The sequence below is a fragment of the Lynx canadensis genome, chromosome A2, assembly GCF_007474595.2.
Source record: "Lynx canadensis isolate LIC74 chromosome A2, mLynCan4.pri.v2, whole genome shotgun sequence".
Taxonomy (NCBI): domain Eukaryota; kingdom Metazoa; phylum Chordata; class Mammalia; order Carnivora; family Felidae; genus Lynx; species Lynx canadensis.
Window position 1 is genome coordinate 6,347,538 of NC_044304.2, and position 288,358 is coordinate 6,635,895.

Sequence of the window (288,358 nt, forward strand, 5' to 3'; positions counted from 1 at the left end):
AGGTGCACAGCTCCTATCTCTTTTCTCTTCTCGATGGGGTACCTCTATCCATAACAGTTTTGGGGAGAGGTTACTTCACACTTGTCATTTCAGTAGATGCCCTTGCACTGGAGGGAAGGGACAGCCAGGATGCTGATCTTTGGGGTTAGAATTTCAGTCTTACTTTCTCTCACCCGCGTGAGGACCTCCCTTCTAGCTATCCCATTTCATGTTTCCTTCTCACTTTTTCCCCTCTCTATCTTTAACCACAATATGAAATGGGGTATTTTATGCAAATGATCTCATGAAGTAGAGATGAATGTAATTTATGGCAATGTAGCAAGCTCCATGACACTTGGCATGATGGCAGAATCCTATTTAACCTTGGAGAAGGTGTGGGTGATGGTAGCAGAGTGGGATATGTCTTGTGTGAGACACATATTGTATTCTTTCCGTGGAACTCTCACATTTCACACCAGAAGAGGGATATCCCTCCTTTTACGTACTTTCTCAAGACATTTAATCCTTCCCAGTACGTAGAAGAGTTTTACTTCAGTAAATTTTGACTTGAAAAAAAAATTTAAGAGAGAGAGCATGAGCGGGGGAGAGGGAGGGAGGATCTTAAGCAGGCTCCATGCTCAGCATGGACACGGGGCTTGATCCCACAACCCTGGGATTGTGACCTGAGCCAAAATCAAGAGTCAGATGCTTAACCAACTGAGCCAGCAAGGTGCCTCTCGCTTGAAATTTTTTATTGTTCACTTGCTAGATCACTGTGTGGAAAAGTTGGAGACTGCCCACCAAATTCTTTGTTAGAGCTTATGCCAGATATTGACATAATTACCATGTCTGACTCCAGTTATTTCATCTATGATGCCATGTATGCCATGGCCCAAGCCCTCTGTGAAATACTTTTGGTGGAAACAGAAGCGGGTTCTTTTTTCTAATTTAAATCTAAGTTAGTGAACATATAATGTAATAATTTCAGGAATAGACTTTAGTGATTCATCACTAATTCACAATTCCAGATATCAAGTTATAATACAAAGCAGTAGTAATCAAAACAGTAAGATACTGGATTAATGGAATAGAATAGAAAACCCGGAAATAAACTCATTATTATATCATCAATTAATATTTGACAAAGGAGGAATGAATATAAAATGAGAAAGAGTCTCTTCAGCAGATGGTGTTGGGAAAACTGGACACCTACATGCAAAATAATGAAACTGGACCACTTTCTTTCACCATATACAAAAATAAACTCAAAATGGATTAAAGATCTAAATGTGAAACCTGGAACTATAAAAACCCTTGAAGAATGCACAGGCAATAATTTCTTTGACATCAGCCATAGTGACATATTTTTTTTTTTTAGATAGGTCTCCCCTGAGTCAAGGGAAATAAAAATAAACTACTGGGACTACATCAAAATAAAACTTTTCTGCACAGCAAAGGAAACAATCAACAAAACTAAAAGGCACTACTGAATGGGAGGAGATATTTGCAAATGACATATCCGATAAAGGGTTAGTATCCAAAATATATTACGAACACAACTCAATACCCCAAAACCAGATAATTCAATAAAAAATGGGCAGAAGACAAACAGCTGTCCAACAGACACGCAAAAAGATGCTCAACATCACTCACAATTATACATGTCTACATGCCAAATACGGGAGCCCCCAAATACATAAAACAATCACAAACATAAGGAACCTTATTGATAAGAATGTGGTAATTGCAGGGGACTTTAATACCCCACTTACAACAATGGATAGATCAGCTAGACACAGGATCAATAAAGAAACAAGGGCTCTGACTGAAACATTGGATCAGATGGACTTGACAGATATATTTAGAACTCTGCATCCCAAAGCAACAGAATATACTTTCTTCTCAAGTGTGCATGGAACATTCTCCAAGAAAGATCACATACTGGGTCACAAAACAGCCCTTCATAAGTATAAAATAATTGAGATCATACCATGCACACTTGCAGATCACAATGCTATGAAACTTGAAATCAACCACAGGAAAAAGTCTGGAAACCCTCCAAAAGCATGGAGGTTAAAGAACATCCTACTAAAGAATGAATGGGTCAACCAGGCAATTAGAGAAGAAATTTAAAAATATATGGAAACAAATGAAAATGAAAATACAACAATCCAAACGCTTTGGGATGCAGCAAAGGCAGTCCTGAGAGGGAAATACATTGCAATCCAGGCCTATCTCAAGAAACAAGAAAAATCCCAAATACAAAATCTAACAGCACACCTAAAGGAACCAGAAGCAGACCAGCAAAGACACCCCAAACCCAGCAGAAGAAGAGAAATAATAAAGAGCAGAGCAGAAATAAACAATATAGAATCCAAAAAAGCAGTAGAGCAGATCAATGAAACCAAGAGTTGGTTTTTTAAAAAAATAAACAAAATTGATAAACCTCTAGCCAGGCTTCTCAAAAAGAAAAGAGAGTGGACTCAAATAGATAAAATCACAAATGAAAATGGAATTATTACAACCAATCCCTCAGAAATACAAGCAATTATCAGGGAATACTATGAAAAATTATATGCCAACAAACCAGACAACCTGGAAGAAATGGACAAATTCCTAAGCACCCACACACTCCCAAAACTCAAACAGGAAGAAATAGAAAACTTGAATAGACCCATAACCAGCGAAGAAATTGAATCAGTTATCAAAAATCTCCCAACAAATGAGAGTCCAGGACCAGATGGCTTCCCTGGGGAGTTCTACCAGACATTTAAAGCAGAGAGAATACCAATCCTTCTCAAGCTGTTCCAAAAAATAGAAAGGGAAGGAAAACTTCCAGACTCATTCTATGAAGCCAGCATTACTTTGATTCCCAAACCAGACAGAGACCCAGCAAAAAAAGAGAACTACAGGCCAATATCCCTGATAAATGTGGATGCAAAACTTCTCAACAAGACACTAGCAAATCGAATTCAACAGCATATAAAAAGAATTATTCACCACAATCAAGTGGGATTCATTCCTGGGCTGCAGGGCTAGTTCAACATTAGCAAATCAATCAATGTGATACATCACGTTAATAAAAGAAAAGATAAGAACCATGTGATCCTGTCAATCGATGCAGAAAAAGCATTTGACAAAATTCAGCATCGTTTCTTAATAAAAACCCTTGAGAAAGTTGGGATAGAAGGAACATACTTAAAGATCATAAAAGCCATTTATGAAAAGCCCACAGCTAATATCATCCTCAATGGGGAAAAACTTTTTCCCTGAGATCAGGAACATGACAGGGATGTCCACTCTCACCAACATACTGTTGGAAGTTCTAGCATCAGCAATCAGACAACAAAATGAAATCAAAGGCATCAAAATTGGCAAAGATGAAGTCAAGCTTTCACTTTTTGCAGGTGACATGATATTATACATGGAAAACCCGATAGACTCCACCATAAGTCTGCTAGAACTGATACATGAATTCAGCAAAGTCACAAGATAGGAAATTAATGTACAGAAATCAGTTGCATTCTTATATACTAATAATGAAGCAACAGCAAGACAAATAAAGAAACTGATCCCATTCACAATTGCACCAAGGACCATAAAATACCTAGGAATAAACCTAACCGAAGATGTAAAAGATCTGTATGCTGCAAACTATTAGAAAGCTTATGGAGAAAATTGAAGAAGATACAAAGAAATGGAAAAAAATTCCGTGCTCATGGATTAGAAGAATATTGTTAAAATTTCAATACTACCCAAAGCAATCTACACATTCAATGCAATTCCAATCAAAATTGCACCAGCATTCTTCTTGAAGCTAGTACAAGCAATCCTAAAATGTGTATAGAACCACAAAAGACCCCAAATAGCCAAAGTAATATTGAAGAAGAAAACCAAAGCGGGAGGCATCACAATCCCAGACTTTAGCTTCTACTACAAAGCTGTAATCATCAAGACAGCATGGTATTGGCACAAAAACAGACACATAGACCAATGGAATAGAATAGAGACTCCAGAATTGGACCCACAATTGTATGGCCAACTAATCTTTGACAAAGCAGGAAAGAATACCCAATGGAAAAAAGACAGTCTCTTTATCAAATGGTGCTGGGAGAACTGGACAGCAATATGCAGAAGAATGAAACTAGACCACTTTCTCATACCATTCACAAAAATAAATGCAAAATGGATGCAGGACCTGAATGTGAGGCAGGAAACCATCAAAACCCTAGAGGGGAAAGCAGGAAAAACCTCTCTGACCTCAGCTGCAGCAATTTCTTACTTGACACATCTCCAAAGGCAGAATTAAAAGCAAACATGAACTATTGGGACCTCATGAAGATGAAAAGCTTCTGCACAGCAAAGGAAACAATCAACAAAACTAAAAGGCAATCAATGGAATGGGAAAAGGTATTTGCAAATGACAGACATATCAGACAAGGGCTAGTAACCAAAATCTATAAAGAACTCACCAAACTCCACACCCAAAAACAAAAACAAAAACAAATAATCCAGTGAAGAAATGGGCAGAAGACATGAATAGGCACTTTTCTTTTTTTTTTTTTTTTTTTTTTTTTAATTTTTTTTTCAACGTTTTTTTTTTATTTTTGGGACAGAGAGAGACAGAGCATGAACGGGGGAGGGGCAGAGAGAGAGGGAGACACAGAATCGGAAACAGGCTCCAGGCTCCGAGCCATCAGCCCAGAGCCTGACACGGGGCTCGAACTCACGGACCGCGAGATCGTGACCTGGCTGAAGTCGGACGCTTAACCGACTGCGCCACCCAGGCGCCCCTGAATAGGCACTTTTCTAAAGAAGACATCCAGATGGCCAACAGGCACATGAAAAGATGCTCAACATCATTCCTCATCAGGGAAATACAAATCAAAACCACACCCAGATATCACCTCACACCCATCAGAGTGGCTAAAATGAATAAATCAGGAGACTATAGATGCTGGAGAGGATGTGGAGAAACTGGAACACTCTTGCACTGCTGGTGGGAATGCAAACTGGTGCAGCCACTCTAGAAAACAGTGTGAAGTTTCCTCAAAAAATTAAAAATACAACTACCCTATGACCCAGCAGTAGCACTGCTAGGAATTTACCCAAGGGATACAGGAGTGCTGATGCATAGGGGCACATGTACCACATGTTTATAGCAGCACTTTCAACAATAGTCAAATTATGGAAAGAGCCTAAATGTCCATCAACTGATGAATGGATAAAGAAGATGTGGTTTCAGCAAAGGAAACAACCAACAAAACTAAAAGGTAACCAATGGAATGGGAAAAGATATGTGCAAATGATATATCAGACAAAGGGCTAGTATCCAAAATCTATAAAGAGCTCACCAAACTCCACACCCGAAAAACAAATAACCCAGTGAAGAAATGGGCAGAAAACATGAATAGACACTTCTCTAAAGAAGACATCCGGATGGCCAACAGGCACATGAAAAGATGCTCAACGTCGCTCCTCATCAGGGAAATACAAATCAAAACCACACCCAGATATCATCTCACGCCAGTCAGAGTGGCCAAAATGAACAAATCAGGAGACTATAGATGCTGGAGAGGATGTGGAGAAACGGGAACCCTCTTGCACTGTTGGTGGGAATGCAAATTGGTGCAGCCACTCTGCAAAACAGTGTGGAGATTCCTCAAAAAATTAAAAATAGACATACCCTGTGACCCAGCAATAGCACTGCTAGGAATTTACCCAAGGGATACAGGAGTACTGATGCATAGGGGCACTTGTACCCCAATGTGTATAGCAGCACTCTCAACAATAGCCAAATTATGGAAAGAGCCTAAATGTCCATCAACTGATGAAAGGATAAAGAAATTGTGGTTTATACACACAATGGAGTACTACGTGGCAATGAGAAAGAATGAAATATGGCCCTTTGTAGCAACGTGGATGGAACTGGAGAGTGTGATGCTAAGTGAAATAAGCCATACAGAGAAAGACAGATACCATATGGTTTCACTCTTATGTGGATCCTGAGAAACTTAACAGAAACCCATGGGGGAGGGGAAGAAAAAAAAAAAGAGGTTAGAGTGGGAGAGAGCCAAAACATAAGAGACTCTTAAAAACTGAGAACAAACTGAGGGTTGATGGGGGGTGGGAGGGAGGGGAGGGTGGGTGATGGGTATTGAGGAGGGCACCTTTTGGGATGAGCACTGGGTGTTGTATGGAAACCAGTTTGACAATAAACTTCATATATTGAAAAAAAAAAGATGTGGTTTACATATGCAATGGAATACTACTTGGCAACGAGAAAGAATGAAATCTGGCCATTTGCAGCAATGTGGATAGAACTGGAGTGTATTATGTTAAGTGAAATAAGTCAGGCAGATAAAGACAGATACTGTATGGTTTCACTCTTATGTGGATCCTGAGAAACTTAACAGAAGACCATGGGGGAGGGGACGGAAAAAAAAAGAGAGGGAGGGAGGCAAACCATAAGAGACTCTTAAAGACTGAGAATAAACTGAGGGTTGATGGGGGGGTGGGAGGGATGGGAAAGTGGGTGATGGGCAATGAGGAGGGCACCTGTTGGGATGAGCACTGGGTGTTGTATGGAAACCAATTTGACAATAAATTATATATATATATATATAAAGGAACCTCTCCTAAGGAAAAACTCAGCATATCAAAGAAATATTCATGCAGGAGGATTTTCATTGCGATATTATACAAAATATGCAAATAATCAGAAACAATATCTCAATAATATAGAAATGCTTAACAAATGACTATGCATGCATAAAATTAAATGTTCTAGAAACATTAGAAAAAATAAATGATATAAAAAGGTTTACAAGATTGTATAAAGAAAATGTAAAATATAAAACTATACAAGGAACATCTATCTACCATCTATGTATATCTAGCGTCTATCCATCCATCCATCCATCCATCCATCCATCACCTGTCTTCTGTCACCTTAGAAAAGAGAATAAAAATATGTTATTAGTGCTTAAAAAAATAGGCACTTGTGTACATTTAAATTAGGAATGATAAAAGTTTTAGATGCTACACACCAAAATATATATTCAAGTTTGGAAGGGAATAAATGGAGGAGGACTGAAAGATGCATTCAACATTTGATCACAGGTACTTGTATCCTGGAATAGTTCATGGACTATGTATGCCCTTACACGCATGAAATCCTGTCCCCAAATGCAGCCAGAAAGGGTGTGCATACACTACAAAATGTGTATTTCAAGCGATTCACTTCTTCACACAGCTTACAGCATTTTTATTATTTTTTTAAAAATAGTTTCCCCAATTGTCTTGTTTGTTCCCTGGTTTTTACATTTTATTTGATTAAGGATCTTTGTAAAATCCACAGTGTGCAACTGATTGATCTGTATGTGAAGTCTCTTCAATCTCCATAGCTTGTTGGGGTGGGGGTGGAGAGGGATGATGATGAGGAGGAGGAGGAGGAAGAGTATGTTAATTATTTCTAGAAGGAATGGGATTGTATGTCTTGCAGAGTTTTATACAGTTTGCATTTTGTTTATTGCAATTCCACGGTTTCACTTAACATTTCAGTCTGGCATCTGTTGTTCCAAGGGGAATAATAGTTGGAAATGAAGTCTTGATCGGGTTCATGTTCTGTTTTACAGAAAGATGCATTCTAAGGTGGTTTTGTGAGCATCCATCAGCAGGCAACTGTTATCTTGGAAGAGTCTATTTTTGAAGTTAATAAGCACTCTTATCTTCCATGCATCCAGTATCATTAGTAGTTGCAAATAGTGATATTCAAGTTATATTATCCTGTCATTTATTACACGGAGCTCTTTTTTTTTTTTTTAATTTTTTTTTCAACGTTTATTTATTTTTGGGACAGAGAGAGACAGAGCATGAACGGGGGAGGGGCAGAGAGAGAGGGAGACACAGAATCGGAAACAGGCTCCAGGCTCTGAGCCATCAGCCCAGAGCCCGACGCGGGGCTCGAACTCACGGACCGCGAGATCGTGACCTGGCTGAAGTCGGACGCTTAACCGACTGGGCCACCCAGGCGCCCCTATTACACGGAGCTCTTATACTGTTCTTTATGCCTTCAACCTTCCATAGTAGAAACATAAATTTTAGCATAAATTTGAGTTAACATTTCAACTGTTTGAACGTATTTGTAAAAAAGCAGGTAGGATAGGAAGTTACCTACAATTCGGAGCCACAAGCTGGCGAATTAACCGGCATCTGGATGCCTCTCCAAAGATAAAGCCAGGAACGCCTGTAGGAGGAAATTATCGTGAGAAGTAATGAAAAAGACCAGAGAACCAGCTGCAGGATGAGAGGCTACGGAGATAGTTTTTGTGAGGCGGGAATTTGCTGCAGCCTGCCGGTGGGCCGGAGCTGGAATTATGGCTGAGGAAGCAGAAAGGAGGCTGTTTAGGGACCTACCTACTCTCCCCTTGCCCACTGCGCGCTTTCTGGGGAAATTAAATTCTTGCTTCTAGCTGTGGACTTTGGTGGAGGCTGTTGTGAAAAACAGCAGTTGATGAAAGTGTTGTCTCTTGAAATTTGAAAAGAGGATAAGGCCTGGATCTCTACTTAACTCCCGTCTCCCAGGGCAAAGCTGTGGCATCTGATGAGGGTGTGCACATGGGGGCACCACTGGGCCAAGATCCAGGAGCAAGAGCTGTGCTAGAAGAGAGAGGGGTGAACAATGAAGGACTGCAGTTGCTCAAGATAGGACTTTATTAAAAAAAAAAAAAGATGTTTATTTGAGAGAGCGAGCGAGCATGAACAGGGAAGGGGCAGATACAGAATCCGAAGCAGGCTCCTGGCTCTGAGCTGTCAGCACAGAGCCCGATGTGGGGCTCGAACTCAGGAGCTGTGAGATCATGACCCGAGCAGGTCTGCCGCCCAACCGACTGAGCGACTGAGCCCCCCAGGCGCCCCTCAAGATAGGACTTTAAAATGATTCTAAGCAGGGGCACCTGGATGGCCTTGAACTTTGGCTCAGGTCATGATCTCAGAGTTCGTAGGTTTGAGCCCCACCTTGGGCTCTGTGCTGACAGCTCAGAATCTGGAGCCTGCTTTAAGATTCTGTCTCTCCCTCTCTTGCTGTCCCTCCCCTGCTCGTGCTCTGTCTCCCCAAAATAAATAAATGCTAAAAAACAAATAAAACTATTCTAAGCGTAAAACCTTGGTATGTAGCTCAGAAAATAGCTAGTCTAGGTCATTGGTGGCCACGAGAGAACAAATTTGTACCCCAGTGGACATTTGTCAATGACCGAAGACATTTGTCCTTGTCAAAGAGTTGAAGGAAGAGGACCCAATTTGTCTTTGTCTCCAAGTTAGGCGTAAGAGGATTGGTCCTGGCCTCTAGCCGGTGGAGGCCAGTATTCTCCAACATCCTACAAAGCATTCACCCAGCCCCAAATGTCCGTAGTGCCGGGACTGAGAATACCAAGCCAAGGCCAAGGGTTAAAACACCAGCTCTGCTCAATGCAAACGCTGACAAAGCCCGCAGCAAGGGCCCTAAGAGACAGAAGCTGGGACAGGTAACGGCCACCTCGCCGAAGACGGCGTTGGTGTTGGAAGTGGACAGACGGTCAGGAGTGGGACCACAATCTGTCTCGGACCCGGGGTCTCCTCCCAGACCCCCCGGCCGGCTGGCGTGGGGCCTCTGGCACCCCGGCCGGCTTTCCCCAGGGGCTGGGTCGCGGGCGCAGGGCGGGCCAGAGGCTGCACCCCGGGGCGGCAGTCTCCGTCGTCCGCGGACATCAGCGTCAGACCCCACGGGGTGATCGAGCCCGGAGGGGTCAGGCCGGGCGGGGTCCGCGCGTCCTCGTCGCGGGCGGAGAACACGCTGCGGCCTCGGATCGAAGGGCAGCAGCAGAGAGAAGGGCAGCGGGAGGACGGCATCCGGGACCCCTGCGCGCGGCGCCCCAGGAAGGCCCGGGGACCGGCCTCCAGGGCTGGGACTGGCCTCCAAGGCTCCTCCCGCCCGGCACAGCCGCCCCGTTCTCCGCCACCCTCGCCTGGGCCTCGCGCTCCAGTGCCGCCAGCCCCTCCCCTTTCTGCCCCCCCCCCTCCCGCGACCTGTCTGTTCTTCCCCGTGAGGCCCCGGCTCGGCGCCCTCTGCCACTTCTGCTCTGCCCGGTACCCACCTCCCCCTTCAGCGGACCTCGGCTCCTTCCGCCCGCCTTCGACTCCTTTCGTATAACGCCGCCTCACCGCCTCTCCCGCTCCTCCGTTCCGCTCCTTCCATCGGGCTCTCGCCGCCTCGCCTCTGCATTCCGGTTTCGCGGCCACGGTTCGGCTCTTTCCGCCTCTCCCCGCCACCCTGGGCTCTGGCGGACTGTCACTGTCGGGTGGGGTTCTTGTGTCTGTAGGGAGACGTTGTTCAGATTCAAGGCCCAGTCATAGAGGTGTGGGAGCGCCACTTCCCACATCCTGGCTGGTAACATAATGAACTTGAAAAATGAAAAGAGGAATCTCCGTATTTTACTTCGTAGTTTTCTTTTGAAGGGTTGTTGGGAATCATCTCGTCTGTTGAGACTGTTCTGTATTTTCTGTGAGCTCTGTTCCAGCATTTACCTATTTCTCCAATGGATTCTTGGTCTTTTTCTTTGGTTGGCAAGATCTCTAATATTAATAAATTAGCTCTTGGTGATGAGTTGCCAACATTTTCCTTTTTTTTTTTTTTTTTGGCCTCAAGTTGTTGCCATGCAGATTTTTAAAATCAAGTGTATTAATTTTTGTTTCTTCTTGCTTTATGTATAGTTTAAAAAGACCATCTCTCCTTTGAGATTATATATAAAATATTTATGCCTTGGTTTCTTCTAGGACTTTAATCGCTTCCCATTTTCACATCAAATCAAATAAAATGCTCATTTCACAGACCAACTAGTGGTTCTGACATGATTTTTATTTTATTTTTTTTCAATATATGAATTTATTGTCAAATTGGTTTCCATACAACATCCAGTGCTCATCCCAAAAGGTGCCCTCCTCAATACCCATCATCCACCCTCCCCTCCCTCCCACCTCCCATCAACCCTCAGTTTGTTCTCAGTTTTTAAGAGTCTCTTATGCTTTGGCTCTCTTCCACTCTAACCTCTTTTTTTTTTTTTTTTCCTTCCCCTCCCCCATGGGTTTCTGTTAAGTTTCTCAGGATCCACATAAGAGTGAAACCATATGGTATCTGTCTTTCTCTGTATGGCTTATTTCACTTAGCATCACACTCTCCAGTTCCATCCACGTTGCTACAAAGGGCCATATTTCATTCTTTCTCATTGCCACGTAGTACTCCATTGTGTGTATAAACCACAATTTCTTTATCCTTTCATCAGTTGATGGACATTTAGGCTCTTTCCATAATTTGGCTATTGTTGAGAGTGCTGCTATACACATTGGGGTACAAGTGCCCCTATGCATCAGCACTCCTGTACCCCTTGGGTAAATTCCTAGCAGTGCTATTGCTGGGTCACAGGGTATGTCTATTTTTAATTTTTTGAGGAACCTCCACACTGTTTTGCAGAGTGGCTGCACCAATTTGCATTCCCACCAACAGTGCAAGAGGGTTCCCGTTTCTCCACATCCTCTCCAGCATCTATAGTCTCCTGATTTGTTCATTTGGCCACTCTGACTGGCGTGAGGTGATATCTGAGTGTGGTTTTGATTTGTATTTCCCTGATGAGGAGCGACGTTGAGCATCTTTTCATGTGCCTGTTGGCCATCCGGATGTCTTCTTTAGAGAAGTGTCTATTCATGTTTTCTGCCCATTTCTTCACTGGGTTATTTGTTTTTCGGGTGTGGAGTTTGGTGAGCTCTTTATAGATTTTGGTTACTAGCCCTTTGTCTGATATGTCATTTGCAAATATCTTTTCCCATTCCGTTGATTGCCTTTTAGTTTTGTTGGTTGTTTCCTTTGCTGTGCAGAAGCTTTTTATCTTCATAAGGTCCCACTAGTTCATTGTTGCCTTTAATTCCCTTGCCTTTGGGGATGTGTCAAGTAAGAAATTGCTATGGCTGAGGTCAGAGAGGTCTTTTCCTGCTTTCTCCTCTAGGGTTTTGATGGTTTCCTGTCTCACATTCAGGTCCTGCATCCATTTTGCATTTATTTTTGTGAATGGTGTGAGAAAGTGGTCTAGTTTCAATCTTCTGCATGTTGCTGTCCAGTTCTCCCAGCAACATTTGTTAAAGTGACTGTCTTTCTTCTGTTGGATGTTCTTTCCTGCTTTGTCAAAGATTAGTTGGCCATACGTTTGTGGGTCTAGTTCTGGGGTTTCTATTCTGTTCCATTGGTCTATGTGTCTGTTTTTGTGCCAATACCATGCTGTCTTGATGATTACAGCTTTGTAGTAGAGGCTAAAGTCTGAGACTGTGATGCCTCCTGCTTTGGTCTTCTTCAAAATTACTTTGGCTATTTGGGGTCTTTTGTGGTTCCATATGAATTTTAGGACTGCTTGTTCTAGTTTCGAGAAGAATGCTGGTGCAATTTTGATTGGTATTGCATTGAATGTGTAGATTGCTTTGGGTAGTATTGACATTTTGACAGTATTTATTCTTCCAATCCATGAGCACGGGATGTTTTTCCATTTCTTTAAATCTTCTTCAATTCCCTTCATAAGCTTTCTATAGTTTTCAGCATACAGATCTTTTACATCTTTAGTTAGGTTTATTCCTAGGTATTTTATGCTTCTTGGTGCAATTGTGAATGGGATCAGTTTCTTTATTTGTCTTTCTGTTGCTTCATTATTAGTGTATAAGAATGCAACTGATTTCTGTACATTGCTTTTGTATTCTGCAACTTTGCTGAATTCATGTATCAGTTCTAGCAGACTTTTGGTGGAGTCTATTGGATTTTCCATGTATAATATGTCATCTGCAAAAAGTGAAAGCTTGACTTCATCTTTGCCAATTTTGATGACTTTGATTTCATTTTGTTGTCTGATTGCTGATGCTAGAACTTCCAACACTATGTTAAACAACAGCGGTGAAAGTGGACATCCCTGTCGTGTTCCTGATCTCAGGGAAATCTCTCAGTTTTTCCCCATTGAGGATGATATTAGCTGTGGGCTTTTCATAAATGGCTTTTATGATCCTTAAGTATGTTCCTTCTATCCCGACTTTCTCAAGGGTTTTTATTAAGAAACGATGCTGAATTTTGTCACGCCTTTTCTGCATTGATTGACAGGATCATATGGTTCTTATCTTTTCTTTTATTAATGTGATGTATCACATTGATTGATTTGCGAATGTTGAACTAGCCCTGCAGTCCAGGAATGAATCCCACTTGATTGTGGTGAATAATTCTTTTTATATGCTGTTGAATTCGATTTGCTAGTATCTTGTTGAGAAGTTTTGCATCCATATTCATCAGGGATATTGGCCTGTAGTTCTCTTTTTTTGCTGGGTCTCTGTCTGGTTTGGGAATCAAAGTAATGCTGGCTTCATAGAATGAGTCTGGAAGTTTTCCTTCCCTTTCTATTTTTTGGAACAGCTTGAGAAAGATTGGTATTATTTCTGCTTTAAACTTCTGGTAGAACTCCCCAGGGAAGCCATCTGGTCCTGGACTCTCATTTGTTGGGAGATTTTTGATAACTGATTCAATTTCTTCGCTGGTTATGGGTCTGTTCAAGCTTTCTGTTTCCTCCTGATTGAGTTTTGGAAGTGTGTGGGTGTTTAGGAATTTGTCCATTTCTTCCAGGTTGTCTGGTTTGTTGGCATATAATTTTTCATAGTATTCCCTGATAATTGCTTGTATTTCTGAGGGATTGGTTGTAATAATTCCATTTTCATTTGTGATTTTATCTATTTGGGTCCTCTCTCTTTTCTTTTTGAGAAGCCTGGCTAGAAGTTTATCAATTTTGTTTATTTTTTCAAAAAACTAACTCTTGGTTTCGTTGATCTGCTCTATAGTTTTTTTAGATTCTATATTGTTTATTTCTGCTCTGATCTTTATTATTTCTCTTCTTCTGCTGGGTTTAGGCTGTCTTTGCTGTTCTGCTTCTATTTCCTTTAGGTGTGCTGTTAGATTTTATATTTGGGATTTTTCTTGTTTCTGGAGATAGGCCTGAGGATTGCAATGTATTTTCCTCTCAGGACTGCCTTTGCTGCATCCCAAAGCGTTTGGATTATTGTGTTTTCATTTTCATTTGTTTCCATATATTTTTAAATTTCTTCTCTAATTGCCTGGTTGACCCATTCATTCTTTAGTAGGGTGTTCTTTAACCCCCATGCTTTTGGAGGGTTTCCAGACTTTTCCTGTGGTTGATTTCAAGTTTCATAGCATTGAGGTCTGAAAGTATGCATGGTATGATTTCAATTCTTGTACACTTATGAAGGGCTGTTTTGTGACCCAGTGTGTGATCTCTCTTGGAGAATGTTCCATGTGCACTCGAGAAGGAAGTATATTCTGTTGCTTTGGGATGCAGAGTTCTAAATATATCTGTCAAGTCCATCTGATCCAATGTCTCATTCAGGGCCCTTGTTTCTTTATTGACTGTGTGCCTAGATGATCTATCCATTTCTGTAAGTGGAGTGTTAAAGTCCCCTGCAATCACCACATTCTTGTCAATGAGGTTGCTTATGTTTGTGAGTAATTGTTTTATATATTTGGGGGCTCCTGTATTCAGCGCATAGACATTTATAATTGTTAGCTCTTCCTGATGGATAGACCCTGTAATTATTATATAATGCCCTTCTTCATCTCCTGTTACAGCCTTTAATTTAAAGTCTAGTTTGTCTGATATAACTATGGCTACTCCAGCTTTCTTTTGACTTCCAGTAGCATGATAAATAGTTCTCCATCCCCTCACTCTCAATCTGAAGGTGTCCTCAGGTCTAAAATGAGTCTCTTGTAGATAGCAAATAGATGGGTCTTGTTTTTTTTTTTTTTTTTTTTAATTTTTTTTTTTCAACGTTTATTTATTTTTGGGACAGAGAGAGACAGAGCATGAACGGGGGAGGGGCAGAGAGAGAGGGAGACACAGAATCAGAAACAGGCTCCAGGCTCTGAGCCATCAGCCCAGAGCCTGACGCGGGGCTCGAACCCACGGAGTGCGAGATCGTGACCTGGCTGAAGTCGGACGCTTAACCGACTGCGCCACCCAGGCGCCCCAATGGGTCTTGTTTTTTAATCCATTGTGATACCCTATGACTTTTGGTTGGTGCATTTAGTCCATTTACATTCAGTGTTATTATAGAAAGATATGGGTTTAGAGTCATTGTGATGTCCGTATGTTTTATGTTTGTAGCAATGTCTGTGGTACTTTGTCTCACAGGATCCCCCTTAGGATCTCTTGTAGGGCTGGTTTAGTGGTGACGAATTCCTTCAGTTTTTGTTTGTTTGGGAAGACCTTTATCTCTCCTTCTATTCTAAATGACAGACTTGCTGGATAAAGGATTCTCGGCTGCATATTTTTTCTGTTCATCACATTGAAGATCTCCTGCCATTCCTTTCTGGCCTGCCAAGTTTCAGTAGAGAGATCGGTCACGAGTCTTATAGGTCTCCCTTTATATGTTAGAGCACGTTTATCCCTTGTTGCTTTCAGAATTTTCTCTTTATCCTTGTATTTTGCCAGTTTCACTATGATATGTCATGCAGAAGATTGATTCAAGTTATGTCTGAAGGGAGTTCTCTGTGCCTCTTGGATTTCAATGCCATTTTCCTTCCCCAGATCAGGGAAGTTCTCAGCTATTATTTCTTCAAGTACACCTTCAGCACCTTTCCCTCTCTCTTCCTCCTCTGGAATACCAATTATGCGTAGATTATTTCTCTTTAGTACATCACTTAGTTCTCTAAATTTCCCCTCATACTCCTGGATTCTTTTTATCTCTCTTTTTCTCAGCTTCCTCTTTTTCCATAATTTTATCTTCTCATTCACCTATTCTCTCCTCTGCCTCTTCAATCTGAGACGTGGTTTGTTTCCATTTTATCTTGCAGCTCATTTATAGCATTTTTTAGCTCCTCCTGACTATTCCTTAGTCCCTTGATCTCTGTAGCAATAGATTCTCTGCTGTCCTCTATACTGTTTTCAAGCCCAGAGATTAATGTTATGACTATTATTCTAAATTCACTTTCTGTTATATTGTTTAAATCCTTTTTGATCAGTTCGTTAGCTGTTGTTATTTCCTGGAGATTCTTTTGAGGGGAATTCTTCGGTTTGGTCATTTTGGATAGTCCCTGGAGTGGTGCGGAACTGCAGGGCACTTCCCCTGTGCTGTCTTGAATAACTCGCGTTGGTGGGCAGGGCCACAGTCAGTCCTGATGTCTGCCCCCAGCCCACCGCTGGGGCCACAGTCAGACTGGTGTGACTTCTCTTCCCCTCTCCTAGGGGCGGGATTCACTGTGGGGTGGCATGGCCCGTCTGGGCTACTTGCACACTGCCAGGCTTGTGGTGCTAGGGATCTGGTGTATTAGCTGGGGTGGATTGGCAAGTTGCACGGGGGCGGGAGGGGCAGGCTCAGCTCGCTTCTCCTTCAGTGATCCGCTTCAGGAGGGGCCCCTCTTCCGTGGGCCTCTCATCTGCGCTTGGCTCTGGAGACTCTGTTCTGCTAGTCTTCTGGCAGTTTTCTGGGTTATTTAGGCAGGTGTAGGTGGAATCTAAGTGATCAGCAGGAAGCACAGTGAGCCCAGCGTCCTCCTACGCCGCCATCTTCCCCAGGTTCCCCTGACATGATTTTTTAAAACAATCCATTTTTCCTTTAGTGACTTAGCACATCACCTGCGCCTAATTTATTATGAAAAAATTTCAAGTATGGGGATAATTTGAAAGAGTTTTACAGTGAACACTCGTGTTGTGGGCTGAATTCTGTTCCCTCATGTTCACATGTTGAAGCCCAAATCACTGGCACCTCCTCACATGACCATATTCTGAGGTTGAGCCTTTCAAGAATTAAGGTTAAATGAGGCCATTAGGGTGTCCTTATGAGGAGAGGAGATTAAAACATATGGACCAAGAGATGGCAGGAGCACACACACTCAGAGGGATGACCACCACACAGAGAGGCAGCAGGAGGGTGGTCATCTGCAAGCCAAGGAGAGAAGCCTCAGAAGAAGCCAACTTTGCTGGCATCTTGAGCTTGGACTTCCAGAACTGTGGGAAAGTAAATTTCTGTTGCTTAAGTCCCCCAGTCTGCGGTGTTTTGTTTAGGCGGTCCTAATGAACTAATATCCACCCCTAGATTCTACAGCATTTTTCTATACTTGCTTTGCTACTTTCATTCCTCTATCATCCATCAATCCACCATTAAAAAAAAAAAAAGGCGGGGGTGGGCGCCTGGGTAGCTCAGTTGGTTAAACATCTGACTTCGGCTCAGGTCATGATCTCACGGTTCGAGCCCCGCGTCAGGCTGTGTGCTGACAGCTCGGAGCCTGGAGCCTGCTTCGGATTCTGTGTCTCCTTCTCTCTCTGCCCCTCCCCAGATCACACTCTGTCTCTCTCTCAAAAATAAATAAACATTAACAAAAATTAAAAAAAAAAAAAACATGTTGAAGTAGGTTGCAGACAGCAGTAGACTTCATCCCCAAACATTTTAGCACACAGAGTTCAAAAATCAGGGCTGGGAGATCTTTCAACGCAGCTTGGTGAATGGCTAGCTCTTTGCCGCTGAGTTGGTTCTTCTCACGTGGACATCTCCCTGGGGTTGCTTGGGTACCTTCATGGGATGGCCGATGGCTTCCCCCATAGAGGAAGCAACCTAGGAGACTAAGGAGGGAGCTCCACTGTGTTTTAGGACATAGCCCCAGATATGACCTACTGTCACTTCTGCAACGTTGTGTTGCTCACTTGGGTCATGTCTGATTCAGTGTGGGAGGAGACCGCACAGGGCATGTGTACAAAGTGCAAGGACCCTTGGTGGCCATCTTGGAGGCTAGCAGATGCACCCACCTCTCCTCTAGGCCACTTCTCTTCATCAGCCCAGAATTTCTTTGTTCTGCTCATTTTTCTCCTGAGAGCCTGGTTTCTGGTCATTGTAGCTGTTTGGAGCCTCATGAATTCATTCGTGGCATTGGACCAACTTAGAAGGTCTCCTTTCTTCCTTTACTTCTTTTACTCCTCTCCCCTCTCTATCCCTCTCAGCCTTGACCCCAGCTCCAGCCTTTCTCATGCACTAGTGCCTCTTTGCGGAGATGATCTGAGGGTCAGCTGGGAATGGGTCCGCTAGGGCAGGAAATGTTGGAGGAAGTTTTGCTTCCTGAGCTCCTGTCTCTTGGATAATGAGAGCTTGGGGTTTCTGCTGGCTTATCAGGACTACGATTGCCTTCCTTCTTCTTTTTAATGTTTATTGATTATGAGAGAGAGAGAGAGAGAAGGGTAGAGAGGGAGTGGGAGGGAAAGAGGGAGGAAGAAAAGGGGAGAGGGGCAGAGGGAGAGGGAGGGAAAGAAGGAGGGAGGGAGAGAGAGAGAGAAAGGAGGGGATAGGGGAGGAGGGAGGGAGGCAGAGAGAGAGAGAGAGAGAGAGACCTAGAAGGCTCCACACTGAGTGTGAAGCTTTATGCAGGGTTCAATCGCATGACTGTGATGTCATGACCTGAGCTGAAATCAAGAGTTGGACACTTAACCAACTGAGCCACCCAGGTGCCCTGATTGTCTTTCTTGTTCTGAGACGGGTCCTCAACATTCCCTAAGACAAGGGACATTTGGTTTGGTGGGGCTCTACCTATCCACTATAACTTGGGGACAGAGATCTCTGTATTGCACGAAGAGGCTGAGAAGTTACCTGCTGGGGCTCAGATGATTCTGTGCTTGGGATAAAGGAGGGTCCCCACAGGGGCAGTCATCTCATGTTGGGGGGACTTGAGGGATTTACATTGTGGGCTTCCCTCCTCATTCGGTTGAGGGTGCTGCTTGCTGTCCCTTCCATCAACTTTATTTTGTGACCATGAATAGATGCAGTTTTCTGGGACTGCTTGACACCTATGTTGGAGAAACTGAAGTCTTGCCTGTTGAAACTGGTATTGCTTCCCTTGGGGGAGACGGGTTGCTCTTTGCTTGGGATATTCATCTACCTGGTCTGGGGGAGTCAAGGGAGGCAAGCTGTGACTCATGCTGAGTGAGAATGGTGGGGCATTTGCTGGAGCTTCTGTCTCCTTTAGTGTGTGGGGATTACAAGTTGCTTTTTGGGATTTCCATCATCATGAATCTTGGAGGGATATGGGGGAATCACTTGTTGAGACTTGTATCATCAGATGAAACCCTCATGATGCTGGAGGTAACTGGGAAGTATGAGGCTGGGGCTCCTATTGTCTCTGGTGCTAGGGGACTGTGAGGTCACTGCCTGCCTGGGGATCCCATTTTTCAAGTGTTGGTGTGACAGGGAGGGGCCATGAAGAGGTTCCATGGTCTCTAATGTGAGGAGAGGATCAGGGGGATATTTGCATGGGATTCCATGTATCTCTAGTGATGGGGACTAGGGGAGTCTTTTTATATAGGTCATTCTTATCCAGTTTGGGGGTAGAAGAAGAAGAGTCACTTTATGGGTCTCCCCTTGCCTGTACTGTTGGTAGAGACGAAGGGGGGGGGGTCAGTGGACTGAGACTCCCCACTGCCTAGTGTTGAGCAGCTGAAGGAGTCACTGCTGGGGCTGCCGTCGCTTCTAGAATTAAAGCTACTGAAGGGGGTACTTGGAGTTCCTCTCGTTCCTACTTTTGGGGGGACTGGGGGGCTTGCTTGCTCAGACCCCGTCATTTGTGTTTAGGTAATGACCGTTGATATCTGAGGTCCCGTTGTCTCTAGTCCTGGGATGGAACTGGTGGTCCTCGGCTAGGGCGTCTGTCGTCTTGCCTGGGATGTCGACCGTGAGCAGCACTTGCTGGGGTTCCTGTAATGTCTGGTCTTGTGGGGGCGGACTGGGAGCTCTCTTGCAGCGGCTTACATCATCTCTAGCTTTGGGCAATCAGTTCAATGTGTTTTAAAAGTATTTTATTTTTAAAAAGTTTAGGCTTACATAAAAGTTGTGCAACTATACAGGGTTGTTTTACACAGTCAACATACATTTATATTTACTTACATTTTGTCTCCTGCTGATCTTGATTCTTGGAGTTATTTGTCTTCACGTGAACTGATTTCCCTTCACCTGAAAACTCTCTTTAGTTTTTCTTAAGGTGCAGTTCTGCCGTTATTTCAGCTTTTGCTTTTTTAACCCTCCCCGTTGGAACACGTCTTCCATTTTCTGCATTTTCAAAGAATATTTCTCTTAGGTCATTGAGTTTTACATTCGTGGTTAATACCCTACCCCCCCCCCCGCCCCATTCAACCCTTTGGATGTTGGATGTTATTTTTTTGCTTCCATAGTTTCTTTTGAAAAATCGTCAGTCTTACTGTTTCTCCTTTGAAGGCAACATGTCCTTTCTTTAGTTGGTTTGAAGATTTGCAGCTTGTCTTTCTCTACAATTTTTCCACATTTTCTCCATTAAAAAAAAAACATAGTATTCATAGTTGTTTTGAAGTCCTTGTCTGCTAACTCCAATATCTGGTCTCTGGGCCTGCTCCTATGGATTTCTATATTCTTCTTCTTCTTTTTTTAATGTTTATTTTTGAGAGAGAGAGAGAGAGAGAGAGAGAGAGCGAGCGAGAGTGGGGGAGGGGCAGAAAGAGAGAGGGAGACACAGAGTCCAGGCTCGGAGCTGTCAGCACAGAGCCTGATGCGGGGCTCAAACTCACAAACTGGGAGATCATGACCTGAGCCGAAGTCAGTTTAACTGACTGAGCCACCCAGGTACCCCTAGATTTCTATCTATATTCTTAATTGACAACATCTTCCTGCAGACTTTGCGTGTCTATTGCTCTTGTTTGCTGGATCTTGTGAACAATATACTTGGTAGAGGTTCTTAATTATGGTACCTTCCTCTAAAGATTAGGTTTCGTTATGGCAGGCAGTTATGGTACTAATGGGCCACCTTGAGCCTCTGAAGTCTAGATTTTAGCCTCTAAAAGCACAGATCTATTTTAGTTTTGCACTGACTTCTAAGATGCAGTCCTTACTTGTAGTGCATGGTACTTACTGTCAGGGTGTGACATTTGTAGGGGCATAATTAAAAACCTTTCTTTTTTTCCCTCTTTTTCTTTCTCTTTTTTCTTTCCTTCCCTCCCTCCCTGTTTCTTTTCCTTTCTTCCTCCCTCTTTTCTCTTTTTTCTTTTCCTTTTCCTTCCCTTCCTCTCCCCCCAATGAGAGAGGGGAAGTCTCTTCCCTTTCCTTCTCCTGTCTCTTTCTCTCTTTTCTTCTCTCATCATTCCACTCCAGATGGGTCCAAAAACCAACCTCCAACTACTGGCATGTATGATCTCTGAATTTTCTGCACAATCTTCAGCTTTCTCTAGCTACTCTCTTCTAAGCCTCCTACAGTCTTTCTCTGTACATGCACAGCTTAGGTGTTATTTAAGGACCTGAGGGGAATTTTTAGGCAGATTTTTGGGGCTTCTTCTTTGTCAACCTTTATGTTACATGAAAAGAAATTCAGACATTTTAGGATCAGGTTCTATATTCCCTGTGACAGCCCCCTATTTCTCCAAAGAGCGCTGTTTTTTTTTTTTTTTAAGAATATTACTTTAGAAACCAAGATCTCAGTGGGTGATAGATATTCTCATTGCTACTAAGCCTCCTGAGCTGATAGGCCTTGAAAATACATGTAAGTGTACTATCCTATGCACATGCATGTGCGTGCACACAAACACCTATCCATCCACCTATCAAAAAGCATGAATTCATACTGATGCCTCCAATTCCAATCCACTCCAACGCCACAGTGTTTATTCTAGCCTTCTCTTTCCTTGTTTGCAACATATCTCTTTGAGAGTAAGAAACTGGCTTTCATAATCTACCACATATTTACTTGTTCAACTCTAGTAAACACATAGTTTCACAATCGCTAATCCACACCATTGTAAGAAACCCATTTTCAACCAGAGGATTTCCAGACAGTTCTTTTCGTAGTCAGCCTTACATCTCTTGTCAAAATATACAGTTTTCCAGAGTAAATTTGGTTTTCTTCCTTGTGATTACGTTATTCATTTGTATAGTTAGGCTCCTGTATTATAGTTTATTCTATTTTGCATTCCCTCTGCTACCTGGTGGATTTTTTTTAACCGACAGTAATAGTCACTCTTTATGCTGTCTAGTTCTATGGGTTTTGGCAAGCGTCTAGAGTTGTGTCCATCAACACAGCCACGAGAGAACAATTCCATCACTCCCAAATTCCTTTCAGTTGCCCCTTTGTAGTCATTCCCCCCTCTCTCTTACTCCTTGTCCCTGAAAACCACTGATTTGTTGTCCTTCCCTACAGTTTTGCCTTTTACTAAATGTCCTACAATGTAATCATACAAGAAATGGCTTTTCATGTCTGGCTTCTTTCACTTAGCAAAATAAATCAAGTTGAGGCAGGAGTTGCATACAGTTCAATGTACATATCTTGAGTGTATCATTCAATACATTTTGACAATTGCATATACTTATGTAACCTACACTCCCATTGAGATATAGAACATTCTCCTCATTCCATGAAGTTCCTTCCTGTCACATCTCAGTGTGTTTAGATACAACCACCATTCTGATTTTTTTTTTCCTATCACAGATTTTTTTTTTTTTTTTTTTTTTTTTTTTTTGCTATTCTTGGAATTTAGAGTCTCATATAATATTTACTCTTTTTTTGTGTGCGGCTTATTTTGCTCAGTACATTCCTATGATGTTTCAATTAGGTTATAAAGAAGATAAAATAATGTTTCCTATATATATACACCAGAAGCCCCATAAATGCTTTACATATGTTAACTAATTGAATACTTAATACAAGTCTACAAAGTAGGCCTTCTATCATTTCTGTTTGACAGATGAAGAAATAAAACTTTGGGACAAGAAGTTTGTCACTTGCTTGAGGTAACCATCTCTAAAGGAGAGAACCAAGATTGGGCAGAACAAGAGACTGAACTCTGATAAGGTCAAAACGGAGATGCCAGTTGCCCTCACGGGGAGTTCCAGAGCTGAGGTGGCCTTTCAGGGTATCACAAATCGAGGCAAAGGAATCTGGGCATTTGCACTCCCCGTAGGAACCAGTCATTGGAAGTGGGCTACCCTGGGGCAGGGGCGGACTTAGCCTTAGGTGTGGTACTTTCCTTTGGCCCAAGAGAATTCCTGAGAGCATGGAGGCACAAGCCATTAGAACACTTCCAGCAGCTGGGGCATGAGTGCCTTAAAGAGTCCTGAAAGAAGGATCTGAGAAATATACCACCGTCTCCATTATGGCGCAACACTTAGGCCACTCAGATGCACTTGCTTCTTGGAAGTGAACGCACACGGGATTCTGGTTAGTCCTCTTGCTTGGAGAAACTTACAAGAGGAAGATCGGTGAACAAATTACAGATCGCTCTCGACAGCAGCTTTTCGCGGTGCTGCAACTGATACTTAACCGCCACACTTCTACCATCCCATCCTCCATTCCCTTCACCCGTAACTACGACCTCTGCTGGACTTGGAGGGCTGGTCTGGATCCTCACCCCTGAGGAGTCTGAACATCTGGCCAATAGGCCCTTCTCAGGATACAGCTGCTACATTTATTTATCAAAAACAAACAAAAACCTGGGGTAAGAGACATGCCAAAGGATTGCCTGAGTGCCAAATGTCCTCTGCCCTTACTGTGTAACAGAAGCCCCACATCAGCTGGCATAGGGTTACCTATGCAATCATAAAGCTCCATGGGACCCTTACTTTGCTGGTAAAAAGCCCTCTGGTAACTCGGGCTTTTAGGTTATTTTTGTGATTTCCTCCCAAGAGTCCCCTGACCTACCTTATATGAAGAACACGTGTGAAGGCAACTGTTCTAGACTACGGGTGGGAGCATCAGTGCTTTGACAATACCCAGATGGTACGGCGGCTGCTACAATTCAGGGATGTGAACTTTCTACGCAGGTGACTGACAAAAGTAGATTCTGAGAAGCAAACGGGGTGAAAGGTTCTGAATAGCTTCCATTTGCCCCAGTGGACCCACTTCTCTACCTTTGAGTCTAGTAACATTAGTCAATATGAACTACATCAGTGGGATTCCTTGCCTTGTGGCCTTTGGTTGGGTTTGGTCAGTGGGGACCCTAGGCATGAAATCAGAAGGATGAAAGAAGGGGACGTCTAGCTCTGGCTATTTCTTGCAGAACGTGGAGCTGGATGCTACCCCCTCCCCCCTCCCCCCAGCTCCTGGAATGCAGTTCTTTCCTCTGTCTGTGGATTTCAGTAATTGTTCCCTTCTCTTATCCTTTCAGGGGTAGTGATGTTAATAGAGCCCTGGCCTTACCCGCTACTGGGTACCAACGACTTCTTGTGGTTTTCCTCCATCCTGTCCACAACTCTGTGAGTAGCCTCTTTATGAAAACTCTACTTGAAGTGTCCTAGTCTGTGTCAGTTGCTTCCTGCTGGGACTCTGACTGGCATGCCAGCTCATTCAAAGTAGAAGAAAAAGTCCTAATGGGACAATAAAATCCAACAAGATCAAGATCCACCATGTCTCTGACCACATCATCCCCTATCACACCCTCATTACACCCCCAGCTCGTTCTACGCTCATCTCGTTGGCTGCTCTGCAGTGGGACGTTGCATGCCAAGCCTGCTCTTGCCACACACATTGACTCACTGTCCCAACTCATTAAGGTCTCTGCTCAAGTGTCCCTTGGCTAAGAGGCCTTCCCTTCCTATTTTATATACAACGGTAAGATCCCAATCCCCCCTTATTTTATCATGCTTTGCTTTTCTGATCAACACTTAAAATAGCAAGTCTTATTGATTTTTCTGTAATCTGTCTTCCCCCATTAGAATGTAAGTGCTTCAATAGCAAAACGTACATTTCATGCATTGCTATAAACACCAGTGTCTCAAACAGGGCCTGGCATATAGAATATACTCAGTAGATAGACTAGTGGTTAAGAGGACAGATGGGGTTCAAACCTGGGCTCTACTATTTACTAGCCAGTGAGTTCAGGCAAGTTACCAGTATATCATGTTAGTTTTCTCATCTGTAAAATGGGAATAATAATAGTACATACTTCTTAAGCTTATACTGAGTACTCAATAAGTTCGTATTTTCATAAGGCATTCAGAAAAGTGCCTCAGCTATAGGAAGGGCTACATAAATGTTTAGTCATTTATTAGTGTACTGAAATACTTCATTATAAAAAAAATGACCCCTACATAAAAAGGAACAATTCACAAGGAAAAAAAAACTGATCCTGAATGTATTTAGTTATACATCCAAATATATAAAGAAAAAAATGACAGAAATGACAAAAACAAAACAAAACCGTTAATCCATATCCTTAGAAGAAGACTTTAATAGACATCTACCACTAAATAAGTTTGAGGACAAAAACCTGAATGTACATACTATATCTGAAAACACAATTAACTTGAGTTAATGGGCACATAGTCTACATCGAAAACTTAGAGAATATACATTATTTTAAAAGAAACATGGAACACTTATCAAATGGGACCAACTAATAGGTTTCCTAGTTAGATATTGCATTCGGCTGGACATGAACAGAACACCACCTCAAAAACAAACCCCCCAAGAAAAAGACTTTGGCTTCAACCAGTTAGAGGTTACTTTTAATCATGTAAGGAGTAGTCTGGGCATAAGCAGTCCAGAGCTGAGACCGCCAATCAGAGGTCCGGGGGGAGCCCATGTCACTGTCATTTTGTGCTGCACTATGGTGTCTGGCATCACGATCAAAATAGAGCGCTTCCGACTCTTGGCCTTGAGTCGACTTTCAAGAGAAAGCACGGGTAAGACGAACAGGATACAGGTGGGCAACGAGCCAGATGGTGTTCTCCCCAGTGACTTCTACCTACTCCTCATGGTCAGCAGAGCCAGGCAATGCTCTCTGGGCCTCAGAGAAGCCTTATAAGTTGCACATTTTTAATCCTGCTCATTGACAACTTGAATGACAAAGAAAACATTTTTTTATGTAAATGAGTGGGGGACGATGGGCATTGGGAAAGAAGCTAAACAAAATGCCATACTGGAGGAGAAAGATAAAAAACAATCAGCATCGTAAAGTCCGCTTACCTGACAAAAATGCCATTAAACTAGAAAAAGTATATAGTAAATATGGTCTAATTTCCACTAATGATAAACTAATTCACTCAGGAGATATTCAGAAATGTCTTTTTGGATATGCTATGTACTGATGTTTTTAAAGAGTAAATTAGAGTTAACATGTTACACACAAAACTATGGAACATAATTTAAGGTTTATTTTAGGTATGGCTATAGACGTGCTTATACTAAAACAAAAAGACTGAAAATTAATGAACTAGTGGCCCGATCTTAGGATGAGATAAAGGTAAACCCACACTCAAAATTGATAATTTCCATTCCCAGTTTAACTTATTTTGTGGCCCCTCAGTAAAGAGCTGAGGCATCACTTTTCTAGGGTTTCCCTACAATGTGAGTTCTCACAAACCAACAAAGAATCACTGAAAGATTTTTTCCAAATTGATACACTCACAACTTTTGCCTCCAAAGAAAACTTCCTATTTTTCCTAATGTAAGAGGTATCATCAAAGGCATTCCCTCAGTCTTTATATTCACAAGTGTCTTTGCAGTGAATTCTCAGTTTCCTAAGGAATGTGGAAAAATGACTTTCCAGTACTGATGACATTCGAAGGGAATTTCTCTCCAGAATAAACCCTCGTGTCTCTTAAAAACTGAGAGAACATTCGAGGCTTTCCCACAGTAATTGTATTCGGAATCTCTCCCCATCTTTCGCTCAGTAATGCAAACGCTTGTGCTGAAGGGTTTCCCACATTCCTTTTAGGATTCCTCTGTAGTGATTTCTCACATGTGCTCTATGGGGTGAGTGTCGCTGAAGGCTTTTGCATTCTGAGGATAGTCATAAGGTTTTTCCCTTAGTGTGAACTGTTATGTGACTCCCTAGAGATATCACTGAAGGCTTTCCTATAGCTACTGCGCTCCTCAGGTTTCTCTCCACACATAATCTTTTGTGCACATTAGGGTGAGTTTGAGCTGAAAGCTTACCACAAAGATTGCACTCATGAGGTTTCTCTCCAGAGGGAATTGACTTAAGTTACCGAGGGCTACTTCATATACAATAGATTGACAGAATGAGAGTCTGCTAAAGGCTTTTCTTCACTGATTTCATGGAAACTCCTCAGATGGTTCCTTATGATCTGTCTCCTAATATATATACCCTGTGTTGTTTCTTCCCACTCTGTAAGCAATACAGTACGGAAGAAATGATAGTATGTCCTCCTGAGGATGGGTCAAAAAAGACAATGGGGCTTCTGCATTAGCTCTCCTGTAGATCAAATGCTTTGGGAGGAACCTGATGCTACATCATGAAGATACTTGGCCCTCTGGAGAGTGAAGTAATGAAGATTCTCTGCCAACAACTGGCATTAACTTGCTAGACATGTGAGTGAGCCACTCTGGAAGCAGATTCTGTATCAGTAAAGACACCGATGATTGTGGCTCCAGCAGACATCTTGATTTCACCTCATGACAGATTCTGTGCCAGGACTACACAGCTAAGACGCTTCCAGATTCCCGACCTACAGAAATTATAATAAATGTATGAGGTTTGAAGCCACTGTGTTTTGGAGGGAAATTTGTTAGGCAGCAGCAGATAACTCACCCATCTAGTGAGTTACCGTCAGTTGTCTGAGGGTTAAGAGATCAATGAACGCTTTCCTAATTACTGTACTCATATCCACCTATTATGAATTCTCTTGTGCACAGAAAGGTAAGAGTTAGTGGTGAAAGATTTTCCACAATGATTACATTCGTAGGGTTTCTCTCCAGTGTGAGTCCTCACGTGTTTCTTAACAGCGGAGAGATTATTGAATGCTTTCCCACAGTTACTGCATTCATAGGGTTTCTCCCCAGTGTGAATTCTCTTGTGCACAGTAAGAGAAAAGCTACTGCTGAAGGATTTTCCACACTGATCACACTCATAGGGTTTTTCTCCAGTATGAGTTCTCATGTGCTGGGTCAGATAGGAGCTCTTCCTAAAGGCTTTCCCACAGTCGTGGCACTCATAAGGTTTCTCCCCCGTATGAATACTATTATGCCCGGTGAGGGAGGACCTCGTGCTGAAGGCCTTGCCACATTGATTACATTCATGGTGATTCTCTCTCGTATGAATTCTCTTGTGGCTTTTGAGGTTACAACTGGTGCGGAAGACGTGGAAACACTGATTACATTCGTAGGGTTTTTCTCCAGTGTGAATTCTCACATGTAGCCTAAGGGATGAGGGATCATTGAAGGCTTTGCCACAGTCCGTGCATTCATAGGGCTTCTCCCCATTGTGTATCCTCTTGTGAATGGTCAGGTAGGATCTACTGCTGAAGGACTTGCCACACTGATTACAGTCATAGGGTTTTTCTCCAGTATGAATTCTCTTGTGCTGAGTGAGGTTAGATTTTGTGCTGAAGACTTTAAAGCACTGATTACATTCATTGACTTTCACTCCGAGATGATTTCTTTCCTGTTAAGAGACGAATGATAACTATCATTTATAGTATTTTTAATATTTAATGAATTTTATGTCATAGGAATTCTCTTTTTCAGGAATTCTGTTACATTATTACAATTGACATTTTGGCTATTTTCAGTGCTTGTATGTGGCTTCTGCCAAGTTTGAGCTGTTAGAAGTTAAAAAAGAAGGATGCTTTGCCACAAATCCTTATCATATTCACAGAGCATCTTCTGATAAACTTAAGACCACTTTATATTTCAACGATCAATATCATAGTCACACTTAAGCAAATATTTACAAGTGGAAACTCCCAGTGAAGAAACAAGTTTGGAGCTAACTTACGGTTTTCTCCAAATTCACAACTTTTCACAGTATCTCTCCACAGACAAAATTTCCTCATGTGTAAATGATACTATGACTATTTACTTTGTGACTTTTCTAACTTACTTTCCTACTGTAAAAACCCAGAAATCAGCCAGGTTAGTCTTACCGCTTTAATACCATTGGAATGTTCTTTTCTAAAAACGTGCTTCTTAGGAGTTAACCATTTGGCTTTAAGTACAGTCTCCAAACCTGAAACAAATTGAAAAGAAATTGATGGAGGAAAGGAATAGTAAAGTACATACATGAGTAAAGGCAGACTCTGAGGGATCAGGGTTTTTGAGGAAGTTTGCCATGAAAGGGATGTGAGTATGAAAACTATAGGTATTAAAGGATTCTAGAAGGATTAAGACTGATCAGAGATTTACAAAATAAGGGATTATCAGGAATGCAAAGTAGGAAGGAATTGGATAAAGTGCTCCTATGAGATTTAAACTTAAAAAGGAAAAGAAATGTATTAGCATTGTCCGATGACAGACAGCAGCTACACTCGTGGTGAGCACAGTATAACTTATAAACTTATCAAATCACTACGTTGTGCACCTGAAACTGATGTAACACTATATGTTAAGTACACTTCAAAGGAAAAGAGATATGTCTTTTCCCCCCCTCTGAGTCCAAGGTAACGTATGAGATGTTGAACAGAAAGGTAAAAAGAAGGAACATACACGAAGAAGCTCATACCAAATGTTCTTGACCATCTCTGCCAGAAAAAAGGACATGTTACAAACTTTCCTGATTGACGTTTCCTGAATGTACTATTCCCATGCCCCAAATCACTGGCCAGACCTATTCCTCAAGAAGACTCCTATCCGCCTGTCCACCTGGTGCTCACCTGGACAGGTGCCTGGAAGAATTCCTCGCTCCTGTGTCATCACTTTGTCTTCTTGCTCCAGCTGGGAGGTCAGACTGGGTTTATCAACGTGACACCCTATTTGTGGAGAAAAGACACATGATGTAGGGGGACTGTGCAGGTGACAAGCAACTCCATGAAACTGGAGCCAACAATTCTGAAGATGAGCCAGTATGACTTCTGCAACAGTGGAGTAACCACGCATAAATTCTAATGGGTATAGTAACTCTCCAGAAACAAAAATTCAAGCATCCTCAATGTCCAGGTGACAGGATATAAACAGTCCCAAAGTCCATGCCCAAGTTTACATAACATACTTCAAAAGCTCTAAAGCTTTTAACCACAGAGAATATAAAGTCAGGGTAAGGAACAGCTATTCAGTTCACAGGGAAGGCATCAGACAGAAAGCTCCAGGAGGGTGGGGACCATGTCTGTCTCATTCATCACTACATTCCTAAACCCAGCACAGACCCAGGAACATCGAAGTGCCTCAGAATGACTTGTGAGAAGTGACAACAGTGAAAATTAAGGGCTGTTAAACCAAAAGTCCATAACTCCACAAAAACAGTGACTAAACTGGGGAACACCATCAGAACCAACTTTATCAGAACTTTGGAAGCTTATCAAAAGTTTACAGCAACTGGAAAATGTTTAATCAAAGACAACAACCAGCTGACATTTTAACTGACCCCTGTCTAATCTATTCACTGCTTTGGCTGTGACCTTGCAGATGACAGCCCACATTCCTAGTACTGCACGGAGCAGGGGGGACCTATTTATTGTCAAAGATCCGTGGTTGTCTGATTTGACTTTTCTGGCTTGCCTTTATCTTTTTTTTTTAATTTTTAATTTTTTTTTTTTTTTTTTACTTTATAAACTTTTTCTTACACTTTTTTTTCAATATATGAAATTTATTGTCAAATTGGTTTCCATATTGCCTTTATTTATCTAATCCCAGTCTCCAGGGGCTGAGCTGTCTACCCACGAGGCATGTGCTGAACACATTTAAAGGCAAATATCTCAGCCATCACCACCAGAGGCAAGTGAAATAGTAGAGGAAAACAAAAAACTAACCAAGAAGCCTGGGAGGAAAACTATGGAATAAGATGTTTGGGGGGATTTTTTAACAATTTCCCTCATATTTCTTTGACTCTAGAAAGCCAGGGTCGGGCACATGGTCAGAAAAGACCTGAAACTGCATTAAGTCCTCAATTCTGGCTGACCTTCAGGTTCTGCACAGGCAGAAAGTAAAGATTATGGAGAGTTGCCAACTGCCTGCTGATTTTGAAGGTAGGCCCTGGACACCCACACAGAACACATGTGCAGAGACTACAGGTGTTTTACTTTTTGTTCCAGGCCCCCAAGAAAATCTCTGACAAACCACTAGCTAACCACGAAACTAACATAACAGTCTTCAGGGACCACACGTGACAAATACAGATTACAAAATTAGTATAGAGGTATCATTCAACAGCAACGATAAAAAAGTCTGGTGGTGGAGAGAAATCGGATTCCAGAATTGCTGTATAATAATGTTTCAAATGTCCAGTTTTAACACTAAAAGTATGAGGCAGGCAAAGAAACAAATGTATGGCCCATTGCAGGAAAAAAAAAATGAGTAGAAACTGCTCCGAAGGAAGCCCAAACATCAGACTCACTAGTCAAAGCATTTAAATGTTTTTTATTTAGTTTTTGAGAGCGAGAGTGTGAGCAGAAAGAGCCGAACTGGGCTCTGCACTGACAGGCTGACTACAATGAGCCCGATGTGGGGCTCAAACTCATGAACCAAGAGATCATGACCTGAACTGAAGTCAGACGCTCAACCAACTGGGCCACCCAGGCGCCCCTCAAGGATTTAAGTCAACTCTTTTAAGTACGCTCAAAGACTTAAAGAAAACCGTGACAATTCTGATGAACTAGAACCCATGTTAAAGAGACAGAAATTACAAAGAGAAACTACACAGAAATTTTGGAGTTGAAAAGTACAATAACTGAAATGAAAAGTTCACAAGAAGAGTTCAACAGCAGATGTGAGCAGGCAGAAGAAAGAATCAATAACCATGAAGACAGGATGATTTACATTACCTCCCTGGAAGAACAGAAAGAAAAAAGAAGGAAAAAAAATAAGAACAGAGCCCAAGAGACCTGTGGGATCCCATCAAACATACCAATATACACATCATGGGAATTCTATCAAGTGGAGAAGAGAATGAGGTAGAAAGAATATTTGAAGAAATAAGGGCAAAAATTTCCCAAAATTTGACAAAGACACAAATGTACACAGCAAAGAAGCTTAAGAAACCCCAAGTATAAGGTTACACTGAGAGGCACAGAGATCAGGAGCACATCTGCCCTACAAGAAATGCTAATGGGAGACTTTCAGGCTGAAATGAAAGGATAATGGATATTAATGCAAATCCACATGAAGAAATAACCTGATAATTGAAAATACACAGGCCAATAGTAATTGGCTATTTTTGGTTTATAATGCTTATCTTTTTGGTTTGAAACTCTTTCTCTTATATGATTTAAAAGATAAATGCCTACACCAGTAATTGTAAATCTATGTTAATGGGCACACAAGGTATAAAGATGTAATTTGTGGCAAAACAAAAGAGAGCAGGTGTGTGTGTGTGCGCAGGTACATAAGAGCAAACATTTTATATACTAGCAAAACAAAGTTGGTATTAAATCAAAATAGGCTGCTATGAATTAAAATGTTAATTGCCGGACTTTAAGCTGTATTACAAGCTGTCATCATCAAGAAAGTATGGCACTGGCATAAGAACAGACACTCAGATCAATGGAACAGAATAGAGAACCCAGAAATGGACCCACAAACGTACGGCCAACTAATCCTTGACAAAGCAGGAAAGAATATCCAATGGAATAAAGACAGTCTCTTCAGCAAGTGGTGCTGGGAAAACTAGACAGCGACAGGCAGAAAAATGAAACTGGACCACTTTCTTACACCATACACAAAAATAAACTCAAAATGGATGAAAGACCGAAATGGAAGACAGGAAGGCATCAAAATCTGAGGAGAAAGCAGGCAAAAACCTCTTTGATCTTGGCCACAGCAACTTCTTACTCAACACGTCTCCAGAGGCAAGGGAAACAAAAGCAAAAATGAACTACTGGGACCTAATCAAAATGAAAATCTCCTGCACAGCGAAGGAAACAATCGGCAAAACTAAAAGGCAACCGACAGAATGGGAGAAGAGAGCTGAAAATGACATATCCGATAAAGAGTTAGTATCCAAAGTCTATAAACAACTTCTCAAACTCAACACCCAAAAAACAAATAATCCAGTGAAGAAATGGGCAAAAGACATGAAGAGACACTTTTCCAAAGAAGACATCCAGATGGCCAACCGACACCTGAAAAAATGCTCAACATGACTCATCATCAGGGAAATAGATATCAAAACCACAATGAGATACCATCTCACACCTGTCAGAATGGCTAACATTAACAACTCAGGCAACAATAGATGTTGGCAAGGATGTGGAGAAAGAGGATCTCTTCTGCACTGCTGGTGGGAATGCAAATTGGTGCAGCCACTCTGGAAAACAGTCTGGAGGTTCCCCCCAAAATTAAAAACAGAACTACCCTATGACCCAGCAATTGCACTACTAGGTATCTATCCAAGGGATACAGGTGTGCTATTTCGAAGGGACACATGCACCCCCATGTTTATAGCAGCACTATCAACAATAGCCAAAGCATGGAAAGAGCCCAAATGTCCATCGATGGATGAATGGATAAAGATGTGGTGTATATTTATATGTATATATCACATTATATATACCACACACACACACACACACACACACACACACACACACTGGAGTATTACTTGGCAATCAAAAAGAATGAAATCTTGCCATTTGCAACTACATGGATGGAATTAGAGGGTAGTATGCTAAGCAAAATTAGAGAAAGACAAATATCATATGACTTCACACATATGAGGACTTTAAGACACAGACCAGATGAACATAAGGGAAGGGAAGCAAAAATAATATAAAAACAGGAAGAGGGACAAACCATAAGAGACTCTTAGATATCGAGAACAAACTGAGGGTTACTGGAGGGGTTGTGGGAGGGGAATGGGCTAAATGGGTAAGGGGCATTAAGGAATCTACTCCTGAAATCATTGTTGCACTATATGCTAACTTGGATCTAAATTAAAAAATTAAATAAAAATTAAAAAAAATAAAATGTTAACTGTAATCCCCAGGACAACCATTAAAACAAATAAATAAAAAGAAATGACAGGGAATCAAAATGGTCCATGAGGAAACATTTAACACACACACACACACACACACACACACACAATGAAAGAATTGAGGAACAAAAATAATAGAAAACATGTATAAAATAACAAAATGGCATAAGTAGGTCTTTATCAATAATAACCTTAAATGTTAATGGATTAATCTGTCCAACTAAAAGGCAGATTTGGGCAGAACAGATAAAGAATATCCAATTATATGCTCTCCGTAAGAGACTCAACTTACATCTAAACACACTAAGAGGGAGGTGGGGGGGGGGGTCAACATGGCAGAGAAGTAGGGGGATCCTTACTTCCCGCCTCTCTCAAAGAAGTGCTGAAGCCAAAGGACTCTGAACCCCAAGAGTCTGGGAGGAAAAGAGACTGAATCTACCAGGAAGAAAATGAGACAACTTGAGAAAGGATAGGTGGGTGATTGTGAACTGGGGGAGATAGAACAGGGTGGGTAGGCACGGAGGGGAGGGATCCCCTTCTGCGGAGAGACAAAGGGAAGAGAACGGCTAGGGAAGCGTAGGACTGTATCTGCACAGGAAAATGACCTCGTACGGGGACTCAGAGGGATCCCATCTCTAACGGCAGGACTTTCTTCGGACTGGGGCCGGCTCCCTGTTCACGCACCTGGGGAGGAGGGGAGCCAGCCCTGGGTTCGGTGGTAGGTCAGGGGCGCAGTCCGCAGTGGGAGAGAGCGGCCACTTCCCCAGAGTGCGGTGGGACAGAACAAAGCCTGCCTGTGTCCGCCACCCCCGGGGCTCAGTGGCGAGGTCAGCGACGCAGTCTGCAGTAGGAGACAGGAGGTCCTCCTTGAAGTGCGGTGGCACAGACAAAGCCAGCCGGGACCACCTATTGGGCTGCACTGAGAGGCACTTTCCCAGTGCCAGAGCGCATGGGAACGGGACTGCGAATCTTAGCCAAGCGCAGGGTCAGGGGAGTTGGTGGAGCGAGAAGGACCGCCCCGTCTGCACCCGTGACACAGTGAGGAAGACTCAAACTGAGTCCACCGGTCGGGGTCTGTGGAGAAGAGACTGGGGGATCACCATTGCCGCCCCCCAGCACCAAGGCGGGGCTTCAGGGATCACTCCCGGGGCCCAAAGTGGAGGTGGGTCCAGATTATGCCAAGCCACGCCCCTTTGCACTGGGTAACTGCGTATCCACTGAGGGGCACAGACCCTGTGGACAGCGACTCCCCACAAGTGATGCAGCATTGCCTGGATTAACTCTAGGTCAATTCTGGAGAGAGAGATATATTCTCCCTCCCACTTCTGCTCCTTATCTCTTTCCTCCCCTAGGCTGGTTACTCTGGTTATTGGTCTGTCTAAACAGACATATTTAATCCATTATCTTGATACATGTTCTACACCTCCTTCTTCTCCTTCTTTACACTCCTTTCTCTCTCTCTGGAATAATCGAGCAGTTATAGTTTCTCTGGGTAACTTTATCTTGGTTTCATTTTCCCCGCCTCCTTCTTTATTTTCCTTTCTCTATGGATTAAGCCTTTTAGTCTCTCTGCCTGGTCAATGTTTATTTTTTCTTTCTCCTCCGCTCCTGTCATTTCTCTTCGTATCTGCTCTTCCGTCAGCACCGCCTCCAACCTGTTCTTTACTTGTAGTCGGTGTTTTGGGTTTTTTCTTTTGGTTTGTTTTATTTGTGTGTTTGCATGTTTTTGTCTCCTGTTTTCCTTTCCAGGGCTACTCCAAGGAACAAATCAAAGCACACCTGGTGGAAGGTCCAAAACATCACTACGGGTAGGGAAATAAAATAACCAAAGTCACAACAGAGAGCAAGTAACACTCTTCAAAAAACACCTCCTGAAGGGCCAGGCCTGGACAGTGTATGACCCCCACCACCCTCCCTTTAATATAGCGGTGCTTGCAGGTACAGAGCACACAGCAAGCTTTTAAAACTCATAAGGGATAGAAAACTAGCCAAAATGATGAAACGGAAGAATTCTCCACAAAAGAAATTCCAGGAAGGAGTGACAGCTAACAAATTGATCAAAACCAACTTAAGCAATATAACTGAGCAAGAGTTGAGAATAGTCATAAAACTAATTGCTAGGCTTGAAAAAAGCATAGAGGACAGCAGAGAATCTATTGCTAGAGAGATCAAGGGACTAAGAAATAGTCATGAGGAACAAAAAATGTTGTGAGGTGCAAAATAAAATGAAGGCAGCCAAAGCACAGATTCAAGAGGCAGAGGGGAGAACAGGTGAATTAGAAGATAAAATTATGGAAAAAGAGGAAGTTGGGAAAAAGATAAAAAAAATCCATGAGTATGAGGGGAGAATTAGGGAATTAAGTGATGCAATCAAACGGAACAATATCCGTATCATAGGAATTCCAGAAGAAGAAGAGAGAGAAAGGGGCTGAAGGAGTACTTGAACAAATCATAGCTGAGAACTTCCCTGACCTGGGGAAGGAAAAAGGCATTAAAATCCAAGAGACACAAGGAACTCCCTTCAGACGTAACTTGAATCGATCATCTGCACGACATACCATAGTGAGACTGGCAAAATACAAGGATAAAGAGAGAATTCTGAAAGCAGCAAGGGATAAACGGGTCCTAACATACAAAGGTAGACAGACACATAAGGGTAGTGGCAGACCTCTCTACTGAAACTTGGCAGGCCAGAAAGGAATGGCAGGACATCTTCAATGTGATGAACAGAAAAAATAAGCAGCCAAGAATCCTTTACCCAGCAAGCCTGTCATTCAGAATAGGAGAGATACAGGTTTTCCCAAACAAACAAAAACTGAAAGACTTCATCACCACTAAACCAGCCCTACAAGAGATCCTCATGGGGACTCCGTGAGTGAAATGTTGCAAGGACCACAAAGTACCAGAGACACCACTACAAGCATGAAACCTACAGACATCACAATGACTCTAAACCCATATCTTTCTATAATAACACTGAATGTAAATGGACTAAATGCTCCAACCAAAAGTCATAGGGTATCACAATGGATAAAAAACAAGACCCATCAATTTGTGGTCTACAAGAGACTCATTTTAGACCTGAGGACACCTTCAGATTGAAAGTGAGGGGATGGAGAACTATCTACCATGCTACTGGAAGTCAAAAGAAAGCTGGAGTAGCCATACTTAGACAAACTAGACTTTAAATTAAAGGCGGTAACAAGAGATGAAGAAGGGCATTATATAATAATTACAGGGTCTATCCATCAGAAAGAGCTAACAATTACATGTGTTTATACGCCAAATATGGGAGCCCCCAAATATATAAAACAATCACAAACATAAGGAACCTTATTGATAAGAATGTGGTAATTGCAGGGGACTTTAATACTCCACTTACAACAATGGATAGATCAGCTAGACACAGGATCAATAAAGAAACAAGAGCCCTGAGTGAAACATTGGATCATATGGACTTGACAGATATATTTAGAACTCTGCATCCCAAAGCAACAGAATACACTCTCCTCTTGAGTGCACATGGAACATTCTCCAAGACAGATCACATACTTAGGTCACAGAACAGTCCTTGATAAGTATATAAAATTGAGATCATACCATGCACACTTGCAGATCACAATGCTATGAAACTTGAAATCAACCACAGGAAAAAGTCTGAAAAACCTCCAAAGGCATAGAGGTTAAAGAACATCCTACTAAATAATGAATGGGTCAACCAGGCAATTAGAGAAGAAATTCAAAAATATATGGAAACAAATGAAAATGAAAATACAACAATCCAAACGCTTTGGGATGCAGCAAAGGCAGTCCTGAGAGGAAAATACATTGCAATCCAGGCCTATCTCCAGAAACAAGAAAAATCCCAAATACAAAATCTAACAGCACACCTAAAGGAACCAGAAGCAGACCAGCAAAGACACCCCAAACCCAGCAGAAGAAGAGAAATAATAAAGAGCAGAGCAGAAATAAACAATATAGAATCCAAAAAAGCAGTAGAGCAGATCAATGAAACCAAGAGTTGGTTTTTTAAAAAAATAAACAAAATTGATAAACCTCAAGCCAGGCTGCTCAAAAAGAAAAGAGAGAGGACCCAAATAGATAAAATCACAAATGAAAATGGAATGATTACAACCAATCCCTCAGAAATACAAGCAATTATCAGGGAATACTATGAAAAATTATATGCCAACAAACCGGACAACCTGGAAGAAATGGACAAATTCCTAAGCACCCACACACTCCCAAAACTCAAACAGGAAGAAATAGAAAACTTGAATAGACCCATACCCAGCGAAGGAATTGAATCAGTTATCAAAAATCTCCCACCAAATGAGAGTCCAGGACCAGATGGCTTCCCTGGGGAGTTCTACCAGATATTTAAAGCAGAGATAATACCTATCCTTCTCAAGCTGTTCCAAAAAATAGGAAAGAAAAACTTCCAGACTCATTCTATGAAGCCAGCATTACTTTGATTTCAAACCAGAGACCCAGCAAAAAAAAAAAAAAAAAAAAAAAAAAAAAAAAAAAAAAAAAAAGAACTAGAGGCCAATATCCCTGATGAATATGGATGCAAAACTTCTCGACAAGATACTAGCAAATCGAATTCAACAGCATATAAAAAGAATTATTCACCACAATCAACTGGGATTCATTCCTGGGCTGCAGGGCTAGTTCAACATTCGCAAATCAATCAATGTGATACATCAGATTAATAAAAGAAAAGAACCATGTGATCCTCTCAATCGATGCAGAAAAAGCATCCTTTCTTAATAAAAACCCTTGAGAAAGTCGGGATAGAAGGAACATACTTAAATATCACAAAAGCCACTTATGAAAAGCCCACAGCTAATATCATCTTCAATGGGGAAAAACTGAGAGATTTCCCCCTGAGATCAGGAACACGACAGGGATGTCCACTCTCACCACTGTTGTTTAAACATAGTGTTGGAAGTTCTAGCATCAGCAATCAGACAACAAATGGAAATCAAGGCATCAAAACTGGCAAAGATGAAGTCAAGTTTTCACTTTTTGCAGGTGACGTATTATACATGGAAAACCTGACTCCACCAAAAGTCTGCTAGAACTGATACATGAATTCAGCAAAGTCACATGGTACAAAATTAATGTACAGAAATTGGTTGCATTTTTATACAGCAATGATGAAGCAACAGAAAGACAAATAAAGAAACTGATCCCATTCACAATTGTACCAAGGACCATAAAATACCTAGGAATAAACCTAACCAAAGATGTAAAAGATCTGTATGCTGAAAACTATAGAAAGCTTATGAAGAAAATTGAAGATGATACCAAGAAATGGAAAAACATTCCGTGCTCATGGATTGGAAGAATAAGTATTGTTAAAATGTCAATACTACCCAAAGCAATCTACACGTTCAATGCAATCCCAATCAAAATTGCACCAGCATTCTTCTCGAAGCTAGAACAAGCAATCCTAAAACCTGTATGGAACTACAAAAGCCCCTGAGTAGCCAAAGTAATATTGAAGAAGAAAACCAAAGCAGGAGGCATCACAATCTCAGACTTTAGCCTCTACTACAAAGCTGTAATCATCAGGACAGTGTGGTATTGGCACAAAAACAGACACATAGACCAATGGAATAGAATAGAAACCCCAGAACTGGACCCACAAAAGTATGGCCAACTAATCTTTGACAAAGCAGGAAAGAATATCCAATGGAAAAAAGACAGCCTCTTTATCAAATGGTGCTGGGAGAACTGGACAGCAATATGCAGAAGAATGAAACTAGACCACTTTCTCACACCATTCACAAAAATATATGCAAAATGGATGCAGGACCTGAATGGGAGACAGGAAACCATCAAAACCCTAGAGGAGAAAGCAGGAAAAAACCTCGTTGACCTCAGCCATAGCAATTTCTTACTTGACGCATGTCCAAAGGCAAGGGAATTAAAAGCAAACATGAACTATTGGGACCTCATGAAGATGAAAAGCTCCTGCACCGCAAAGGAAACAATCAACAAAACTAAAAGGCAACCAACAGAATGGGAAAAGATATTTGCAAATGACATATCGAACAAAGGGCTAGTATCCAAAATCTATAAAGAACTCACCAAACTCCACACCCAAAACCCAATAATCCAGTGAAGAAATGGGCAGAAGACATGAATAGACATTTCTAAAGAAGACTATCCAGATGGCCAATAGGCACATGAAAAAATGCTCAACGTCATTCCTCATCAGGGAAATACAAATCAAAACCACACTGAGATATCACCTCATGCCGGTCAGAGTGGCTAAAATGAATAAATCAAGGGACTATAGATGCTGGAGAGGATGTGGAGAAACGGGAACCCTCTTGCACTGCTGGCGGGAATGCAAACTGGTGCAGCCGCTCTAGAAAACAGTGTGAAGTTTCCTCAAAAAATTAAAAATACAACTACCCTATGACCCAGCAATAGCACTGCTAGGAATTGACCCAAGAGGCACAGGAGTGCTGATGCATAGGGGCACACGTACTACATGTTTATAGCAGCACTTTCAACAACAGCCAAATTATGGAAAGAGCCTAAATGTCCATCAACTGACGAATGGATAAAGAAGATGTGGTTTATACATAAATGGAATACTACTTGGCAACGAGAAAGAATGAAATCTGGCCATTTGCAGCAACATGGATGTAACTGGAGGGTATTAATGCTAAGTGAAATAAGTCAGGCAGATAAAGACAGATTCTGTATGTTTTCACTCATATGTGGATCCTCAGAAAGTTAACAGAAAACCACGGGGGAGGGGAAGGGGAAAAAAGAGAGGGAGGGAGGAAAACCATAAGAGACTCTTAAATACTGAGAACAAACTGAGGGTTGATGGGGGGGGTGAGGGAGAGGGGAAAGTGGGTGATGGGCATTGAGAAGGGCACCTGTTGGCATGAGCACTGGATGTTGTATGGAAACCAATTTGACAATAAATTATACTTAATATACAAAAAAAAAAAGAGGTAAGCAAAAACAAACAAACAAACAAAAAAAACACACTAAGGGGTTGAAAGTCAATAGATGGAAAAATAGATTCCATGCAAACAGCCGCCAAAAGAGAATGTAGCTATGTTAATTTCAGGCAAAATAGACTTTAAGACAAAAACTGCTACAAGACACAAAGAATGATCTTATGTAGTGATTAAAAGGTCAAATTATCTAGAAGATGTAACAATTACAGATCAATTACAACAGAATTATAAATTTTTTTAAATATAATTTAATGTCAAGTTGGCTAACATACAGTATGTAAGGTGTGCTCTTGGTTTTGGGGGTAGATTCCCGTGGTTCATCGCTTCCATACAACCAAAGCGGTCGACAGATTCAGTGCAATTGTTACCACAATTCCAACAGCTTTTATTTGCAGAAATGGACAAACTGATCCTTAAACTCACATGGATTTGCAAGGGATCCTGAATAGACAGAACAGTCTTGAGAAAGAACGAATTAGGAATTCTCACACCTCCTGACATCAAAGCTTACTTCAAAGCAATAGTAAAGAACGCACTACAGTACTTGCACAAGGAGAGATGCAGAGATCAATGGACGAGAACTGAGTGAGTGTAATCTCGTAAAGTCTGTGGTCACACAACTTTGGACAAGGCAGCAAAACAACTCACTAGGGGAAAGAACAGTCTTCTACAGCAATGATGGGCAACTGGGTAATAAAGAGAGAAAAAAGAACGAAACCACATAAAAAATTATCTCCAAAAGGACCAAAGACCTAATTGAAGAGAACTAGAAAATTCCTAGAAGAAAACACAGGGGTAAATGTTCATAGCCTTGGTGGATTTGGCAAGAATTTTTGAGGTATGATAGCAAAGGACAAGCAAAAAAAGAAAAAAAAAGATAAATTGGACTTCATAAAAATTAAAACTCTCTCTGACTTACTTCACTTAGCATAATACTCTCTAGCTCCATCCACTTCATTACAAGTGGCAAGATTTCATTCTTTATGGCTGAGTAATATTCCATTGTGTGTCTACACACACACACACACACACCACGTCTTTTTCATCCATTCATCTGTCCCTGGACATTTGGGCTGTTTCCATAAGGCGGCAATTGTAGATAGTGCTGCTATAAACGTTGGGGTGTGTGCTCCTTCGAAATCAGTATTTTTGTATCCTCTGGGTAAATGCTTAGTAGAGCAATTGCTGGATTATGGGGTAGTTCTATTTTTAAGGAACCTCCGAACTGTTTTCCAGGGGGGCTGCGCCACTTTGCCTTCCCACCATCAGCGCACGAGAGTCCCCTTTCTCCACATCCTCTCCAACACCTGTCGTTTCTTGTGTCATTGGTTTCAGCCATTCTGACAGGTGTGAGGTGGTGTTTCATCATGGTTCTGACTTGTATTTCCCTGATGGTGAGTGACGTTGAGCATCTTTTCGTGGGTCTGTTGGCCATCTGGATGTCTTCTTTGGAAAAACATGATTTTACTCACACGTGGAATTTAAGAAACAAAACAAATGAGCAAAAGGGAAAAAAGAGAGAAGGAGAGAAAGAGGGGAAAACCAAGAAACAGACTCTTAACCACAGAGAACAAACTCATGGTTACCAGAAGGGAGGTGAGCACGTGTGTTGTGGGGGGGAGGGCGGTTTGGATGGCGATTAAGAGGCACACTTGTCATGATGAGTACCGGGTGTGGTATGGAAGTGTTGAATCAATACATTGTACACCTGAAACTAATATTACACTGTATGTTAACTAACTGGAATTCAAACACAAACTTAAAAAAAATTAAAACTGTTGTGTGTCAAAGGACACTATCAAGAAAATGAAAATACGCCACCAACTGGGAGAAATTATTTCCGAATCATATTCTGGACAAGGGACCAGTATTCACGACATATAATGAATGTGTATAATCCAAGAACAAAGACAAGCAACCGAATTCCAAACCGGGCCAAGGACTTGAACAGACGTTCTCCACAGAAGATCCAGAACAGCCGACACATGAAAAAGTGCTCAATGTCATCAGTCATGAGGGAAACACAAATCAGGGCGACAATGAAAAGAAATACTGCCTCATAACCGTGAAGACGGCTACCATCAGAGGCACAAACGTTGGGGCAGATGGGAAATTGGAACCCTCCCACCTTGGCGCAGCTCCTGGGGAAGACAGTTCAGCAGTTCCTCAAAAAGCTAAACCTACTGATATATGACCCAGCATTCCGCTCCGACACATACCCAAGAAAGCCGAAAGCACATGTTTGCACAAACCGTGCACCAATATTCTCAGCAGCAAGGTTTGTAACAGCCAGTAAATGGAAACCACCCAAATGTGTATCAACCCATGAGTGAATTTTAAAGACGTGGCCAATCCACAAAATGGTGCAACACTGCTAGACCTTCGAACATTAATTACGCTGCCTGAAAGGAGCCAGACCAAAGAGATCACAATGCCGGTGGCAGGAAATGTTCTGAGCAGGCAAACCCAGAGAAATGGAAGGCAAATGGGTGGTTGGCAGCAGGGGGCTGTGGGGAAGGTAACGGGTCCTGGCCAGTTCCCGGAGAGGGGGTGAGGGGTGATGACAATGTTCTGACATTAGAGAGCATTGATGGTTGCACAACAATACTACTATGTCAAAAGTTACTGAATCGTGCTCTTAAAAACAGCTAAAACAGGGGCTCCTGGGTGGCTCAGTCGGTTAAGCATCCGACTTCGGCTCAGGTCATGATCTCACAGTTTGTGAGTTCGAGCCCCGCGTCGGGCTCTGTGCTGAACAGCTCGGAGCCTGGAGCCTGCTTCGGATTCTGTGTCTCCCTTTCTCTCTGCCCCTCCCCTGCTTGTGTTCTGTCTCTCAATCTCTGTAAAATAAACACTTAAAAAAAAATAGCTAAAACAGGGGCGCCTGGGTAGCTCAGTAGGTTGAGTGTCCTTGGCTCAGGTCACAATCTCACAGTTCTGTGAGTTCCAGCCCCGCATTGGGCTCTGTGCTGACAGCTCAGAACCTGGGGCCTGACACAGAGCCTGATTCTGTGTGTGTGTCTCTCTCTCTGCCCCTCCCCCACTCACACTCTGTCTCTCCCTCTCTCTCTCAAAAATAAACAAACATTAAAGGAAATTTTTAATAATTAAAACAGTGACTTTTATGTTATGTGAATGTCACCTCAATTTAAAAAAAAAAAAAAAGGACAATAATGTGGGGAATATTGTGGGGAATAAGCTTAGGAATTCCCTGGGCTTGCACCGATGGGTTAATAAGGCAGAAAGAATTAGAAAGCCATAGGATGTTCACACCCAAGTTTGGGTAAACAAGATTAGGTAAATAGGTATAGAGAGGGCGGGGCAAAGGCTCCAGGATAGACCAAAGGTGTATGAGGTAAACAAGATTATATGTTCAGGGCGGAAGCGCCCCCCAAGTTAGTACTGTAGCAGAAAGCTGCTTTCACTGGAAGGAAGGGTAAAAACAGGAAAACAGGACTTTAGACCAGTGCTGGGCCAAGTCGCCCAGAGCGGAGCTAATTAGCAAAAGAAAGGTGCCTTGGCGACCCTGAGGTAGCATGCTCTGTCTTTCTTGTCCCCCTCAGCAAGTTTAGGTAAACAGAGGTGGGGCCTCACATCTGCTGTAAACAACCTTCGGCCAGGTGCCAGGACTTTGTTTTGTATCAACCCAAACCCCTAACCCCGCATATCTTCAAGACCCCGTTTCCCTCACGCCCATGAGTTAATGTTCACAGATTCATGGTCTCCTTGTGCACGTCCATTGCCATGTTTGTAAGCCTTCTGATCCTAATAAAAATGGAGCAAGGACCCTTAATCGGGGCTCTTGGCTTCTCCTGGACATGAGCCATCTCTCTCGCATTTTTTAATCCTGTGTCCCGCTCTCTTGCTGGACGAGAAAGAACTCTAGACCCAGAGTCTACGACAAACAAAGTCTCGTTATGGGACTAAGTATACACAGGGATGAGGTCAGGCTTACCGAGCGAGGCCAGGTTCCTGCAGTTCTCCTGCATCACGTCTCTGTACAGTGTTCTCTGAGAAGGGTCCAGCAGGGCCCACTCCTCCTGGGTGAACTCCACGGCCACATCCTCGAAGGTCACCGAGTGCTGAACCGTCACAAACATCACGGCTTAGGCAAGGACCATCCCCGCCAAGTGGGCAGGAAAAGGGCAGAGGACGATGGGACCAGGGGCCGGGAACCCAAAGCGCAAGATGTGCGGGCAGGGTTCTGAGCTCTGCTCTCAACCGCTTCTGGGCTCAGCCTGCGGTGCTCCTCCCTGTCTACTTATGCCCGCTCCCACGGTGAACGTGCCCCTAACACAGAGGTGATTCTCTTATTCCAGTGAGACTGTGAAATCCTGCAAGCTGATCTCCCTCCATCTGCAGGGCTGAGTAGAGGCCGGGGACATGGCAGAGATCAGAGAAACACCTGGTAAATGAATGAGCGACTCCCCCACAGCTGTCACCAAGTACTTGAGTTTAGGATACAGTCAGGTCTTCCTTAGTTTCCCCTAAAAACCTCTCTGCAGAACGTGATGGAGACGGTGACCCTGGAGGAACCTTGGCAACGTAGAAAACGTTGCCAAACACGACATTGCCTGGGGGGCCCCTGACCCTCCATCAGATGCCCGGAGACCCGGGGCCCTCTGAACACCTGGTTTGGCCATGAGGCTCCGGGTCACTGGAAGAGAACAAATTCAGCTTCTGGTCAAAGGAATAATGACTTGGGAAAAAGAGTAGTGACTCACCGGTAACCAGCCGGTCAGGAAGCCCTTAGCCAACCCTTCCTCCTCCGTGCGTCCGTTCCGAGGAGAGGCTGAGTACAGGGAAGGCTGAGCTGGAGAAGAAGAAAGGAGTCAGGAGAGCCCAGGACGGCTCTGTATGCCAGCACTCACCAGTCTGGGGGCTTCCCCACCTACCTGCACATGACCACACCCCGACACGCACACGCACGGCCACACCCATGACCACCCCACACAGTGTGGGTGGACACACACACACACACACAGCTTTCAGAGGACACTCTGAAAGAGTGGCCCGGTCTCACCCAGGACCCAGGGCCAGGAAATAGGGCCAAGGGTCTCACTGACCTGGAGGAAGAGATTATTAGTCCCATTTCACAGATGAAGAAACTGAAGTTCAAGGGACACCACTGTTATTTTTCCAAGTTTATAGAAAGAATCAGAGACGGTTCAGAGGCTCTCCCATACTCACCACACAGGTGACATCTCCACAGACACTCAAACCACCAAAATCCCAAATCCCAAGAACCACATCGGGGACCGGTGACCCCCGGGCATCTGGCTCCACTCCGGCCTCACCGCTCGGCCCCTCCTTTCCCGCTCCGTGGTGCAGGGGCCTTTACCGCCTGGACTCTGAGGGCCCCCCGACTTACCACAAGTGGGGGGCAGAACCACGGCCGCCATCCTGTGACTCAGACAGGAATTTCCCCGGACAACGGGCAGCGGCAGAACCCGGACGCTCCTCCTCTGGTCGGCACAGCGCGCTCAGGCCGGGCCCTGGTGGAAACGGGACAACAGGAAGCCTTCACAGCCTCCCTCCCACCGCGGGCTTCCGCGGACCAACCCATCTTAGCCTGCCCGTTGTGTCCTCCTTCAACATGCAGGTGGGGTCCCCAGTATTGGGTCTTTACTTAGCAGGTGACGAACCAGGGCCGGCGAAGCCAGAGCTCGTCCTCTTGGGTCCTAACGGTTCGACCGGGACACGCCTCCGCCGCCCCACCTAAATCCCCAGCTTCCCTGAGTCTCAGGGCACATTCTTCTCATGCAGGTGGCTGTCACAAACACATTCCCAGGTCCGACCCTTTGGTTACTGGAGATGATGACGGCTAATACTAGTCTTTGCCTCTCCCAGCCCCACCGCCCTCAGATGACGGGTGACGTCAGAGTGCGTGAGGACGACCCTCGGTGTTACCAGTTTGTCCCCTTCCACCTGGGGCGCCACCCTAGACCCTGTCATCACCTGACACTATTCTGCCACCTAAAACAATAGCTGAGAAAGGTCTCTCTGAATCCAGCCTCCCAAACGTTGTCCTTGTTCGTGTTTTCTCTCCCTACATGTGTTCTTCTTCTTCTTCTTCTTCTTCTTTTTTTTTAGAGAGAGAGAAAGAGGGCAAGTGTGAGTTGGGGGCGGGGGTGCAGAGGGAGACAGAGAATCCCAAGCAGGATCCACACCCAGCGCAGAGCCCAATGCGGGGCTCGATCCCACCAACTGTGAGGTTGTGACCTGAGCCGAAATGGAGAGTTAGACGCTCAACTGACTGAGCCACCCAGGCGCCCCTTACACGTGTTCTTTCACCACACAGAGGACTCTCCCCCGCCCCCCGCTACTTCATCAGGCATCAGGCACGTCCTGTTCTCATCTCACGCTTCCCCCCTGGATTTCATCACCCCTCACTCACACATTCCCCATCCACACACCCTGCCTGCGCCCCTGCCCAGCAGAGCTGCGCCCGGCCCGGTTCCAATGACCTGCCGGCTCCATGGCAGCGTCCGGGGGACCTGCCCGCGGTGGCGCTGTCATGCCGCCACCTCTGGGGAAGCACGGTCACCAACATGCAAACAGCCTTGACCCTGCAGGACATCCTGTAAGTCCGTGCGGCTCCCCACCATCAGGCCTCTAATCTCTTTACCCCTCGCACACCCTCCCCTCCGCCCTCCATGGCAACCAGCTTCCTGACTGGCCCCCATGACCCAAGCCTCCTGGTGTCCACACCCGCCCGCGTCGGGCTGACCCGGGTCACAAGAGCGCCTTGGGGGCGACTTCCCAGGCTGGGTGCTCCAAGGCACTGCAGCGTTGCTTGGTCTCTCGCCCCGCTTGCTCCGGGGGAAGCCCCGTTACAAGGAACTCAGGCGGCCCCATGGAGGGACCGACTTGGAGAGGAACCGAGGCCTCCCTCCAGCAGCACCACTGACGTGCCCGCCTGGGAGCGAACCGCCTTGGCCTTGAACCCTTGGCACCAGTCCAGGCTCCAGATGGCTGCAGCCCGGCTGATAGCCCGCTAGGAACTCAGGAAAGTCCCTGAGCCAGAACCTTCTAGCGAAGCGGTCCTGAACTCCTGAACCACAAAGACCATGAGATCTGATACATGATCATCATCGTTTTAAGTCACCGAGGTTTGGGACAACCTGTTAGGTGGCAACAGATACACGCACCCTCACTTTGCGCAGACTGCCCTGCCTCCTACTTCTCACAGTAACCCCTGTGAGAAGGAATCTCCCTTCCTCGGAAGCCTCCAGAATGGCCACGTGACCCCGGCCTCCGCCCTCCCTCCTGTTACAAGCCGGGAGCTGTCTCCCCTCCCGGGTGAGGCCGGGCTCTGCGGCTCAGATCTGTGCTCCTCCACCTGCCTTCTTAGGGGCTGCACACTGTGGGCGGTCTCTTGTCTGCCCTCCCCTCCCGCTCTCCCCCTCCACCGGACCCCCTCCCACACCATTCAAACCCCATGCAGTGTTTTTAGTAGTGAAATAAATCTATCGTAAGGGCAGTCTTCATTCTGGTACCAGTCTCTCTCCGTGAGCCCAGGGAAAGTGTTTCACTCTGTCTCATTTTCTCACGTCCCACTGGCTCCTCAACCCAGGACACTCTGGCTTCCACCACGACCATTTCAAGGACGCCACCCTTGACAGAATCACCATTGATCTTCTTCATAACCACAGAGATGGGAGACTGTAGCTACGATGACACCATTTTTAATCTGTCAGATCGACAAAGACCTGGTGGAGCACATCTTTTATTGGCAAGGATGTCTGGAAAGGCACTTTCATACGCGACTGGGGCACAATTCCTACGGAAGGAAAATTGTCAATTTGATGCAAAATGCAAAATCATTTACCCTTTCCCTGCCAATCACACTCCTAGGAACCGATCTCAAGGATACACAAATACTAAAAGGCAGGCTGTGATTATTCACAATGGCCTTACGTGTAATATCAAAGGACTGGAAACAATGCAACTGAGCATCAATAGGGAATTAGTGCAATAAACTACGGAATATCCACAGAATGAAGAAACATGCAGCCAAAAAAGAAAGAGATGATCTCTAGGTATTGATAGAGATTCTTATCTCCAATATTTAAAACAAAATTTTTAAGTTTATTTATTTATTGGCGGGGGGGGGGTGGGCGGCAGGGAGTTGGTGCGGAGAGAGGGAGATAGAGAACCCCAAGCAGGCTCTGTGCTGACAACATGGAGCTCGGGGCTCGATCCCATGAACCGTGACATAATACCTGAGCCAAAATCAAGAGTCGGCACTCAACTGACTGTGTTACCCAGGTGCCCCCCAACAAATATAAGTGGAAAAAAAAATCAATGTTCAAAGCAGTGTATATGGAATGTTTCCTTTTTATAAAAAGGGAATGAATACCTCTTTTCTCTGGAGTTAGGGAATCAAATGTCACTCCATAAAACCAGCTTCCTGAGGTCTGTGTGCCTTCCCTGTACCCAAAAGATACAAGCGATAAAGGGTCTGTATGAGCAGGGAGGGGAACCTTGACCACTAAGAGTCTGGTTGGGCCAGGTGGAAAGAAAGAGCTGCGGGGCATTTTTGCCTCCCAGGCCTGTGTGCAGACAGATTAATGCCCGTGCCCCAAAGGTGTCCATGTTCTACCCCTCAGAATCTGTGAATATGTGAGTTTCCATAGCAAAAGGGATTGTGCAGATGTGATTAAAGTAAGGATCCTGCGATGGGGAGATTATCCAGGTGAGCCCAATGTCATCACAAGAGTCCTTACCAGAGGGAGGTAAGGAGGTCAGGTCAGAGAAGAAGGTGTTGGTGATGCAAGCAGGAGTCAGAGAGAGAGAAAGAGAAAGAGAGAAAGAGAGAGAGAGAGAGAGAGAGGGAGAGAGATCTGAGGATGCTACCCACTGGCTTTAAGTGAAGGAAGGAGCCACAAGCCACGGAGTGCAGGAGGCCTCTACAAGATGGAAAACACATGGACACCGATTCTCCCCTAGAACCTCCAGAAGGAATGCAGCCCTGCTGACCCATTTCGGACTTCTGACTTCCAGAATGGCAGGTGAAATCTGTGCTGCTTTAAGCCACTAAGTGCCGGTAAGTGGTGAGAGCAGCCGCAGTAAACGAATACAGCCTCTCACACCAAACCTTCCCTAAGGCTGGGTGTGAGTCCAACAGACCCGGGCAACTGCCGTGGACCCTCCTTACCTTCTGCAGGTGGAGGACGTCTCCTTTCTCCCCACCGGAGACCCAATCTGCAGTTAGGATGAGTTCCAGTCACTGAGCTGAGGAGTCAGAGGGCTGGGATCCAGCCACCCCCAGAGCCCCAAGGGGAAAAGCGGACTGAGAAGGTGCCTGGGGCACTTTTAGGCTCCGAGTCCCCCCATCAAGGTCTCCTGACAGGTGAAACCTCACAAGAAGGCAGGAGGGGTCTCTGCTCAGTCTACAGATTCAGTGACTCCTGCTCCTGGATGTATGTCAGTGCTGGATGATGGGTCACTTCTCAGTGCTGCCCAACGGGACTTTCAGTGATGACATAAATGTCCTCTAATTCTGCTCCGTCCAGCTGGCAGCCACAAGCCATATGTGGCTACTGAACACTTGAAACGAGGCCAGTAGGACCGAGAAAAGGAACTCTTCCCGTTGTTTTAATTAAAATAGCTCCAGGTGACTCGCGGCTACCGCCATGGACGGGGCAGCTGTGGACACACTCAGGCCCGACTGCTTTCAGGATGCGGAGGAGGGGGCCTGTGGGTGGCAAAGTGGGGGGAAAGCATGGACTCGGGTGAGGGGATGCCTGCAGGTTTGCATGGACGGGAACTGGGGGCATAGTACGTGCCCTGTCCCATCACACAAAATACAAGCATGAATGAAAGCATCGTACATTTTCTCAGTTCTACGCTCCTGGGTCTCTTCTTCCCATTTCTTTCTTTCTCCACAACCATCATCCAGGCCTAGGGAACAATCATTTTATTCCTAAACTTCTTCTTACCGCTCCCTGTCTTGCCTCTTAAGTCTTCCTTCTTTGAAAAAAAATTTTTTTAATGTTTATTTATTTTTGAGAGAGAGAGTACTAGCAGGGGAGGCGCAGAGAGAGAGGAGAGGGAGACACAGAATCTGAAGCAGGCTCCAGGCTCTGAGCTGTCAGCACAGAGCCTGATGCAGGGCTCGAACCCACAAACCGCAAGATCGTGACCTGAGCCGAAGTCAAATGCTTAACCTGAAGCCTGAGCCACCCAGGTGCCCCATTAAGTCTTCCTTCTTAATCCGAAGTCCATTTTAACCCACATGCACAGACCAGCTGTGACTCACATCCTCCCAGTGCTCACATCTCTAGTGTCTCTCCCCTGGTCCTAGAACAGAGTCTAATCTAATACCTGATCTGGTCCAGCCTACCCTGCTCTGGGCTGGCTCACCCCCTGCCCCCCAACCTTGTTGTCTCGGCCCAGCCATTCCTGTCCTCCCAGCTCGTGGAGCACACAAGGCTCTCTCCTGCCTCAGGGGTTATCTTCATGCGGTTCCCTTGGCCTGAACCGCTCTCTTGAAAACACTCCCACATGCTCGCTCCAGCTAACCCTACAGCTAGTTCAACCTGACCCCAACCTCAGCTCTCCAGGTAAATATCCGTCCTTCTCAAGAAGGCTTCCCTGTTTCCGCCACTGAGCCCTCTGGGCCAAGCTCCCACATCACTCCGGTCATTAATTATTTAAAATCACGATTCCCTATTAGAATGTAAATTCCATGGACACGGAGAAAGGTCTTCTTGGTTCTCCCAGGTCTCTATGCATCTGGCTCAGGGCCTGGCTCCCGGGGATGCTGAGCCATCCTGGTTTGCCCAGAACTGTCCCGGTTTGAACACTAAATGTCCTCTGTCCTGGCAATCCTCTTACTCTCCAATACACAAGGATGGTTGGTCGCCATAAACTGTGCACTCAAAGGATACTTACTGCGTGACAAATGAACATCCCCCCCTCCAGAACATTACAGGAAAGTGAGAACAAAAAAGGGACACACACACATACTCGTAATTAGTAACACCTAACAATTGAATAGATTACTTAACAGAATCCTCTACGATGTGAATCGCCAGACTGTTATTTCAGAGAAGTCTGAAGAAATAAAGTTAATTCCTTGTCCACCAAAAGGCAAGGTAGAGAGGGCAATCTTTGTGGAAACTAGTGCCCTAACCTGCGACCTACAAGTTGCTATATATTCCCCCAAATAATTGCAAATCTCATTAAGTAAATAAAGAAGTGAAAATCACTTCTTCAAAATACATCTTGTTGCTGGTCAATTCAGTTTTAAATTAATTACTAACAGAAAGAAGTCCTAAGCACTCCCCCCCCACCATGTGCCTATATTTTGAACCTCTGTGGAGGATTTGTAGGGCTTTAGAGGTCAAACGGAATGGGTCTAAGGACTGTGGCTGAGTAGTCCTGCTTATCTTCAGTGGGATGTCTTGTAATCTTACATGTACATGTAAAAAATGTATATATTTTTCTATATAAAATCCTGAAATTTCTAGTATTATGGAATGCAAGAAAGTCTGCATTTCTCTACGGTTACACTCATTTACATATTTGTTAAATTGTACTTATTTGCATATAAGTGCATTTACTGCCTTATTTCCACACACATAACCACACACACCTCAGTATCCTTCCTTTGAACGTAATCTATCAAACAGACAAATAATTTTTCTTAGGATACCCTCCCTCTTAGTGGCTCTTTGCGTTTACAACCTGAGCAGCATGAAAACCCACTAAGAGCTCTCCTCTGCATAGCGGAGGTTGCTGGCACCTGTTGTGACAAGGTCCTTGCGGTGCTCACCTGGTCACACAGAAACCCACGGATCAGGGAGGATGGCACACTTCAAGGCTGGTGGGATCTCGAAGCTGGTTTTAACACAGACTGGAGGGGGGGGGGGAGGCACGAAGACCGCTTTCGAAGCCTTTTGATAGGAAGTAATCGTTCTTGGATAGAAAGACCGCCCATTCATCTTTGTTTCGTTTTCATTTACTTAAAGTGTCAACGTTGGCCGTGACTGGATTTACCTGATTTCCACGTAGCCATCTGCACCCCAAGTGGGAGAAAGCAGTGTCATGCTGGGAGTGCATGTGACTTGCTCAACTCATCTGGCTGGATCAAGATTTTACGGTGACTCCAGACACTTTAAACACGGGCTTGTTACTTAAGGGCGCTGATAAGCGACTCAGCTGACTTTGATCAGGACTTCAGAGCTTTTAAGGCCCTAGAGCAGATCTCCCGACCCGGCACTATTGATAACGCTTCGTTGTGGGGGGCTGTTCCGTGCACTGTGGGATGCTCAGCAGCATCCCTGGCCTCCCCACACCCCCATTTGTACAACCCAAACAATGCCTCCAGACATTGCTGAAAGTCCTCTGGGGGAGAGGGGGGAGGTGGAAATCACCCCTCAAAGGAGGAGGCAGCGGCGCCCGGAGTCGGGAGGAACCGCAGCCTGGGACTGACCGGAGGCAACAGCCCAGGGAGGAAACGGGGCTCCGGTTACAGACGGGGGGACGCGGGGACGCCAGAGCCCGTGACCGGGAATGCCCGCGGCCCTCGCCCCTCCCTGGGCGCCTACCGGACCCCCCGGACTGTCCGCCGCGCACCGAGTCCGGCCGGTTGCGCTGAGGCCAAACATACCACGTGAAGCCGGTCCCGCGCGAAGAAGACGGCGCACCCCACGCAGCCAGCCCCGCAGGCTCCTTCCACGGCAGCGCCCCACGCTTCCGCTTCCGGTCTCGGGCTGGCCGCCTCTCGCCCCAGTTCCGGTCTGTGTCGAGCCGCGGCGGAGAGGGGCGTTTAGGGGCTCCGGGTTGGGGCGGGCGGGGGCCACCGCCGCGCACCCCAGCCTGGGGCGAGGGTTTCTAGCTCTCTGAGGGAGGGCCCCACGGCCCTGGGCTGCGTCAGCACCAGGGACGGAGACCAGTCCTAGGGGCGGGCTGTGGGCGGTGCCAGGCAGACGGGCCGAGTTCAGGTCCGTGGGTGGGGCTGTGGGCGGGAACGGGGTGACGGCGGGCGGGGAGGTGGGCGGAGACTAGTTCCGGGGCGTGGCTGCGGGCGGGGTTGTAGCCGAGGGAAACCAATTCCCGGGGCAGGGGTGTGGCTGGAATAGGCTCGGCGGGTGGGCGGGACAGTGGAAGGAAATCAGTTCCAGGGGCGGGTCTGGAGGCGGGGCTTCCCGTGGGTCCCTAGACAGTACTAGCAGCAGGCTGCCCAAGAAACAACTTTTCTGCAGTCCTTTCTGCAGGTTCACACAGCCTCACATAACGCTGTAGAACGACGTGCCCATATTTAGGGCTTTTAATTTTTTGTACATGTTTGCTGTCTTTGTTTAAAAATGAGACCATACGTATATTCGTTTCTCTACAACTTGCCTTAGCGCCATTTTAAGAATTTTGAGGGGACAGGGAGGGTACTAGGTCATACATTCACAAGGCAGTAAAATACCCTCACTCCCAGCACGGTCTCTCAGTCCTTTGCCCAGAGATAGACGTCCTCTTCTCTTCCATTTTTATAGATATAGTGTGTATATGCATATATGCTGGGAATGGCCAGCAAACCCTGCGCCGATGGATGCAAGATTACTCCACAGTTTGCTAAGAAAGAGAAGGCATGGAGGTCAACGTTCGCAGACGAAGACCAAGATCCTGTTCGCCTCACTTGTATTCTCATTTATTGCAGAGTCAGGCCAATCACAAATCTCGGCTGGCTTGTTGTGTACAGAGGGCGTGTAACATTTCAGGCGTGCTAAAAAGATGCACGACTTGAAGGTGAACAATCCCAAGAGACAAATCAAATCAGAGATAAGCAGCAAGGGTTATGTGTCCTACTGTTTTGTTAAACTTTGTATACAATGTATAGATAACGGGATTCCGGAATTCCGCAAGGACTGCAAAAACACCTGGGAAGGCTGGCCCTGGCGGGTTACGCAGGCCCGGGACATTCCAAGAGACCCACGCCCCTCCCAAGCCTACGTGCAGTAGACCAGAAATCCCCGTGTTACATTTTAGCTAGCAAGCATTGTGTATAATGGTCATCCTCAGTAATAACCCCAACACGTAGGTAATATGCTCAAGCCTGATAGGGATGTCCCCAAGCAACAACAGAAATGGATAAACCGTCTCATGCATCTGGATCTACTGAAAAGAGACTTAAATTTCTGGTGGAGAGGGATAAACCAGTGATGAATTGATAGGAAAAAAAGAAAAGGAAATCAGAATCTTACCATTTAAAACGTCAAAAGATTGGGATGTTTTGGTGGCTCAGGCCGTTAAGGGTCTGTCTTCAGCTCAGGTCATGATCTCACAATCTCACGGATGGTGGGTTCTAGAGTCCTGCGTTGGGCTCTGTGCTGACAGCGTAGAGCCTGGAGCCTGCTTCAGATTCTGTGTCTCCCTCTCTCTCTGCCCCTTCCCCGCTTGCACTCTGTCTCTCAAAAATGGAAGAACTTGGGGCGCCTGGGTGGCGCAGTCGGTTAAGCGTCCGACTTCAGCCAGGTCACGATCTCGCGGTCCGTGAGTTCGAGCCCCGCGTCAGGCTCTGGGCTGATGGCTCGGAGCCTGGAGCCTGTTTCCGATTCTGTGTCTCCCTCTCTCTCTGCCCCTCCCCCGTTCATGCTCTGTCTCTCTCTGTCCCAAAAATAAATAAAAACGTTGGAAAAAAAATTAAAAAAAAAATGGATGAACTTAAAAAAAAATTTAAGGTCAAAAGAAAAAACAAGAAATGTCTTCATATTATCCTACATGGCGTATCAATGGATAGGATTCACATGTCATAAAGTGCTAAACATTTATGTGATAAAACAACAGACGTTGAATTTTGGTTTGTATTAATTCATTAAATAATTGTATCGGACAAGGGGAATTGTGTCCTAAGCTATGTAAGAGAACTACATGCTATTTTTTTCAGATAAGTAATTAGAAAAAGTCAAAAGCTGAAAAATGAAACCACTGTATAAGGAGCTCATTTAGAAATACAGAGGTACAACCAGAAAACTAAAGAAGTTGTTTCTGGGAGTCAGAAAAGAATGAGGAGGGTAGCTTTTCATTACAAGGCTTTAAGTATTATTTAAGACATAGGCGTATAGCCAGACACACACACATGCACACAAGGCCAGAAGCCTAAATTTGTATTTCAAAGTGGTCATCAAACTGTAAGAAGAATTTATAAAAATGATTCACTTTGCAAAAATAGAATGTATTTTGAAAACTTCAATCTTCAAGCATTAAATAAAAGCTATAATCACCCTTGTGGAAAAATGAAGAGAGCATTACTTTCCAATGTACCTGATAAGCATTTTAGGTACATCGCTCCTGAGTATTTTCACAGCAAATCTGTAAGGAAGATGCTATTATCTCTCTCACCATTTAACAAATGAGGAAATTGATGGTAGCAAATTGCTAAAATTTTCATATTTCTTAGAAGTTCTCAATAGATATCATCTTATTTTAAAATTATTTATTAAATTCTCTTTTCACTAATAAAATAATATCTGCCATTCTAACAAATAAACAATGAGCATGTAAAAAATGATTTAATAAGGGGTGCCTGGGTGACTCAGTCGGTTGAGCGTCCAACTTCAGCTCAGGTCATGATCTCGCGGCTCGTGAGTTAGAGCCCCGCGTCGGGCTCTGTGCTGATGGCTCAGAGCCTGGAGCCTGCTTCGGATTCTGTGTCTCCCTCTCTCTCTGCCCCTAACCCATTTGCATCCTGACTCTGTCTCTCTCAAAGATAAACATTAAAAAAGATTTTTAATGATTAAATAAAACTAGTTTTCTTTGAATATAGTTAAGTAGAGCAATCACATTATTTTTCTGCTCTCTGCCTCAGACCTAGGAAGATACTTCCTATCCTAAAAGTTTACTAGAAAACGCTACTACATATTCAAGAATTAGGGAATCCCCATATCATATGCAAACTTCCTGAACACACACACAGAAAGCTGTTATGGAAAAATATGTGATGAGAAAACTCTTAAATTATTAATGAACTAATATCAACACAAATCACAATTAGGCAAGATTTATCTATAAAGTGGCAAATATTTAAACTCTAGAAATTTAGGAAAGTAATTCATTACATTAGCTGATGTATATAAGAAAAAGATTTTTTCAATCTCACTAAGTTCCAGGAAAACATTTGAGAAAACACACTGCAGCAGTTTTTGCAATAGCCAAAGTTGGAAACAACCTAATTGTACATTGTTGGATGAAAGAATAAAGAAAATGTGGTATGGGGCATCTGGGAGGCTCAGTCTGTTGAGCATCTGACTTCAGCTCAGGTCATGGTCCCATGGTTCCTGGGTTTGAGCCCTACATCAGACTCTCTGCTGTCAGGGCAGAGCCCATTTCGGATCTTCTGTCCTCCTCTCTCTCTGCCCCTCTCCTGTTCGTGCTCTCTCTCTTTCTCAAAAATGAATAAACATTAGGGGAAAAAAAGGAAAGAGGAAATGTCTGAAATCAATAATCTAGGCTCCCACCTCAAGAAATTTCATTTTTAAATTTTTTTGTTTTAATTTTTTAAAATGTTTTCATTTATTTTTGAGACAGAGACAGAGTGTGAGTGGGGGAGGGGCAGAGAGAGAGGGAGGTGCAGAATCCGAAGCAGGCTCCAGGCTCTGAGCTGTCAGCACAGAGCCCGACGTGGGGCTTGAACTCACGGACTGTGAGATCATGACCTGAGCCGAAGTTGGACGCGCAACTGACTTAGCCACCCAGGCGCCCCTCAAGAAATTTTAAACAGGAAAATAAAGTCTTGATGGCCGAGGGTAATTCTCCTCTTAAAAGGAGAGGAGAAAATCTCTTGATAGAAGTAAAACAGTTTGTTTTCTAAGATCTGAATGAGTAAACATATAATGTATCTGAGTGGTTTATTGTTCAAAAGCCTAAAAATGTGATAGAGATTTAGGAGATAAAACCTGAATGCCTGTTTGCACTGGGACCTATTTTAATCCTGAAAGCTTTTACTGGAAGGAGGTTTCAGTGTCCTGTGTGAACACCACCGCAGGAGGAAATGGGGCCCACCAGTTCTGCTCCCAAGACCCAGCACAGAGGAGCATCTGCATAGACCTTCCAGCCAGGGAGGGAACAAGATGGCACCTTGAGAGTTGGGATGAACATGTGGGTAGAGGTGCTCGGTACGGAGAACTCACCTTTCCATCCTGCCAGCCATGACCTGGGGTATGAACCTGATGGATTGCCAGGTTTCCTATACCTAACAGCCTGCTCCTTCTCAGGAAGGCACCCCCTCCCCTCATTTCCTGCCTTACCCAGAGCCTGGGGCCTGCTTCCCATTCTGTGTCTCCCTCTCTCTCTGCCCCTCCCCTGCTCACGCTCTGTCTCTCTCTCAAAAATAAATAAACTTAAAAAAAAAACAACAACGATGGGGTTCATGCTGGTAACTACTTCCTGTTGACATTACCAGGGATATATAAGATAATATTTGCAACGCCTGTGGGCGTGTGGCCTGTGTGTCTGATATATAACCTCAGAGATGAGAATTACAAGATGGGGACATGGCACAGAATACCTCTCAGTACAGGCCTGGGTTCCAGCTCTACCGTTTAATACATCTTCAACCTTGGGCAAGTGGCTTACCTTATCTGTGTCTCAGTTTCTCCATCTGTCACTGGCATAATAACACGTGTACCTGCTTTGTAAGGTCATAGAGACCATTAAAGGAGTTAATGTTTGAAAAATGCTTGGAACACCTACCATATCTCAAGTGCTATATCTGTATATTATACATAACATTTATAAATGCTTCTGGCACTGACTGTAAGCTCGAGAGGGCAGGAACAAGTGCCTTGATGTATGTAGAAAGTACTCAATAACAAACGACGTGTAAATGAACGAGCAACATTTATGAATGCATTACCTATGTCACACACAGCATCCTACTGATATTCCCAAGCAAAATCACACCCTAAGATACCTGTTCTGTGTCCTCTTCTCTGATTCTACCCAGGAATTACTGGGGCTTCTTGGACCCTGCTAACTGTGCACACTATAAGTTTTCTTCTCTGTGTCAACAAACGCAATCAGCATCAGCCTAATGAGCCCAAGTCAATCCAATCTCGTCTGTTCCCTGACTCACAAACCCAGTAGTGATTTGATATTAATGATATTCTCATTCTAGCCTCTTATTTTCAAGTATTGGCTAGAGTAATTATTATTTACATTTACTGTGTGTTTTTAAAAATGACCCTCCCTGAAAAATATTTCCAAACCTATTGAATTTACAAGAGAAGCCAAGGATGGACAAGTCACAAAAAGTCTTGACGCTAAGTCTCTGGTTTGGCTTTTCCTAACTGGTAAATTATGTAAACTTCCAACGTCTCTCTTGAGATCAAGTCCAGTTTGGACTGTGTGGGAGGGAAACCTCATGGCATTTGAGAAATAGTGGTGGTATTCTGGGGCCGATGTCTGCTTCGGAGTGTGTGTGTGTGTGTGTTCTGCATCTTGCTGTGGGGTCAAGGTAGACCCCTCTCCTTGGGAAAAATTTTCCCAAACATTTTGCTCTGGGCTTTATTTTTACACATGACTTAATAAGTGCTGTCAGTAGGACCACTAAGCACTCTTTACTATGGACTTGAAATTTTTATTTAGCAGCCACCTTTAAAAAGCTAAAAATAAACACGTGAAACTAATCTTAATAGCATATTTTAAAACATTATCGCCAAGATATTTTCATCTGTGCATGCAATCAGTGTAGAAATTAATAGAGATAGTTGACGTATTTTTGTGTGCTATCAGAAATCCAGTTTGCACTTTCCACTCACAACACAACCTCGGTTTGTAAATTGAGTTTTATCGGATGTACCTGCTCTATATTTACATTGTAAATGACTCACAGCTGTGAACTAGGAGTCCCGTATGTAAGTTGCTGCAAACATACTTAAAAGTTTTCCACTTAAAGATCATGTCATATGAACATTGAAAAGTTCCTACTGGGCCTAGTAACAAAGGAGTCATTGTGACCTTACCAAGGCAAAACCCACAGAATGGTGAGGGCACACACAAGGGTGGGGGTAGTCTGAGCAGGTTCTTGAAGATGAGGCTCCAGAGGCACATGATGTAGAGGGCCTTTTCTCAGCAGCTCACAACAAAGGGGAAGGAATAGAAAGAGCCTTATCGAAATATCAGGCAAGTTAGGGGATCTTGAATAGGTACGAAGCAGAAAGAAAAGTAGGGAATGTTTGAAACAAGCCTTGTGAAAAAACAGGGAATAAAAATGCCAACACATGAAAATAAAGTAAAATTTCCAGACATTATGGATGCTTCGCAGGGGAGGCAGGTGATTTTGGATTTATAGTGGTACCAAAATATGTGTGCTCTTCTCCGTAGTTATCATAAGACCAGCAGTATCTAGCGTAGCAGATGAACAGGGTCTTTCAGATTTGAAGTTTTATAAGGCAGATACGACAAGTGTTAAAGAATTCTGGATTATTCCAAGGGAATTATTGAGATCATAGACCATGGAATCCAGGAGTGATAGGGATAGGGGAGAAAGTAAGGTGAAGATACGGTGATCTGGCATCACTTCCGATCTTGAGGGACAGGTAACTATTGTATGAGTGTTTGAGTGAAAACTGAAAATGAGGAATTTATGGTGGGTGAATATGTTTTCTGAATTATTTATTTTTGGTCATGACCATTTCAGTTGACGTAAATGTCTGGGATATAGGAGCGAGTTGCTAAGAATGGGGCAGATGATAATTTCATTATTGGTTTAAGCTCTGAAGGAGCTATGAAAACAAAGAGGTCCATGGGCGACCAAATGAATAGTCACATAACACAGAAGGATGGTGGGGCTGGAGACTTAGAGAAAGACTAAGCAACCGTGTGTCCAGAGAGGGAGGACCAGGAATTGTGTGGTTGAGAGTGACAAGCACAAGTGAGAATAAATTGTAACAGAGAGCATCTTACAAAACCGTGGAGGAGAAACGATCTGGAGTAGATCCTGAGTTTTAACCTTGAACTTTCTGGTTCTGACACAAATCTATTTGATGATGTCCCAGGACACAGGTCAGACCTATCCCCAAAGGTAGAGAAGGAAGGTGGACGTACAAGATACCAAATAGAATGCTCCTAAGAAGGCAGGCCTCCTTTATAATTTTAATCCAATATCATGACTTATTTTTATAGAGCAAAAGGAAAAGAAGTATGATGGTCAAGACTTCACAGAGGAAGCAACATGATTGTGGAAACCAATCCAAACTGAAATCTCGCTTAAGTGTCTCAATCCCTTTGAGGATGTCCAGCTATGTATTTAAGGCGCCAGTTACCAGAATCACAGCCCATCCTGGCAACGAGGTCAGATGCCATCACTGGGAGGGAACCTTGGACAAGCCCCAACAGGTGTGCTGGCAAAAGAGACTGCAAGGTCTCCAGGCCTGCAGCAGCACAGGGGAACCATTAAGCACTTTGGACCTTGCCAAAGCCTTGCAAAAACTCGCACCTCAGTGCACAGGTGGCTATCTGCCAGGTGTTCTTGCAGGTGGCCCGAACTCGAGCCCCATGCCCATCCCTGCCAGCTCTTCGGATTTGGCCAAGATGATTCCAGAAGCCGGTCTGGGTATCCCGCAGCTCACGTGCAAACAATTTCTGGTGACTGAGGAGGATATCAAGAAACAAGAAAAGAAAGTGAAGACGGCAAGAGAAAGGCTGGCTACAGCACTGGCTATAGACAGACTCGCTAGAGAGGCAGAAAAAGTGAGGGGCCAAGAAGGACATCTTGAAAAACACCACGAATAAAAGGAGAGCCCTGTGCAGATGGAATGCAGCACAGCACTTTATTAATGTCTCTTTGCAGTGTCCATTGTGTCTTCGTGCTCTGAGCCCCTGAAACTTAAGTATGTACCAATACTTTCCTTGTATTAAATTGTATTGTGTGACACAATGGAGACAGTGATTTTTTTTTAAGCTGCGAGATTGGGTTTCCGGTGAGGGGAGAAAGGAGATCTTTCCTTTCTGTATTGTACTCTTGTCTTCCTTTACTTTCTTTACTGTGTCATTTATTTGTATTTTCAAGTCAACCGAGTTATCAAAGTCACGGGATTATTTAGTGTTCTGGCCTCACAGAGTAAAACCTGCCTAGTTAATTTTGTGTAATATTCCAACAGATTCCAACATAATATTTCATTAAAGCTGTTATATCTATGCTCTCAAAGAAGATATGTTTGTAGGTCTCTATTTTTCTGTTCTTTGTTGCATGTGAACTCAGAGGTCAACAGAAAGAAGAAATAAGAGACTTCCCATTTTTTAAATACCTGTACGTGTTGAAAATTTGATCCATGAAAATTGATGTGCCATTTTGGAGATCATGATGTCAAGAGGGACTGTTCTCAGCATCTTTATCAGTGAGCCACTGCTTGTGGGGATTTAATTGTCTGTTTGCCCAACTAACCTGTGGCAATATTCAAATCCCTTCCATCATTACTTCTTTTGTCTCATGGATTCATCAATTTCTGAGAATGAATTGATAGAAAATAACAGAATATTTGTAGTATTTCTATCTTCCCTAAAAAGGAGTTATTTTAAGATTGAATCTTGAGGGACCTGGGGGGGGCTCAGTCAGTTGAGCATCTGACTTCGGCCCAGGTCATGATCTTGCTGCTTGTGAGTTCGAGACCTGTGTCGGGCTCTGTGCCGACAGCTTAGAGCCTGGAGCCTGCTTCAGATTCCGTGTCTCCCTCACTGTCTGCCCCTCCCCCACTCATGCTATGTCTCTCTCTCTCTCTCTCTCTCTCTCTCAAAAATAAACATTAAAAAATTAAAAACTAACTGACTTAGATACACTGATTTTCTCTCCTTTCCTCATGACTCTTGTTACATTTTTCTGGGTTCACATTTCTGCTTCCTGATGAACATTCTCTACTGGTTCTATCACTGAAGGCCTGTGGCAGGTCAATGTTGAGTCTTTCTGTATTTCAGAAAGTGCTTTTATCTTTTTCTTTGAAAGATAGTGTGCTGAAGTGTTTAATTTAGGTTCTTAGTAATTTTTTCCTTCCTCGCTGCTTAGTCTTTCCAAGCGTCCATATCATTAGCTATAAAATGGGAGTGCATGGGGCGCCTGGGTGGCGCAGTCGGTTAAGCGTCCGACTTCAGCCAGGTCACGATCTCGCGGTCCGTGAGTTCGAGCCCCGCGTTGTCGGGCTCTGGGCTGATGGCTCAGAGCCTGGAGCCTGTTTCCGATTCTGTGTCTCCCTCTCTCTCTGCCCCTTGCCCGATCATGCTCTGTCTCTCTCTGTCCCAAAAAAATAAATAAACGTTGAGAAAAAAAAAATTTTAAATGGGAGTGCAGCTGTCAAGGATGGTGAGTTTAAGTGAGATCGTGCACGCAGAGCTTGCCAGTCATGTTGCTTAGTAGATATTAAGTAGTCAGTAACGATACTCTTGTTATTATTATTATAATCTCCAGAGAAGACATTCTCAGAGACTGCTTGGGACTGAGGATGTGAACCTCACACCAAGTAAGTACGAATGGTGGTATCACTGTTACTTCTCAGCCCTTGTGTCTTCAGCCGTGATCGTCTGCAAACTGCGTAGAGATTGGGCCATCTGTTCCCATGAACCCAAGGCAGGACAGTATAGCTCCCTGACCCTGGGTCACTCTAGGCTGCTTCCTGGGGAACCCCTGCTCTCTCTTGTTGGATGAAGAAAGACTGTCTGGCTTTGTCTTTAGATTTTTTTCCCCAATGAGCTTTATTTGCCTTTAGATCCAAAGCAGACCCTGTATCTCTCTCCAGTCTTGGTATTACTCTGGGGACTGAGGCTTTCTGGATACCTAGTGATCCCAGCTCCAAGTCCCAAAGTTGATCATGGAGTCATTTATGACTCGCTTGTCTCCTTCTTGGACCATTTCCCATCGTGGGGGACCCATGATGGGAGAGGAGCCCCTGAGGTAGACTGGTATGGAAGTCCTGGTGCACCTGAGCTTCAGGGAATGAGGCGGTGTAAGGGGAACTTTGGGGGTGGGGCAAGATGGAGGAACAGAGATGGCAGTGATGGCTGGCACAGAGGCAAGGGGAGGTGTGCTCCCAGGTTTCTAGGAAGAGAAACCTCACACTGAGGTGGGATATTGATTTTATACAATGACAATGTCTGTGGCTCTTTTTTTTTTTTTTTTTTTTTTTTTTGCCAGTTCTAGTGCCCTTGAGGGACGAAATGGCATAAAACCAAAAGACAGGGTTGCAGTTGCCCTTTGAGGACTTAGTGAAAGGGGAAACTTTTCATCTTGGTCCCCTGGGAACTAGTTAGGGGCCAAGTCAAGAAGGGCTCAGAGGCTGTGTCCGACCAATGTGGTTTATTCTATTCCAGCCAAGCTCCCTTGGAGCCGCAGGCAGAGCTCACTGCAACTTCAGGTCTAGGTGTGGCAGGTAATAGCCCAGGCTGTGTTGCTGAACCTCGTAGTCTCCCTCCTTCTTCCGCAGGCGGATGGTGACCTGCAAGGGCAAGGAGAGGGCATGAGAATGGTCTGATCCACTACATGGGACTCCGGGGACAGAGATGGCCAAAGCCACAGAGGCTTGCCTCCTATATCTCTCTCAACATAATTTTCTCTTACTCCTTCTTTTCCTTTCCCTTGTCCCTCTTTTTTTAAAAAAATTTTAAGTTCATTTATTTATTTTTGAGAGAGAGACAGAGAGAATGAGTGGGAGGAGCAGAGAGAGAGGGAGAGAGAGAATCCCAAGTAGGTTCTCACTGTCAGTACAGAGCCCGATGTGCGGCTGGAACCCATGAAGCACGAGATCAAGACCAGAGCCGAAATCAAGAGTTGGACACTTAACCAACTGAGCCACCCAGGTGCCACTGCTTTGTCTCTCTTTTTTTAAATGTTTTTTTTTTTAACGTTTATTTATTTTTGAGACAGAGAGAGACAGAGCATGAACGGGGGAGGGGCAGAGAGAGAGGGAGACACAGAATCAGAAGCAGGCTCCGGGCTCTGAGCGGTCAGCACAGAGCCCGACACGGGGCTCGAACTCATGGACCGCAAGATCATGACCTGAGCTGAAGTCAGACGCTTAACCGACTGAGCCACCGAGGTGCCCCGTTTTGTCTCTCTTTTATCTCTTTCTCATCTTCTCTCTTCCCTTTAACTTTGTTTTTCTACCATTTTCTCTGATATCCCATTCATACCCTCTCCCTCCCTCTCTCCATCTCACTCATTCACCCCCTCTCCCTTCCTCTCCTTCCACACACACCCCCTCTAGCTTAATTGAGGTATAACTGATGTACAATGAACCGCATACATGTAGAGCAAATGATTTGATAAGTTTTGATTATAATTTGAACCATCACCACAATCAAGACAAGGAGTGCTCCTCATCCCCAAAAGTGTCTTCAAGCCCCTCTGTAATCACTCCTTCCTTGCCATTTGCAAGCACATTCTCATTCCCAGGCAACCCCTGATCTGATTGATATCCCTATAGATTAGCTTACATTCAACAATTTGCTTATAAACAGGATCATAAACTATGTATTCATTGTTATCTGGCTTCTTTCCCTCCACATTATTATTTTAAGATTTATGCATGTCAGTGCATGTATTTATAATTCATTCCTTTTTATTGCTGAGTAATATTCCATCAGGTGATAGATCATGGTTTGTTTGTCTATTCACCTGTTGATGGACTTCTGGGTTGTTTTCAGTTTTTGGCTAGTAAAATAAAAGTTACTATGAACATTTGTGCACATGACTTGGAATAGATTTTATTTTATTTTATTTTATTTTATTTTATTTTATTTTATTTTATTATTTTCTGCACAGTAAAGGAAATAATCAACAAAACTAAAAGGCAACCAATGGAATAGAAGAAGATATTTGCAAATGACATATTGGATAAAGGATTAGTAACCAAAATCTATAAAGAACTTACCAACACAACACCCCAAAAAACAAATAACCCAGTGAAGAAATGGGCAAAAGACATGAACAGACACTTTTTGAAAGAAGAAGTCCAGATGGCTAACAGACACATGAAAAGATGTTGAACATTACTCATCATCAGGGAAATACAAATCAAAACCACAATGAGATACCATCTCACACCTGTCAGAGTGGCCAAAATTAACAATTCAGAAAACAACAGATGTTGGGAAGGATGTGGAGAAAGGGGAACACTTTTGCATGACCGGTGGGAATGCAAACTGGTGCAGCCACTCTGGAAAACAGTATGGAGGTTACTTAAAAAAAAAAAATAGAACTACCCTATAACCCAGCAATTGTACTACTAGGTATTTATCCAAAGGATATTTTATTATTTCTCTTGCATGAATTCCTAGGAGTGGAAAGGCTGGGTAGGTGTATGTGACCTTTAAAGATGCATCCAAGCTATTTCTCACTATTTGAAAGTTCTGGTTGTTCCTCATCTTCACCAACAATTATTATAGTCAGTCTTTTTAATTTTATCCACCCTTGTGTGTCACAATACCTCATTATGACTTTCATTTACATTTCCCTAATGACTAATGTTGTTTTAAAGAAGGAAAAAGTTGGGGCGCCTGGGTGGCTCATTTGGTTAAGTGTCCAACTTTGGTTCAGGTCAGGTCCTGTGGTTCATGACTTTGAGCCCCACATCAGGCCCTGTGCTGGCAGCTCAGACTCTGGAGCCTGCTTCAGATTCTGTGTCTCCCTCTCTCTGCTCCTCCTCCACTTGTGCTCTAACTCTCTCAAGAATAAATAAAAAAAAAACATTAAAAAAAAAAAAAGGAAAAAGCAAGCCACACACAGACTGGGAGAAAAAAATCACAAAACATATTCCCAGCAAATGACATGTATTTATAAAATATAAAGAATTCTTACAACCCAATGATAAAAAGACAAGCAACCCTTCCTTCCTTACCAGGAAACAGCAGATCAGGCATGTGATGAGTACCAGGAGTCCCGCCAAGCAAATGAGGATGATGGCCCAGAAGGGGAGGTCTGGGGAGACAAGGGCTGGTGTTAGCCTCCTCCTGTCATTTTCCAGGGCTCCTGCTGTCCCTGCATTGTGCCTAACAGTCCCTGACCTGCCTTGGCCACCTTTCATCATCTATGACTCTGGGTACATGGGTCTCTTTGACCAGGTACAGCATCAAGACATTCCCGCCCCAATCTGGGTTGGAGCTTCTCTGAGGCTTACCTGAATTCTCAGTCAAGACATCATTTCTGTTGGGAGAATACCCTGGAAGTGAATGAAATGGAGAATGCACGTGAGTTTGTTTTATGCTTTTTAAATAAAACTTTTCAAATGCACAGAAACATAGAATATCATAAACATACATCACCTAGGTTTAACAATGTATATTTCACCCGATTAAAACATTATTTCATCCAATGTATAGATTATCAGCACTCACCACCTTTGCTTCATATTTTCACTGAAATGTTGCAGTAGGAATTATGATGTTGACCCATTTTTCTCTAAAAAGGCTACCTAATCCAAGGCTATAATCACACTACAGGGGTGTAATTAATTAAATCAAATTCATACCAGTGGACAAGGAGGACCGAAATTGGGCTGAGCCATCTTATAATAGTTTGGGGGAGAATGGGTCATCCTAGTTGGTAAGCCCAAGAGATCTCTCTAAATTTGTAAATTCCCAAATGTCTCTTCTCTGCCTACAAACACATTCACCCCCTTCTCCTTTACCAAGTTGCTTTATACCCACTTTCCAGGATTCACCTGCAGTGTAATTTCCTCCAGGAAGGCTTCTCTGATTACCACTCCCAAGTATGAATTATTTCACATTAAATAATTTATAATTTTCAATTGCCTATTCTTGTTATTGCCAACTGCAACATAAACCCCATGAGGGTAGGGACACATACTACCCACTGGGCATGGGGGCAGGTTTCAGGCCCCCTAGTATACGCCCTCTCCCTAGCCAATTTCTTATAGATGTGCTGTCCAATATGGAGCAGCTACAAGTGGCTTCTTAAAAATAATTTTAATTTTTCTTTTTTCCAACAAACCACAAGAGACTTTTAATGAGAGAGAACAAACTGAGGGTTGAAGGAGGGAGGTGGCTGGGAGATAAGCTAGATGGGTAATGGCTATTAAGAAGGGCACTTGTAATGAGGACCGGATATTGTATGTAAGTGATGAATCACTGAATTATACCTCTGAAACCAATACCGCACTGTATGTTAACTAAAATAAAAAAATAATTTTAATTAAATAAAATAAAAAATATGGTATCTTGGTAACATTAAAACTCGGTAACTGTAAAAGCCAGTCACATTAGCCAGACTTCAAGTACTCAATGGTCACATATGTCTGCTGTACTAGACAGCACACATATAGAACAATCCATCATTGCAGAAAGTTCTGCATGATGCTGATCTAGAGCAAAACTTGGCAAATGACACCCCGTGGGCCATGTCAGGTCCATTGCCTGTTTTTATACAGCCTGTCAGGAAGAAAAGAGGTCCATCCCCTATGTCCGTCGAGGCTGGCTCACACACAGCTTGGAGCCAGAGGCCCTTACTGACTGTCTCACCAAGTGACTTCAGTACAGAGATGAGAGACAGAATTCCAGAGAAGGAAAGTGACCAGTCTGAAGTCACAGAGCTATCTCCGAGAGAGCAAGTATCTCCAATATCCCACTGGGTGTCCTTTCCTCTCCTTCGATGGTGGATAAAGCCTGGGAGACTATGCCATTTCCTGCCAGCCTAAAAAAAGTTCAATGCTGATTTAACCCCAGGTCTCCAGACTCCCAGGAAGAGCCCCATGTGTGGAAGTTGGAACCCTCCACTCCTGCCCCAATGACCAGGATGCCTTACCATCCACAAGGACACTGTTTCTGTCCAGGGTAAAATTCTGCAGCTGGGTACCATTTTGGGTCAGCCTCAAGAACTCCTCATAGATGGCAATTCTGTCCAGTCTCCGAGCCAATGGTGAAAAGTTACAGATGGAGTCCACCCCAGTGTGGTTGCTGTCGGGGACAGACCTGGAAGGGCAAAAGGGATGAACAAGGGTATCTTGAATTCTACCCTGCTTCTAGAAGGAAGTCATGTCCAAAAGGACTTTCTGCAAAAAAAAAAAAAAAAAAAAAAACAAAAGGACTTTCTGCAATGATACAAATATTTGTGCCTAAATATCAAAATACAGTCATTATTAGACTCAGGTTGTTGTTGAACACTTAAAGTATGGTACTATGGGTGAGTAACTGAATATCTCATTTAATTTAATTTAATGAATTAATAAATAAATAGCCATGGGGAGAACACATTTGAAACATTTGGACTAAGGACTTCCAAAAATGCATAAAATCATTGAGAACACTGGCAAGAATGGCCAAAATCAACCTTTTCATTAACCAAAGGTTTGCAATAACCTGAGGATCATTTAGTTGAGGGAAAAGATGGCTGAATCTTGGTAAAAGGAGCAAGGTGTATGGCATTAGAACTTGCATTATTTCCAGGCTGCTCTCACAATATCCCTAGACACTTTGAAAACCAGCAGTATGAGAACCATGGTAGCTGTGAAAACCAGCAGACTAGTAGCCATAATGTGTTTGGAATTCCCCAAAACAACCCATTCCCACTGACTTTTCAATATCTGACCTGTCTGGAGATTCCTTTTAGAAAGCCCCATTTTCAAGATTTGACTTTATTTGATTCCGAACTTTTTCGGTCAGGGAAGCCTATTCCCAGGGCACTTGCCCAAAACAATCAGTGATTATTGTTTAACATGGCAGCTGCCTGAGGAAGCAGTAACAGTTGAGGCAGGCAAGAGGTGAGCCAAAAACTTTTTAAAAAGTAGGGAATGAGATGTCCCTGAGGGGTTTTGAAAAGCTCCAATGTGTTTGTGGGGATCTAGAAAGTCACAAGTGTGTAGGGTTGTGTGAATACCTAGGAAATATTTGAGTAGGCCTTAATCTCTCACCTCTAGCTAAAAGGCTAGGTTAATATCTTAAAAAATTGTCAGTGGAATAGAGCATATTAATAAAGGACAAATGCCACCCAATCTCAACACATCCAAAAGGAGAATATGAGAAAATACAACATCCTTTATGATTAAAAAAAAAAAAAAAAACAACAAACTAGGAATAGAAAGTAAAGTTGCTCAACCTGAAAAATAGCATCTGTGAAAAACTCACAGATAAAATCATACTCAATGGTGAAAGACTGAAAGTTTTCCCCTAAGACTGGGGACAAGACAGTGTTGTCTTCCTTCATTTCATGTCCTATTTACATTTTAATAGATGTAATTCTAATAAAATAATCAGGCAAGAAAAAGAAATGATAAAAATTCAGATGGGAAGGAAAGATGTAGAATTATCTCTATTTGCAGATGACATGTTGTTAAATATAGAAAATCCTAATACACACACACAGACACAGACACACATAGCTGAAAACTATTAGTTCAGCATGAATGTAGGATATAAGACCAATGTACAAAAATCATTGTATTTATATACACTAGCAATTAACATTCTTTAAAAAAAATTTTTTTAATGTTTATTTCTTTTTGAGAGAGAGAGAGACAGAGTGAGTGGGGGAGGGCACAGAGAGAGGGAGACATAGAATCCAAAGCAGGCCCCAGGCTCCAAGCCATCAGCACAACCCATGAGCTGTGAGATCATGACCCAAGCCGAAGTCAGATGCTCAATCAACTGAGCCACTCAGGCGCCCCTAGCAATTAACATTCTTAAAAATGAAATAAAACAATTCCATTTATAACAGCATCAAAGAACAAAATACAAAACATGTAGCAATAAATTTAACAAAAACATTGTGAGATTTGTACATTGAAAACTATAAAACATGTTGAAAGAAATTTTAAAATACCTAAATACATGGAAACGCATCCCATGTTCATAGACTGGGGATTTATTATTGTTGAAATGTCAATACTCCCCAAACTGATCTACAGATAAAATGCAATCCCTATCAGAATCCCAGCTGACTCTTTTACAGAAATTAATAAGCTGATTCTAAAACCCATATGGGGTTGCAAGGGACCTCAAATAGGTAAATCAATATGGAGAAAGTACAAAGTTGGAGAACTCGATTTCCCAATTTCAAAACTTATACCAAGCTACAGTAATAAAAACAGTTGCCACTAGTATAAGGATAGACATATAGATCAGTGGGATAGAATTTAGAATCCATAAAAAACTCATGCAATCATGGACACTGATTTTCAACAAGGTTGCCAAGATAATAGGGAAAGAATATTCTATTTAACAAATGGTACTGATGGGGCACCTGGGTGGCTCAGTTGGTTGAGTGCCTAACTTCGGCTCAGGTCATAATCTCAAGGTTTGTGGGTTCGAGCCCCACCTCGGGCTCTGTGCTGACAGCTCAGAGCCTGGAGCCTGCTTCAGATTCTGTGTCTCTCTCTCCTCTCTCTTTCAAAAATAAAAAAACATTTAAAAAAGAAGAAGAAGAAGAAGAAGAAGTGAATTGACAGGGGCGCCTGGGTGGCTCAGTTGGTTAAGCATCTGATATCGGCTCAGGTCATGATCTAATGGTTCGTGAGTTCGAGCCCCACCTCGGGCTCTGTGCTGACAGCTCAGAGCCTGGAGCCTGCTTTGGATTCTGTGTCTCCCTCTCTCTGCCCCTCCCCCACTCGCACTCTGTCTCTCTCTGTTCTCAAAAATGAATAAATGTTAAAAAAAATTTTAACAAATGGTACTAAGACAACTAGATATCCACATACAAAAGAATGAAATTGGACCCGTACCTCACAACATATACAAAAATTAATTCAAAATAAATCAAATGCCTAAATGTAAGAGATAATGATACAATCCTTAGAAGAAAACCTAGGTGTAAATAAATCTTTGTGAATTTGGATTAGGCAATGGTTTTTTAGATATGGGACTAAAATCACAAACAACCAAAGAAAACATTGATAAATTGAGAGTCATCAAAATTAAGAATGATTGTGTTTCAAGGGTAGTACTTAGAAGGTGAAAAGGCAACCTACTCAAATGGAAGAACATATTTGCAAATCATATGTCTGATAGGGTGTAGTATCCAGAACACACAAAGAACAATTATAACTCAACAATTAGAAAGAAAATCAATGCAAAACTGGGTAAAGGACCTGAATAGACATTTCTGCAAAGAAGGTACAGAAATGATCCATAGTACATGAAAAATTGCTCCACATCACTAATCACTAGGAAAATGCAAATCAAAGCCACAGTGAGGTACCACTTCACATCCACTAGGATGATTAGAGTAAAAAAAGGATAATAACAATTGTTGGTGAAGACCTGGATAATTTGGAACCCTCATACGTTGCTTGTGGGGATGGCAAATGGTAGAGCCTCTTAGGCAAACAGTTCAGTAGTTCCTCAAAAGTTAACATGAAATTAACACATGACCCTACAAGACCAGTCCTATGTATATGCCCAAAAGAACTTCAAACTCAAACTGATGCAAAGACTTACACAAGTTTTTCATTATTCGTAATAGGGTCCAGGGTCATTATTCATAATAGGCAAAGGGGGAGACAACCCAATGTCCATCAGTGAATGGATGGATAAACGAAAAGTGGCATAGCCATACAACAGAACATTGTTCAGTCACAGAGGAAGGAATAGAGTACCTATCCATGCTACAACATGGATCAACCCTGAAAACAGGATGCTCAGTGAAGGAAGTCAGTCACAAAAGACCACATAGTGTATTGATCCATTTAAATGGAATGTTCAGAATAGGCAAATCCAGAGAGACAGAAAGTAGATTATTGTTTGCGAGGGGATGGGGCTGAGGGAAGAATAGGTAGCAGCTGCTAATGGGGACAGGACTTTTTTTTTTTTAAACATCCTACCGTTAGAGAGTGGGATGGTTGTACCGCTCTATAAATATACCACTAAATTGTATACTTCAAAAGGGTGCATTTTATAGGTGAATCATATCTCAAGAGATGTATAAACAATTTCGATTGCCTCATGTGATTAGTGGCTATACTACTGAGTAACACGGTTAGACTGCTGGATTCTAAGTCATCTGGTTCTACCCACCCCCATCTTCTATGGATCCTGACTCCAATGGCTGATTTCTTAAAAAAAATTCTTTTTAATGTTTTAATTATTTTTGAAGGAGAGACAGAGCCTGAGCAGGGGAAGAGCAGAGAGAGAGGGAGACACAGAATTCGAAGCAGGCTCCAGGCTCTGAGCTGTCAGTACAGAGCCTGATATGGGGCTTGAGCTCACAAACTGTGAGATCATGACCTGAGCTGAAGTCGGATGCTTAACTGAGCCACCCAGGTGCCCCTCCAACAGCTGATTTCTTAAGGCATTCATTGATGCTACACTCCATATTCCATGGCTCCCAGCACCAGGCACCTCCATGTCTACTGAGGTCTACACTGGCTCTCTTGAGTTTCTAAGTCAGTTGGTGTCATTGGTTTAGGAACAAGCTGGTTTTTAGGTAACAGTTTTATACTCGTAGGGCTATCTTCCATAAGAACTAGAAACTGAGACCATGACATGGGGATACTTTTACTTAAAGGACCGCGGGAGTCTCCAGAGTGATTAGCTACTGAGTTGGAACTCACCTGAATGCTAAAACTTGACAGTCAGAGAAATAACTCTTCATGCTGCTGTTTCGGAAGAGCTGGTTGAGCTGAAAAACAGGGTGATGTTCCCTTGATCAGAATTCCAGGCCTAGTGGCATCAGAGAATTTTTAGCCACCGAGCATACTTCCCCATCTACTTTTTATTATCTCAACAAATACTAGCCCAGGTATGTGCACCAAAGGACATCCCATTCCAGGGTGTGACTTAGCTATATGATCCTAGATTAGCTACTGAACCTCTCTGTGCCTGTTTCTTTATTCGTAAATGGGCAAAAGAACGTGTATGGATGAATTGTCACAAAAAATCACCCTCTGACTACCCAGCGTCCATCGGTCTGTCTCTACATGGGACACAAACCCATTCTCACCGCATTCTCGATACTTCTCTTGTTCCGCTGGTGTTTGGTGGTGTTGGGCTGGGATAAGTCTTGGGAATAGAGTAGGTTGGTGACAGTGAAATTCAGCTGGAAGTGCTGAGAGGTGGGACTGCTTGTTGGTCTGTCTGTTGGTAGATGAGCTGTTGACTCCACTTCTATAATAAAAAGAAGGTATAGAAGTCCCCAACAGGTGAAGATTTAAGCAAAGAAGTCATTCCAGCTAGTCTAATTATTCTTGGCAATGTGACCTGAGTTGGATTCTGAAAGGTGGGATACATAAGATCTCCATCTACCTGGCCACTTTGAATCCATTGATCTGTCTATCCATCCAACTCTTCCTCAAGCATTATGAGAGCTCACTAGCATGTGGGGAAGATGAGACTGGGCTTCTCTGGTGCACAGATGGCAAGTGTAGGTGCCGATCACCTCAGGGGACATCTGTCATACCCCTTTGTTGACCTAGGTTCCTAATGTGTCTTGCTGCCTCTGGTCTTCTCCCCCTCCCAATCCACTCTCTACACAGAACTCAGAAGATGAGCTTTCTAAAGCAGAACTCTGTGTTGTGTTCTTCTGCAAACCATCCCAATACCCAAGAAAGTCCCTGCCTGCATCTATAGCCTTACCTATCACTTCTCTCAGGCCAAAGTGTTTGCTCTAGTGACACCAAACTCCTTACAGTATCCCCAAATATTTTATCTTCTAGGTTATAAACACAGCTAGCTCAACTCCCCACCTCTTCCCATTGGCTAGGCTATGTTCGCCATCATATCTCAGTTTTTTAATAACTTCCTCCAGAAAACTTTTCAAGATGGGCCATGTGTCTCTCCTTGTGAGTTCCCAAAGACTCTTTAAATTACCTGATTACAGCAGTTATCACAGTGAGTCATCGGCACCTATTTACTTTCATGACATATTTGTTGAATGAATGCATGAATGAGTCCTTCAATCAACCAGTACATGACTCATAACTGGAGGGCCTAAGAAGGACACGCAGGATACTCCACACTTTGGGTTAGAAATATCTACATGTAAAAATGACTGTCCCCTTGGTGCAGTTGCTGCATGTTTTCTTTCCTCCTCCTGTTGGGATGACCCGTTGCCATGGTCCATCAACATGGGCCTCCAGAAAGACCCCCTTTCCCCTCCAGAGCCTCCATCCATTCCACTACTACAGAGAAGCCCCATTCCTCCTCAAAGCCCCATTTCTTCAAGCCATGAAACCAACCCCACAATCTCACACCTGTCACATGCAAATCTGCCAGCTGATAGGTGGCACCAAGCCAGTGGGATGAGACATTCAGGGTCTTGTCTAGAAAGACTTGCTTCACCATACTGGGGTCCACATTGGAAGAGAACAGAGCCTTGATGGTGACCAACATGGAGTCCAACCTAGGGACAGAGACCATGGAACTTAGCCAGCACCCAACACCAGCAGTGTCTCCTGAGTTCCCGTTTTATAGAGCCAAAGACCTACAGGCAAGAAGTAAGAAATTACCTGGCTTCCTCTTCCCTCAGGCTAGAGAAGAGACCCTGACCAAAAATACAAGGTTTCTAGGAGTTGGGAATAGAACAAATAACTATAAAATTAACGAACATCTATTGAGCACCTCTAGGAAGTCAATACACATTCCCTCACCATCACCCTGGTGGAAGGTATTATTATAACTATCCCCATCTTAAAGCCAAAGGAACTGAAGTTTGGAAACACTCGATGTTGGCACTGTGTCCCATGATTGTCCTGCTCCCCAGTGTAGATGTCTCAGTTCCTCTACCCATCCCTTGGAGACTTGGGTTAAAATCCAAGTTGGGCAATTCTTGGGCTGTTCACTTTGCTTCTCTGAGCCTCAGCTTCCCTTCTGAACAATGGAGATGGTCACAGATGGTGTGTGACCATAGGAAATGTTATTATTGGGCTGATATTTATTGAAAGCATCCAGAAAGGAGAAGGTGGTGGTTAATGGAGTTGGTGGCCTCGGGAAGTTAATCCTTTTCCTGCCTCCCACCCCCCCAACCGAAGACCTATGAAAGGAGATGGTAGGATTAACTGACAGGGACGTGGGAGAGCATGGGCACCATGCCAGTGACTTCCAGCTCAAGGAGTATGCCAGGATGGTAGCTCAGAGCCACAAGCTGCCAACTCAGCCAGTGCTGCCAACCTCCTCAACTTACGTCAAGCTGGTGACCAGGCAGGAGCGGAAAATGTCTTGTAGCTGGCTGCCTCTGTAGAGTTTGGTGACCTAGAATAAAGGGTAAGATGGAGATCGCCTGGGGCTGGCAGGAGCTCCTGGAGTCATGGAAGGAACACAGGCTTTGGGACAAAGGAGACGTGAGTTCAAATCCTGGCTCTGCCCCTTAACTCACTGTGTGATCTTGGGCACACCACTCCCCTTTCTGAGCCTTAGTGTGCCCATCTGGGAAGTGGGGAAGGCAATCAGAGCACCACCTTTGGAAACTGAGAGAACCCAGAACACATTAGGTAAAGTGAGGAGTTGAAACACTTAATAGATGTGAGTCAGACAGAGGAATGGTGGGGGGGGGGAGCAGGGCAAGGAGGGACAGAAAGATGAGAGAGATGTCACCTTGTCCTGGATGTCTCTCAGCAGGGTTGTGTACTCCAAGGATGCAGGGTCTGAGTTGCTGAGGTTCCAGTTGAGGATGCGGAAATTCAGCTGATACTCATTCTGAATAGATAAATTCTGGGGTGCGTAGCCTGGAGCCAATGATAGGAAGAGAAGAGAGGTGGAGACTCTTACCCTTTCACACAGAGAGAGGCCTGATGACTGCTGTCAGAATCAGCCAAATTCAGGCCCACATGCTGGGGGGTTCCTAGTGGAAAGTCACCCCAAAGAGGGGGAAAACTGGAATTTCCCAGTGATTCTCCTGAGCTGAGCTTTTCTGCTTGTGCTTAGGCAGTTCCGGCTTCCTGGAATATTTTCAATCCTCTTTTTCTGGAAATCTCCTACTCATGTTTCAGGACCTTGATGAGACGAGACTACAGGAGAGCAGGAACCCATCTGTCTTGTTCTTGCCATGTCCCCATACCTACTACAGTGCTGGGTACATAATATCCTCTTCCAAGAAGCCCTCCTTGACTTGCTCCTCCTGTGTGCTTCCACAGCACCGTGTTAATAACAGTGTCCCTGCCTTGTTTGTGTGTCCCTAGATAACATTCATTCTCTTGATTATTAGTTTTCAGGGAGAGAACCTGCGAGTTCCATCTCTGTATCCAGCACATGGCTTGGGACAGAATAGTATTGTATATGCATCTGTTGAATGCGTGAATGTGAACTACAGCGGATCCCCCAATATGGGGGCTGAGATACTCATCTCCCATTTGTTCACTCATTTACTCACTCATTGGGGATGACAATGTACCGACACATAAAGAACTGAGGGTGTATCGCCAGACTACGAGACCTTAATTTCGTAGAGTTGGATAATTAAATAATTGTGATAACGTGTGATAAGTTGGTGCCCATCTAGGGACCAGAGGCCCATGTAGAGCAGGGTTTCTCATTCTCAGAACTACTGATATTCGGAGCTATGTAACTCTTACATTTAAATAACTCTTACACAATTAAATAATTGTGATAATATGTGATAAGTTGGTGCCCATCTAGGGACCAGAGGCCCATGTAGAGCAGGGTTTCTCATTCTCAGAACTACTGATATTCGGAGCTATGTAACTCTTGGCAGTGAGGATCCCTGATCATTGGAGGACATTCGTAACACCCCTAGCCTTGAGCCACTAGGTGCCAGTACCACTCTCCCCCAGTTATGGCGATCAAAATGTCTCCGGACATTGCCAAGTGTCTCCTGAGGGGCAGAATTGCCCCCAGGTGAGGACAACTGGCATGGAGGAACCTTGTATGGAAGAAATCCTATCCCAAGAGATCTACGAGTCAGACATTTGGAGTGCAAATTAAAATTATTTATATTAATTTGGTCAAAGAATTTCACTCTTTTTACCTGAAATAACAGGAGAGACTCTCTCCATGGAGAGTTTGGGGAGGGTGTCCTTCAATCAGAGCTTGGGCTGACTTGTTAAGGAAGAAATAAAATAGAACAGAGACAAATAATGATTGCTATAAATCACTCACCATTGACGAAGAGGCTGTCCCTGACCAGGGTATAGATGCCCATCTGGGTGACACCATGGGTCAGCTGGCTTAGCTCCCAGTAAAGCTGTTCTCGGTCCAGCCTGTAGCCCATGGGGTCATGGTGATAGGTGCAGATGGCATTAACATGAGTGGCTACCCCATCCTTCTCAGGCCTGGGGAGAGAGGGATGTGGGGACTCTTAAAGAGAGGTTCTGAAACCTCAGTATGGGGGCCAAAAGGAGGGAAGGGCAAATGGGAGGTCAGTGGGAAGACTGAAAGCGTTGGTCACCAAAATGGTCACTACTGGCAAATGCTCAGGAGGAAGTCCTACCTGAGGGAGATTAATCTGCAACCTGAATAGAAGGGGCCCAGGCTGCTCTTCTGGAACAAGGATCCAAGCTGGGGAGGAAGGAGGAGGTGGATGAGCAGGAGGGGCTGGGTGGGATTTATCCCACTAGGAGCTGCTAGGACCAGGGTCTCACCAGGTGCTGCAGGGTCCTCTTGGTGGAGTTGAATGTAGCTGAGCTGTGGCTCATGTCTGTTGAATACTGGAGGTTGGAGATGGTCAAGTTCAGTGTGAAGGTCTTCAGGTTGTGTCCCATAGCTACGAGAAGGAGGGGGAGAGATGGTGACTACTGACAGCTGGCCTGAGACCAAATCAAAATTCTGCATTCATCCTACTCTGTCATCTTCTCTTCCATTGTCACCACTACCCACCATGTGGTCACCCAAGCCAAAACCAGCACGTTGTTTAGCTCCCTCTCTCTCCCTTCCAAGTAACACCATTTCTACTTACAGAATGGTCCTCACACACCCTTTCTCTATCCTGTCCCAGATCAAGTCTCATCCTCTCTCACCTGGACCAACATCCCAGCAGACTTGCTGGATGCCCCATCTAAAGAATGTTCTCTGCACTGAAGTCTAGCGGAAAAATTTTTTAATTTTTTAATTTTTAATTTATTTTTTTAATGTTTATTTTTTAGAGAGACAGACAGAGAGACAGATCATGAGCAGGGGAGGAGCAGAGAAAGAGAGGGAGACACAGAATCTGAAGCGGGCTCCAGGCTCTGAGCTGTCAGCACAGACCCTGACACGGGGCCTGAACTCATGAACCACAAGATCATGACCTGAGCCAAAGTTGGATGTTTAATGGACTGAGCCATGCAGATGTCCCAGAAATTTTTTTAAACTGCTTGTTTATTTTGAGAGAGGGAGAGAGAGAGAGAGAGAGAGAGAGAGAGAGAGAGAAAGCATGGGGGAGGGGCAGAGAGAGAGGGAGAGAGAATCCTAAGCAGACTCTGTGCTATCAGCACAGAGCCTGATGAAGGGCTTGATCTAATGAACCGTGAGATAATATCCTGAGCTCAAATCAAGAGTTGGACACTTAACTGACTAGACCCTAGAAGAATTTTCTTAAGTGAAAATCTCAGTATAGTCACCACTTCCCATGGCTTCCTTTGGTCTTCAGTGTTAAGTTCAAGCTTCTTGACCTGGCACTCAATGTCCCTCCCAAACTGGTTTTTGCCGGTGTTTCAGCTTCACTTCTCCATCTATTCCAGGTTAAGGTTCATGGTTCATGCAAACTAAATCCCTCTCAATTCTCTCCATATACTATGCTGTTTCCGGCCACTGAGCCTTTGCTCATCAGATTCCCTACACCAGGAAAACTCTTCATCCCCTATTTGCCTGGATGACTCCTACTCATTCTTAAAGAATCAGTTTTGGGGCGCCTGGGTGGCTCAGTCGGTTGAGCATCTGACTTCGGCTCAGGTCATGATCTTGTGGTTCATGAGTTCAAGCCCCGCATCGGGCTCGGTGCTGACAGCTCAGAGCCTGGAGCCTGTTTCAGATTCTGTGTCTCCCTCTCTCTCTCTGACCCTCTCCCATTCATGTTCTGTCTCTCTCTGTCTCAAAAAATAAATAAACATTAAAAAAAAAGAATCAGTTTGGGTGCAAATTTCTCCAGAAATTCCTTACCTTCCAAATTATGTTAGATCCCTCTCCCCAAAACATTTCACACTGTGTTATAATGGTCTGTTGATCTCACAATACTTGGGGCTCCATGAAGGTATGCATTAGATTGAATTGTCAGTAGAATCTTTGGATTGGCATGACTGTCCTAAACCAGAATTTTACACTCTGGCTTCTCAGCCCCTGTGTTACAACTGGCTGGTAGAGGTGGAGGGCTGTAAAGTTCCTCTTGGGAAGAAAAAGGATTCCCTAAATACCTGTGGTGGCTTCTGGTTGCACAGGTGATGATGAACTAGGCAGGAATGTGGTGGCTGCCTCAGGAGCTGTGGAAAGGGCAGTTATCAGGAGGGGATAGAGCTCCCCACAGAGTGGGAGAAACTCCCCACATTTGTCTGGACTCCAGCAGTGGTGGTCCCAAGACAAGAGTTCACAGGTGTGCCATAAATGAGAGCAAGGGAAGGAAGAACTGTGTGAGCAGAGGGGTGAGCGAGCCCATGAATGAAATGAACCCAAGACAGTAAGGGTAGGTGAACAAGAGAGCAAAGAAGGCAGAGAGATGAATGGGAAGAAAGGTGGACAGATGGGATACCTGGATGGACAGAGGAAGAATGAACAAATGAGGGGTAAAAGGGAAAGCAAGAATAAACACAAGGAAGGAAAGTAAGAGAGATGGATGGAAGGACAGAAGGCAGAAAGGACAAAAAATGAACAGGCAGAGGATAGATGGATGGATGGATGGAAGGAAAGAAGAAAGGAAGGAAGGAAGGAAAGAATGGAGGAAGGGTAGAAGAATACATGAAGGATAGAATGAATGAGGAATGGGAGAAGCAGGGAAAAGGAAGAAAGGATGAATGGATGGATGAATGGATGAAAGGAAGGAAAGAATGAAAGATGTATAGATGGAAGAATGAATGAAGGACAGAACGAATAAAGGATGGATGAAGGGGGGGAAGGAGAGATGGAGGATGGATGGATGAGAGAATAGAAGGAAGAAGGAAAGGAAGAATGATGGATTAATGGATTGATGGACAAAGGGAAAGAAGGAAGGAAAGAAAGATTGAAGGAAGGAAGAAAAGAAGGAGGGAAGGAAGGAGGGAAGGAAAAGTCTAAGAGAAGGATAACTGGGAGAATGGAAGAATGGATGGGTTAAAAGATAGATGAAGGGACCATTGGCTAAGTGAATGGGAAAATTTGGCCAAGCCACTAAGTGGCCACCATAATTTGCAGCTTGATATTGAGGCCCCTTTTGTGGCCCTTGTAGATTTTGTTTCCAGGAGGCACGAACTACAAGGTCATTATCTGACCTCAACCCCCATCCCTATAGGAAATGCTTGCTCAAATTTCTTTCTCCAACCCAGATGGGTGTGGAAAGTTTAGAAAGCCAATACTGGGCAAGCTCCCTTTGTTAGTGAGGAGAAAAGCTTGGCTCAAGATGGGTATGGGGTGCAAAGATACATACTTGTGGGAGGCTCATCTGGACCACGCTCGTTATAACCTGGAAACAGAAATGTCACACATAAGGGGAGGGGACAGAACAATCCCAGACATTCCATGCCTTTGTCCATGTGGTGCTCCAGCTGGATGCCTCTCTTTCTATGTACCAGGTGACCGTCTATGCATCTTCTAAGACCAGACTCCAATGTCATCTCTACCATTAACGATTTCCTGATCTTCCGGTTAGAAACAACCCTTCCCTGTCCACCTCTCCAGCATGCCCCCACGAGACTCTCACCACATTCATTCCCCCACATACCCATTCATCCCACCCTCTGCCCTTCCATCCTCCCTCCAATCTATCCCTCCATCCAACAAATATCTATTGAGAACCTACTATGTACCAAGTTCCATTACATTTGGGGAATACAGCACCGAACAAAATGTCTCTGCACCTCTGGAGCTTACATTAGGACAGGTTGCACATGCCGCCTGTCTGTGTCCCTGGTGCCAGGCACAGTGCCTAGCTTCTAGCAGATGCTGGCGAATACTGATCAAGTGAGCAAGAAGAAGCACATAACTTGTGCTGTTTACAGGAGGAAACATCCTACCCTGGCCTCTGCAACGGCCAAGGCGAAGGGAAGAGATATGAACTCAGAACACCAAGACCCAGACTGGCCACAAACCTACTGCGGGCATGGGCAGGTCCCTTCCTTTCTCTGTACCAGCTCCCTCTTTGCTAAAATGGGCGTCATAAAGGACCAGGATGTCCCTCCGTTCACCTGAGGTGGCAATGGTGACAAGAAAGTGTGAGTTGCCAAACTCCATTCCCAAGTTGGAAACAGAGAGGAGAGAAGCTGAGTTACTCCAACGAACTTCACTATAGCCATGCTCTGCCTCTTAGAACCCCAGAGAAGGCTCACCCTCTTAAACACTGTCCCTTCCTGGATGCTAGGCTGATGTCCAGTGTGTCCCAAGCTCAGGCCCCACAGATGTTCAGAGCGCCCACCTTAGTTCCAGCATTGGGGTCCCACCCAGAAGAGTAGACCATCCATGGTCAAGGGTGAGAAGGTGGTAGGGGAGACAGATGTGGGATTTTCTTTCCCCATGTCTCTCCCAAAAGACTCTTCTAGGAGTTAAAGGCACTGGACGCTGACTGCTGGGGCTCATGCCCGGCTTCACCCCTCTCCAGCTACACCCACTTGGACAAATTACTTAATCTTTCGGAGCCTCCATTTCTACATCTGTAAAATAGGTGTGATCAAGGACAGCCTTGCAGAATGACTGTGGGGGGATGGGGGTCAGTGTGGAGTTGGGGTTCACGCCTGAGTCTGTCCCAAGGTTTCCGCTAGAGAACTGACCTGTGGTTAATAGAAACGTTTCCAGAGATGGGGAAGCAGAAGTAGTGAGGTGGGTGGAGAACAACTCACCATTGAGGTAGAGGCTGTCCTTGTCCAGTGAATAGGGGCCCAGCCGGGTGATGCCACGGGTCTGCCTGCTCAGTTCATGGAATACCTGTTTTGCAAGTAGACCCGGGCTGCTGGGGTGCTGCCGGTAGGTGCAGAGGATGTTCACCCTCGTCTTGGCACCATTCTTCACAGACCTGAGGAAGGAGAGGTTGATGCTTGGGGACTGTAGCCCACATGGCATCTCTCTACCCGAGGTCACCGCACACCTCATATCCTGTGTTCCAGCCTTGTTGAACCATTCACACTTTCTCCACCTGGCCACATTCTCTCACCCCAGGATCTTTGCACATGCTGTGACTTCTGTCTGGAGGTTTCTCCCTGTCTCTCCTTACCTGGGTAACTTCCGGTCATCTTTCAGGTCCCAACTTAGATACCTCCTCCTTCTCCAAAAACCCTCCCAGGCTGGGTCAGGAGAGGGTTCTGGCTGCCACAGTACCTCATGCTTCCCCCATCACAGGCCTGGTTGCCCTCAGTGTGAGCATCTATTATTTGTTCCTGTTCCCTCCAGACAGTGGCCTCCATGAGGTCAGGAAATAGGACGACAGTCTAGCTCATTGTTGTACTGAACCCCTAGTACCTCTCACATTGCCTGTTCCATGTAAAAACCAGCGTCCTGATGAATGGATAAACAAAATATGACATATCCATACAGTGGAATATTATTCAGCTTTAAAAGGGAAGGAAATTCTGACACCTGTTACAACATGGATGGACCTTGAGGACTTTGTGGTCAGTGAAATAAACCACACATGAAAGGACGGATATCATATGATTCCACTTGTATGACGTACCCAGAGTAGTCAAATTCATAGAGACAGAAAGTAGAATGGTAATTGTTAACATCTGGGGGTAGAGGGAAGCTGAGAGCTGCTGTTTAATGGGTATAGAGTTTCAGTTTTACAAGTTCTGGAGATTGGTTGCACAATATGAGTACACTTAACACTACTGAGTTGGACACTTAAAAATGGTTCGGATGGTAAATTTTATGGTATGTGTACTTTACCACAATTAAAAAAAAAACAATTCCTGACAAGACTCTGGAAAGTCTAATCCAAATGTCTGGAAAGTCGCCTCCTTTCTCTCTGCCCCTTGCTCTCTCTCTGCTCCAGCCACATTGGCCTCCTTGCTGTTCACCAAGCATGCCAAGCTCATTCCTACCTGAGGACCTTTGCCCATGCTGTTTGCTCTGCCTGGAACAGTTTTCACGGCCAAATCCTTGTTTCCAGTTGGGACCCAGCTGAGAAATCACCACCACAAAGAGCTGGAGTATCCCAGGTAAAGCTGTTTTCCCATCGCTTATGTATTATGCTCATCACCTTACTGCACTTGAAACCACTTTAGATATCTCTCCTTCTACTTATTTTCTGCTTTATCCACTAGATGAGCACAGGGGCAGTGTCTGCCCATCACTGTGGGACCCACCACTTGCCTCAGAGGAGCCACACCACCAATGGCAGTGGAATGAAAATACAGATGGAGAAGGGCTTCATAAACGCCAAGAGAACACACACTGACCCAGAAAAGTGCGAGCAATTGCCCAATGGGTACAGAGTGATGAAGAGTTTCAGAACTAGATGGTGGGGAAGGGTGACAACATCATGCATGTAACAGATGCCACTGAAATGTATGCTTGAAAATGGTTAGAATGGCTGGTTTTATGCCTATAGATATTTTATGACAATTACAACAACAACGTAATATCAGAAAATGGATGTCGAACCATAAGAGACTCTTAAATACAGAGAATAAACTGAAAGTGGATGGGGGTGGGGGAGAGGGGAAAATGGGCGGTGGGCATTGAGGAGGGCACTTGGGATGAGCACTGGGTGTTACATGGAAGCGATGAACCACGGGAATCTACCCCCAAAACCAAGAGCACACCTTACATACTGTATGTTAGCCAATTTGACAATAATTATATTTAAAAAAAAAAAAACGATGCCAAAAAGGACCCTTCAAGACAGTCCACCACAACCAGGAGTGGCCCCCACAGTCCTTGTCCTTTGGCGGTGGGCCATGGTGGGTGGGGGATTCTCACCTTAGTGAGGTGACCTTGCAGCCTGTATATCGGGTACCCAGACTGCTCTTCTGGAACAATGGGCCCAGCTGGAGAGGAAGGAGAGAGCCAGTGTGGTCAGAGGTGGCGACAGCCCCTAGAGGGGGTCATGGAGGCACAGAGGCAGAAGTCGTGCTCTCACCAGGTGCTGCATGAGGGTATCTGTGATGTTGAACTTGAGGGAGCCGGGGCGGCCCATGTCCGCTGAGTAGCGCAGGTTGTCGATGGTGAAGTTCAGTGTGAACAGCTCCTCACGGGCCTCCCCAGCTGTGGTAAGTGCAGAGAGAGCCAAGGCTTGTGGGAGGTCGGGTGCCCAACATCCACCCACAGTGGGCCTTCCAAGGGCCTCTTGTCCTCCTCCCAGGAAACCCGAGGGCCACGTGTTAATGGAGACAACTCCAGCAGCAAGGAAGGACAGGCTTAATGATCTGGGGGCTGGAGATGGTGTTTCCACCCAGGTGCAGGAGGGGAGGGTTCTGTGGAAATGCTGGTGGCTTTGTTCTTTCCCAGAAGGAAAGGCTCCAGCTTACCATGCTGATGTGGGACCAAGGATAACCCCAGACATGTTCCTTCACTTTCTTTCTGTTCCCCCATCTCTATCTCTTTATCTCTCTGTGCCTCTGTCTCTCTTTTCCTCTCTCTCTGTCTGTCTCTCTCTGTCTCTCTATAACACCCAGGTATGCCAATCTTCTAGGCATTGTGAAAAAAAAAACAACTAGCAGCTGTAACCAATCTCTCTGCACCTCAGTTTACTCATCTGTAAGATAATAATGATTCCTACTTCAAAAGTTGTTACGAGGTTTGAACAAGTCGAATTTTATAAAGTGCTTAAGCACAGTGCTGGGCACAGAGTAAACACCTATTTGAGTGTTTATTATAGAAGACAAATAAGCAAATACTTCCTGATCACTCACTGCAAATGGAGTTTTTAGCCAGATGAATATGAGCTGGGCACTAGACTTCTCCACACTAAACAAAGGAGAACCACAGCACAGAAATGATCTCCTGCTTAGGGTTACATGACTGGAGGGAGGGAAAGTCAGGGTTTGGACCCAGGTTCTCCGACCCCAGAGTCCTTGCTCATGAACTCCCCTGCTAACACACATGCTCTTGCCTAGACGCATGCAGCTGGCCCAGTGTCCAATAGTGGGGGTGACCTGCATAGACCCCAGGAGAAGTATAATAAATAAATATATGATGCAAGTAAGAACAGAGGCCTGGTGGTTTGACTCCAGACTAGATAAGCAGGGAGCAGCACAGGGTCAACTGTTTAGGACAAACCTCTGCAAGAAAAGCTGACCTCCCTTCTTTCCTCCTTCTCTTCTGTTCATCACTCCTTCCAAGCTTCCTTCTGTCTATCCTTCCTTCCATCCTTCCTTTCTTCTTTCCTTCCAACTTTCTATTCATCCATGCATTCATCCTTCCTTCCTTCCTTCCTTCCTTCCTTCCTTCCTTCCTTCTATCCATATTTCATTCTTCCTCCCTCTATCCATTCTTTCCTTTCATCTACCATCTGTCTATGCACCCATCCATCTCTCCACCCATTCATCCTTCTTCCATCTCTTCATCCACCCACTCATGCATCTATCCATGCATCCATGACATCCATCCATCTATCTCTCCACTCATACATTCTCCATCATCCATTCATCCACCCATCCCTCCCTCCTTTCCTCCCTCCATCCATGCACCCATGACATCCATCCATCCATCTATGCACCCATGACATCCATCCATGAATTTATCTATCCATGTCTCCATCCATCCATCCTCCATATTCATCTATCAATTCACCCATCCATCCATCCATCCGTCTCTCTATCCATCCATCCTCCATCTCTCCATCCATTAACTCACTCATCCATCTGTGCACCCATGACATCCACCCATCCAGCCAGCCAGCCACCATCCTTGCATACATCATTCCTTCCTCCATCACTCTTAGTCTTTCCTTCTTCCCATTCATACCTTCTATGCATTATGCATCCTTCTGTCTGTCTTTCCTTGTATCCTCACTTTCTTCCACCTATCTACCTTTCCTTGCTTCCTTCCTCCACCCTTTTTCTTCCTTCTATCCATCCATATTTGCTTCCTTCCACATCTATTTTTTCCACCAATTTAGACATGGTTCCACCCTCCTTTTCCCCTTCCACTCATCTTTTCTTCCTTCCATCTGCTCATCCATCTTCTCTCCTTCCCTCCTTCTGTTCATCACTTCTTCCTTCCATCCATTCCTCCACCCATCCATCTTGCCTTCCCTCCATGTACATTGAATTAAGACTATAATGCTTCTGAATCTATTCCAAGGACTGGATACTGATAAACAAACCACAGCCAATTGAATGAATTTAACTTATTTTTCCTCCTATCATTTGGGGAAATATGGTTCTCATTGGACCTGAGGAGCCCAGAACCCTGCTGATGTTGGAAGGAGCAAATGAGGATACTGTGGTGTAAAAGACCAGAGATGGACCCATGAAGAATTTGCGAGGGTTGTAAAAGCACACCTCGGATGCAAGGGCATTTAACTCTTGAAAAAGCTACAAGGTCCTCATTCCAGGGTTTGCTGGGGATGCAATGGGAGTTTGGCCCATGAACTTGAACAAGACAAGTGTGCACCAAAAATCAGTGTGTCTTGGTAAAAAAAAAAATTAACTGAGAGATGAATGAGACTGTGAGTTTTTGGAGTCAAGGAACTCCTGGTTCTATTATTTATTTGCTGTGCGACTTGGCAGCCTCTCTGGGCTTGGGTTTACTCATCTGTAAATTGGAGCTAAGTCACATGCTTGTAGCAAGAATGAAAGGATAAGGTACATGTGCTTTGGGATGAATTGTGTCTCCCCCCAACCACCGAAATTTGAGAAGCTCCAATCCCTAGGACCTCAGTACATCATTGTATTTGGAGACAGGGTATTTAGAGAGGTAATTAAGTTAAAAGGAGGCTGTTGGGGTGGGCCCTAATCCAATCTGGCTGCTATCTGTATAAGAAGAGGAGATTGGGACACAGAGGGACATGGGGAACGTGTGTGCAAAGGAGTGACCATGCCAAGAGGCAGTAAGAGGTCACCACCCACATGCCAAGGAGAGAGGCCCCAGAGAACCCAGCCCTGCTGGCACCCCCCAGGTTCTAGCTGCGAGAAAATACACTTCTGTGCTCTGAGCCACCCAGCCTGTGGTACTTAGCTTTGGCAGCCAGAGCTGACTAATTCAGTATGCAATTTAGCACGGTGCCTGAAAGGCAGCCAGCCTCTGTACGTGTTCACTGAAAATCCAACAACTGCACAACTCTGATGTCAAGACACTCAGAACAATAGGCAGAGAGGTGAGTAAAAGGATAAGAGAAGAGAACCAGGGGAGTGCCTGTGTGGCTCGGTCGGCTAAGCATCTGGCTCTTGATTTTGGCTCAGGTCACGACTCAAGGTTGTGGGATCAAGTCTCGAGTCAGGCTCTGCACTGACAGCAAGGAGCCTGCTTGGGATTCTCTCTCCTCTCTCTCTGCCCCTCCTCTGCTTATGCATTCTCTCTCAAAATAAATAAATATTAAGAGAAGAGAGAAAGAAAGAAAGAAAGAAAGAAAGAAAGAAAGAAAGAAAGAAAGAAAGAAAGAGTACCAGGGCAGCTTTAGGAGAATCTGAGTGAAAAACATGTGAGGGTCAGAATAGTGGGGGGACAGACTTGTGTGTAAGATGCTCTAGCCCTGGGCTGGGACTCTCCACCAGATCCCAGGGAGAGAAGGGATGAATGAGGGTCCTTTCCAGTTGTTTTCCTCATCAAGGACAGGTGGTAAAGGACAACAGCTGCTCCCCAATCCCAAAGTGGGGACGAGACCCAGGAAGCCAGGGCAAGGAATACTCACCAGTGGTAGTTGGGGCTGTGGCTCCATAGGTGTAACCTGCAGAGAGAAGGCCAGAGGAGCTGAGCGGGAGTTGGGGTGAGCATAAAGGAGTAAGGGAAAGGTAGGATTTAGGGGCCTTTGTGGGAAAAGCAGAGAGGGAGAGGCAGAAGAGGGATGCTTAGGGAGGAAGTGTCCAAATAGTGGGATCGGAGGTGGCTGGAGCCCATGGTACCATCATCGGAATGAACCCAGAGCAGAGGAGAAGGAGATGGGCCACAGCTTCCTTTAGAGAAACACAAACTCTGGCTGGGAAAGAGACCCTTGCGGGAGCACAGCCCCTCACCATTGACACAGAGGCTGTCCCTGTCCAGGGTGAAGGGCCCCAGCCGGGTGATGCCACGGGTCTCACGGCTCAGCTCCCAGTATAGCCGCTCTCTGTCCAGCCCGGGGCCCGCAGGGTCAGAGTGGACGGTGCAGACGATGTCCACTCCAGTGGCTGCACCACCCTTCTCAAGCCTGGGGAAAGAAGGACATGGGGATGTTGAATACTGTTGGAGGGGTCCTTCTGGATGGGGACAGCAAGAAGGTAGAGGGCAGGAGGCGGAGAGGGTATAAAAGGGCTGGCTCTGAAGGCCAGAGGGGCTCTCCTAAGTGTCTCTTGTTGGAGATGACTCCCTCACAACGAAGAACAGAAAACACCTTAATCGGAATTGGCAGACAAGATCTAGTGGTTCTTCCAAGAGGAAAGCTTTCATCTTAAACAGATGATCGTCTGGATTTTGTAAGTATAAGCACGATGCCTCACTTCTAGGTCTTGAGCGTTCCCACTCCGGGGGCATGAAGAAGGCATGAAAGTGTTGTGATGGGTGCTGGAGGCCAGCTGTGCCAAAGGCATGCCCAGGAACTGAGCCCTGCTGGCCAGAGCGTGAGGATCCACTGGACCCAACACATCCCTCCACCCAGGGGTCTCACCTGAGCGAGGCAAGCCTGCAGCCAGCGTAGAGGGGGCCGACACTGGTCTTACTGAGCAGGAGCTTGAGCTGGTGGGGAGAGAGAGGAGGGTGAGCAGAAGGGCTGAAGGGCTAGGCGGGCGGGCATTGGTGGCGCTGACGGTGGTCATCGAGCGGCTCTCACCTGGTGCTGGAGGATCCTCTTGGTGAAGTTGAACTTCAAGGAACTGGGGTGCCCCATGTCCTCAGTGTAGTGCAGGTTGGTGATGGTGAAGTTCAGGGTGAAGGACACCAGAGCGGGGCCAGTGGCTGCAGTGAGGGAGGAAGAGAAACATGTCCAGCTTGGACCACGGTAAGGGCTGGAGGTTACCTGGAGGTTACCTGGAGCTCTAACGGTAGAGTACTGGCAGAGGACCTAAGTACAGCCATGGACTGCAGAAGCGGAAGGAGAGAACATTATGGAATTCTTCACTCATTTCGTTCAGTGAGCACGTACCAGGTGTCTCATGTGTGTGAGGCTCTGTGCTGGGCTCTGCGGGTCCAAGGTGGGGCATAGGCTGCTAATATTGAGGCCAGGAGAGTGGCCAGACCATCATGCTGCAGGGGAGCCCGGAGGCTGTGCATTTCCAGAGGGGTATCCAACAAATGACTGAGGACAGCTTCCAGGAGGAAGCATCACTTCAGATGTGACCAAGAGCATGAGTAAGAGTCAGCTGAGCAAGAGGAAGAGCACTCAAGTGGAAGAATCAGCCTCTGGACACAAGCCCAGCAGGAGGACAGGGCAGTTGTACTCAAGGGACTTGAATGCTTTCATTGTGGCCATGAGGAAGTATAGATGTGAGACTGGAGGGGTCCTGGGAGCCCAGAAAGGGGGGGGGCAGTGACTATGCAGCTCAGGGGTTTGGACATGTAGATAAGGTGGAGTCATTCAAAGATCGTCAACAAGACAGCAATTATGTGGACAGAGGGAGGGACGCTGCAGCTGCTGTGCAGAGGACTGTAGGAGGCCAGAGAAGAGGCTACTGCATTAGTCCTGGCAAAAAAAAATGCCCATGGCCTGAATCAAGGCTGAGTGACACAGATACAGAGAAAGGACTTGCAAGATATTACAAAGGGAGAAGAGATGATTTGGTGATGGATGGATGGATGTGGGAGGTGAATGAGAGGGAGGGCCAAGGTTGACACCCATGTCCCTGCCTTCGGTAATAAGGAAAGGGAGCAAGTTTGGGAGGAGACTGTGACTTCAGAGTCAGAGACCAGGGCCCCGGTGATGTCCAGGAGGTGGGTGGGTGGACCAAGCACCAGAAGCTGCTTCATGGAGTGGGCTAGACTCGAGATTTGGATTCTGAGCAGCTGGACCCACAGAAGCTAGATGCTCCCTGAAACCCATGGGAATGGATGAGTTTCCTTGGGGAAGCTGAATAAGCAATGAGAGAAGAAGTGATCTTGAATGAAGGATTTCGTAGAAATGATTTTGGTACCAGTAGGACCTTCCTACTTGAGGGCTTGAGGGTTGGAGCTAGAGAAGGACGCGGAGGTGACAGCAGCGGAGGGAGAAAACCACAAGGGATGCTGTCAGAGGTGTGCTCCATCGGTGTGGGAATGGTGGTAACAGTGGTGGCTCCTGTGATAAATTGTGTCCTTGTCTCTCTGCCCATTTAGCCTGCAGTCAGGGCATCGTCCTCAGTTGTGTTGGGGGGAGGGCCGGCTCCTGTCACCTCCAGCTCGGCCCACATTTCCATACATGTCTTCTGGACTTCCCGTCCAGAAGGGGGGGAACAGGAGGGAAGGCCTGGCTGACTGAGCAGCCCCCATCTTTAGGGGAAAGGTGGTGGTCACAGGCACACGAGGTCGGAAATACTCACTGTTGGGGGTGGTGGCTGAAGCCGGTTGGGTGTGACCTGCAAAGAGAAGGCGAGATGAGGAGGAGGGGAACGGAGAGGTCCTGCGTGAAGGGGCAACTTGGCTGTGAGGCAGCTGGACCATCCCAGCCATGATTCCTCACAAGGAAGACAATCCGGAAGACATCTCCGGAGAGACCAAAACCTTGCCCAAAGCACAGGAAATGTGAGCCCCAGGGGAAGTCTGAATTCATGCAGCGCCTGCTGCTGCAGAACCCACAGCGAGCAGGAGACCCACAGCCCGCACAGCCCGCACCACGGATGGAGAGTCTGTCATCCCGGAAGCTGGGAGGAGACAGGTGCTCGGGGTGGGGACCTCATCATCCTGCAGATGCCAGCGACCGGAGGCCTGTGTCTGGGGCTCTAATGGGCATGGATCCCCATTCACCCGAGGCTGGGGTGGAGCAGGGGTGCGGAGGGCAGGCGGTGGGCTCCTGGCCTCTTCTGTTCTAAGGGCAGGGCCTCACGTGCTTGCAGGGACTTCTGAAGCCTCTGAATACTCACTGCTGGGGGTGGTGGCCCGCGTCTGGTGGGTGAAACCTGCACAGGTGGAGGGAGAAAGGGTGAGGAGGGGGAGGAGTGAGGGAAAGGGAGGAATGGATGGAGAGGAGGATGTGGGGCCTGGAGAAGTGCAGACACGGGTGGCAGCCCCTCACCATTGATGTAGAGACTGTTGGGATCCAGGGTGTAGGGACCCAGCCTGGTGACACCATGGGTCAGCTGGCTCAGCTCCTGGTACAACCTCTCTCTGTCCAGCCCAGGGCCCGTGGGGTCAGGGCGGTGGGTGCAGACGGCGTCCACTCCAGTGGCTGCCCCATCCTTCTCGGGCCTGGGGAGGGCGGGCAGAGGTAACAATTGATGCAGTCCCCAGGCAGGGCTCCTGGGACCCCTGGGGCGGGCCAGGAAGGGGCCAGGGGAAGCGAGGAGGCTGGAACCCACCTCTGGCCAGCCTGGGACCATGCACACTGTCAATGGGTGGGAGGATTTTTATTAAATTGCAAGTCTGAAACCTGCAGCCTCACGGCATGGGGACGGGAGGGCTTCTACTTGAGACAGGCGGAGAGCTGGAATTGGGGATTAAAGCAAGTGGAAAAGGCATGCTTGTCTTGAGAGGAATCCTGGGGATAGAACTGAAAACCTCAAGGAAGTACCCTCTTTGGTCAAATGGAGGCAGGAGGAAATTCAGAAGGATGACCAGACTAGGGTCCCCATCCTACTGAGGGGCTCTGCAGAATCTGGGAACAGTTTGGGGGGGGGGAGGGAGGCGGTTACAATCAGAAGAGTCCTTGATCCTGGAGCCAGTGCCTCCTGAATTCCACCTCTGCTGAGGACAGAGAGGGCAGGAAGGAAGCAGAGGGAACTCCTAGGGTCTGAAAGCGCTTAAGGCAGCCCTGGCCAGGGATTGTAAGGGCTCACCTGAGCAAGGTCAGTCTGCAGCCTGAGTACAGGGGGCCCACACTGGTGTTCTGGAACAAGGGTCCGAGCTGTGGGTGAGGGCAAGGAAACTTAATAGATGACCTTGGGGCACCTGGGTGGCTCAGTCAGTTGAGCGTCCGACTTCGGCTCAGGTCATGATCTCACGGCTCTCGTGAGTTCCAGCCCTGCGTCAGGCTCTGTGCTGACAGCTCAGAGCCTGGAGCCTTCTTCGAATTCTGTGTCTCCTTCTCTCTCTGCCCCTCCCCCACTTGTGCTCCGTCTCTCTGTCTCTCAAAAATAGATAAATGTAAAAAAAAAAATTAAAAAAACATATTTGATCTGTGATGCAGGGGCAGGATGGGTATCGGTGGGTGGGGCAAGAGTGAGGTGGGAGGGGCTAACTCCCAGAGGACAGGGCAGGAGTGGGCGGGGCTGGCACCAGAATACGGGATGGAGACTAGGTGGGCGGGGCTGGCAGGGTGAGGTGGGCGCGGCTCTCACCTGGCGCTGCAGGGACCTCTCCGTGGTGTTAAATTTCAAGGATCCAGGAGGCTGCATGTCCTCAGCGTAGTGTAGGTTGGTGATAGTGAAGTTGAGGGTGAAAGGCACAAGGGGATGTCCCGTGGCTGCAGCAGGGGAGGGAGAGGAGAGGCCAGGCTGTCAGGCCCGGGATGGATACGCGGCAGGGCCTGGGAATAGCAGCCGTCTCACTGGGGACTGTAGCAAGGGCGAGGGTCCTTGGGGACCTAATCTCAGAACCACCGGTGTGGACACGAGACCATCACATGATGCAGGCGAAGGTGGGCGTGATTTGCAGGAGACAGTTTACCACCTGACATTCTTATTTACTCAAGCCCACGTTCAGGTACTTCCTTCCGTCCGCCCGACCACCCCCACGTGGTGGCCATTTCTCTGTGTCCAGCCAACAGCACAGAGGTGACGCACAGCTGAGTCTTACTGCAATGACTTCCCAGGCTGTGTCCCTGATCTCTTTCTTCCCTCCCTGACAGCTGGAGGTGTGAGCCGGGGCCCGCAGCCTCCTTCCCTGGTGGTGGCGGGGGGGTGGGGGGGAGAGCTCCTGAAGTCCCCTGAGTACTCACCACTGGGGGCGGTTACTGGTGTCTGGTGGGTGTAGCCTGCGGAGAGAGGGCGAGAGAGAGAGAGAGAGAGAGAGAGAGAGAGAGAGAGAGAGAGAGGAGGTGTTGAGGTGGAGCAGGACGAAAGAAGCTCCGGGGGTTGGGGTGGGGGGGGGAAACGTGAGCTTGACAGCTCAGCCAAGGGCAGGTGGCCAATACTCACCACTGACACAGAGACTGTCCTGCTCCAGGGTGTAGGGGCCCAGCCAGGTGATACCACGGGTCAGCCGGCTCAGCTCCCAGTACAGCTTCTCTCTATCCAGCCCGCGGCCCGCAGGGTCGGGGCGGTAGGAGCAGATTGTGTTCACCCTGGTGGCTGCTCCAGCCTTCTCGGGCCTGGGGAGGGCAGGACACAGCGGTGCAGAAGGTTAAGATCCATCTGCAGAGGGCCCCTGAGGGCTACCATTATGGGGGCACCAGGGGGAAAGCCAGGAAGCGGTGCGGTTCCTGTCGACAGGCCCCGAGATGCTCGTCATCCACCACTGAGGGAATTTGCTCCACATGCTGAAAACGGTTCCTTCCGGGGCCGCCTCCCGAGACCGGGCCCCTCTGTGTTTTATGATGCACCATCGTCACACTGCCGAGTCTCACTTAAAATGGGAATCTGCCTTTGTTGGGAATCTGCTGAAATCCTTCCGGCTCCCTACTGCCTGTGGATGAAGCCCCACTGTGCTGTCCCAACATGCACATCATGGCATTCACGGCCACGCCGCGCCTCCCCCCTCGTGGGTGAGAATGTCTGCTCTGCACGCTGGCTACCTTAGGCTCTCAGCTGTGGCTCCCTCTCCCTGAACCACTCCTCCCGGCCCGGAGCCATGTCTCCTGGCCACCGAGTCCTCCTCTCCAGGTACGAGCTGCCACTTCAGTTCCTCCTGGACCCACTACACTTCCCATCTCTCGGCACTGCAACAGTCTCTCCGGGCCTCAGTTTCTCATCTATAAAATGGGTGTAATCATGGTACCCAGGTATGTTTCGTGAGGATTAAGTCTGGTGATGTAAGTATAATGCTTACAACGGTATCTGGTACATCCCTAAGTGCTAGGGGAGTATCTGCCACTATTGTTTTATTCACCATTAAGTTATGTGTTTTTATATCATTAATCACATAATTCACATATAATAATTACATATAATTAATTTGTGTGCATATGCTTGCATGTGTTTGCATATAATTAACGTGGTACCCTCTTCTTGATGGCAGAGTCAATGCTTTGGCCTCCATGGAGATTTCAGAGCTCAGCATGGAGCTTGGACACGGTAGGTGCTCAAGCAATGCTTGTGAATGCAAAGAAAATTTGTAGAACGCCAGGGCAGTGGTGGGAGGGCACTTCTGCTGTGGGTGCATCAGTATCCTGGGCTAGACCCCAAGAAAGAGGGCCTCATTCCATCCTGCTCTATCTTAGCACTGCAGGGAGGGAATCCTTTCTCAAATTCTACTTTTGGAGCCATGGAGATATCCTGGGGAGATGCCCACCAAGGCTGAACCCTCCAGGGGACCTCGGAATGGAGAGGGCCCCCTCAGGCTCAGAAGCCCCATCACTCGGTGAAAGGGGGCTGAGGTGCACATGTCTGCACTGGGAGGGAGCAGGGAATTGAAGGCTGGGATTATGGGGAAGGGAAGGGAACCCATGGTTCTTCCCAAAGAAAAGAAGCAAAGCAAGCTTAGTGGGAACAGGTATGGACTCTGAGGAGGCTGGGCTTGAGTCCTGGCCCCACCACTTGACAGCCACTGGCTCTGAGAAGGCTCCCTAGCTTTTCTGTGCCTTGGTGATTTCCCATCTATAAAATAGGGGTAATAGTAGTGACATTAAGAGAGTCCAGGGAGATGATGGACAGGAAGCATCTCGCCCAGTGACTCTAACCTGGGGCGCTCTCGATCAGGAGCCATTCGGCGATGCCTGGTGACAGATTTGGTCGTCACTACTTTGGGGTGCGGATACTACAGGCATCTATCGAGTAGTCAAGATGCTGCTAACTAGCCTACAGCGCAGAGGACAGCCAGCCATGACAAGGACTCTCTGGCCCAGAATGTCAGTAGTGACCATACACCAAGAGCTCCAATGTCTGACTAAGTATTTGCTGTGTGTCAGCCTTCAGAAATATTTGCATGTAGTGTGGACATGGTAGACTGGGGATCATAGCCTTTGTGAAGGATCAGGGATGGGTCCTTTATGAAGGAATTCGGTGCATACTTTCCAGCTGCTATGATTTGTCATTTTGTTCCCATTAAATATCGCACAGGAGATTTGAGACTCAGGAGGATGGAAAGGTCTGGAGCAGGGCCTGGGGGCCAGCAGCCCAAGGGACAGTGGTTACCCCAGGTTGGGAGCTGGAAAGGGCTGAGGCCAAAGTGAGGAGTGAGCCCTGGAGGACCATGGTAAGAATCTCCACTGTGCCTCACTGGGCCATCTTCTCTGGGGGTCCCACCTGAGCGAGGTCAGTCTGCAGCCAGAGTAGAGGGGGCCGACACTGGTGTTCTTGAATAAGGGTCTGAGCTGTTGAAGGAGAGGGAGGTGAGCGGAAGTTCTGAGCTTGACGAGGGCAGGGTTGGGGCAAGCTGGGTGGGGACGGCAGCCGTTGGGGGACAGGGAGAGGTGGGTGGGGCACGGGGGAGGTAGGCGGGACATGGGAGAGGTAGGTGGGGCTGGGGTCAGTGGGTAGGCGGGCATCAGCAAGTGGTACAGGAATGAGGTGGGCGGGGCTCTCACCAGGCTCTGCAAGACCTTCTCTATTTCGTTGAACTTGGCTGAACCCATAAGCTGCATGCTCTCTGTGTAGCGCAGGTTGGTGATGGTGAAGTTGAGGGTGAATGGAACCAGGTCAGGGCCGGAGACTGCAGTGAGGTTGGGAGAAAAGTCATGCCCTGAGCCACCGTCTAAGCTGGGTTTAGGGATGGTGGGGTAGAGTCTGATCCACATCCCTGGTGCCCAGTATATTCACATCTAGTTCAAGAGCTCAGAACATCTCCTCCCCAAATGGGAGACTTTATTTTGTTATTCTACTGATAGCAATGATGTTAATAATCACAACAAAAATAACAGCAATCATGAGAGCTGATGTTTGGTAAGAGCTTCCTCTATGCTCAGAACTTTCCATCCAGTATCTCGTGTAGTCCTCAAACAAACCCTGGAAGTGAATCCTTTCGCTTAGTCCCAGTTGACAGAGGATGAAAACAAGTTTCAGAGAAGTTAAGTCACTTCCCCAAAGCCACACAGCTATTTTAGGACAGAAGCCCAAATTCTAGAGCTTGAATGACTTAAACATGAGTCCTGCCCATCTGCTGGCTGTGTGACCTCAGAAAAACACTCAGCCCCGCAAGAACCAGTCTGTGCCTCTCTCAAACAGAGAAAGAGCAGCGTCCATCCGCTGGGGTCAAAGATCACACACGTAAAGCAGAGTCTGCATGATGTGACAAACAAGCTGTGAATAGTGCTGTCACTGCTTTGTAGACATTGTTGCTGTTGCTACTTACATCTGCTTTCTCTGCTTTCGTCTCTGCCCTTTGGGAATTAGTCCTGGATTTGCCCATGACTATTTCCATTCTACTCTAGCAGGAGGTAAAGCTTTGAGAGTTGTTCCAGAATGTACCACTGCATCTAATCTCACTAACCGACCCTCCATGGGTCCCCTAAGGCCAACACAGTCACAGGTTGGTCCCTGGCAGGTCACCTGAGATAGACTGTAAAAGTGACCACAGATTCTACACCCTTGCAGTGTGGTGTGGCAGCCCCTTCTGCCAAGAGCCTATTTCTTGACTTTTGGCCGTGACTTGCTTTGGCCAATGGGATGGCCTCTCTTGCTTCTAGGAAGTCTGTGATCACCATATGAGGAAGCCACAGCTAGTCTATGGGATGATGAGAGGCCACATGAAGGGAACTGAGGCACCCCAGCCATCCGTCAGTTATCTTCCAGAAGCAGAGTCACCTAGCTTACGGGCAGGTGACTACAGACACATAAGGGAGCCTGGTTCAGACCCAAGGAACTGTCCAGCTGACCTATATACTAGAGAGCAGAGCAGTATGTGATTGTTTTAATCCAGTAAATTTGAGGGTCATTTGTTATGCAGTAAAACCTAGCTGATACAACACCTTCACAGAAAGCAGAGTGGATTAAAAGGCGTCACTGCTTTAGCCTGGGATTGAAAACCCAGAGTTATAGAGCTATCCAAACCTAGGGATGGAGTTGGACTGGTCTGTTACAAAGGCATGGTCCCCAAAAATCATCCTCCCCACACTGTCCCCTTGTTGTGACCTGCCTGCACATACCTTTTGCCCTTCTCATTGCTAAGCACAGAGGCATGTGGGTGGGAAGGAAGGAGACATGGAGAAAAGGCTCTTACCTGTAGAGCTGGAGAAGGAGATTGGAGCTACTGAGGTTCCTGAGGGTGTAGAAATCACAGGAACTGAGAAGCAAACAGCATAAATAAGAAAGATGCAGCCTTATAACCTTGGAGATGCCGAAGACAGGGGCCCTTGATACCCAGCCCGAGTCACAGAAGGTAGAGGTAGGGGTATGGGGGTGACCAGGCCCCTCAAGGCTTCCTTCCTCCATGAGGCCCTGGGCTAGGGTAGAGGGAGCAGCTGTTCCCACAAGGTGTGGGGGCATAGAGCCATGTAGGGTTTGAGCACTTACCACTGGGGATGGGGGTCAGTGGTGATCTGGTGTAACCTGCAGAGAGTAGATAAGAGAGAGGTGGGATGTTTGAAAAGTTTAAGCAAAGGATGAAGGGGCTGGGCCACTGCTGGAAGGACAGATTCCATCAGGAGGTCTTGTCCCTTCCAGACAGTGGGTAGTGCCTCCTATAACCTTTCTCTGACTCTCCACCTCCCTGTGTGTGATGTAGCCCTTGGTGGGGAAGGAGGATCTCACAAGGAAAAGAAGAATGAGGACAAAAGCGTCTAGAGGCAGACAGGGATGTATCCTCTGTCCAGAGCTCAGGGCACCAACAGAATAATCCATCTGGGGTACAGGAGGAGACCCCTGTCACCACCAGATGCTCACCGTTGACATAGAGACGGTCCCTGTCCAGGATGTAGGAACCGAGCTGGGTGACACCGTGGGTCTGGCGGCTCAGTTCCCAGTAGAGGCGCTCCCTGTCCAGCTGGAGACCCGAAGGGCCAGGTCGGTAGGTGCAGACAGCGTCAACTCCAGTGGCTGTTCCACCCCTTTCAGGCCTGGGGAGAGAAGGACCTGGGCATGGGTATGGGACAGAGCGGCATCCCGGGCAGGACATCATTCTGTCAGCCCGCTTATATGTGAATGCTTGCTTCCCTGTTTTTTGTTGTCCAGACAGGAGCTGCTCATAAGAGAAGGGGCATCTTTACACAACAAAGGACCAGAGTCGGTGTTTTAGAGTCAGATGACCATCGGTTCAAACCTTGGCTCCATCACTTGTTGAATAATCCACATAAGTGGGTCTAACTCGGTTCTCCCATCTTTGCAGTGTGGATAATGCTCTAACCCTTTTGTTAGAACGTCATGGTGTTTGGGGGGTACCTGGGAGGCTCAGTTGGTTAAGCACTCAACTTCCGCTCAGATCATGATCTCATGGTTCATGAGTTCAAGTCCCGCATCGGGCTCTGTGCTCACAGCTTGGAGCCTGGAGCCTGCTTCAAATTCTGGGTCTCCCTCTCTCTCTGCCCCTCCACTTGGGCTCTCTCTCTCTCTCTCTCAAAAATAAATAAAAACATTTAAAAATATCATTTCAGAATGTCATGGGGTTTGGAAATGATACTAATATCTAGCTTTGGTGCCAGATACTCTTTAATTAATTGTTTAATTGTTTAACAAATATTCATAGAACCAAGCATTTATAGTCCCTAGCACTGGATAGCAGCTCTGAGCACTGGATTCTGCTCTGAGCAGTTGATCCAACCCAACTTTTAGACCTGAGCATCTGAGCATGAGATGCTGCCTAGCAAAGACCCCCTACCCACCGTCCACCTGCCTCTTGTATTCCCAGCTCCCTGGCAAAGGAAGCAGGAAAAATTAACCCTGAAGGGCAGGTAGCACTGCCAGATTACTGGGGAGGGACAGAGTATCCCTTGCACCTCAACAGGATGGAAATGACCTGGAGCCAAGCTGCTTCTAGCTCTGGTCTCCTAGAAACTTGATAAAGGTGCAATGTCACTCATGTTTCCCGGTGATGCTGCTTATGGTGAAAATGACCCCTTGTTGACGGCCTGCATCTTTTCTGGGATGGCCGAAAATGCACAACAATACCTGATGGGAAGCTATCGCTTTGGGCTTCCTTAGGCGTGGTAAACCTCTTAACGTGTCAGGACTGTTACAAGAGACACTGGTTACCTTTTGGGACATGGAACATGTAAGCCAGAGTGGCCCCATCTCCTATCCACTGAAGTTACGTTTCTTTGCACATTAACCGTCACCTGGATTCCAAAAGAATAGTCCTTGGACTTCCAAGAAGGTTCTTACAAAAAAGAAAGGTCCGATGCTTGCCGTGCTGGCATGCCATTTCTTGTCTGAGTGTGACCTGTTCGGATCTTGTAAGTTTGATGATTGGATTGGATTTAAGATGACCTAGAGAGAGCTGGCACCAGAGCTGGGAACTGTGTGAGACACACAAGGTGCCTGGATGCAACATTTAAGGGAGTGCTTGCTCTCAGGGGCTGTGCAGACACAGGGTGAGCACCTGAGGGGGAGTGCCTCCTTAAATTTTGTGCCCTTGGCAGCTACTTCCCTCCCCAGGCCAGGCCCTGGCCAGCCCAACCAGCCCATCCCTTACTATGCCTCCTAAGGCAAGACAAAGAAGTGGTCTCAGGGGCGCCTGGGTGGCTCAGTCTGACTTCGGCTCAGGTCATGATCTCACAGTTTGTGGGTTCGAGCCCCACATGGGGCTCTGTGCTGACAGCTCGGAGCCTGGAGCCTGCTTCGGATACTGTGTCTCCCTCTCTCTGCCCCTAACCCACTCGCATTCTGTCCCTGTTCCTCTCAACAATAAATAAACATTAAAACAATGTTTTTAAAAATTAAAAAAAAAAAAAGAAGAGGTCTCACCTTAGTGTGGTCACTCTGCAGCCAATGTAGAGCGGACCAATGCTGCTGTTGGCAAACAAGGGCTTGAGCTGGGAAGGAGGAAGAGGGTGAATGAAAAATAGATGTAAAAGCAACTGTCATTTTAAAACACCATATTCAAAAATAAAACAGCAGCTCCCCAGTCATCTCAATACAACACTTAATTCTCAGAAGAACGCTTTGGGATCAATGCTTTTATGATCTTAGTTTTACAGAGGAGGAAATGGTACCAGAAGGCAAGATCACTACTCCTAAGGCACATCACTTCTCCATGGCAGATCCAAGTTTTGAACCTAGAAATTTTCTTCCCCTCCAGCCGTCCGTATCCTCCAGAAGTATAGGAAGGAGACTCAAAGAGGGTGGGGAGGACGTTGGAAGAGAGGGATGGTTTTCAGGGGGTTCTCACCAGGCATTGTAGAGCTGACTCTGTGGAGTTAAACTTTGCCGAGCTCGGCTGCATGTCCTTCGTGTAGTGCAGGTTGATGATGGTAAAGTTCAGGGTGAAGGGCACTGGGGCAGGACCAGCAGCTGCAGTGGGGAAGGAGGAGAAGAGGCTATGCACTGAGTCGGGTCTGGACCAGCTGTAAGGCAATGGGCCACTGGGACACACAACCCTAGCCTGCTCAGAGGACTCTATCGTCTTGGAGATGCCAGGGAGAGACTACCCTCACCTGGGATGTTTTAGGGTATCGTTCTCTGTTCATCTGAGGCTGGGGATGGGGTGGGGGTAGGGAGCGGAGGCAGTGGTATGTTGTATTTCATGTGGTCCCGGCTTTGGCCACCTATGGAAACTGAAGATGGTGGTGTCTGGGCGTTTCCTAATGAGCCAGAGCTGGTGCCTGCCTGTCAGCAACTAGGGTATTTGTTCTTTCCCCTTTTATTGACCACAGTCACTTATTTGCTGCTCTGTAGACCTTTTTTTAAAAATATAATTTATTGTCAAATTGGCTTCCATACAACACCCAGTGCTCATCCCAACAAGTGCCCTCCTTGATGCCCATCACCCACTTTCCCCTCTCCCCCACCCCTCCTCAACCCTCAGTTTGTTCTCTGTATTTAAGAGTCTCTTATGGTTTGCCTCCCTCCCTCTCTGTTTGTAACTACTTTTTTTCCCCTCTTCCCTTCCCCCATTAGCTCCTAGGGTATTTACTTCTTCACAGCAGGCTGGGAACCCATGAGTACAAAAGCCTGCTAGGACCAATCTCAAGATTTTTCATATCCAATTGTTTTAAACATAGCCCAAACAGGCAGATTTCAGCCACTTTGAGCCTGCCTGCTTCACACACCCCCATGAAACCGCACCCAACAACTTAGAGCTGTAAAAAGACCAACCCTGTGACTACAAAGGGCCTAGCCACTAGCTGCCCATCAGAGCTATCTAACCCAGAGACTCCCCACCAGGCTGCTGAGTGACGTGAGGTAGACTGAGAACATCTTCTCTGACCACTCTCCTCCCCTGGGAGTTCCCTTGCCCTGCTCCCCTTTTGAGGAGGGATCCTCATGCCCTAACCTCTTAAAGATGTCCGCTGGGAGGTTCCTCCCCGGCAGGCAAACCCGTGCTGCCCACCCACGTTTGTGTGCGCTACTGCCATCTAGTGGTCATATCTTTTTCTTTGCTCAACGCCCAAATCCCTCAAAACCCCTAGGCTGGGTTGAACGAACCTGAGACCAGGTGATGAACCAAGAACAAAGGACCCTAAGACTGTCTTGGCTCCAGCCAGCTTCTTTCTCCTACCAGGGCACCTTTGAAGAACCTCCCAGGCAGGTTCGGCCTTCAATGCCACGTTTGAAAATTTGCCTGAGGAACAATTTGTCAGCTAACGATTTTTCCCCCAATTAACTCATTTAATAAGACTTATTTTATAAATAAGTCCTCTCAAGTATATCCTCATTCAAAAGTATATTTAAAGCAAGCAGGCAAAACCAGCTTCTTTCGGTTGTCTTTAAAAACAATTTTTTTAAATGAATTACTGGGACCTTATGAAGATAAAAAGCTTCTGCACAGCAAAGGAAACAACCAACAAAACTAAAAGGCAACCAACGGAATGGGAAAAGATATTTGCAAATGACATATCAGACAAAGGGCTAGTATCCAAAATCTATAAAGAGCTCACCAAACTCCACACCCGAAAAACAAATAACCCAGTGAAGAAATGGGCAGAAAACATGAATAGACACTTCTCTAAAGAAGACATCCGGATGGCCAACAGGCACATGAAAAGATGCTCAACGTCGCTCCTTATCAGGGAAATACAAATCAAAACCACACTCAGATATCACCTCATGCCAGTCAGAGTGGCCAAAATGAACAAATCAGGAGACTATAGATGCTGGGGAGGATGTGGAGAAACGGGAACCCTCTTGCACTGTTGGTGGGAATGCAAACTGGTGCAGCCACTCTGCAAAACAGTGTGGAGGTTCCTCAGAAAATTAAAAATAGACCTACCCTATGACCCAGCAATAGCACTGCTAGGAATTTACCCAAGGGATACAGGAGTACTGATGCATAGGGGCACTTGTACCCCAATGTTTATAGCAGCACTCTCAACAATAGCCAAATTATGGAAAGAGCCTAAATGTCCATCAACTGATGAATGGATAAAGAAGTTGTGGTTTATATAAACAATGGAGTACTACATGGCAATGAGAAAGAACGAAATATGGCCCTTTGTAGCAACGTGGATGGAACTGGAGAGTGTGATGCTAAGTGAAATAAGCCATACAGAGAAAGACAGATACCATATGTTTTCACTCTTATGTGGATCCTGAGAAACTTAACAGAAACCCATGGGGGAGGGGAAGGAAAAAAAAAAGAGGTTAGAGTGGGAGAGAGCCAAAGCATAAGAGACCCTTAAAAACTGAGAACAAACTGAGGGTTGATGGGGGGTGGGAGGGAGGAGAGAGTGGGTGATGGGTATTGAGGAGGGCACCTTTTGGGATGAGCACTGGGTGCTGTAGGGAAACCAATTTGACAATAAATCTCATATATTGAAAAAAAAATAAAATTGATTGCAATGAAAAAAAAATAAAAAATAAAAACAATTTTTTTAATGTTTACTTATTTTTCAGAGAGAGAGAGAGAGAGAGACAGAATGAGCAGGGGAGGGGCAGAGAGAGGGAGACACAGAATCTGAAGCAGGCTCGAGGCTATGAACTGTCAGCACAGAGCCTGATGCGGGCCTTGAACCCACCAACCGTGAGATCATGACCTGAGCTGAAGTTGGGCGCTTAACTGACTGAGGCACCCAGGCACCCCTGTTCTGTTGTCATTAAAACTCAATGTCATTGAGGGGCACCTGGGTGCCTCATTCAGCTCAGGTCATGATCTCATAGTTTGTGGGTTCGAGCCCTGTGTTGGGCTCTGTGGTGACGGCTGAAAGCCTGGAGCCTGCTTTGGATTCTGTGTCTCCCTCTCTCTCTCTGCCCCTTCCCCGCTCATGCTCTGTCTCTTTCTCTCTCAAAAATAAACAAAATTTTAAAAGATTAAAAAAAAAGCCAATCCCCAATGATTGCATGCTGTATGATGCTATTAATACATTCCCAAAATAATAACATTAAAGAGATGAGAAACAGATTAGTGGTTGCCAGAGTGATGCTGGGTGGGTATGCCTGTAAAACACCTTTGCAGTGATAGAACTGTTCTGAGCCTTGATTGTAGCAGGGCTTATGAAAATCTGCCTATGTAGGGGCGCCTGGGTGGCGCAGTCGGTTAAGCGTCCGACTTCAGCCAGGTCACGATCTCGAGGTCCGTGAGTTCGAGCCCCGCGTCGGGCTCTGGGCTGATGGCTCAGAGCCTGGAGCCTGTTTCCGATTCTGTGTCTCCCTCTCTCTCTGCCCCTCCCCCGTTCATGCTCTGTCTCTCTCTGTCCCAAAAATAAATAAACGGTGAAAAAAAAAATTAAAAAAAAAAAAAAAGAAAATCTGCCTATGTAATAGAATGGCATAAAACCACACACACACACACACACACACACACACACACACACACAGAAATCCATGTAAAACTAGTAAAATCTGAGGTCTATGGATTTTCATAATTAATTTCTTGGTTTTGATATTATACTGTAGTTACAGAAGGTGTAACCACTGAGGAGAAATTGAGTGAAGCATACAGGGAACTCTGTACTATATTTTGCAATTTTCCGTGAATATGGAACTGGAAGGTATTATGCTAAGTGAAATAAGTCAGTCAGAGAAAGACAGATACCATAAGTTTTCACTCATATGTGGATCTTGAGAAACTTAACAGAAGACTATGGGGGAGGGGAAGGGGGAAAAAAACATAGTTACAGAGAGGGAGGGAGGCAAACTGTAAGAGACACTTGGATACTGAGAACAAACTGAGGGTTGATGGGGGGTGGGGGAGAGGGGAAAGTGGGTGATGGGCATTGAGGAGGGCACCTGTTGGGATGAGTACTGGGTGTCGTATGGAAACCAATTTGTCGATAAATTATATTAAAATAAATAAATAATTAAAAATAAATAAATAAATGAAAATATTTTTCCTATGAAAAAAATGAAAAAACTAAAAAGCAGAAGTACAGAGTGTGGCATGTTTATGTGCTGAATAACATGGTTATCTTAAATTTTTTTTCATGTTTATTTATTTATTTTGAGACAGAGAGAGAGTGAGCGCGAGCAGGGGAGGGGCAGAGAGAGAGGGAGAGAGAGTATCCCAAGCAGGCTCTGCACTGTCGGCACAGAGCCCAACGTGGGGCTTGAACTCATGAATTGTGAAATCATGACCTGAGCTGAAACCAAGAGTTGGACACTCAACTGACTAAGCCACCCAGGTGGCCCAAGAGCTCTGTGCTGACACCGTAGAGACTGCTTGGGATTCTCTCTCTCTGCCCCTCCCCAGCTCATGCTTATTCACACACTCTTTCTCTCTCTCAAAATAAATAAACTTAAAAAAAAAAAAAGAGTTGGATGCTTCACTGACAGTCACCCAGGGGCCCCATGGTTATCTTTTACAATTATTATCAATTGTAACTGCACATTCAATTCCAGTCTTAGTACACTGTCAACTTGGTGAGGGGAGGGACCACACCTGACTCAGCATCTTCTCCCCTCTGCCTGGCACAGGTCATGTGCCCAGTGATGTCCATCGTATTAAATTCCCTGGTAGTCCCTGTGCTGTGTGCTGCCATACATTTTCATTCAACCTTCACAATGACCTTATGAGGCATGATTATTCTTACTTGGCTGATGAGGGCACTGAGGCACTGAGAGGGCTGGTCAATTGTCTAAGGCCAATGCAGCTGGACAGATGAGGACACGTTCTCTGCTCTTTAGGAGGTCAGAGCAGAGCAGGGGAGCCCATGGTAGCTCCAGGGTTTTTCTTGATAACTTCCAGATATAGATTTGAGACCCCTCACAAGGAGCTGGAGAGACAAGTCACCTACCTGTGGAGCTGGAGAAGTGGGCTGGCACCATCGAGGTCCCTGGGAAGTGCACAGGGGTCACAGGAGCTAAGGATGAATAGTCTGGAGTAAGAAGGGGACTCAGAGTAGGGCGTCTTTCCTGTCCAGCTAGAGCCACTGAATGTAGGAGGAACTGGGTAAGACTGTCAGGTCTCCTAGCCACTTCTCTTCCCCAGGCCCTGGGGCAGGGGATCAGTGGCTGTCCACCAGGGGTCCACAGCATGTAGTCATCAGGGCTGTGGGTACTCACCACTGGGTGTGGGGGCTGAGGTCCAGTGGGTATAACCTGAAATGAGAAAAGGAGACAGAACTGGGATGCAAGCAGGAAAGGGAGGTCCATGATATAGCCCAAAGCCCACCAGTCCCTACCCCCAACTAAGACTTCAAGTCTATGCAGTTCAACAATTGTGATTCAGGGGTAACTTTACCTTGTTTCTAAAAGACTGAGAAATCAGAGACCCAGTCCCCTGTCTTCGTGAGCTTGCAATTTATTTGGGAAGACAAATACACCAACATTTCTAGAAATGGGGTTGTCAACTGTGCTTTTCAGGCTCCAGAGGGGATTTTGAGATAGACATTGACAGGGACAGAGATGGCCAGATCTTTGAATAGCCATTGACTTCAGCCAGAGAGATATCCTCTTTTATCAGTCTGGATAAAGACTTTGTGGCCCAGACAAGTATATAAATCCCAGCCCTGAAATGCAGGGCTGCAAAGAGAAAAAAAGGATTTGCAAACTGGAGGGCCTATGGGGGTCCTTGACTCATTAAGGGATATCACGCAGGTGGAGAATAACACATAGGGTGGGTTCTATGATGAACTGGAGAGTTCACATCCCTTGCGGGCGGGCGGTGGGGGGCAGATTCTTAGCTTTAACTTGTGGTTACAAAAAAGGTTGCTCACCATTGACATAGAGGCTGTTCTTGTCCAGGGTGAAGGAGGCCAGCTGGGTGACACCATGGGTCTGATGGCTCAGCTCCCAGTACAGCTTCTCTCTGTCTAGCTTAGGACCCATGGGGTCAGGATGGTGAGTACAGACAGCATCAACTCCAGTGGCTGTTCCCTTTTTCTCAGGCCTGGGCAGGGAAAGACACGGGAAAGGGGAGGTGGGGACTCCAGGTAGGAGCCCGGGAAAGCCCTACTGAAGGAGGGGACAGAGAAAGCAGAAGGGCTGGTGGACAACCTAGAACAGCCTTGGTGCTGGGAGAGGGTTGGAAATGATTAGGACAACCAAGGTCCTTGAGCACAGAGGATATGCAGCATCTCCAAATACTGATGCCTTGTGCTGAGCTTTAAAATGGAGCTAGAGTATATTATTCTAAGTGAAACAAGTCAGTCAGAGAAAAACAAATATCATATGATTTCACTCATATGTGGAAGTTAAGTAACAAAATAGATGAACATAGGGGAAAGAGAGCAAAAATAAGATAAAAGGGAGGGAGGCAAACCATAAGAGACTTTTTAAAAAATGTTTTTATTTATTTTTGAGACACAGAGAGACAGAGCATGAGCAGGGGAGGGGCAGAGAGAGAGGGAGACACAGAATCTGAAGCAGACTCCAGGCTCTGAGCTGTCAGCACAGAGCCTCACATGGGGCTTGAACTCACGGACTGTGAGATCACGACCTGAGCTGAAGTCAGTCGCTTAACCAACTGAGCCACCCAGGCACCTCCAGAGACTCTTAAATACAGAGAACAAACTAAGGGCTGCTGGAGGGAGGTGGGTGGGGGATAGGCTAAATGGGTGATGGGCATTAAGGAGGGCGCTTGTTGGGATGAGCACTGGGTGTTGTATGTAAGTGATGAATCACTGGGTTTTATTCTTGAAACAGATGCTAACAACAGATGCATGATGGAGAGGACTTAGACAAGGTAAGAAAAGGCAATGTCAAATTGCTTAAACCCCAGCTCTGCTGCTCAGTTGCTGGCTGACTCTAAGTAAGTCTCTCAACCTGTCTGTAGCTCATTGTTTTTTTCATCCATCAAATGAGGTAATAGGACAGACCCTAAAGCACTTAGCACTAGTAAATGCTCAGTAGAAGACAGCCATTTTTATTAGGCATTAATAGGGCCAAAGTTCTTGGTGTGAATGGACCTTGCAGTGAGAGAGACTGAGCCTTTTCAAAGAAACAGTGAGGTCAGCAGGCAGCCTTGGGTGGAGAGGGGCATGAGGCTGTGTGGTATCTGAGAGCCAGAGAAATCTTAAGGCCAGTGGATAGGGGAAGACATAGCATTGTGGCTGGAGGACAGAGGTGTCTTTGGAGCTGAGGGCATTCCATCCTCAGACAAAAGGTTAGTGATTGGGAGATCTCACACAAAGAGTAAGGTGAGCCAAGTGCACATGTGGGGGCTCCCACATGCTAGAGTTATTCTCAGTACCTAGGTCTAGGCAAGGTCACGAATAATTTACTGTGTGTTCTTTATATGTTAGTTCCTTTGCTAACTAAGCACCTTTCATTTTAAACCTCACTATGCTCACACAAATGACCACAAATTCTTTCCTTCAGTCAGAAGTGGAGTCTGTTTCGGGGTGCCTGGGTGGCTCAGTCAGTTAAGTGTCTGACTTCAGCTCAGGTCATGATCTTGCAGTTTGATCTCATGGAGTTCAAGCCCCACGTTGGGCTCTGTGCTGACAGCTCAGACCCTGGAGCCTGCTGCTTCAGATTCTGTGTCTCCCTCTCTCTCTGCCCCTTCCCTGATCACACTCTATCTCTGTCTCTGTCAAAAATAAATAAACATTAAGAAAAAAAAAAGAAGCAAAGAGATTCCATCTCTTGAATCTGGGCTTGGCCATAGAACTGGAACTGGCCAATGCACATTCACAAATGTGATACAAGCAATGGCTTGGAAGGCACGTGTGCAATAGGGCTTGCCATTTCTTGCTGCTCTTGGAACTCTGAGCATGTGAATGAGCCCAAGCTAGCCTTCTGGAGGATGAGACAATGTGGAGGAGAACCAAGGTATCCCAGACAGCAGCTGACTGCAGACACAGGAATGAGCCTCATCTGACATCAGCTGAGCCAACCCAGGCAGGAGAATCTTCCAGCAGAATCATGGGCTAACTTTGTTGTACAAGAAAGCAAATTGAGATACTTCAGCTGACAGGTGAGAAGGTAGAGGCACAGAGATGTTAAGTAACTTGTTCAGGTCACACAGCCTTGAAGTAGGAGAGGTAGGCCTGTCAGACTCTAAATAAAACTGCATAGGGGCACCTGGGTGGCTAAGTTGGTTAAGCGTCCCGACTCTTGGTTTCGGCTCAGGTCATGATCTCATGGTTTCAGGAGTTTGAGCCTTGTGTTGAGCTCTGTGGTCATAGTGTGGAGCCCACTTGGGATTTCCTCTCTCTCTCTCTCTGTCTCCCCCCACCCCACCTTTTCTTCTCATGCTGTCTCTGTCTCTGCCTCTCTCAAAATAAATAAATAAACTTAAAAAAAAAAACACTATATAACCACTGTACTTTACTACTCAGTGATCCCAAGTCCACCTCTGAGAGGTCAGAAAGCAGGATTTGGTCACTGCTGGCTAGGTGTTACAGGCAGGCCAATCATTATAAAAAATGTGACATAAGCAAGAGAGAGAATTATGCATCCCCTAGAGCAAGGTTTCTCAACCTTGGCACTGTGCACATTTCGAGTCAGATCGTTCGTGGCCCTGAGAGACCATCCTCTGCATTGTAGGATATTTAGCAGCATCCCTGGCCTCACTCACTAGATGTCAGTAGCAACTCCCACCCTTGAGTTTTGACAACAAAAAATGTCTCCAGACATTGCCAAATATCCCCTGGGAGGGAAATCATTCTTGGTTGAAAACTATGGCTCCATTATGATAAAGCCAGCACGACTGACCAGTTGTTTTCTTGATGAGTTCCACAAGAAAGATCTTTCGGAAAAGTTCAACCTTGTCACCTGGGAAGGGAAGTCCAAGAGGATTCTGCATTTTCTGGTTAGGAATGCAATGTGAGACAGACCGACAGTTGGTGGTCAGCTGTTCTGGGATGATGGTCCAGCTCATGGTCCCTCTGCCCCCTGCACATGGCCTGCATGTGAACTCTGGAGTTCTCACCTGAGCAAGGTCAATCTGCAGTCATAATAGAGGGGCCCAATGCTGCTGTTCTGGAACAAGGGTTTGAGCTGGGGATGAAAGACATGGAAGTAAGAGGATGGCTGAGGGGCTGGGAAGGACAAAAGTAGGCACTGGAGGGCACGCATTGGAGGGGCTCTCACCAGACGATTCAAGATCCTCTCCACAGAGTTGAATAGCTCAGATCCCGGGGGCCCCATGCCCTCTGTGTAGCGCAGGTTGGTGATGGTGAAGTTGAGGGTGAAGGGCACCAGAGACAGGCTCACACCTGCAGCCAGAAAGGGCAAGAGGGGCTCCATTATGATTCTCTGGTGGGGATGGCTGTAGGTGGCAGATACAAGGGTGGCCACTGTATCTGTGTCACCCTTGCATCCAGCCACACTTGGCCTCCAACCTGGACGGATTATTTTAGCTGGAAAAAGAACCTCAACTCTTCAGCCCAGTGTGTCTAAAGAAAAACAGTTGGTGGACATTTGGGTAGGAGGAAAAGAAGCAAAATCACTCTGTTGCCCCCTGGGGTGGAGGTCTCCCATTGTCTTCTGACATCACCACGAGAGAACTTGCAACCGCTGAGTGGGCCTGTCTATTCCCCCTGAGAGTGACTCCTGTCTCAGTTTCACTAAACTGTCTTTGAAGAGTGGATTTTACATGGACTGACCACATCTCCTAGTTTTCCCTGAACAGTCATGTGGCTTGCATGTAAATATTAATTAGATCCCTCCCTCTCTTTGTCAAAAGTGTCCCATAAGACAAACACAAACGCAAACACAAAAACACTGTATGGTCATCCTGGGGTTAGGGTGTGAAGAATCGAATGCCAGAGGTCTGAACTGGGTGACAGTACCCTTTACAGATTTCATCTGAGGAGCACCAACTGGGGGCCAGCCTTTGTACTGGGCATTTCATTTCTGGCATCTCAGCTTACCGTAACCACAATCCTCAGAGTCAAGTATTACCAGTTCCATTTTACAGTCTGGGAAACTGAGGCTCAGAGAAAGTAAATTTTGCCCAAGTCCCACAAATGAACAGCACAGCTACAATACCTTTTTTTTAATTAAAAAAATTTTTTTAATGTTTATTATTTTTGAGAGAGACAGAGAGCAAACAGGGAAGGGGCAGAGAGAAGGAGACACAATATCCAAAGCAGGCTCCAGGCTCTGAGCTGTCAGCACAGAGCCCGACGCGGGGCTCGAATTCACAGACTGCGAGATCATGACCTGAGCTGTAGTAGGCTGCCCAACCGACTGAGCCACCCAGGTGCCCCTACAATACCTTTTTAACTCAAAAGTAGATATCTTTCTGTTTGTACAGCCATGCTTATAGCAGCATTATTCACAATAGGTGAATATTATTCACAGAATATTAGAATTCTATGCTGACAGCTCAGAGCCTGCAGCCTGCTTCAGATTCTGTGTCTCCTTCTCTCTCTGCTCCTCCCCCACTCATGCTCTGTCTCTCTCTCTCAAAAATAAATAAAAATGTTTAAAAAACTGAAAAAAAATGAAATCTTGCCATTTGCAACAACATGGATGGAGCTAGAGTATATCATGCTAAGCAAAATAAGTCAGAGAAAGACAAATACCATATGATTTCACTCATATGTACCATTTAAGAAACAACACAAATGAGCGAAAGGGAAAAAGAGAGAGAGAGAGAGAGAGAGAGAGAGAGAGAGAGAGAGAGAGACCAGGCAGGAACAGACTCTTAACTATAGAGAACAGACTGATGGCTGGCAGAGGGGAGGTGGGCGGGGAGTTGGGTTAAATGGGTGATGGGGATTAGGGAGGGCACTTGCTGAGATGAGCTCCGGGTGTTGTACGAAGTGCCGAATCACTAAATTGTACACCTGAAAGTACTCCCACACTGTATGTTAACTGGAATCCAAATAAACAACAAAAAGAAAAGAAAACCTGCAGTAGACGAAGCTACAGTAATCAAGACAGTGAGGTACTGCATTAGGACGGACAGGTAGATCAATGGGATGTCATTGAAAGTCTAGAAGAAAAGCCTCACATTTATGGTGAATTGATTTTCAACCAGGGCGCCTGTATAATTTAATGGAGAAAGGAAATTTTTTTTTTTTGGAAATTTTTAAAATAAATGGTACTGGCATAACTGGGGAAAAAAAAGCAATCGGAGCTAAAACTTGCCCCAATTTCTTGAAAACATACATTTTCAGATTCAGGACGCTTCAAAAATCCCCAATAGTATAAACTCAAAGAAAAACCATGTTCCGATACATCATTATCAAACTTCTGAATACCAAAGATGAAGAAGAAATCTTGAATGCATCTACAGAAAAAATGACGTCATCAGTCATGGAATGACTTGGTCTGTAGCACATGCCAAGCTTGTAGGAGCTAAGCCTGTTACAGAAATGGTTGAGTTGATCAGGGTGAACAGTAGGGAGTGGAGAATGCGCATTCTGTCTAAAGCTTGAGAAAAGTTTGCAGTGTCTTGACTCATAAAACCCAGAATTCCAGAAGGCAGAATTCAAATTATAGCTCACCGGCTTGTATCCCATAACTCTAGATGCACACGGCAGGATTAAAGGTCGGGGATGCCCTGTCTTGGTCATGAAATAAGTGTGAAAACTACCTTTAGACTCAAATTTTAAACTAAATCTTAAGGGTTGGAGTAAGACAAGTTTCCTGACATAAATCAAGCCCTTGTTTCAGGTTCCTGGAGACTCAAGAGCCCTTAGACCCACATCTGGGTCAGATGAGGAGACAGAGCAAGAATCGAGTCCAGGACTAAGATCCTGAATGATTTTCTGGACGTTCAAATAAAATCCACAAATGTGGACATACGCAAGATTGCTACATTCATTCATCCAACCAGTCAATCAGTATAAAGTGAGTGCAGACTAGGTGCTCAGCTCCAAGGTGACAAATACATCAATACTGAATAAAGCAAATAGCAGTAAATTCCATCAGAAAATACTCATGGTTGTGGATAGTGAAAACCTGTGGTCCAGGTGTGTATTCAGATGTGCTACTTCCTATAAGAGGGTCTAGGAAGGTCTTTCAAAGAAGGTGAGATTGACCTGGGATCTGAAAAGCAATGAGGTGCCAGGTGTAGTGGATCTCCAGGAAGAGCTGATATAAAGTCCAGAGGTTAGGACACTAGAGAACAGACAGTGTGTGATGTGGCCAAAGTTTGGAGAGTGAGGGAGGGAGTGAGTAGGACATTCTGAGGGTGGGTGGTCTACAGGAACCAGACTGTGTGGAGTTGAAGTTTTATGGGTCCCAGAGAGTAGGCTCCTACCTGTAGAGCTGAGGATGGGGGGCTGAGATGTGGAAGATTCTGGAGAGAATGTAGAAGTCACTGGAGCTGAGAAAAAAAAGAACAGGGGAAAAATTATAAAGTCCCATCCTGAATGAATGGGGGACTAAAGCTATTCATTAGAATTTGGTCTTCTGTCTTGACTCAGAGCAAGACCCTGGGTGGGTTAGGGGCTCTTCTGAGTCTGTAGCTAGACACATAGGGAACGAGAATTGGCAGCTTCTCTCCAGAAGAATGTGTTTTGGGGAATAAGGGTCCAGTGGGCATTGAAATTTCGGTCTTGAATACTCACTGCTGGTGGTAGGGTTCCAGTACCGGTGGTTATAACCTGCAGAAAGGAGTAAAGGACTGTTATAATGGGTAAGAGCTAAGGAAGGGGTAGACTGTAGACCCAGAGATGAAATTCATTAGCAAACTTGCTGTGATTTATAAGTGAACAATAATGGCTCCTACATTTCATTCAGTGCCCTCATGTGGCTTATCCCTTGAAAATAGTGATGAACATCGTTCCCATTATTATTGCCAAAATAAAAATACAATAATAATAACTGCCCCTGTTTATTGGGAATATACTATGCACCAGAAATAATACTAAACAGTACATTACAAGGTAATGTAATTACAAACAAGAGTGTTCCAAGGCTTATCCACAACTTTATCCTTGCTCTCTCAGCTTCTCTCCCTTCACAAAATTTTATGATAGTACGACTTTATCTTTCTAGCTTAGTTTCTGGGGGGGGGTGGTGTTTAAGTGACAAAATTGTGGCCGTTAGAGAGAGCGGTCTGTGGAAGCAAGCAAGATGGAGGAGAGGGAATGTACATGTGGTTTGGAATATTAGAGAAACTTTGGGAATGGGCTAGGATAATGAACGTGAGAAGAGACTTGGAGGTCAGATGGATGGCATAAAAATTGGAGTCTGAAAGGAATTGGGGAGAAGAGAATTTTTCATCAGTGTTTCTCTGGGTCATGATCATCTCCTTGGATGTTCTGTGAGGGGTGGGAGTCATTTTGGACCCGGAGGAGCCCCATGATTTACTTGGGTTATTCCTGTGAACTATCTCATTTGACCATCAGGAAAATCCTGCATGGTATATATGTTTATTCCATTCTGTAAATGGGACATTAAAGCCCAGACGGGTTGCATGGCTTGCCCAGCATCACATAAAACAGAGATCTGTCCCTTGCCAATCACTGTCAACCACTGTTTTAAGGAAATATCCAAGTTGATATAGAGGGGACATAACTAACCAAGCATTAGGTTAGATTGTTAGGCTAGAGATCAGTTATGCCCCTTCCTATCCTGAGATTTGAGGCTTTCTCTATCTGGATGGTCTGTGGTGTTGTCTTGTAGTTAGGAACTTGGAGTTTAGATTCAATCTCCAGTTTGTTTTGAGTCTTGACCCTGTCAGGCATGATGGCTGGATTATCTCGGGGAAATGACTTCCTGTCTGAAAGCATGATGGCTGTCTCCATAAAAATGACTGTAACAACTCACAGGGTTTTGAGTAAGATCAATGTGAGATAAGACCTATAAAAGACTTTATCACAATTCCTGGCACATAAGAACCTTTTGATAAGAGTTAGCCGCAACTGTACTTATTACTCTCAGCATTAGCATTGCTGTTAGGGGCATTGTTGCTAATGGTGTTGTGTCAGTAGATATTATTCATGGACTATTTGCTAAGTGTGATGTTATCTCATGAAGACTGTGTCATACTGACTGGTCTGTGGGCACTTAGTAAATTGGTCATCATTGTGAGAGAATGAAATGGGGTGAAGGCTGAAATGGTCACCTGCTGCCCATTTGGAAAATTTAACCACAGAGTTCTTTATCACCCACTTCTTTTCCTAGAGTCTGCATGTTGGTCTCTTATGGGAAGCAGTGAAAATGAGGAAGAAAAATGTTATTCCAGGAGGTGAAAAGGGAAAGGAAATCAGCTTCCCATGATGCGTTAGGCATTCAAAAATGAGTCTCCAAGGAAATGCTAGGTTTGCATTGGAACGATCAATTTGTATACAGCAATTTCTCAAACTCATCATTATTGACATTTTGGTCTAGATAATTCTTCATGGTGGAGGGCTGCTCTGTGCACTGTAGGATGTTTAGCAGCACCCTGGCCTCTACCTACTAGATGTCATTAGTACCGCTCCAGGTATGATGTGAAATATCTCCAGACATGCCAAATGTCCCATGGAGAGCAGAATCGCCCCAGTTGAGGAGCACTGGTAGAGAGAAACATGGGGCTGGGAGATCCCAACTACAGCACAGACACTCACCATTGACATAGAGACTGTCTCTGTCCAGGGTGTAGGTGCCCAGCCAGGTGACACCGCGGGTCAGCTGACTCAGCTCCTGGTACAATTCTTCTCTGTTCAGCCCAGGGCCCATGGGGTCAGGATGATAAGTGCAGATCACGTCCACTCCTGTTGCTCTTCCACCCTTCTCAGTCCTAGGGCGGTAGGGACGTAGGAATAGGGACATCCTGAGATGTGGGAGAGTTACATACTTTGTTCACCTCTTGCCTTCAGCCTGCCCCACCCCCAGCCTTGGCCTTATGACATTTCTCTTACTGGGTCTTGTCTGGTTTCTCACGCACATTCTTTTCTGGGACCTTCTCATCCAGGTATCTTCCTACTCCTTAAAGTGGTTAATCTCCAAGGCTTCATCCTCAGCCAACTTCTATTCTTTTGGCCTCATTCTTCTTGAGCCATATGGTTCATACTCATTGGTTCAGCTATCAGCTTTATTCTCATGAGATCCAATCTTACTCTCTGGCCAAGACCCCTCTCCTGAGCTCTGTGCCATGTCACCAACAGCCCCAAGGATGTCCTTCAGACTTATTATATTCCATTTGTCCCAGATTAAGTTTATTAATTCCCCCTAAAAACACAGAGTCTCCTCCTTCTGCCATGTTCCCATATTGGGGCCAGAACCAAACATGTGGGAGGCATCCTGGACCTCCCCTGTCCTTGGCACCCCCATCCAAGCAACATCTAGGTGAGCCCAACATCTCACTGATTTCCCCACCTCCTGTCCCATTATCACATCAAATTTTCCCATACCCATATCTACCTGTGTACTACTTAAAATAAATGACATTACATCAAGGTTCTGCTTAAAACCCCATGAATCCCTGCCTGATCTGAGATATGCCAACCCTTGAAATACTTCTGCCAAAATGTCTTCTAGCAATTCTTTTGGCTAATGCTCATTCAGCTCAGGCATCACCTTCTCCAGACTGCTTCCACTCAACTCCCCCACATTCAGCTAAAAGTCCATCCTCCAGGCTCCTATGTAGTGCTTTATCATTGTACTAATCCTGTTACTATTATGTTTAAGTTCATATGGCTGCCCTCCTCTCCATACTGTGGGTACCTTGAGGGAAGAGTCCATGACTCAATCTCTAGGTGCCCTTAGCACCTGTCACAGGGCATGGCCTGAGGTACCTCATTTCATTTCTGACCAGTCAGTGTGAATGCTCCATGGCTCTTCTTATCCAAGTAACTTAAGACCTTTATTGGACAGCCACCTCTTTCAGGAAGCCCTCTCCGATACACTCAGCCAGAGGGATGCCTTCCATCTGAATTCTTGGAGTTCCATTCGAAGCCATTTATGCATCTTCTAGTTGCCATGTTTAGGTCCTCACCGCCAGGTGAACTTGCCTGTAACCGTTGTGAGGGAGGGGAGTCTCACCTGAGCAAGGTCAGTCTGCAGCCAGAGTACCGTGGGCCAATACTGGTGTTCTTGAACAAGGGACCAAGCTGGGGAGGAAGGAGAGAGAGGTGAGCATGAGGGGCTGAGGTCACTGGGTGGGGTAAGGACAAGGCAGGCCAGGGGAGGCATTGTGGGGCTCTTACCAGGCGATTCAGGGCCCTCTCAGTGGAGTTGAACTTCATGGAGCCTGGGTGCCTCATGTCTGGGGTGCAGAGCAGGTTGGTGATGGTGAAGTTGAGGGTGAATGGCACCAGGGCTGGGCCCACAACTGCAGCCGGAGGGAAGGAGAGAGAGGAGACCCATCACAGTTATAGGCCTGAGCTATACATTAGGGGGAAGGGACTAGAGCCATCTCTGTCCATAGTATCCCATAGGTGAGGCCTGAGATATCCCATCTGGGATACCTCCCTCCTCGGCCAGCCAAGGGAGGACCTCCATGTTAGATGTGTCCTGTCAGCTCAAAAGGAAACCTCAATCTTCTCATCCCAGAGTGTCCCCAAAGGCTGACCTGTCACGGACATTTTGGTGGCAAGAGGAGGCACCAAGACCTTTTGTGCTCAGATCATGGGCCACAAATTTCTTGAGAAGTCAAGAAAGCCAAACGGTAGTAATTTCCATGAAGGAAACGATCATAGAGATAGAGATTAGATCCCACCTGTGTGTGGGATATGGGGACATGATGCTACTTTATAGGAGGAAGTCCGAGCAAAAGCCAGCTGAGCTGAATCTGGAGGACAACGGGAAATCAGGAACAGAGCTGAGTTCCCATTACATAAGAGCAAAGGCGCTGAGGATGGGAGGATGTTCGGTCCCTGAAACAGAAACAAGGCTGGTATGGCCAGAGCTGGGGGAGCACAGGAGACAGGCTGGAGATCAGCCAGAATGGGAGTTGAAGTTTCATGGGACTCAGAGATCAGACTCCTACCTGTAGAGCTGGGGGTGGGGGGCAGAGATATCGACGGTCCTGGAGAAAATGTGGAGGTCACCAGAGCTGAAAGAAAACACAACATCAACATAAATCATGAAGCAGTAAGAGGACAGGGCTGTTGATGGGAACTTGTGTCTCTAATTGGTGGTCTGGAGCTGCTCTGGGGCTGAGAATCTGGGAGTGGGATACGTGGGTACTCTCCCTTGGGAATGGGTGCAGGGAAGAAGTGTCCCAGGGACGCAGGGACATCTGGGCCCTTGTGACTTACTGCTGGTGGTGGGGGTCCAGTACTGATGGTTATAACCTGCAGAGAGAGCCAGAGAGGAAGAGGAAGTCAATGGGAGGAGGTGGAGAAAAGGGTGAGAGGTAGGACTTGAAACATGGACACAGACCCTTCTCCAGTGCTTTCTCTGAGACTCATCAAAGATAATGATGGCTGCTCTTTATGAGTTAACTGCCTGGTACTCCAATGCTCAGGACTGTTTCATCCTCTGTATCATTAACCACAAAGACCACAATAATCAAAATACCCCCCACCTTGTTGGGGGTTCATGAGGTGCCGGAAGCAACAGCAACCTCATCAGTTGAGTCATAGGAACAACAGCTTTATGTGTTTCCAGCCTTATGTGTGTTTTCTCCACCAATTAAATATAACTTTGTCCTTGATCTCTGAGTTTTTCCTACTTCTCCGGTTTTCAGAAACAGCTTGATTTTTGACACAGTTCCTGGTTTCTGTAATGTTGAACGAGGGAGAGAGTGAGATAGACAGACAGACTGGGGAGTCAACCAGAAAGCATCAAGTTGGAGAATAAGAGGGAGTGGGGAAAAGAGGGTTTGAATAAGTATGGTTCTGGGTCATAGATTGGATCCTCTCTGAGGCTTGGTAAGCAATGCAAGTAAAACTTAGACTTATTTTATATCTGATGGTCTGACTAGGTTTCTTGAAATGAAACTCTTCTCTGAGACTGGACCCAGTAGAGGGAGCCCTGTGCTTTACTTACATTACTCAGGTTTTATCCCAGTTGACCTTTACAATAAGCTTAGGTGAGGGTTTTAAAAATTCCATGCTAAAAACAGACACTTCAGGGCCATAGGGGGAGCAAAAAAACAGGACCAGCACTTAAAGAAAGACCTGTAAATCACCCAAACCCACACTGTCAACTACAGCTTTAAGTAACTCTCAAAGACTATTGAAATACAATACAGATTTTAATCCAGATAGAAAGAAAATGTCAAAGGCAATCCACAGGGGACATGATTGAGCTTTAGTTTAAATTGTTGTGTTAGAGGCTCCTTGATATGCCTTCCCATCCTGAGATATGAGGCTTGTTCTAGCTGGGTTAGTCTGCAGTGTAGCCTTGTAGTTGGGGTCCCTTCTGGGGGCCTTAGAGCCAATTTAGGGTTTGCATCATGATGTTACCATTTATATAAGGTTTCTGATCTTGGGATAAATAGATGTCCTTTCTTTTTTTTTTTTTTTTTTCTTTTTTTCAACTTTTTTTTTTTTTTTTTAGGGACAGAGAGAGACAGAGCATGGACGGGGGAGGGGCAGAGAGAGAGGGAGACACAGAATCGGAAACAGGCTCCAGGCTCCGAGCCATCAGCCCAGAGCCTGACGCGGGGCTCGAACTCACGGACCGCGAGATCGTGACCTGGCTGAAGTCGGACGCTTAACCGACTGCGCCACCCAGGCGCCCCAATAGATGTCCTTTCTTGATCCTTGTTTGCTCCTCTGTAAAATGTACATAATGCCTCACAGAGTGCTGGACAGGATTAGTAAGACACAATATACACAATGTTCCAGATCACAGGCATCCCTCAATAAATATTAGCCTTTAGTGCAGGCATTACTGTGGGTTTTGTTGCTAAGAACGTTGATGCAGAGGGATTTATTGCTAAAAACATTGCTAACAGCTTTATTGTTTGCTTCTCAGGTGGGTCGTAGTTCTGCCTGGCCCCTGGAGGATGAGTAAAGGGCCACAAGCTGTTATAACAACTCGTTGCCTGTTGGGGAGGAGTTAACGTCAACAGCCACTGCGGGCTTGCTTTGTCCTCTTCCTTCTCTGACGTTGGGTTTCTGTGAAAGGTCACTGCAATGAGAGACTATGGAGAGAGGCTTTATTTCCAGACCTTGGAAGTTGTTCTGTGAGCATAAGGTGTTGTAAGTTTGAATCACTATACTGTACATCTGAAACGAATGTAACACTGTAATGTTAACTAACTGGAATTAAAATAAAAACTTAAATTAGGAGCACCTGGCTGGCTCAGTTGGCTAAGCGTCCGACTTTGGCTCAGGTCATGATCTCGTGGTTCCTGGGTTCGAGCCCCGCATCAGGCTCTGTGCTGACAGCTCAGAGCCTGGAGCTGGCTTCGGATTCTGTGTCTCCCTCTCTCTCCATCCCTCCCCTGATCATACTCGGTCTCTCCCTCTCAAAAATAAATAAACTTAAAAAAAATTTTTTAATAAAAACTTAAATTAAAAACATAAAAACAAATAATAGTAGGACTTAGAGAAGAATTAAACGAACATGGATGTTCACGCTGCTGATATTGGAGAGGCTCCGTTTATGCAACCAGAAGACTGTAGTGGTGACAGATTTATCAGCATTCACAAGAAAAGCTGTGACAGAAAAGGTGAGAATATCTAAAGGAGGTAGCATCCACAGACAAAAGTTCACATTAATGAAATTTTCAGAGATAAATTACCACACTGAAAGCACACAGGGCAAAATGCTGGAATCTGATGGAAACTTAGAAAGCGATATGACAGTTCACCCTGGTACAGAAAAAGATGTGCTCTGTATTATAAATAATGTGATGAGAAAAAGGCAAGTGCAGGTCCTAAGAATTTTCCAAAAGAAAAAAAAAACGTTTTGTTCTCAAAGTTTCTCATGTTAAAAAAATTTTTTAATGTTTATTTGCTTTTGAGAGAGAGGGGGGCGGGAGGGGCAGAGAGAGAGGGAGACACAGATCCAAAGGAGGCTCCAGGCTCTGACCTGTCAGCACAAAGCCTGACACGGGGCTCAAACTCATGAACCGTGAGATCATGACCTGAGCCGAAGTCAGATGCCCAACCGACTGAGCCACCCTGGCGCCCCAAAGTTTCTAATATTTAAAATGACAGGTTATTAAATATTAGTTTTACGAAAAAAAAAAAGAAGAAGAAGAAAGGAGGAAAGGAAAGAAGGAAATAAGGAAGGGAGGGAGGGAAGAAAGCTCTGTAGGTGTTCTGAGGAAAGAGAATTCCCCCATGGAAATTCTAGGTTGGCCCAGAACTATGAACCTGGGTACTGAGAAATTGCACTGCAAGGAGACCCCATCTGGGACTCGGGAGGAGACCCCAACAGCAGTAGAGGTTCTCACCGTTGACACAGAGACTGTTCCTGTCCAGGGTGTAGGGGCCCAGCTGAGTGATGCCATGGGTCTGCTGGCTTAGCTCCTGGTAGAGCCGCTCTCTGTCCAGCCTGAAGCCGGTGGGATCTGGGCGGTAGGTACAGACTGCATCTATCCTGGTGCTTGTCCCATCCTTCTCAGCCCTGTGGAAGGAAGGGCACGGGAATAGGGACATGCAAAGACACTTGAGAGTTGGCTACTCTTGACAGCTCCTTCCTTCAATTGTACCCCTTGATGTTTATGTTAGCACTCTTCTCTGGGTTTCATCTACTTTCTCTAACACATCTTTTTCTGTCTCATATGGGGACCACCTCACCTTCTGAAATGTACTGTCCTCCAGGGCTGCTCCATACCTAGTCTTCTGCTTTTGCTCCCCAATCTTTTCTTTACTGGTTCATGCTCATTGTTTCAACTACCAGCAGCCAGTACAGTCCCTGTCCACTCAAGAAGGTAAGTACAGGTGACATCCCCTCCAGTAAGAGCTGAGTCCTGCTTGGGCCATGGGATTGGGGGTGTGGAGCTCCCAGGGAGGAAATGAGAATCCTGAACCCAGGCAGCATGACTGAAGACCTTGGAGGAGGTGAGTGAGTCACCTCTGTGTCTGGCTGTGACTCTGTCTTAACAGCCATCATGGAGCCTGAAGGGAAGACTTTGTTTCAAGTTGGTGAACCCTAAGGCTGAGGCCAACCCCTTGGGAACACCTTTGGAGCAGACAACCAAATTTTGAGGAAAACAAAAACAGAGAAAATGACATAAGAGGTAATAAGGGGCAATGTGGTTCAAAAATACTTTTGTCCTGAATTTAAGCTGAATCTATAGTGATTCATCTAGACTGGGGGCTTTACAAGAAGAGAGATCCCCTCTCTTCCTTGTCTGGGAGTTCTCACTATTGCCCACGCTAGTCAAAGCATTCCCATTTGATGCTCATTTAGGGTAGGACAGTGGTTCTCAAAGTGTGGCTCAGGGACTCCTGGGCTTCCCAAACTCTTACAGGGAGCCCACCAAGTAAAAATATTTTCGTATTCATACCAAGACGTTATTTTCACTTTTATTCTCTTAGGAGTACACAGTGAAATTTTTTTCCCAGAGGCTATGAGATGAAATATTGTAAAAGATTAAATGCAGAAGCAGAGGAGGGCCTGGCTGGCTTTGTCAGAAGAGTATATGAGTCTTGATCTCGGGGTCATGGATTCAAGCCCTGTGTTGGGTGTACCAATTACTAAAATAAATAAATAAACTTTAAAAAATGCAGAAGCAGACAGCCTACTGTCTTTTACTAAAACAAGCATCAAAAATATCTACAAAAATGTAAACAATGGTCCTCTCCTTGTTATGCTTTTTTGGGGGGCAAGGGGAGAGGGGAAACATGGCTATTATTCATAAAAATAATGTTATTTGTGTTAACACATAATAGGTTTGTTATTTTAAATAAATGAATGTATTAATATAGTGTTTGTCTTAATTTTGGATCCAGTAAATACAGGCAGATACAACCCCCAAGCCCAAAGGCTCTTTGGAGTTCTGAGTACTTTTAAGGATGTAGGTTGTTGAGCCCAATGACCTTGAACACTGCTGTATCATGGCTAAAGGGAGGGACTCAAGAACTGGAACCTCTGGGTTCAAATCCTGGCTCCTCTCAAGTACTTGACTACTCTGAGCCTCAGTGTTCTCTTCTGCAATGTGGGATAATAATCGTGTTGTAAAGATGAGATGAACGAAAACATGTACCTCACGTAGATTCTCGGTGGCATGTTGTATGGGCAATATCATCTTCTTGATGCCCCCATCTCATGGGGAGATGGGGGCAGGTGTGGTGGGTGGAGCTCATTTAGGATGGCTTTAGTCTATAACACTTGGTTGTAGGAGCACAGAGAGGTTATGCAACTTGCCCAAGGTCACACAGTTAACAAGTGAGAGATCAAGGGTTCAAACCTAGAAACTTTGGATTCACTATGATATACTGTCTCTTGGCAAAGGCCCAAGGCTGTGGTTGACTGAGACATGAAGGACCAAGAAGGGAGAGAATCGGGGTATCTGTAGGTGCTTTGGAAGAAGACTCACCTGAACAAGGTCAGCCTGCAGCCATCATAGAGGGAACCAACACTGCTGTTTTCGAACAGAGTCCTGAGCTGGGAACAAATGAGAGAGTGATGAGCCGGAGGGGCCAAGATGGCAGGGTGTGGAGGGCTTGGGATGAGATGAGCATTGGTGGGGGGCTCTCACCAGGTGCTGCAGGTGTCTCTCAGTGGCATTGAATATCTCAGAGCCCGAGTTCCCCATGTCCTCGGTGTAGTGCAGGCTGGTGATGGTGAAGTTGACAGTAAAAGGCATCAAGAAAGGGGCTGCAGCTGTGGTGGTGGAGAGAGTAAAATGAGGTCAGTCCCGAGTCAGGCCTGGGCTGGGGGTGGGAGGTGAGGCTCTGAGGACACACCTTAACTCCAGCACCTAGCCGGGGCTTGGCCTAAGCTGTCCTTTTTGAGAACACATCATGTCACCATTTAAGACCCTCCCACATTGGGTGACCAACCATCCCAGTTTTTCCAGGACCATCTGGGTTCCTGGGATGCTGACTTCCAGCTGGAAAAGTGATATAGACTTGGGAAAACCAAGCTGGTCACCCTCCTGCCACTTCCCCTTGGCTCTTACCGTTTCAGCATGCAATAGCACCTGTATCTCTTTGTTGCAGGGGAATGAACAGGCCCCAGGGAGCATCCTGCTACCAGTGATTGATGGGGGTTGGCGGATACATATCCCAGCTCCCTAACCCGCTCCCCAGAGAGGAGGACTCCAAAGTTCACGTTCTATGCATTCTCCTGGGGTTCCCCTCCAGCCTCCAGACCTGATAAATTTCTACCATTCGAGGCAGCCGGTGTGTGATACCTCACTGCTATTGCTCTAACGAACTAGCACACCACACGACCATACTCCAAAGAACTGGAAACGGACTCAAACAGATCTGTGCATACCCACGTGCATAGTTGCACTATCCACGGTAGCCAAAGGGTAGAAACAGCATGAGTGTCCATCAATACACGAATGGACAGATAAAATGTGGTCCATCCATACAATGGAATGTCATCCATCCATAAACAGGAATGAGGTTCTGATGCACACTGCAACATGGATGAACCATGAAGACACTGTGCTCAGTGAAATAAGTCAGACACAAAAAATCAAATACACTGTGTGATTCCACATACATGAGATATCTAAAGTAGGCTAATTTAAGAAGACAGAAGTGGATTAGAGTTACCAGAGGCTGAGGGGAGTGGGGAAAGAAAGCTAATGCTAATGGGGACACAGATCCCATTGGGAGTGATTAAAGGTTTTGGAAAAAGGACAATATTCATATAATACTGCGAATGAAATTAATGCCACTGAATTACGCATTTAAATGGTTAAAATAGCCAATTCTATATTATATACACATTTTTACCACCGTAGAAAAAAAAAGTCATTCTTACTTGTTTCTGAAGTCACACTCAGAGAGGTCAAGATGGACATCCCAGGTGAGGTCTCAGGGACAAAGGGACTTGCCACAGATGTATTGAAGGTGGCTGCAGTCTCCGCCATGGTGGGGCCTGAGCCTGTGGCAGCTAAATTAGTGGTCTCAGGAGTTGTGGTTTTCAGGATAGCAGTTGGACTCGATCCATCTCTGTGACTGGTTTTAGGTGGTGTTGGGGTCTCTGATGCTATCAAGGTCACAGTGTCCCCTGTCACAGTCTTGAACAATTCCAGGAGTTCAACTGAGGTCACAGGTGGTGAGGGTTCTGTGCTCCAGGAAGTTAAGGTATGAGACTCACCAGTGGTTTCAGGGGTACTGACAGGCCCAAGAACACCAGCAGTCAAAGTTGGGCCACCTGTGCTGGCCTCTGATGCAGGGCTGGTGGCCAATAAGCCTGTGGTCTTCAATAACACAGGGGAAAGAGTTGACGTTGAAATAGTTGTGATGTCTGTGCCAAGATGGGTGGAGAGTGAGGCTGTTTCTACAGGAACACCAGGTGAGACTGTTGGACCCAGATCAACTCTGCTGGTCTCCGTCATGGATGTGGTGAAGGATGTTGTCTCTGGTAGACCGAGGGAAACAGTCCGAACTGGAGGAGCTGTACTCATCTCCAGCTCAGGTTGGATGGAGAGTGAGGCTATGGTCTCTGGTAAATGAGGAAAAGCAGTTGAACCAGGAAAATGTGTACTTGTCTTTGCACTGGGGTGGGTGACCAATAAGCCTGTGGTTGCTGGTTCACCAGGAGAAAGAGTCAGACTTGGAATAGTCATATTGGCATCTGTCTCAGAAGTAGGAACGTGAGAGGCCACCATATCTGGTGCACCAAGGGAGACAGTTGGAGTTGGAACCACTGAACTGGTTTCTTCCCCACGGCTGGTGGCTATTGACTGTGTGGTGTCTGGTTCACCTTTGGAAAAAACTGGAGTTGTTTTGGGGACAGTTGGGCTAGTTTCTTCAGAATGAGTGACTGATGAGACTGTTGTATTTGTCTCCTCAGGAGAAATAGTCAGAGTTGGAACAGCTGAACTGGTTTCTGTCCCAGAATGGGTGACCCACGAGGCTGTCATCTCTGCCTTTTGTGGGGAATCAGTCAGAGTTGTAAACATTGTACTGGCTTCCACCCCAGAACTGGTGACCAGTGAGGTCACCAGCTCTGGCACAGTAGAGGAGACAGGTGGAGCTGGAATGGCTGAGCTGGTCTGGATTTCAGAATAAATGATTGTTGAGGCTGTGGTCCCTGGCTCATCAGGAGAAAGATTCAGAGTGGGAATGACTGTACTGGCATCTTTCTCAGAACTAGTGACCTGTGAGGTCACCATATCTGGTACACCAGGGGGGACAGTTGGAGTTGGAACAGCCGAACTGGCTTCTGCCCCATGGCTGGTGGCCATTGTGTATGTGGTATACAATTCACTATGGGAAACACTGGGAGTTGTCCTGGAAACTGTTGGGCTGGTCTCTGCAGGATGGGTGACCAATGAGACTACTGTATCTGGCTCCCCAGGGGAAGCAGGCAGAGTTGGAACAGCTGAACTGAACTCTGTCTCAGAATGGGTGACCCATGAGCCTGTGGTCTCCATTTGACCTGGAGAAAGAGTCAGAGTTGTAAAAGTTGTACTTGTCTCTGGCCCAGAACTTGTGGCCAGTGAGATTTCTACCTCTGGTACACCAGGGGAGATGGTCAGAGTTGGAATGGCTGAACTTGTCTGTGCCCCAGAACTGGTAGCTATTGAATGTATGGTATCTGATTCACTGTAAGAAAAATTGGGTGTTGCCTTGGGAATAGTTGAGCTGGTCTCTGCAGGATGGGTGACCAATGAGACTGCTGTATCTGGCTCCTCAGGGTAAGAAGTAGGCAGAGTTGGAATAGCTGAACTGGCTTCTTTCTCTGAAAAGGTGACCCATGAGGCTGTGGCCTCCAGTTCATGCAGAGAATCAGCCAGAGTTGAAAAAGTTGTACTCGTCTCTACCCCAGAACTGGTAACCACTAAGGTCACTAACCCTGGTATGCCTGGTGAGATAGTTGTAGCTGAAAATGAACTGACTTCTGCCCCGGGAGTGGTGGCTGTTGAGAGTGTGGTACCTGATTCACTATGGGAGAAATTTGGAGTTATTCTGGAAACAGGTGTGCTGGTCTCTGAGGAATGGGTAACCCGTAAGGCTGTCTCTGATTCATGTGGGTAATCAGTCAGAGTTGGAAAAATCATACTGGTCTCTGCCTCAGAATTAGTGACCAGTGAGGTCCCCACTCCTGATACACCAGGGGAGACGGTCAGAGTTGGGATGGAAGAACTGGTCTGTGCTCCAGGATGATTAACCCATGAGACTGTGTTCGCTGGTTCTCCAGGAGAAAGAGTCAGAGTTGAAATAACCATACTGGCATCTGTCCCAGAGCTAGTGGCCTGTGAGGTCACCATATCTGGTACGTCAGGGGAGATAGGTGTAGTTGGAACAGCTGAACTGGCTTCTGTCTCAAGGCTGGTGGCTGTTGAGGGTTTGCTATATGATTCACTATGGGAAACACTGGGGGTTGTCCTGGGAACCGTTGGGTTGGACACTGCAGGATGGGTGACCAAGGAGACTGTTGTGTCTGATCCATACAGGGATTCAGTCAGAGTAGAAGAGGTTGTACTGGTGTCTGTCCCAGAACTAGTGGTCTGGGAGGTCACTGTAGCTGGCACACCAGATGAGACAGTCACTGTTGGAATGGCTGAACTGGCTTCTACCCTAGGAGTGGTGGCCATTGAGAGTATGGTGTCTAATTCACTTTGGGAAAAATTTGGAGTTATTCTGGAAACAGGTGTGCTATTCTCTGTGGAATGAACCCACAAGGCTGTTGCATCTGGCTCACCAGGGGAAACAGTTGAAGTTGCAACAGTGGAAATGGCTTCTGTCCCAGGAGGGGTGACCCATGAGGCTGTTGTCTCTGGTTCATGTGGAGAATCAGTCAGAGTTGTGAAAGTTGTATTGGTCTCTGCTCCAGAACTGGTAACTGGTGAGATTCCCACCCCTGATACACCAGGGGAAATGGCTGGAGTTGGAATGGCTGAACTGGCCTGTGCCTCAGGATGGGTAACCAATGAGGCTGCTGCATTTGGCTCACCAGGGGAAGTAGTCGCAGTTTGATCAGTTGGGCTGGTCTCTGCTCCAGAACTAGTATCCATTGAGGTCACCAGCCCTGGCTCACCAGGAAGGACACTTGGAACTAGAATAGATGAACTGCTCAGTGCCCCAGGTTGGGTGACCCATGAGGTGTTGGTCTCTGGTTCATCTTGGGAGTCAGTCAGAGTTGAAATAACTGTGCTCATCTCTGCCCCAGGACTAGTTACCAGTGAGGTCACCATTTCTGGTACACCAGGAAAGACAGTCAGAGTTGGAACTGCTAAACTGACTTTTTCCCCAGAACCAGTAGCTGTTGGGGGTGTGCTGTCTGATTCGATGCGGGAAACACTCAGGGTTGCCCTGGAACCAGTCAAGCTGGTCTCTGCAGAATGAAAGGCTCGTGAGGTTGTGGTCTCTGGCTCACCAAGGGAAACAGCCAGAGTTGGAGAAGCTGGACCGTTCTCTGCATCAGAACTAGGGACCAGTGAGGGTGTAGTCTGTGAGCCTCTATTGAAAACAGATGGGGTTGTCCTGGGAACTTCTGTGCTGGTCTCTGCTCCAGGTATGGTGGCCAATGAGGCGGTCATCTGTAGAACATCAGAGGAAATATCTGGGGTTGAAATGATCGCTCCTCTTGTGCTTGTGCTGGTCACCTTGCCTGATGTCCTGAGGAGAGTCCACGTTCCCGAAGTGGGGGTAGAGACAGTAGTGGTCAGAGTTGCTGTAGAGGTGGTCTTCAGAGCTGTGGTCTCTGCTCTCTCCATCCAGTCTGTTGGTAGTCCTGTTAATTGGGGGATGGACACATAGTTTGCACAAAATAATTGCTGCTTACTGGACTGGCACTAGCTACTTTTTTCTCCACATGAGGAAACGGAGAGAAATGTCTCTGCCTGGGGTATATGCTTCTGGAACGGGAGAAGGAATTGTCAGAGGCATCCCCACACCTTCCCTTTCTCGTGTGGCACTGTAACTCCATGAATTCTTAACCACTCCTTGTTCCCAAACATTTTCTGTATTCTCCGGCCCCCGAGCCTTTTCTTAAGGCTGTTTCTCTTGTCTGACTCATCCATCGTTCATCAGATTCCTTACGTTCTGCCCTTCTTCAAACCCTAGCATGAACCTACCTTTACAAATCCATGTCAGAATTCATCTTTCCCTTCTCGATATTTCCTTATCCTAATGTCTGAATCGGCACAGTGGCACGCCTCACGGTCGGCTTGGTAAGAGCTATTCGTAGCCAGAAGACTGCTTGGCATACAGTAGGTGCCCACAAATATTTGCTGAATAAATGAGCGAGTGAATGAATGGATACATAGATGGAGGTATGCAAAGAGAGATGTCTTCTCTGGCTTGAGAGAGATCAGGTATCATTGTGCTCAAGAGCTTGGGCTCCGTTAGAAGGTGGTCCTGCACTCAGATTCCGACTCCCCCACTAAATGGATGTGTTACCAAACCTTGCTGGACTTCCATATTCTCATCTGTAAAGTAGATATAAGTACAGTGGCCATCTCAGAATGCTGATAAAAATTCACCAAGCACGGTGCCTGGCTCAAATACTGCTACTACCTGCTATCACTGCTGTTAACTCCTATTACCACCTATTACCATGGTTATTATTACCATTACTTCGGCTACTATTACCTCCTATCACTGGGGTTATTACTGCTATTTTTACTACTTTTTGTGTTTCCACTACAAAATAAATGTTTGCTGAGCCAGAATTTGCCAGGAACCATGCTAAACCAAAGCTGGCCAAGGTGACTGGAATTCAGATTCTGAAGATGAGTAAAGTTGCATTGGCCGAGACAGCAGCTACTGACTGGGGCCTCAAAAAATGGTCCGAGAGAAGGATGGAGGACCATCGGGAGGCTTCTCCAGAAAGACCACAAAGCCCATTGACTTGGTCCAGGAACAAAATAAAAGGGATTTGGACTCTGATGGGGAGCCATGTCCCTCTTTTACTAAGATCATCTAAAAAAACCCCATATTTCTGGGAGTGGATATACTAACATGCTTTATATGTATTTGGTGTTGATGAGGAGGGGGGTGGGGAGGGACAACTGCCAAGCACCTAGCGTGCTTTATCTCTTTGATCCTCATCAGAGCACTTAATATACATTATATTGTTCTTGCAGTTTCGTAGAAGAGAAAGACAGAAACTCAGAGCTCATCATCTACCAAGGTCACACAGCTGCTGGCCACTGGTGTGGAAATTTGAACATCGTTCTGCCTGAGTGCTAAACCAGCACTCTTCAGCACTTAAATCTATGATTCCCTAACTGAAGTTCAAGATCCTGTGGGAGCCAGGATGAAAAGAGAAGGACGTAAGGAGAAAATGTCCATCCGGAGAGGTTAAACAAGAGTTCTCTGGTTCAGTGGTTCTCAAACCTGGGGTGATTTTGCTCCCAGGGGATACTTGGCGATGTCAGGAGACCTTTTTGGTCATCGCTACTGTGTATATGTGGAGGGTGCTACTGGCATGTGGTGAGTAGAGGCCAAGGATGCTGCTAAACATCCCACAGTGCACAGGACAGCCTGCAAGTAATTATTTGCCCGATGGGACTGAGGCTGAGAAACCCCGCTCTATTTTGAAAGCAGTCAGTGAATATGGTTAGCTATTCCTCAGAAGCTTTGCCATCTAAATACTGGTCACCACCTGAATGAAACCCAGTGATTCATTTCTTGGTGACCCGACATAGTCAATCCTGTCAACGCCCCACTTATACCCTATACAGTGACCCCGATGGGATCCTGATGCAGACTCTGTGACTCCACACCTAAGGGCGTTCACTCAGCCTGTGTGTGTTGGGGTGCAGGGCAGGCTGGAAGTGCTGAGGGTTATAACCGCAGGGTCAAGCATCCCACAGCCAATGACAGAAGGAAGTTGGCTGACAAAAGCCCCAGCTGCTTCATTCCTCAGATTAGACAACACTGAGATGTTCTAGGCTGTCTCCCAGAGCTCCCCAGTGGGACCGACACTGTGGCCCGTAGCTGTGGCCTGATCATGAATGCACCTTGCGTTGACTTCCCTTCCTGGTCTTCTCCAGTGCTTCCTGGGACCATCCCCCACCTGTGACAAACCACCTGTCCCATATTCTTAACTCAAGTTTGCTTCTGGGGGAACCGAATCAAAGATGCCTGGTCACAGGATAAGACTAATAACCTGACTGGGGGGTAGGAGTGACTCTGTCCAAAGCCTGCATCTTGGAAAAAGACTCCAAAATGTACTGGTAAAATAGACTGGTCTCCAAAAATCTTGGGAACAGCTTAATGGGTATGGGGAGCTTTACCTTTTAACCACACAATGAGGAGGACCCCTTGCCATATACATCTGTACCTCTTAAACTCTCAGACAGAACAATAATACTGAGAAATGTTAACAGGTGCCTTTTAGAGGGAAAGATTCCACAGTCAATAATGGTGTAAAACCCTAGGTTGAATAAAGCCAAACGAATTTCTTTACAGTAGAATTTCTCAGAGCCTTTAATATATTTATGCATGCTATCGTTCTTTAGGAAGGAGCAATATATTCGCCAAACTTTTTTTTTTTTTTTGCCACAAAATTCTTTGTCTTTTTGTTAGGGGTATCCAAGCATTACCAAGCCTTAGAAGGTTTCCTGAATATTGTTTTCTGTTGCTGTCTCCAGGATCATTTCCCATCACTCCATCCTTCTACCTCACACTTTAGCAAAGGTGAATTATTTGTTCCTCCAAGATATTTCCAGTTTTACCCCTCTCTGTGCTTTTGCATGTGGCTGGCTATTCCCTCTATCCAGAATGTCTTCATCAACTCCCTTTGTCTTTCTGGTAAATCCCTAGTCATCCCTTCAAACCCAGTTCAAATATTATCCCCCCCCCCCCATGAAGCCTTCCTTCTATAGTTCAAATACATCTTCATTGCATACATTTACATTTGCATCACAGGAATTTTGTTCCTTTGTTGTTTCCCGCCGGTCTGAGAGCTCTGAGGATACCGTGCCCAAGGATTCTCATCTGCACATCCTCAGCTTATAGCACAGTCTCTAACACAGAGAGAGTGATCAATACGCATTTTCAGAATTAAGTTAAACTGGGTCATATTTGTGGGATTGGCATATCCACCCTTGAACTAAACTCACTATGCATGTTATGAGGAAAAGAAAAGTGGTAACATCCACCTGGTAACAATTAGACAAAGATCCAGCTAAGACAGGGAAGCCCATGACCACCCCACATTATTCTTTCTCTTAAGAAACATTTCATCTCTCTGGAAGAGGAAATAAGGTCACAAGTGGGATTACAGGGAAGTAAGCAAAGGTGAACCTACCTGTAGGACTGGCAGATGATGTGGGTGCCACATGTACATGGACTGGTCCTGTGACACCTCCGTGGGCTGCTTCATTGGGTATCTTTGTAATACGCTCCACGATGCCATCAGTCCCTGTGGGTGAGGGTGGAGAAGAAACCTGGGTTAATTAATCTCATCCAGAGAGAGAGCACTGTTCAAATGAATCCACTTCATTGACTATACAACTCAATTCTTCTCAAGTGCAGGACTTGAGCCAGGGCTATATGCCACGAGTGACCAGCCCTGTCCATTCGCCCATTCATCCACCCATAGATTTGTCCATCTTTCCTTCTACCATTGCTATATGTACCCATCCATCCTTCCTTCTTTCATTTATCCATTTTTCCATTCTTCCTTTGATCCTTCTATTCCCCCAACCACCCTTCTACCTTCTTACCATCCTGTTTATCCCTTGCTTCCAGAACACCCATGACTCAACTACTGAGCCATGTTTTAAGACCCGGATCAAGACCTGTCAATGTACCAATCAATTTTATTGTGAATTGAGAGGTAACCAAGTCATCCTCCTATAGATGTTGTCCATCAAAGCAGGTGCTAAAGTGGTTAGCACACCTGTCTCCCAAACAAAAGTTGGGGCCAAATTCAACTTTTCAGAGGAATGGAATCCCCAAGAGGTTCCTTTCCTCATCTTCAGATCTCTTGGAGGGGGTGTACCTCTTCCTAGGCCCCAAGTCCTTCCCACATCCCATACATACTTTGTTCCATCATCTTTTATTTGCTCACCAATTTCTTCACTTTTCCCTTGTGTTTGACTCTGTCCTTAATATAAAAACATAATCATTTCAAAGGGGGATATTGAGCCTATATCTATGTGTAATTTAGCTGTTTTGCTAGTTCTATTCAACTCGCTCATACTCCCTTCATTAGAGTCCCCGAGGGCCCACACGTTGTCAAAGGACTCACCGCATTTCAACTTGACTGCCAAGCATCTGATGGGACTGACAATTTTCCTTCCTAAAACTCTCCCCTCCTATAGCTTCTATGATGCCAGAATCTCTTTCTTTTTCTACTCCCTCCTGACCACTGCTGCTTAGCCTAATAATTAAAAGCATAGATTCCTAGTGCCATATAGTCTGAGTTCTTACTACTTATTAGCTTTGTGATCTTGAGCAAATCACTTAACCTTCTGTGCCTTGGTTTACTCATCTGTAAAATGAGCTTATAATCATCTTTTCTTTAAAAAAGGTGTGTTGGAATGAGGATTAAATAACTTAAAATTTTTTTTAAGTTTATATTTATTTGAGAGAGAGAGAGAAAGAGAGAGTGGGGGAGGGGCAGAAAGAGAAGGAGACACAGAATCTAAAGCAGGCTCCAGGCTCTGAGCTGTCAGCACAGAGCCTGACATGGGCTGGAACCCACGAACTGCGAGATCATGACCTGAGCCAAAGTTGGATGCTTAACCAACTGAACCCACCCAGGCGCCTGAGGATTATGTAACTTAATAGAACAGTGCCTTGACATAGAATAAGTGCCCTAGGAAAATCTATTGTTACTGGAGTGCCTGGGTGGCTCAGTTGGTTGAGTGTCTGACTTCGGCTCAAGTCATGATCTCACAGTTCGTGGGTTCAAGGCTTGCATTGGGCTCTGTGCTGACGGCTTAGAGCCTGGAGCTTGTTTCAGATTCTGTGTCTCCCCCTCTCTCTGCCTCTCCCCTGCTTGCCCCTGCTTGTGTGTGTGTCTCTCTCTCTCAAAAATAAATAAGCATTAAAGAAATAAAAATCTATTGTTATTAACATTATCGTTGTCATAATCATAGTAATGTTAAAACATCTATCATGGTACTGGAGTCATCCAATGACTTGCTTATTTATATTTGCTTCTCCAGTGCCTAGAACTGAGGATAGATCAACAAATGTTTGCTGAAAGAATTTCTGTGCAGTAATAAACTCCTAAATAACTCCTTTATACCTCTCAGGAAAAGAGTCATTTCCTATGAGACCCTAATAATGGGAGTACGGGATCAGTGGGTCCTTACTTGTCAGCTGTGTTGAGTGTGGAGGAAGTTGAGAAGCCCTCGTCTCTGTTCCTAAGTGAATCTGCTCTGTCATTCTGGTATCCACACTGGATGATAAAGATGTCCTGACTGGCTTGGTCCATGTCTCCAAAGTACTGGCCACAACCAAGGGTCCTTCAGCAGTGCTGCCCTCTGTCCCAGTGTTGGTGGCCACTGTGTGCAGGGTAGCCGTTGAGGAAGTGCTCCCCTGGGGGGCTGGGCTGGTTGAAACATCTGTGGTAGTGGAGGCCGAAGAGGGGAAAGGCATTGAAACTGATGAAGGTAGACTGTCTGCCACAGTGGACAGAGCATCTCTAGGGCCTGGTTGCGTCCAAAATAATGGACTGGCTGAGAAGGTGGCTGAGCTGGCACCTGGGACTCCAGATGTAGCTGCTGACGGAGAAGGTGCCAATGTGTCAGCTGAAAGGGTCTCAGCTGAAGACAGCATTACTGTGCTCAGGTGATGAGTCCTTTCTGATACAGACACAGAAAGCTTGGGTTCTGGGAAGGAGGTTACACTGGCAGGCCCTGCGAAAGAGAGAGATGCGTAAGAGAGAGAGATCCACTTGAATTCCATCACACTGCCAAGATGAAGGCTGGTCCAAAACCCATATTTTCCCAGTGACTTCAGGCTTGGAACCCTTGAAAGTATGAGTGGAGAGGGGCACCTGGGTGGGTCAGTCAGTTGAGTGTCTGACTTGTGATTTCAGCCCAGGTCACGATCCCAGGGCTGTGGGATCGAGCCCCATGTCAGGCTCTGTGACAAGGGTGGAGTCTTCTTGAGATTCTCTCTCTCTCTTCCTCTGCCCCTAGCCCCTGATCTTGTGCATACTCTCTCTTTCTCTCTCTCCCTCTCTGTCTCCAAAATAAAACAAAACAGAAAAACATTAGTGGACAGAGGAGATAAAGGTGTGTTTAAAGGTGACTATAAACTAGAGTCTAGGGCTATGAATGTCTCCTGCAGTCCAGGAGAGAGATGGGAAAGTGGCCCTGCCTCAACGTTCTGGGGCCAAAGAAGATCAGTATTGGAGTGGAAATATTAGTCTCCTCCATGGAACAGATAATGCCCGTTGGATAAGAGGCTCTGCAAGGCTCATTAGGACAGAGAAAGGTGCCACACTGCAGAAAAGCTAGTCTACACGTTAATTACACTATAGTTGTGTAAAGAAACTTATATTCTTTTAATTTACAGTATGTCAAGAGTGGCCTATTGTTTCAAAGGAGGTGCTCTTCCATAATGGAGATAAAATGATTAAAGATCCCAAGACTATGACTAATAAAACTCTGTCAGAGCTAGAAATGTGAGGTGAGGTTGAGAGGAATAGGAAATAATTTCTTTTTTTTTTTAATTTTTTTTTCAACGTTTATTTATTTTTGGGACAGAGAGAGACAGAGCATGAACGGGGAGGGGCAGAGATAGAGGGAGACACAGAATCGGAAACAGCTCCAGGCTCTGAGCCATCAGCCCAGAGCCCGACGCGGGGCTCGAACTCACGACGCGCGAGATCGTGACCTGGCTGAAGTCGGACGCCCAAACCGACTGCGCCACCCGTGTGCCCCGAAATAATTTTCTAATATCAGTTATTGTGAAAGAATCTAGAGAAAAGAAGGGTGAAGCATGGAACCTACAAAAAAAAGCAAAAGCAGGGTTTATAGAAGAAAGAAGAAAGAAGAAGAAAGAAAGAAAAGAAAGAAAGAAAGAAAAGAAAGAAAAGAGAGAAAAAGAAAAGGAAAGAAAAGAGAGAAAAAGAAAAGAAAAGAGAAAGAACAAGAGAAAAGAAAAGAAAAGAAAAGAAAAGAAAAGAAAAGAAAGAAAGAAAACTCTTGCTTAATGTATCCTTGCAACAATCTGCGTGCTATGGATCCTCTCTCACCCACTAAAAATGTGAGTCACTCAGCCACCAACTGTAGTTAATGTGTCCAAGGTAAGGTATCCTATGATACAGCCATAGAGTACCTTTCTTGGTGATGATGGTGACTTTTCCAATATCAACACTAGGGGAAGAGGTAGAAAGCCCAGTGTGAATTCCATAGGGGATGTCTGGTGACATTGTGGCAGAACAGGGCCAGGCACGATGTCCTGCTGGGGGACATGATGTCTGTCCTGGAGGCCTCAGCACTGGTCCAGGTGAAGACCTCAGAAGGGATGCTGATGTCCTCTGGGCCTGAGCTGGTGGGCTGGGACATGATGGTTTCCCTCATTTCCAGGCGAGAGGCGACGTTGACTGTGTGTCAGTCTCCATGGTTCCAGAGAGGCCAGGCATTGGTGTGGGAGCCATGGTGTCTCCATCAACGGAGAAGGTCTCAATTGGAGACATGCGTGGGGCTGTTGTTGAAGCCAGCTGGGGCTGAGGAGTGGACTTCCATGCAGTACTGAGGGTCCCCACGTGGGTCACTGCTGTGTTTCGGGAGGGTGAATGGACTTGGCAGTTGTAGAGGCGTCAGACGTGTCCTGTATTTCCACTGAGGTCTGACTCAGACCTGAAGGTGAACTGGTCACACTTTCTGAGCTCATACCCATGGGCTGTGGGACCTCAGCAGGCCAGTGTGACAGGTAAGGTGACAGAGTCAGAAGGAAAAGGACTACTGGCTGGCAGTGTGTTGGACACTGAGAAGCTGAGGTCATGGCATGGGAAGGCACCAGGGGAAATGGAGAAGCTGATGTCCTGCTCAGAGGATGGGCTGGTAGCGTGACTCATCCTCAGAACCTCTGTCCGCACTAGTGGTCATCTCTGCTCCGTAGAAATCCTGAGTCATACCCGAGTGCATATGAGCCCCCGAGGCTGTGGCTGATGTGTTCCAAGGAAATGTGCCCTGGATGTAGCCGCCAGGGGAACAGTTTCAGTCTCCATGGTTTTAGGTGCAGCTTCTGCCACGATGGGGGAGGTAGAGAGCTTGGTGTTTGATTCTCGAGGTGAAGTCTGTTTGAAATTGTGGGCCAAATAGGGACAGGGATGGATGTTCCCTTAGGGGAGTGATGGCTTGGTCCTGGAGGCCTCAGGACTAATACCAGTGACACCTTGGAAGGGACAGTGCTTTCCTACCGGAGCTGAGCTGGTGTGGGCATACATGCCACTTTCCCATGGTTCCAGGCCAGAGATGACACTGACAATGTCACAGTCTGTGTGGTTCCAGAGAAGCCAGGCATCGCATGGAGGCTGTGGCATCCCCACGGAGGGAAGAAGTCTCACTGAGACGTGCCTGTGGCTGTCTCTGAGCCAGCTGGGGCAGAGGAGTGGGAATCCCCTACAGAACTGAGGGTCCCCACGTGGGTCACTGCTGTGCTTTCAGGAAGGTAAATGGCCTCTATAGTGGAAGAGGCTTCAGGTGAGGTCCGGATGTCCACTAATGTGCTACTTAGACCTGAGGGTGAACTGGTCACACCTTCCAAGCTCATGTCCCATGTACCGGGGATCGTCAGCAGGTCAGGGGTGAGAGATGAGGTGACATGATCAGGTGGAGAAGGGCTAGTGGCTAGCAGTGTGGGAGACACTGCAGAAATCGAGGACATGGCAGGTAAAGGCATCAAGGAAGATGGAGAGCTGATGTCTTGCTCAGAGGAAGGGCTGGTGGGTGACGCATCCTCAGAACCTGTGTCCACGCTAGCGGTCATCTCTGAGCGTGGAGAACCCTGAGTCACAACCAAGTGTGTCTGTGCCCCTGATGCTGGTGGCTGATGTGTCCCAGGCTAGTGTGCCCTGGGGTGTAGCACCCAGGGGGACAGTTTCAGTGGTCATTGTTATAGGTTCAGATTCTGCCTTGACAGGGGAGGTAGAGAGCCTGGTTTTGATTTCTGTGGGGATGTCTGGTGACACTGTGGCCTGACCAGGGCCAGGGATGGATGTCCTGCTGGGGGACATGACGGCTGTCCTGGTGGCCTCAGGACTAGTACCAGTGGACACCTCAGGAGGGACGGTGATTTCCTCTGTGGCTGAGCTGATGTGCCAGGATGTGCTGGTTTCCCGTGGTTCCAGGGCCAGGGACGACTCTGACTGTATCTCAGTCTCCGTGGTTCCCAAAGAGGCCAGGCATTTGTGTGGGAAGCCGGTTCCCCACTGAGGGAGGAGGTCTCGACTGGAGACATTCCTGTGGCTGGCTCTGAGACATTTGGGGCCGAGGAGTGGGATTCCCATGTGGAACTGAGGGATCCCGTTGAGTCATCGCTGTGTTTTCGGCATGGGAAATGGCCTCTGTAGCAGTAGAGTATTCAGACGTGGCCCGAGTCTCCACCACTGAGATGCTGGTCAGAACCTGAGGGTGACTGGTCACCCCTTCTGAGCTCATGCCCCACGTGCTGGGGGTCCTCATCAGGCCAGGGGTGAGAGGTGAGGTGACAGGAACCAGAGAAGGACCATGGCTGGCAGAGTGGGGGGCACTGCAGAAGTTGAGTCATGGCATGAAAAGGCACCAGGGAAGATGGAGAATTGATGTCTTGCTCAGAGGAAGGTCTTGTGTGTGTCTCATTCTCAGAACTCTTTCCATGCTAGTGGTCACCTCTGAGCGTGGAGAACCCTGAGTTATTGCTGAGTGTATATGAGACCCTCCCGGCTGAGGCTGATGTGAACCAGGCTAGTGTGCCCTGGAGGTAGCTCCTGGGGGGAACTGTCTGGTGGCCATGATTATATGTGCAGATTCTGCCTCAATGAGGGAGGTAGAGAGCTGGTGTGATTCCCATGGGATGTCAGGGGACATTGTGGGCTGAGAAGGGAAAGGGATGGATGTCCTGCTGTGGGGAGATGACGTCTGTCCTGGAGGCCTCAGCACTAGAACCTGTGGGACACCTCAGGGGGGATGGTGATTTCCTCCGTGGCTGAGCTGGTGTGCCGAAAGGAGTCCAATTCCCACAGTTCCGGGGCCAGGGATGACGATGACACTGTTTCCTTCTCTGTGGTTTCCCAAGAGGGCAGGCACTGGTGTGGAAGCCGTGTGTCCTGACCGATGGAGGAGGTCTCTATTGGAGATGTTCCTGTGGCTGGTTCTGATGAGGCTGGGGACGAGGAGTGGGATTCCTGGGCAGAAAGGAGGGTTGCCGCATGGGTGACTGCTGTGTATTCAGGAGGATGAATGGCCTCTGTAGGGGTAGAGGCTTCAGATGTGGCCCAAGTGTCCACTAACGTGCTGGTCAGAACTGAGGGTGAACTGATCACACCTTCTGTGCTCATGCCCCACGTTCTGTGGATTGTTGGCAGGCCAGTGGTGAGAGGTGGTGAGGTGACAGGAGCAAGAGGAGAAGGCCTACTGGCTGGCAGTGTGGGAGACACTGCAGAGGCCGAGGTCATAGCATGTAAAGGCACCAGGGAAGATGGAGAGCTGATGTCCTGCTCAGTGGAAGGGCTTCTGTGTGACATATCCTCAGAAACCCTGTCCACGCTCGTAGTCCCATCTGAGTGTGGAGAACTCTGAGTCACAGCTGAGTGCATCTCTGTCCACGAAGCTGTGGCTGATGAGTCCCAGGCTATACTGCCTTGGGATGTAGTCGGTCGGGGAACTGTTTTGGTGGTGTTGGATATGGGTGAGGATCCTGCGATGACAGGTGAGATAGAGAGCCTGCTGTTGATACCCGTGGGGATGTCTGGTGACACGTTGGCCGACCAGGTCCAGGGATGGATGTCCCTGCTAGGGGAGATGACAGCTGTCCTGAGCCTCAGCACTATTACCAGTGGACAGCTCGGAAAGGACGGTGATTTCCTCTGGGGCTGAGCTGTATGGCGGGATGTTCCAGTTTCCCGTGGTTCTGGGGCCTGGGACGACATGACTGTGCCTTTGTGCTCCGTGGTTGCAGAGAGGTCAGGCATTGGGAGTGGAAACCATGGTGTCCCCATCGAGGGAGGAGGTCTTGACTAGAGATGTGCCTGTGGCTGATTCTGAGCCAACTGGGGCCGAGGAGTGGGATTCCCTTGAGGTACCGAGGTTCCCACCTGGGACACTGCTGGGTTTTCAGAAGGGGGCATTGCATTTGTAGTGGTAGAGCTTCAGGCGTGGCCCATATCTCCACTGAGGTCTGACTCAGGCCTGAGGGTGAACTGTTCCACAACCTTTCCAGAGCTCGTACCCCAATGTGAATGTGGGTCCTCGGCAGGCCAGTGGTGAGAGGTGAGGTGACAGAGTCAGAAGGATAAGAACTACTGGCTGGAGGTGTGGGGACACTGCAGAAGGTCAAGGACATACCTTGTAAAGAAGGCACCAGGGAAGATGTAGAGCCTGATGTCCTGCTCAGAGGAAGGGCTGGCAGGTGACTCAATCTTCAGAAACTCTGTCCCCGCTAGCGGTCATCTCTGGGCGTGGAGAACCTTGAGTCACGGCTGAGTGTGTCTGTGGCCCCGATGCTGGGTCTGATGTGTCCCAGCTAGTGTGCCTTGGGATGAGAGTCCCTGGGGGACCAGTTTCAGTGGCCATGGTTATAGGTTCAGATTCTGCCTTGACAGGGAGGTAGAGAGCCTGGTGTTGATTTCTGTGAGGATGTCTGGTGACATTGTGAGCTGAACAGGGCCAGGGGTGGATGTCCTGCTAGAGAACATGGCGTCTGTCCTGGAGGCCCCGGCACTAGACTCAGTGGAGACCTTGGAAGAGATGCTCATGTCCTCTGTGGCTGAGATAGTATGGGGGGGGAATGTGCCATTTTCCTGTGGTTCCGGGGCCATGGACGACTGTGACTGTGTCTCAGGCTCCGTGGTTCCAGAGAGGCCAGGCGTTGGTGTGGAAGCTGTGGCATCCCCATCGAGGGAGGAGGTCTTGATCGGAGACATGCTTGTGGCTATCTCTGAGCCAGCTTGGGGCCGAGGAGCGGATTCCCATGTGGAACTGAGGGTCCCCTTGTGGGTCACTGCTAGTGTTTTTCAGAAGGGTGATAGCTTCCGTAGTGGTAGAGACTTCAGATGGGGTCCATACGTCGACTGAGGGTTTGACTGAGACCTGAGGGTGAACTAGTTACACCTTCTGAGCTCGTACCCCATGTGATGTGGGTCCTCGCAGGCCAGCGGTGAGAGGTGAGGTGACAGAGTCAGAAGGAAAAGGACTACTGGCTGGGAGAGTGGAGGACACCTGCAGAGGACGAGGTCATGGCATGTAAAGGCACCAAGGAAGATGGAGAGCTGACGTCCTGCTCAGAAGAAGGGCTTGAGAGTGACACACCCTCAGATCGCCTGTCCATGCTAGTGGTCACGTCTGAAGGTGGAGAACCCTGAGTCACAGCCGAGAGCGTATGAGGCTCCAAGGCTGTCGCTAATGTGCCCCAGGCTAGCATGCCCTGGGATATAGCTTCCGGGGGAATGGTTTTCAGTGGCCTTGGCTATAGGTGAAGATTCTGCCATGACTGGTGAGGCAGAGAGCCTGGTGTGATTCCCATGGGGATGCCTGGTGACAACTGTGGCCCGAGTAGGGACAGGGATGGAAGTTCCACTCCGGGAGATGAACACTGTCCTGGAGACCCCAGACCTAGTACCAGTGGACACTTCGGAAGGGACGGTAATTTCCTCTGTAGCTGAGGTGGTGTGCTGGGATGTGATGGTTTCCTGTGGTTGCGGGCCAGGGAGGACTTTGACTGTGTCTGAGTCTCCGTGGTTCCAGAGAAGCCAGGCATTGGTGTGACAAGCCATTGTGTCCCACCAGTGGGGAGGTCTCAATCGGAGATGTGCCAGTGGCTGTCTCTGAGACAGCTGGGCTGAGGAGTGGGCTTCCCATGCAGTACTGAGGGTCCCCATGTGGGTCCTTGCTGTGGTTTCGGGAGGGTGAATGGCCTCTGTAGTGGAGGAGGCTTCAGATGTGGCCTGGGTCTCCACTGAGATGCTGCTCGGTCCTGAGTTTGAACTGGTCACGCTTTCTGAGCTCATGCCCCATGTCCTCAAGAGGCTGAGGGTGAGAGGTGAGGTGACAGAAGCAGGAGGAGAAGGGCTAGTGGGTGGTAATGTGGGGGACACTGCAGAGGCCGAGGTCACGGCGTGGAAAGGCTCTGGGGAAGATGGAGACCTGATGTCCTGCTCAGTGGAAGGGCTTCTGCGTGACATATCCTCAGAAACCCTGTCCACGCTCGTAGTCCCATCTGAGTGTGGAGAACTCTGAGTCACAGCTGAGTGCATCTCTGTCCACGAAGCTGTGGCTGATGAGTCCCAGGCTATACTGCCTTGGGATGTAGTCGGTCGGGGAACTGTTTTGGTGGTGTTGGATATGGGTGAGGATCCTGCGATGACAGGTGAGATAGAGAGCCTGCTGTTGATACCCGTGGGGATGTCTGGTGACAACGCTGGCCGACCAGGTCCAGGGATGGATGTCCTGCTAGGGGAGATGACAGCTGTCCTAGAGGCCTCAGCACTATTACCAGTGGACAGCTCGGAAAGGACGGTGATTTCCTCTGGGGCTGAGCTGGTATGGCGGGATGTTCCAGTTTCCCGTGGTTCTGGGGCCTGGGACGACATTGACTGTGCCTTTGTCTCCGTGGTTGCAGAGAGGTCAGGCATTGGAGTGGAAACCATGGTGTCCCCATCGAGGGAGGAGGTCTTGACTAGAGATGTGCCTGTGGCTGATTCTGAGCCAGCTGGGGCCGAGGAGTGGGATTCCCTTGAGGTACCGAGGGTCCCCACCTGGGACACTGCTGTGTTTTCAGAAGGGGGCATTGCATTTGTAGTGGTAGAGGCTTCAGGCATGGCCCATATCTCCACTGAGGTCTGACTCAGGCCTGAGGGTGAACTGTTCACACCTTCCGAGCTCGTACCCCATGTGATGTGGGTCCTCGGCAGGCCAGTGGTGAGAGGTGAGGTGACAGAGTCAGAAGGATAAGAACTACTGGCTGGAGGTGTGGGGGACACTGCAGAAGTCAAGGACATACCTTGTAAAGAAGGCACCAGGGAAGATGGAGAGCTGATGTCCTGCTCAGAGGAAGGGCTGGCAGGTGACTCATCTTCAGAAACTCTGTCCCCGCTAGCGGTCATCTCTGAGTGTGGAGAACCTTGAGTCACGGCTGAGTGTGTCTGTGCCCCCGATGCTGTGTCTGATGTGTCCCAGGCTAGTGTGCCTTGGGATGAAGTCCCTGGGGGACCAGTTTCAGTGGCCATGGTTATAGGTTCAGATTCTGCCTTGACAGGGGAGGTAGAGAGCCTGGTGTTGATTTCTGTGAGGATGTCTGGTGACATTGTGAGCTGAACAGGGCCAGGGGTGGATGTCCTGCTAGAGAACATGGCGTCTGTCCTGGAGGCCCCGGCACTAGACTCAGTGGAGACCTTGGAAGAGATGCTCATGTCCTCTGTGGCTGAGATAGTATGGGGGGGGGAATGTGCCATTTTCCTGTGGTTCCGGGGCCATGGACGACTGTGACTGTGTCTCAGGCTCCGTGGTTCCAGAGAGGCCAGGCGTTGGTGTGGAAGCTGTGGCATCCCCATCGAGGGAGGAGGTCTTGATCGGAGACATGCTTGTGGCTATCTCTGAGCCAGCTGGGGCCGAGGAGCGGGATTCCCATGTGGAACTGAGGGTCCCCTTGTGGGTCACTGCTGTGTTTTCAGAAGGGTGAATAGCTTCCGTAGTGGTAGAGACTTCAGATGGGGTCCATACGTCGACTGAGGTTTGACTGAGACCTGAGGGTGAACTAGTTACACCTTCTGAGCTCGTACCCCATGTGATGTGGGTCCTCGGCAGGCCAGCGGTGAGAGGTGAGGTGACAGAGTCAGAAGGAAAAGGACTACTGGCTGGGAGAGTGGAGGACACTGCAGAGGACGAGGTCATGGCATGTAAAGGCACCAAGGAAGATGGAGAGCTGACGTCCTGCTCAGAAGAAGGGCTTGAGAGTGACACACCCTCAGATCGCCTGTCCATGCTAGTGGTCACGTCTGAAAGTGGAGAACCCTGAGTCACAGCCGAGAGCGTATGAGGCTCCAAGGCTGTCGCTAATGTGCCCCAGGCTAGCATGCCCTGGGATATAGCTTCCGGGGGAATGGTTTCAGTGGCCTTGGCTATAGGTGAAGATTCTGCCATGACTGGTGAGGCAGAGAGCCTGGTGTTGATTCCCATGGGGATGCCTGGTGACACTGTGGCCCGAGTAGGGACAGGGATGGAAGTTCCACTCCGGGAGATGAACACTGTCCTGGAGACCCCAGACCTAGTACCAGTGGACACTTCGGAAGGGACGGTAATTTCCTCTGTAGCTGAGGTGGTGTGCTGGGATGTGATGGTTTCCTGTGGTTGCGGGGCCAGGGAGGACTTTGACTGTGTCTGAGTCTCCGTGGTTCCAGAGAAGCCAGGCATTGGTGTGACAGCCATTGTGGTCCCACCAGTGGGGGAGGTCTCAATCGGAGTTGTGCCAGTGGCTGTCTCTGAGACAGCTGGGGCTGAGGAGTGGGCTTCCCATGCAGTACTGAGGGTCCCCATGTGGGTCACTGCTGTGGTTTTGGGAGGGTGAATAGCTTCTGTAGTGGTAGAGACTTCAGATGGGGCCCATACATCGACTGAGGTCTGACTCAGACCTGAGGGTGAACTGTTCACACCTTCCGAGCTCATACCCCATGTGATGTGGGTCCTCGGCAGGCCAGTGGTGAGAGGTGAGGTGACAGAGTCAGAAGGATAAGAACTACTGGCTGGAGGTGTGGGGGACACTGCAGAAGTCAAGGACATACCTTGTAAAGATGGCACCAGGGAAGATGTAGAGCTGATGTCCTGCTCAGAGGAAGGGCTGGCGAGTGACTCATCTTCAGAACCTCTGTCCCCGCTAGCGGCCATCTCTGGGCGTGGAGAACCCTGAGTCATGGCTGAGTGTGTCTGTGCCCCTGATGCTGTGGCTGATGTATCCCAGACTAGTGTGCCTTGGGGTATAGCCTCTAAGGGAATGTTTATAGTGTCCATGGTTATAGGTTCAGATTCTGTCATGACGGGGGAAAGAGAGAGCCTGGTGTTGATTTCTGTGGGGAAGTCTGGTGACATCGTGAGCTGAACAGGGCCCAGGGTGGATGCCCTGCTAAAGAACATGATGCCTGTCCTGGTGGCCTCAGTATTAGTACCTGTGGACACCCTGGAAGGGCCAGTCATTTCCTCTGTGGCTGAGCTGGTGTGCCGGAACGTGTTGGTTTCCCATGGGTCTGGGGCCAGGGACATCTTTGATGGTGTCTCAGTCTCCGTGGTTCCAGAGAGGCCTGACCATTTTGTGGAAGCCATTGCATCCCCACCAATGGAGGAGGTCTTGACATGAGATGTGCCCGTGTCTGGCTGTAAGCCTGCTGGGGCCACGGGGTTAGATTCCCATGCAGAACTGAGGGTCGTTACGTAGGTCACTGCTGTGTTTTGGGGAAGGTGAGTGGCCTCTGTATCAGTAGAGTCTTCAGACGAGGCCTGAATCTCTACTGAGGTTTTACTCAGACCTGAGGGTGAACTGATCACACCTTCCAAGCTTGTGTTCCAAGTGCTGTGGGTCCTCAGCAGGCCATGGGTGAGAGGTGACGTGACAGGTACAAGAGAAGGAGGATTACTGGTTGGCAGTGTGGGGGACACTGTAGAGGATGAGGTCATGGAAGATAAAGGCACCAGGGAAGATGGAGAGCTGATGTCCTGCTCAGAGGAAGGGCTTGGGTGTGACACATCCTCTGAATGTCTGTCCATGCTAGTGGTCGTCTCTGAGTGTCTAGAACCCTGAGTCGCAGCCGAGTGCATCTCTGCCCTTGATGCTATGGCTGAGGTACCCAAGGCTAGCGTGCCCTCAGATGTAGTCCTAGTAGTACCATTCTGTTCACTCATGGTTAGTTTTTCACCATTTGTCACAACTTTCATTATACGGCCCCTGGTGGTATCTGATGACCTCATGGACTGAGGAAGTGTTGGGGTAGATATGTTGTCATTGGTGTATTTCTCTGTTCTTCTCTCTTCATTTGTAGGAGTGTAACTTAGCGAAGGAGCTATACCTGTTTCCGTTGTAAAGAATGGTATGTATGAGGTAGTTGGTCTGATCGTGTTCATTACATTGAATTTTTGAGTTGTGTCCCCTTGAGGAGTGGAGGTAGTGGTTGTGGCTGGTGACACAGGTTTCCCAGTAGTCCAGTCATGTGTGGGCAGAGAATCAGGCAGTGAAATGGATAGGAGGATATTGGGGTCAGTCTTTGTATTTGGATGGTCAGTGAAAGCCATTGAACCAGGCAGAACTTCCATATTTCTTTTACTGGTAGTCCAACTTGTGTCTAAAATGTCAGGAAGTAAGGTGTTCATCTTCTCGATACCAGAAGTTGAAATGGGCATAGATGCAGTTGTGTCTGAAGGAGTCAATGTTCTCATATTTGTGGACCTCATATCTTCAGCTGAAGCATGAGAAGATGGACTGGCTGGGCTGGTTCCAGTAACAGTCATAATGCCATGGGGAGTAGATAAAGAGCCTGATTCTGTGCTTGATGCTAAGGATGAAGTTGTGCCCATTGCAGAAGTTGTTTTGGGAGAACCTGTGACTTTCAAAATTGAAGTTATGTCTTTCATAGCCGAGGAGCCTGATGTTGGGGCAGAAGCAGTTGTGGATGACCAGGTGGAAGGATGCTCCATGGCAGATGTGCTGGTCTCTGTAGCCAGGGTGCTGTCCATGGTGCTCTCTCTCCTCTCTGGGTTGGACATGGTAGTCAGGACTGAGTTGGTTCCCATAGTGGTGATAGTGGTGATGACACGTGGAGGGGGGGCTGTGGTCGTACTCATCATGCTCGCTTCTGCAGGAAATGAGGTCTGTGACAGTTGCTCAGTCATAGAGGCAGCCTTACTAGTCGTTACACTTGTGACGGCCACCAGCATCTTAGACTCCATTGAAGGAAATACACCAGATGGTGAAGAGTTCATTTTTCCTCCTGAAGCATCATTGGTAGGGCTGGTGATGGCTTGGCTTTTAAATGTCAGAGTTGCCGATGTGGTTTGTTCTCTGGAGGTGAGATGCAATGTGTCTGTGGCTTCTAGAGATGCACCATGAATCAGATCACTCCCAGTTGTCTTGTCTGACCGTGTGATAGCAGATGAATAAGCCGCACCCACAGATACACTTGTTTGTTGTTCAGCTGTTCCAGTAGCCACTGCTGAGGAGGAAAGTGTCCTCCCTGTAGAACTGACTTTGGGCAAACCAGTGACATGTGACTGGACAGCTGTGTCTGTGACAGTCCATGGAGAGGTCCCTGGTGCTTGGGTGCTGCCTGTGGCCCTGGACTTCCTCTCCGGGCTAGTCATTATAGTTGAAACTGACCTTGCTCCCCTGGGGCTGGAGGTGATGATCACCAAGGTGAGAGCCCCACCCTTGCTTGTTAGTTCTGTCGGATATGATGTCACAGAAGGGACCCCAGGTGGAGATGCCATTTCAGTGGTCTCCAGTCCAGTGATGGACTCAGAATTGGGCCCCACCAAAGGGGAAGTAGCAGCTATAGAGGAACCAGTTGTCTCTTTTGCCATACTGGTGAGGCTGATAGTGGCTGAGCCTTCTGACCTGTCAGAAGTCCAAGGTCCTGTTGGAGGAATGTGGGTTGTGAGGGTGGTGGTAGCTGTGTCTGGCTTCACAGGGGAGGCACTCGACATTGGGTCACTCCGAGGTATCTGCTTTGGCCATGGGCCAGATGAATAAGCCTTCCCCACAGATCCACCTGTCTGTCGTTCAACTGCCATTGCCTTTGTACTGAAGGCCGTGGAAGGAATGACCACGGTGCTGACCCACGGCGTGGTTTTAAGTTCGGATTTATCTGCCACTGAGCCTGTGGCTACCTTGGAGATAACTAAACTTGTTGCAGAGTCTTGAAGACCAGTGGAAGATGTGCTCAAGGGGAAATGAGTGTCCACTGCGGTCCCCTCGGTGGAGCCAAACCGTGTGGACAAGTCCATTTCAGTTGTCTTTGAAGTCAAGCCTGAGCTGACTTGCTGAACCTTCCCTGTGGCACCTACAGAAGTTGATTCTGGGTGGAAAGAGGACATTGTTCCTCTTGACTGGCTTGTCCCTTCTGGTGTCCCAGAATAAGTACTAGCCCAGGCCTCAGCTGGATGTGTGGAGTGTGAGATGTTATTTGTAACTACTGCCATTTCTGTGGATGATTCTGCTGTCATCGTGTTTCCTGTGGGCAAGGGAAGGAGTTTGGTGCTGACACTCCCTGTGTTCGGGGACTGAAGGGTGGCCAGTCCCACTGTGGTATCCACAGGGGCAGTCTCTTTTGGAGTCTTCCTAAGAGAAGTCCCCACAGTGATCCTGGCCTTGTGGCTGCTGCTGCTGGGCTCCTTGGAGCTTGGATTTAGGATATCTTCAGATGTTCCTGGGCTTCTTGTGGGCAGGCCTGTGACTGAAACAGCTCTTCAGTTAGGAAGTTTGCAAGGAGGTAAAAATGGGGCTCTTCTGATTTTGATTCTCCTTCCTCTCTCCTTACAAATCTGCACATAATATGTTCCTCTAGATGGCAGGAATCATATTGTCCAACCCTGTGCCCAATGTTGGGTACATGAGCTTGGTCTACTGGCTCTCAGAGCTCCCTCTGGCATCTTAGGTTTTTATATCAGTGTGGCCTCCATGCAGACCTATATACCACATCTCATGTCTTAGTGGAGGGTAAAGATTCTACACAGGAATAGAGAAAAACTCTCCCAACTTTTGGTGGAGAAAAACTCTCCCTCTCCATTTTTCCACCTTGGTCCAGCCTTCTCAATCAATCTCTTTTAGTCTAATATCTGTCTTTATCCCCTAGACCTCAAAACTGTGATTCTAATGAAAATTTCTGTGGCTTGGTTTTTAACAGGGTAAGGGAAGAGGTAGATTAAGGCACCTTACTTCCTATATATTTTCTTATTCTTTCACCTCTAATTAGGTGAAATGAAGAACCTTTCCGCCTTCTAGCATAGAAAGACATGTCAAAGTATTGCTTTCAGGAATCAGGACAGCTGTATTCATCCACCTAGCACCTTAAATGGACACCTCCTCTCACCTGCAGAACACTGTAACAGTGGACAGCGTTATAATCATTTTGTAATTATGAATTGTCCCGTAGAATAAACCAATGGCATCTCAGGTCTACCTTTCCCTGTTCTTGGAAATCCCTGACCTTAGTGATGGTATCTGAATTAGGAAGGCCCTTCACAATTGGTCAGCTGTTTTGTAGAGACATTATATCTGTTCCTAAAGCTGAAATGACTGGCTCTTGAACATATAAATTACTAAGGAGAAGCAAGTCATATTAGAAGTCAATAAATCTCCACTTAAAATGTTACCAATAGCCTCTGGGTACAACAGCAGAAAGTTTTGATTATGTACCAGAACCTGGGACTGAGGAAATCAATTATTTTAGTCCAGAGACCAATCTTAAGCATAATGTACACAGAGGATCATACATACCCAGTCTGCCTACAGTCACCAGAGACATGGGGTCACCCGTTGACCACGTGGTGCCTCCATACGCCCCCTCACTCAGCTCCCCAGTGGTGGTTGTCACAGGCTCCTGAGGACCTGAAGGAAAAGAGGATTGACACGTCAGCCTAGCTTTCCTTCAAGATGGGAACACACAAGAAATGCTCTCACTAGGCACTGACTCAGCATGTCCTCATCTGTCTCTGAGAAGGCACATGGTGAGGACTGACTCTCTTGGCACGGAATCAAACTGATAAGGTGTCTTACATCATAATTATAGAAGAGTTTCCTGTTGATGGTGGGACTGCTGAATTGATTGGCCTCAAGCAAAAGCATTTGGCAGTAGTCTGTCTCTAGCACCTAATGTGAATTCACCATTGGTTGATTTTTCTCTCCCATGTTTTAGACTCTCCATAAGTAAAATAAGGATTATATCATGAATTATTATATCAGATTAGCAAACATATGCAAACAATATGTCTTGGTTATGCACTTTCTTATTTCCCTTTATCATTCTTTTATAACTATCATCATGCAGACTTCACATCTGGGGAGGGTAAAGGTAGGCTCAGACTGGAAGGAACTGAATTTGGACTCAGGGATGCTAAAAGTGTCACTAGTTACATAGAGAAAGTAGAATTATCCTACTAGATATGTGTAACCAGATGGACATTCTCAGCAGGAATCCTCTCTTTACTTTTTTGAATAGTATCCACCAAATCTCAGAATGCCCAGTGCAAGAGAAGTCAGGAACTAGGTTCTTACTTGTAAATGGGATACAGGTATTAACACATGGAGCTGAGCTGGGCTCTACATCAGAGGAGCTCTCCTCAGTGGCTAGAGTCACAACTACACCATATGTGGTGGCCTTTGGTGGCCTGGCCACAGAGATCACCTTAAGGGTCCTGTATTCTCCCACAGTAATGCTCAGGCACCAAGGATATTCTGGGGAGCCAGTGCCTGGGAAAACTGTGGTTTTCTGGAATTGAATGTTGGTGAATAATGTAGACAGTGTCAGTCCAGAGGCAAGTGAAGGAGAATTAGGGGTTCTGGATTTCTCTGCCTTGGAAGAAACATAAGAAGCTGAAGTTGAGCTTAGAATAAGTACCAGAGGGGACAGGGATTTGGTCTTTTCTCCAAATCCTCCAAGACCTCCAAAAAAGAAGGTCTTGTCTATGATGGCGCCTCTAGCCCTCTGCTCATAGGAGTAGTTATCTCTGAGAGTGAAAAACTGAGTCTCAGCAGAGGGGTTCCTTCCCAGGAGGCTGTGGTCGTGGTGTCCAGAGTAAGAGTGCTCTTTGCTGCAGTCCTAGACGGGCTTGTTGGTGTGTTGAAGGTCATGTGTAAAGAATCAGCCATGTGAGGCAAGACAATGGTTGATGTTGGTTCTTCTGGGGATGCCAGTGTCACCTACTGACTGAGTAAAGCCTGGGATAGGTACAGTTTACTGGGAAGCAAACTCAAGTCCCAGTGATTTCAGTAGTAGCATCCCTGAACATTTGGGAAAAGATCATGCTTTTGTGTCTGTGGCTGTGCTAGAATCCTGAGAAATACCAGTGTCCCTCAGTCCAAGAGTCTGTGAGGAACCAGTTTCTTCCCCAGTCCTTGCAGTTTTAGGAAGAATGGAGGCTGAAGTGTAAAGGTTGGTTGCCTCTGGAATGAAGGCTGTAACCATTGGTGGCGTGACATTGTGTGATTCTGAGTGGGTAGGAACAGGAGAACATGACCAGCCCCAGAACTGGTTGCCCAGACAGAGTCTACCAGTAAAACTGTAAAAGGATGAATTCCCTCTGTGTCTGTAGTGGTCTCAGAAGCAGCCAGTGTCTCCACTGAGGTACTGATCCAACTTGGAGAACTCCTCCCAATTTCTGTGCTCACACCCACCGGCGATCTGGTTTTCACTAGACCCGGTGAGTGACCCCGTCATCTCAGTGGTGTCTCACTTCAGAAAATGGTTTACACTGTCATCTCTAGTGTAGGAGACTTCAAGTTCTGTCCCTTGGAACTTGTACTCAGAGTCAGATTTCCTTCAGGAGGGGTCACTGCTACTGGGTACTTATGCCCTGACATTGTGAATGCTGTAGGAAGAGTTGAGGGAGGGCTCTGCTTGCCTTCCATGCTGGTAAGGACTGGTGCTGGTAAGGACATGATGGCCACTCCTGTGCTGCTGACCACCCAAAGATGCTTGACCTTACCCGTCCTGGACCCTGAAGAGAAGGCTTATACTGAGACGGATGGGCTGGTTTTGGGCTCCAGAATGAGTTCCTGAGAACTTGTGTCTCTATGAGAAGTTGACCTGGTAATAGTTGCAGATGATGGATATGTACTAGTTGTCAAGATCAAGGTATATACAGGGCCAGGCAGAGAAAGGGACCATTTACATCAGGCTGTGTGCTTGGCTTCTCAGAAGAAGCAATGGAAATGTATAGAGTTGTCAGTTCAGGGCTTTCAGCAGTCCGACTCATTCCTAAAGTCTCAGCAAACATAGTGGTCATCTGCTGGCCACCAGGAGAAGCTGTGACATGATACAGTGTAGTTGTCCCCCCAAGCCCTCTGTTGCTAAAACGTGTACTCATGATTTTAGGAAGTATTAGTGATTATGGTAAGGTTTCTATGATTATTAGATTGATCTCTGTGAGTTTGCTTGGAGAGAACATTTAACAAATCCTGTTTCTGACCAATGGGGGAGAGTCTGTCCTTCCTTTTCTATATCTACTGCTCCTTCCCCATATCTGACCCTTATTTACCAAGTGCCTGTGGTCCCTGCTTCCCCACCTGAAGCCCTGGATTACTGGATATTATCTCTAAAGATTTAGGGCATAATTTAATATGTATATTATCTTATTATTTCTTATTTTGGAAACTCCTATTTGGCCTTTAAAGAGAATCTAAGGGCAGGGAAGATTAGATTATAAAATGATAGGTCAGTCTCTAAACCTCTATCGCTTCTACCTGACAAGAGAGAACCATTTCCTTTTTAGGAAAACCTCCAGGACACAGAGTTGACTTGCTCATGGTATCACATCCTCCAAGATAGTGGCTTTTTCTCATGTAGGGCTCATTCCAGGAACTATCAACCACCCCTGACCAATCCTTATCATGCTAGCTCTGGACCTCTTTCGATAAGACCCATATACTAATGAAAACGTCCTGAACATTGAATGGTCTCTTGTGTCCTTGGAGATATTTAAGTCCCATATTGGAGAAATAGGGCCCAGAGATCTACATTTTTTAGGAGAAATGCAGGTGGTACCAACATCTCAGGCTAGTTCTAGCAGAAACACAACTTACCAGAGAATAGAAAACATGGTTCCTAGAGAGACAAAGTTTAGCAGCAGCTGTCATACCTGCAGAATCAACCACGGTCACAGGTGTTGAAGGGTCACTGTTCAGCCATGAGGAACTTTCATATGTGGGGAAGTGAGTAACGGACACCACAGTCCCATCAGTGCCTGTAGGAGAGACAGGTGGGTTGGATGGATACTGGTCAGTTTAGAGGGAAGGCACCTGAGAAAAACTAATATGTGCCCAGTTTGGAAACAAAGACATTTATCTATAAGAAAATGTTATTCAAAGGCTAGAGACAGGAGAACACAGATTTGGGGGACTGGAACACCAGCTCTGCGTGAGAATTGTGCCGTGAACAAGCATGATGAAATAAGATATTAATGGGCAATAATTGAGCCTCTTCTCTCTCTAGTCCCAGAATCAACAGAATCCACATAAAGTCTGGGATCACGGATATCACATCAAAGTGCTGGTCTAGTCCATAAAAAATGGGCTTGTCAAAGAGTGAGGCAGATGTCTGTCCAGGTGACTTCAAGTCAGATATCCTAATAGGACATAGAGGAGGGCATATGCCAGATAGTGTCAGGAAAGGCTGTCAGATTCCTGATAGGAACCTGCTTGTTTTATAACCAGTGATGACCAAGGTGATGTGATCAGTCCTCTCAGGGAGACAAGACAGACACAGAAGCCACATACTTCTATTCCCACTAGTCTTTTTTTTTTTAATTTTTTTAATGTTTATTTACTTTTGAGACAGAGAGAGACAGAGCATGAACGGGGGAGGGTCAGAGAGAGAGGGAGACACAGAATCAGAAGTAGGCTCCAGGCTCCGAGCTGTCAGCACAGAGCCTGACGCGGGGCTGGAACTCACCGACTGCGAGATCGTGACCTGAGCTGAAGTCGGACGCTTAACCGACTGAGCCACCCAGGCGCCCTCCCACTAGTCTTATTGAGATGGACCATCAATTGGAGATACCTAGGGAAGCTTAGTCATGATGGGCTGATTCTTATCTGGGTGAGAACAGGTGACCTCAAGAAGAAGTTTCAAAATCTAAACATAAGAATTTAGTATTCTACCATATTATGTAGCAATTCCATTACTAGGTATTTTTCCCCAAAGAATCAAAAGGACTCAAGTAGGTATTTGTACGCTAATGTTCATAGCAGCCTGATCAACAATGGGCAAAACATGGAGACAGCCCAAATGTCCATCTATGTATGAATAAGCAAAAGGCACTACAATGAACTGTTTTTCAGCCTTAAAAAGGAAAGAGGGGCGCCTGAGTGGCTCCGTTGGTTAAGCGGCCAACTTCGGCTCAGGTCATGATCTCACAGTTCATGAGTTTAGGGCCCACACTGGGCTCCGGGCTGACAGTTCAGAGCCTGGAGTCTGCTTCAGATTCTGTGTCTCCTTCTCTCTCTGCCCCTCCCCTGCTCATGCTCTGTCTCTCTCTCCCTTAAAAAAAAAAAAATAATAAACATTAAAAAAAGGAAAGAAATTGTGATACAAGCTACAACATGGATGACCCTTGAAAACATTATGCTAAGTGAAATAAGCCAGACACAAAAGGACAAATATTACATGATTCCACTTATATAAGGTACCTAGAATAGTCAGATTCACAGAGACAGAAGCAGAATGATGATTTCAGATGCTAGGAGAAGGGGAAAAAGAGGACTTAGTGTTTAATGGGAATAAAGTGTCTGTTGGGGAAGATAAAGTTCTGGAGATGGATGATGGGGATGGTTACACAACAGTGTGAATGTGCTTAATGCCATTGAACTGTATATTACCTCAATTAAAAAAAAGGTTTTAAAAAATGTGAGATTCATCAGGAAGTCTACACTGCACACTATAGAAGGGCAACCCCATACTACCGGTAGAAAACCAGACCCAGGGGCTCTAGTGGCCCCCTAGCCAATTGGACATTTCCCTGAAACCGGAATCCTGATGCAAGACAAGTCATATATCCTGTTAAAAAAAGGCGAGGAGATGGGGCGCCTGGGTGGCGCAGTCGGTTAAGCGTCCGACTTCAGCCAGGTCACGATCTCGCGGTCCGTGAGTTCGAGCCCCGCGTCAGGCTCTGGGCTGATGGCTCGGAGCCTGGAGCCTGTTTCCGATTCTGTGTCTCCCTCTCTCTCTGCCCCTCCCCCATTCATGCTCTGTCTCTCTCTGTCCCAAAAATAAATAAACGTTGAAAAAAAAATTAAAAAAAAAAAGGCGAGGAGATTTCTTACCATCTTCAGTGGCCAGTGGCCAAACCAAGGAGAACAAAGCCATTTCCAAGGGGGCAGAAAGAGTAGGTCCTTACTTATGGATGGGGGCAAGCTATCCAGATCAGGAACAGATGGTCTGACCCAGAAGTCTCACCTCTGTCAGGTGGAGCCTCTGACGGTACAGAGACAGATGTCCAGGAGGGCTCTCCCTTGGCTTCAGAAGAGGTAAATGTTCCTGATGAGGTCCTGGCCAGGCCACTCTCCTCTCCCAGGCTGGTGTGCTCTGGCCCTGAGGAGGAAAGAGTCTTGGGAGAAGTTTGGCTTGTCTGTGCCTGAAAGTCAGTAAGTGCTGATGAGGAGATCCAGCTCGAGGCCGTGGGGTCTAGGGGAGAGGCCCCGGTCACTCCTCTGGCGGATGGATCAAAAGAATCAGCACTGTGGCTGATGCTGGAGGATGAGTAAGCAGAGGAGTCAATTTCCCTTCCGGAAGATGAGCTGGCCTGTGACATGAGTGGACTTGTCCCTGCGCCCTCCCCGGTGCCCACGGAAGATGTGGCCTCTGGGGGAGATGGGGGAGAGCTTCCACCCAGCAGTACAGAGGCCAGGGAGGGAGCTGATGCCTTCTCAGTAGTTATTTCCCTAAACTTAGGGATGGATGAGGTGGAGCCCACAGTTTCCGGCATTGTGGGGGCAGAGCTGAAGGCAGTGGTCACCTCAGGGGACACAGAGGAGACTGAAGAAGAGGGTTCTGGCCCAACTCTCTCTGTGGTCACTGATGATTCTGACCAGGGGCCACGTTGCCTTTCAGGATTGGTGGCCTCAGAGGAAGCCGGGACCCCCACAGTGCTGTGTGTTAAAGGCAGAGATGAGTTCCACTGGGCAACTAAACTTGTTCTCAGATTGACTGTGGTTTTTCCATGGTCAGACGTCTGAGCGACCCCCCTGCTGGTTTCCACAGAGCTAACCATGGCAGCAAGACTCTGGACCTCTGCAGTCCGCCTTGGGGGTGAGCTCGTCTCGTCTCGAGACACGGAGCCGGCTGGTCTTGTTGCCTCTGATGTGAGTCTTCTCTTGGGTGTTGAGGTGGTCAGTGCTGCTGGGGATGTGGGCTCTGTCGATGGAGAGGTAATGGGGAGGGGCCGAGAGGAGCTCTGCCCGGCTTCTGTGCTGGAGAGGCCTGGAAATCTGGAAACAGAAACATCGGTGCTGTCCCTCATCCCTGAGGCTGTGATAGCTACGGTTGTAGTATCTGAGGGTGAATGAATCAACGCGGCGGACGGACTCATGCTGAGCTGGTGGGAGGCTGTGGCTGTGGGGGGAGTTAAGTCCCCACCCGTGCCCACGGTGGTCGAATCTGTATTTTGGAGAACAGTGGTGTCTACCCCTGGATCTGCAAGTTCATGGGAAGGTACAGAAGGTGTAAATGTAGCAAATGTCTTGGATGAACTTGGACTTGAAGCATCGGGAGCATTTAAGGCCCTTTCCTCTGTTGAGCTGGTACTCAGCCACGTTACCACGGGGAGAGACGTACTGAGAGCCCGGAGCCAAGAAGTGATTGTGCTCTCGTTACTGGTGCTCAGGGTCAAGGACTCACCTGAGGCATCAGAGGTCAGTTCCAATGTGCTGCTTCCAGAGGGAGGGGAGGCAGAGGCCACGACAGACACTGGTCCTAGGGTTGACCGTGTCCCGAATCCAGGGGATTTTTCTGCCGGATCTGTGCCCTGGGATCCAGTGAAGCGTTCAGCTGTGTCTGTGCTGGCCCCTGCCATCGTGTCTGGGCTAGTGGGACTGGGTGTCCTTGGGATTTGAGGACTTCCAGCATGAGCAGCTGGGCTGGCGGACTCTGTTCTTGCATAAGTGTCTGTGGTTCTGAGCTCCTTCACCAAATGGGATGAAGAGACCTGAGCTGAACGTGTCACCATGGGATCCGGAGGGGGGACGTATGTGGCGGAGGCCCCGGTACCACTGGTGCCGATCTTTCCGGGAAGTGACATCACAGGTGGCGACCCAGAAGAGTAAGAGATTTCATCAGTCTCCATTTTTGCTATTGATACAGCCGCAGTGGCCTTCACCGAGGGTGAGACAAGGGGCGTGTGACTCTCTGGACTGGTTTGCACCTCTCTGAGGAGGACGCCGGATGAGTCTGTTGGTTCTGGGCGGGTGCCAGAGGTAGCAACGCTCTCTTCTGATGGCTCCACTGATGGGGCTGACGATGGAGTAGCCAGGGGAACAGAGACGCCCCTCCATGTGTCCGCACTGGCTGGGGAGTTGCTAAGTGATGAGGAAGTCCTAGAAGATATGGGCATGTCCCATTTACTAGCCTCAGCTGTGCCGGCTACAGTGCTTGCGGTGACCTCCTGGGCTAAAAATGTGGTGGCCACTGGGACTGGGGCAACAGAAGCAGCAGATGAAGACGAGTTATCAGGCGAGGGAACTGCAGTTGTTTCTGGAGCCAGAGGTGGGCTGGTTTCATCCCCAGAAACTGTAAGCCCCCCAGAGGACAAATCATAGGGGGCCCCAGACAAGAGGCCAGCCAAGTGGCTTGTCCTTCGTACAGTCCTTGAGCTGGAAGCACCAGTGGACTGAGATGCACTCGTTGAGACCCAACGGCTTTCCTTGGCCAGGGAGGCATGTGTGGATGTCTCAGGTGGAGATGCGGTTCCAATGGGCGGGTGGGTTGTTCCCGACTTCCTTTCCCCACCATTTCCCTCTGTGGGCTGCATCCTGGTGGAAGGTCCGGAAGGAACGGTGGCTGGACCTCTTGGGTTGTCTGTTGAAGGCTGCCACACAGACACTCCTTCCGTGGAGCTGGTTTTTAGGGAACTGAATGCAGGAACCACGCCGGCCGCAGAAAGAAGAGGGGCAGTCGCTGACACAGAGCTTCGTGCCGGAGGCGACCTTGTTGCAAATTTGGGACTCGTCTCGGGCCAAGCATTGCTGTGAAGTACAGTGTTGGTCTGTGACATGGCGGCTGCAGAAATAAAAGCAGGGGTCCTCGTCAACCGAGAAGTTTTAGGAAGAGTGGCGTTGGCTGACTGTGCAATGGAGGTGCTGTTTGTGGTCCTGAAGGCATTCACTATATGGGATGAGCGGTACTCACCTGAGCGTGTAGCCCAGGAGTCCACGGCTGAGAGGGCTTGCATGGGCACAGAGGTGAAGGCCAAGGTGGTCTTGTCTCTGGAAACAGAGGTCTCAGGTGGAGACACAGATGGATTTAAAGGTTTCTTTGAATCCTCTCCAGTAGTAAATAAAAGGGTGTTGGTCTCTTCTGAGGCAGAGGAGGGGAATGGAGAAAATGAAGTCTTCATTCCAGACACACTGGTGATGCTGAGGGTTCCAGGGCCACCCGACGGTTCCGAAGCCGAAGTCCCGGCTGCGGGGAGGCTGGGCGGGTCTGGGGTCTCGGGGGAGGTGCTGAGGGGGAGCATGCTCCCTGCTGTCTCTTCCCCTGGGGTAGATGGACGGGCCAGGGTAGAGGTGGCACTTCTGACCCTCCCAGCACTTGCCACTGGATTACTTGCCGTTATGGGAAACGTGACAGCTGTGTTGGGCTCCGTCCTCTCTGGGCTCCCCGGGATCCCCGTGGTCGTGGAAGAGTTAACTGTCTGCACTGAGGATGTGCTGGAGCCTGGCACTTTATCACCCAGATCTGAAGCAGGTGACAGCAGGGAAACACTGGGGGTTAGCGTGGTGTCTCCCTCAGAACCAAGCTCAGGGGAGGTAAAGTGATGTTCCGTGTTGGACCGAGGCAGTCCTGGGCTCCTTTGCTCCCCGGAATCTGGAGTCTCTCTAGATGACGTCTCGGGGTAAGTAGAAGAGACCGTCTTGGAGGGCAAGCGTGTTGCTCCCGGAGTACTTGGATTACCAGCCGCCCTCACCTCGGCTGGAGTGACTGGGGCACTTCTCATGGTCTGAGTCAAACCCGTGAGTGTCTCAGATGAAGCCGTATGTTCTGTGGGGAGGTGGGCTGTGGTCCAGCTCCTCCTGGTGCTGCTGTTTCCCACCCCACTGGGGACAGTCAGCTGATCGGTGGCTGGGCCGCCTGTGGCTTCTGTGAAGAGTGTGTCTGTCGAGGTTTCTTGGGGTGAAGTTCCTTTGGAGGGGCTGCTCTTTGCAGTGACTTCCGGAGTGGGGGAAGGGCTGACAGAGGTTACCACAATGCTTGAGGACCCCCCAGGATCTGTCTCTGTCCAGCGCGTGCGCTGGGATTCACTCGCGTCCTGAACGGAGCCTGCCTGGGTCTGTGACGCGGCTGTTGGGGTGCTGGAGAGGGGTGCCCTGGAGGGCTCAGAGTTCCCACCGGCAGCCGTGCTTCTGAGCTCCCCCTCTGGGTCAGATGAGGACCCCGGAGCCCCACCTGTCACCCTGCTGTCAGGGCTGGAGGCTGTGGTGATAGTCAGACTGTTCTCTCTTCCAGGAGCAGAGACACTGGTCGCGGTCTCAGCTGGGAAAGTAAAAGACAGGGCACTTTTGTCCACGGTGGCCACAGCTGCGGAAACCTCACGTGATAAACTGGTAACGTGCGTGTCCTGGGTGGTTTCAGCACTACTGCCTGCTGTGTTACAGGACAGGGTAGGAGCACTGGACCCAAGGAGGCCCATGGGGGCAAGCAGGGATGCGTCAGCATTTGCCTTTCAGACGCGGGTCTAAGATGTGCCCTCGGAGAGCCAAGCCGGCTGCTGGCATCCTCCACTGGGCTCCCTGCAGTTTTTTCTGGTGGGCGATGTAACTGGGATCTCTGCACTTGTCCCGGACACACTTAGGTCCAGATGACCCCTGTGCACGTGGGAGCTTGGGGGAAATCGGGCAGCCTTTCTGAAAGGATGTGGCAACCACAGGAATTTCCCTAAAATAAAAATCTGACCGTATCAGTCCCCTCCTTCGAATCTTATTCGTTTGCCTGTCGTGTCCTTAACGATCCACCTTGTCTCTCCCTCTGACGCTGGTTCTCAACCGGGTCTGATGTCCTTCCCCCCCCCCCCCCCCCCCCCCGGGAATATTCCAGAAAGGGACCACAGGTTTGGTTTGTTACGATGAGTGGTGCTCTGGTGCCACCTAGTGGACAGAGGCTAGGGATGCGGCTACCAGCCCCATAAAACAGGCCAGCCCCCACTGCAAAGAATACTGGATGCCAATGGTCAAGAGGCTGGGGTCCAGGGGCGCCTGGGTGGCTCCATTGGTTAAGCGTCCGACTCTTGATCTCAGCTCAAGTCATGATCTCATAGTTTGTGGGATTGAATTCATGTTGGGTTCTATGCTGACAGTGTGGAGCCTGCTTGGGATTTCTCTCTCTCTCCTCTCTCTGTCCCTCTCCCCCACTCACACTCTCTTTCTCAAATAAAAAGCTAAAAAAAAAAAAAAAAAAGATTCAGTTCAACCTTGTGTTTTCTCTTTACTGAATTTTCTAAGTGTTCTACAATGAGACCACATTACTTCCACTGGAATTTTCAGGAAAGTCTGAGAAGGAGAATAAATATCACTGCTCATTTATTTTTTCTTCTATAAAGTGACTTTTAAAAACAGTTTAATCACCTCCTCCTCTGGAAGGTCTTCTTTGAAGCTGGGATATTGTGATTTGTAATAAGAAATGTATATATTTGATCTTTGTTCTTGTTTCTGGGAAAGAGCTCCTAAAACCCTTGGAATTGCCCAAGTGAAGGGAGCTATAAAGGTGTCTTTTGTTGTGCTAATGAGGTGAGTTTGGGACCACACCTAATGATGGCGGCAGATGAGGGCTAGAGAAGAGCACCAACCAGGTGATTAGGGGGTTGGAACTTTCAAAGGGTGAGAGAGAGGGTTTAGAGGTTGAGTTCAACCACCAATGGCCAGTGATTTAATCATTTCTGTGTCATAAAGCCTCCAAAGGGCAGGCTGGGAGAGCCTCTGGGTTGATGAGCACATGGGGATGGGAGAGTGGTCCCCTGCAGAAGGCATGGAAGGTCTGAGCCTTCCCCACACCTTGCCCTCTGTGTCTCCTCCATCTGGCTGTCCCTGAATTATATCCTTATATAAGAAACCAGTAACCTAGTAAGTAAATGGTTTCTCTGAGCTCTGTGAGCAGCACTAGCCAATTAATGGAACCCAAGGAGGGGGTTGTGGGAACTTCTCATTTACAGTCAGTTGGTCAGAAGTACAAGCAGCCACCTGGTCTTGCATTTGGCATCCTGAGTTGGAGGGGGGGTCACTGGAGCCTCTGATTTGTAGCAGGTTGGTCAGAAGGACAGCTAACAGCCTGGGCTTTGCAATTGGCATCTGGTGTGGGGGAGCAGGCAGGGGGGCAGTCTGATAGGACTAAGCCCTCAACCTGAAGAAACTTTTTAAAAATTTTTTTTAATGTTTTATTTTTGAGAGAGAAAGAGAGACAGAGCATGAGCAGGAGAGGGGCAGAGAGAGAGGGAGATGCAGAATCCGAAGCAGGCTCCAGGCTCCGAGCTGTCAGCACAGAGCCTGACATGGGGCTCGAACTCACGGACCGTGAGATCACGATCCGAGCCGAAGTCGGACGCTTAACCGACTGAGTCACCCAGGCGCCCCAAGATCATTTTTTCTCATAGTCCGCGGTACACACAGCTCTCTCCAATACCTGAGTGTCACCAGCTACCCCTCCACTCCCTCCTTCAAATGAGCTTTGCATTATGCTCTCTACATGAGGCAACAGAAGGTATAAGGATCAAAGGTACATTCGTCAGCTCACTCTTTCTCCGGAGAGTTCTTTTTGAGAAGGTTCTGGTATAAAGTCCAAAAGCTGAGACTACACAGGCTTTCTGTCCTCCAATTGGTAAGGAATGAAGTCTCAAAACAGAGTAAAGATCAGGACTGTGAAAGCTTGCTGGACCTAGAAGGCAAGGAACCCTTAGGACCGAGTAGGTCAGGTTACCATCTTATAAGCAATTAAAGAGATGGAGGCAGGTTGGGGGACTGGAGCACAGAGAGGTCTCAGTGGCAGGTCTCAGAAGCCAGAAACTGGTACAAATGATCCCAGAGGACTTGACAGAAGTGGATGGGACCAGTATTCCCAAGGAGGCACAGCCCCCAGCACGAGAAGCCCAGCACAGAGGACAGTAGGCACTGAGCAGTCTTCCTGCAAAAAGAATGGACTGGAAGGAGCTAGAACAGGATGTTTAGCCGCATCCCTGGCCTTTACTCACCGGATGTCAGTAGCCCCTGCCCTCTTGGTTGTCCACCCAAAAATATCTCCGGACATTGCCAACGTCCCCAGAGAGCCAACATCACACCGTGGTGAGAACCACTATTTTGGAGGCATCATCTAACTTAATCTAGATTTCACATCTACTCAATCACACATTTATTCTCACATTCTAGATGCAAGTCTGGGGGCTCCGAGAGGTTACCTCACTTGTCCAGGAAGTGGCAGAGGCAGGATTTGAACCCAGGCCGTCTGGCACCAGTGTCTGTACTGCTAACTGCCCTGCTATGTGGCATCTTTGCCATTCAAATATAGGGAACAAATTAGACTCTGGGATGGGGAAGACCCATCGCCCGGGGTCAAGGAGCGGCGGGCGGCATGAAGAACCCAGATAGAGTTCCAGCCTCAAACTCCCTCTTCTTGTCTACACTGGTTCCCACCAAGGGGACATCCCACCAGATGCCCCAGCAGCAGGGAACTTGCCTCTGTGTGTGCCAGAGCTGATGGCCAGGTCCAGGCTGAGACCCACTTGCACCCCTGCCTCCAGGACCGAGTGCGGATGTGGACAGAGAAGGTAGACTGGCAGTCAGGAGGGTCAGAGGGAGAGGGATAAGGGCCAGGCTTTCTCCCTCCTGCCTGTCCTCAGGGAAGCCAATATTCATGAGTGAGGCAGAGGAGATGTGCCAGGAACAGAGTGAGTACGGGAGAGGGGCCAGGACGGACAGTGACCAACCTGTCGGGGTTTGCCCTGGACTTTCTCAATTTTAGCGCTTAAAGATTCACATCCCAGGAACACCCTCAGTCTTGGCAAACCAGGATGGCTGGCTGGTCGCCCTCCTGGGATGTGTCCTCCTGACCCAGCATTCATGGCCCTGCAACCCTTGGCCTGTGATGCACTAAGGCCTCTGGGGACAGCTCTGAGGTCTGAGCAGGGAGCCAGAAGATGAGGCCGGTACCCAGGCTGGTACCCACATCCAGAAGCCAGATCTAAATAGTGGCAGGTGATGCAGAGTGTGGTGCTTAGAGTCAGACACCCTGGCTTCCAGGCACAGCTGTCCCCACCCCCCCCCCAGCCACATGGGGGACCTTCTTCTGAGCTTCTGTCCCCTCATCTGTGAAATGGGGAGGGTAACCTGGACCACTGAATCTACCGTCAAGAGTGGGTGGGGCCCTGTGTAAGCCACTATGTCTGGCCTTGACTCTCCCAGAAGGTGGGAGGGGCTCATTCACCTGCTCAGACTGGCCACCTGGGAGAAGCCCCAGGAACATCCAGTGACAAGCTGGACATGAAGAAGCCCGGGGCTGCCCCACCTGCCTGGACCCATGGGGAAACATGAACAAATCTTTCCTTTTTCCTGGGAGATGAGTCATAAGTGGTGAAAAATGAGCTGAAATTCTGGCCAGAGCGGGTTAGACTCAGGGGCCCACATCTGAGTTCCAAATACCCTCTGGCCACTGTCCAGGGACCCAGGAAAGGCACTCAGCAGAGCATGGTGAGAGCGTTGTACGTTCTATGCTGTGCTGGCCCTTGGGGAGCCCTGCTGGGAGGGGTCAGCAGAGGAGAACCGCTCATCTCCCCTGGGGGAGGTACCCATGTGCCGGGAAACTCCCAGGACACGAGTGATCTTTGTCAACCCTCTTCCCAGGCAGAGGGTGAAGTCGGGGCTTAGGAATCATCCAGACACTCAGATCTGGACCCTTGCTGTGTGGCTTTAAACAAAAGGCTTGACCTCTCTGAGCCTGTCTCCTCTTCCATCAAATGGGAGGTAGCAGTGGCCCTGTTGTCACCCACGCAGGCTCAATCAAGATAATGCAGGTAAAACCCTGGCACACAGGATGTGCACAATACAAGATGATGGTCACCAAGGTCCTGTGGGGTCTTGGGGTGTCTCAGCCCCAGGGGCAAGGTGGGAGAGAGCGCAGGAAGAATATGGACGGGGTCCAACGTAGAGGGAGAGGTGAGTGAGGAATGCTTTTCCTCCAGCTCTGGAATTTGTAAAAAAAAAAAAAAAAATCACTCTTGAGGAGTTGGAAACTCAGAGAGGGTAAGTGTCTGGCCCAAGAACACAAAGCCTGTCAGTGCTAGATTTAGATTTCTTTTCACCTCTGCCCAGGGATTAAGGGAGTCCTTTCCGGCATTTAAGTCAGAAGTCCTGGAGGGTGTCTGGATTGGTTCCAGGGGAATCCCTGCCATGAGATGTGTCCCAGGTACTATGGAAGTGATGGGGCAGTGGGGAGGGATGTCAACCCATAGTCCGGGTGACCAGTACTCCCTGGGACAGGAGCAGGAGTCACACAGCTCCAACAGCCCCCTGCATCAGACCCAGAGTGAACCTTGGGGACAAAAGCTGTTAAACAGCCTCTGTTTGTGGCTACGTGCTTTGGGGACAGCTCAGGGGGACACGCCCCATCGGAGGTGGTGGGATTGTCCTGTACAAACCCGCCCACCATTCAGGTCATTGTGTGGATGCCTCACAATGACGTCTAACCACAAAGCTCTTCCCTGGGGCCAGAGCCGGGCCTCAGTGACTCAGGGCTGGGGGGCTGGGGAGCCTTCCCCACCTGCTCAGGGAGCTGCAGCCTGGCCTGGGTGAGGGAAGGGCGAGCCGGCTCCCAGGCTGCCAGTGTCCAGGGTCTCACGCCCTTCTAGGATGGGGAAGGCCCTCTCGACTGCCCTTTGGCCCTGGTGGCCTCTGTTTCCAAGCTAAATGTTGAGGACGGTCCTTTCTCCTGGGACGAGTAAAGGAACAGCTACTTAGGCACCTGGCAGAGGGCAGATGCCCCCCTCTACCAGCCTCTGGATGTCTTGCACACCAGAGGTTTGGCTAGAAAGCCCAGGATGCCTGCCCAAGGAAGCGGCTGGTGTAAAACAGTCCGGGGGTCTGGACACCCCAGGGGCCACATGTGGAGAACCTTGGAGCTTCTCTCTGTAGAGGAGAGAGTCTGGCCTCCCCCCACAGCATGCAAACACACCAAGCTGGACCCCTGCCTTTCCCCGAGGCCGGTGGGCTTCCTCGAGGCAGCAAGGGCCCAAGCTAATCCTCCAAAATGACCAACAGGCCTGCAAAGACTCCTTGGGATCGAAGAACACAGCTCCCCGAAACCTCACAGGCTGCCTTCCGGCTTCCACCCCTCCCCTGCGCATCCCCCTATCATGCAGCCCAAATACACTCACATCACACCGAACTATCCCAGACACACCTGGCAGCTTCCTGCCTCCTGGCCTTTGCACACACAGTTCTCCCTGCCCTTCCCTCTCTCCCACTGATCGTGCCCGTAGAAATCCCTGGCGACCCCAATGCCACCCTGCAGTTTAGGGAAACTCCCTGCCCTCAGTGCTCCTGCTCAACCGTGCACCTCTAATGACTGGGCAGCCGCCGGCCTTGCCCAGCAGCCCGGAGCTTCTGGAAGCCCAAAGCTGTGACTGGGTCATCTCCCACCTGAGGGCCAGGCACGGGTGTCTACAGAACCAGCCCCCCAGCCAGTGAGGGTGTGAGCGAGCCCGTGAATGAAGGAATGGACGGCTAGCCATCTCCACACGGAGCCTGGCAGATATCGAATTCGTGGCACAGGGATTCGGTGAACTTGCCTGTCAGTTCGGAACACGCAGCCTCATCTGGCCAGCTGTGACTTGGGCCTTTGCCAGAAAGCAGAAGACCTCTGCCGACCGCGAGGGGCTTGGAAGCCTCAGGCACGTGTCACGTCTGCTCTGTCCTCTACTGGCCCCAGCCCAGCCCGGCTTACCTGGCCCGCAGGTGAGGAGGAGGCTGACGGCCAGAACCAGCAGGTGCCTACGCTGGCACCCCCGGGGTGCCGGGCCCTCCCAGCCCATGCTCCTGCCTGGCCGCCCCGGGCTGTGCTCCTCACCCCCTGAACGGGTCCCGGTGACTGAGCCGGCTGGGCCCGGCTCCTGGGAGGGTGCTGAGGACACGCCTTGCTGAGCTGCCCGAGAGGGGCAGGGCCTGCCCTGGGGGAAGAGTGGTTCGCTGCTGGCAAAGGTCGGCTGGCATTATCCGGTGCCCGCGTAGTGACTAACACCTGCAGACCGACACCCTCTGTGAGGAGGGGCAGGAGGGGACCCCGCCCCCCCAGCCAAGCCTGGCTCCCGAGTCTGCTGTCCGTGGGTCCACGTGGCTTAAGGAGGGCAGGGACCGAGGCATGGACCTGTTGCATTCTCTGAAGCCCCGGGCGTCTACGGGACACCTTCCTGCTCAGGACCTGGTACCAGCAGACTGGAGCTGGGTGGACCCTCCCCGGGGGAGGCACGGCTGGCTCGGAGCATTTTGGAATGTGTGGGAGTGGAGAGGAGAGACTGCGTTCCCACGCGGGAACTCCCCGGCGGCCAGGGGGCCGAGGGCTGGGCCTCTTCCATCCATACCACCCCTGCCCCCCCCCCCAGCTCTGCCCCACGTGGCCATCACGGGGTCTGCAGTCCCGCACCCCGGAGCCGAGCCCTGCAGCTGTCCCTGCCGGGGGCCTGAGGAGCTGGCGTGGGAGGCAGGTGGGGGATTTGGAATTCTGCCTGGGGGAAGGCACATGCCGGTGCCTGGTGTGAAGGTGGTGAGCAGTGGACCCCCGACGGGGCCTCACATCTCCCCTGAATCTTTTATCCAGAGCCAAACTCCATGAACCTGTGAGCAGTGGACGCCCTACGGGGCCTCACATCTCTCCTGCATCTTGTATCCGGCACCGAATTCCACGGACCTGTGGCCGGGACAGACTCATCAGAAACCCCCAGATCCTTCCGTGCTCCATGTGACTTCCTGCTAACCTTACTCTCCTGTCTTCTCGTCCAGCTCCCATTCACGTACTTCTAGGACAGGTGCACCCTGAGCCCCAACTCCACTCTGGGCACGCAGCCTGGCCAAGATGGACACACACAAGTGCAGGTGATCAAGCTGGAATGGAGGTTGGCAAGAGACACCCATCTCAGAAGGGGCAAGAAATCAGGGAAGTCTTCCTGGAGGAAGTGCCGCCTACACTACACCAAGACCTGAAGAATAAGCTGGAGTCAGCTGGGCCAGACAGGGTAGGGAGAGGGGACGGGAGTGTTCCAGAGAAAAGACACAGTGTTAGCAAAGACTGGAGGCAGCAGGAAGGGGGAAGCAGGAAACCACCCGGGTTCTCTACTCAAGCACCTTCTTTAAGAAAACAATCACAGAGAAACAGAGGCCAAGCCAGTGGGTCCTGTTGGAAGGAGATCACTGTATAAACCCCCCCCCCACCTCAAGGAGGGGAAAACGGCACCCCAAAGCACCAGATTTGTGACAGAGCTGGGACCACACCCCAGACCCCTGGATTCCCCCAAACTCTTCTCATTTAAGCAATTCAAATTTTCTTTCTCTAGGATGTGACAACGAGCATTCCCAAGCACCATCAAGGTCCAGGAGCTGCCCTGCTCTCCAGGGGGGCACACGGGGGTTAATGCGTCCAGATTTGCAGTGGGTGATGGCGTCACTGTTTACTGAACCCCCAGCTATGTGCTCGGCATGGCTTCCAGTCACCAGCAGGACACTGAGGCTGGGTTTCACCCTCACAGCCATTCTGTAAAGGGGTTGCTATTTATGGTTCCAGGGCTCCATGAAAACACCAAGTCTTGGGGGTTTACCCGAAGTCACTGAGCTATAGCACATAGCAGAGCTAGGATTTGAACTCAGCTTTGATCTAGAGCAGTGCTTCTTATCCAGGGGTGATTTTTTTTCCCCCAGAGGACATTTGGCATTTCTGGCTGTCATGACACTAGAGAGGGGAGTCCTCTCCAGCGGGGAGAGGACAGGGATGCTGGCTGATACCGTATGGTGCCCAGGACAGCCCCCTCAACAATGAATTATCTGGTCCCAAATCTCAATAGCGTCACCGATAAGAAACCCTGGTCTAAGGCTGCTCTGTCATCCAGCAGAAGCTTCTGGGATAATGTTCAGGTGCTACGCCTGTGCTGCCCGATAGGGCCACCCACGGTGAGCCACAGGGGGTTCTTGAGCACCTGAAAGGTGGCCAGTTCAAATGAGGAACTGACCTTTCATTTCATTTCATCTTAATTTAAAAGCCCCATCCTCAGTTCCGTTAATGGAAAATTTGTGTGTAGGCTTGGAACAGCTCAGGCTTGTGCGTGTACTTTTTTTTTTAAATTTTAAAATATTTTCACTTATTTTTGAGAGAGAGAGACAGAACATGAGCGGGGGAAGGTCAGAGAGAGAGGGAGACACAGAATCCGAAGCAGGCTCTAGGCTCCGAGCCGTCAGCACAGAGCCCGATGCGGGGCTTGAACTCACAAACCGCAAGATCATGACCTGAGCCGAAGTCGGACGCTTAACCCACGGAGCCACCCAGGTGCCCCTGAATTGCTGAATCTTAATCATCTTTACTATAAATGACTTCACCTCTCTTTTTTCTGTCTTGCCCAGCTGGGTGGTTCCTGCACCAATGACAGGGATGGGGTGGAACTTATGTGCCCTTCTCTGCCCCTGAGGGTGTGTAGATATGTCAGCAGGACCGCTTGGAGATTAGGGATGGACAGGGCCGGCCTCTGGGTGCTCTCCTCTCCCAGAGTTCTGCCCACCTTTCCATGGGTGCATGGAGAGAACGGCAGTATGAGAGACGAAGCAAATCGGCCTCCGTCTCCTGCTGTAGCTGGACTGGCCGGGGAAAGAGGGAAGGAAGCTAGTGGCAGAGACAGGGTCGTCAGTCAGAGAAGTGAGCAAAGAAACCCACAGTGTCACCACTGAACCAGAGGGAAGAGTGGGTTTCTAGGACAAGGGAGAACTTCCCCAGACAAATATCATAAAAAAGGAAGCTCAGAAGAAGGTATCAGGGATGTTTGAGAAGGGAGTTTCCGTGAAGAATGCCAGATTATCCAGCTTAGAAGGCAATGACAACGATATTAATAATGTTTACTAGCCGCCTACTGTATGCCAGGCATCAGGGAACCAGGAAGAAGGGTGCCAGGAACTAAGGGTGCTAACATTAAATCACAGCATTTAACAAGTAGCATTTGTGCAATGTTTTCTCTGAGCCCTGCCTTTCATGGACCCCAATGGTTCATTTGGTTCTCATGGTGTCTCCGTGAGGTGATGTGGTCATTGACCCATTGCACACAGGAAGAAACTGAGGCACAAAGACACCATATAACCCATACAAGACCGTGCAGTGAGGCACTATACATTTCCATTCACGACATGTTCAAGAACAGGCAAAGTTAATGGATGGGGATAGAAATCAAAATAATTTTCTGGGGATGGGAATAGTGCCTGGAAAAGGGGCACAAGGGAAACTTCTAGAGCAGCAGTTCTCAGTCGGGGCCAGTTATGCCTCCCACCCAGGGGACATTTGGCATCAAAAGTGAGAGATAATCTCAAAGAGGACACCCAAATGGCCAACAGGTACGTGAAAGGGTGTTCAACATCACTAGTCATCAGGGAAACGCAAATCAAAACCACAATGAGCTATCTCCTCACACCTGCTAGGATGGCTGCTATCAAAAAGAAGATAACAGCTGTTGGTGAGGATGGAGAGAAAGGGGAACCCTTGTGCTCTGTTGGTGGGAACGTACTTTGGTGCAGCCATTTTGGAAAACAGTATGGCGGTCAGGACAGTAAAAAGAGGGATGCATGCACCCCTATGTTTGTAGCAGCTGTATTGACAATTGCCAAACAACACAGTCTATCCATAGATGAATGGATAAAGAAGACGTGGGGGCGCCTGGGTGGCTCAGTAGGTTGAGCGTCTGACTTCGGCTCAGGTCACGATCTCACGGTTTGTGAGTTCGAGCTTCGCACCGGGCTCTGTGCTGACAGCGCAGAGCCTGGAGCCTGCTTCATATTCTGTGTCTCCCTCTCTCTCTGACCCTCCCCTGCTCACGCTGTCTCTGTCTCTGTCTCTCTCTCTAAAAAATAAACATTAAAAACAATTTTTTTAATAAAAAAATTTAACTCACAATTTCAAAACCACGATCGGCAGAGTGTGGTGCTGAATTGAGGCCTGTCTGAATACTATTTTTCTCACATGGACAGTGACAGCGCCCTGCTCACTGGGCTGGTTGCCTGCCTTCCGGTTCCCTCCAGATCCTTCTCTACAGCTCACGTGTTCAGAGCCCTCCGAGGCCCTCACACTGCAGTTGAAGCAAAGTCTGAATTTCTCACTGTGACCTCCAAGCCCTGGGGTCTGGCTCCAGCCACCTCTGGATGTTCCCCTCTCTCTGCTCCGCTCTACCACACCGGCCTCGGTGCTGGAACTTGCACACGTGATAGCTTTGCCCACCTCAGGGCCTTTGCACATGCTCTTTCTTCCCTCTGCCTGGCTTCCTACACAACTGGCTCCATCTCATTCCTCAAGCCTCCACTCAGAGAAGTCTGTCCTCACCACCCCAAACTGCCCTGCCCTCTCCACCTGTCGCTGCCCTGTCGCTTACCACCTGGCCATCCTCCTTATTTACTCCTTAGCACATGCCAGCTTTCTGAGCCTCTATTTTATCATTCATGCGTTCACTTGCCTCTATTTCCCCTGGTGGGCAGGGGCTGGGTCTGCCTTGGTCATGGCTGTATCCCCATGAGTGGCACACAGCAGGCCCTCAAACATTTGTTGAATTAAAAAAAGGAATTAAAGTGCTAAGATTTCCTCACTGGGGCTGAGCAGGGAATCCTGTTCCATTTAGTTCAGCTATGCGAGGTCACGGCAGCCTTGGAACCAGCCTTCTGGGGGCACACTCTGTGAAACGCTGTCCCGGACCCCTCCCTTCCTACTGCGGAAACTTCTACGTAATTCTTGACTCTCTGCCAGCCACCCCACCTTAGTTCAACCCCTTGTCTTCTCTGACTTTTCGAAATAACCTCTTTACTCATCCTATGCCCCCGTCCCTGCGTTTCCCTCCACCCAACTACACAGTGACCTTTCAAAAATGCAAACTGGCCATGCCCCGCCTCTGGTCTAAATTCTTGGGAGGCTTCTCATCGCCCTCAGGATCAAGTCCAAACTCTGCAACCTGGCTCCCGGGCCCACCTTGCTCTAAGACCTGGCCCTATTCGATCTCCCCATACACCAGCGCTTCTGCCTTGCCAAAAACCCATCCTTCCCCACCATGTCTGACATGGCTTCTCTCCATGGCTGTTCCCTCTGCCAGGATGGCCTCCCAGTCTTCACCTGACACGTTCCTTCAGAGGCTTTGCTTACATGACGGTGATCCATGAAGCACCCCTGCTTCCCACAGACGGAATGCTTACTCCCCACCCCCACCACTCTGTAACTTCCTCTGGGAGAGAGACTGACCACATGATCTTCTATCTGTGTTTCTATCTCTTACAGCTCCTAGATTCATGAATACCATATAGGGTACCAGATACACGCAGGAGATTTGCAAAACAAAAACAGACAAACAAACAAAAGTTTGCTGACTGATTCATTCATTTTTTTGACCACTCACCAGACACTAAGCACTGGGGATAAAGAGATGAATGAGACAGACGTGGCTGGAAAAGCAAATAAATTTCTACCTATCCACTGCACCTGCTCTGTGTTTTTCTTTTTAATAATTTATTGTCAAGTTGGCGAATATACAACATACACAGTGTACTCTTGGCTTCAGGAGTAGAGTCCTGTGATTCACCACTTACATACGACACCCAGTGCTCATCCCAACAAGTGCCCTCCTCAGTGCCCATCGCTCATTTTCTCCACCCCCCCCCACCCTCCACTCCCATCAACCTTCAGTTTGCCCTGTGTTTTCTATACCCCTTTGGTGCTTCATCCTCCTTCTGACCTCAGTGGGTAGTTCTTTGTATATGGTTCATAGGACCCCCATGATGGAGTCTAAGCTGATTCCATCTCAAATCTAAAACAGATCTGGGTGATTGTGGAGGACAGATAGATGGATGTGAGGTCTATTATTATCAGGGTTTCTCCACTTTGGCATTACTGACATTTGGGGATGGATAATCCTCAGCCGTGGAAGACTGTCTTATGGACTGTAGGAAATGCTACATTCCTGACCTCCTCCCACAGATGCCAGTAGCAACCCTCTCCCCTCTCCCTCCCCCCACAGTGGTGCCAAGTGAAATATCTCCAGATACTGCCAACTTTCCTGTGGGGGCAAAATCGCTCCTAATTGAGAACCACAGATTTATATCAATGCCAAAGAATCCGGCCCAAAGACAAAATCAAGAAGAGACGTAGTCACGACTTCTACAGCTCAGTGGTTAAAAGCTTACGGTTCACATAAAAATTCATTGAGTTATCCACTTAAGATTCTTGGGCTTTATTGGGTATAAATTGTACCTCCATAGAAAAGAAAAAGGGAAGGTAATATTCTATATCTTTTTAAGGTGATGCTGATGTTCTATATCTCGATAGCAGTTTGGGTTGCATTTGTCCAAACTTAGCACATTATCCTTGATTCTAGATAGGACTCCTGAGGCAAGGGAAATAAAAGCAAAAATAAACTATTGGGACTACAGCAAAATAAAAACTTCTTCACAGTGAAGGAAACAATCAACAATACTAAAAGACAACCACATAATGGGAAAATATAGTTGCAAATGGCATATCCAATAAAGGATTAGTATCTAAAATACATAAAGAACTTATACAACTCAATACCCAAAAACAAATAACCCAATTAAAAAATGGGCAGAAGAGGGACACCTGGGTGGCTCAGTCGGTTAAGCGTCTGACTTCGGCTCAGGTCATGATCTCGTGGTTCATGAGTTGAAGCCCCGCATCGGGCTGTGTGCTGAGAGCTCAGAGCCCGGAGCCTGCTTTGGATTCTGTGTCTCCCTCTCTCTCTGCCCCTCCCCCACTCACACTCTGTCTCCCTCCCTCTCTCTCTCTCTCTCTCTCTCTCTCTCTCTCCCTAAAATAAACATTAAAAATAAATGGGCAGAAGATACAGACATTTCTTTTTTTTTTTAATTTTTAAAAAAAATGTTTATTTACTGTTGACAGAGAGGAAGAGACAGAGCATGAGCAGGGGAGGGGCAGAGAGAGAGAGAGACCCAGAATCCGAAGCAGACTCTAGGCCCTGAGCTGTCAGCACAGAGCCCCACGAGGGGCTCAAACTCACAGACCGGGAGATCAGGACCTGAGCCGAAGTCAGACGCTCAACCGACGGAGCCACCCAGGCGCCCCTAAATGGACATTTCTTCAAAGAAGACATCCAGATGGCCAACAAACACATGAAAAGATGCTCAACATCACTCATTATCAGGCAAATACAAACCAAAACTACCATGAGATACCACCTCATACCTGTCGGAATGGCGAAAGTCAACAACACGAGAAACAACAAGTGTTAGGACGTGGAGAAAAAGAAACCCTCGTGCGCTGTTGGTGGGAACGCAAACTGGTGCAGCCACTGAGGAAAACGATATGGAAGTTCCTCAAAAAATTAGAAATAGAGGGGCGCCTGGGTGGCGCAGTCGGTTAAGCGTCCGACTTCGGCCAGGTCACGATCTCGCGGTCCGTGAGTTCGAGCCCCGTGTCAGGCTCTGGGCTGATGGCTCAGAGCCTGGAGCCTGTTTCCGATTCTGTGTCTCCTTCTCTCTCTGCCCCTCCCCCGTTCATGCTCTGTCTCTCTCTGTCCCAAAAATAAATAAACGTTGAAAAAAAAAATTAAAAAAAAAAATTAGAAATAGAACTACCCTAGGACCCAGCAATTACACTCCTGGGTATTTGCCCAAAGAATACAAAAATACCGGTTCAAAGGGATACATGCACTCCCAGGTTTATAGCAGCATTATTTACAGTAGCCAAGATATGGAAATAGCCCAAGTGTCTGTCCGTTGACTGACGAATGGATAAGGAAGAGGTGAGGTGGTATATATATATACAATGGAATATTAATCAGAGCCATAAAAAGAATGAAATCTTGCCATCTGCAATGACATGGGTGGAGCTAGAGAGTACTATGCTAAGTGAAATAAATCAGAGAAAGACAAACACCATGATTTCACCCATATGTGGAATTTAAGAAACAAAACAAATGATTAAAGGGGGCTGGGAGGGAAGAGGCAAATCAAGAAGCAGACTCTTAATTATAGGGAACTGACGATTACTGGAGGGGAGGGGGGTGGGAGGGATGGGTTAAATAGGTGATGGGGATTAAGGAGAACACTTGTTGTAATGAGCATGGGGCACTATGTGGAAATGCTGAATCACTATACTGTATACCTGAAATTAACACTGTATGTTAACTATAATGAAATGAAAATAAAAACTTAAAAAAATACCTGAAATCTGTACATTTCACCGATGTAAATTTTGTATCAAAAGATAAAGATCTAGGGGTGCCTGGGGGGCTCCGTCGGTTGAGCGTCCGACTTCGGCTCAGGTCATGATCTCACGGTCCGTGAGTTCGAGCCCCGCATTGGACTCTGTGCTGACAGCTCAGATGGAGCCTGAAGCCTGCTTCAGAATCTGTCTCCCTTTCTCTCTGCCCCTCCCCCACTCATGGTCTGTCTGTCTCTCTCTCTCTCTCTCTCTCTGTCAAAGATTAATAAACATTTTTAAAAAAAATTTTTAAAGATAAAGATCTACACACAAATACTAAACTTTAGTTAGTTCTCTGCATGGTGAACTATTTATGGAGGGAGAGTACTGATAATACAGCTTCCTTGGAATGCATAAAAAATAAGATGGTTAGATAAGGTGGATAGAAAGATGGATGGATATGAGATAAAGCAAACAAGGCAAAATGTGAATGTAGAATCTACACACTGGGTATTAAGGAGTCCACAGCAACATTCTTTCAAGTTTGCTGTATTTTTGACATTTTTCACAACAAGATGATGGAAAACAATGCCTTGGGACGTACGCTTAAATTTGTGCTGTCGATGTGCCTAAGTTCTAATTCCTTAAAAAAGGACAAAATAGGAGTCTGTAAGGCTGTGGGGTCAGATTCACCTCTGGCCTAGCTGTGCCTTTTCTCCCTCTGAACCTGCTTTCTCTCTCATCAACTTGCAGTGGTGATTTATCGAGGTGAGTTTACAGGTACCAGCTCTCGAGTCGGACACAGGATTCAAATCACAGTTCCACCACTTGTCAGGTCATATTGGACAATGACCTCTCTTCCTGTGCAGCTCATACAGGCAATGACAGCACCTACCTCACCACATTGCTATTGAGGCTGAAATGTGATGTCTTGTGCCCCTTAACAAGCGAGCAACACCAAGAGATGACACTAAGCGTGCTTATCTGGGAGCATGAGTGAGACAAGACACCTTCTGCAATCCCTTGGGGGGGAATGGATTCTCCCAAAGCTCTCGGAAGAAATCAACCCTGTCAACACATGGATACTGACGGGGGACTTCTACCTTCCAGAAGCGTGATACATTTCTCTTGTTGAAGACGCTCAGTTTGTGACACTTTGTTACAAGTCAGCCCTAGGAGAGGAATACACCTGTAAATAGCAACAAGGAAGCAGGGCGAGAGGGCAGGGGGCAAAGATTCAATTCAAACTGACAGGTTTTCTTTACCGCTGAATAACATTCTGTTGTATACATACACCACATCTTCTTTATCCATTCCTCTACAGATGCACCAGCATGGACGGAGCTAGAGAGGACAATGCTAAGTGAAATAAGTCAGAGAAAGACAAATGCTATATGATCTCACTCATATGTGGAACGTAAGATACAAGCCAAATGAGCAAAGGGGAAAAGAGAGAGAGAGACAAAGCAAGGAACAGACTCTTAACTATGAGAACAAGCTGATGGTTCCCAGAGGGAGGTGGGGGGATGGGCGAAATAAGTGATGGGGATGAAGGCGTGCACTTGTCATGATGAGCGCTGGGTGATGTGTGCAAGTGTGGAATCACTATCTTGTACACCTGAGCCTAATATAACCCTGGCTGGCAACTGCACTGGAATGAAAATAAGATAAAATGAAAAACAAACAAACAAAAAAACACCTGACAGGTTTTTACCAGGAGCCTCCATGTCCCAGGTACTGGGCCAGGTAGGAGTGGGTATCAGGGACCAAGATCCACAGCCCCACTGCTAGGGGGACTTTAGAGTGACTGAAGGAGGCAGGCAAGAAGGAATAGCATGCTTGCCACTGTGACGTCCGGTGACCTGCAAGTGGGGACTTAATCGAGCCTGGGGCTTGCTGAAACCCGGGGGTGGGGGTCGAGACCTGAAGGGTGAGTGATGGACAAAAGGAAGGCAGAGGGGCGGGTAGGCAGACAGCATGGTATGCCAGACCAGAGGCCAGAGTGAGCTGGGACAGAAGTTGCCTTCCGGGGGAGAAAGGCCCAGGGAGAATCCGGAGAGACAGGTGGTAGGGCCCAGAAGCCATGGACCCAGGTGGACCCAGAATAATGACCTCCCCGCGATGTCTATATCCTGATTCCCAGACCCGTGAACGTGACCTTAGGTGGCAAAAGGGACTTTGCAGATGTACTTGAGTTTTAAGGAGGTTGAGATGGGGAGGTGCTCCTGGATGACCCGGTGGCCTCTGTCATCACAGAGTCCTTCTAAGAGGGACACAGGAGGGTCAGAGTCCAAGGAGGAGATGTGATGAGGGAAACGGAGTCAGAGGCAGATCTGAAGCCGCTCCACTTGTTGGTTTGAAGACAGAGGGTGGACCCGTGAGCCGCGGAATGTGGACAACTTTCTAGAAGCTGGAAGAGGCAAGGAACTGATTCTGCCCATCACTAAGTTTGTGGTGACTTGGTACAGTGGCCATAGGAAACTCGTACATCATGGGCTGGTTGGGAGGGACTTCACAGCGCCAGTTGGGGGGCGGAGGGGGGGCTATGTGCGTAGATGAACCAACAGTCCAGCAGCCCTTGTCCCCATCGCCACCAGCACCCTTTTTGAGCATTTACCAGCAGGATCCTGTTTTATTTCTTTAAACCTCACAGCAAAAATCTCAGAGTCACGGGCTATTTTGCCCTTTTCACAGATGTGGAAACCACAGCCCAGAGCAATCATTCAACTTGCTCATTCAGTGAAACAGAGGCCAACGCGGGATTTGAACCCGGGCAGGTCCAAGCCCAGAGCCTGCACACGTGCACTCCCTGCAGTGTATTTCACTGCGTGTTTGTTAGCATAGATGAATGGGCCAAGAAAAGCACCCATGATCCTGCAGCTGAGATGTCCTGCTCCAAGGACCTTCCTCCAAGGAGGTGGCCACAGTGACACGTCTGGGAGGGAATCTTTGAGGGGACCTTGAGCCCCGATATGCAAGGGTGGGGGTAAGGGGCACAAATCTCAGGTTGAGGCCTCTCAGGTGATCACTGAGGGATTCAGTACTATACTGTTTTCTTTCGGGAAGGAACTTCCCAAGAGTGGTCTTCTCGATAGTGCCACGGGGACAGATTTTAATTACGTGAAAATGCTGGGTTTTCCTAACCTATAAGGCCCCACTGCAACATTCCCCACGTGGAGACTTGCAGCCTCTCCTTGCATGCCTCCAGTGATGGTGAGCTCACTACGTTCTTCAACTCGCATGAGTAATCCCAACTCTCATGATCAATCATGACAACTTCCCTCTGTTGGTAACTTCCTTCTGACTGCTAGAGCTACAAAGTCTTGTCTCTTCCAACATGCAATCTCTTGCTTTTTCTTCAACCAGAGGCAGATTGCAAAATAGTACATGTGAGTGTCTATTCAGTTCACTGCACCCAGATTAAGATCAAAATGCCACACACTGGCTGAGGAAGTTGTGGTAGGCAACTATCAAAGGTGGCCCTCAATGACCCCCCTCACGTCCTGTGGAGCCCCTTGGATGTGGGCTGCACTTAACGAGTCCGTTCTGATGAACAGGATATGGCCAGTGTGACAGTAGGCCCTTTGGTGATTCGGTTACACAAGATATGGCTTCTCTCTTGTCATACCCTCTCTGCTGCCTTTCTTGCTTGCATGTTTGATGAAGCAAATGGCCATGTGGGAGAGGACCGTGGGGTGAGGAACTGAGGGTGGTCTCCTGCCAACAGCCAGCAAGAAACTGAGGGTCCCTAATCCAACAGCTACAAGGAACTGAATCTTGCTAACGGTGAGCTTGGAAGCAAATGTTTTCCAAGCTGAGCCTTGAGATGATACCCTGACTACAGCCTGTGGGAGCCCGATGGAGGAGCTAAGCTGCACCCCGATCCCTGACCCACAGAAACTGGGGTAACAAATGTTTCAAGCCTTTAAGTTTGGGGGTGGGGTAATTTGTCACGTACCAACAGATGCCTGATACAAACGCCCCACCCAAGCTGGCCGATGCCTACCTTGCTGACCTCTTCTGACTCCTTGTTCGCACACCCCAGCCACTCCAGCCTTCTTAAAAAATTTTTTTAACGTTTATTTATTTTTGAGACAGAGAGAGACAGAGCATGAACAGGGGAGGGGCAGAGAGAGAGGGAGACACAGAATCTGAAACAGGCTCCAGGCTCTGAGCTGTCGGCACAGAGCCTGACGCGGGGCTTGAACTCACGGACCATGAGATCATGACCTGAGCCGAAGTCCGACGCTTAACTGACCAAGCCACCCAGGCGCCCCCCAGCCTTCTTAAAGCCCCCGGACATGCCACACATATTCTCTCCCAAGAACAGCTTTCACAGAGGCTGTTCCTTCTGCCTGAAATGCCCTTCCTCCTGCAGGATCCCTCTCACCCTTTCAGTCTTAGCTCACATGTCACCTCTTAGGTGACCACCTTCCCTGTACTTGCCTCCAGCCCCTTGCTCACCCGGACCTCTGTTCGCTTTTTTGTAACCTTCTAGATGTTCTGCCTCCGTGAGAGCAGAGACCTTAACTGCATTGCCTGCTGTGTACCCTTCGCACTCGGCCCGAGCATGGCCACAAAGCAGGTGCTCAATAAATACTTGCCAATTGAGTGAGTGAGTGAATGAAGTTGTTGCAAAGGAGACGCATCTGCTTGATGCTTTGAGTTAGAAAACAAAGTAACAGTGGGATCTATCACGTCCGGCACCACAAGCCTGCCCAGCTCTTGCTGGCTGGGCGGGCGGGGGTCAGCCTGCACTTCCTCTACCCCTCGCGGAGGCTGGGGGGCACATCCCGCCTGCCAGGAGGACTCCCTCCCGCCGTCCGCTTGGTCTAGTGACCATCATGCCCTACGGTTCTTCATGGTCTCCTGGCCACACCTGTGGGTGTCAGCGGGCTCAGGTAACACCGTGACAGGCTGCTAATCTCAAGTGACCACAGAGGCAGCTGGGCAGGACTGCCAGGAAGGGCTCGGGTGCGGCCAGACCAGGAGAACCCCAGCCAGGGTGCACTGGCTGTCTTGAAATGTATAAAGAACACAGAGATGGGGGAGAGCCCGTGTTACCTCTTTGGTAACTTAGAACATTCTGAGCCGCAAATGTATTTTGGAAGAAGCATTCCTCTGTGAACAGTCCCCGAGGAACAAATAACCCCTGGTTGCAAAAGATCCTTGCAAACAAACGGCTAGCCCAGGATCAGGCCCGTTCTGGAAGCTGCAATCATACACACGGAACACGGTGGCACTATCATTTATCATTTACTGGATCGCCAGCGTGCACTGATGGTGCTGGCTCCCACCCTTTATGACAACTGTTGTCACTATTGGTTAATATTAACGGGAGTGCTTCTCAAACTTGAATCCACTTGGGAATCACTTCCTAAAAGGCAGAGTCTGTGGGGCACCCGGGTGGCTCAGTCGGTTAAGCATCCGACTTCGGCTCAGGTCATGATCTCATGGTTCACGAGTTCGAGCCCCGCGTCGGGCTCTGTGCTGACAGCTCATAGCCTCGAGCCTGCTTCCGATTCTGTGTTTCCCTCTCTCTCTGCCCCTCCCCCAGCTCACACTCGGTCTCTCCCTCTCTCAAAACTAAAATAAACATTAAAAAATAAGCAAATAGGGACGCCTGGGTGGCTCAGTCGGTTAAGTGTCCGACTACGGCTCAGGTCACGATCTCCCGGTCCGTGAGTTCGAGCCCCGCATCCGGCTCTGGGCTGATGGCTCAGAGCCTGGAGCCTGCTTCCTATTCTGTGTCTCCCTCTCTCTCTGCCCCTCCCCCATTCATGCTCTGTCTCTGTCTCAAAAATAAATAAAAACGTTAAAAAAATTAAAAAAAATAAGCAAATAAAAATAAATAAAAATTTTAAACAGCCTTCTAATGCGGTACCTGCTGGAGAGCAGAAGCTGGGCAGAGGTCATTCTTATCACTTAATTATAATAATCGTCACAACCGCCCAGCGAGGTAGATGGGCATTACCCAGGGACACCTCACAGGGAAGGAAACCGAAGCTCGGGGAAGACGTGCCAGGGTCACACAAGACTGTGTCAGCACGCTGTTTCTTGTATGTTCACATCCCCAGGAAGGCGTAAGAGTTGCAGAAACAGGAGGTGCTCCAGGCAGGAGACATGCGGCCTTGTGAGGAACGGATCTGGGGCCCACGTCTCAAAGTCAGCGAGACTTACTTCCCTGCAACCAGAGGAAAAGGATTTCCCAGGCAGGACAGCCACCCACCTGGCTCGGGGCTGGCACAGCCCTGCGGGGAGCAAGCGCAGGTGTGGGGGCCCAGAAAGAAAGGACCTATTCTAGAACAACGCGTCCATCCCCCCCGCCGTGGCCCCTTCCTACCAGGGGACCGTCCCACCACTTTCCTCCCCGGGAGATAAGCGACTCACACACAGGCCTGGGAAGTTACTGGGTTCTGCAGACACTGAGAAGCTGTAAAACCCAATTTGAAGTGGAAGCCTTTTTAAACATTAAACTTTGGGGACGCCTGGGTGGCTCAGTCGGTTAAGCGTCCGTCTTGGGCTCAGGTCATGATCTCGTGGCTTGTGAGTTTGAGCCCCACGTCGGGCTGTGTGCTGACAGTGCAGAGGCTGCTTGGGATTCTCTCTCTCTGCCCTCTCTCTCTCTCCCTTCCCCCGCTTGCTCTCTCTCTCTCTCTCTCTCTCTCTCTCTCTCTCTCAAATTAAATAAACTTCAAAAAAACTAACTTTGGAAGTACAGTTCCTGGAACAAGATAATGCCCCCTCTCCAGGGTCCAGGTTCTTGAGAAAGCAGAAGGAATGGGGACAGATAATGTCCCCTGAGGGTCACATGCATCCTCCCAACACTTAGCTGTAGGGTGTGAGGTGACCCCTCATTGTGGTTGTGATTCGCATTTCCCTGTCGATGAGTTACGTCCAGCAGCTTTTCACGTGCCTTGGCCATCCGTATGTGCTCTTTGGAAAAATGTCCGTTCGGCTTCTTTGCCCCCTTTTCAATCAGATCATTTGTTTTTTGGTTTTTGGTTTTTGGGGTTTTTTTTGTTTTTTTTTTTGTTTGGTTTTTTTTTCTGGCTAGAGTAGGTCTCAAGTGACCTCACCGCAGAAGAGAAACGGCCCCACGCGGCGTGATGGAGGTGCTGGCTGAGGCTGGGCCTTTACGGTTTTGCAGCACATCATGTATCAAATCAGCACATGTGCACCTTAAACTTACACAATGTTATAGGTCCATTGTAGCTCCGTAAAGCCGTAAAGCCCAGGAAAGGGAAGAACCACAAACCCGAAGGCTTCCAGGGTGTGGGGAGAAAGGGGAGGCTCACGGTGACTGAGACGTAGCAAAATCAGAGTCACCAACAGCCGCAGCGCCCAGGCCTTTCTCCCCCCGGGGTAGCGGGCCCCAGGCTGGGGCGGGTGTCATAGAGAACCCCCTTCCAGTTACTTGGGGAGCTCGGCAGGGCTGTCACTTCTGTGGGGGGAGGGGTGCATCTGCCTTTTCCCTCCCGGCCGCTCCGAGAATTAGGTTCGGGCTTTAAAATCAGTCCAATCGGGGCTGAAACCCTGACCTCGCCTCTTGCCTAAATTCTGCAATCTTTGCCTCTACAAAAGGCTCCCCCTTCCCTGATCTCCAAACACTTAAGGGCCACGGGCTCACTATATACATATATATATATATATATATATATATATATATATATATATATTTTTTTTTTTAAGGTTATTTTTGAAGAGAGAGAAAGAATGTGAGTGGGGGAGGGGCAGAGAGAGGGGACAAAGGATCTGAAGTGGACTCTTTGCTGACAGCAGAGAGCCCTATGTGGGGGGTTGAACTCACGAAGCTGTGAGATCATGACCTGAGCTGAAGTTGGACGCTTAACCGACTGAGCCACCCAGGCGCCCCGCAATATATTTCTATCGGACAGTATCATACTATAATTACTCTCATTTTACACAGAAGCGAATCAAGGCACAGAGAGGTTAAGTAACATGTCTGTTGTAACACAGCTAGTGAGTAGCTGAGTCAGATTTGAATCTGGAGCATGTGGCTGCAAAGTCAGGGCACTTAGCTACTGTCCTGGCCCCAACGTCCCTCATATATAAGTGGCGAAGTCTGTGGGAAAGGGAGTACCTGAGGGGCAGAGACGAGCTCCCACCCTCCGCCTCAAGGAAGGAACCCTTGCACCAAGATACCAAGACTGTCTGCCCTGGACAGAGAAAGGCTGAAGTCGAACAACACGTTTGGGCTTGTCTGTCTTTTCCCCTACAGATTTCCATCCAGGGCGGATCTCCATCGTCCTCATGTTGAGCCCCATAACACACCAAGAGGGAAACATTTGTGAGCATCTAGTGGGAGAAACAGTGAGGTGTGGAACAAAACACAATTGCGCTTGCGGATGATTGGGTTTAAAGCAAACAAAGCCCTCTCTCTCTCTTTCTCTCTCTGTGTGTGTCTCTCTCTGAGTGTGGCTGGCCCTGGGGATAGAGCCAAGGTCAGCACCCAGCTTCCCGGGACACCTGTCCCAAGCAGAAGGGTCCTCAGCTGGCCAGAGTCACTGAGACTCAGGACCTTTCCTGGGACCTCAACTACTAGCCTCCCCGGAAAAAACTGGAAGAGAAATGTCAACTGTCTTTGCCTCTAGATACCTTCTGTTTAAAGCCACACTCACCTGTCACTAAAGCAAACTGACCTGCGGTTAGAGACAATCCACACCCAGACTCACCCACTCCAAACTGGCAGTACACACCCAGGCTCGGCCACTCTCAGGTCCTCACCCCTCACTGGCATCTCCCTCAGGGACATGGGAGCTCATTCACATACCTCAACAGGATCTTCACGCAAACCCGCTGACCACCCTGCCCCACCCACCTAGAAACATACTGCCACTGCTATCTGCCTCTACAACTGCATCCTCTCCCAGGAAACACACAATCAGAAACAGACCCGCAGGACTCTTCGTAAGTATTCAGGCTACCTCACAGACCACAGTCACCCCAGGTCTGTAACACAGTAAAGACCCAGGAAAAACGCCCACCGGATGTGTGGACCTTGTGTTCCTCTATTCAGAGAAACCAACTGTAAAGTCACAGGGCACAAAATCAACGTGCAGAAACCTGTTGCATTTCTACACACTAATAATGAAGCAACAGGAAGAGAAATTAAGAAAATGATCTCATTTACAGTTGCACCCAAAATAATAAGATACCTAGGAATGAACCTAACCAAGGAGGTGAAACACCTGTATTCTGAAAATTATAAAACACTGATGAAAGAAATGCAAGACAACATGAAGAAATGGAAAAAAAAAACAAAAAACCATTCCATGCTCATGGATTGGAAAAGCAAATATCGTTAAAATGTCTACACTACCCAAAGCAATCAACACATTTAATGCGATCCCTATCAAAATAACACCAGCATTCTTCACAGAGCTAGAACAAACAACCCCGAAACGTATATGGAACCACAAAAGGCCCCATGTAGCCAAAGCAATCTTGAAAAACAAAGGCAAAACAGGAGGCATCACAATTCCGGACTTTAAGCTGTAATCACCATGACAGTATGGTATTGGCACAAAAACAAACACATAGATCAGTGGAACAGAATAGAGAACCCAGAAATGGATGCACAACTATATAGTCAATTAATCTTCAACAAAGCAGGAAAGAATATCCACTGGAAAAAAGACAATCTCTTCAACAAATGGTGTTGGGAAAACTGGACAGCGACGTGCCGAAGAATGAAACTAGACAACTTTCTTACACCATACACAAAAATAAACTCAAAATGGATGAAAGACCTAAATGTAAGACAAGAAACCATCAAAATCCTAGAAGAGAGCATAGGCAGTAATGTCTCTGACATTGGCCATAACGACATTTTTCTAGATATATCTCTGGAGGCAAGGGAAACAAAAGCAAACACGAACTATTGGGACCTCATCAAAATAAAAACATCTGCACAGCAAAGGACACAATCAACAAAACTAAAAGGCAGCCTATGGAATGGGAGAAGACATTTGCAAATGGCATGTCTGATAAAGAGCTAGTATCCAAAATATATAAAGAACTTATAAATCTCAACACCCCAAAAGCAAATAACCCAATTAAAAAAAATGGTCAGGAAACATAAAGAGACACTTTTCCAAAAACGACATCCAGATGGCCAACTGATACATGAAAAAATGCTCAACTCACTCATCATCAGGGAAATGCAAATCAAAACTATAATGATATGTCACCTCACACCTGTCAGAGTGGCTAAAATGAACAAATCAGGACACTATAGATGCTGGAGAGGATGTGCAGAAATGGGAACCCTCTTGCACTGTTGGTGGGAATGCAAACTGGTGCAGCCACTGTGGAAAACAACATGGAGATTCCTCAGAAAGTTAAAAATAGAACTATTCTACAATCCAGCAATTGCACTACTGGGTATTTACCCAACAAGTACAAAAACATTAATTCAAGGGGATACATGCACACGTATGTTTATAGCATCATTACTTACAATAGCAACCCAAGTGTCTATAGACTGATGAATGGATAAAGAAGATGTGGTGTGTGTGTGTGTGTGTGTGTGTGTGTGTGTGTGTGTTCTTCCATCCCATTGTTGCAGATGGCAAGGTTTTTTTCTTTACTCAGCCATAAAAAAGAAAGAAATCTTACCATTTGCAACAACATGGCTGGACCTACAGAGCAGTGTGCTAAGTGAAACAAGTCAGAGAAGGACAAATAGCGTATGATTTCACTCATATGTAGAATTTAAGAACCAAACAAATGATCATGGTGTGGAAAAAAGAGGCAAACCAAGAAGCCCACTCTTAATTACAGAGTAACTGATGGTTACCAGAGGGAGGTGGGTGGGGGATGGGTTAAATAGAGGATGAAGATTGGGGCACCTGGGTGGCTCAGTCAGTTAAGTGTCCAACTCTTCATTTCAGCTCAGGTCATGTCTTTGCGGTTTGTGAGTTCGAGCCCTGCATCAGGCTCTGCATTCACAGCATGGAGCCTGCTTGCGATTCTCTGTCTCCCTCTCTCTCTGCACCTCTTCTCTCTCTCTCTCTCTCTCTCTCTCTCTCTCTCTCTCTCTCTCTCTCTTTCAAAAAAAAAAAGATAGGGGATGAGGATTAAGGAGTGCACTCGTGATGAGCACTGGGTGATGAATGGAAGTGTTGAATCACTAAATTGTGCACCTGAAACTAATATTTAAACTAGTATGTTACTACAGGAGTCAAAATTTTAAAAAGAAACTGGGCGGGGAGGGGGGGGAACCTATCAGAGATGACCAGGACATTTGGGCGTGGACTGGGTGTAAAAGGACATCAAGGAAACATCGTCACTTTGGTGAAGTGTGGTCACGTCAAGAACCGCTGTGGGTGGGGCGGCCGCAAATCTCTCCTTCCGTTAACAAGTGGAGGTTATTTCGCCACCCTTTGAATCTGGGCGTGGTCCTGCGACTTTTTTTTTCAAAGTTTATTTATTTGTGTTTGAGAGTGAGAGAGAGAGCAAGTGGGGAGCTGGGCAGAGGAAGAGAGAAAGAGAATCCCAAGCAGGCTCCATGCTCGGTGGCCCAGAACCTGACGTGGGGCTCGATCCCACGATCCGCCGTGCTGGGGAAAGCCACACCAAGGGGACAGCCACGCTCTCACCCAGAAGAGAGAACCATCCTGAAGGCCCAGTCCAGCCTTTACACGACCGCAGATTCAGTCAACACAACGTGGACACATGGACTTCTCACTTTAGCCAAAGATGGTTGTCGTTTTAAGCTGCCACATTTTTTAAAAAAACATAGCAATAGATAGCAGTAATAATGCCAACAAGCAAAAGTAAACAGGTTCTCCTTGTGCACTGTTGCTGGGAATGCAAACTGGTGCAGCCACGATGCAAAACAATGTGGGGGTCCCTCAAAAAAAAATCGGACTACCCTATGAGCCAACAATTCCATTTCTGGGTATGTATCCAAAGGACACAAAAACACTAACTCGAAAAGATATCTGCACCCCCATGTTTATTGCAGCCTTATTTACAACAGCCAAGAGACGGAAGCAATCTAAGTGTCCACTGGTGGGTAAATGGATAAGGAAGATGTGGTATATATATACAATGGAATATTACTCAGCCATAAAAAAGAATGGCATCTTGCCATTTGCAACAACATGGATGGATCTAGAGGGTATAATGCTAAGTGAAATAAGTCAGACAAAGAAAGAGAAATACTGTATGATCTCATTTATACGTGGAATCCAAAACCAAGAGAAAACAAGCTCATAAGTACAGAAAACAGCCTGCTGGTTGCCAGAGGTAGGGGTTCGGGGGAGGGCAAAATGGGTAAAGCAGGTCAAAAGGTACAAACTTCCCCTTAACTAAATAAGTCCTGGGGACATAATTTCCAGCATGGTGGCTACAGTTAACAGTACTGTATTGTATATTTGAAAGGTGCTGAGACTAGATCTTAAAAGTTCTCATCACAGAAAAACGTGTGACTATGTTTCATTATGGGTGTTACCTAGACTTCTTGGCGATCATTTTGCAATATATACAAATATTGAGTCATTATGTTGTACATGTGAAACTAAAATCATGGTGTATGTCAATTATATCTCAGTTTTAAAAATAAACAAGTTTTTGGGGCACCCGGGTGGCTCCGTCAGTTAAGCATCCGACTTCAGCTCAGGTCATGATCTCACGTTTTGTGAGTTCGAGCCCCATGTTGGGCTCTGTGCTGACAGCTCAGAGCCTGGAGCCTGCTTCGGATTCCATGTCTCCCTCTCTCTGCTCCTCCCCCGCTCACGTTCTGTCTCACTCTTTCAAAAATAAATACACATTAAAAAAATTTTTAATAAAACATAAATTCCGAGAAAAAAATAAGAAAAAATAAACAAGTCTTCACTCTCAAATGTATGTACATTCAGTCCCCTTAATCAAAACATTTTTCCAGCAGATCCTATATACAAGCACCCACAGCTCCCTGAACATATACCCACAAACATGCAGCACCAGGAACTGATCCCCAAATTGAAAGACAGTAGCACCAGTTACCAACTGACCTGCCCACAGATTTAACCACAAAGACATACAGAAGTGTACATATCGACACATACCAATTCATAGATACACCCCCACACACCCTTAGCTACCCATTGATACATCTAGACCTTAATGAAGAAACAAATATACATAAATATACACCAAGAGTGTAGACAAGCAGGGGGTGTCCTGATGCCTCTCAAGCCCTAGCCAGGGACCATTCATTCATTCATTCATTCTTTCAACCAACACACATTGAATAGCCACACACTGTGTACCAGGCCCTGTTTTAAACATTTAAACATCACTGAAGGGTGCCTGGGTGGCTCAGTCTGTTAAGCATCTGATTTTGGCTCAGGTCATGATCTCATGGTTCGTGAGTTCGAGTCTCACATTGGGTGAGCACAAGCCCCGCTTTGGGTGAGCATGAGCCCTGCCTCAGGTGAGCCCCACTTCTCTCTCTCTCTCTCCCTCTGCCCCTCATTGGAATTCTCTGTCTCTCCAGCCTCACTCACTTGCGCCCTCTCTCTAAAGAAAATCAAATTAAATTGAAAAATAAACATCACTGAAGAAAACAAAGATTTCTCTCTTGGAAAATATATAAAAAGTCTGGAATATCTTGTACCAGAAAATAAGGAAGATGCTCAGAGATAAATAGGGTACCACGATAGGACAAAAAAGCTCCCCCCACTGGCCAAGCCTGGGATAATTTGGGCATCTACATAAACAAATAACTCAATGAGGGAGGAGAAAGCTGCCCTTAAAGCAGCATGCCAGTGAATAAATGTAGAAGTAATGACAGAGCTAGAAAATCAACATTTTGCAACCATCATGGGAATAACTGATTCAGCAGGAATCACCAATGGATGCTGTGATGCTTAAGTGCACATGTCACTTTGACTGGGCTGCAGGGAGCACAAGCCTTTAGTCAAACATTATCCTGTGAAGGTGTTTTGGATGAGATTAACACTTGAAATGGTGGACTGAGTAAAGCAGATTGCTTTCCCTAATGTGGGTGTGCTGCATCCAATCAGTCAAAGGCCTGACTAGAACAAAAAGGCTGACACTCCCCCAACTAAGACAAAATTCCTCCTGCCTGGCTACCTTTGGACTGGGACATTCCTGCCTTCAGCCTCAAGCTGAAACACTGGTTCTTCCTGGATCTCAAGCCTGCTGGCTTTCATGCTGGAACTATACCCCAGAGTCTCCTGGTTCTTATGGTTCTCATGCTTTCAGGCTCAGACTGCAATCTACACCACTGATTCTTCTAGGTCTCCAGCTTGCCTACTCACCCTGCAGATCTTGGGGCTGGTCAGCTTCAATAATCACATAAGCAAATTACTTAAAATTAATTTTTCTCCCTGTCTCGATATATATGGATATGTTGATTCTGTTTTTCTGGAGAACTTTGATTAATACAGGTGCTAAAACCAGTGGGTAAAGATTTAATGAGGTACAAGACATGGTTTTGGAGAGTCTCCCCATAAATTACTCATAATTACAAAGAGGAAAATAGTAAATTGACAGTGGAGAAACTAGGCTGATATCACCTTAACCAGGAAGTCCAAATTAATATCATCAGGAATGGAATAAACCAATATCCCGTGCCTCCTGATATGATGCACTGAGGAGGACACAGCATTGCTTCTATGGTACCCACCAAAATGCATACCCTGAATCTCATCATGAAGAAACATTAGACCAACCTACATTGAGGAGCATTCTACAAAGCAAGTGTCCTGATCTCTCAAAAACGTCAATATCATGAAAGTCAAAGGCTGAACGCTATTCTAGATTAAAGGAGAATAAATTGGTGTGACAATTGAATGAAATGCATGATCTTTCACTAGATCCTGAGCCAGAAAAAAAAAAAGCCATTATGGACATTATATCACATTTCTGTGATAAACAGAAAGGTGACACTGTGGCTGGAGCAAGCCAGGATGACAGATGAAGGGAGATGGGGCTCAGGGCAGGGTGCACACATCTGGTGGGCCAGAGAGGGGCTTTAGCCCTAAGCTCTGCTACCGAGTCTCCACTGAGCTCCATTCTCCTGTACCAAACTATACGCTTGACTTCTCCATTTGGAAGTCGTGAAAGAATTTCAATCTGAAATGGAACCTGAGGATAGAAAATAGAAAATTTCATGCAAACCTAAGGACTGAGAGACTGATTTCTGTAAATGCCAACTCTGTGTGTAAAGTTTTCAGAGTTGAGTCCAATCTCTCTCCCCAACTGGAAAATCCCACTACGATGGTCCCTATACCTACCTTGATAGTCCCCCACCCCTTTGAATAACGTCTTCCTTTCCATACTCTCAGGTCATTAAATGTTTGTTTGTTTGTTTTTAACACTGGCAGAATGAATGAATAAATGAGCAATGCTTCAAAACTCAGTGTGCCAGCCAGTAACTTTAGCTAGGGATGCTGAGCAGAGTGGAGAGGTAGACTGATGGATGGAAGGAAGAAACACAAGCTCATAGTCAGCAATGAAAGGAGATCCAGGAGGTGTAGGAAAATCACCCGGGGGTAGGAGGGGAGGATTCTGTGCCAAATCCCAGAGCAGCGCTGCTTGCTAGGAATATAATGCGAGCCACAAATGCAAGCCGTGTAGATGATTTTTTAATTCTCTATGGTTAAAGGACAAAATATTCTGACATTTGTTGAAATGGTGAGGAAGACTTAAGTCAAGACCATTGCAGTAGAGGAATCACAGCAAGGGAGGGAGACTGACATCAACTCAGCATAGAACAGAGCAAGTGGGATTTACAGCCAAGGGGCAGGGTGAGGGGTCTGTGCATGGAACGTGACTAAAAACAGACATCAGAGCTGGGGATTCTCACTAAATTGACCCACTCTGCCACTAAAGTCAGGTCAAGGATTTGCACATTGAAGGATGAGGAAGCTGATAAGATGTGAAGGATGGGGGGATTCTCCATAAGCTGACTTAGCCGTGTTCTTGCTCAGACTGGGGTAGGCAGGCTTGATCAAGGACAGAGTGGACGCAGAAGGCCAAGGTCAAGGCCTTGATGAGAAGAGTCTGATAACAATTTGGTCAAGGAGAGAGTCTTTGTCACTGTTAGCTACGTTTTTTAAAAAGAAAAAGAAACAGAAGATGTTGATTCTTTTTTAAAAAAATTTTTGATTTTTTTTTTATTTTTGAGAGAGAAAGAGAGAGAGAGAGAGAGAGAATGGGAGAGGGTCAGAGAGAGAGGGAGACACAGAATCCGAAGCAGCTCTAGGCTCCCAGCTCTCAGCACAGAGCCCAACAGGGGGCTCGAACCCACAAACCGTGAGATCATGACCTCAGCTGAACTCTGACCCTTAGCCGACTGAGCCACCCAGGCGCCCCTAGAAGATGTTAATTCTAATGCTGTATTGTATCAGATGCAATGCTCCCCGAACATTATCATTTTGCCTTATAAACAACATTAAAAAATATATCAGTGAGAAGTTTTACATTCCTTCATTCTATTTTTTTTTTTTTTTTAACTAAGCCTTTGCTTTACGCTTCTGGTGCCTCTCAGTTTGGACCAGCAAGTGCGGAGTGGCCACTGGAAGCTGGAGGCTGCTGGGGCGGACCCTGCGGCTCTCGCCAGTGGACCCAAACCTCAGGGGCAGCCCAGAAAGAACACGAGGGCCATCGGGGGGAGCGAGGGGTACCAGGTGAGCTGGCAAGAGAGGGACCGGCCCCCAGCAAGCCGAGAGCACTGGGTCACTGCCAGAAGGAAAGGATGTTTCCACTCTGTTCTCTACTGGGTGTGAAGCAGCACTCACCCTAAGGACCAGATCTGTCCTTACCTCCTGCCAGGAGCTAGCACCTGCCGGCCACAGACCTTCAGGCAGGAGGTGTCAGAAATCCCGTGACTCTGTGGTTCCTCTGCTTTCATTCCGGGTCTGTTCCATCACTCACCACCCGCTTCTCTTTCCTTCCAAATCCCTGACTTGCACCGGACGTTATCTATTTGCATCTTTGTTTACTCTCTGTTCCCCGGCCCCCCACCTCCATCGCTCCAGATTCATATCTGTTTTGTTGAGCCAGAAAGAGGCTGTTAACTTGGGTGCACTTCCTACGTGCCCTGACTCAGTTTACTCATCTGGAAGATGGAAATGAGTGTGGCTCCCATACTGCTCGGGGGTAGCATTAAATGAGCTAATGTCTTCCTGACATCCTTCCATGAATGGCCCAACCCTAATTAGCGCTTGATGAAGGGCAGCTGGGGTTGTGGTTCTTAACCCGACCCCTCCCCGACCCCACACACCCTAGACGGTCCAGAATGCCGCAGCTCTTCACCCACCACACTGGCCTGGCCCCAGAGCTTTCCCTCTCTCTGTCCAAAAGGCTGTCGGACCATGTGACACAGACTTAGGCCATAAGCCTTTTCCCTACTTCTGTGAAAGTGATACAGAGCATGAGCTGTTCCTTTTCTGTACTGTGGGTTTTCACCCGACACCTCTCTGTAAATACTAATTCGAGGCACTGTTGATTTCCATTCTCAACCACCTGAATCCCCTGCATTGTGACGCATTTGCCCCCTTTCCCAAAAGCCAGTCTGTTAGCACACCCTTCAAGGTCTTTAACATCCACCCACAAGTGGACGGCTTCTCACCACACACCTAGTCTCCTGCAATCACCTTTCTCCCGGATGAGGCAGTAGCCTCCGACCGGCCTCCCTGCCTTCCTCCCCTTCCTCTTGCTGGTCTGTTTGTCACGCAGCAGCAGCCAGAAGGCGGTTGCTAAAAAATAAGAACAGAGCACGATCAGCCCAAGGAGTATGGCCCTGCATTTATGTCAGTGAAAAAGCCAAAGTCCTGATGAGGACCTGTTGATATGTCCCCCCACCCCGCCTCATGTCCCTCCCCTAATCCCTTCTCTCCACTTCAGTCAGCCACTCTGATCTCTGTGCTGTTTCAAACTCACACCTGCCTCAGGGCCCTTGCACTGTCTGTCCCACTGACTGGAACATCCTTTCACTAAATATCTATATGGTCCCACTGTCCCCTCAGTCATTCATCTGCTCAGATGTCACTTCTTCAAGGACCACCCCTACCCCCATGCCACCCCCGTCACCCACTCTCTCTCTTCTCTTCTTTCCATAGCACTTCGTACCCTCAGACATGATACATATCTTCACTTGTTTCTTGGCCCCTTCTCCTCTGGAACATCAACTCCAAGAAGGCAAGGGTGATGTCCATTTTGCTCAACACTGCATCCCCATTGCAGTGCCTAGCACACAGTAAGTGCTCAATAAGTGTTTGTAGAATGAAAAAGGGCTTCTGTTCCAATCTTTGTCTCCTGTCCTGTCTCTCCCTTCACCCTGGATCGCCCGCCTCCCCTTAGCCATGCCCAAATGCTCTCCCCTACTCCTCTCTCCTTCCTTGAAAACACTTCAGCCTACCGAAGAGTGGTATGGACCCCCCAGACTTAAACCCCTAAGCTCCCCTCTATCACCTACTGGCTGCATTTCCATGGGCAAGTTGTCAAATCCTTCTGAGCCTTGTTTTTTCAACTACAAAACTACACAAATAGAAATTCTGATCCCAGGGGCGCCTGGGTGGCTCAGTCAGTTTAACATCCAACTTCGGCTCAGGTCATGATCTCGCGGTTTGTGAGTTCCAGCCCCGCGTTGGGCTCTGTGCTGACAGCTCAGAGCCTGGAGCCTGGTTCAGATTCTATGTCTCCTTCACTCTCTGCCCCTCCCCCCCCACTCATTCTCTCTCTCTCTCTCTCTCTCTCTCTCTCTGTCAAAAATAAATAAACATTAAAAAAATTAAAATAAATAAAATATTGATGATAAATACAAATATTTTCAAGACACTGTGTAGCAATACAAACACCTCCTTAGGCCTGAGTCAAGCCCTAGGTCATCATTTGGAAACCTCTGATGTATATCAATGGGTCTTGACCCCTCTGTGAGTTAAAAATCTGCTGAAGCTTTTTTTTTTTTTTTTTAAAGAAAAATACCAGCGTGGGGCGGCGTGCTGACACAGGATTGTGTTTTAAAGCTTCCAGAGCATTCGGATATGCAGTCGGGCTTGAGAGCCACTGATCTAAATATCTTGGTCCATTTGCTGCCTTGGTCCATTAGTCACATTTTGTGACTAAGTGGGCACTTGATGAATGGGACAGAAATGCAGGGAAACAGGTAGCTCGCTTCTCTCTCTCTCTCTCTCTCTCTCTCTCTCTCTCTCTCTATCTTTCTGTGTCTCTATCTCTCCCCTTTTATACCTGTCACGCCTCCTATCTGTCACCCGAAGGGAAAGACCACAAGCCCCTATTTGTGGTCGTCCCTTCTTCATTCTCGCTGACTCGTGAGCCCCGACACACCTAGAGGCCTGAAGGAGATAAATGACTTCTTGGCACGTCTTCCAAAGGCTTGAGCCGAGCAGTCCTGACACTCTTTAATCCTAACCAAACAGGATCCGTCACGAGGCTTGCAGAGCTGCAGGCAACCTCCTGCATAATTTCCTGCTGCCAGACCACTAAAGCAGCCCTGGGAAAAAACGATAGAACTGACACTAGTGGGGGGCCCCCTCTCCCCCCTGCAACGCTTTGCACTGTAGGGGGCCTTCTCTTCCTTCCAAAATCTATGGAGAATAAAGGGACTAGAACAAATAGAAGCTTTACGATGGTAATTTTCTGGCTGTGAGCCAAGGGCTGTGCTCTCTCTCTCTCTCTCTCTCTCTCTCTCTCTCAGGCAGCAGAGAGCTGAGTCAGCGGGGGCTCCTTGAAGAGCAAACTTGGTTTTCAAGATTTCACCTCCTCAAAGACACACGAGATTTCCCTTCCTGACAGTGTTTCTCTCCATTTGTTTGATCTGACCTTTGAACTCTGAAGTGGGAAGGTTGGGAGCTAGGGGTATGAGAAGCCCAGCCCAGCGCAGCCCCCCCCACCCCCATCCCCTCTCCACCCAAGGCTCCCTGATAGAAACCACGTCAGGAGTGTGGAAAGGGCTTAGTATGTCCTTAGCTCAGAAACCTGCCCACCACCCGTCCACCCATCCAATAAAAGTGCCCCAAGTGTCTAATGTGCGCTAAATTCTATGCTAGAAGCTAAAGATGACAGGAGTCCCCCCTTATCCGGTGGGGGGGGCGAAGGGGGGTGTGTGGGGGGTGGGAAAGACATGTCCCCAAACCCCCAGTGGATGCCTGACATCAAAATCACAGATAGAACTGAACCCTATATGTGTTGTGTGCTTTCCCGGACGCACGTACCGATGATAAAGTTTGATTTATCAATGAAGCCCGGGAAGAGATTAACAACAACATTAATAACACAGAGCAATTCTAATATACTGTAATGAAAGTTATGGGAATATGGTCTCTTTCTCAAAGTATCTTATTGTGCTATATTCACCCTTCTTCCTGTGATGATGAGAGATGATAAAATGCATACTGATGAGATGCAGAGGTGGGGGGCGGGCGGGGGCAGGGGGCAGGCCACAACAGCCTCCCGACCACTCCTCAGAAGGGGGATCATCTGCTTCCCCACCACGGTTGCCCACCAGGAACTCGGGAAGCAGAACCGTGGATAAGGGGGAAGCTCCTGTAGACGATTATTATTACTGTCATAACAACAAAAACAGCAAACCCCTTTATGGTCCCTATTCTGTGTCACCTACATGTCCTAGCAGTTGTTTATTTAATCCTTCTTGAAGCTCTTTGGTTTTCCCCATTGGTGGAGGCTCAGGGAGGCCTCAAGTCACGCAGCAGAGCTAGGATCTGAACCTCAGCTGTGTGGCCTCAGACCAGCACTCTTTACCACCCTGCAGCTCACCACTGTCACTGAAGGTAGAGTCTAGTGCAGGAAACAGAATCATTAAGCAAACAAGGTAATTTCAGATATTTAAATGCTCTGAAGACTCTAAAACAGGGTATTTTCCTGTATTATTTTTCTGAGAAGCTACACCAGCCTCGGGGAGAACGACAGAGAGCACTCAGAATGGGCAGCAAGTGCAAAGGCCCCGTGGCCCAAACCTCTCCAGATGTAGCTGCAGGAAGGAGCTGAGGGGCAGAAGAGCAGAATGGACCCGATTATAGGACACACATGGTGAGAAGTTAGCATTTTATCTGGAGGACAGGAGCCTGGGGCATAACCATGAGAGTGGGACGTGGTCTACAAGCATCCCAGGTGCCTTTCAGGCTCCAGTTGCCCTCACCCCAGGCCCTTTTCACTCTTGTTCCTGTAAGACCTAATTCCTGTGAATTCTTTTGCCGTCCCCTGGATGACAAAAACAAGGCAAAGCGCCCCTCTCTCTGCTTCTGTGTTACATTCCTTTGACATTATATCCTGGATTGATCTGTGTCAGGGCAAATAAAAATTAAAAATAAGAGGCTTGGAGCAGTTAGGTGGTTCCGTCTGTTAAGCATCCAACTTTGGCTCAGGTCATGATCTCACGGTCCGTGAGTTTGAGCCCTGCATTGGACACTGTGCTGACAGCTCAGAGCCTGGAGCCTGCTTCTAGTTCTGTGTCTCCTTCTCTCTCTGCCCCTCCCCTGCTCACTCTCTGTTTCTCTCTCAAAAATAAACAAAGCATTAAAAAAAAAAAAAAAGCAGCTTAAGGGGCACCTGGGTGGCTCATTCAGTTAAGTGTCTGACTTCAGTTCAGGTCATGATCTCACGGTCCGTGAGTTTGAGCCCTGCGTCAGGCTCTGTGCTGACAGCTCAGAGCCTGGAGCCTGTTTCAGATTCTGTGTCTCCCTCCCTCTCTCTCTCTGACCCTCCCATACTCTCTCTCTGTCTCTTTCTCTCAAAAATAAACAAACATTAGGGGCACCTGGGTGGCTCAGTCGGTTGGGTGTCTGACTTCAGCTCAGGTCATGATCTCGCAGTTCACAGGTTCAAGCCCCGCGTCGGGCTCCGTGCTGACAGCTAGGAGCCTGAAGCCTGCTTTGGATTCTTTGTCTCCCTCTCTCTCTACCTCTTCCCCACTTATGCTCTCTCTCTTTCTCTCTCTCTCTCTCAACAATAAATAAAAACATTTAAAAATTTTAAAAATAATAAACATTAAGAAATTAAAAAAAAAAAATAAATAAGAGGCTTAAATCTCCCTGTCTCCCAGTCTTTGTGGGAGGGTAGGGGACTAACTTCAGTGGGTACCCTGCTCCAAATTTCAAAATCACGTCCTGTCATTAAGATAGAAGTTTGGCCTTCTTGTGGATAGAGTCAGGGAGTGTAGATGGTCACCCCAATTACCAGGGTGAATCTCAGATGACCTAAGTGTAATAAATGGTGTTTCAAGTCTTCTGGCTTGAGGACTAATTATCGTTTTTCTTGAAACCATATGGGTAATAGTTGCATGTTTTGGCTCTGTAGAAAGGTAGAGTTCCTTTCTGCCATGCATTCAATCTCTGAGCTGACTGCCTGTTAAGTGCACCACATTCTGGTTTAATGCTTATGATTTAATGGGGTTTTTAAAATTATATTTCCCCAAAATCTGCATGTCACTTCCTACTTTTTTCTAAGCTATACAGCCAGCCAGGATGGCCCAGTTTGTTATAATTTCATAGCAACGTAGTGGGCTCTGACATCAATGCTGTGTTCAAATCCTGTGCGGGTCTGGACGAGGCATTCAACTGCTCTGTGTCCGTGTTTCCCCTTTGGTAAGTCAGAGTTATGTATCATAACACCTGTTTCTGAGGGTCATTGGCAAGACTAACGGGCCAAAAGGCTTAGTTAGCACAAATCCCAGCACAAAGCAAACAGTTTCAGTTAATCATAATACCACCATGCTTTTAGGATTGCTTGTGCTTACTGGGTTAGCACCATTTCAAACTCCAGTATTAATAACAATGGAATGATGTCCACATTCTCAACAAAAGCTAACATTTAGTTTTGACCAATATGGCAGACACCAGACTAATTCCTTTTTTAAAAGCAATTCTGGTAGAATACACATGACATCAAATTTGTTACCTTAACCACGTTGGAGTGTCCAGTCCAATGGTGTTAAACACATTCATATAGTTGTACAAACACCACTACCACCCACATCTCTAGAACTTTTTTGTCATTCCAAACTGAAACTCTGCCCCCATTAAGTATTGACTCCCCATCCCCCCGGCCCAGCCCCTGGCTCCCAGCATCTACTTTCTGTCTCTATGAATGTTGCCCTTGTAGGGTCTTCATATAAGTACATTCCTTTTTAAAATTTTTTTAAAAATGTTTGTTTATTTTTGAGAGACAGAGACAGAGAGCAAGCAGGGAGGGGCAAAGAGAGAGGGAGACACAGAATCTGAAGCAGGCTCCAGGCTCTGAGCTGTCAACACAGAGCCCAACACGGGGCTTGAACCCACGAACCGTGAGATCACAACCTCAGCCATACACTCAACCAACTGAGCCACCCAGGTGCCCCAGTACATTCCTATAGTACCTGTCCTGTTGTCTGTCTTATCTCCCTGAGCACAGTGTCTTCAAGGTCCATCCATGTTGCAGCACATGTTAGAATTTCCCTCCTTTTTTTAAAAAAAAAATTCAAGTGCAATTAACATACAGTGTTATATTAGTTTCAGGTGTACAATATAGTGATTCAACACTTCTATACATTCTGCAGCGATCATCACAGTAAGTTAAGTGCACTCTGAATCCCCATCACCTATTTCACTCATCCCCCCACCACACCTCTCCTCTGGCAACCACCTGTTTTGTCTCTGTATTTAAGGGTCTGGTTTTTTTTTTTTTAATTTTTTTAACATTTATTCATTTTTGAGACTGAGAGAGACAGAGCATGAGCGGGGGAGGGGCAGAGAGAGACACACACAGAATCCGAAGCAGGCTCCAGGCTCTGAGCTGTCAGCACAGGGCCCAACATGGGGCTCGAACTCATGGACTGTGAGATCATGGCCTGAGCGGAAGTCGGATGCCCAACCCACTGAGCCACCCAGGCGCCCCAGGTCTGTTTTGTTATTGTTGTTGTTGTTTGTTTGTCTCTTGCTTTCTTTGTTCATTTGTGTTGTTTCTTAAATTCTACATAATGAGTGAAATCATATGGTATTTGTCTTTCCCTGACTGACTTATTTCACTTAGCATAATACCCTCTAGCTCTGTCCATATCATCACACACAGCAAAGTTTCATTATTTGCATATCGTTGTCCAGTTTTCCCAGCACCATTGGCTGAAGAGATTGTCTTTTTCCCTTTATACATTCTTGCCTCCTTTTTCATAGATTAATTGGCCATAAAAGCATAGGCTTATTTCTGGACTCTCTGTTCTGTTCCATTGATCTATGTGTCTATTTGTATGCCAGGACCATACTGTCTTGATTACTACAGCTTTGTAATATTATAGCTTTGTAGTATTGTAGTATTTAGTTCCTAAAGGGACCAGAAAAAGAAAAACAAACAAAACCCAGAGCCAATAGAAGGAAGGAAATAATAAAGATTGGAAAAATAAATAAATGAAATAGAGACTAAAAAAACAATAGGACGGATCCGTGAAACCAGGAGCTGGTTCTTTCAAAAGATCAACAAAGTTGATAAATCTTTAGCCAGTCTCATTAAAAAAATTTTTGTAAATTAAAAAAAGAGAGAGAAAGAGAACTCAAAATCAAAAAGGAAAAAGGAAAAAATAACAACTGACACCACAGAAATATAAAAGATTGTAAGAGAATTTTTTTTTTATGTTTATTCTTTGAGAGAGAGACAGAGACAGGGCATGAGCAGGGGAGGGGCAGAGAGAGAGGGAGACACAGAATCTGAAGCAGGTTTCAGGCTCCCAGCTGTCGGCACAGAGCCCGACGCGGGGCTCGAACTCACAGACCGGGAGATCATGACCTGAGCTGAAGTCAGACGCTTAACCAACTGAGCCACCCAGGTGCCCTGAGAATATATATACCTTTTTAATGTTTATTTATTCTTTGAGAGAGGGACAGAGTATGATAGGGGGAGGGGCAGAGAGGCACACACACACAGAAACTGAGGCAGGATCCAGGCTCTGAGCTGTCAGCACAGAGTCCAACAGGGGGCTCAACCTCACTAACCACTCACTAACCACTAACCACAACCTAAGCAGAAGTCAGATGCTTAACTGACTGAGCCATCCAGGTACCCCAAGAATATTATGAAATATTATATGCCAACAAATTGGACAGCCTGGAAGAAATGGATAAATTCCTAGAAACAGATAACCTTCCAAAATGGAATCAGGAAGAAATAGAAAATTTTCACCGACCAATTACTAACAATGAAATTGAATCAGTAATCAACAAACTCACAACAAACAAAAGTCCAGGACCCAATACCTTCACAGATGAATTATACCAAACACTTAAAGAAGAGTTAATACCTATTTTCTCAAACTGTTCCAAAAAAATAAAACAGGAAAGCAAGCTTCCAAATTCATTCTACAAGGCCAGCATTACCCTGATACCCAACCAGAAAAAGACATTACAAAAAAAGAGACAACTATAGGCCAATCTCTCTGATGAACATAGATGCAAACATCCTCAACAAAATATTAGCAACTTGAATCCAATGATACATGAAAAAAATTATTCACCATGATCAAGTGGGATTTATTTCAGGGATGCAAGTGTGGTTCAATATTTGCAAATCAATCAACATGACACATCACATTAACAAGAAAAAAGATAAAAGCCATATGATCATCTCAATAGATGCAGAAAAAGCATTTGACAAAGTATATCCATTTGCGACAAAACATTCAACAAATTAGGTTTAGGGGGCACATATCTCAACACAATAAAGTCCATATATGAAAAACCTACAGCTAACATACTCAACAGTAAAAAATTGAAAGACATCATCCAGTCTCATAACTTTTATTTAACATAGTACTGGAAGTCCAAGCCACAGCAATCAGACAAGAAAAAGAAATAAAAGGTATCCAAATTGGTAAGGAAGAAGTAAAACTTTCACTGTCTGCAGAATCAGAACTGCAGGATCAGGGGTGTCTGGGTGGCTCAGTCAGTTACGCATCAGTCTTGATTTCGGCTTAGGTCATGATCTCACAGTTTCATGAGTTTGAGCCCCACGTTGGGCTCTGTGCTGATGTGTGGAACCTGCTTGGGATTCTCTCTCTCTCTCTCTCTCTCTCTCTCTCTCTCTCTCCCCCCCACCCCTTCTCTGATTATGCTGTCTCTGTCTCTGCCTCTCTCAAAATAAATAAATAAACTTAAAAAAGAAAGAACTGTAGGATCATATGGTAATTCTAGTTTTAATATTTTGAGGAACCACCATACCATTTTCCATAGTGGCCTTATTTTACATTCTCATCAGCACAAGGACTCCAGATTCTCCTTAGGAACACTTTTTTCTTTTATAATGTATATATTTATTTTTAGAGTAGTCATCTGAATGGATGTGAAGTAGAGGGCTAATTCTTTGTAAACCATGCCACCCCTCTCTGGACCTACTGTCCCAGAAACTGTGTTTTCATAAGCCCTCTAGGGTGGGGCGCCTGGGTGGCTCAGTAGGTTTGAGTGTCTGACTTTGGCTCAGGTCACGATCACACGGTTCATGAGTTCGAGCCCTGCATCGGGCTCTGTGCTGACAGCTCAGAGCCTGAAGCCTGCTTCGGATTCTGTGTCTCCCTCTCTCTGTCCCTCCCCCGTTCACACTCTGTCTTTCTCTCTCTCTCAAAAATAAAATAAACATTAAAAAAATAAAAAGCCCTCTGGTGGCTCTCATGCCCTCCAGTCTGAGAACCACTGGAGTAAAGAGGGTCCTTCTCTCCCTCACTTCATCTCTCTCTCTGCAAATGTGGGTCCTGGGGGTGGTGGGTGGGCAGACTCCTTTGACTTAAGTCTCGCCCCCCAGGACTGGGACCCCTAGCACCTGCCTCTGGCTGGGCCAGTGAAAGAGGCTGTCTTTCAGCCAAGCCTTCTTCTAGGGCTCACCAGAAACCCCTCCTCCTTGGGGAAGGCTCCCCACCAACCCCACACCCAGCATACCTCTGCTCCTCCCCTGTTCACACTCTGTCTCTCTGTCTCCATCTCTGTCTCTGTCTCTCTCCCAAAAATAAATAAACATTAAAAAAAATTTAAAAAGTAAAAAGCTGAAGGCAGAGGTTGGAGGGAGACTTCCAGAAACCAGAGAATGCCGAAGATTGCCTGCCAACGACCCAAAGCTAGAAGCCCTAGAACAGCTTCTCCCTCTGAGGCCCTTAAGAAGGAACCAGCTTTGCCAACACCTTGATCTCAGGCTTCTGGCCTCCAGAACTATGAGACAGTAAGTTTCTGTGGTTTCAACTGCCTAAACTGTGGCACTTTGCTATGACGGCCCCAGAAAACTCTGACAACTTCCAAAACGCTTATCTTTCTGACTGCCCTTGTTGTGAGGGTCATGGGCTGGCTGTGTCCTCAGAGCCTGCAAAGGTGCACAGCAGGGACTCAGCAGGCAAATGTCCATTGAGTAACTGGGTAACCTGGCCCCGCCTCTCCTGCTGTGTGGTTCTGGGCAAATTCTGACCTCTCTAAACCTCAGTTTTCTCCTCATTAGAATGGGGTCATCAGATAAACCAAATCTCTAAGCTCCATGTGTGATCATAAATCCTACGGGCTGTTTCTCCTCAAGCCTCAAGCCCCAAGCCCCCTCTCCACCCATGCATGCCCTTTCCCCTTCACAATAGTACTGCTTCTACTCACTGACCTTTCACCATGCCAGATATTGTCTCCATGACCCCATTGAGTCCTCCTAACATGCCCTACAAACTGTGCTGTTCTCACCATCATGTCTGTTTCACAGATGGAAAAACTGAGTCCCAGATGGGCTAAGTCAAGTGGCTTCAGGAAACACAGCCAGTGAATGGTGAAGGTGGGTTCAACGCCCAACCCAAGCCTTCGGTCACCATGCTTCCCACCTCCAGCCAGACTAAACTAGGTTATGAGATGAATATTTATGAAGGGCCTACTGTGTGCAGGCAACATTCCAGGCACTGGGGGCAAATCAGGGAACACAACAGTGTCACGGCCCTCATGGGGCTCACAGGCTAGAGGGGGAGATAGACAAACAAGTAAATAAGTAATGGTGGAATACAATGACAGGTACAGAGCAGGAGAGTAAGGGGAGAAAGGGAGGGAGAGTGGTCTCTTGGTGAGGTGTTTGGAAACATGAGAGAGGAAGAGGTTGGGCAGAGACCAGACAGCAAAGGGAGACCAGAGCCGCTGACACTCAGGGCCGCCTGAGAACGAGCCCCAGGCCCTTCTGCACCCATGTCCCCTCTTTCCCAGAGGATCAGGATCAGGAGAGGCCCTTACCTGTGGGCAGCAGGGATCTGAGTGCCAGCAGTACCAGGAGCCAATGCTGGCCTCCAGGGGGGCCCTGCCATGGGCCAGCCATTCAAGGCATCAGGAAAGCGTGGGGGCCACTCCTTGTCCTTGGTGCAGCCTCCAAGCCAAGCCCACTGACATGACCAGTACCCCTACTCTGGGGCCCAGCGGCCAGGTGGCTGAGCTCCCGCAGGTATCATATGCCCAGCTGGCCTAATCCCTCTGAGTCTGGGTGGGGCTGGGAAGGGCCCCTTCGTCTGTTCCCAGGCCCCGATTGGCTCCCTGGGTCCTTGGTTCAGCCTGTGTGGTTCCCAGGAAGACAGGGACCCATGGGCAAGGGAGGCAGGGGGAGGTCACAGGCTCGCCTCAGGGGTCAGAAAAGGCTGCCCCAGGCAGTGACTCCCTGGTGCAGTCCCCATACCCAATGTCATGACTTTCAGGGGCCACAGGAACTTCTGCCTTTCAGCCTCCTCCTCCAATAACAAAATATTTTTTTTAATTATATCTTTCAACTGCTTTGGTATAAAGGTAAATGTCATTCGCAGTATCTTTTTCTCCTTTCTGATTTTTTTTATGTTTATTTATTTTTGACACAGAGAGAGAGAGACAGAGATTGAGCGGGGGAGGGCAGAGAGAGGGAGACACAGAATCGGAAGCAGGCTCCAGGCTCCGAGCTGTCAGCACAGAGCCCGACGCGGGGCTCGAACTCACGGACCGCGAGATCATGACCTGAGCCGAAGTCAGATGCTCAACTGACTGAGCCACCCAGGCGCCCCTCCCTTCTGATTTTACAAGATGAAAACATTTTTGTGAGCCATTGAAGGTATCGTGGGTCCCAGGCACTGTGGGTTCCAGCCCTAAAGAATGTCAGCTCTCATGAGCGATCCTATTAAATCTAGCATTTTCCAAACCTGTGTAACTGAAGACCCCATTTTAAGAACAGAGAGGTTGAGTTACTTGCCAAAGTCACACAGCAGAATAGAATGTGTGGAGGGCCTGTGTTATCTCAGGCAGCTCGACCTTTTGTAAACCTCAGCCTCCCCACCAATAAAATGGGGATACTAGCAGGCACCCACCTCCTAGGGCTGCCGTGAAGCTCTGTCTGAAACGTGCAGACTAACTCGTGCTGCTAAGCCAGCCAGCGAGGGTCAGGGCTAGAATGGGCACAGGGATCAGAGAGTCTCCTGACAGCTGGGCTCTGCAGAATTCTCACCTGGAGCCTGATCAGGAAGGGCCAGTACACCGGGCAGAAGACTTGTATTTTGTTCCAAAGGCTCTGGACAGGTGCTGAGGACTTTTGAACAGAGCAGTAGCAGGGTGAGGTTAGAAAAAGCCCCTTATGGTCTTATGAAGGAAGGTTTGGAAAAGGAAATCCAGTGAGGGGCTGCTGGAGTTAAGTCCGGGAAGTGTCATTTGAATCACAGTGGGGGGGACAGAGGGCAGGGAACAGAGCTAGGTGGGTGAGACAGAGAGGGCCTGGCGGGGTGGGGGGGTGGGGGGGTGATGGATGAGGTGGGCAGAGGGGAGGAGGAGGAGTTCAGGATGGGGGTTCTGTTGGGCCAATGGCTGGTGGTATCCCCCTCCTGGGGGGAGGAGACAGTGATTCATCGAAGCAGGAGGGCTGCAGAGGGGAACTTTAGACAGGGTGATCTGGGATGGCAGCTGAGGATATGATACATACAGAGAAAGATGCAAACGCATAAAATGCCTGGGGGAGAGCATTGCTGGGAGCAGGAAGTGCAAAGGCCCTGTGGTGGGAATGTGCCTGAGGCCAGTGTGGCTGCAGAACATGGAGTCAGAGGGAGATACACACGACGTGGTCCCATGGGAGCAAGATCTAAGGGGGACGGGGCTCTGCCACATTGCTCATCTCAGCACCTAGCAATATACAATGTGGTTGCTGAGTGAATAAATACATGGAGGGATGGACAGAAATATTCAGTGGAATTGGAGTTGACATGGGGGGTGAGGGGGTTGGTCAGGGAGGACCACCCAGAGGAGGCACTTGATTCCTTTGGATTACAAATTGCCTACCAGTTTCCTTTTTTCAAATGCAGCCCCCTGGGGTTCGGGGCAACCAGTATCCCTCAACATGGGTAAGTTTTGTAGCCAAACCAGACCCAGACCCAGAGCCCAGAAGATCTGAGCAGAGATCTTGGCTCCTGGGTCCTCCAGTTCCCTCTCCCCACCTGGGGAATGCAGGAACCCTGCCCAGAAGTGGCTTTAGTAACTGAGATGCCCCATTGTCCTTAAGCTCCTTTGTCTCCTCCCATGTGACCAGGGAAATGCGGAGGAGGGCAGGGGAGGGGGTCTGACACTGCTCAGCTCCTCAAGATATAAATGGATCCGGGTCTGGGTCCAGCAGAACCGGGACCCCAGGGTCAGGCTAAGAGAGAACCGATTCTCCAGGTTTGGGTCTGTGTCCCCAGATGCTGATATGTTTGCCACACACACCGGCCCCCAGGTAAGCCCAGTGGTTAAGAGTGAAGGTTCTGGAGGTAATGCCAGAGTTCAAATCCTGACTTGGCTCCTTGATACCTGTGTGACCTTGGGTGAGTTACTCAACTTCTCTGAGCCTGCCAATAAGGATGAGAAAGATAGCGCCTCATAGGGAAGCTATGTAAAACAGTTAGGACTGGCCTGTACATAGCAGGTCTGTTCTGTGAGTGTGTTTCAATAAATATAAGCAGGAGTAAGTGAGAAACCTTGAACTCTGCCCTTCCTGCCCTTATTCCTAGGAATATAATTTGATTCTTATCGCACCAAGGGAAGGCAGGGCTTAGTGCGAGCTCATTTTGCACATAAGGAAACTGATGCTCAGAGCTCATAGGCACATGGCCAGTGAATGCTGGTGCCTCAGACGGCCAGGCCGGGTGCCCAGAGAACTTGGTATATGACACTCACTCTGGAGAGCTGCTCTAGTGACAGCAAAGTGGGGTGCAGTGTCCATGGCCATGCTCAGGGCTGTGGACTAGGGCAGGAAGGCCTGGGTTCCAATCCTGCTGTGTGACTTTGGGCAAGTCACTTAACCCCTCTGAGCCTCAATTTCCCATCTGCAAAGTAAAGATCATTCCTACCACAGAAGTCAAGAGTTTGATGAACTAAGGTGCCCTATTTAGCCTAGAGCAATGGATCTCAATGGTGTTTGTGTGTGTGTGTGTGTGTGTGTGTGTGTGTGCACATGCATGTGCAATTTTGGGTAATTTCTGGAAACATCTGGCAATGTCTGGAGGGGATACCTGGCAGTGCCTGGAGACACTTCTGGTTGTCACAACTGGAGGAGAAGGTGTTACTGGCATCTCATGGGTACGGTAGCCATACCTTGAAAAATAAACAGATAAAATTAATTTTATCTTTAAGTCCTTGAGTTTTATTGGCAACTCATGGGTATGGTAGCCATACCTTGAAAAATAAAAAGAAGCAGATAAAATTAATTTTATCTTTAAGTCCTTGAGTTTCATTGAACTCAATGAAAAATATTACTGTTTCAACTATAATCAACATAAATTATTGAGATATTTTACTTTTTTTTCACACTCAGTTCTTCAAAATCCAGTGGTATTTTACATGTATAGGACACCTCAATTCCCATGCTAAGTTTTCATCAAAATTACTTGATCTGTATTTAAGCTTCATGAAATTTAAGCTAAAAAAGCAGATGCCGATACCCAACTTGTTTCCAAATGTACTTTGAGGTTTTCCAATCACTGAATTGAGAGTCTCGGTTTTCAAATTTAAGTTAAAATTAAACAAAATAATAAGTTCAGTTCTGCAGCCTAGTAGTCGCATTTCAAGGGTGCAGAGGCCGCATGCAGCTAGTCAGCAGAGCTCTGATCCACCCGGTGGAAGATTCTGGAAGCAGCAAATATGAAGACAGGTAGATCGTGGTGGGCTAACCAGAATAATTTCCAGGGTGCGTTGTTAAAGAAACAACAAATGCTTAAAAATAAAAAAATAATAATAATAATAGAATTAAAAGGGGGAGAGGAAACCCACATGTTCGATAAGAATCCACTGGGGGGCGCCTGGGTGGCGCAGTCGGTTAAGCGTCCGACTTCAGCCAGGTCACGATCTCGCGGTCCGTGAGTTCGAGCCCCGCGTCAGGCTCTGGGCTGATGGCTCAGAGCCTGGAGCCTGCTTCCGATTCTGTGTCTCCCTCTCTCTCTGCCCCTCCCCCGTTCATGCTCTGTCTCTCTCTGTCCCAAAAATAAAAAAAAAAAAAAAAAAAAAAAGAATCCACTGGAATAAGGGGCACCTGGGTGGCTCAGTCGGTTAAGCGTCCGACTTCGGTTCAGGTCATGATCTCATGGTCCGTGGGTTCAAGCCCCACATTGGGCTCTGGGCTGACAGCTCAGAGCCTGGAGCCTGTTTCAGATTCTGTGTCTCCCTCTCTCTGACCCTCCCCCGTTCATGCTCTGTCTCTCCCTGTCTCAAAAATAAATAAGTGTTAAAAAAATTAAAATAAAAAAAAGAATCCACTGGAATAAAACAAAGTGAACATCATCCACTGACCTTTATGTGTATGTCTGTGAATAGAAAACATCCAGGAAGATCCACAACAAAGTGTTGTGGCCACCCCAGTACATGCTGAAGGGAAGGCTTTCACTTCTTCCTAAACATGCCTCAGTATCGTCTAGATGTTTCTCAGCAAGCATGCACTACTTTGGTAAATTAATTCATCCTTTCAACAAATATTTATCAAACATCTGCTATGAGCTGGTGTTCTGGAGACAGCTCATCCCAGCTCACAAGAGCGATTATCGAATTGTCAGTTTTGTGAGTGAAGATTTTAATTAATTTTGTATTATTACATTATTTTATTTTTGAGAGAGAGAAGGCGCAAGTGAGCAAGCTGCAGAGAGAGAGAGAGAGAGAGAGAGAGAGAGAGAGAGAGTCCCATGAGCGGCAGAGAGAGAAAGAGGGAGGGAGAGAGAGAAAAACCGTGCTCACCTAAAGCAGGGCTTGAACTCACAAACCGTGAGATCATGACCTGAGCCAAAGTCAGATGCTTAACCAACTGAGCCACCCAGGCGTCTTATTTTTTGATTTTTTGAGAGGGGGGTGGAGAGGCAGAATGAGAGAGAGAGGGAGAGAATCCTACGCAGGCTCCATGCCCACTGCAGAGCCCAACGCTGGGCATGATCCCACCATGGTGAGATCATGACCTGAGCTGAAAGCAAGAGTCAGATGCTTCACCAACGGAGCCACACAGGTGTCCCTGTGAGTGAAGTTTTTAAATATAGGCATCATTAAAAAATAAATTATATAGGGGCGCCTGGGTGGCGCAGTCGGTTAAGCGTCCGACTTCAGCTCAGGTCACGATCTCACACTCCGTGAGTTCGAGCCCCGCGTCGGGCTCTGGGCTGATGGCTCAGAGCCTGGAGCCTGTTTCAGATTCTGTGTCTCCCTCTCTCTCTGCCCCTCCCCTGTTCATGCTCTGTCTCTCTCTGTCTCAAAAATAAATAAACGTTAAAAAAAATTAAAAAAAATAAATTATATAAACTTATAATGAAATATAGTCTATTAAAAACAAAAGTAATAAATAAATACTCAAAACTCATCACTTCCCACATTTTGCCACTGTATGTTGTTACTACATGTTGCCGTTATATGACCCTGATGTTAAGTCTATATTGGACCTTTATGGTGTGAATTCCATGCTCCTGCATAGCCGTTTCCACCCCCACATTCAGTGGTGTCACAATGGTCATGCGAAATCAGCCAGGGACGGTAATATTTAAACCACGGGAACTAGAAATCAGGATCCCTCCCCAATGCCCCAAGAACTAGCTGTTAAGCCTTTACCAGCACCCCTGGCCTGGGTCCAGCTCTCCCTGCTGGTGTTACAGGAGGAAGCAAGACAGCGTTCCTGTCCTCCTGAGGCTTACACTTCGCAGAGAGCAAAACCAGCAAGCACCTATGCACCTATGTTCTTTGCAGGTTTAAAGCTAAATTAACATATTTAGAAATTTCTAAGTCACCTGTCTTGTAGACTCTATTGGCATTTTTACCAGCTTCCCAGACAAAGCCAGTGCCATTTCTGGCCTCCGCGTGCACCGTCGCCCGAAATGCCCTTTCCGTGTGCCCGCCCCTCCCCGTTTCAGCTGGCTAACCCAGCTCAGGGGACAATCTTTCCAGAAAGCCTTCTCTGCCTCCTCTCCCCCGTGACCCCCCCATCGCATTCAGGCTGGGCTGAGGGACCCCTACTGCACAGGCCATGGGCACTGCTCCCAACAGGGCCCTGTTTATCCCTAGCACGTTCTCCGGGACCTCATGGGTGCTCTGTAAAGGAATGAATGAGGCCTGTCTCACACACCACACTTTTCATTTGCTCAGGCCCAGACAGACATTACCAATTAGTCTTGCTGGATTTTATTCCCACGAGAGGAGAAAATTCATTAACCACATGGTGTTTGCTGGAGACTTTAGGCTCCCAAGGTTTTGAGGAAGGGGGTCCGCTCTAGAATCTTCGCCCTCATCCCCAAAGCCCACAAACCACGACCTCCTGCTGCCCTTAAGGTGTCCCCTAACTTCCTGCTTCCAGGCGTCTGTTAGATTCGCCACTGGTCTCCGTGGAAATCAGCCTGAGGCCAAATAAGGGAATAACCACAGATTTTCTGAATCGCCCTCCCCAAACCTGTGCATCTTTAAGGACATAAGCAGCAACATGTACCCCTAGAAAACTGACAGAGGGGGTTCATCAGTAATAATAACGATAATGGAGTACTTTTGGTCGCCATATGCTGCCCTAAACCCTCCACATGCCTTGTCGTGTTTAATCATCTAATACTCCAGCGAGGCAGAAAAGATTATCACCATTTCCCCATTTAATAGAAGGAAAACCAAAGCATACAGAGGTAAGGACTTTGCCCAAGGTGACCCGGCTAGCAAGGAGCAGTTCTGGGATTTTAGTTCAGGCAGCTGAAGCCCAGAGTCTGCCCTGAACCACTGAAATGTCACAAGTTCTACGGACGTGCATTTCTCCAGGGAGGAGGCTCCTGGCTGCCACTGTCTGATTCTCAGTAGGGTCTGGGACACTCTCCGCACCCCCCCCCCCACCGTCCCACTGTCCTTCCCTCCCAAAGCCTGGGGAGGGGGCTGCACACCTTACTGCTGATCAGCTAAGCAGCACCATGCACGTTGTGTCTAGGAAACCCCACTCTGTTCTAAAGGAAAAGCTTCTTCCCTTTCCTGCACCTTTTGTCCCTGGAGGACATTCCTTAGGTTTGCCAAAACCTCTTTTTTTTTCTTTTTAATTAATTTATTTAAGGGGTGGGTCTCTGGGGGGCTGTCAGGTAAGCGTCCGACTTCAGCTCAGCTCATGATCTCACGGTTCGTGCGTTCAAGCCTCACATCAGGCTCTGTGCTGACAGCTCAGAGCCTTGAGCCTGCTTCGGATTCTGTGTCTCCCTGTCTCTCTGCCCCTCCCCTGCTCATGCTCTCTCAAAAATAAATAAACATTAAAAATTTGTTTAAAATTTATTTAAATTCAAGTTAGTTAACATACAGTGATTCATCGCTTACATAGGACACCCAGGGCTCGTCCCAACAAGCGCCCTCCTAATGCCCATCACCCATTTAGCCCATCCCCCCACCCACCTCCCCTCCAGCAACGCTCAGTTTGTTCTCTAACCCTCTCCTGATAGTTGAAATCTATTCATGGACTTTGAGGAAGCCTCAGCCCCTTCCCTGACCCCAAGGTAGCAAGTGAAAGCCTGTCAACAGTGAATACTGACTGTTCTTTAGGTCTGTGGGGCACTGGGGACAGAAACCAGCAGGACAGACTGTGGGATCCCTCCCTCAATGACGTCAGGCTTACCAGGGAAATCTGATCTCATTCAACTTGTTCAACAAATCCGGTGTTAATGACACCTGAGACCGGCATTCTGCTGGGGAGGGGGTTTCCATAGGGAAGGAGGCCTTTACAGCTCAGGCTTTGAAGAGGGTGGGGGCGGGGGAGTGGTGAGCTGTTTCCAACTCCCTGCGGGGAGCTCGGAGCTCGGGTCGGGGAGGGGGCGGGGTACCAGATTCACTTTCTAAAGCACAGGTCTTCCAGCTTTCACTCCGCCCCCACCCAGCTGGCTCTGACCCCAGGGTGGAACCTCCACTGACCCATTATTTAACTGTGTTAACATGGACCAATCTCTATACGCAGTGATTCCTAGAATGGGCCAGCCTGCTGTCACCTCAGGGCTTTTGAGCTGGCTGTCCCTGTGCCCATCCAAATGGGCCCACCCTTCACCTTTGCAACGAGTAATCGAATGCCACCTTCTCAGTGAGGCCTTCCCTAACTACTTAGTTTAAACTAGAGTCCTGTGGGGGCACCTGGGTGGTTCAGTCGGTTTAGCTTCTGTCAGACTTCAGCTCAGGTCGTGACCTCATACTTTGGTTCATGAGTTTGAGTCCTGCAGCAGGTTCCGTGCTCACAGCTCAGAACCTGGGGCCTGCTCCTGATTCTGTGTCTCCCTCTCTCTCTGTGTCCCTCCCCCACTCACACTCCCTCTCTCTTCCCAAAATAAATAAACATTAAAAAAAGTTTTTTGGGGGGCACCTGGGTGGCTCAGTGTTTGAGCATCAGACTTCGGCTCAGGTCACGATCTCATGGTCCGTGAGTTCGAGCCCCGCGTCGGGCCCTGTGCTGACAGCTCAGAGCCTGGAACCTGCTTCGGATTCTGTGTCTCCCTCTCTCTCTGCCCCTCCCCTGCTCATGCTCTGTCTTTCAGAAGAAAGAAAGAAGGAAAGAAGAAAGAAGGAAGAGAAGAAAGAAAGAAGAAAGCAACGAAGGAAGTAAGGAAAGAAAGGAATGCCTTAAGTGAAGTGAAGTACGGTGACTAGTCGAAACCAGACAACGACAGCAAGAACGCAATAACCGAAGGACGGGACAAGGAAGAAAGAAAGAAATGGAAAATATATACTCAAAGTGGGGCACCCGGGTGGCTAAGTCGATTAAGCATCCAACTTCGGCTCAGGTCATGATCTCACGGTTCATGAGTTCGAGCCCCACGTTGGGCCCTGTGCTGACAGCTCAGAGCCTGGAACCTGCTTCGGATTCTGTGTCTCCTTCTCTCTCTGCCCCTCCCCTGCTTACTCTCTGTCTCTCTCAAAAATAAATGAACATTAAAAAAAGTTTTTTTAAAGAAAAAAATGTTTTGTAACTCTGTGAGCTGACAGATGTTAACTAGACTGATTGTAGCGATCATTTTGCAATATCTACAAATATCGTAACGTGTGGTACACCTGAAACTGATATAATGTTGTAAGTCAATTATATCTCAATAGAAAAAATAATGAAAAACCCTCCAATCCTGTCTGTGTGAAACTCGTACACGAAAGCGGGTAGCAGCATTATTCATAACAGCCAAAAAGTGGAAACAACTGATGAATGCATAAACAAAAGGTGGTGTCTCTGCCCATACATCCAATATGAGGGAATATTACTTGGCCACCTAAAGGAATGAAGTATTGATCTATGCTCCGACACTGATGAGCCTTGAAAACTACGCTCGGTGACAGGAGTCAGTCACATAGACCACACACTCTACATTCCGGTATGCAAAATGTCCAGAATCAGCAAAGCTGTTGAGACGAAAAATAGATTAGTGGTTGTTTAGGGCTGGGGGTTAAGGAGTAGGGGTGAAATGGGGTATGAGGACTGCGATTAAGTATGATGGTTCTTTTGGGGTGATGAAAATGTTAAAAAAATGTTTAATGTTTATATATCTTTGAGAGAGAGAGCGGGGGTGGGGGGGGGGACAGAAGATGGAAAGTGAGCTGAGCTGTCAGCACAGAGCCTGATGCGGAGCTGGAAATCACGAACCGCGAGATCATGACCTGAGCTGGAGTCAGACGCTTAACTGACCAAGCCACCCAGGCGCCCCCCACCCACCTTTTAAAAAAAAAATTTTTTTTTAATGTTTTAAAATTGATTGTGAACCTTGAAAACCACTGAATTACATACTTTGTTTTTTTCATTTTCACCATTGAAATGGGTAAATGTATGATATATGAATTATATCTCAATAAAGCTGTTAAAAAGAAAACTATAATATACCCCTCCACCTTTACCCATATTCTGTTCTTCAAATAAATGTGATCTCCCATCTTCCTTGATGTGCTTATTAATTCTATTCATGGACTCTGACACTAGAATGCTAGCTCCTGAAGGGCAGAGATTGGCAGGCCACCAATTAATCCATTGTATCCCCAGGCCTGAGACTTGCTAGGGACATCATAGGCACCCAAGGGATATCTGCGAATGGAATGTTGAGCGTCCTAAACTTCCAACTGTTCTGTCAATATTGTCTCTCTGCCTACCCCTTGGCCTTCTTCTCTAATCCCGCCTTGATCCTGCCCCTCAGGTGAAGTAGACCTACATCCCACCTGTCCCAAGTCTGCCTTTGAGCTTGGGACTCCATACACACATGCTGTGTTTCTTGTTTTATTTTTGATCACAGTTGCGGTACCTTTCTCTCTCCCCCCCCCCCCACCACCTCTGTCTTTCTCTCCCTGCCTCAGAAAGAACAAAGGCCTGTGGACCTTCCCCCTCCCTTTTGGGCCCCAGACAGCCTCACTCCTGGGTGGGGTGGGAAAAGAGAGCAAAGATTCAGTGAGTCCTGGGGGTGGGATGGATGGGGAATTTGAAACAACTAAGGCCACTCTCCTAATGCACTCTTGGGATGCCTTCAGGAAGCCGCGGGTTTGTAGCTTCCCTGTGGTGATGGGGCTGAGGTGGGGTCAGGAACCAGGATTAGCAGGAGGTCTGTGCCTGGTACAGAGAGGCTCCCTGTAAAATTCAGTTCTTGCCCAGCTGGGAGGATGAGGCATCCCAGCTGGGTGTCTCTGCTGCCCCCGTGTGTCTTACATTGGAACTGCATGATTTCAGTGTCCAGACGGGGGCAACACCCACCTTTGAGAAGTTCATCAACATCCCACGAACTGGACTGTGGGCAGATCGCCTGGAAAGGCAGCAGCTGGGAGGACGTTGGTGGGTCAGGCAGCCTCTAAGATGGCTAGGGTCCCAAAGACTCCTGCCCCATGGCATTCACGCCTGTGTAATACCCTCTCCTCAAACGTGGGCTGGACGTGCAACTTACTTCCAACACATGCAATACAGCAAAAATGAGAAGAAGTCATTCTGCATTAGGTTATAGAGACTGTGACTTCCATCTTGTTCGTATTGTACTCCTTCTTACTCATCCTCCCTCATCCTTGCTCCCTCCACCCCTCCCTCTCTCCTTCCCTATTGCTTCTCCCTGCTGCTCCTTCCCTCTCTCTTCCACTCTTTCTCTGTCTCTCCCTCCTTCCCTCTCCCCTTCCCTCCTCCCTCTCTCCTTCTCTGTCTCTCTGCCTGTCTCTCTCTCCCTCTCAGTCTCTTTCTGTCTCCCTTTCAGTCTCTCCCTCTCTGTTTCTCTCTCTCTCTCACTCCACTATGGAGAGATCCAAATGTCCAGGAACTGCTGTCTTTGATCAGTGAGGAATGGAGATCCGCTCAGAGTGACGGTGGAACCAGATCCCCTGATCCAGTCAAGACAGGACAGAACCACAGTCCCCACTGACATTGTGGCTACTGCCCTATCAGAGACCCTGAGCCAAGTCACTGAGCTAAGCCACTCCCAATTTCCTGACCCACAGAAATCACAGGATAATAACTGTTGGTTGTTTGAAGCCAAGTTATATGATGCTTGTAGGATTTTGTTCCTGAAAATCTAATTTGTTTAGACAAATCTAGATACATTTTTAAAACATAAACATCTCCTTAAAACTAAATGCCAACTTGTTCCTGACTTTGTGTGTCCAGTTCCCCTCTTCTGACACACTATTCCCACCTTCTTCATAGGAATACATTCTTCTTGGCCTGATTCAGGTCTAAGCTCAGAAGTCATCTTCACAGAGACAGAATGCCCTCAGAAATGCCCATATTAAAATACCCCCCTCATCTGTCTCTGTCACATACCCTCCATTATACCTCTGAAGTCCTTCTCACCATTGGTAATTATCTGGCACATTGATTATTTCTTTGTTTATTGTTTTCTCTGCTGAAATGGGAATGGTTGCTTTGTTTTCTAGTGTTTAATTTTATTTAAAAAATCATTTCGTAAAATTAACTTTTTTTCCGGTGCACGGTTCTTGGAATTTCATCCCATGTATAGATTTGTGGGGTCTGGGGAAATAGAACACTATTTAAAGTTTTTCATACCTTCAAAGCCATTGCTCTGATATCAGGATACAGAACAGTTCCACTCCTTAAAAATCTCCTTTGTACTAAACCTTGCAGTCATAGGAAATGGCTTTTTTTTTTTCTGTCTTGCTTACTGCTCTATTGCCTGTGCTTAGAATAACAGCTGGTACAAAGGCCACTTGGTAAATATTTGTTGAATGAATTAATTAAACACATGTTGATGCCAGGAAATGTTGGAAGTTGATATTGTCAGGACTACCAGGATAAATCTCTCCTGGAGGTGAGGCCTTAACTTTTTAACATAAAACAAGACAGAGGTAGTTTGGCTGACAGAACCTTAAGACGTTTTTATTGGCACCAGGGATTCCCCTTTGCATCCGTTCTCCCAACCATCACTGTAACCACTTGCATGCATATGGCAGGAGGAGGGAGGGGATCTACAAGGAGAGAGAGCTGTGGTTCAGCCATCACCTAGTTTTTGGTTATTCCAGAAAATCCCTGACCAGAATGATGGGTTGCCCAATGCAAACTCCAATATCCGTAAGTTCTGAGTTTTCTTCACCACAGTATTCCCTTTCAGAAAGCATCATCTTTCCAGCCTACAACAGGGCCAGGTCTGGTGGTCTGTTTGTTCAACAGAGAAAGTCTAATGTAATTCTCTTGGAAGGAAAGTAACATAAGCAAACTAGATGTGTGATTATTCAAAGTCATTCCGCTTAAGATAACGTCAGCTCTTTAGCACCACTTGAAAAATGTTGGCCCCATTCACTGCTCAGTCAGCCCAGAAATAGAGCCCAAAGTCACTGCTCGTTCCATTTTTGTTGTAATCTCTGTATAAAGACTAGAACTACTTCACAATAGACGTAAATGAGACATATTGCTTTCATAGGGGCTATAGAATGGGGAAATGAGATAGTGCAAAGGAACATGATAACGAGATACAAGGAAAACTAGAAACCTAGCTCTCACTTCTGTTGTAAGCAGTGTTACCACTCATATGCATTCCGCAGGCATATATATGGTGATGGAGATATGCCTTAGCTTCCTTCTGGCTTAGACATTCATGATTCAATTGATTGGCATTTTTCTCTTTGAAAGACTTATACCATTCCTCATCTCCTTAATGCATGGTCTGAATTTTTTCCCTTGTGACTTGTACAACTTTTATCTAGCTCATGCCATCTTTTTCCTCCAGAAGACAGAATAGGAGTGAAGGGCAGGGGGGGCATGATTCATTCACATGCTCCCTGACTTTGGTCCCTGGAAGTCAATTAACTGCCTGGTTCTCTGAAAAAAGCAAAACTCTTGAGTTGGTCCCAAAGTCCTCGATCTGGCATGACCCAAGTCATTCACCGTAAGTGGTTTTTCACTTCAAAAATGTATCTTTCTCCCTCTTTCTCTTGCTCTCTGATCTTTTCACATACTGGTTTTTTTTTTCCTTTTTCTGATACTCTTTCTCCTCATATTTTCCTGAAAAACATCATCTTATCCTTTGAGGTGCAGAATCATCTCTCCTAGGAAACCTTCCCTGATTCCCCCTTCCAGACTCTGTTGGGTGTTCCTACTCTGTCCTATCCTTGCCCTCATGTGCGTATTTCATTCTATTATAGTTAGTGCCCAGTATATTCTCCCACATGCAACTATAAACTCCACCACTCCATGGCCAGCACCTACATCAAGTCCAGAATACATACTTAAATATCTGTGGAGAGCTAACTTGATCAGGACAAATCCAATCTGGTAGGGCTAGACTGATCTTCCTGGGAAGGCAACATCAGACATATCCAAAAGGACTCTTACTGGTCCCAGTAATTGAGAACATAGTAATAGGGCCATCTTGAGATTTCCTTTTAAAGTTCTGCAATTCAAAATCCAAAGTGGCTGTTCTCCCAAACTGTGCAATTCCATACTTGTGCCCAAGACCCTAGATGTTGAGATCCTACTTCCTGGAAGTTTCCAGGTGTCCTTGTGGTCAGGAAGATGAAATGATCTTTCTGTTGACAAGCTTCCTCAGGGCCCCCTTCAGATCTCTGTTCCTCAAGCTATAGATAAAGGGGTTCAGCATGGGGGTGACTGTAGTGTACATCACAGCAGAGGCTTTCTCCTTCACAGCTGTGCGGACAGAGGAGGGACACAGATAGACCCCGATGGTGGTCCCATAGAAGAGAGCAACCACAGAGAGGTGGGAGCTGCAGGTGGAAAAGGCTTTCTTCCTGCCCCCTGCAGAAGGGACTTTCATGATGGCCACAATGATGTGAGCATAGGAGGCCAGGATGCAGATAAAAGGTGTGGCTATCACCAGCCCAGCCACAATGAGCACAAAGATCTTGTTCACAGACGTGTCAGTGCAAGAAAGCCTGAGAAGGGGAGTGAGGTCACAGAAGTAGTGAGGTAGCTCATTGTTCCCACAGAAAACCAGACGAGCCATCAGGAGGATATGAGTGAGGGAGATGAAGCAGGAAAACACCCATGGGCCACCTGCCAGCAGGCCACAGAGGCGTGGGCTCATGATGGCGGTATAGTGTAAGGGGTGACATATAGCCACAAACCTGTCATAAGCCATCACGGCAATCAGGACACTGTCCATGATGCCAAAGAAATGGAAAAAGTACATCTGGGTCAGGCAGCAGGCATAGGAGATTGACTTGCTCCTGATTTGGATGTTCACCAGCATCTTGGGGACTGTGTTGGTGGCCAGGCAGAAATCAACCAAAGACAGGTTAGCTAAGAAGAAGTACATGGGGGTGTGGAGGTGGGAGTCTGAGCTGATGGCCAGGATGATGAGCAGGTTCCCCAGTACTGTGACCACATACATGCAGAGGAACAGAGCGAAGAGGAGGGTCTCCTGCTCTGGAGTTTCTGAAAGCCCCAGGAGGATGAATTCTAATGCGCTGGTTCGGTTCCTTGGTTCCATGGGTATCATTTCTCTGGAGGTGTTGAAAGGGGAAGTTACATGCATACTACAGAAATGATTCTGGAAGATCACGTGAGATTACAACCAATTTCCCATCCAGACTACGTATAACATGTTACATCTTGAACTGTTGATGAAGAGTTTACGGCAACTCATATGTCAAGGTTTGGTAGTAGGACCCTCCCAAGGATATTCCCATTTCAGAGAAAGATTAAGAGTATACCATACATGAAAACTTACTGAAAAAACTACTAAGGGATTTACTTCAGGATAAAACAAATTGAATTAAAAATAAGCAATATCCAGGAAGCAATGAACAGCCAAGCAATTTGTTTATATGCAGAAAAAATAAAATGTTGAATTTTAAGATAATAATAAGGGATGCCTGGGTGGCTCAGTCAGTTAAGCGTCCAACCTCAGCTCAGGTCATGATCTCCTGGTTTGTGGGTTCGAGCCCCGTGTCAGGCTCTGTGCTGACAGCTCAGAACCTGGAGCCTGTTTCAGATTCTGTGTGTGTGTGTGTCTCTCTCTCTCTGCCCCTCTCCTGCTTGTGCTCTGTCTCTCTCTCTCAAAAATAAATAAATAAACTTAAAAATATTTAAAATCATAATAAGAGGAAGGAGGAGGAGGAGGAGGAAGAGAAGAAAAAAGGAAGAAGAAAATGTATGAAAAAGATGGAGTAAGATATTAGGTAACGATTATATATACTCAAGAGGAGGAATTAAAATAACAGTTGAAAGGTTCTTGTATTGAGTTGCAGGAAAAGAGAAATATTGAGTATTTTGGACTTTCTACATGATTTAAGTTTCGGTGTAACCACTAAAATAATGGATACAGAATTTATAATTTGTAAGTTATAGTAGGGACACAACAGAATTGAAGAGATTTTGATCAAACTACTTTAAGTCAGGAAAGGAAATATAAAGAAGTAAAAAAAAAATCACAAAATACATAAGTAATTACAAGTGTTAAATGACTGTGTGTGTGTGTGTGTGTGTGTGTGTGTGTGTGTGTGTGTGTATAAAATCCTGAGTGCTTTTAAAAAAAAAATTCAAGTCAGTTAACGTACAGTATAGTGTTGGTTTCAGGAGTAAAACCTAGTGATTCATCACTTATGTATAACAGCCAGTGCTCATCCCAACAGGTACCCTCCTTAATGCCCATCACCCACTTAGCCCATCCCCCTCAAACTCCCCTTCAGCAACCCTCAGTTCATTCTCTATATTCAAGAAGCTCCTATGGTTTGCCTCCCTCTGTTTTTATCTTTGTTTATTTTTCATTCCCTTCCCCTATGTTCATCTGGTTTTTTTAAAACTCACATACATCATATGATATTTGTCTTTCTCTGACTGACTTATTTCACTTAGCATAATACATTCAAGTTCCAGCCACATTGTTGTAAATGGCAAGATTTCATTCTTTTTGATCACCGAGTAATATTCCATTGTATATGTATGCCACTGTGTATATATATCTTCTTTATCCATTCATCAGTCAATGCACAAATGTTTAAATGGCTTTAACTAATCTTTAAAAACAGAAAATCTCAAATTGGACAAAGGAACAAAATTCTATTATCTCATGTGTACAAGAGATATACCTAAACTGTAATGACACAGAAAGGTTGGCTATAAAGGAATAATACAAGTATATGAAAAAATACTAACCCAAATGAAGATGAGTAGTTTACTGATAAGATGTACTTAAGGCAAAGACATTAAAAGCGATAAAGAAAGTCATTATATAATAATAAAAGGAACAATTCACCAGAAAAGGAAAAAAAAACCCAAATAACTCCTAATATACACTTAATAGCATAGACTTACAATATATAAAGAAAAAAGCTAACAGAAATGTAAGGAAAAAATGATAAATCATATCATATTAAGATATTTTGTCATATCTTTTTTAGTAATTGATAGACTAGGGGGGTAAAATTTTGGTAAGGGTATAGAAAATTTGAACAATGCAATTAACCAGCTTGATTTGAGCACTACATTAAATTATTAGAGAATCCACATTTCAAGGACATATATCTGTAAAAACTAGGCCATAAAGCAAATCTTAATAGCAGAGAATACATATCAAACAGAGCCTGTTCAATTATCATAATGTAATAAAGTTAGAAATCACTAATAAAAGATAATCAAATTCTTCCTACATGTTTGGAAATATTAAAGCACATTTTATTTTATTTTTTTATTTTTTTTATTAAAAAAAATTTTTTTAACGTTTATTTATTTTTGAGACAGAGAGAGACAGAGCATGAACAGGGGAGGGGCAGAGAGAGAGGGAGACACAGACTCGGAAACAGGCTCCAGGCTCTGAGCCATCAGCCCAGAGCCTGACGCAGGACTGGAACTCACCGACTGCGAGATCGTGACCTGAGCTGAAGTCGGACGCTTAACCGACTGCGCCACCCAGGCGCCCCCCAAAAGCACATTTTAAAATAATGTATGCACCAAAGAAGACATCACCATTGAAACCAGTGATATTTATAGTTTTTTTAAAAACCTAACTATCTACATCCACATAAATATAGATACACACAATGGAATATTACACAGCCTTTTAAAAGGATGAGATCTTGCCATTTGCAACAATATGGGCGGACCTAGGGTGTATCATGCTAAGTGAAATAAGTCAAACAAAGACAAATGCCATATGATTTCACTCATGTGTGAAATCTTAAAAAAAACAAATGAACAGGGGCGCCTGGGTGGTTCAGTCAGTTGAGTGTCCGACTTTGGCTCAGGTCATGATCTCACAGTTCGTGGGTTCAAACCCCATGTCCGGCTCTGTGCTGACAGCTCAGACCCTTGGAGCCTGCTTTGGATTCTGTGTCTCCTTCTAGCTCTCTCTGCCCCTCTCACACTCTGTCTCTCTCTCTCTCAAAAATAAATAAATGTAATTTTTAAAAATTAAAAAAAAGACAAATGAAGAAACAAAAAGCAAAATCAGAACTCTAAACACAGAGAACAAACTGATGGTTGCCAGAGGGAAGGGTGGGGGGAATCAGCAAAATGGGTGAATGGGAGCGGGAGATACTAGCTTCCAGTTATGGAATGAATTAAATCACAGGAATAAAAGGCATAGCATAGGGAATACAGTCAATGATGCAACAGCATTGTATGGTGACAGATGGTGGCTACACCTGTGGTGAGAATAACATAATGTCTAGAGAAGTTGAATCCCTATGTTGTGTACCTGACACTAACATAACACTGTGTATCAACTATACTAAAAAAACCTACCTCATCAAAGGAGATGCAGCTAAAACAGTACGTAGAAGTAAATTCATGTTCTTAAAAGCATAAGGTAGAAAAGAAAGCTTGAAACTTTAAAACTATTGAAAGTCATAAGAGAAGACTTACACACCTGGACAGATTACATGATCATATGTGCTCAGTTCATAATCCTGTATCCCTTTAATGACCATTTTCTGGGTGATGTCAGAATGGTTTTCTATCCCCCACAAAGAACACCAAGTCTGACGATTACCCATCAACGAGAGTATGTGTGTACGAGTTCGGGGTCCAACGGGGAAGTTCCAGCACACAACTGGAGCAAAATCAACCTGAGGTTTGGCACTTTGAAGGGGGTAAGAAGGACAGCTTCACTTCAGCAACATCACACATCCCTCAAGGCAGCACAGCTCAGTGCCAAGGAAATACCCTCAGCCCTTGATTTTTCCCATGGGGGAAAGTAAGAGTGTGTGAGTGAATGTCTGAGCACCCCCAGCTGTACAGGATGCTGACAAAGAGACCCACCTTTTTCTCACCCTGAGAGGTGAGCTTCATGACTGAGGGAAGGGAGAGGCTGGGAGCAGAGCAGGGAGGGCTTGGAATGCATTGAAGGGACACAGATCCTGCTAATGATTCCACAGATTCCATCAGGAAGCCAGCCCACACACCGCTGGGAATGCCTCTCACCTGTTGACCCTCCCAAGTCTCCAGCAGGTACTCCCAGTGCTATGTGTGCCTCACCCAGGAACACCAACCAAGCCATGGCTGGCTCCCTGTGCGTGTATGCCTCCAAGGGCAGCAAGTGTGGGCACTTGCAGAGGGCTAGTGGGCAAGTGTAGAAAACCAGTCCAACTCTGAGGAACTGAGAGAAAGCACACAAACTTGGGCATTTCAGGGCACTGCTCTAAGGAAAATAAAATGAAGGCTGTCAGCCCCTGGCCTGGCTTTTCAGAATCAAGAGAAGGCAAACAATCTTAAGAATGTCCCCTCCACCCACTGTAGGAAACAAGAAGTGTGAAGCAGGTGTATTTATTGGAAAGGTCTAAGAATCTGTTGAAGAGCCTAAGAATCCCTGGGAGGGTTAAAAGAGAGATTTTTCTCCCAAAGCCAGTCTTTAAAGATTGGAGGAGGTAACTGCTTCTTCAGATGTGAAAAGCATCAATGCATGATTTCAGGGAACATTAAAAATCAACAAAACATGACACAACCAAAGGTACACAATAATTGTCTAGTAAGTGACCCCAAAGAAATGTAGATCTATGATCTACCTGATAAAGAATTAAAAATAGATGTCTTAAGGAAGCTCAATGAGCTACAGAAAGATAATTCAATAAAATCAGGAAAAAAATCATGCATATGATCTTATATATAGAAATTCCTAAAAAACCACACACACACACACACACACACACACACACACACACACACACACTGTTGGAACTAATAAATGAGTCAGTAAAGTTGCAGGATATGAAATAAATACACAAAAATTAGTTGCATTTCTATACACTAACAATGAACTATCTGAAAAAGAAATAATTAAAACAATCCCATTTACAATAGCATCCAAAACAAGTAAAACACCTAGGAATAAATTTAACCAAAAAGGTGGAAGATCTATATACCAAAAACTATAAAGCACTGATGAAGGAAATTGGAGAAGACACAAATACATGGAAAGATATCCTGTGCTCGCCAATCGTAATAATTAATATTGTGAAATTGTTCATTCTACTTAAAGTGAGCTACAGATTCAATGCAATCACTATCAAAATTCCAGTGGCATTTTTCACAGAAATAAAGGACACAATCCTAAAGTTTGTATGCAACCACAAAAGACCCCCCCCCACGCAAAAAAACAAAGCAATCCTGAGAAAGAACAAAGCTGGAGGCATCACATTTCCTGACTTCAACTACATTACAAAGCTCTAGTAATCAAAACAGTATGGTACCAGCATAAAAACAGACATAGAGATCAGTGGAATAGAATAAAGAGCCAGAAATGAATCCATGCACAGACAGTGAACTGATCTTTTACAAGGGTGCCTAGAACACACAATGGAGAAACGATGGTCTCTTCAATAAATGGTGTTGTGGGAACTGAATATTCACATGCAAAAGAATGAACGCAGACTCCTATCTTACACCACTCACAAAAAATAACTAAAAATGCACTTAAAACATAAATATAAGATCTGAATCCATAAAACTCCTAGAAGAAACCACAGGAGAAAGCTCCTTGATATTGGTTTTAGCAATGTTTTTTTTTTTTAAATAAATGACACCAAAAGCACAGGAAACAAAAGCAAAAATCAACAGGCAAGACTATAGCAAAAGGAAACAATCAACCAAAGGAAAAGCCAACCTATGGAATGGGGGAAAATATCTGCAAACCATATACTTGATGGAGGATATATCCAAAATATGTAAGGAACTTACACCACTCAATAGCAAAAATACAAATAATCTGATTAAAATGGGCAAAGAAACTGAATAGACATTTCCCTAAAGAAGAGATACAAATGTCCAACAGGTACATGAAAAGGTGTTCAATATCAGGGAAACACAAATAAAAATCACAATGAGATATCACCTCACGCCTTTTAGATGGCTTTTACCAAAAAGACAATATATAGTAACTGTTGGTGATAATATGGAGTAAAGGGAATCCTTGTACACTTTTTGTAGAAGGGTACATTGGTGTGGCCACTTTGGAAAAGAGTGTGGAGGTTCCTCAAAACATTAAGATAGAGGGGCACCTGGGTGGCTAAGTTGGTTGACTTTGGCTCAGATTATGATCTCATGGTTCATGAGTTTGAGCCCTGCTTTGGGCTTGCTGCTGTCAGTGTAGAGCCTGCTTTGGATCCTCTGTCCCCCTCTGTCTTTCTCCTCCCCCACTTGCACTCTGTCTCTCAAAAATAAATAAAACATCAAAAAAATTAAGACAGAACTATCATATGATCCAGCAATCCTTCTTCTGGGTATGTATCTGAAGGAAACCAAATCAGTATCTCAAATGGATATCTGCTCTCCCAAGTTCATCGTAGCATTATTCACAATAGCCAAGATGTGGAAACAACGTAAGTGTCCATAAATGGGGACTGAATAGAGAAGCTGTAGGATATATATAAAATTCAGCCACAAGAACAAAGGAAATCTTGTCATTTGTGACAACATGGATGAACCCAGAGGACTTTATGCTAGGTGGAAATATTCCAGGCAGAGAAAGACAAATATCGTATGATCTCACTTATATGGGGAATTTTTTAAAAAGTCAAACTCATAGAAACAGCCAGTAGAGTGGTGGTTAGTTCCCAGGGGCTTGGGGAACTGGGGAGCTACTGGTCAAATGACATAAGCTTACAGGCAGAAGATGAGTAAGATTTGGGGATCTAATGTGCACCAATACTATATTATATACTTGAAATTTGCTGAGGGGGTAGATCTTAAGTGTTCCCACTTTGGCTCTCTTTTCCTTAACAGTTTTGGTCCCACGATCCTTTGGAGATTCTGCTAAACTATAGGCCTTCCCCCACCCCCCACCCCCAAAAATATATACCTTGACATTACTTCGCATACTATTTCAGGGTTTTCATAAAACGTCCTCAGCTCCAAGTTAGGATCCAAGTTTTCAAAACTTTCTTTGTAGAGGGTTTGCTAGTTTTCAGACGTGATTCTCAGACTTACAACTCCAGGCTTCCAACACCCAGACCTGAGTTGCTGCCTGCCAACTCATCTGGAAAATTTGCATGAATGTAGAGTGGAATGATGGGAAGCATGCAGATAATTGGATCCAGATGGACTGGAATTAAAACCCTGGCTTCTAAACCAAGTGACTAGTAACTTCTCTAAACTTCTTTTTCTGTATCTTTATACACTTGGGAGAAATAATATCCACCTCTGAGTTTTCTTAGAAGCTGAAGCGAGGTAGCCCATGAAAAGTGACCAAAGCAGCACTCAGCATCACGGTCTAAGTCAACATCAGGCAGCGTCACCTGATATGTAAAGGAAGGACTTTGAAAAGAGAAACACCTAGATGGTTCCTGGGCTCACCACCTGGTAGCTAAGTGACCTTGAGTGAATTGCCTAACCACTAAAACCTCACTTTGTCAAAAGGGAATGATGGTAATGGTTGAGGATTAAATGAGACATGCACATAAAATTATCTACAGTGTCTGACACAGAATAGAATGGTTATAATAAGCAGTGATAGCCCTTTCTTTTCCATCCTGCATGGCAAGTTCATTAGATAAAAAAAATAAAGTCTATTTTCTGCTAGAGCCTCTCTTTCCGTGAATGAAATCACCGTCCTTCTAGACAACTGTGACCAAAACTGACTCTTCCTCCCTCATTTCTTCCACTGCCAAAGCCAGTTCATCAATGAGCCACCACATCTTCCAGAAGTTGAACGTTCCATTCTTCTAGTCGTTTTCCATCTACCTCCTCCTCCCGCCATTACTTGAGAGTAAATCAAGGCTTCCATTAGTTCTGGGTTGCCTTAATCCAAGTTCTGGTTCTTAGTTAGTCCTTATGCATCCATTCTCCGTCTTCCAACCCATCCTGAAGTCACTGCCAGATAAATTCTCATGAAGTATACCTCTGACCATATCACTTTTATTCACTTTCCCATTCATTCACTCATTTATTCTACCAATTCCATCAACAATTATTGATTGGGCTGAGTGGTGGGACAAAGACGTGAAAAGACACAGACCTTGCCCTCCTAAGACATGAGAGCAGAGACTGTATGTCTGTTCATTTTTGTACCCAGCATCTTATCTGAAATATAGGAGGCATAAACACAATTGCTCAATATGTGCATGATTAAATAATGATTTTCTTTTATTTTGAGTGCCTCCAATAATGCCAGACCCTGCTCTTAAGTTCTTTGCCAATTTGCTACTCACAACAACCCACTGAGGCGGGTTCTGTTTCACATATAAGGAAATGGAGACACAAGGAGATTAAGAAAATCAAATGGTGTCTCAAAGACAGCAGGTCGCAGAGCTAAACCAAGCAGTCTGAATCTAGAGCCTATACTCTTGATCTCTGTATTTCAAGAATCTGAAGTGAATGGATAAATTCACAGTTTAATAAAGGAAACAGACTCGAGAGGCATTTACCAAATTATGCAGAAATGGACATAATAGAAAATTGCCCTGAGAATTATAAAAGTACTCAGGAAATGCAGCTGAATCAGCAGTGATCCCTGGAAATTCTGCCATCTACACAAAAGACTTTATGAAACACTGTTGTCCACTAAACAAAATCCAAATGTTTACCTTCACGTGAAAGAAATCTGATTCTCTGGCAAACCTGTATGTCTTGCTGTATTTACTACTGCCCTCCTAAAATTATGTTTTATACCAGATTGGAGGGGGGAGGGTAACCAATATGCAAATCCCCCTCACCACCCCTCCTTCCCCGTCATTTCCTGTCTCTATGTTTCCTCAGATTTCATATTACCTAATGAATCCCTAGTATGTGCCAAGCACTATAGTAGACATACTACATATATGACATGTTGTCCTAACAACAAACTGTGAGGAAGGGATTATGCTCCCCTTTTTACAAATGAGATGATTGAGGCCCAGCATGGAGAATTCTGTGAGGCTCCCACAGTTATTAAATGAGCTTGGTTCCAGTGCGTGTCCACCTGAGTCCAAAACTCACAGCCCTTCTACTGAGCCATGCTGCCCTTCTGCATTCTCTCTCTCTGGCTTTCCCTGGCCCCCGTACCATCCTCCACCAAATTCTCACTCACTTATTCTGCCACTTGCTGTTTTTCCACAACTCTTGGGAAAAGTTTAAGTCTCTGGAACTGGAAGTCTCACATGTTCCCTAATCATCTTAATGAAGTTCCACTCAAGGAAGCACATAGCTCGTATTCCACATAGAGCCCCAGAGCTTGGTGTCCAGGGTTTCTCAGTTGAGAAAGATTAGGGATTTCCAATGACTTCAGAAGCTCAGTGATGGAAATAACTCAAACTTACTCCAACAGAGCCTGGTGGAAACACTTTCTTCTTTGAGATACTCAACTGGGCTCGGGAAAGCAGGTCCACATACTAAGATTATGCTTCATGCTTGTTGCAGGAGAAGGGAGACTCCTTACTTAAAGTCTCCAGTTCAAAGAATTGTCTGCCTAAAGAAACAGTTATCATTAAGCTATTGAATTTGAAAACCTCAAGAGTTTCAATGACTATTTTTTTTAATTAACCCAAACAACATGAATTAAAGTTTCAATTTAGTTTTCAATAGGGGTTTAATGCCTTTTTGAATTACTGGTTTAACCTAAATTTTGAAAAAAATGTGATGTATTGGGGCGCCTGGGTGGCGCAGTCGTTAAGCGTCCGACTTCAGCCAGGTCACAATCTCGCGGTCCGTGAGTTCGAGCCCCCGCGTCAGGCTCTGGGCTGATGGCTCAGAGCCTGGAGCCTGTTTCTGATTCTGTGTCTCTCTCTCTCTCTGCCCCTCCCCCGTTCATGCTCTGTCTCTCTCTGTCCCAAAAATAAATAGACGTTGAAAAAAAATTAAAAAAAAATGTGATGTATTAATATGCATACTATAAAAAAGTTTGAAATATATTTCTTAAATATGGGGAGAACATTAATCACATTTAGCAAACGTTTTTTCATTCAAACCTGTATATTAAAATAAGTGAAATGATTAATTTGAATCACGGTCAAGTTCATGATTCACATTTTGGGATAGATTCTTTTCTTAACACAGTACCTAACTTTTGATAACCTTTCAAAATTAATATTTGTTCATATAAGTTATGTCAAATACAGATGATCCTTTAAAGGTCACACTGTCCATCTATGTAGCAACAGTTCCAAAGTATTTTTGGGAAGTTTGATAACTTTTATATCTGAAGTGTGCTTAACCAGAAAAGTGAAAATTTTAATGGACAAAAAGGTATTTTTAAAACTTCAAAGTGATAAATGATTTTTAATAAAATTAACCTCAAACTAATAAACTTCAAATCTGTAAGCAAATCAAAATAAAGTATTAGTTTAACAGCAAAAACTAGATATTTATTTGTTAGAAGCTGCCTCTCTTCATTGGTGACTTTTAATTATAAAATTTCCAGCAGATGTGAGCTTTAAAGGCCCTTAATACTTGAAATTGTTAGATGCTTGATGAGTAAATTACACTTGCCTCTAGAATTATAAAAATCTCAGCTTTATAAAATGCATCTATTCCTGAAGGTAATTTTTCTGATGATCAAACTGTAAAATTTCGTACAGTACTAATATGTCACTGGAGTGTATATAAGTTTCTGAGTAATTTTTTTATTTTCTTATTTTATTATTTTTTTAAGGTTTTGTTTATTTTTGAGACAGGGAGAGACAGAGCATGAACAGGGGAGGGTCAGAGAGAGGGAGACACAGAATCTGAAACAGGCTCCAGGCTCTGAGCTGTCAGCACAGAGCCCGACGCGGGCTCGAGCTCACGGACCGCGAGATCATGACCTGAGCCGAAGTCGGCCGCTTAACCGACTGAGCCACCCAGGCGCCCCACTGAGTAATTTTTTTAAAATAAAATTTATAGATTCATTAAAAAAAGATAATGCTACAAATCATGGGCTTTGGAAAGGGCTTGCTTAGCATCACAGCCGGACTACATTGAGTAGATGCATGGGTGGCCACTGGATTCAGGCTTCTGACCTAGGTGCTATCTAGAGCCCGGTAGAATCACTCACTCTCTGAGGACACAGTGTCTGTCCTCTCTACTGTGTGCATTCTCTCCAAGGTCTCTCAAGCTCTTGCTCGCTCTTGCACGCGCGCTCTCTCTCCCTCTCGCTCTCTGTCACTCTCTCCTCGTACCCTCCAAGACCACTTACTGGACTATCTTTTCTCTTCTTGACATGATCACTGAGGCATGAGTCAAACTTGGCTCAGTTTCCTCCCTGGTGACGGTCAATAGAGATCCTGGTTCTGTTGCCCAAAGAGGACCAGATCCCGGAGACAAAGAGGATGCCTCACAGAGGCACAGGTAGGTATCCACCTGGCCCAAAGAAGACAAGCTAGGGTGGGGATGAATTGTAAGAACAGAGGGAATATTTACAATTTCTGGGCCAATGAGAAGTCAATTCCCAAGGCTCCTTGTTAGACAAATTGTCCAATTTCACATCTGTTCCCTGAATACCTCAGTTTCCTGTGGGGGCTGGGATATGGAAGTAGGACGCCTGTATTGACTGTTTCAGGTCTTTAGGAGGCAACTGGGTGCAAGTTGCTGGTTTCCCAATGGCTCTTCACCCTCTCCTTGGGGATCTCTCCAAGGTCAAGGGCTTCCCCTAGAGGAGGTGTCCACTCTTCTTTGAAGCCAGTGTTCCTCATCAGCTCAAGAACCAAGAAACACCTCTGTACATTCACCCAGTGATGTCACACCAAGAAACAAAGACTACCTCCAGCCCCACTTACCCCCAAGAGGGCAGCTGTCTGTAAAGACACCGTGGCTGCCTTCCAGTTCTGCTAAGGGGGCAAGTGGAATCTCACCTGATGGACACACGCCAAGAGAGAGGCTGGCTGCGTGGGTCTGCAGCCAGATCCTTGCTCTGAATATTGGTCCCAGGGTGGCATCCGTGGGAGTCTCTACCTTTGCGTATTTAGGAATTCAGTTTTAGGAGGTCACTGCCAGAAATCTCAGGTCATACGTCCGCTCAATAAACACCCACGGAACCAACTGATACATTAAGTGCCAGTTTTTAAAAACCTTAAGTTATGGAAATCAGCCAACCATAGGCAAAAGTAGAGAACATAATACTAGGCTGAGTCATATGAAATTGCCAACATTCCACTATTTTTGACCAAGAAGATGGGCAATTTTTCTCATGGATCAGCTTAATGTGATGAAACCACGTGTATTTGTCACTCAGTTTTAATGATTATTGATTCAGAGTCTTGTTCACCTGTATTCTACTTTGAGCTCTTAACCAGAATTATATCAGAGCAAATTCCATATATCATATGATTTCAGTATGTCTCTTTAAAAAAACCCTTCTTTTATTTATTTAAAATTTTTTTAATATTTATTTTTGAGAGAGAGAGAGCGCGCGCATGCAGGGGAGTGGCAAAGAGAAAGGGAGACACAGAATCTGAAGCAGGCTCCAGGCTCTGAGCTGTCAGCACAGAGCCCGATGCGGGGCTCGAACTCACAGACCGTGAGATCACGACCTGAGCTGAAGTCAGAAGCTTAACCAACTGAGTCACCCAGGCACCCCCCAAAAACCTTCTTTTTAAAATCTTTTATTTTTAATCTTTTTTTTTAAATTTTTTTTCAACGTTTATTTATTTTTGGGACAGAGAGACACAGAGCATGAACAGGGGAGGGTCAGAGAGAGAGGGAGACACAGAATGGGAAACAGGCTCCAGGCTCTGAGCCATCAGCCCAGAGCCTGACGCGGGGCTCGAACTCACGGACCGCGAGATCGTGACCTGGCTGAAGTCGGACGCTTAACCGACTGCGCCACCCAGGCGCCCCTATTTTTAATCTTTTTTAATGTTTATTTATTTTTGAGAGAGAGAGAAAGAGAGAGACAGTGCGAGCGTAGGAAGGCAGAGAGAGAGGGAGACACAGAATCTGAAGCAGGCTCCAGGCTCTGAGCTGTCAGCATGGATCCCGACGTGGGGCTCGAACCCACAAACCATGAGATCATGACCTGAGCTGAAGTCAGACGCCCAACCAACTGAGCCACCCAGGTGCTCCAAAAAACCTTCTTTTTAGAAGAATAAACACAATACCATTATTTTACTTTAAAATATTAATAATAAATATATATCCTCAAATATTCAAATTACCCAAATTGCCTCATAGCTTTTTATCATGTTTTTCACATTAGAATCCCAAAATACCCATATGTTCCAATTAATTGATTGCTGTCTAGGGGCGCCTGATGGCTCAGTCGGTTAAGCGTTTGACTCAGGGCTCAGGTCACGATCTCACCTTTCATGAGTTCGAGCCCTGCATCAGGCTCTGGGCTGACAGCTCAGAGCCTGAAGCCTGCTTCAGATTCTGTGTCTCCCTCTCTCTCTGCCCCTCCCTTGCCCACATTCTGTCTCCCTCTGTGTCTCAGAAATAAATAAAACATTAAAAAAATGAAAAATTAAAAAATTATATATATTTATATATAATATATATTTAATATATTATATATTAAATTATATATATTAAATTAAAAATTACATAAATTATATATAAATTATATAATTTATGTTTAGATGTATACACTTGAATCAAAATCAGGCTTGATATTGGGGTAGAAGGATACTCCACAGGTGGTTGCTACACTTTCTTCAGAAGGCATATATTTTTTTCCAACTTTATTAAGATATAATTGACAAATAAAATTGTTTTGTGATATATTTCAAGCATACAAAGTCATGGTTTTATATACACATACATTGTGAAAGGATCCCCACAATCAAGTTAATTAACATATCCATCACCTCACAGGTTTACTTTTTTTTTTAGTGAGAACACTTCAATTCTACTACCTTAGCAAATTTCAATAGTGTGGTACAGTATTATTAACTACAGTCACCATGGTATACATTATATCTCCAGATGTTATTCATCTTATAACTGAAAATTTGTTATCTTTTTACCAACCTGATCCCAATTTCCCCCCACCCCCTGGCCACTGGAGACTACTATTCTACTCTCTGTTTCTATGAATTCAAATTTTAGAAAATTTCACATACAAACGATACCATGCAATGTTTGTCTTTCTCTGACTGGCTCATTTCACTTAGCATAATTCCTTCCATTCATTCATATTTTTGCAAACAATACGAATTGTTGCAGGATTTCCTTCATTTTTTTTTTTTTTTTTGCTGTTTTTTTAAAAAAGTAATTTATTGTCAAGTTAGCTAACATACACTGTGTACGGTATAGTTTTGGCTTCAGGAATAGATTCGCATGATTCATCACTTACATGTAACACGCAATGCTCATCCTAACAAGTGCCCTCTTTAATGCCAATCACCCATTTTCCTTGCCCCCCCCAGCCCCCCACCAGTCTGTTCTCTGTGTTTAAGAGTCTCTTATGGGTTTGCCTCCCTCTCTGTTTGTAACTCACTTTTCCTTCCCTTCCCCCACGGTCTTCTGTGAAGTTTCTCAAATTCCACATATGAGTGAAAACATACGATATCTGTCTTTTTCTGACTTAGTTCACTTAGTATAAGGATTTCCTTCATTTTTAAGGCTGAATAATATTCCTTTGAACATATACACACCACATTTTCCTCATTCATTCGTCAATGGGCAACTTAGGTTGTTTCCTTATCTTGACTAGTGTGAATAATGCTGCAGCGAACATGGGCATAGAGGTATTTCCTCAAGTTGATTTCATTTCCTTTGGACATATACCCAGAAGTGAGATGGCTGGATCATACCGTAGTTCCATTTTTTTTATTTCTTGAAGCTTTGCACTGTTTTTCGTAGTGGCCGCACCAGTTTATATCCCTACAAACAGTGTAATGCTGGACGAAGCACATATTTTCCATTGTCTCTCTTTTTGTGAAATCTGCAGTCATTGAGATTCATTGTCTAAACACAATATTTGATGAAAGATTGCAAATAAATGTCTACCAGACATTCATTTATGAGCTGGAATACTACAAAAATAAACTTCCCCTCCTTAAGTCTCTGGTCAGTCTGAGGTCCTATTTGTAGAGGAGTGTTGGTAAAAAAAAAAAAAAAAAAAAAAAAAAAAAAAAAAAAAAAAAAAAAAGCTTGAATCTTAATATTATTTCCATCTATTTATTGATTTTCAAAATAATTTCTTGGCTCTCTAACATTTTCCACAGGTGACAATGAGTGTGAGGTTTTTTTCAATCATTATTTGAATCCCTGTATTTTTAACATTTTTTTTTTAACACCAAAATTTATTCTCTCATAGTTTCAGAGGCCAGAAGTCCAAAATCAAGGTTTGGGCAGGCTTAGCTCCCTCTGGAAACGAGAAAGAATCCATCTTCTGCTTCTATCCTAACTTCCGGCAGCTGGAGACCCTTGGCATTCCTTGGCGTGGGACTGTATAAACCCAAGATGTGCATTCGTCCTCACATGACCTTCTGCTCTGTGTGCCTCAAAGCTATCCCTTCCTTATATGAGGATGCCAGTTTTTGGATTTAGTGCCAATCCTAAAATGGTTTCACCTTAAAATCCTTACCTTTATTTCACCTGAAAAAAAAGTCTTAATCTTCATAAGGTCACAGTCTGAGGTTCTGGGTGGACATGAATTTCGGGGAAGGGAGGTGGGCAGTATTCCACTCACTAAAGTCACCTTATAAATTGCCTCTAAAATATGATTTCGCTTCCCCTGTTCTTTTTTTCCCTGATGCTATTGCCATTAGACGTGGTTGATAAGAGTCAACTTTCAAAATAGCCTTTATTTTTCTTGAACATCCTTTAAAATGTATTTTTTAAATGCATCCGTGCTTCTTTCTTTTACCAAAGCAAGAATGTTAATTGAAGGAAACTTGGAAAACACGGGAAGGCACGAAAGAGAAAGTAAAATCACTCATATTCTCACTGCTTAAAGGAAAAGATTTTATCTCTCTCTCTTTACTACTTTAACCATTTTTAACCTTTTTAGTGTTTATTTTTTTTTAATTTTTTTTTAACATTTATTTATTTTTGAGACAGAGAGAGACAGAGCATGAACGGGGGGAGGGCCAGAGAGAGAGGGAGACACAGAATCTGAAGCAGGCTCCAGGCTCTGGGCTGTCAGCACAGAGCCTGATGTGGGGCTCGAACTCATGGACCGTGAGATCGTGACCTGAGCGAAGTCGGACGCTCAACCAACTGAGCCACCCAGGCGCCCTGTGTTTATTTATTTTTGAGAGAGAGAGAGAGAGAGAGAGAGAGAGAGAGAGAGAGAGAGGCAGAGAGAGAAGGAGATGCAGAATCTAAAGCAGGCTCCAGGCTCTGAGCTGTCAGCACAGAGCCTGATGTGGGGCTCGAACTCATGAACTGTGAGATCAGCACCTGAGCCGAAGTTGGACGCTCAACCGACTGAGCCACCCAGGTGCCCGTCCACTTTAACCATTTTTAACTGTACAGTTCAGTGGCATTAAGCACATTCACATTTGTGAATCCCTACCATCCATCTCCAGAACTTTTCATCTTCCCAAACTAAAACCCTGTCTCCTTAAAGGCTAACTCCCCATCCCCTCTCCCTCCAGCCACTGGGAATACCATTTCACTGTCTCTATGAATCTGACTCCTCTTTGCACCTCATATAAGTGGAATCACACAGTATTTGGATTTTCGTGTATGGCTTCTTTCACTTGGCATACTGTCCAAGATTCATCCATGTTGTAGCAGCAATGGACACTTGGGTTGTTTCCACACATGTAGTTATGGTGAATAATGCTGCTATGAACAGAGATGTATTTGAGTCTTTGCTTTCAATTTCTGGGGGCATATACCCAAAAGTGGAATGTTGGATCATATGATAATTCTAGGTTTCATTTTTTGAGGAAATGCCTTACTATCTTCCATAACATCTACACCATTTTATATTTCTAACCAGCAAAGGTTCCAGTTTATCCATATACTTGCCAAAACATTTTTTTCTATTTGTTTTGTTTGTTTTTATAATAGTCATCCGAATAAGTGTGAAGCGGTATCTCATTGGGGTTGATTTGCACTTTCCTAATGAATAATGATACTGAATAGTTTTTCATGTGCTTATTGGCCATTTGTATATTGTCTTTAGAAAAATGTCTATTTAAACCCTTTCCCATTTTTTTTAACATTTATTTATTATTGAGAGACAGAGAAACACAGAGAGTGAGCAGGGAAGGGGCAGAGAGAGGGGGAGACACAGAATCCGAAGCAGGCTCCAGGCTCTGAGCTGTCAGCACAGAACCCGATGCGGGGCTCTAACTCACAAACTGTGAGAACATGACTGGAGCTGAAGTCGCATGCTTAACTGACTGGGCCACCCAGACGCCCAACCCTTTCCCATTTTTAATTGCATTGTTTGGTTCTGTTGTTGTTGATGAGGTGGAGTTCTTTATATATCTTAGATACTAATCCCTTATCAGATACATGGTTTGCAAACATTTTTGTCATTCCATGAGTTGCCTTTTCATTCTGTTGATAGTGTCATTTGATGTGCAGTTTTTTTTTTTAACATTGTTAATTTATTTTATTTATTTATTTTTATATATATGAAATTTATTGACAAATTGGTTTCCATACAACACCCAGTGCTCATCCCAAAAGGTGCCCTCCTCAATACCCATCACCCACCCTCCCCTCCCTCCCACCCCCCATCAACCCTCAGTTTGTTCTCAGTTTTTAACAGTCTCTTATGCTTTGGCTCTCTCCCACTCTAACCTCTTTTTTTTTTTCCTTCCCCTCCCCCATGGGTTCCTGCAGCACTCTCAACAATAGCCAAATTATGGAAAGAGCCTAAATGTCCACCAACTGATGAATGGATAAAGAAATTGTGGTATATATACACAATGGAATACTACGTGGCAATGAGAAAAAATGAAATATGGCCTTTTGTAGCAACGTGGATGGAACTGGAGAGTGTGATGCTAAGTGAAATGTGCAGAAGTTTTTAAAAAAATTTTTCTGTATACAAATTTTATATTTATTGCATGTAATCAAACCCATAATTTAACCACTGGCAACCACATTTACATATGGGGACACACATGTACATGATTTCAGTAAAAGAGTAGAACACAGCAATGCTTCATGGGGTGATTTCACACTGTGTCTAAAGTGTCTAACCCCGAATCAGGTCTCCCACAATCCCTTTCTGAGTTAGAGTTGATCTAAGAGACATTACCATAAGGTTTGGAAGTTTCAGGTGGAGCAGGATACCACAGTGACCCCAGATCTACCAGTGGGCACAAGGCAGCAGCTCCCACTAGCTTTCCCTTGTGGTACCTTTGGGGCATAAAGACCACTCAGAAAGCTCCAAAAGTTTTTAAATTTTGATGAAGGACAATTTATCTGGATTTTCTCTTGTTGTCTGTGACTTTGATGCCATAAGTAAGAAATCATTGCAAAATCCAATGTCCTAAGGTTTCCCTTCTATGTTTTCTTCCAAAATATTCTATAGCTATAGCTCTTAGGTTTGAGTCTTTGATCCATTTTAAGTTAATTTTTGTATATGGTGGAAGGTAGGGGCCCAACATTTGGGGTCAGTTTTTTTGCATGTGGATTCTGGTTTCCCAACACCATTTGTTGAAAAGATAGTCCTTTACCCCACTGAACTGTCTTGCCACCTTCATCAAAAATCATCTGACCATATATGCAAGGGTTTATTTCTGGGCCCTCTATTCTATTCCATTAATTTCTATGTCTCCATTTATGCTAGCACCATACTATTTTGATTACTGTGCTTTGTAGTAAGTTTTAGGACCATGAAGTATGAGGCCTCTGAGTGTGTTCCTATGTTTCAAGAGTAATTTGGCTATTTAGAGCCTTTGAAATCCATATGAACTTTATGGTAGATTTTTCTATTTCTGCATAAAATGTTGCTGAAATTTGCATAGGGATTTTATGGCATAGTGAATCTGTCACTTGCTTTAGGTAGTACTGACATCTTAACAATATTAAGTCTTCCAATCTGTGAACACAGAAGCTTTTCTTATTTATCTGTGTCTTCTTCAGTTTTTTTCAACAATGTTTTGTAGTTTTCAGTATACAAATTTTTTGTCCCTTGGTTAAGTTTATTCCTAAGCATTACATTTTTGATGCTATTGTAAGTGGGATTATTTTCTTGATTTCCTTTGCAGATGGTTCATTGTTGGTGTGTAGATACACACTGATTTATGTGTGCTGATTTTATATCCTTTGTACAACTTTGTATAGCTTTGCTGAATTTATTAGCTCTAGTGTGTTTAGCTTTACTGAATTCATTAGCTTGTGTGTGTGTGTGTGTGTGTGTGTGTGTGTGTGTGTGTGTGTGTGTGACATCTTTGGGGTTTTCTACATATAAGATCAAACCATCTGTGAACAGAAATGATTTTACTTTTTCCTTTCCATTTTGGATGTCTTTTATTTATTTTTCCTGCCTAATTGCTCTGGCTAAGACTTCTCATATTATGTTGAAAAGGAGTGATAAGATCAGGCATTCTTGTTTTATTCCTGATCTTAGAAGAAAAGCTTTTAGTCTTTCACCATTGAGTATGGTGTCAGCTATATTTGTTGGTTTTTTCTTTTATTTTTTTTTTAATGTCTGACCTTTATTGTATTGAGGTAGTTTCCTTCCATTCTTAGTTTCTTGGGTATTTATAGCACAAAAAGCTGTTAAATTTCATCAAGTGATTTCTCTTCAACAATTGAAATAATCATGTGTTTCTCCCCCTTCACTCTATTGATGTGCTATATACATTGACTGATTTTTCTTGTGTTGGACTATTCTTGCATCCCAGGAATCAATCTCACTTGGTCATGATGTACAATTCTGTCACTATGTTGGGGTTTGTTAGTATTTTGTTGAGGATTCTTGCATTAGTATTCATAAAGGATGTTGGTCTGTAATTTTATTTTCTTACAGTGTCTTTGCCTGGCTTCGATACCAGGGCAATGCTGGCCTCACAGAACGAGGTTGGAAGTGTTCCTCCTCTTTCTGGAAGAGTTTGAGTAGTACTGGCGCAAATTCTTCTTTAAAAGTTTGGACCACTGAAGCCATCTGGTCCCAAGCTTTTCTTTCTAGGGAGATTTTGGATTACCAATTCAATCTTCTTATTAAGTTTTTTTTCTTCCAAGATTTTATTAAAATTCAAGTTAATTAATGTATAGTGTAGTATTTGTTTCAGGAGCAGAACTGAGTGATTCATCACTTACATATAACACCCAGTACTCATCACAAGTGTCCTCCTTAATGCCATCACCCATTTAGCCCACCTCCCAACTCCCCTCCAGCATCCCTCAGTTTGTTCTTTATATTTAAGAATCTCTTATGGGCTGCCTCCCTCTCTGTTTTTATCTTATTTTATTTTTCCTCCCCTTACCCTATGTTCAACAGTTTTGTTTCTTAAATTCCACATATAAGTGAAATCTTTCTCTGACTGACTTATTTCACTTAGCATAATACATTCTAGTTCCATCCATGTCTTTGCAAATGTCAAGATTTCTTTCTTTTGATAGCTGAGTAGTGTTCCATCTTATATATATCCCCTCCATACCTTCTTTATCTATTCACCAGTCAGTGGACATTTTGGCTCTTTCCATAATTTGGCTATTATTGATAGTGCTACTATAAACATTGGGGTACATGTGCCCCTTCAAATCAGTATTTTAGAAGAACAAATATTGTCAAAATGTCTACGCTACCCAAAGCAACCTACACATTCAGTGCAATCCCTATCAAAGTAACAGCAGCATTTTTCACAGAGCTAGAACAAATAATTCTAAAATTTGTATGAAACAAGAAGAGACCCTGAATAGCCAAAGTAATGTTGAAAAAGAAAAGCATGAATGGCCAAAGTAATGTTGAAAAAAAAAAACAAAGTGGAATGTATCATAATTCTGGACTTCAAGCTGTATTGCAAAGCTGTAATCATCAAGACAGTATGGTACTGGCACAAAAAAAAAAAAAAACCACATAGATCAATAGAACAGAATAGAGAACCCAGAAATGGGGTCCAGAAATAGACCCACAACTATATGGTCAACTAATCTTCAACAAAGCATGAAAGAAAATCCAATGGAAAAGAGACAGCTTCTTCAACAAATGGTGATGGGGAAACTGGACAGCGACATGCAGAAGAATGAAACTATACCACCTTCTTACACCATATACAAAAATTCAAAATGGATTAAAGACCTAATATAAGAAAAGAAACCATCAAAACCCTAGAGGAAAAAACAGGCAGCAGCCTCTTTGACCTCAGCTGAAGCAACTTCTTACTAGACATGTCTCTGGAAGCAAGGGAAACAAAAGGAAAAATGAACTACTGGGACTTCATCAAAATAGAAAACTTCTGCACAGCAAAGGAAACAATCAACAAAACTAAAAGGCAACCAATGGAATGGTAGAAGATATTTGCAAATGACATATCAGATGAAGGGCTAGTATCCAAAATCTATAAAGAACTTATCAAACTCAACACTCAAAATAAGTAATCCAGTGAAGGAATGGGCAGAAGACATGAACAGACATTTCTCCAAAGACACATAAACCACTAACAGACACATGAAAAGTGTTTAACATCACTTATCATTAGGAAAATACAAATCAAAACCACAATGAGATATCGCTTCACACCTATCAGAATGACTAAAATTAGCAACACAGGAAACAAAAGATGTTGGTGAGGGTGCAGAGAAAAGGGAACCCTCTTACACTGTTGACAGGAATGCAAACTGGTGCAGCCACTCTGGAAAACAGTGTGGAGGCTCCTCAGAAACTTAGAGATAGAGCTACCCTATGACCGGGCAATTGCACTACTAGATATTTGCCCAGAGGATGCAATCTCCTTTTTAAAAAAAAAAATGTGGGGGGTGCCTGAGTGGCTCAGTCAGTTGATGTCCAACTCTTGATTTCAGCTCAGGTCATGAGATCACGGTTTGTGAGTTCAAACCCCACATTGGGCTCTGTGCTGACAGCATGAAGCCTGCTTGGGATTTTTTCTCCCTCTATCTCTCTGCCCCTCCCCCTGCTCTCTCTCAAAAATAAATAATAAAAATAAAATAAAAAATAAAAAATAAATTTTTAATGTTTATTTTTGAGAGAGAGAGAGAGAGAGAGAAGAACACAAGTGGGGGAGGGGCAGAGAGAAAGATGGAAACAAGAATCTGAAGCAGCCTCCTGGCTCCGAGCTGTCAGCACAGAGCTTGACATGGGGCTTAAACCCATGAACCGCAGGATCATGATCTGAGCCGAGGTCAGACGCTTAAGGGACTGAGTCACCCAGAAGCCCCTAAAATTTTTTTTTAATTTATTTAAATCCAAGTTAGTTAACATATAGTGTAGTATTTGTTTCAGGAGTAAAATTTAGTGATTCATCACTTACATATAAACATCCACTGCTCATCCCAACAAGTGTCCTCCTTAATGCTCCCGCCCATTAGCCCATCCCCCCAACAACTCTCCTCCAGCAACCCTCAGTTTGTTCTCTGTATTTAAGACTCTCTTATGGCTTGGTGCCCTCTCTATTTTTTCTTACTTTTCCTTCCCTCCTCCTAATTTCTTAAATTCCACATATGAGTGAAATCATATATTTGTCATTTTCTGACTGACCTATTTCACTTAGCATAATACCCTCTAGTTCCATCCACACTGTTGCAATGGCAAGATTTCATTCTTTTTGATCACTGAGTAATATTCCATCATGTATATGTATATACACATACACACACATATGCACATACATACATACATACATACATGCACACATACCACATCTTTATCCATTTATCAGCTGATGGACATTTGGGCTCTTTCCATAATTTGACTATTGTTGATAGTGCTGCTATAAACATTGGGGTATGTGTGCCCCTTTGAATCAGCATTTTTTTATGTCTTAACATAAAACAATTGAAGACAGTTTAGCTAACAAAACCTTAAGAGATTTTTATTGGCCAATGAATCTTTCATTCCATAGAAGGGGAGGGGGTCAAATCAGTGCTTTAGCTCAAGCCATATCTTTCTGTATCAGAGAGAAATATTCACAAATATTCTGAGTCCCAGGTTGTAATAGTCTTCCAAGTTTGCAAATTCCAGCTCTCTCCCAGCCAACACTGTGATTACTTCCATGCATGTGGCAAGAGAATGGAAGGAAACTTAGGAAGGGAGAGGCTGTGGATCAACTTTCACCTGTGTTTTTAGTTATCCAAAACATTCCATGACCAGATGCATGGGTACTCCATTGCAAACTCCAAAATTTTTAAATTCTGTATTTTATCCATTAGGACATTCCCCCACTAAATGGATTTTTCTACCTGTGCTCTCACTAATAGTTGCCATAACAGTACCAGGTCTGGTATCTGTTTGTTCAACTGAGAAATTCTAATTTAATTTTCATGGAAGGAAGTGCCAAAGGCAAATTGGATGTGTGATCATTCGAAGCCATTTGGCTTAAGATGATGTCAGCTTCTTAGCACCATTTGAAAATTTCTGGCCCCTGAAAAGGCACCACTCATTTCACTTCAGTTGTAAATCTCCATATGAGTATTAGCACTACTACCCAATAATTAAAAAAAAATGAAATGTATTACCTTCATAGGGGCTTTGGAATGACTAAATGAAACAAAGAAAAGAAACATAGTACGGTGTATGGCACAAGATAAACTCATAATGAATAGCTCTCACTTCTATTGTAAGCAGTGTTACTACTCCTATGCATTCCACAGGCATATATGATGATGGAGATATCCCTTAGCTTCCTTTTGGCTTAGACACTCATGATTCAATTGATTGGCATTTTTCTCTTTGAAAGACTTATACTATTCCTCATCCCCTTAATGCGTGGCCTGAATTTTTTCCCTTGTGACTTGTGCAACTTTTATCTAGGTCATGCCATCTTGTTTCTCCAGAAGATAGAATAGGAGTGAAGTCGGGGGGGGGGGGGCATGATTCATTCACATGCTCCCTGACTTTGGTCCCTGGAAGTCATTTACTGCCTGGTTCTCTGGAAAAAGCAAAACTCTTGAATTGGTCCCAAAGTCCTTGATCTGGCATGACCCAAGTCATTCACCATAACTGGATATTTCGCTTTCACTTTCTCTTGCTCTCTCGTCTTTTCACATACTGTTTTTTTTCCCTGATACTCTTTCTCCTCATATTTGCCTGAAAAACATCATCTTATCCTTTGAGGTGAAGGATCATCTCTTTTAGGAAACCTTCCCTGATCCCCCCTTCCAGACTCTGTTGGGTGTTCCTACTCTGTCCTATCCTTGCCCTCATGTGCATATTTCGTTCTATTATAGTTAGTGTCCAGTGTCATCTCCCACATGCAGCTATAAACTCCACACTATAGGAATCTTATGTCTCCTCACCACTCCCTGGCTAGCACCTATATCAAGTTGAGAATATGAACTCAATAAATATTTGTGGAAAGCTAACTGGATTTTGAATCAGGACAAATCCAATCTGGTAGGGCTAGACTGATCTTGACACATCCTTACTTGTCCCAGTAATTGAGAACATAGAGTAATAGGGCCATCTTGAGATTTCCTTCGAAACTTCTACAACTCAAACTCCAAAGTGGCTGTTTTCCCAAACCGTGCAATTCTATACTTGTGCCCAAGACCCTAGATGTTGAGATCCTACTTCCTGGAAGTTTCCAGGTGTCCTTGTGGTCAGGAAGATGAAGTGATCTTTCTGTTGACAAGCTTCCTCAGGGCCCCCTTCAGATCTCTGTTCCTCAAGCTATAGATAAAGGGGTTCAGCATGGGGGTGACTGTAGTGTACATCACAGCAGAGGCTTTCTCCTTCACAGCTGTGCGGACAGAGGAGGGACACAGATAGACCCCAATGGTGGTCCCATAAAGGAGAGCAACCACAGAGAGGTGGGAGCTGCAGGTGGAAAAGGCTTTCTTCCTGCCCCCTGCAGAAGGGACTTCCATGATGGCCACAATGATGCGAGCATAGGAGGCCAGGATGCAGATAAAAGGCGTGGCTATCACCAGCCCAGCCACAATGAGCACAAAGATCTTGTTCACAGACGTGTCAGTGCAAGAAAGCCTGAGAAGGGGAGTGAGGTCACAGAAGTAGTGAGGTAGCTCATTGTTCCCACAGAAAACCAGACGAGCCATCAGGAGAATATGAGTGAGGGATATAAAGTAGGAAAATACCCATGGGCTACCGGCCAGCAGGCCACAGAGGCGTGGGCTCATGATGGTGGTATAGTGTAAGGGGTGACATATAGCCACAAACCTGTCATAAGCCATCACAGCAATCAGGACACTGTCAACGATGCCAAAGAAATGGAAAAAGTACATCTGGGTCAGGCAGCAGGCATAGGAGATTGACTTGCTCCTGATTTGGATATTCACCAGCATCTTGGGGACTGTGTTGGTGGCCAGACCAAAATCAACCAAAGACAGGTTAGCTAAGAAGAAGTACATGGGGGTGTGGAGGTGGGAGTCTGAGCTGATTGCCAGGATGATTGAAAGGTTTCCCATGGCCATGACCACATACATGCAGAGGAACAGAGAGAAGAGGAGGGTCTCCTGCTCTGGAGTTTCTGAAAGCCCCAGGAGGATGAATTCTAATGCGCTGGTTCGGTTCCTTGGTTCCATGGGTATCATTCCTCTGAAAGTATTGAAAGGGGGAAGTTACATGAATGCCATGGAGATGAGTCCAGAAGTTTAGATGAGCTTATAACCAATTGCTTATCTGTGTTATTTACAATACTAGCTTATATATATTTTGCACCTTGAACAATTGATACATTGCAACAACACAGGTTTGAAGACTCTGTTCAAAGGACCTTGACTGGGGTGTTGCCACTTCAGATACAGATTGGGAGAGGACAGCATGCATGGGTTTTTGCTGAAAGAATTACTCAAGAATATGCATCAGGCTAAAATAAATGGAATCCACAGAGTAAGTGATGTCCAAGAAGCAATGGTTTACTAAGAAATTGTTATATGTGTAGGAAAAATTTAAACAAAACACCGAGTCTGTAAAGTAATAATTGTAAAATGTGCGTAATCAAGGTGAATTAAAATATTAAGCAACAATAACAGAGCATATAATAGAGGTAATTAGAATGAAAAATTACAATGTTCTTGTATTGCTTTGCAGGAGAATAGAAATATCGAGTATTTTGGACCTTCTTTGTCAAACACATATGATAAAAGATTTTGTGAAACCACTAAAATAAAGAACATAGAGTATGTAACTTCTAACTTGGTATGATGGATACATTGGAAATAAAGAGATTTTCATCATACCACCTGGAACAGGAAAGGTGTTTTGAAGTTTATTTATATTGTCTCACAAGAGTAGATACTTAAACTTTAATAAATTTTGTTAAAATGTCAGTAGTCTAAAATTGATCATTGTGATCTTACACCATGGAAATCACCAAATGCTATCAGAGTGTGAGAGTTGGCCCATTATAAAGTCGGAAGGAACTCATTCCACAAGACTGCCCTCATTCTGACACTAACTGCGTGTTTAGGGGCTCCCTAACAACCCACAATTTCATAATTTACTAGAAAGACACACAGCTGTTATATTCATGGTTACAATTATTATCCTCCCAGTTAGAGTTTATTACAGCTGCCAATCATATTCTAATAACTTCGTATGGTGACAGATGGCAACTGTATTATTGTGGTAAGCACTGAATAATGTATAGAATTGTTGAATCACTATGTTGTACACTTGAAATCAATGTACCATGGCATGTCAACTATCCTTCAATTAAAAAGTAGTTTGTTACAGCTAAAGGGTGCAGATTAAAATCAACCAATAAAAGCAGCACACAGGGCAGAGCCCAGTAAAATACCAAATATTGAGCCTCCGTTGTCAACTATCACCAGAGTCAAGACGGCATCGCTTTTAATACACACAGAATATTGCCAACCAGGGAAGCTCTCCTTAACTTTAGTGTTCGGAATTTTTATGGAGATTCCATCACGTGGGAACAAATAACTGTCCTCATCCCTCATATCAGTCTCTAAGCTCCAGTCTTCTGAAGATTGGCTGATACCATGTGACACAAATCCCCTCCTGAAATCATGTTATTACTACCTATTGTGGCCATTTCCTCCCTAAGACTATCTGGTAGGGCCAATCCCCACCTCAAATCACAACAAATGTGACTCAAGATCTCCAGACAAACCAAGACTCTCTTACAAGGCATGACATTCAAAGGGCTTAGAGAATACATCCCAGAAATTTTTTGAGCAGGGATAAATTCTTATCACACAGGCAAACACTACTGTCCTTGGCTAGCAAAATGATGATATGCCTAACATTTCTTGCTATCAGTATGGATAGGGATAAATTTGAAGAAATAACTAATCCACCCTATAAAGCCATTACATCCATTGTCGTATTTTTGTCGCTTGATCTACCTCTATTTATACATTATGATAAGCTTGTGAATTATTTAGCATAGAAAGTAATTGATGATTATTAAAATCGGCTCTTCCTCAGACCATTTTCCATTAGTATTCATAATGAGGGGGATTTTAACTCAATTTCCCAATATGTGAAGCCATCAATATCAGTATTATATTCTTACTAACAGTGTTAATGTTATAATATATTGCAGGATATTAGAAGATACAAACTGAAAAATACAAGTCAAAGACACTGGGAACATTACCAGAGTTGCACTCAGTCACTAACAATGAGTCCAGTCCATTCTCATATCGTATGACCAAAATGTCACCCAGAGCAATGCCATTCAGACTGGCAGCCTTCCATCTGACTTGGTCAGGTTCCAAAAGGAGGGGTGACCTCAGCATCTTCTATAACTGAGCTAAGAAACAATATCATCCTTTGCTCAGAGCCTGCGTCAAGGCACCAGTAGAATATTGGGTTTCCCTAAATGCCTAGTCTATGTATCCCTCTACCCTCAATAACTGTTCCTCCTTTTTCCCATTTATCACTTCCTTTCACCCAACCTTGCACACCTTTGTTCTGTCAGTCTGCTGGTCCACATGGTGGGCAGAAATATTCGACCTACTGCTTCCCCCTCAGTCTGCCCCCACTTGTATGGAATGAAGTTATACGGGTATAGAGCTAGTGGCTGTCTCGACTACCCCAATTTTCCTAGATGGGGTGAAGGCAAAAATCTAAGTTGTCAGGCTCTTGGGAATTCTGACATAAAGATTTAAAAGTAGAGTTAGAGTTCCTTGATGAGGGATTCTCCTCATACCCAGCATGCACAGAGTAGCACCAGTCCTGGGACCGTTACATCAAGCAGGAAAAATAAAGTTGATGTAAGGAAGATGCATAGCCACAACACCATCCTGCCCCGAACTTACTGACCCAGATCCCCTAGATCAGTGCAGGGGTTTATCTGGTGAAGGTATTCCTGGGCACCCTCAGGTTCAGAGTGGTATCATGCTTGTAAAGGTATGTAAGCCAACACACCATGCCTTTATATCTCTCCTGTTTTAGACAACACTGTTTCAAATGTTCATTGCAATGCTCCACCAAACTACTACTCTGAGGATGAAAGTGTGCTCCTTGATCGGATGTGACTAAGTGGTCCACAGTGATACAGTGTCTTCTGATTCAGCCCTTTCATAGTATCTTGAGCATTTTTATCTGCCACTGGGTATGAAAAGCCCAGTGCAGAGTAAGTGTCCTATCAACAGCCATCTGGAGCCTCAGTCACCAAATCCGTCTGATTCGCCAGCTGTGTATGCAGACTTTCCTTTGTCCTATATTCAAACTTGGACCAGAGTCAGGATCTGCCCCAATATTGTCCTTCAACTACATTTTAGCTATCACAGATAATAGTAACTAAGTGATTGCTGGAAACTGGCTAATTTCTAGTTAGCTTATATTTCCTAATGCATTCAGTGAGCCAATCCTCAGGATTTAGATCCATCTTTTTAAAATTCTATGGATAACTTTTACCTCTAATAACTGATTACAGCACAGCTGCGGTTCCACACACAGGGTGACCCTGAGGCCATCCAAGAGTCAAAGTGGAAGGATGAATGTTTTTCAGTGAGTTTGGGTCATTCTAGTGAATTCCACTCTGACACTGACTGTGGGGAGTTGGCACACTACAAAATTAAAGAGAACACAGTCCACAAGATCATTCCCATGTCTGACACCAACTGAAAGTTTCAAGGGGGTCCCCAAGCCCCCTGTGGTTCATTAATTTGCTAGAAAGACTCATAGATCTCACTGAAAGCTTTTATAGTCGTGGTCATGGTCATTACAGCTAAAGGATATTTATTTTTGTCCTTGCATGAGAGAGAGACAGAGCGTGAGCCAGGTAGGGGCACAGAGAGAGAGAGAGAGAGAGAGAGAGAGAGAGAGAGAGAGACGCAGAATCCAAAGCAGGCTCCAGGCTCTGGGCTGTCAGCACAGAGCCTGATGCCAGACCCACAACTGTGAGATCATGACCTGAGTCGAAGTCGGATACTTAACCGACTGAGCCACCCAGGCGCCCCACAGCTAAAGGATATTTTTAAATCATCCCAGGTTGACTAAAATCAGCCAAGAAGCACAAGGGACCAAAATGGCAACACAGAAGACCCAGCCTTTCTGCCCCTCTGCAAAGATCAACAATTAGCCAGCTATTGAATAAAAACGAGCTCTGGGAGAACTCTAGAATCCACTCAAGGAGTTTTCGCAACACAGTGGAACACAAAACCGGAGATCAATCACAGGAGAGAAGAAGAAAGACAGCATCTTTTTGCCTGCACTATCCTATCCCCCAAGTTAGCAGTGGTAAGCATCAAGAGGGACATTCCCAGCTGGAGAGAGATCCCCTTACCAGTAAAGAAGGAGTCGGGCGAGCAGTCAGCTTCTCCAGCCTTCTGGAGCACCGCGTAAAGGACTTGCTTCGGTTTTACCCTCCCCAAACCCTACAAAGCTGAAATGTATAGAGACAGCTGAAAACAAGGAAGAAAAGCAGCCCCACAGTATAAGTGACTACAATTCCCAGTGATCTGCTCTGCAGATTAAACTCAGCAGATTTTACCCCCGAAGAAGGAATCAATGGTAAATAAGCACAGCTGCCAGGACTACCCGAAGATTTCACCAGCTTTCACCCCACAGGGATTTCCATTCATGGAAGCCAGCTGCCTGGGTCCCTCCCTGCCCGGGCAAGAGCCCAGGAACCTCACCTGCAGTCAGCTCAGGCCTCTGCAGCCGCACAAGTGCAAGATGCCAGACTAGACTCTCCTGCTGACCCTCACAACCATGTGCGTGCTTGGGACTAGCCACGCCAGCTGTGTACCTACAAGCTCTTGGCCTGCTACCCCTTATTGGCCTCCGTGTATGCAGCCATGGGAAAGCACGCCAATAGCCAGGGCCTCCACAAGCTGCCAGCGAGTCCATAGCTGGCCTCAGCCCTTGCTGCTACCCTGCCCCCCCCCCCCACTACATGTGTGTCTGCAACCAGCCCCTGCCATATATAGGCACCTGCCCCTGGTCCCCATAGCCAAGTGCGTGCACCTCACTGGCTCCAGCCACCCCTGCTGCCTGCTGAGTTCCCTAGCCGAAGGATCTGAAGGCACTGCTGAGGACCCCAAGAGCCCTTGCAGCCACTGTGGACCTCCCTGCAGCACTCACCAAGGACCAGCCACCACACAGGTGTCAATGCTGTGGGTCCCAGCAGTCTGGGCTGAAAAGACAACACCACCTCCCTGTCCAAGCCACCACAAGCCCCTGCACTTAGCGCCCCACACGGCTAGACCCCGGGTCACCACATGCTCCAGCATACCCCCGCCCACAAGTGAAACTGTTCTCTTACTGAAGTCAGTCCATGAAGTCTGGAAGAAGTGTTTATTTCTTCAAAGGTTCAGACACCCATGCAAATCTATACTTCTCACTTTATTTACTACTGCCCTCCTAAAATTATGTTTTACAGCAGATTTGGGGGACAGTAGGTCAGTCCCTTTATTAAAATCCCATCCTTCCCTGCTGTTTCTGTCTCCATGCTTCTTCACATTTCAAATCATTTAATAAGTTCCTAATATGTGCCAAGCACTAGGATAGATACTTACATATATGACATATCATCCTAGTGACAAACCATGGGGAAGGGGTTATGATCCATTTTTATAGGTGTGATCATTGAGGCCCAAAGAGGAGAAAGGAGGTGTAGCTCCTACAGCTCCTAAAGGTGAGCTTCACTCTGCTGTATGTCTTCCTGAGTCCAAAGCTCACAGCCTTTCCACTGAGGCACACTGTCCTTTTATATTCTCTCTTCCTGGAGTTCCCTGGCCCCCTGACCATCCTCCACCAGATTTCACTGCTACAGAGCCCCCATGTCAAAGGTAGTTTCTTACTCTGTGTTTTGACATCAGATCAGAGGCTATGCCACTCTGTGGCACTGACAACATCCTACCTCATGGTATCATAACTTGGCTAAAAGACTCAGGTATTTTTTTTAACACCAAAAGGAGCTAGTGAGTACCCTATAGATTAAGTTACTAACTGAATCAATGTGCTCATCTCACATTCTTCTGTCCTGCACACCTAGGCTATCACCCACTTACTCTGTCCCTCCTTGTCTGTCCAAAGCTCTTGGGAAAACTTTAAGTCTCAGGAACTGGGAGACTCATGTGCTCCCTTCATCTTCTTGGTTAGGCTCTACTCAAGTAGGCCTAAATCCTACCCTAGATGAATCCCCGGACTTGTTTCTAGGGCCTCTCAGCCTGAAAACATCAAGAAATCCAAGGGCCTCAAGGACTCAGTGGTGGGAATAATACAAATGTCTTAGAGGGAATGCCTCTGTTCTTCAAGGTGCTCAAGTGGGCTTGGAAAATCAGGTTCAGATACTAGGAACTGTGTTATAAATCACTGGTTTTGGAAAGAGATTGGTGGCATCATAGCTGCATGAGGTTGAGCTAGGTAGATAGGTGTGGTTATTGAATTCTGGGCTGGGAAATGAGTGAACTCAGCCACGTAAAATCTCCCAGTGTTTCTGGAAACACAAAGGCTGCCACCTACTCACTTTGCCAACATTCATCAAGGTTCTCTCTCTTGCTCTCTCTCCTTGTCCTCCAAGCCCACTTACTGGGATATCTTTCCTCTTCTTGACATTATCACTGAGGCAAACTTGGCTCAGTTTCCTCCCTGGTGACAGTCAATAGAGATCCTGGTTCTGTTGCCCAAAGAGGACCAGATCCCGGAGACAAAGAGGATGCCTCACAGAGGCACAGGTAGGTATCCACCTGGCCCAAAGAAGACAAGCTAGGGTGGGGATGAATTGTAAGAACAGAGGGAATATTTACAATTTCTGGGCCAATGAGAAGTCAATTCCCAAGGCTCCTTGTTAGACAAATTGTCCAATTTCACATCTGTTCCCTGAATACCTCAGTTTCCTGTGGGGGCTGGGATATGGAAGTAGGACGCCTGTATTGACTGTTTCAGGTCTTTAGGAGGCAACTGGGTGCAAGTTGCTGGTTTCCCAATGGCTCTTCACCCTCTCCTTGGGGATCTCTCCAAGGTCAAGGGCTTCCCCTAGAGGAGGTGTCCACTCTTCTTTGAAGCCAGTGTTCCTCATCAGCTCAAGAACCAAGAAACACCTCTGTACATTCACCCAGTGATGTCACACCAAGAAACAAAGACTACCTCCAGCCCCACTTACCCCCAAGAGGGCAGCTGTCTGTAAAGACACCGTGGCTGCCTTCCAGTTCTGCTAAGGGGGCAAGTGGAATCTCACCTGATGGACACACGCCAAGAGAGAGGCTGGCTGCATGGGTCTGCAGCCAGATCCTTGCTCTGAATATTGGTCCCAGGGTGGCATCCGTGAGAGTCTCTACCTTTGCGTATTTAGGAATTCAGTTTTAGGAGGTCACTGCCAGAAATCTCAGGTCATATGTCCGCTCAATAAACACCCACGGAACCGAGTGATACATTAAGTGCCAGTTTTTAAAAACCTTTAATTATGGAAATCAGCCAACCATAGACAAAAGTAGAGAACGTAATACTAGGCTGAGTCATATGAAATTGCCAACATTCCACTATTTTTGACCAACAAAACTGGCTTTTTTACATGCTTGCTACTGGAGTTCTCAAGCAGGCAGTCTTACCTGGGTTGCCAGATGGACAGGGGTCCAGTGCTTGGATACATGGGGACCAACCTGGATTCACAGACTTGAGCTTAGGACCTGAGTCCATATGACTGGGCTCGGATCCTGGGTTCATGGAGACCAAACAGGCATCAGAGACTACTGAAGTGGCTTTGGTGTTTGGGTTTGTGGTACCTGGTCTGGGAGTCCAGGGGCCAACCTGGCACCAGGGAAGACCAGAGTTTGAGTCCATGGGAGCCAATCTGGAGCCTAAGGCCACAAGGATCAGCCAGGTGCTAGGGCCAGTTGGGAGTCTGGGGCTGATCTGGTCCTGGGGCAAGGTTGGAAGCTGAGTCTGTGGGTACCTACCTGGAGTCTGGGGCCACAGAGGCCAGTCCACTGCCATAGTGTGTCAGGAGCCTGGGTCCATGGGAGCTGGTCTGGATTCTAGGTCCACAGGGGCAGGCCTGGTGTTGGGGCAAGCCAGGGACCTGGGGTCACACGATTCAGCTTGGCCATGGAGTGAGCCAGGAATCTGGGTCTATAATAGCTGACCTGGCACTAGTCTGGCCAGGAGCTTCAGTGCCTGGGAACCTGCCTAGAGCCTCGGTCTGCCAGAGTGCTAGGGTGCTCCAGGAATCTCGGCTTACGGAAACTGGTTCAGATTCTAGGTCCACAGGGGCTGACCTGGCACTGAGGTGGGCCAGGAGCCTGGATCCGTGAGAGTTACCCTGGTGCTGGTGTACATGGTGAAAGAGGGTGCTCACTTCTCTCTCCCTGCACCCCAGGAAGGTGTCTCTATCCATCTGTGCTGCCTGGTCTTGGGAGAGGGTTGCTGAGGCAATGTGAAACTGATTTTCCCCATCTGCTTCAATGCATCTTCTCTTATTTCTGTGCTGTAATCCCTCACCTGAATCTTAGATCTCCTGAAGGTATTTTCCTGTGTGCTTCATCGTTTTGAAGGATGTTTCTGGGAACAGATGATCACCAGTGACCCTTATGCTGCATCTTGCTGACATCATTCTTCCCCCATGTGGACTTTTAAAGTGCGATGTAACCATGAATCTTGAAGCTGTTGTCAACAGTTGACTCTTCAAAACACCACCTGAAAATGCTGTAAAACAAGCTGCTGAGCTTATTAGATCTACCACAGCAAAGGAAAACACCACCTTGAGAGGATCTCAATACTGTCCGAGAGGGGTAAATCAAGGAAGGATCTTTGTAGGGTCTTAGGCTGGGTGGGTGATTTCAAGTTGGGGTCTTGTAAGGCAAGGGACTGGTTAGGATAGGGCAGTTTATAACACAGTAGTTTTGCATGACGGTCACAACACAGAGTGGAAGTGAATCTTAATGAGCCTAGTATTAGTCTTGATAAGTAAGTTATTTCAGTTGGTTTGTAGTCTTAACTTCAAGGGACTAAGTCATTTTTTGCATGCCTGCAGTATGCTGTTTCCAGTCCTGTGTATTCTAACTGGATGTTACAGAAATCTGCTCTCAGATTTACCATCTGGTAATCACATTTGTAAACGAGGAGGTTCAACTCCCTTGCTGGGCATTTCTGTTTGACTTTCTTCCTTTGGGTCTGATTATAATATGACCACTCCTAAAGACTAGACCAGTAGAGAATTTTTTTTTAATGTCTTCTGATATTTTTTAAATGATGTGATGTCAAATTTTTCTCCTTGACATTAGCTCACAAGTGGCCTCTGGTTGTGGTCTTTCTCTGTCCTCTTTCTTTCTTGGCCAGCTGTTCATGATGATCTTGGAGGGCAGAAGAGGACAGGTCCCTTCAGCTCTCAGCCACACAAATTAAAATGAGCCTTGATGTGAAACTCAGTGGGGAGGCTGTCTCCCACTACAGCTTATGGTTAGCCTGTGATCCTGTCGATTTGAGTCTTATTGCAAAATCTGTGAGAGAGATTCTCAACTTAGGCTGTGGTTTGGGATCCTTGGAGAATTTTAAAAATCTGACCTCTAGAGATTTTTAACATAATTGCTCTAGTAGGAGTCTCATGCACTGGAATTTTCAAAAGCACTATGAGAGGTTGGAAAGTACAGCCAGGCCTGAGAGCTACAGCCTGGAGCAATTGAGACAGAAAAGACATGCATGTATGCATGTGGATTAATGCAAAAAGGGGTGTCCTAGAGTGATTTCCTTTTTTATGAATGCAGACTGGCACACATGGAGCCTGGAAATGGATAGATTATTCATACTTTCAGCTATGGCTATGTCCTCTTTGAATGAACTAAGACTTTGATCAGACAAAGGCTTCCGATCTGATTCAGCGTGAATGCATTAAGCCTTGTCTCTTCTGTGTTTCCAAAAGGGAACTCAGGTTAAATCCCAGTAAGGCATATAGTTCCAGTTAATAGTATTGCTCTAAGGTCTGTTTCCTTGTTTGGGTAATTTATGAAGATTATGAAAGATTATGTCACCATCAAGGGGAGCTCTGGGAAATGTACACTGAAATGCTCTTGGTGCTGTTTTTGCAACTTTTATGTGAGTCGAAAAATAGTTCAAAATAAAAAGTGACAAAAAAGCATTAGCAGGATGGGAACTCTGCCTCTCATGAGATTAAAAAATCAAATAAAATTTTTGGTTTTATGGGAATTTACTATGGTTGACTGACTTGGTGTTTCTTATTGGCATTCAGAAAGGGGAAGTCGATTTGGTCCTTCTTGCCCAGGGCTTTGATCTTATCTATCTATCTATCTATCTATCTATCTATCGAGGGGGAGAGAGAGAGAGAGAAATGGATATAGATAGATACAGATATAGGTATAATTTTCTTTTCCTTAGAAGAAAATGGTATCCCATTAGACACACAATTATGAGTCAGATTTTACTGTGGAGAATTGTGTACAAATACACAGAAGGAGTTTGTCTGTTCTGTGCTGGGACAACACCTACTATGTGACTACAGGTGCATGAAGGTATGTGGAATGAGATGAGTAAGGGTGGGCACCCTCTGACGGTAAACTCTGGAACATGATCAGTACGTGGGTGACTCTTGCCTATTTACAAGGGGGAACCCTGGTCCCTGAGAGCCCCAGTTGATAAGAATTCTATACCTCGAATAGGAGTTTACCTGAGTGTCAGCCTTGGGTAGACATTATGACCTCAGTGGAGTGCCATATTGAAATTGTCAGCTAGGCCTCAGTAATGATGTTTCTATTATTTAAATATGAATGTCATTCCTGAATGTATATCTCCCTAGTGAATTAAGGTAGAAAGAAGCAAAGATAGTGGTTTTGAATCAGGATGATTTTGTGCTCCAGCAGATATCTGGCAATGTTTTGGTTGTCACAATTGAGAACAGTGCTCCTGCCATCTGGCAAGTAGAAGCCAGGGATGCTACTTAGCACCTGTTAACACACAAGGACAGCCCAGTAGTGTATGTACATATAATGGATTATTACTACATCATAAAAAGGAATGGGGTTCTGGCACATGATACAATGTGGATGAACCCTGAAACTTGAAATCAACCAAAGAAAAAACTTGGAAAGATAACATGCTTGGAGACTAAAGAACATCCTACTAAAGAATGAATGGGCTAACCAAGAAATTAAAGAGCAAATTTACAAATATGTGGAGGCCAATGAAAATGATAACACCACAGCCCAAAACCCCTGGGGTGCAGCAAAGGTGGTCAAGAGAATAAAATAAAGAACCCAGAAATGGACCCACAAACGTATGGCCAACTAATCTTTGACAAAACAGGAAAGAATATCCAATGGAATAAAGACAGTCTCTTCAGCAAATGGTGCTGGGAAAACTGGACAGCGACATGCAGAAGAATGAACCTGGGCCACTTTCTTACACCATACACAAAAATAAACTCAAAATGGATGAAAGACCTAAATGTAAGACAGGAAGCCATCAAAATGCTCAAGGAGAAAGCAGGCAAAAACCTCTTTGACCTTGGCCGCAGCAACTTCTTATTCAACATGTCTCCAGAGGCAAGGGAAACAAAAGTAAAAATGAACTATGAGGACCTCATCAAAATAAAAACTTCTGCACAGTGAAGGAAACAATCAGCAAAACTAAAAGGCAACCGATGGAATGGGAGAAGATATTTGCAAATGACATATCAGATAAAGGGTTATTATCCAAAATCTATAGAGAACTTCTCAAACTCCACACCTAAAAAAATGAGTAATTCAGTGAAGAAATGGGCAAAAGACATGAAGAGACACTTCTCCAAAGAAGACATCGAGATGGCCAACCGACACATGAAAAAATACTCAACATGACTCATCATCAGGGAAACAGAAATCAAAACCACAATGAGATACCACCTCAAACCTGTCAGAATGGCTAAATTAACAACTCAGGAAACAACAGATGCTGGCGAGGATACGGACAGAAAGGATTTCTTTTGCACTGGTGGTGGGAATGCAAACTGGTGCAACCACTCTGGAAAACAGTATGGGGTCTCCTCAAAAAATTAAAAATAGAACTACCCCACGACCCAGCCATTGCACTACTAGGTATTTATCCAAGGGATACAGGTATGTTGTTTCAAAGGGGCACATGCACCCCAATGTTTATAGCAGCACTATCAACAATAACCAAAGAATGGAAAGAGTCCAAATATCCATCGATGGATGAATGGATAAATAAGATGTGGTATACACACACACACACACACACACACACACACACACAATGAAGTAGTACTCAGCAATCAAAAAGAATGACATCTTGCCAGTTCCAACTATGTGGATGGAACTAGAGTGTATTATGCTAAGTGAAATTAGTCAGTTAGAGAAAGACAAATATCATATGACTTCACTCATATGAAGACTTTAAGATACAACACAGATAAACATAAGGGAAAGGAAGCAAAAATAATATAAAAACAGGGAGGGGGGCAAAACATAAAAGACTCTTAAATATAGAGAAGAAACAGAGTGTTGCTGTAGGAGTTGTGGGAGGGGGGGTGGTCTAACTGGGTAAGGGGCATTAAGGAATCTGCTCCGGAAATCATGGTTGCACCATATGCTAACTAACTTGGATGTAAATTAAACAATAAATAAGTTTAGAAAAAATAAAATGAAATGGGTTACAGGAAAAAAAAACAATAAAAAAGCTTGCTCCTTTCAAAAAAAAAAAAGAAAGAAAAAAGAAGAAAATACATTAGCCACAAGCATTTCTGACACTTGCAACGGCATGACTCACGACATAAACATCTGATCAACACGATGCTCTGGGAAGAAACTTCATCAGTTTTGGTCAACGGCGTTGACACAGAGGTGACTGAGGGCCATGAAGCTCTGTGGGTTGGTGATGTTGGCAACATTTGCAATGGATTCTGCTACAGATTGCAGGAAGGATTTGAAGGGCGGAAGTTAATTTGTCAAATCCTTCCTGTCAAATAGCATTAATTCAACAAAACTTGACTGAGCAATGTGTTTAAAATATTAATTTTGCATTAAGGGTACAGAATTCTGTACTTCTTTATTTTCTTTTAGACATGTTAAATTCACTAATTGAAGAAAAGTATGTAATTATTAACAAGGAGCACCATTTTCACCTATTAAATTAGGACTAAAATCTCACTCATTCTACCTAGAGTATGAATGAAACAACATATTATTGCTTTGCCAGTGACCTTGAGATTTCTAATAACTCTATTATAAAAGAAAAAAAAAGGATGAAATCTCACCATTTGCTATGACATGGTGGAGCTGGAAAGTATAATGTTAAGTGAGAAAAGTCAGTCAGAGAAAGACAAATACCATATGATTTCACCCATATGTGGAATTTAAGAAACAAAACAAATGAGCAAAGGGACTAAAAAAGAGAGAGAGAGGCAAACCAAGAAACAGACTCTTAACTATACAGAACAAACTGAGGGTTACCGGAGGGAGGTGGGGGGAGGGATGGGTTAAATAGGTGATGGGCATTAAAGAGGGCACTTGTGATGAGCTTTCTCTTTTCTTTAAAAAAAATTTTTTTAATGTTTATTTATTTCTGAGAGACAGAGAGATAGAGCACGAGCAGGTGAGGAGCAGAGAGAGAGGGGACACAGAATCCAAAGCAGGCTCCAGGCTCCGAGCGGTCAGCACAGAGCCTGACGTGGGGCTTGAACTTATGGACCACGAGATCATGACCCGAGCTGAAGTCGGATGCTCAACTGACTGAGCCACCCAGGCGTCCCTTGATGAGCTTTTTCTTAGGTGCGCAGCTGGGATTCAAAACTTGAAGTCTTTTTTTCTTTTAATGTTTATTTATTTTTGAGAGAAAGATACAGAGCATGAGGGGGAGAGGGATGGAGAGAGAGACACACACAGAATCCGAAGCAGGCTCCAGGCTCTGAGCTGTCAGCACAGAGCCTGACGCGGGGCTCGAACCCACAAACCGTGAGATCATGACCTGAGCTGAAGTCAAATGCTCAACCAACTGAGCCACCCAGGCACCCCCAAAACTTGAAGTCTTAAAGGACCCGACACCACCCGGACCCACCCCCTCCTCTGGAGTAGAGCATCTCCACGCTGTGTCTGAAGTCCTTTATTCCTGAAAAACAGTCCCATGCCTGCTCAGTGTGCAGAATCTATGGTGTAGCACGGCTAAAAGCAGCAAAGGTTATATTTTCTCTGGGTGTGCCTCTGTCCCCTGCTGATGAAAACCCTTTTGTTGGCACCTGCAGTGTCTTTTGTCCTTGGGGAGGCAATATACCCTCTTCCAAAAGCACTCCAGGAAGGGGAATGTTCTCTCTCAATGTGCCCCAGAGATCCCTACATTATGCACTCTGGGACCAGCTCTCTCCTCCCCAGGAGGGCGTGCCACAGCTCTCCTCATGATAAAGTTGAGCACTTCCAAAACAGTGTTTGAACTCGAAACACTATTTGCCAAAACAAAAAACAAACAAACCCCTCAACACTCAGTACTTCTCTCTCCCCCAAGTCCGTGGTCCAGAGAGGTTTTCCTCTGGTGCGACCCTGATGCCATACTCTCTTAACCCTTCTCTCTTTCTTTCCATTTTGTCTCTCCATGAAAAGGACTCTGTCCCCTTCCTAGAACTGCCATTTTTCTCTCCCCCAATTCACATCCGCTCACCTTGCACCTGTTACACTGTCTCCCTCCAGCTGTGGAGATCCTGCTGCCAGTCTGCAGATCAATTTTCTGGGTGCCCCAAATGATCTGACTCAATACAGCTGTGTTTGAGACTAGGAAAGCCCAGGGTTCCCCTAGTTCTCTGCCATCTTAACTCCTCTCCTAAATAAAAACTTAAAAAAAATTTTTTTAAATTTTTTAAAACATTCATTTTTGAGAAAGACAGAGCATAAGCAGGGGACAGGCAGAGAGAGAGGGAGACACAGAATTGGAAGCAGGCTCCAGGCTCTGAGCTGTCAGCACAGAGAGCACCGTGAGATCATGACCTGAGCCAAAGTTGACGCTTAACCGACTGAGACACCAGGTGCTCCCAAAAATGTTTATTTATTTTGAGAAAGAGAGAGAGAGAGAGAGAGAGAGAGAGAGAGAGAGAGAGAGAGAATGTGAGTGGGGTGGGGGCAAAGAGAGAGGGAGAAAGAGAATCCCAAACAGGATCTGCACTGTCAGCACAGAACCCCATGCAGGGCTCAATCTCACAAACTGTGAGGTCATTACCTGAGCCGAAGTCAAGAGTAGGACACTTAACCAACTGAACCATACAGGTGCCCCAATAAAAACTTTTTTAATGATTTATTTACTTATTCATTTAAATGTTTGTTTGTTTGTTTGTTTGTTTATTTATTTATTTATTTATTTAGAGAGAACTAAATTTGGGGAGGGACAGAGAAAGAGGGGGACAGAGGATCTGAAGCAGGCTCTGTGCTGACAGCAGAGAGCCCGACATGGGGCTCGAACTCATGAACTGCTAGATCATGACCTGAGCTGAAGTCGGATGCCTAACTAACTGAGCCACCCAGGTGCCCCCAAAACCTTTTTTTAAATTTTTTTTAATGTTTATTTATTTTTGAGACAGAGAGAGACAGAGCATGAACGGGGGAGGGTCAGAGAAAGAGGGAGACACAGAATCCGAAACAGGCTCCAGGCTCTGAGCACAGGCTCTGAGCCTCAGCACAGAGCCCAATGCGAGGCTCGAACCCACAGACCATGAGATCATGACCTGAGCAGAAGTCGGACGCTCAACCGACTAAGCCACCCAGGCACTCCCCACCCCCGCCGCAAAACTTTTTAAAAGAGTAGCAGAGTGAAAAAAAAAATAAATGTCATAGTTTCAACTTATGATCCATGAATGTGAAGGAAAATGTACACTGAAACCATAGTGATGAAATTGGAAATGGTGTTTATGAAATTCTCAGGTTTTGTCTATATTGATCATAGTCAGAATTGTTAGAGAATACAGGTCAAAATGTGCAGTATGAAATATACAGAATGAAAATGAATGCTCAGGAAACATTCCATGACTCTTAGACAAAATCATCACTGCTCGTTTGCATTTTTACATGGCTTAGCTGTATTTATAAATATATATTTTATACCCACATATAAAACTATGTTTTCACACTTAGAATCTGTCTTTCTGATGTCACTAATTAGATAGAGATGCCTATGCCTATTTCTAAAACCTGAAGATTGGAGTCCAATTAGAGAAGGACGTGTGTCTACACATGAATGTATGTGAAATGAGGGTGAACATTGAGCAGGTGGAGAGAACAGCATGGTGTGTGCCTGGCCCCATGTGATCAGGGATTAGACATCATGAATTACTTTCCTCTCCTGTGTTGGTCTTTAAGGATTTGCACAGCCTGGTGAGAATAATGATACTAAAAATATTTGTCTAATGAGGAGCTTTGGATATTGATTCCCCAGGGATGTAGAGAGACTGTGGAGCCAGTCTGTGACAACATCATTCAACAGCCCTAGCCTAGTCAAGAAGAAGCACACCTGAGGCTCCATCCAGTAATGATATTTCTTGACCACAAGCCCATTGCCTCACTTGGTGTCTCTGCCTTTCCAGAAGACAGATCTTCTGGTCTTCAATATTCAGGTGATATGTCAGATATCGTTCCACACTGATGTCATCCAGGTAATTTAAAGTCCCTTAGTTAGTGCTTCTGTAAGGAGGGCAGGTATTTTACTACAGATTCATCCAGGGGAAGCAATGAGGGGTGTGCATGCATGAAATGATGGGAACCGAGTGTTAGTGTCCGATGGCACTCCAGCCTTCTTGCTGACAAGTTCTCATCTATGTTTGCAGCGATACTCACCCTGTTCTCAGTCTGCTGGTCTCCTAATCGCCCTAGAAAATGGCAGCATCCGTTATTCTCCTGAGCAGAAATCTGTCCCTTCTCAAACAAGATGACTGTTATGAAGCTTTCTGGAATTTACTTGAATTTTTGTGGTAGTCATGAGGAAGGGTTTTGGTCAGCTTTTCCTTTTATTTGCATTCCTGGTTCTCAATACACCATTCCACAGAAGAGTCTTATTTTCCCCGTAGCTTGCTTGAGGACGGTGGGGAGAAAGTGGAGACAGAGAGGTCTAGCTGGCTGCTTTCTTAATATACCTCTTTCACTTTATAAAATTACCAATTATTTTAAAGAAGAACAACAGAGATAGTACAATACATTTTAAAACACCCTCCAATGCACTCCAGAATCAACAAATGTTGACATTTTGCTATGCAAAGTTCATGTCTTTTTAATGACATAATATGCTTACAGAAGCCATTTCTTTTGTATTCTCAATTCTTGTTACTCCCGTCTCAGAGACAACATCATCTTGAATATGATGGACATGGCTTTATATTGTACATGTCTTCATAAACATATACAGGATAAAAGGCATTAACCATATTACCTATCAGTTAGGGAATGGAGAAATAAATCATAACATAACAATACAGTGGATTACTCTCTGGCAATTAAAATTAATAAAGTGAGGTTAAATATGTTAATAATAAAGAAGATAAGTTACATAAGAATGCCAAATGTAAATGACATGTACTATATGGTTTTGTTTATGTAAACTTTCAAAATTGAAAATACTGTAGTTATTTATGTTACCATATTAACAATAATACAAATTATAGTAAAAAAATGCCAGGGAATAATGTATATGAAGTTCATGTAGTGACTCCCCTGGGGAAAGAAAAGAATCAAGATTGTTCAACTACATGATGTGGGGGCTTCACATATTTATAATATTGTAATGTTTATTGCAATAAAAACACTTAGATTGAAGATGGTGATGTGTATGAATTTTATACTGTTGATTGGTGGGTACCATCCTTCATTTATCTCTGTGGGTCTTTTTTTCACTTGAATAATCCATAATAAAAACAAAAACCATTAAGTTTATGTTTATTATGGATTATTCCTTACGACAGTACAAAATAAAATTTTTCTAATGATGTATACTTTGTCACTTGAAAATGTTTCTCTTATAGGTTTTCATTATTTATACTAATTTGTATATCTAATACATTTTATCATGTTATTTTAATTGCTATATATTTCATCATATGTTCATCGGAAATAAATATTGATATGGTTGATGATTCCTTCATTCTTTTTCTACACGATAAATGTTCCCAGCTCATAATCTTTTCCCTGAATTTGCAGTTATGATGCTAGGGTTCTTCCTTTCTGTTGTCTTTCCTCAACTGGCCCCACCCCACTGCTTCCTTGTGAGGACTGAAATATACAAGGTGCCGTTGTTCGTGGAAGGAAAAAACACACATGCACAATAGAAAATATTAGCATGAGGGTCCCCTACACTGAGTACTGTGTCAGATGTGTCTCTATTCATTTCCATCACTGCAACTTCCCCATGAGGTTTTGTGATCGTTCCCATCATACAAATGAGGACACTAGACTTTTCATACAGGTGAACAATTCTCCCTACCCCCAATCAAGTACTGATCGGAATTAAATTCAGTGTTTAAGTCTAAGTAATGCACCAAATGATAAAGGTTGTCATGGCTACTTCCATCTTGACCACTGCTTTACAGAAGCAATTTTGTTAAGGATGCCCAATTATCTTGTAAGTACCATATAAGTCTGTCTTAGCTTATAATTCTCTGTCTTCCAAGGACCAATAATTGTTGCTATTTTCACCTATTTGTTTTTAATTTTTTAAGCTTTATTTATTTTTGAGAGAGAGAGAGAGAGCAGGAGTGGGGGAGGAGCAGAGAGAGAGAGGGAGACACAGAATCCGAAGCAAGCTCCAGGCTCTGAGCTGTCAGCACAGAGCCCAACGTAGGGCTCGAACCCACAAACTGCGAGATGACCTGAGCCGAAGTCGGAAGCCTAACTAACTGAGCCACCCAGGTGCCCCTATTTTCACCCATTTTTTAAATTTTTTTTTAACATTTATTTATTTTTGAGACAGAGAGAGACACAGCATGAACAGGGGAGGGCCAGAGAGAGAGGGAGACACAGAATCGGAAGCAGGCTCCAGGCTCTGAGCCATCAGCCCAGAGCCCGACGCGGGGCTCGAACTCGCGGACCGGGAGATCGTGACCTGAGCTGAAGTCGGACGCTTAACCGACTGAGCCACCCAGGCGCCCCTCACCCATTTTTTAGAAGCCTATGCTTTTTCTCTCATTTAGCTGTGGTTTGTTTGTTTGTTTGTTTGTTTGTTTGTTTTTTAATGATATGCCTGCCCCCATCACCTAGGGAAAAAGTCTCCTTAGGATAAGGTAGAAAATGGACTGATATTTGCCCAGTTCTCCTAGAATTAATTGCTAGTGCAGGTGAGTAGTGTTTTCATGGGGATTATCAGCTTCAAGTTTACAGGCAACATTTTCTTTTTTTTTTTAATTTTTTAAATGTTTATTTATTTTTGAGAGAGACAGAAAGACAGAGACAGAGTGTGAGCAGGAGTAGGGGCAGAAAGAGAGAGGGACACAGAATCTGAAGCAGGCTCCAGGCTCTGAGCTGTCAGCACAGAGCCCAACGCAGGGCTTGAACTCGTGGACCGCGAGATCATGACCTGAGCTGAAGTCAGACGCTTAACCGACTGAGCCACCCAGACACCCATATAGGCAACATTTTCTAATCTTTGCTGAGGTACAGAGCAGATACTGGGATGGATGTCGTGCACCTACTATATATACCATACTTCATGAGTAGGGGTGGACATGTGCTGTAGACAAGGGAAAAGATTTGGGGCATTGTTCAAGGGGACTACATTAAGATTTTAAAGGAAGTTTTATGAAATCTGGGTGTTGGTTTAGGAATGCTAATTCTGTATTATCCAGAGGCATTACCAATAATTGGTCTAGACAGTCAGCTGAGCTGTCAAACCACTTAACATCTTATCTTTTCCAGGCACTGTGTACTTCACCCCACCTAAGTTTTCCTATAGATAAATGGAGTGATGGTACGATGTAACTCATCTGTAATTTGACAAACCCTTCAGTTGATTCTGAGGCATTCCAAGGTTTGGACACCAAACTCTTAACAGAGATTGGATAACTTTATTCTCGTCTTTCTGTTTGTTTGAGATGAGGAATATTTCTGAAGGAAGTGCCATAGTTTATTCTTTGTTTCAGTCTTAGCACTAGGCACAATGTGTGAAAAAGAGTTGGTGATCAATAAAAATCAAAGCAAAACTTTGAGTGGAGCAAAGAAAAGTAAGAGATGATGATGAAGGGAGAAATTAGCAGATTTGAACGATTTGAATATTCTCTTGGGTTCACCATATACATAAAGATTTCTTTTTGTTTAAGCATTGGCTCTCCAACTTCAGTGTATATCAAATTTATCTGGATGGTTTGTTAAAACTTAGATTGCTGGTCCTTACTTCAGAGTTTATCAGCAGTGTATCTGGAGTGATACCAAGAATTTGCATTTCTAACTATTTCCCAGATGATGCTACTGTTGCTCATCCAGGGACTATTCACTTTATTTTATTTTTAACCCATCTTTTCCATTTCCATTAGATTCTTCAAAATGGAACCCAGAAATCACACAGGTGTTTCAGAATTTCTTCTCCTGGGGTTGACAGATGATCCAGAACTGCAGCCCTTCCTATTCTGCCTGTTCTTGTCTATGTACCTGGTCACTATCCTGGGAAATCTGCTCATCATCCTGGCCATCAGCTCTGACTCACACCTCCACACCCCCATGTACTTCTTCCTCTCCAACCTATCCTTTACTGACATCTGTTTAAGCACAACCACGATCCCAAAGATGCTGGTGAATATCCAGGCACAGAGTCAGAGCATCACGTATAGAGGCTGTCTCACCCAGGTTGGATTTGTCCTGGCTTTTGGTGGTTTTGAAAATTTTCTCCTTGCAGCAATGGCCTATGATCGCTATGTGGCCATTTGTCACCCCTTGAGGTACACCGTTATCATGAACCCCCAACTCTGTGTTCTGCTGATTCTACTCTCACTGTTCTTTAGCGTTGTGGTTGCCTTGCTCCATAGTCTGATGGTGCTACGGTTATCCTTCTGCAAGGACTTGGAAATCCCTCACTTCTTCTGTGAACTTGCTCAGGTCATCAAACTCGCATGTTCTGATACCCTCATCAATAACATCCTGATATATTTTGTAGCTAGCCTATTTGGTGGTATTCCTCTCTCCGGAATCATTTTCTCTTATACTCAAATTGTTTCCTCCGTTTTGAGAGTGCCATCAGCAGGGGGAAAGCTCAAAGCTTTTTCCACCTGTGGGTCTCACTTGTCAGTTGTTTCTTTGTTCTATGGAACAGTTGTTGGAGTGTACATTAGTTCTGTAGTTACTGACTCTTCCAAGAAGACTGCAGTAGCTTCAGTGATGTATGTTGTGGTTCCTCAAATGATGAACCCCTTTATCTATAGCCTGCGGAACAGAGACATGAAGGGAGCCTTGAGAAAACTCATCAATGGGATGCCTTCTTTGCTGTGATTGTGCCATATGTTTTGGACTTGGGTTTCTAGAAGGAGGCAAAGGGATAGGAATCCTGGATGAGCCATAATTCTTGATTCTTCCATCACCGAATTCTTCTAAGCTAGCCAGGCAACAGATTGCTCAAGCTAATTTTAACTTGGGGTTGAAACATACTTTGCTTTTTTTTATTAGTCTTATGATGTTTGACACATGATTTCAATTCTCTAAATTCAGCTTCTTTGCTTGGGTTTTATGCAGAAGCAGAGCCTGAGGCAAGGGTTCTAGTTATAATGGTTTTTTGGGTTTGGTTTCTTTTGTTTTGTTTTGTTTTTTTGTTTTGTTTTGTTTTGGATCACTGTCAGAAAGAATACTGAAGAAAGTATATAGGACAGGGAAACTATTGAAGCAAGACTGTGGTCATATCTAGAGACTAGCTTCCACCTGATTTCAGTGTAGGGCCATGGCAATTGCACTTAGGAGTTATACCTATAATACAGTAGGGGAATTGACCTTTTATACACCTATTTAGTAATTAATTTGTTGACTGTAAACTGTATGTTTGTGAGGAAACTCATCACCTACCATATTTCATTGTATTATCTATGAAAATTATGTGATTACATTATCTCAGTGGTTTGAGATGATTGTGAGATATTCAAACTTTATCAGTGATGAAATCTTCAGTTGCAATAAGAAAAAGAATCCCTAACTCTAATATTACCAACAATATAGAGAGCTATCTTTCATTACAGGCACTTAGAGGCAGGGAGTGTACAGGAACAGAGTAGTAGAGATTCATTCAGTCCTCCATGGGTTCTATTGACCTAGGATTGGTTCTCCTCAGGGTCATGAGGTAGTGGCACCAGATGGAAATGTCATATTTGGGCATGATTCTCAGAGAACTCTGATTGTCCTTTCTTGAGTCAGATGATTATAGAATTTTCCACAGAGTCAACTAGAAGAGTCAACTACAAGCACAACTGCAACAGGTTGTAGGGTGGTCCTCAAAAGAATTTGTCCATGTCTTAGTCCTCTAACGTATTAACATTTTGTGATAAAAGAGTGAATTGTACTTATTTGGAGTCTTTGTATATTAGCTTATTCCCCTATTTTCTGGGTAGCCCTAAATAGAATCACATGTGTCCTTATAAGATAAACAGAAATGGAAATGACCCAGAAAAAAAGAGGAGGCAATGTAACCATGGTGACAGAAATTGGATTTATACAGCCAGTATTTAATTTCCAGTATTTGGTCATTTTCTCCCAGCTTTACTGAGATATAATTATATATAACATTGTGTAAAATTAAGGTATACAGTGTGCAGATTTTATACCATTGCATGGGTAAAACCTCCATCCTGGCACTTAATTACCATTTCTCTAGTGGTGAGAATATTTAAGATTCTACTCTCTTATCAATATTTAAGTATATAATACACTGCTATTAGCTATAATTATCATGATCTATACTAGATCCCCAGAATCTGTTAATTTTATAACTGAAGTTTTATATCCTTTGACCAACGTCTATTTTCCCCACTTTCCAGCCCCTGGTGGCTCTGTTTCTGTGAGTTTAACTCTTTTAGATTTTCCACATATAACATCATACAGTATTTGTCTTTCTCTGTTTGACTCATTTTATTCAGCATAATGTCCTCAAGGTTCATCCAAGTTGTCACAAAAGACAGGATTTCCTACTTTTTCATGGCTGAATAATATTTTGCTGTATATATACTATGTTTTCTTTACCCATTCATCTGCTGACACTTAGGTTGTTTTCATAACTTGGCCATTGTGAATAATGCTTCAGTGAACATGCTAGAGCAGATATCACCACAAGATCCTGATCTTAATTCCTTTGGATCTATACCAAGAAGTGGAATTGCTGGATCATATAGTAGCTTTATTTTTAACTTTTTGAGGAACCTCCATGCTGTTTTCCATTGTAGCTGTAGCAATTTGCATCCCACCAACAGTGCACAAGAGTTCCCTTTTCTCCACACCTTTGCCAACATGTCATCTCTTCTCTTTTTTTTTTTAAGAAATTACTTATTTTAAGTTCACCCATTTATTTTGAGAGAGAGAGAGAAAAAGAGAGACAGAGAGAGAGAGAGAGAGAGAGAGAGAGCGCACATGTGCAAACAGAGGAGGGGCAGAGTGAAAGGGAAAGAGAGAGAATCCCAAGCAGTCCTTGCACGTCAGTGGGGAACCCCAGGCATAGCTTGAACTCATGAACCATGAGATCCTGACCTGAGCTGAAATCAAGAGCCAGATGTTTAACCAACTGAGCCATGCAGGTGCCCCAAGGGATGACATTCAAATGCCACCTTGTCTCATGTTGGTTTCAAATACTGGAGCAAGAACTCTATTGATTTAAAAATGAAGTTATATAGAAAAGTTAACATGTGATGAAAATAAATTGATAAGTGCATGAATATATTAAATTCATTAAATAATGGAAAGTTTGTAATTAAGTATTAACATGAAGCAGCATCTTTACCTATTAAATTATGGCTGAAATCACACTCATTTCACGGAGAATATAGATGAACCAGCATACTATTGCCTTCTCCATGACATCGTAATTTCCCATAACTCTATTTTTTAAAAAGTGTCATAATTTCAACCCATGATCCACTGATGTGAAAAAAAATGTACACTGAAACCATCGTGATGAAATTGAAAATGTTGTTTATGAAATTCTAAAGTCTTGTCTATATTGATCACAGTCAGAATTGTTCACAGATTATAGACTAAAATCTGCCATATGAAATATACAGAATGAAAATTAATGTTCAAGAAGCATTCAATGACTCTTGGAAAAAATCACTGTTTGCATTTTTATGTAGCTTATCTGTATTTATAAATATATATTTTTATACCCACATATATAAACTGTTTTCACACTTAGAGTTAGAATCTGGTTTCCTGATATCACTAATTAGATAGAGATGCCCTTGCTTATATCTAAAGACAGGAATCCAAGGGCGCCTGGGTGGCTCAGTTGGTTGAGCATCCGACTTCAGCTCAGGTCATCATCTCATGGCTCCTGAGTTCGAGCCCCGCATCATGCTCTGTGCTGACAGCTCAGAGCTTGGATCCTGCTTCAGATTCTGTCTCCATCTTTCTCTCTGCCCCTACCCCGCTTGTGCTCTCTCTCTCTCATATAAAATAAACATAAAAAAATTTAAAGACAGGAATCCGGGGCGCCTGGGTGGCTCAGTCGGTTAAGCGTCCGACTTCAGCTCAGGTCACAATCTCACGGTCCATGAGTTCGAGCCCCGCATCGGGCTCTGGGCTGATGGCTCAGAGCCTGGAGCCTGCTTCTGATTCTGTGTCTCCCTCTCTCTCTGCCCCTCCCCCGTTCATGCTGTGTCTCTCTCTGTCTCAAAAATAAATAAACGTTAAAAAAAAAAATAAAGACAGGAATCCAAGTAGAGAAGGATGGTGTGTCCACACATGCAAAGTATGTGAAATGGGGGTGAGCATGAACAGATGGAGAGAACTGAATGGTGTGTGTGTGTGTGTGTGTGTGTGTGTGTGTGTGACCTCACGGGGTCAGGGATCAACTATCCTGAATTCTTTTCTTCTACAGTTTTAGTCTTTAAGGATCTACACTGTCCTGGGATCCAAATAACAATAAAAGTGTTTGTCTAATGAGGAGCTTGAGGAGCTTTGGATATTGAACCTCAGGGATGCAGAGACTGCAAATAGTCTGTCTATGACCAACAGCCTGCCCAGTCAGGAAGCAACACGTGAGGCACCTCCCAGCAATGATCCCACTTGCCTAGAAATGCGGGGCTTCACTCGATCGCTCTGCCCTTATCAGAGACAGACCTTCTGTTTCCATCATTCAAATCCAGAGAAGATGTCAAATGTCTCCAGCAATGATGTCAGCCAGGTAACAGAGAGTCCCTTAGACAATGCTTTGGACATGAGGGAAGGTGTTTACTAGAGTTGTAACCCTGCATAGCCATGAGGAGAGTCCATGCCTAAGATGACCAGTACTAAATCCCCAATGGGACTCCTGCTTGAATATCATCATCTTGACATGTTATTTTGTACCACCTCAACAATGCTAATGAGGCTCTTATTCTGCTAGTTTTCTATTCCGTCTATTTAATGGCAGGAACCATTTTGCTCATGAGCTTAAATCCTCCCCTTCACAAACATGATGACTATTATGAAATTCTCTGACACTTACTTGTATGCTTTGGTGGTGGAAGGGAGAGATATCAGCTTCATTTTAACTCCCATACATTATACAGAAGAATCTTGGTGTTATATTTGTAGCCTGGTTGTGAAGACCTAGAAAAAAGAAGTGTAGACTCAGACAGACAGAGCAGGCTATCTCATTCATCTGCGCATTCCTTTTTATAAAAATACCATATATTTTAAATTATAAGAATGGCATAGATACTATAACAATAAATTTAATATGCTACCATTAACCCATTTCCAGAATTAACACACGTTGGCATTCTACTATATCATCTCATGTCTATTTTTTTAATTAACAAAATAATGTAAATGCAGAAGGCATTCTTTTCTTGTACCCCTTATTTCCCCCTCACAGAGGAAACACCAGTGTAATGGTGTCCCCCAAGCATGCTTTCATGTTGTATGTATGTATATGTACATGATATGTGTGTATATATTTATGGTATTTTATATGAATACTTTTATCTCTTGTTGGTTTTCATTTCTTATATTGATTCACAGATCCAATTTATTTTAATATTTAATTTATTTTAATTGCTTTATGTCCATGCCAAATAAACATTGTTATATTGATATTCCCCCCTTTCCCCTCTAATGTGATCAAGATTCTCAAAGGGAGTTTCAGCACGTAAACCCATTCCTGAAATTTGCAATTATCACACTAAGGATGTTTTCTTACTTTTCTTTTTCCTCAACTTGCCCCAACCCAACCTAGGAGTGAAACATGCCAGATGCTGTTGTTTATGACAGAAAAAAAAACCACAATAGGAAATGTCACTATGAGGGTCTCATTAGCTAAACACTGCACAGACTGATTTAAGCCTATTCATGTTTTTTTCTTTCTTTTTTTTTATTTTAACGTTTATTTATTTTTGAGACAGAGAGAGACAGAGCATGAACAGGGGAGGGGCAGAGAGAGAGGGAGACACAGAATCTGAAACAGGCTCCGGGCTCTGAGCGGTCAGCACAGAGCCGGACGCGGGGCTCAAACTCACGGACCATGAGATCATGACCTGAGCCGAAGTCGGACGCTTAACTGACTGAGCCACCCAGGCGCCCCAAGCCTATTCATTTTTTATCATCACAACTCCATAAAGTATTCTGATAGTTCCTAATATACACACAAGAATACCGAGATTCTAATACAGTTAAAACCTTTTCCCTATTCACAAAGCAAGTACGGGAGCCTGGATTCAGTTCAGAGTGTGTGGATCTAAGTATTATACCAAGTGATTGATCCTCTGATGGCCACTGTGTCCCACAAGAAAAGACAACCACTATTGCACAGGGACAAGCCTCTTAGGATGCCTGGTGCCAGTGTCATCTTATGAGTCTGTCTTCCAAAGACAAATTGCTATTATTTTTATATGTCTATGCATTTCATCCTTTCTCCCATTTAGCTTGGGCTTTTTGTTGTTGTTGTTGTTGTTGTTGTTGTTTGTAATCATATGTCACCTACTGTATTAGGGGAAGAAGATCCCTAAAGATGAGACTGATTTTGTAATTTTATTCTTATATTTCTGATTGTTTGAAGGTGTAGAATAATTCTAAAGGAATAATGCCATGTCTTCTCTATTTCATTCTTGACTTGACACAATGTGTTAGACACTCATTGCTCATTAGAATTTTGGCTGATTAACTGAATGGAGGGAAGAAGATGAGGGAAAGAAGAAGGATGCAGGGAGAAATACACAGAGGGAAAGATTCAAATATCCATTTAGGTTCACAATATAGATAAACATTTTTCTAGAACAGCAGTTCTCAGACTTTATCATATGTCAGAATCATTGGAGACCTTGTTAAAGTAGACTGCTGATCACCCACCCTGGAGCTTTTCCTCAATAAGTCTGGAGTCCAAAAATTGCAATTTCCAACAAATTCCCAGCTACTGCTGCTGTTGGTCCAGTGACCATACATTTTATTCTCTTGTCACCCAATATTTTATATCAACAACATGGAACCCAGAAACCAAACGGATGTATCAGAGTTTCTTCTTCTGGGATTGACCGAGGATCCAGAACTGCAGTCCATACTCTTCTGCCTATTCCTGCTCATGTACCTGGTCACCATCTTGGGAAACCTGGTCGTTATCCTGGCTGTCATCTCTGACTCCCACCTCCACACCCCCATGTACTTCTTCCTCTCCAACCTGTCCTTTACTGACATCTGTTTAAGCACAACCATGATCCCAAAGATGCTGGTGAACATCCAGGCACAGAATCGGCACATAAGTTACACAGGCTGCATCACGCAGATCTGCTTTGTCTTGGTTTTTCTTGGTTTTGAAAATTTTCTCCTTGAAGCAATGGTCTATGACCGCTATGTTGCCATTTGTCACCCACTGAGGTACACGGTCATCATGAACCCCTGCCTCTGTGGATTGTTAATTCTACTCCCCTTGTATGTTAGCATCATGGATGCCCTCCTCCACAGTATGATGGTGTTGCAATTGTCCTCCTGCATTGACTTGGAAATCCCCCACTTTTTCTGCGAACTTGCACAGGTCATCAAGCTTGCATGTTCAGATTCCTTCATCAATACCCTCTTGGCTAATTTTATGGCTAGTACACTGAGTGGTATTTCTCTCTTTGGGATCATTTTCTCTTATACTAAAATTCTATCTTCACTTTTAAGAATGCCGTCAGCTGGCAGAAATTATAAAGCCTTTTCCACCTGTGGGTCTCATCTCTTAGTTGTTTCCTTGTTCTATGGGACAGGATTAGGGGTGTACATTAGTTCTGCAGTTACTGACTCTTCCAGAAATACTTCAGTAGCTTCAGTGATGTACACTGTGGTTCCTCAATTGATGAACCCCTTTATTTATAGCCTGCGTAACAGGGATATGAAGGAAGCCTTGAGAAGAATCATCAGGTAGGATAACTTTTATTTAATGATTCTGTCATCATATTTGGGTCAGATTTTTAGAATGAGTCAAAGTAAAAGGTATTCTGGTGTTTCAGATCTATCACCAAGATCATCTAAAATGACTAGATAACATGATGGCCACATCAACTTGGGCTTCATATCTGATTTTGTGATGTTTGACAAGTGATTTCAAGTGTCTAAATTCAGTTCTTTGGGTCATGTTCCATAGAGGGAGAACCTGAATCCTGGGATCTTGTTATAGTGATTTTGGGGGACAGCATGTTCAGAATAAGGTGGGAGAAGATGGATAGGGCAGGCAAAAGGTATATGCAACGTCATGGTTACAGGTACAGACTAGCTTCCACCTTATCCCACAGCTAGGACCGTGAGAATCTTCCCCCAGACAGGCATACACCGTGAGGCAAGAAAGCTGGCCTTTCTTACTCCCACGCAGTAATCACTGAGAGTTGTCTCTATCAAACTCTATCTCTCTGGAGCAACATAAGAATCCACCAAACTCAGTTTTATCATCTGTAGCATCAGTGAAATCTGATTATCTCAGTGGTTTTAGGCAGTTGTGAGATATGTGAACTTGAAACTGAAAGTCTTTGGTTCTTATAATAAAAAGAACAATTTCTTTAATATTCTCAAACAAGAAAGTTAGCTATCTTTTTTCTTCTTTTAAAAATTTTTTTAATATTTATTTTTGAGAGCGAGAGACAGAGTATAATTGGGGGAGGGGCAGAGAGAGAGGGAGACACAGAATCCTAAGCCAGCTCCAGTCTCTGAGCTATTAGTGCAGAGCCCGATGTGGGTCTCAAACTCACAAACTGTGTGATCATGACCTGAGCCGAAGTCGGACGCTTAACTGACTGAGCCACCCAGGCACCCCTCTTCTTCTTCTTCTTTTTTTAGGTTTACTGTTTATTTTGAGAGAGAGAGAGAGAGAACATGACCATGAAGGGAAGGACAGAAAGAGAGGGAGAGAGAATCCCAAGCACGCTCCACGCTGTCAGCACAGAGCTCCATTTGGGGCTTGATCTCACAAATCATGAGATTGTGACCTGAACCGAGATCAAGAACCAGAGTATTAACCGAGTGAGCCACTCAGGTTCTCCAGGAGCTATTTTTTGTACAGGGACTTCAGAGATAGGGAATGTACATGGATGGGAGAGTAGGAATTTATTTAGCTTTAGATGAAGTGGCTTCATTCAAGATCAGATGGTGGCAGCAGACACAGGTGTCATATTCAGCATGATGCCTAGGGACAGAAAACTGTCTTTCCCTGAGCCATTTGATAATTGGTCTTTCCATGGCATCATTCAGAAGATATCCCCTTAAGTCTCATCGCTGAGAAGAGAATCATATGCTCCTTCTTAATCTAATTACTGGTGTGGGAGAAATGATTAAAATCAAAGCCTTAGACTGACTGTCTGAGGTTAATTCTTGTTGGGCAATCAACTGTCATAACTATTACAAGCACCTAATACGATGCCTGACATACTGGGGAACTCAACAGCATCTAACTGGTATCATAGTTTTTCATATCTTATCTATATTCATAAGTTTAATAATCCTTTTGAACTCACATCTTTTTGCCACCTGTTTCTACATTTATATTTGTTTATCTTTACTGCAGCTTTTCTGGTCTGAGCAATATAATCATTAATTATTGAGTAGGTAGGATAATGGGTGTTCATCTTTTTTTCTGACACTCTATTTGCTTTGATTCCTTCTCATTTATTTATTTTTTAAAAAGCCTGCTTATTTTGAGAGAGAGGGAGGGGAAGGGGCAGAGAGGGAGAGAGAGAATCCCAAGCAGGCTCTGCACTGTCAGTGTAGAACCCAACACGACGCTCCATCTCACGAACCTTGAGATCATAACCGGAGCCGAAATCAAGAGTCAGACGCTTAACCCACTGAGCCACCCAGGTGCCCCTCTTTGATGTATTAAGAATGTACCTTAAAAAAATAAAAGAATTATCTGTGTTTTAATTTATTTCTTTAGTTACCTCTCCATGCAGTATTTCTCACTCATCTCAGGAGGGGTCCACACAGAGATATATGACTGAGTAAAATTGATGGAATGACTGAAGTCTTAAAGAGTTGGCTGCTAAATTAGGGCTTTTATGCAAAACATTATCATGTGTTATTATGAAGAAAACAGTGTTTCTGTAGAGAAGACGTTGAGTGTAAAATAAGACAGGAGAAAAGAAGTTGGTAGCATTAGGGGCCATCACTTTTTCCACAAGTACAAAAATGTGGAGCCATCAGACAGAAGTATCTTTATGGATGTGTGTATTAGGGGAGAAGGACAGAGGTCTCCCAGGATAACCAAAGGAGTGCCATTCCTTGAGGAGGTATTGTGTCAGCACCACAGCTGGGGGACAGCTCCCTGCCTGTTGCCCTGGTGAGCCTTCTAATGCAGAACTCTCTCCATTGACACCCACAGAACACCTGCACAGATGGATGGCCTGAGGCACTTGTCCACACTGCAGATTTCTGATCTGCCTCTGAGAACTACTGACTTTGTATCACTGGAGAGACATCGAAAGGATGAGTTTGTAAATAAGTACTTTGTAAATTTCTGATACACTCCAAAGTCTGAGAAACATGACATAAATATTAAAAGAACGTGGAAGAAAATATTTGTATTTCAGAATATGAAAGACCTTACTTCAATTTTACTCGTTAAAACATCGTAGATGAAGTGGCATATAAAATACATCTATAGTTCTTAAATGGTAATGTGATGAAAACATAATACCCATTACCAGGTTAAAGCATAGAATATACTTGAAGAGGGGCGCCTGGGTGGCTCAGTCGGTTAAGCATCTGACTTTGGCTCAGGTCATGATCTCGCGGTCCGTGAGTTCGAGCCCCGCATCGGGCTCTGTGCTGACAGCTCAGAGACTGGAGCCTGCCTCAGATTCTGTGTTTCCCTCTCTCTCTGACCCTCCCCCATTCATGCTCTGTCTCTCTCTGTCTCAAAAATAAATAAACGTTAAAAAAAATGTTTTTAAAAAGAAAAAGAATATACTTGAAGAGTTTCCAAGTCACATCACCTTTCCCATCACAGAGGTAACCACTATTCTGAATTCTATATGCACCATTTCTTTAATGTTTTAGTCCATTGAATTCTATGAAATTGCCTGTATTTTGTCATGTTTCCTCTACACACGGACATATTCATAGGATTCAACTGTGTCTTTCTATCACCCTGTATATATCCCTATACCATTTGTTAACTATATTCTACAAATAAAAAGTTCTTTTTTAACTTATTAAAAGTTTAGTCTTTAAGTTTGAATTCTGTGTCTTATTTTTTGCATCATTTTGCCATTGGGTTTCAAACCTTTTGTGGGGTATAGCACTAATTTATTCACTTTCTATATTATATAATTTGACATTGTGAAGGATGATATCACAAAATAGTAGTCCATTCCTATATGGATGGAACATTTGGTAGCTTGTTTTCCACTATTATGAATACCACAGTTTGAATAATCTCATACGTATCTCCTGGCAAAAACGAGGGAAAGTTTTATACTAGGAACCAAATTATTGGATATAAGGGCCTATTCTCCTTTGGGTGGTTCAAACAAGTTTTTCAAAGTGGTTGAGTCCATTTTAATTCTCATATGATGTTTCTTGAGATCCACATCACTTCCCAACATGACTCTAACAATCTAGTGGTTGTAAAACATTATCTCAATAATTTAGATTTCTCTTGTTCTGAGAGAGAGTATTTTGTCACTTATTATGGGCCATTTATTTTTCCTCTTCTGCGAAATATCTATTTATAGTATTTCTATTGAGCTACCTATTCTTTTCTTATTAGTTCATAGGAGTTTTTATTTAATTGAGATGGTAAATTGTTCTTAGTTACATACATTGAAAATTTCTTTCAAAAACTTTGTACTTTATTTTGTAAATAAGTTGCAATGTGTTTTGGATGAACATAAATGCTTAGTTTTACTACTGTTGAATTTGTCAATGTTTTCTTGAGTGGTTTGTTCTCAATAGTCTTGTTTCTATAACCCATACTTACCTCAAAATAAAGGATTTATAGCTTTGGCTTGTACATTTGAGGCATGAACCCACCTGGAGTTTGACCTTGACTATGATGTGACATCGGTAGCTAAATTCATTTTATGTCCCTGTACCTTTTAATTAGTTCATTCATTCACTGTAATCCCACTTTTTCAATAAAAAAAAAGTTGCCCGTTCATATCTGGGCTCTTGCTTCTGATCACTTGTCTCTGTCAATGTCTTAATAAGTGTCTCATAACATGGGGTGCCTGAGTGGCTGAGTCGGTTAATGTCCGACTCTTGATCTCAGCTCAGGTCTTGATCTAGGTTGTGAGTTCCAGCCTCACTTTGGGCTTTGTGTTGGGCATGAAGCCTACTTTAAAAAAAAATTGTATCCTAACAACTAAAATAAAATTTCTTGTCCCCAAGAAATAAACAGTCCCCAAATCTTACGATTACATCCTCAGAGCCATATGGCATCACAGATTGACTGCTACTCTGATGATTTGCAATTTAGTGCAACAATATGGATAGCCAAGAACCATAATGTTAACCCATGGTCCTTGATGTGAAAAAAAAAAGTGTATTTAAGCCATTAATATTGAATTGGGAAAAGTTGGTAATGAAATTTTATAAAGAGAACAAATGTCTGTTACACTTGAGTACATAGACTATATCAGCAACTGCTAAATATAATATACACAGGTGAAATCAGCATTCAATGAGCCATACATAACATTAGCCCTTAGTGTTTGCATTTTTAGGGCATATTTCCTACATTATCACATGTATTAATCCAGGTAATATTTATCTATCCATGGAAGGAAATTATATGTTTTTAACTCAAATGTAGTATGTGTAAGTCTTCTTGAGATTGTTATTAAAACAGGGTTGAATTTAAATATACCTTTAGAGGTTCCTGGGTGGCTCAGTCAGTTAAGCATCTGATCTTTGTTTCAGTTCAGGTCATGATCTCATGGTTTGTGAGACAGAGCCCTGTGTCAGGCTGTCCCCAGCATAGAGCCTGCTTGGGATTCTCTCTCCCTCTTTCTTCCCCTCCCCCACCTTTCAAAGTAAATAAATAAACATGAAAAAAAACAAATAAACAGACCTTTAAAAAAGACTAGAATCTAGGTTATTTAGGCAGGTGTAGGTGGAATCTAAGTGATCAGCAGGACGAGCGGTGAGCCCAGCGTCCTCCTACGCCGCCATCTTCCTGCGCCTCCTTGAAAAAAGACTAGAATCTAATAACAGAAGGAAGATGTGTTTGGGTGTGTAGGTGACTTGAAATGAATGTGAGCCAAGAACTGTGGAGGAAGAAGATAGCATATGTTTGACCACTCAGAGTGAGAGCATCAGACAAAACAGAGTTCATCTCTGAGCCTCAATCCTCCAGGATTTGTGCTGCCCTGTGATCACATGAGAGTAAAAGAGTTTGGCTAATGAGGAGCTTTGGATATTGAACCCCCAAAGGAGAAAGAGACTGCAAATAGTCTGCCTGTGACCACCCCACTCAACAGCCACACCCACCTGGGGCTAGTCTCAGGGTCCATTATTTCTGCACGGGAGTCCAGTGCTTCACTATCTTTCTGTGCTCAATGAGAACAGGGCTTTCATTTTTCTTCTTCACACCCAAGGAAGAACTGAATGTTATTCCTTACTGTTGACACCCAGGTAATCTCAAGTCCCCTACTTTATGTTTTACAATAAGGACAGTTCTTTGTTTACAGGTCCATTTGGCGATTTTGAGATGAGAACACGCAGAAGTTGAGGGGAATTGGGCCACCTCTGAGGTGCCTCCCTAATGGTCCATCAATCTTCTCCACCTGTTTGATTGCACCTTTGCACCAATGCTTGACCATCTCTCATCCTGCTAATCACCTACTCCGATCCTAAAGTCCTGGTACTTTTTCCATTCTCAAGAGCAATCTACTTTTGCTCAATTTTGAATACAATTCTAGAATTCTCTAACATTTTTAAAAATTTCTTCGGCATAGTACAGAGATGTATGGCCAGCCTCTCCTTTCCTTTCCACTCCTGGCTCATGATACTCCTTTCTAGAAGAGATCTTTGGTTTTGACACTGTTTCCTGGTTGTAAGTATTCTGAGAAAGAGGAGGTAGAGAATGAGGCAGATCCCAAAACTACACCACAGCCTACCTGTTTCTTTTTAGTAATCTATGAAATATTTAAAAGACAAAAGAGCATAGAATAATAAAACAAATAAGCATGTACCCATGCTTCGAGATTTAGTAAGACTTGATTACTTTGCCACCAGAGTTCTTTTAAGTTTTTATTTAAATTCCAGTTAGTTAACATACAGTGTAATATTCGTTTCAGGTGTACAATTTAGTGATTCAACACTTTCATACCACACCTGGTGCTCATCACAAGGACACTCCTTTATCCCCACCCCCTATTTCACTCACCACCACCCCCACCTCCCCTCTTGTAATCATCAGTTTGTTCACCATCAGTTTGTTCACCATAGTTAAGAGTCTGTTTCTTATTCTCTCTCTCTTTTTCTCTTATTTTTTTTCCTTTGCCCATTTGTTTTGTTTCTTAAATTCCACACGAATAAAATCATATGGCATTTGTCTTTTTCTGACTGACTTATTTTACTTAGCATAATACACTCTAGCTCCATCCATGTTGTTGCAAGTGGCAAACTTCATTCTTTTTTTATGTCTGAGTAAAATATTCCATTGTAGGCATATACACCACCTCTTCTTTCTCCATTCATCAGTTGATGGATATTTGAGCTGCTTCCATATTTTGGCTATTGTAGATAATGCTGCTATAAACAAAGGGAGTGTGTGTTCCTTTGAATTAGTGTTATTGTATTCTTTGGGTAAATACCCAGTAGCTCCATTGCTGTATCATATGGTAGTTCTATTTTAAATTTTGAGGAACATCCATACTATTTTTCACACAGAGTTCTTTTCTTGAATAACAAAATAACATGGAACAAACTAGTGTTTATCAGAGGGATGTGGCTGGGGGTTGGGGGCACTGTGTGAAATAGGTGAGGAAGATTAAGAGTACATTTATTGTGATGAGCACGGAGTAATGTGTAGAATTGTTGAATCACTAAATTGTACACCTGAAACTAATACAACACTGTATGTTAACTATACTGGAATAAAAAAAAAAACTTTAAAAGGTAACAAAATAACATAAATAAAGACAGCATACCCTTTCTGTTCCCCTCCATTCCCAGAGGCAACCACAGTCTTGAATTTGGTTGTTCTCCACATGTTATTTAAATTGTTTACACATTGTGTGTGTGGGGGGGTGTATAAAAGGCAACAATAAAATGCTTCTCAGTTGGAAAAAAGTTAAATTGTGATGTAATAAGACATTAGAATAAAGTAAGATAGTTAAAGTTAATAAACCAGAGAAAAAAGTACCAAGACCTTAAATGTATTATTTTTAAAAGCAAACTGTAGTGGTGCCGGGGTGGCTCAGTTGGTTGAGCATCTGACTCTTGATTTGGGCTGAGGTTGTGATTTCAGGGTCATGGAACTGAGCCCCGCATCAGGCTCTGTGCTGAGCAGGGAGACTTCTTGGGGGTTCTTTCTCTCTCTCTCTCTCTCCCTCTCTGCCTCTCTCCCACTCATGCACATGTGCTCTCTTGCTCTAAAATAAAATTTTAAAAACTTCCTAAAAAATAAACAAAAATCAAACGCAATATGTCAGGTTTAAAATGCAAAACAGGGGCGCCTGGGTGGCGCAGTCGGTTAAGCGTCCGACTTCAGCCAGGTCACGATCTTGCACTCCGTGAGTTCGAGCCCCGCGTCAGGCTCTGGGCTGATGGCTCGGAGCCTGTTTCTGATTCTGTGTCTCCCTCTCTCTCTCTGCCCCTCCCCCATTCATGCTCTGTCTCTCTCTGTCCCAAAAATAAATAAACGTTGAAAAAAAAATTTTAAATGCAAAACAAAAGCTTATGTATTTTTATTCAAATATTAAAACCACAAGGGAATAATGAATTCTAAGTTCAATATGGTGATTCCCTTGGGCAAGGAAAAGTTATTGAGGACATGGGAAAATAAATATGTATTAATTTAATTCTTAAAAATATTTACTAAAATATGGCAATACATTTTAATTTAGTGGTCCTTAGTGGTGGATACCCAGGACTTTGTTGTCTCTATACTTTTTGTATACTTGAAATGTTTTATAATAAGAAATTAAAGTTTTAAGATCAGTGTTATTTAAAACACTTAAATTGTATCATGATATAGGTCTTGTTAGGAAAATTACTTTCTCTTTGGAGTTTTTATTATTTGTGTTGATACATCTGGGTCTAATGTATTCATTTTATTTGCTATACATTTTATCATGTCTATGAGAAATGAGCATTAACTATTGATGTCCATTCAGATTGTTCACCTCTGTTTCCCTACGTAAGCAATTACTCCACAAAGAGATTCAACACATCCATTTTTCCCTGAATTTTATGGTTGCCATGCTAAAGATATCCTTTGTTTCTCCTCTCTTCCTACACTTTGTCCCACCTATCACTTCCCTTTTATAATGAATCATGCCAAGTGGTACACTTGTGTCTATGACAGAACCAAATCACAATAGGAAGTATTAAAAGTGTCTCATATATCAAACACTGTGCTTGGTGATTTGGTCTACTCATTACTAATTCTTGCAACATTCCCATAAGGTGTTACAGTGTCTCACATTATCCAAATGAGACCAAGTCTTCTCACACAGTTGAAAAAACAAAATGCCCTTCTTTACAAAGCAAGTACTGGAGACAGAATTAAACTTAGATGTGTCTGAATTGAAATACTGATGGATGCTCTCGGTTGCTTGTTTTTATGACTTCATGCTAAGGGCTCATATTTTCTCATTGGTGAAACAGAGATTACCTAGGGCCATTCAGTTCTAAACATTAGTATGTTAATGGACTGTTCACAGAAGAAAATTTTTTAGACTTTTTCTAAAACTTTGGTTCATAAGAGTATCTAGCAGATCCATTGATGCACCCAGGACATAGCCAATTATGTCTTGTCTGTTTGAGGTAGTCCAATAACATCATTCTCGGGAACTCACTGTAATACAGGAAATAGGAGTGTCACTGAGTTCTTCCTGATACATAAACTAAGGATTCCTTTGGAAACGACTGGCCAATGCTGCCTGACCCAGACCTTGATGGGGCCTAAAAGACATAGAAAGACGATGATCTAAATTTCTATCATTGATTTTCAACATTTCTTTCCTTAAAATTATCTGTTTTACAATAGAGACAGAGTTGTCGTTTGTCAAAAAGCAACAGAAAATCAATTAAACTGCTGAGTAGGAAGGGATTAATTATTTCTATAAACTACCATAAAAAGAGAGAATGTTTTCACTCTTATGTGGATTCTGAGAAACTTAACAGAAGACCATAGAAGAGGGGAAGAAAAAAAAAAGAGGTTAGAGAGGGAGGGAGCCAAAACATAAGAGACTCTTAAAACTGAGAACAGACTGAGGGTTGATGGGGGGTGGGAGGGAGAGGAGAGTGGGTGATAGGTATTGAGGAGGGCACCTGTTGGGATGAGCACTGGGTGTTGTATGGAAACCAATTTGACAATAAATTTCATATTTAAACAAACAAAAAAAGAGGGAAACGAGGGGTGCCTGGGTGGTCCATAAACTACCATAAAAAGAGGAAAACAAAAGAAAGCACTGATCTCAAGAAGGTACCTTGGAAAGGAAAACAGTCAAAGTTGATTTAGAAGTAATTTCTTATTAATGAAGATAATGATCACACTTGTTATTCTAAAATTTGAATTTGTTTATAGTCTTTTCCCATTGTTTTGCATGTAAAAATGTGACTGGCAATTAAGGAGTGTACATGTATTTATTTCATATGCTGTTGCTGTGTGTGTGTGTGTGTGTGTGTGTGTGTGTGTGTGTCCCTGTCCCTGGTGGGGGAAGGTAAGTCATTCCTAAAACTAAGCTCCCATTTATATTGATTAAACTTTTTAAGTCCCACCAGCAAGGGGTTTGAGGTATCCAGATATACCTTTCTTGATTTCCTTTTCCCCTCTTAGGGCTAACTTGACAATCTGCTTCCTCTTCTCACTACTGCAGCAATACTCCTGTCAAACAGCCTGAACATTAGTGCCCGTAGATTTTACCTTTCTCATCCCAGGATTCTGCTTTTAACATACTAACAAATTGTTGTTTTTGCTTTTTTTCTCTCTCTCTTTCAAGGCCCCTGTGCATTTCCTCCTTCATCCAATTCCTCAGTTTGGGGGAAAAAAACAGAGATGTGTTATGTATCACCTTATAAAAATGGTTTTTTTTTTAACATTTTTAACGTTTATTTATTTATTTATTTATTTAGGGAGACAGAAAGCACACAGGCAATGCAGGGGAGGCTCTGAGAGAGAGGGAAAGAGAATCCCAAGCAGGCTCTGCATTGTCAGAGCAGAGCCTGACTTGGAGCTCGATCCTGAAAACCATGAGATCATGACCTGAGCTGAGATCAAGAGTTGGATATTTGGAGCGCCTGGGCAGCTCAGTTGGTTAGACATCTGAGTCTTGATTTCAGCTCAGGTCACGATCTCACAGTTTGTGAATTTGAGCCCCACGTTGGGCTCTGCACTGACAGCAAGGAGCCTGCTTGGGATTCTCTTTCTCTCCTCTCTCTCTCTCTGTCCCTCCGCTGCTCTCGCTCTCTCTTGCTCTCAAAATAAATAAACTTAAAAAAAAAAAAAGAGTCAGACACTTAACTGAATGAGCCACCCAGGCACCCTGCGAGTGTTTAAATACTCTAATGTTAGGAAAAAAGTGAATTCTATTAAAATAATAACCATAACAGCTTAAAGCACCAGGAAAGCACTTGCAGTCTTATGCCGGTGGAAACTTCCAAAAGGCAAGCGATGAAGTCTGATCAATGCTTTAGGGCACCTAAATCTGCACTAGTCAGAGATTGCATCATATGGTGTTATGAGTTCAGCTCCAAAGTCTGGAAGCCTGAGTTCAATTCGATTCATGTCAGGATTTTCTAAAATAAGGCATCACTGGGGTGCCTGGGTGGTTCAGTCAGTTGACCATCTGACTTCAGCTGAGGTCATGATCTCACATTTTGTGAGTTCAAGCCCCACAGCAGGCTCTCTGCTATCAGCACAGAGCCTGCTTCAGATCCTCTGTCCTCCTGTCTCTTTGCTCCTTCCCCACTCGTTCTCTCTAAATAAACAAACTTTAAAATAAAGCATCCTTGTTATGTGTCCTCTCTGTTATGTGTTGTCTCACCTGTATTTTTCCCATCAGACTTATCAAGAACATGGAACCAGAAAACCAAACAAGTGTAACAGAATTCCTCCTCCTGGGTCTCTCAGAAAATCCGGAATGGCAGCCTCTTCTCTTTGGGCTATTCCTGACCATGTATCTGACCACTGTGCTTGGGAACCTACTCATCATCCTGACTATCAGCTCTGACTCCCATCTCCATACACCCATGTACTTCTTCCTCTCCCACCTGGCCTTCACTGACATCTGTTTCAGCACCACCACCATCCCCAAGATGCTTGTGAACATCCAAAGACAGAGCAAATCTATCAGTTACACAGGCTGCCTCACCCAGGTCTGCTTCGTCCTGTTTTTTGCAGGCTTGGAAAACTTTCTCCTTGCAGCAATGGCTTATGACCGGTATGTGGCCATCTGCCATCCACTGAGGTACACAGTCATCATGAAACCCCACCTCTGTGGCCTGCTGATTCTACTCTCCCTGAGCATCAGCATTGCAGACGCCCTACTCCACAGTCTGATGGTGCTGCGACTCTCCTTCTGCGCAGACCTGGGAATTGCTCATTTCTTCTGTGAACTTGCTCAGGTCATCAAGCTCGCCTGTTCTGATACCCTCATCAATAACATCCTGGTGTATTTAGTGACTAGCATTTTGGGTGGTATTCCTTTCCTTGGGATTATTTTCTCTTATACTCAAATTGTCTCTTCCATTCTGAGAATGCCATCAGCTGGGGGGAAACATAAAGCCTTTTCCACTTGTGGGTCTCATCTCTCCGTGGTTTCCTTGTTCTATGGGACAGCTTTTGGGGTGTACATTAGTTCTGCAGTTACTCATTCTTCCAAGGATACTGCAGTAGCCTCCGTGATGTATACCGTGGTCCCTCAAATGTTGAACCCTTTTATCTATAGCCTGAGGAACAAGGACATGAAGGGAGCCTTGAGGAAACTGATCTGAGAAACATCTCCTTTTTTATTATTGTGTTACCACCTGTCTTGGTCTTGGGCTTCTAGGGTGAGCCAAAGTGCAGGAATATTGGGAGAGTCAGATTGTCTGACCCTTCCTTCATTAAGTTCTTAAGTTTCAGTGGTTAAATACCATAAGAGTAGCTCAAGTTAGTTTGAAAAACAACTTTTGTTTTCTTTAACTTTGGTATCTTTGAAAATTTATGTGGACACTCTGAGCTTGATTTTTTTTTTTTTGGAACCATCAAAGCAGATGGTAATAATTCCATTACATTCCATTGTATATCAAATCATTATGTGCACCTTAAACATATAATTTTAAAAGGAGGTAGAGAGAAAAGCACAGATTTCTTAGTCTCTCAGCGTGAGATAATCAGCCTATGTGAATTTAGGAAAGAGAAGGAATTTGGCAAATTAAGGTCTCCTTTCCTTTACCAATTATCCTGATAATCTTATATAACAAGAACTCCAATGGTGCCAGCTTCCTGCTAACCAATTTGTTTAAATATTCTGAGTCCTACAAGCTAAAGGCTTTTGTCGAATGACACCATCCTTCCCCTGCAAAAGCACATTGTCATAAGTAAATTGTCCAATGCTTCTGTCCTCAATAAATCTTCACATGTGGGCAGGTTTCATTGGTTCTGCTTTTCAGTCTGTGCCAGAACCACACCATTTTAGTTACTGTGTCTCCATAATTAATCTTTATAGACGTGAAAGCAATTACTCTACTTTGTTCTTCTCTCTCATCAAGTCAAGTATTCTTTCTCCACTGCTCTTTCATATAAATTTTAAAATCAGTCCCTCAATGTAAACTGGTGCAGCCACTCTGGAAAACAGTGTGGAGGTTCCTCAGAAAATTAAAAATAGACCTACCCTATGACCCAGCAATAGCACTGCTAGGAATTTACCCAAGGGATACAGGAGTACTGATGCATAGGGGCACTTGTACCCCAATGTTTATAGCAGCACTCTCAACAATAGCCAAATTATGGAAAGAGCCTAAATGTCCATCAACTGATGAATGGATAAAGAAGTTGTGGTTTATATAAACAATGGAGTACTACATGGCAATGAGAAAGAACGAAATATGGCCCTTTGTAGCAACGTGGATGGAACTGGAGAGTGTGATGCTAAGTGAAATAAGCCATACAGAGAAAGACAGATACCATATGGTTTCACTTTTATGTGGATCCTGAGAAACTTAACAGAAACCCATGGGGGAGGGGAAGGAAAAAAAAAAAGAGGTTAGAGTGGGAGAGAGCCAAAGCATAAGAGACTCTTAAAAACTGAGAACAAACTGAGGGTTGATGGGGGGTGGGAGGGAGGGGAGGGTGGGTAATGGGTATTGAGGAGGGCACCTTTTGGGATGAGCACTGGGTGTTGTATGGAAGCCAATTTGACAATAAATTTCATATATTGAAAAAAAATAAAAATAAATAAATAAATAAATCAGATTATCTGTATTATTGCCATTCAGTTGTATGAGTTCCTTATATAGTGGGGATATCAACCCCTTATTGGATACGAGCTTTGCAGATTTTCTTGGATTCCATAAGTTGCCTTTTCATTTTGTTGATTGTTTCCTTTCCTGTGTAGAGTCTTTTAAGTCTGATATAGTCTGACATGTTTGTTTTTGCTTTGTTGCCTTTGCTTTTGGTGTCAAGTCCAAAAAATCATCATCAAGACCAACGTCAGTGAGATTATCCTCCACATTTTCTCCTAAGAGCTTTACAGTTTCAGATCTTCCGTGTAAGTTTTTGATCCATTCTGAATTGACTTTTGTGAGTGGTGTAAGATTGGGACCCAGTTTCATTCTTTAATCCTCATTACCCAGAAGAGTTAGTATCCACTCACCTGTTTACATAAATCAGCAGAACTGCTTGGCTCCAGCCCACCTACCAATTATGGTTTTTTTGTTTGTTTATTTGTGGTATGTGGGAAACTTTATCATTTTTTGACCTCAGCTAAGTCTTTGTATTTCCCTATTATTCATGTGTTTCAAGTTCATTAGTCTTAATATGGGGAAGAGTGATATTACAAGGCCATCTTGTCATAACTTTATTTTCTTTTTTTTTTTATTTTTTTTATTTTTTTTTTTTAAATTTTTTTTTCAACGTTTATTTATTTTTTTTGGGACAGAGAGAGACAGAGCATGAACGGGGGAGGGGCAGAGAGAGGGAGACACAGAATCGGAAACAGGCTCCAGGCTCTGAGCCATCAGCCCAGAGCCTGACGCGGGGCTCGAACTCACGGACCGCGAGATCGTGACCTGGCTGAAGTCGGACGCTTAACCGACTGCGCCACCCAGGCGCCCCTTTATTTTCGAAAATTATATTTTAAAATATAAAGAAAATTCCTTTAGAGGGTGTTAAAATGTGAAATAAATTGGTGAATACATGAAAATACTGAAGTCCTTAAAGAAAAATATTTTTGAGTATTAACATGGAATATCGTCTATACCTATTAAATCACAGATGAAATCTCTGGGTAATGGACAAATTGTACATTACCGCCTTTCAGTGAGGTTGTACTTTACCACAACACAATTAAAAATGAAGAACCAGAGGCCCCTGGGTGGCTCAGTCTGTTAAGCATCCAACTTTGGCTCAGGTCATGATCTCACAGTTTGTGGGTTCGACCCCCACATTGGGCTCTGTGCTGACAGCTCAGAGCCTGGAGCCTGCTTCGAATTCTGTGTCTCCCTCTCTCTCTCTGCCCCTCCCCTGCTCATGCTCTGTCTGTCTCTGTCTCTCAAAAATAAACAAACTTAAAAAAAATGAAGAACCATAATTCAATCCAAAATCTCCCAGTGTGAAGAATAATATACATTGAACCCATTTGTGGAATTGGAACCAGTGATTATGAAAGTTTAAAAGGAGAGGATGAAGCCTATCTACATTGATTGCAGCTACAAGGATCACAAAGGATAGATGAGAAGCTGCCATGTAAAATACGGAGAAAAGGAAAAAAGGTACAGGAAACATGCAGTGACTCTAGAGGTGAAATATGCCTAGGAGTTTGAATTTTACAATATCTTAACTATAATCACAAATATGGTATTTATACCCAGTACATAAACAATATTTGCACACTTAAAATTGGAATCAGGTTTCAATACATCATTAATCACATAGTGATGCCTCTCTTTGTAACTGTAAAAAAAGAAACCTAGAATTCATTAGAAAAAGATTCTGTGTATATGTGCACAAGGTATTTCAAATGAGGGTGAGCATGAGCAGGTAGAGAAAATAGAGGGCATACACCTGGCCTAATAGGGTCAAGGATTAGCCATCATGCATTCCTCTATTCTATGGTCTTGGTCTTTAAGGATTTTCATAGCCCAGGGATCAGAATGACATTAAAAGTATTGTCTAATGAGGAGCTTTGGATATTGATCCCCAGAGATACAACACTGTAAAGTGCCAGCCTGTGACAGCTTCTTTCAACAGCCCTTGCCTAGTCAGGAAGAAGCACACCTGAGGTTCCATCCAGGAATGATCTTTCTTGACCACAAGCCCATTGCCTACTTGGTCTCTCTGCCTTTCCAGAAGACAGATCTTCAATCTTTGTATCTCAGTGACATGTCATACATCATTCCACATTGATGCCAGCCAGGTAAATGAAAGTCCCTTAGTTAATGCTTCTGTAAGGAGGACAGGTATTTTACTAGATTCATCCAGAAGAAGCAATGAGGGGTGTGCATGCATGGAATGATGGGAACCGAGTGTCCAATGGCACTCCAGTTTGACTTCCTGTTGACTAGTTCCCATCTATCTTTGTACCGATCACTCACCCAATTCTCAATCTGCTGGTCTCCGAAACTCTCTTAAAAATGACAGAACAATAAAAAATAACTGAACCTGTTTCCCCCCTGAGTGGAAATCTCCCCCCCCTTTTTTTTATTTTTTATTTTTTTTTTAATTTTTTTTTCAACGTTTATTTATTTTTGGGACAGAGAGAGACAGAGCATGAACAGG

General features: G+C 45.4%; 8 protein-coding genes and 1 long non-coding RNA gene across 12 annotated transcripts; 4 read left to right on the forward strand and 5 right to left on the reverse strand.

Moving 5' to 3' along the window:
* Positions 1-7,276: 7,276 nt before the first annotated feature.
* LOC115503475 lies at positions 7,277-8,630 on the reverse strand. Its single transcript, XR_004342903.1, has 3 exons — positions 8,398-8,630; positions 8,025-8,227; positions 7,277-7,789 (listed from the first exon to the last, which is right to left on the reverse strand). It is a non-coding gene; the product is annotated as an uncharacterized LOC115503475 (long non-coding RNA).
* A 16,608-nt stretch (positions 8,631-25,238) lies between these two features.
* LOC115503304 (zinc finger protein 558) lies at positions 25,239-53,791 on the reverse strand. 4 transcript variants are annotated; one of them, XM_030299432.1, is made up of 7 exons: positions 53,511-53,791; positions 46,263-46,386; positions 45,616-45,704; positions 44,847-44,973; positions 29,647-29,742; positions 28,921-29,003; positions 25,239-28,439 (listed from the first exon to the last, which is right to left on the reverse strand). In XM_030299432.1, the coding sequence occupies exons 2-7, from the start codon at positions 46,291-46,293 to the stop codon at positions 27,657-27,659; spliced, it is 1,209 nt and encodes a 402-aa protein (XP_030155292.1). In that variant the 5' UTR covers positions 46,294-46,386; positions 53,511-53,791; the 3' UTR covers positions 25,239-27,656. The 4 variants fall into 4 exon arrangements, with proteins under 4 accessions (XP_030155292.1, XP_030155297.1, XP_030155305.1 ...); XM_030299437.1 differs by lacking the exon at positions 53,511-53,791 and adding an exon at positions 52,898-53,489; XM_030299445.1 differs by lacking the exon at positions 53,511-53,791 and adding an exon at positions 50,052-50,937.
* Positions 53,792-61,033: 7,242 nt separating this feature from the next.
* Positions 61,034-61,624, forward strand: LOC115503403 (methyl-CpG-binding domain protein 3-like 1). Its single transcript, XM_030299582.1, has one exon. The coding sequence runs from the start codon at positions 61,034-61,036 to the stop codon at positions 61,622-61,624; it is 591 nt and encodes a 196-aa protein (XP_030155442.1).
* A 2,543-nt stretch (positions 61,625-64,167) lies between these two features.
* On the reverse strand, positions 64,168-159,568 carry LOC115527545 (mucin-16-like). The gene is given in 78 exon segments (XM_032595286.1): positions 64,168-64,314; positions 66,715-66,794; positions 66,994-67,035; positions 68,637-68,803; positions 73,375-73,442; positions 73,764-73,927; positions 75,013-75,161; positions 75,942-76,009; positions 76,352-76,482; positions 77,873-78,045; positions 78,204-78,271; positions 78,355-78,476; positions 80,101-80,166; positions 81,303-81,338; positions 82,708-82,880; positions 84,785-84,852; positions 84,945-85,069; positions 88,659-88,694; positions 88,981-89,153; positions 89,610-89,677; positions 89,772-89,896; positions 91,306-91,402; positions 91,453-91,488; positions 91,593-91,773; positions 91,956-92,028; positions 92,145-92,317; positions 92,905-92,972; positions 93,406-93,593; positions 94,005-94,040; positions 94,204-94,376; positions 96,469-96,536; positions 96,750-96,874; positions 98,381-98,443; positions 98,674-98,709; positions 99,043-99,215; positions 101,059-101,126; positions 101,483-101,604; positions 106,482-106,562; positions 106,750-106,785; positions 107,403-107,575; positions 110,561-110,628; positions 110,722-110,846; positions 113,846-113,911; positions 114,156-114,191; positions 116,142-116,314; positions 117,559-117,626; positions 117,723-117,847; positions 118,499-118,570; positions 118,776-118,811; positions 121,871-122,043; positions 123,962-124,029; positions 124,124-124,248; positions 125,365-127,240; positions 127,307-129,288; positions 132,814-132,927; positions 136,806-136,921; positions 136,923-136,967; positions 137,245-137,464; positions 137,569-137,664; positions 137,667-137,769; positions 137,893-138,006; positions 138,099-138,518; positions 138,520-138,875; positions 138,878-138,997; positions 139,000-139,232; positions 139,234-139,321; positions 139,324-139,342; positions 139,427-139,546; positions 139,630-140,464; positions 140,723-140,818; positions 141,017-141,110; positions 141,890-142,136; positions 142,993-144,089; positions 144,250-149,094; positions 150,144-150,254; positions 153,503-153,607; positions 156,647-156,845; positions 157,004-159,568. Coding segments are annotated over 78 exon segments (21,519 nt in total). The 3' UTR covers positions 64,168-64,218.
* A 57,813-nt stretch (positions 159,569-217,381) lies between these two features.
* On the reverse strand, positions 217,382-218,368 carry LOC115503364 (olfactory receptor 24). Its single transcript, XM_030299524.1, has one exon. The coding sequence runs from the start codon at positions 218,366-218,368 to the stop codon at positions 217,382-217,384; it is 987 nt and encodes a 328-aa protein (XP_030155384.1).
* Positions 218,369-242,850: 24,482 nt separating this feature from the next.
* Positions 242,851-243,816, reverse strand: LOC115503417 (olfactory receptor 24-like). The gene has a single exon (XM_030299607.1). The coding sequence runs from the start codon at positions 243,799-243,801 to the stop codon at positions 242,851-242,853; it is 951 nt and encodes a 316-aa protein (XP_030155467.1). The 5' UTR covers positions 243,802-243,816.
* A 20,313-nt stretch (positions 243,817-264,129) lies between these two features.
* LOC115503384 (olfactory receptor 7G2-like) lies at positions 264,130-265,068 on the forward strand. Its single transcript, XM_030299562.1, has one exon. It carries the CDS (start codon positions 264,130-264,132, stop codon positions 265,066-265,068), a length of 939 nt encoding a protein of 312 aa, XP_030155422.1.
* Positions 265,069-271,222: 6,154 nt separating this feature from the next.
* On the forward strand, positions 271,223-272,146 carry LOC115503462 (olfactory receptor 7G2-like). The gene has a single exon (XM_030299679.1). The coding sequence runs from the start codon at positions 271,226-271,228 to the stop codon at positions 272,144-272,146; it is 921 nt and encodes a 306-aa protein (XP_030155539.1). The 5' UTR covers positions 271,223-271,225.
* An 11,288-nt stretch (positions 272,147-283,434) lies between these two features.
* Positions 283,435-284,373, forward strand: LOC115503454 (olfactory receptor 7G2-like). The gene has a single exon (XM_030299667.1). The coding sequence runs from the start codon at positions 283,456-283,458 to the stop codon at positions 284,371-284,373; it is 918 nt and encodes a 305-aa protein (XP_030155527.1). The 5' UTR covers positions 283,435-283,455.
* Positions 284,374-288,358: the final 3,985 nt, after the last annotated feature.

Bases quoted from the DNA above. Each gene is read 5' to 3' on its own strand.
- LOC115503403 (XM_030299582.1), top strand. From the start codon at position 61,034: ATGATGGTCAAGACTTCACAGAGGAAGCAACATGATTGTGGAAACCAA.
- LOC115503384 (XM_030299562.1), top strand. From the start codon at position 264,130: ATGGAACCCAGAAATCACACAGGTGTTTCAGAATTTCTTCTCCTGGGG.
- LOC115503462 (XM_030299679.1), top strand. From the start codon at position 271,226: ATGGAACCCAGAAACCAAACGGATGTATCAGAGTTTCTTCTTCTGGGA.
- LOC115503304 (XM_030299432.1), bottom strand. From the start codon at position 46,293: ATGGCGGCCGTGGTTCTGCCCCCCACTTGTG. The intron at 45,705-46,262 runs GTAAGTCGGGGG...CTTCTTCTCCAG, and splicing joins GGTTCTGCCCCCCACTTGTG to CTCAGCCTTCCCTGTACTCA. The intron at 44,974-45,615 runs GTGAGTCACTAC...GTGACGGTTCAG, and splicing joins TCCTGACCGGCTGGTTACCG to CACTCGGTGACCTTCGAGGA.
- LOC115503454 (XM_030299667.1), top strand. From the start codon at position 283,456: ATGGAACCAGAAAACCAAACAAGTGTAACAGAATTCCTCCTCCTGGGT.
- LOC115503364 (XM_030299524.1), bottom strand. From the start codon at position 218,368: ATGCATGTAACTTCCCCTTTCAACACCTCCAGAGAAATGATACCCATG.
- LOC115503417 (XM_030299607.1), bottom strand. From the start codon at position 243,801: ATGATACCCATGGAACCAAGGAACCGAACCAGCGCATTAGAATTCATC.